At 32.3% G+C, this 280,112-nt stretch overlaps 11 protein-coding genes across 16 annotated transcripts in view; 4 read left to right on the plus strand and 7 right to left on the minus strand.

Annotated features, from left to right (window-relative positions):
• Positions 1–35,435, minus strand: part of LOC129945332 (BAI1-associated protein 3) — a 169,719-nt gene extending 134,284 nt beyond the window's left edge. The window contains exon 1 of one of the 2 annotated variants that reach the window (XM_056055002.1): positions 34,288–35,435. The gene's annotated coding sequence lies outside the window, so the exon portion shown is untranslated. Of the gene's footprint in view, positions 1–34,031; positions 34,175–34,287 lie in introns of those variants that run through there. The other variant, XM_056055003.1, reaches the window with a different exon arrangement.
• A 50,051-nt stretch (positions 35,436–85,486) lies between these two features.
• On the plus strand, positions 85,487–96,767 carry LOC129945434 (ubiquitin carboxyl-terminal hydrolase 36). Its single transcript, XM_056055190.1, has 4 exons — positions 85,487–86,680; positions 87,566–88,257; positions 88,342–89,991; positions 94,854–96,767. Exons 1-4 carry the CDS (start codon positions 86,263–86,265, stop codon positions 95,208–95,210), a joined length of 3,117 nt encoding a protein of 1,038 aa, XP_055911165.1. The 5' UTR covers positions 85,487–86,262; the 3' UTR covers positions 95,211–96,767.
• On the minus strand, positions 94,123–94,623 carry LOC129945435 (myotrophin-like). The gene has a single exon (XM_056055191.1). The coding sequence runs from the start codon at positions 94,555–94,557 to the stop codon at positions 94,207–94,209; it is 351 nt and encodes a 116-aa protein (XP_055911166.1). The 5' UTR covers positions 94,558–94,623; the 3' UTR covers positions 94,123–94,206.
• Positions 96,768–107,092: 10,325 nt separating the features above from the next.
• On the minus strand, positions 107,093–108,067 carry LOC129946114 (nucleolar protein 12). The gene is made up of 2 exons (XM_056056155.1): positions 107,897–108,067; positions 107,093–107,833 (listed from the first exon to the last, which is right to left on the minus strand). Exons 1-2 carry the CDS (start codon positions 107,959–107,961, stop codon positions 107,140–107,142), a joined length of 759 nt encoding a protein of 252 aa, XP_055912130.1. The 5' UTR covers positions 107,962–108,067; the 3' UTR covers positions 107,093–107,139.
• Positions 108,068–110,915: 2,848 nt separating this feature from the next.
• LOC129948043 (claspin) lies at positions 110,916–115,123 on the minus strand. The gene is made up of 9 exons (XM_056058854.1): positions 114,294–115,123; positions 114,161–114,240; positions 113,972–114,100; positions 113,335–113,916; positions 112,980–113,259; positions 111,916–112,910; positions 111,593–111,854; positions 111,202–111,528; positions 110,916–111,124 (listed from the first exon to the last, which is right to left on the minus strand). The coding sequence occupies exons 1-9, from the start codon at positions 115,053–115,055 to the stop codon at positions 111,023–111,025; spliced, it is 3,519 nt and encodes a 1,172-aa protein (XP_055914829.1). The 5' UTR covers positions 115,056–115,123; the 3' UTR covers positions 110,916–111,022.
• Positions 115,124–120,538: 5,415 nt separating this feature from the next.
• On the plus strand, positions 120,539–122,777 carry LOC129944089 (peroxisomal membrane protein PMP34). The gene is made up of 3 exons (XM_056053269.1): positions 120,539–121,029; positions 121,195–121,255; positions 121,820–122,777. Exons 1-3 carry the CDS (start codon positions 120,961–120,963, stop codon positions 122,599–122,601), a joined length of 912 nt encoding a protein of 303 aa, XP_055909244.1. The 5' UTR covers positions 120,539–120,960; the 3' UTR covers positions 122,602–122,777.
• Positions 122,725–123,907, minus strand: LOC129944088 (THUMP domain-containing protein 1 homolog). The gene has a single exon (XM_056053268.1). The coding sequence runs from the start codon at positions 123,773–123,775 to the stop codon at positions 122,774–122,776; it is 1,002 nt and encodes a 333-aa protein (XP_055909243.1). The 5' UTR covers positions 123,776–123,907; the 3' UTR covers positions 122,725–122,773.
• Positions 123,908–125,541: 1,634 nt separating this feature from the next.
• On the plus strand, positions 125,542–210,871 carry LOC129944090 (adipose-secreted signaling protein homolog). The gene is made up of 3 exons (XM_056053270.1): positions 125,542–126,070; positions 208,719–209,222; positions 210,308–210,871. Exons 1-3 carry the CDS (start codon positions 125,995–125,997, stop codon positions 210,319–210,321), a joined length of 594 nt encoding a protein of 197 aa, XP_055909245.1. The 5' UTR covers positions 125,542–125,994; the 3' UTR covers positions 210,322–210,871.
• Positions 210,872–210,973: 102 nt separating this feature from the next.
• On the minus strand, positions 210,974–212,351 carry LOC129947183 (uncharacterized). 2 transcript variants are annotated; one of them, XM_056057636.1, is made up of 4 exons: positions 211,953–212,351; positions 211,673–211,897; positions 211,425–211,618; positions 210,974–211,340 (listed from the first exon to the last, which is right to left on the minus strand). In XM_056057636.1, the coding sequence occupies exons 1-4, from the start codon at positions 212,268–212,270 to the stop codon at positions 211,010–211,012; spliced, it is 1,068 nt and encodes a 355-aa protein (XP_055913611.1). In that variant the 5' UTR covers positions 212,271–212,351; the 3' UTR covers positions 210,974–211,009. The 2 variants fall into 2 exon arrangements, with proteins under 2 accessions (XP_055913611.1, XP_055913610.1); XM_056057635.1 differs by having other exon boundaries at positions 210,974–211,343; positions 211,953–212,348.
• A 2,344-nt stretch (positions 212,352–214,695) lies between these two features.
• On the minus strand, positions 214,696–225,805 carry LOC129945333 (UTP--glucose-1-phosphate uridylyltransferase). Of its 4 annotated transcripts, none has more exons than XM_056055004.1 (8): positions 225,368–225,805; positions 218,798–218,987; positions 218,647–218,738; positions 216,496–216,636; positions 216,001–216,432; positions 215,797–215,935; positions 215,325–215,734; positions 214,696–215,267 (listed from the first exon to the last, which is right to left on the minus strand). In XM_056055004.1, exons 1-8 carry the CDS (start codon positions 225,398–225,400, stop codon positions 215,160–215,162), a joined length of 1,545 nt encoding a protein of 514 aa, XP_055910979.1. In that variant the 5' UTR covers positions 225,401–225,805; the 3' UTR covers positions 214,696–215,159. The 4 variants fall into 4 exon arrangements, with proteins under 4 accessions (XP_055910979.1, XP_055910982.1, XP_055910980.1 ...); XM_056055007.1 differs by lacking the exon at positions 225,368–225,805 and adding an exon at positions 224,985–225,187; XM_056055005.1 differs by lacking the exon at positions 225,368–225,805 and adding an exon at positions 224,891–224,932.
• A 15,485-nt stretch (positions 225,806–241,290) lies between these two features.
• LOC129946206 (small VCP/p97-interacting protein) lies at positions 241,291–242,166 on the plus strand. The gene is made up of 3 exons (XM_056056300.1): positions 241,291–241,488; positions 241,573–241,740; positions 241,810–242,166. The coding sequence occupies exons 1-3, from the start codon at positions 241,432–241,434 to the stop codon at positions 241,822–241,824; spliced, it is 240 nt and encodes a 79-aa protein (XP_055912275.1). The 5' UTR covers positions 241,291–241,431; the 3' UTR covers positions 241,825–242,166.
• Positions 242,167–280,112: the final 37,946 nt, after the last annotated feature.

Raw genomic sequence — 280,112 nt, forward strand, 5'->3', positions numbered from 1 at the left:
AAACCCGCTTATTCGTGATTTTCTCGGTTTTGTATACGCTCAATCGTTTCAGTGATAGAAGGGAAAAAGAATGCAACATTTTTTTTTAATTTAGTGTTTTTTACGTTTTTAGAGCTTAAGTTTTTAATGTTTATGAAAAAGCGGTTTTTTAAATGTCTAAACTTCAAGCCTAATTTTTCACCGTTCCTAATTTCAAAATCAACAATGGTTCGGAAATGATTTAGAATGGAGCGGACTGGCTCCGAATTTATTTCTTGAATTTCTAATGTACATTGCAACCAAATACAAAACACCATCTGGAGCTAGTGGTTGCATTTTTGGAAGTTGACTTCGAAAATCCATTTTTAAACTGCCAGTTTTTTCGTATTTAAAGACACTGTTATGATTAGATTACTAGTTTAACTTAAACATGTAATAAAAAGTAGTTTTTTCGAACTTCCTTTATTTTTGTCACTATTTATTCACTTTCGACCCTCAAAGTTTGAAAATGGTTGAGGGTATGAAAAAATGATTGAAACAAACAATTGAGAAAACGTCATGCTTGCCAAATCACGGACACAATCATGAAAATGCGGCGCTCTCGACTTTTTTTGGTCCACACGGACTCGAGACTTCTTACTCTCTCATTACTGGACAATAAAAAAGGCTTTTTGATTTTACCCAAATATCTTACGAACCAATAATGCTAGCGAGTTGAATTAAATTGTACATTTTATACTATGACGTGATACCAAAAACATATTTTTGAAAAAAAAAAAATCCAGCTAACGTTTTTTTTTTAAACAAAAAAACTAAACAAAAATAATTGTCACCTCGAAAATTTTAATAAAAAAAATTAATTTTATCTCCCAAACAATTTTGTGCAATGAAGAATAACGTTTTTAACATCTGGTAACATTTTGAAAAAAATCGAATTGACAGTTTTTTTTATGAAAAATAAAAACCTAAGAAACACATTACTAAAAGTTGGCAAAAATTTACTCTTGACTTTAAAATTTATATAACCTAACAAAAATTACTTAAAGTTCAAAGTATTGATTTTCGACTCCAATATTTTTTTCAAGAGTTTGAGGTATTGGCTTTAAATAAATTTTTTTAATAAATGTATTGTTTTTTAAATTCGCAAAAATTTTGAGAAAAATAAAATTGACAGTTTTTTTTACAAAAAAATAAAAACCTAAAAAAAACCAACAAAAGGTGGTAAAAATTGATTTTCGAAAGGAAGTAATCAGTGTGAGTCGCATCCCTGCCTTTTTTTCGATTATATTCCGTGGATTTCCAAATCCACTATGCCTTTCTTCGATGTTCAGTTATTAGATTCCACATATCTTAACGGTTTTCAATACAAAAAAGTCAAAACGGTCTGGGTTAAAAAATATAAAAAGGGATATTTTTAAAACTTGAGGGTTAAAGTCAAAGTTCGGATTAAAAAACAGCACTAAAAATTAACTATTATTAATTTTTTAAAAACTGTCCAAGTATTAAATGTAAATATTGTACAAAAATAATTTAAACTGTATCTAGAAGACAAAGATTTTTACTTTGAAATTTATTTTGCGGTTTTAAAAGTATAGGGCTGAAATTCGACATCACTATGAAACTAAGTTGTAAAACAATTTTTTTTTTACAAGTAAGTCTGACATTTAAGAAAATGGATTGCTTAAATGTCACACAATGCATACAAATTGTTAAGACTTACTACGAAAGCAATTATAAAAACTTTGAAGAAATTTGAAGAAACTGGACTGGTTACAGATATTGTAAGGTCTGTACATCAACATTTCACTCGTACCAATAACAAAATCGCTGCTGACCCGAATGTATCGATTCCTCGTGGTTCTCAGGCATAAGGACTGTCTTACATATAAAGTCCAGCTCAAACGACAATTGAAGCCAACTGACAATTCGCAACGACATAGATACGTCAAATGGGTACTTGAACACCAGACGGTGAACGACGATTTTTCGAACAAAATTTCATTTCTCAATCGGTGGTTATGTTAATAAACAAAATTATCGTATTTGAGGTTCTGAGAATCCTTAACTAATCAAAGAGAGGCAACTACATATACAAAAAGAGGCTGGGATGCGACCCACACTGATAACTTCCCATCCCGTCTGTCGATTTGTCTTGTTTAAAAGTTTGTCTATATGTACTCGTATCAATTTTTACCAAATACCAAATCTTGTAGATTTTATTTTTTATGAAAAAACAGACTGTTGGATTTTTATATAAAAATTACTGCATATCAAAAACAATATTTTCTGTGACATAAAATAAGTTTGAAGCCAATATTTTTAATTTTTGAAAAGCTAATTGAGTCGAAAGAAAATTTTTACCAATTTTTAGTATTGCTTTTTTTAGAGTTTTATTTTTTGTAAAAATACTGTCAATTCGATTTTTTTTTCAAAATTTTATCGAATGTTGAAAACAACATTAAAAAAGTTGCCAATTCGATTTTTTCAAAATTTAACTGAATGTTGACAACAATATTTTTTGAAAGATAAAAGTAAATTAAAGCCAAAATCTCAAAGATTTGAAAAGATATATAAGTCGAAAATCAATTTGTACACAACTTTTATAAAGGGTGATTTTTTTGAGATTAGGATTTTCATGCATTAGTATTTGACAGATCACGCGGGATTTCAGACATGGTGTCAAAGAGAAAGATGCTCAGTATGCTTTGACATTTCATCATGAATAGACTTACTAACGAGCAACGCTTGCAAATCATTGAATTTTATTACCAAAATCAGTGTTCGGTTCGAAATGTGTTTCGCGCTTTACGTCCGATTTATGGTCTACATAATCGACCAAGTGAGCAAACAATTAATGCGATTGTGACCAAGTTTCGCACTCAGTTTACTTTATTGGACATTAAACCAACCACACGAATGCGTACAGTGCGTACAGAAGAGAATATTGCGTCTGTTTCTGAGAGTGTTGCTGAAGACCGTGAAATGTCGATTCGTCGCCGTTCGCAGCAATTGGGTTTGTGTTATTCGACCACATGGAAGATTTTACGCAAAGATCTTGGTGTAAAACCGTATAAAATACAGCTCGTGCAAGAACTGAAGCCGAACGATCTGCCACAACGTCGAATTTTCAGTGAATGGGCCCTAGAAAAGTTGGCAGAAAATCCGCTTTTTTATCGACAAATTTTGTTCAGCGATGAGGCTCATTTCTGGTTGAATGGCTACGTAAATAAGCAAAATTGCCGCATTTGGAGTCAAGAGCAACCAGAAGCCGTTCAAGAACTGCCCATGCATCCCGAAAAATGCACTGTTTGGTGTGGTTTGTACGCTGGTGGAATCATTGGACCGTATTTTTTCAAAGATGCTGTTGGACGCAACGTTACGGTGAATGGCGATCGCTATCGTTCAATGCTAACAAACTTTTTGTTGCCAAAAATGGAAGAACTGAACTTGGTTGACATGTGGTTTCAACAAGATGGCGCTACATGCCACACAGCTCGCGATTCTATGGCCATTTTGAGGGAAAACTTCGGAGAACAATTCATCTCAAGGAATGGACTGGTAAGTTGGCCACCAAGATCATGCGATTTGACGCCTTTAGACTATTTTTTGTGGGGCTACGTCAAGTCTAAAGTCTACACAAATAAGCCAGCAACTATTCCAGCTTTGGAAGACAACATTTCCGAAAAAATTCGGGCTATTCCGGCCGAAATGCTCGAAAAAGTTACCCAAAATTGGACTTTCCGAATGGACCACCTAAGACGCAGCCGCGGTCAACATTTAAATGAAATTATCTTCAAAAAGGAAATGTCATGAACCAATCTAACGTTTCAAATAAAGAATCGATAAGATTTTGCAAATTTTATGCGTTTTTTTTTTTTTTAAAGTTCTCAAGCTCTTAAGAAATCACCGTTTACATTTTTTTTTAGGTTTTTATTTTTTATAAAAAAAAACTGTCAATTCAATTTTTCTTAACATTTTTCAGAATATTGAAAACAATATTTCTTATAAGCTAAAATAAGTTTGAAGCCTAAATTTCAAGTTTTTGAAATGATATTTAAATCGATATTCATACATCAGGTGTCAAAAACATTATTCTTCGTTGCACAAGATTGTTTTGGAGATGAAATCATATTTTGGTCATAAAATTTTGCAGGTGATAAATTTGGTTTTCACTTTTTTTGAATTATAAAAAAAATCGTTAAATGGATTTTTTTCAAAAAATTTATTTCTTTGATATCACATTATAATATATAACATAAAATTTAATTCTAGTCTCTAGCGTTTTTGGTTCGTAAGAAATTTAGGGTTAACCAAAATTTTCACCTTTTTTTGAAACTGCTATGGTAAAAAAAACCACCCACACAATTTTCTTTAGAGCACTTTCTGCATCTTTCTGCCTTATTATCTGTATAAAAAAATTTATTTGAAATCGATATCTCTTCTGGTTTTTGAGCTATGGACGACGAAAAAACGTCACGAACGTACGTACACACGTGCGTACAGACATCTTTCTAAAAATCTTTTATTTTGACTCTAGGGACCTTGAAACGTCGAGAAATGTCAAAATTTTCAATTTGACAAATCGGACCCATTACACTAACTTCCTATGGGAAGTTAAAAACACAGTGAAACTAGGCGAAGAAAGGAGGCAACCTCAGAATGATAGAGGGCAAAAAGAGTGCAATGCTTAAAAAAACGTCATCTGCAGCTGGTGATACCATTTTTGAAATTGGCTTCAAAAGCCCATTTTTAAGCACCCAGTGCTCTTACTAGATTTCTTAATCTTGTATTTAAAGATACGGGTTTTTCTAGTTCAGCTTATATAATTTAAAAAAGTACTTTCTTTGTAAAAATTTAATTTTTGGCCCTTTTTGTTTGATTTTAAAAAAATTGCGGAGTGGCCCGTTTTTCTGCCCTTGAAAATGTTTGAGTATAAAAAATGTTTGAGGCAAAAATTTGAAAAAATGTCATGCTTCGCAATTTTTGTAAAAGTGTTAACACCATTGGACTTACAAAAAAGGAGATAATCACAAAAAAGCGGTTATCTTGATTTTTGCCAGTCCACAAGTCTTTTCACTCCGTGTTTAGAACATCAAAACAAAGGTAGAGACAAATTTACAGCTTACTATCTCTCATTCGGGAGTGAAACCTTTATTTTACTGAGATAATATACAAGCATTTTTGAAGCTATCTAATGTCATGAAGTAGCTTTTTTCGATTATATTCGTGTCGATTTACAAATCTAGAATAAATAAATTAAATAAATTTGGTGGCGCAACAGTCCGTTGGGAACCAGGGCCTAGTGACTTACAACTCTTAACCATTCCTGTGTGCTAGTATTGTTGTCAGGAATGGAGGGGACCTACAGTTTTAGCCCGAATCCGAACGGCTTATTTGAGAAGGCACTTTTTCATGACAAGAATTACACTTGGAGAACTTGTCAATTCCTCGCAAGAGGCATTACCCGTGAAAAAGACTATAGAATATAGATGGTACAGGCAGGGATCGACCCCAAGATCTCTGGCATGACAGTCCATCGCACTAACCATCATGCCACGGGTACTACACAAATCTAGAATCCCTTTCTTTAATATTCAGTTATTCGCGTTTCTTTAAAAAAAGCTAAACTATTTGCGCTAGGGCGGTTTTTAGCAGAAAAAGGCTAACGAATTGGAAAAAATATTGAAAACGGCTATTTTAAAACCTGAGCCGAAGCTGAAAGTTAAATTTTGGATGCAAAATCAGCTCTGCCACAGTCACATGTCATGCTTTAAGATGGATCTATGGTTTATATAATCGTCCAACTACACTACTTATTGACAAATTATAAAGGAATTTTAAAAGTCTGGATTGGTTACAGATATTAAAAGGCTTGTGTATCCTCGTTTCGCTCCTATCACTGAAAATATCTTTCCTGTATTGGAAAGTGTTACCGAAGACCCGAATGTGTCGATTCCTCGCCGTTCTCAGGAATTAAGACTGTCTTCGGCGGCAAAGCCCGTTCTCACTCGGTGAATATGTAAATGAACAAAATTGTCGTATTTCGATTCTCAAGTAATTGAAGAGAGGGAATTACATCCACAAAAAGTCACTGTTTGGCAGGGAGGTGTGATTGGATCTTACTTCTTCGAAAACGACGATAGAACGAATTCGAGTCGTTATGGTAACCGGTTTGTTTTGCTTGCTATTAGAGAATAGGACATAGAGAATATGTGGTTTCAACAAAAAGGTGCCACATTCCACACAACTCGAGCAATTATGGCTTTATTGCAAGTGAAGTTTAATTAGAGCGTAATTTTTTGTCGTTGCGATATCAACTGGCCGCTTGAATTTTGTTTTGGGTGGCTACAAGAAAGATCGTGTTCGTGATCGCACATAAACCTTTAACTTTTGAGCACTTAAAAACCAACATTTGCCAAGTTATGGTTGAATACCGCCCAATATGTGTCAAAAAGTGGTCAAAATTTACCTTCAAAGAATCGATGCTAGCAATGATTCCCGTGGTGTTCATTTAAATTATAATAATTTCAACGTTCAAACTTTACAATAAACAAGAAATATCATGAAAAAAAAATTGCATTTGTGTGTTATTTACGTTTACTTTTGAAACCGCAACATAGATAACGTGAAATGCTTTAACTTAACCTTGAAAACCGTTTTTGGTTGTCTAAAGAATTTTTAAAGGGGCATATTTTAAAAACATAATGTGATAGACAAATTTTAAAGGCAAGAATCGAATTTAAGACATCTTAATCGTTTAAAAAAATATTGCTTTGTTATTGCTATAAAAAAAAGTAATTTCCTTAACAAGTGTAATGAAACCACCAATGTCAAAACACTTATTCAAAAAATCAGTGCAATTAATTATGAATTCTGGTGGAGAGATCTTTAAAATCAAAACATTAAATTAATAGTTTATCTGAATTATACAAGAAATAAAAGGAGTTTTAAAAAATATGTTGCCAAGAAGGGAAATAGGAATTCAAAATTGAACACAAAAAAAATACACATGAGACTCAAAAGTCGTCGTGTTTACGACCTTGTCTTGATCCCTCTACAGATTTATGTTTGTAGGTAGTTTTGTTTTTTAGGAAGTTTCTTTTGAAAATGTGGAATGGTACAAATACAAGTGTTTATCCTTTTAAGACATCGGTGTACAGAATTGTATCTATAATCCTGATGTGGAAAACATTCTATGTTCGAAAACTTTTTTTCTTTCATTTTTTTTCTTTTGTTGTTTACTGAATTTGAAATCGATAGATTTTGTATCCTGTATTGTGAGTTGTAACTTATTGTAATACATTTTCTTTGCCTTTACACCATTTTTGTTTCATATCAAAGAACGCAACGCCTTTAAAGAGTTATGGAACATCCATTTAGCCTCCCGCAGATGGTCTCAGTCGTTGTTTTTTACATATACATATATACTGACATAACATATATTGAGTTCACATACATAAATATCCTTTGAAAATAAACCCTATGAACTAAGCTTTGGGTTGTAATATATTACGAGTTATACATGTTTCAAAATATCATGATGATATATACAAGACTTATAGATTCTATATATCCTAACTCTGTACTCTTACCCTCTTTTGTGTACTTTATCCTCAATTTTTTTTTGTTAATAAAAAGCTAAAAAATAGTAGGAACATTTTTATAAATATTTCAGTTTTGTTTTTGTCTTGTTCTCTTGTGTTTTTCTTTTTGTTGTTCTAAACTGCTTTAAAATATTTTCCTATGCCTCTATACCATGTGTGTTATATGTGACTTATTTCCGTTTTTATATGTTTCTTTACATTTAGAGTATAGTAGTCTACTCATATGTATGTGTATACATTTTTTTATTGGATTCTTCTATTTATTAAAAGGACTTTTTATTTTAATATTTTTTGTTCTCTGCTGATTTTGTCCTCTATTATTATATTTTAGAAGAAAGGGAGTTCAAACGGATGGATATATGTATCTATATATATCTAGTAGGCCCAAAAGATATGTATGAGAATTTTATTTAAATTTTAAAACTAAAATTAAAAAAAAAAAATATGTAGAAAAAAGGATGTAACATTCTGATGCAAATGCAAAAAGAAACTCCATAATACGTGAAGAAGGATATTGTAGATAGAATAATACACTTACTGCGTTTGTACTTTTTTTTATGATTTATTTTGAAAATATTCATATCATACATACATATTTATATGACTGGGTAATTTATATGAAAAATGCAGGAAGATAAAGCTACGTTTTATCGTAAGTAAACCACCCTGTTGCTAATTCGTAGTAATGTGAATTTCGTTTTATTTTTAGATACTATTCAATTCCTCGTTCTTCCTTATTCTCTTAACTTTTGTTGGTTTAAAACTAAAAACTTAGATTTTAAACTCTTACATTTATGAAAATCTACAAATTCGTATTGCAAAATGAATTGAGAAACCTATCAGGCCTACTACTTCTCTGGATTGTGAACAATTGTTTGAATAAACCTACAGTCCTGCAGTTGAAAATTCGGGAAATAGGATATCTGTCAGAAAAGGGAATATAATTTAAAATTCTCCTCTTCAGTAAATCGGTGTTATACATAAGTCTGATATGTTGGAGATTGTTTGAAGACTCCTAATATACGTAAATGTAAATAAGCTTCAGCCTTAATTAGGATATGGAGTGAAAACGATAGAAGTAAAAGGTTTCTGTGCTTAGAAATGTGGGTTTAATAAAATCTATTATTGGTATATTCAAACTTAGTTTTCTAATAGCAATTTTATTTCGTTCAAACCACTTTTACATATATTTTCTAGTAAAGGAATTACCAATATTATATTACATATTAAATACTTATATAATTTTGAAGCTGTCATCTCGCCCATACTAAAATACAACTATAAACTTTTCTAAAATTTTTTAGAATATAATAAAAATGGTACAAATTTTCACAATTTTGATAAAAAGTTTCCTGACCGTGTTATTTCTTGGTAATGAATTAGTCAACAAAATCTTGAGATTTAATAATTTTAGACTTTTTTCTTTGGAGCCACGTGAAAAATAAAGTCGGTACTAATACTCTTATACCGATTTAAGACGTTAAAGATAGAATAAGTGAAGTAACCGCGATATACAGCCTGGAATGTGCATATATAGTATACCCACTTTATTAAAAAAACAATTAAGAACAGAATATAATCCTTTTTATCTAAGAGAAGAATCTTACAGAAGTTCGCATTATAAAGACTCTGAAAATTCTTTAAAAATAAGTTTTCATGGTTTGAAACTTGAAAGCCCCTTTTGAAACCACTCCCATAATAAAAACAAAGCAAACAAAAAACTAAGTATACGCCCAAGCGTGTTATTGTTATTTATTCGTTTCAAAGAAGAAATATTTAGTTATTGAAATTGAATTTTGCTAAATAATGTATTTGAAAGTGAAGATCTACTTCAATATAATTGATTTTTTTTATGACAACCAATTCTTTGCAAATCTCTTATCACTTAAAAAAAACTGAAAATCGTGCTAAATAATCTGAGAATGTTCTTTGAAAAGGTTACCAAGGTTGGAGTTACTCGTATGTGCAGCAGAAATGCTTGCGTCGATTACTTTAAAGATTCTTCCAAATTTCTCGCACTTAGTTGAAGATATTTATCTATGCACTGATTCTGAAATAGTTTTATGTTGGCTTTCCTCTAGGTTGGGAGGTTTTTATAGCGAATAGAGTATCAAAGATACAAACAAGTTTACCGCAGGCTACTTGGCAGTATGTTAATAAAAAATCAAAACCCTGCGGATATTGTATCTCGGGATGCCTATGCAAGTGAATTGATGGACAGCATATGGTTTTCGGGTCCAGAATTTCTCAAATCTTCAGAAGAAGTGTGGCCTAAACAAAGAGATTTGTCCATGATCGGAAAAGATACTCATGGAATACGGAGATGTAACGCAGTTCTTTTGACAAAAATTATAGATGATCATTTTGAAAATTATTACTTGCGTTTTAAAAGCATTGACAAAATGTTGAATAATTGCCCTGATACTACGCTAGATGATCATAGTTCGCAAGAAGATCAAAACCGATGAATCTTTCCAACTACATGAACTTCGTTATAACTCTCCTATCAGACCCAATGAGATATGTAATGCGTTATTAAGGATTATTTGGAATATTCAACAAAAGAACTTCCATGAGGAAATTCATTAGCTAAAGAAAGAAGATGTGATTAGCCCTACGAGTCACGTTAAAAATCTTAATCCTTTCCTTGACGGTGACTCATTTAAACTCCTTCGAGTGGGTTATACTGTTAAATTTCCCATCATTCTTCATAGATCCAACCCTTTTGTTAAAAACCTTTTAATATCTTTACGTAATAAAAATTACCATGCAGGTCCACAAGCCCTAGTTGGAATAGTCCGGCAGAGGTTCTGGGTGCTAGATGTGCACAAGCTTGCAAAGAAGGTCGTTAATAATTGTTGGATCTGTTTCAAATATAAGCCAAAAATGTTGGGACAAATTAAGGGTAATCTTCCAACTGACAGAGTGGAACCTGCAAGAGCGTTTCTGAATACTGGTGTCGATTTTTGCAGACCGTTCCAAACGACCTACAAGCTGCGAGGACAGAGAACTTTAAAATCCTATGTATAGCCGTCATTGTCTGTTTCGTTGTGAAGGCGGTCCATCTGGAGGTTGTCTCAGACTTAACTACGGAAGGGTTTATTGCAGCTCTTAAGCGCTTCGTGGCAAGGCGAGGTTGATGCCAAGATTTATATTGCGATTACGGGACACACTTTGTTGGAGCCCGTAACCAATTAGATGATTTCCGACAAAGTTTTAATAACCAGCAGACGGAAAAAAGAATAAGTGATTGGTGTGCTACAGAGCGAATTCAATTTCATCATATACCTCCAAGGACTCCACACTTTGTTGGGCTATGGGCGGCAGCCGTTAAGTCAGCCAAAAAACATCTAGTTCACACCGTTGGCGAATCGTTGCTAACTTTTGAAGAATTTCCAACAGTTGTAGCTGATATAGAAGCCATATTGAATTCCCGGCCAATGTATATGATGTCCGATGACCCGAGTGATGAAGAAGCCCTTACACCTGGCAGTAGTCGAACCCATAGTAACTGACTACAAAATGTCTGCGATGAAGAGGTGGCGACGGTTGACTTTGATAAAGCAGCATTTTTGGAATCGATGTTCGAGGGAGTATTTGATGGACATACAAAAGCGAGTAAAATGGCATAACTCTTCGCAAAATTTCAAAGTCAACACCGTTATCCTCGTTGGGGATGACAATGCCCCCACAAAACTGGCTCTTGGGAAGAGTTACAAATTTGATTGTATCTTCAGACGGAAAGATTCGTGTTGTTGATGTTAGGACGAAAAAAGGCGTGATTCGAAGTTTAATTCATAGCATCGCACCAGTACCAGTAGATGATTGGAGAAATCCTTTAGATACTTCAAGGCGGGCAGAATGTTAAAGCTACACACCTTATATATATACATATATACACATATATACTAATATAAAGATGAATTGTTATACCATGAATTTATTATTATTTATTATATTATTATTATAATTAGAATTATTAGTTGTTAAAATGAAGTTAATTCTTATTAAGTAACTACTAAAATAATCTTAATAGTAAACACTTTAACTAACTGAATTCTCTTATTTATACCTAATTCAAGAAAAGATGAACTAAAATATTATAGGAGAAAAACTTAGCGAAAGAGATCGTTGAAGTAGCCACTGAAAGACAGACGCATCTTAGCAGCAAGTTAAGTAAAATAATAATATAGATATTTTGTAAAGTCGAGTTTAAAAATTGTGTTTAATTACAATTGCAAATAATTTGAGAAAACTATCACGAAAAACACAATCTTTTGCTTTAATTTAGGTGATTTTCAAATTCAATTAAACTTTGTCTAAAGGTAGACTTGATTTTTTTAATGGACACTACGCATACTAAGCTACTTTTTGAAATGTTAAAATAGAAATTTTCACGAATTTTAAATTAGTTAAGTTTTAAGTTAAGTTAATACAATTTTTTCAAGAAATTTATCTTTTGATTTACCCATTATTATTAACTATATGGACCAATAAAGTCACTCTTCTTTAGATATGTCTAACATATTTAACAATTTTTTCACAGAGGTTTCCCTCGCTACGCTTAAGACTGCTGGCTTTACAACCTTACACGAAAGTTTCTGTTCAAGACATTGTTTCCATAAAGAAAATGGGTCTCAACACAGCTTTTTATTTCAGCCTATCGATTCTTATGAGCTATATAAAATTATTAATTTCCTATATAGCTCAAATTCTGCAAATTAAAACAGTTTTTTTCTAATAATTTTTTGAAAAGTAGCTTTTAATGTCGTTGATGATGTTTATAGTGGAATTTTTGCAAACAGCTTAGGTAGTACCAATTTTTAAGAAAGTTTGTTCTAAAAATCTTATAAAGGCCAATATCTCTCCTTCCTGTTTTGTCTAAACTTTTTGAAAAAGTGATGAAAGTCAGAATTTTATCGTATTTGGATAGAGTTAACTTATTTTGTAGCAATAAGTTTGGGTTCAGATCGGGTAGATCAACCAGTCTTAACAGTAGAAAAGTCACAGCAGCTATCTATATTGATATAACCAAGGCGTTTGATAAAGTGGATCATGATTTGTTACTTATTAAACTTGAAACACTTGGGTTAAGAGGATTCATTATCAAATGGTTTTCTTCATATCTTAAGGGTAGAGGACAAAGAGTTAAAATAAGAGATTCGTTCAGTGGACCTTTAGATATAGCTATTGGCGTTCTTCAAGGCTCGGTTCTATGTTCCATTTTATTTTTAATATATATAAATTTTATCTACTACCTCGACTTGACGGGTTCTGTAACAGGTTTAGCTGATGATATTAGTTGTTCATATTCGAACAATTAATTTATAGACTTGATAAATAATAGTAATTACGATTAAGAGGTTCTTAGGAATTGGTGCGGTATGCATTAGCTTGTCATGAGTGATAAAACTAAGCTAATGTTCTTTAATGAATCCATAGCTCGGATTGTAAAAAGTTCGGAGTTAGCAAAAATGTACGCAATTAATCCATCAGTGACCTGAGTTTCAATGTAAGTCTTAACCGCTCGTCTAAATGCTTTACAATCGAACATGTATCTGAGTATAAGCATCTCGGTTTATTGATTGATAACAAATTGGATTGGTTTGTTCATACTTCAAATTAAAAAAGGATCTTTTGTCTTTGACTTTTATTATGTACCATCTTAAAAAATTCGCTTCGCGAAAACTCTTTGAGACAGTTTATTATAGCTTGGTTCAATCGAAGTTGCAATATGGGCTTGTTAGTTGGGGAGGTTCGTTTAACTATAATATCCAACCTTCATTGATTATACAGAAAAATATTCTTAGGATTATCTGGAACAAAAAACGCAGTGAGCAAAGTTTTGAACTTTTCCGCTTTAGCACCATTATTTTTATAAAGTCTTAACATTTTTTTCTTGAGAAGTGGTAACTTTCTTAATCAGAACTTAACTTCTTACAGGCTTCGAAGTCAGGAAAGATTTCTTGCTCAAGTACCACCTCACAAAAGCCGTTGCTTTTTAATCTTGTACTCCTCAGTAGCAACCAGACTTTTAACAGGCTGCCTCTTGAGATTCGTAGCATTCCTTCATTATTTGTATTTAATAAACAAATAAAATTATGGATGTTTGATTATATACAAATCTAATATAAAATAGTACTTTTAAAATTAAAAGAAGCGAATGCACTTAAAAAAAAAGTATATATTGTTTCATAAAATATTTGTCCTCATAGATACTTTAAGGTTATTCTGTTTTAGTACAAAAAATTAAAAGAAAAAATGTCAACAACATATCTTGAATTTATTTAATCATAATGATTCACCCCACAATTGTTAATTGTTGTACATATGTATATTATTTTAATTTATAAATTTATATGCATGCATCTGGCACTAGTCTTCTACTACAGGATGCATCTCTTATTATATAAACCAATAAACTTGTATAATCACTCTGTCAATAATGTTATACATATACTCGTATTAGAAATTATTATATCTACCTTATTTTACAAATTGTGTGACTTTCTTTTATTTATTTCAATGTTATATTATTTATCTTGGAAATAAAAATCTAAAATCTAAAAAAATCTAAATCTAAGTTTAAACAAATTCTAACAAGCACACTATATAATATGAATATAGCCTTCAGCCACAAAATAAATTAGCGTGTCGCTCAATCGTGTATTATTATGTTATTTTTGCCTTGATGAGCCTACCATTATCAACAAAACTACACAAATTCAATTATGAACATCTGCATTCCTTTATTAAAAAAAAAATAGGAACAAATATTTTGTCTCTTAGTTCTTATCATAATCCCTATCGTCCTTATTAAGAAAGAAAGTTATTGCTTTTGACATCACCCCGATAACCTAATCCTCGTTCCATCCTCCCCTTCAGGCAAAAACAAATAAAGTAAACTAAAATATAAACGTAGGTATGTACCATGAAAATATACAGACACTTAAGTTTACCAAAAAATAAAAAGTAAAATCTGAACCTTTTTAGGACAATTTAATTACACAACAACTGGGCAGAAAAAATATTTGTTTTGTTTTTTTTTTTTTTTGGTGTTTTAACTAAACGAAATTTCTATATTGTTTTAAGCCCGCAACGCAACAGAGTACTTTATGCTGACATCGAAAAATCCTCTTCGCCGATCTCATTCCATGCTCCACAAACGACACGACCGACCGACCCCTTGTCTATCTGTCCTAACCAGAGGCAACAAGATTAACGCCATCCGCCCAGTCAGTAGAGCAAAAATGAAAGTAAAATCAAGAGGAGGACTATGGCTGATGGTTATAAACTTTTTTCAAAGTTTAACACAAAACTAAAAACAAAAAAAAACTAAATAAAAATAAAGGAAAAAGTTCTTCAAAAACAAAAACCACATAAACCATCATGATGTTATCCACCATTCTGCAGAATATTCCTTGTTATATATTTTCTCGTCCTTCTCATACTCATCTCCAAATACAAAAACCATCAACATAGCCGGAATAACAAGGAGACTAGGAATTTCAACAAGGCTACTTTCTCTCCGCTTCAACATTTTTATTTGAAATTCCAGTTTAGAGATGATATTGGGTATAGGAATGTTCTTTTTATGTGTCCTTTTTTATGATTATCCTTGTTAAAAAATAAATACACTGAGGGTAGGTTAAGCAGCGCGCGTTATAATGGAAATATATCCTGTGAAACCCCTAGAAGTTCTTGCATTAACCATCACTACGAGGCGAACTGGGAAAGGATAAAGCAAGGGTGGTTATAAAATTAATCACTTTGGGGCTTGCACCGATGGCGATGCGATGCTATGTTTTCCCTGTGAAAACGGTTTGACTATCCCAAATCGTTTGGTCATTCGAGCCGGATTGTGGTTCTACTTAAATAAACCGACCGTTTTTCTGGTCATAGTGCATTGCTATTTACAAATTCTTTATGACCAAACTCTTTTTCTCAACGAGGATGGTGTTCTTTTCTTCCTCTTTTCGTGTTTTTATTTTTGTGTATATTTTTTAATTTTATAGCAGCAATCAACAGGATGAAGTTTTGTCAGCTCTGACTGTAAAACATATTTTTTAACTCGTTGATATTTGGTATGAAATATAACCTTTTCTGAGTTAATTGAGTGCATTCAAGATTAAGTGACAAGGTCAACGTGCATTGAATTTTTTTGTATTGCTAAATTGTCCTGGAAGTGAACTTTTATTTGTATGTTAGGTTATGGGATAACAGTTCTTAGAATCAAGCATATGAAAAATCACATAATTCAATGAAAATAGGGTGTTTGTTACTCAATTGACCAGAAAATAAGGACTTTTTAATGCTAACTTCTAGGAATTTCACAAAAATGGATTTTGTCCTTGATTATTACCTACATGAGTTGAAAGACCTTTCGTTAAATGAAATTGCTCATTTATAACCTTAAGGATAAATAATAGTTCACAATTTATTAAAAACTCTTTCTTTACCATGTTTATGTTTAAATCTTAAATTTTAATTTTATAAATCAATGTACGACGCGACGGTTTTCCTTGTACAAACCTTTATTACATTAAAAAACATTTAATTTTAACTAAAATTTAAATTAACATCACATAATCCTACCATAAATGAAGGTTAAACAAAATTATAACATAAACTGTTTTTCTTTTGTGAGACACAAAACTTAAGTAATTCCCAGAAGCGCTTCAATAAATGTACATAATATTCCCTAAGGAAAACAAAAATGTAAGTTCAAAATGATTTATAAAATTTATTTCCGTAAGATAAATTCAATTCTTCGAAAAAAAATTATCAGCAACTCGAGAGAAATTTTGAATATTGAATAAGGATCAAGAGTTTCCTCTTTGTTATTTATATGTAAAACTTCATCATACGTTGAAGTTTTGTGCTAAAAGGAGATCAAAATAAGATCACTTCTTTAATAAAACGCTTTTTTGTTTATGAAATTGAATTGATGGAATAATGTTATAGCCATACACACAATTTGGTTCGATGTTCCTTGAACATAAACTATTGAAATACGTAACCTTCAGAAAGATAAAAGAATTTATAACATTTCTTAAACACCCAATAAAAAAGGATGCATATGCCCAAGTGTACTTGTTACTCAAAATATCCACTAGCATTAAATATCTAATTTGTAGATTTTATTTTATCGATGGATTATAATCAAATAAGGATCCAACCAATATAAACTATTCAAAGATAAAAAATGTGTAACACTATAAAAATCACAGAAAACTATCAAATGAAAGATAAAAGAATTTATAACATTATAAAAAAGTGCGTGTACGCCCAAGTGTTCTTCTAATATATCTTCGATTTAAGTTACAATAAAAGAGTGTCATAGTTATATGCTTATATAAAGTTGATATGACTTCCAATCTTTTTAAAAGCAAGAGTTAAGAAAAACTAATGGAAACATAACTATTCCACTGTGAAATGATGTTCTAATTTTAAATGAATTAAAGTAAGGAGACCAAAATCAGAGAATTTCAAGCCCTTAATACTCTTAGTAGGTTCATAAAGTTACCAATTTTGTTTTATCATTAGCGCTGACTCATAGGGTTTTGTATACCTTTAAGATGCCAAAGGCAAGGCACAGTGTGAGCACTAGGAAAAGATGGAGGGGTTTGAAAGTAGGTGTCAGTGTGCATTGGTTTTAAATTCTTGAACGTTACAATGAAAGAGAAATATGGATCGTAATAAGACTTTCCACATTCACGTAGTTCGGCTGAAGAACTTATACATATCTTAACTTATTAATACGACCAAATTTAGGTTTAAGGGTAAATTGATGGGAATTCCAAAAAGTCCGAGTCTTAGGGCTAAAAGGGGAGAAATGCAACTAGATTTTTAACTAGAGCATTACATAAAATAAAATACTAAAAGTTTAAAAAACGGCCCTAAAATTGAATTGTACTCAAAAATAACAGTTAAAAAAAATATACTTTGTTTGAAGCATTGTATTTATGAAAGAAGACCAGAATTGTATCTAAAAGTTCTATTTAATATGCACATGAACATATTTTTAGGATTTTTTTTTAATTTTAAGCCTTTTAATGAACGTAATTTTAGCCAAACATTGTAATAAGATGACTTCAAATGAAATGTTTTTTACAGATAACATTATCCAATTGTAGAAAATGAGCTCCCAAAAAAATCCATTTGGTGTTTTTTAACTTAACATTGGAAGTTATTGTAATGAATCCGATTTGTCGCATTGAAAATGTTGACATTTCTCGACGTTTCAAGGTCCCTAGAGTCGAAATAAAAGATTATTAGAAAGATGTCTGTGAGTGCGTATGTACGTCCATACGTTCACGACGTTTTTTTTCTTCTTCCATAGCTCAAGAACCAGTATAGATATCTACTTCAAATAAATATTGTTATACAGATAATAATACATAAAGATGAAGAAAGGGTGAACATTTTGGTTAACCTTAGGTATTTCACGAACCAATAACGCTAAAGACTTGAATTGAATTGTATATTATAAACTGTAATGTGATTCCAAGCAAATATATTTTTGAAAAGAATCAAATTAACGTTTTTTTATAAATCAAAAAAAAAACTGAAAAAATATACATATTTGTCATCTCAAAAATTTTACGAATAAAAAGAGATTTTATCTGCAAAACTATTTTGTGCAATGACAGCTTTTTTTATAAAAAATAAAAACCTTAAAAAAACATTATTCAAAGTTGGTCAAAATTGATTTTTGACTCAAATAACTTTCGAAACTTTAAAACATTGGATTTAAACTAATTTTATTTTTTGTTTAAATATTGTTGTCAACATTCAGTAACATTTTGAAAAGAATCAAATTTACAATTTTCGTACGAAAAATTCAAAATTAAAAAAAAATTAACAAATTTTGGTACTAGATTTGATATCTTATCAAAAATTTAAGGTTATGGCTTCCAACTATACTTATCTTATAAGAAATATTGTTTGGTATTAAGATTTTATATCTTATCAAAAATTTAAGATTATGGCTTCCAACTAAACTTATCTTAAAAGAAATATTGTTTTTAATATTCGGTAACATTTTGAGAAAAATCGAATGGACAGTTTTTTTTAACAAAAAATAAATACATAAAAATAGCATTACTAAAAGATCGTAAACATTGATTTTCGACTTAAATATTTTTTCAAATCTTTGAGATATTGACTTTAAACTAATTTTATCTCACAGTTCTTAAATCTGGATCTTAACAAGAAATTACAAATTATAAACCAATCAGCAAAATATCTGCTCTTCTTAAGTTATTTGAGAAATTAGTCTGTGACAAGCTCACTTTTCAATTAAAAGAATTTTTATCCAATTTCCAACACGGCTTTATATCTGGAAGATCTACAACCACTAAACTTACACTAATGACTAAATATGTAATTATTAATTTTGAATCTTATTGTCAAACTGATATAATTTTTACTAATTTTGCTAAAGCAATTAACCGCGTTAATCATCATATTCTATTACACAAACTTTTGAAACTAGGATTTCATTCTAAGTTTCTGGATTGGTTGAAATCCTATTTAACATCTAGAGTTCAAGTCGTTAAGATTGACGAGTATCACTCTAGTCAAATATTGGTTCCATCTGGTGTTCCTCAGGGTAGCCACTTAGGCCCTTTAATGTTCCAGCTTTTTGTAAACGCTATTCCCAATAATTTTTCAAAATTCTCAGTGTCTTCTTTTTGCTGACGACCTTAAACTATATCGTTGCATTAAATGTTGTGATTATTGTGTTTTATTAAATGATGACTTGAATTATATAAACTCCTTATATCTTAATATTTCAAAATGCCAAGTTATGTCTTGCTTTCGTACGATTTTCCCCAATTTTGTATGAGTATCAAATTGATAGTTCTATATGTAGCACAATAGAAAGATGTAGGTGTTATCCTTGATACTAAGCTTTCTTATCCTCCTCACCGTGAAGACCGTGAAATGTCGATTCGTCGCAGTTCGCAGCAATTGGGTTTGTGTTATTCGCCCACATGGAAGATTTTACGCAAAGATCTTGGTGTAAAACCGTATAAAATACAGCTCGCGCAAGAACTGAAGCCGAACGATCTGCCACAACGTCGAATTTTCAGTGAATGGGCCCTAGAAAAGTTGGCAGAAAATCCGCTTTTTATCGACAAATTTTGTTCAGCGATGAGGCTCATTTCTGGTTGAATGGCTACGTAAATAAGCAAAATTGCCGCATTTGGAGTGAAGAGCAACCAGAAGCCGTTCAAGAACTGCCCATGCATCCCCAAAAATGCACTGTTTGGTGTGGTTTGTACGCTGGTGCTGGTGGAATCATTGGACCGTATTTTTTCAAAGATGCTATTGGACGCAACGTTACGGTGAATGGCGATCGCTATCGTTCAATGCTAACAAACTTTTTGTTGCCAAAAATGGAAGAACTGAACTTGGTTGACATGTGGTTTCAACAAGATGGCGCTACATGCCACACAGCTCACGATTCTATGGCCATTTTGAGGTAAAACTTCGGAGAACAATTCATCTCAAGGAATGGACCGGTAAGTTGGCCACCAAGATCATGCGATTTGACGCCTTTAGACTATTTTTTGTGGGGCTACGTAAAGTCTACACAAATAAGCCAGCAACTATTCCAGCTTTGGAAGACAACATTTCCGAAGAAATTCGGGCTATTCCGGCCGAAACGCTCGAAAAAGTTACCCAAAATTGGACTTTCCGAATGGACCACCTAAGACGCAGCCGCGGTCAACATTTAAATGAAATTATCTTCAAAAAGAAGATGTTCAAATGGTAGACATGTGCATTCAAGAGGACACAAGCGTCCATAGGTTTTTTCTTAAAACCAACCTCTGTCTATCAACTCCTACTCTCACCTCCACGTGGTGAACATCGGGTGCCTAGTACCTCAACTGGAGATTGGGTTCCAACCCCAGTGGAAAGTTGTTGGGGGCAGCAAACGAGAGAGGTGGGGAGAGGTGTTTCCACTAAGGCACCTCTCCTTATCCAGACGGCAGCGGAGGAATTCCCGAGATGGAATCAACGGTGGCGTCTACAGTTCCAGTAAGGTTGAACTACTTAGTGAACTCCTTGTAGGGCTTCTTCGACTTATTCGGAGCCCAGGCCTGTAAGGAGCGGTTTTATCCGGCTCCCCATCCTTGGAGTTATACTTAGGATCTGGCCCTCCAGGTTGGAGGTTGTGCGTCGGGGTGACTTCCTGGCCACGTAAAAGCTTTCAAAGTTGCGAAGCACCAACAAGCCTCGGATACGGACGGATTTACTGTTGACAACTAACGCAAACGAATAAAGGACAACGAACTTCGGATATGCACGTGGAATGTTAGGTCCCTTAACAGACCACGTGCGGCCGAAGAATTAGCGGAGGCCCTAGAACGATATAAAGTAGATATCACCGCCATCCAGGAAATACGATGGGATGGGCCGGGCAAAAAGAGGATGAAAAACTGCGATATTTACTATGGTGACTGCTACCACGAAAACCAACAGCGCTTATTTGGATGCGGATTCGTCATTGGAGCCAGACTTAGGCAAGAAGTCTTGAGCTATAGGTGCATCAATGAGCGCCTCATGACCATACGCATCAAGGCTAAATTCGGCAACATTAGCCTGATATGCGCGCACGCCACCACAGAAGAGAAAGACGACAACACCAAAGATATGTTCTTCGAGCTCTTAGACAAAACATATGAGCAGTGCCCTAGCTACGATATTAAAATAGTCCTGGGCGATTTTAATGCCAAGCTAGGAAGGGAAGACATCTTTGGTGGAATAATCGGGAAAAACAGCCTGCACGACAACACTTCCGATAATGGATTCAGGCTCATAGATTTTGCTGCGGGGCGAAACGTCATGGTAGCCAGTACGCGTTTTCCACACCTCAACATCCACAAAGGAACTTGGACTTCTCCAGATCAATCTACCGTCAACCAGATTGACCATATTGCGATCGATGCCAGACACGCTTCCAGCATTATGGATGTACGAACTTTCCGAGGAGCTAACATCGACTCGGACCACTACCTCGTTGTAGCCAGGGTAGCACTTCGGATCTCCAGACCCAAGGCAAAACAGGGAGGTGCTGGGAGAAGATACAACGTCGAACGGCTACAATCGCCAGAGATCGCCAAATCCTTTTCCGACCGTGTGACAAGTAACCTCTCTCGAAGTTCTCTGCCGCCAACACAATGTATCGAAAACCAGTGGCAACATTGCCAAGATGCAATCAGAGAAGCCGCCTCTGATGTGCTGGGTTTCAAACAGCCACCAACAAGGAACCCCTGGTTTGATGAGGAATGTCGGCAGGCAAATGCAGCCAAACAACAGGCACGCAAAGCGGCGCTGCATAAAAGGACGAGAGCTGCTCGTGAGCTCTATGAGCAGAAGAGGCGAGAGGAACGCCGACTTTTCAGAAGGAAAAAGAGAGGGCATGAGAAGCGTGCGGTCGAAGATGTTGAGAGGTATAAAAGCAGGAATGAGGTTCGAAAGTTTTATGAACAGGTGAAACGAAATTCACAGGTACATAAACCTAGAACCGAAGGCTGCAAAGACGAAAGTGGAAACATCATAGTGGAACCGCAGTCAATGCTGCGGATATGGAAGGACCACTTCTGCAGACTGTATAACGGCGACGAAGAACTGAATCCCGCTGTCAGGCAGGATGACCCATTCGATATAGACGACGAAAGCCAACAATCCCGTCCTCCCGACTTAGACGAAGTAAAGATTGCCATATCTAAGTTGAAGTCTAATAAAGCCGCTGGAGCAGATGGCTTGAATGCCGAGCTCTTTAAAGCAGCTGGAGATAAGTTGGTTAGGAGCATGCACCAACTTATCTGTAAGATATGGTCGGAAGAAAACATGCCCGATGAATGGAACCTCAGTATTGTTTGCCCGATCCTGAAAAAAGGAGACCCTCTAAACTGCACCAACTATAGAGGAATAAGTCTACTTAACATCGCCTATAAAATCTTCTCTGCCATAATATGTGAACGTCTAAAGCCCATCGTCAACAACCTGATAGGTCCTTATCAGTGTGGTTTTAGACCAGGAAAGTCCACAGTTGATCAAATATTCACATTACGGCAGATCCTGGAAAAAACTCAAGAGCACCAAATCGACACCCACCATCTTTTCATCGATTTCAAGGCCGCATATGACAGCATCTACAGGGACGAGCTGTATAGAGCCATGTCTAGTTTTGGCATCCCTGCCAAACTCGTCCGTTTGTGCAGGATGACCATGGAGAATTCGCGCTGCTCCATAAAGGTTGGAAACAACTTAACAGAACCTTTTGATGTCAAAAAAGGTTTTAGACAAGGTGATGCGCTGTCATGCGATTTTTTTAACATCGTGCTTGAAAGAATAGTGCAGAGCTCACACGTCAACACTAGAGGCACTATCTTTCAAAAGTCTGTCCAATTACTGGCATATGCTGATGACATTGACATAATCGGAAGAACTCAGCGTGATGTCAATGGGGCTTTTGTGAGTATTGAGGCAGAGGCGGCAAAAATGGGTTTAACGGTTAATGAGGGCAAAACAAAGTACATGCTGTCGTCTAGAAAGGACATACAACACCGACGTTTTGGTCAAAACGTCACAATCGACAGACGTACCTTTGAGGTAGTCAAGGACTTCGTCTACCTAGGCTCCGCTGTAAACGCTGAAAACAACACCAGCGCTGAGATCAAACGCAGAATAACTCTTGCTAACCGCTGTTTCTTTGGACTAAGAAAGCAATTGAGTAGTAATGTCCTCTCTCGAGGGACCAAAGTGTTGTTATATAAGACCCTTATCATCCCCGTCCTGCTATACGGTGCAGAAGCATGGACCATGACAAAAGCGGATGAAAGCACCTTGGGTCGCTTCGAGAGAAAAGTTCTTCGTGTGATCTACGGTCCCGTATGCATCGAAGGGGAGTGGAGGAGAAGATGGAACGACGAACTGTACGGGCTGTACAGCGACGTAGACTTAGCAAGAAGAGTAAAAGTCCAACGACTAAGATGGCTGGGTCACGTAGAGCGCATGGAAACCAATGCTCCGGCCCGGAAAGTCTTCGAATCCGCACCCACAGGACAGCGCAGTAGAGGAAGACCGCGGATCAGGTGGCGCGCACAAGTGGAAGGTGACCTCACCCAACTTGGAGCGCGAAACTGGAGACATCTAGCTAGGGACCGAGCTAGATGGAGAAGTTTGTTGGGTGAGGCCCTAGTTCACACAGGACTGTAGCGCCACCTTAAGTAAGTAAGTATCTTCAAAAAGTAAATGTCATGGACCAATCTAACGTTTCAAATAAAGAATCGATGAGATTTTGCAAATTTTATGCGTTTTTTTTTTAAAAAAGTTCTCAAGCTCTTAAAAAATCACCGTTTACATAAGGATACAGAAAGGGCTCCCAAGAAAATTGCGTGGATGGTTTTTAACCATAGCAGTTTAAAAAAAAGGTGAACATTTTGGTTAACCTTAGATATTTCACGAACCAATAACGCTAGAGACTTGAATTGAATTGTATATTATAAACTGTAATGTGATTCCAAGCAAATATAATTTTGGAAAAAATCAAATTAACTGTTTTTACAAATCAAAAAAACTGAACAAATATATTTGTCAGCTTTGCAAATTGATTAAAAAAGAAATTATCTCCAAAACAATTTTGTGCAATAAAGAAGAGCGTTTTTGACATAAGGTAAAATTTTGAGAAAAATTGAATTGACTGTTTTTTTTTACAACAAAATATTAACAAAAGTTTGCAAACATTGATTTTTGACTTTAATATCTTTTCAAAACTTTGAGATATTGACTTTAAACTAATTTTATCTCACAGAAAATATAATTCAATATTCAATAATTTTGTATAAGAATCCAACAGTCCGTTTTTTCATAAAAAAATAGTACGCAGATTTGGTAAAAATGAATGTTCAGTTCTCAATATCTAGTGAGCAAAAGAAGATATTGACTTAAAATTAATTTCATTCATCCAATTTGTATTTTTTATATAAGAATTAAAAACTTTGAAGAAATGCTACTAAAATTAGTAAAAATTGTTTTTCGACTAAAAATCTCGTTAACAAAATTTGATTTTGAAATAAAACTATTCAAGATGGTAATTTTGGAAATTTTTAAGAATAATTGAACTGACAACTTTTTAAACATAACACTAAGACCTACAAACTTTTGAGAAAGGCAAATCGAAAAACGAAATGGGAAGTTATCAGTGTGGATCGCATTTCAGCCTATTTTTAAAATTAACATACTAAAAAAATTCGACAAATTTGTTTAATCCTTTATATCTCAGGAACCAATAATGCAATCGATTTCAATGAATTTTATTCAAGACACTTTGCAAAAAATTAATTAAAAAATAAACAACATGCAATTTTCTTACAATAAACGAAATGTGTCTGTTCAAATATCACTCGAAATAAAAATGATATTACCTTCAAAATAATTTTATATCACTAGATTTGAGTTTTTGTTTTCCAAAAAAATATAAATCTACGAAAAAATTGCTAAAATGTATTTAAATATGATTTCACCTGAAATATCTTGAGAACCATGAAAGATATTGCATTCGGAGTTATTTCATCTCATAAAAAATATTGTTGTTTACGTTAGGTAAAAATTTTAGTGAAATCCATTTGTCTACTAAAAAACTACTTTAAATATTTAAAATTGATTTTGTAGTCTAATATTTTGACAACATAGAAAGGTTTGACTTCAAACTAATTTCATTGTATACAACATTGTTTTGTTGGTAACATTTGGTAATACATTTCACAAGAAATCCAATTGAAAATAAATGTTGGTCCTAGTTCAAATATTACTTAATTTATTTAAAGTTTCTTAAAAATGTTGATTCTATATTTTTTAAAGTTCTTTTAATGAGAAAAATGTAAGATGTTGACTTCAGAGTTATTTCATAAACATTTTAGAAAAATCCATTTGACTGCTAAGAAATTAGTTACAAAATTTAAAAACTGATAATATATTTTAATATTTAAAAACATAAAAAAATTTTACTCAATTGGTAATTAGTTTAAGTCCTACTTAAAATAATACTTAATTTATTTAAAGTAATAAATATGTGGACAGATAACAAGCTTAAGTTTCAATTTGTGACCGCTTGTTTTTTAAAGTTCTTTCAATGATAATTTGGTTCATAAGAAATATTATTTAAACATTTTTAACGATCCAAAAAGAGTTTATCAACGTCCTAGTTCAATTTCTTACATCATTAATTGCATGCTCTATAAAATACACATTTTCTATTGAAAATCCTCACAGTTCAAACCGACCTTAAGTTAAGTGACGCAAAAGTAATCACCACTGAAGAACAATTTGACTTGAAACCAATTTGTGAGGAAAACAGAAATATCATCAAAAAGTATCCAACATGTTCACATACTTGGCAGCAAAACTCAATTTCTCTGAACATATTAAAAAACATCTAAATAAAATAAAAAGATTTATTCACACTAACGATAAACTTTCTTAAAATAACATTCAAATAAAGTTGCCTCAAAACATCACCATAAATCCTTCTGCCATTAAAAAACCATCAAAATCTCCTAATTTACTCGCAAACAAATGTGTAAGGGGTCATGAATCATACTTAAAGAACTTGACTTTTAGCTCTCAATCCTCAATGGTAAATATGTGAATAAATATGTTGTCACTCGAAATATGTTAATTTTAATACAAATCAAGCTCACAATCAGACCTTAAAACCCAATTATATTTAAATTCAAACTAATTTCTCTCCTTTAAGGATTATGTCATTCAACAAGTTTTCATTATGTCGTCTTTTGATGATGCTGTTAATGGAGATGTTGATGCGAATGGTGGACGATATGGCAATGTCCTTGTTATAAAATACATCCCCCCTCTCCCATTCCAAGTTGACGACATAATCCTTGATAGTTTCTCAAATGGATGATGGATAAGTGATTTAATTTCTAATTGAGGACTAAACTTTTAAATTTCCTAGAGATAGTTTTAGTTAATCTAATTCAACAAAATAAGATTTAAAACAAAAACTAGTATATTTATAGTTATTTTAAACGTATAATCATATCGACAATAACAATATAAAAATTAACATAATGATGCAGAAAAAATATTGTAATTTTTCTCGTAAAATTTAATTATGTATGCGTCAATTGAAACTCTCTTATTGACTTTAATGAATTGGAAAATGAAATGAATTAATATTTTTATTGCACAATGTACACTTTATTTGTAGATGTAATTAATAAATACACCTACATTTGTTGTTGGTAGTTCATTATGTATAGTCCATTAATTCTTCCAGGAAATAATAAAGAATTTTCCGAACAAATCAAATATATAAACAGCTTGTTTGTAAATATGGAACCATCATTTATGATTATTTGATTGTATGAAAGCCATAAAGTAATAATATCAATATAGTAAAATTACATGAGCAGTTCAGGGTAAACTTAAAAATTGGTTTAAAAAAGAAAACAATGCCCCAACTCTTAAGAGGAATTTATAAACAATTTATTTATATGTTCTTAAGGAATGTGTTTCAAGAGTCTTACAGGAAAGTTCTTTCGAACACATATTGTTTAATTTTACGATCATGGATATTTTAAGCAAAATATAATTGTAATATTCTTTATAAGGACACTGTTTAGTTGATTATTCATTGCACACAAACTAAGGAACATTGGTCTCAGGAATAAATATTGTTTGATACATATTTTGGAAAGTATCCAATAAATTGCATAAAAAGCTGTTCTCTGTCGTGAAATTTGAAACATTAAACAATTTTTAGTATAACTTTTTTCAATTTCATTGAATTTTTACAAAACTACTAGCTGACCCGACAAACGTTGTTTTGTCATATAAATAATTTCTAGGGAATATTTTGTTAGTAATATATAACTTACTTATTGTAAGTGTGTAAGGATGTAGTGGATATAGCTATTTAAACGGTGACAAAATATTAAAATAACAAATCGCTAAATAAATTGTTTTAATTTTTTAAAATTATATACATATCGCTTATAGTTACAATACTACAAAAAAAAATATCAATCCCTTGATGCAACAGAGTGTACTATATTTTTTGTGATTTTATCCTTCGCCGATACAAATAAACTTTATGGTTTGCCCACTCGAGAATTGTCCGTGTGAAAACAAGAGCAGACAGACATCGTTTGGCCTTGAGAATTATTGATAGTCATTGCAAATTCCAATCCAATTGAAAATTGAAGACGTTTGGATTGAATTGGTGCATCTGTGGGTATAATATGGATTTGCGGTAATAATATATTTTCACCTCGGAATAGAATTCTGGCTTCGATAACATTTTTCATTAATTTTTGATTACTAATCGATTAAGTTGTGCGGTGGCAAGCCTGGTAAATCCAATGAGTTCAAAAACTCAGTTAGATAAATTACAGCTTCGGTAGCATCGCAAACTGTATCAATAGATTTGTATGACATCAAGTCTCCTGGTAACAAGTGTTGTATTTTGAAATAAAATTCGTTGACATGCACAACCTATGCTCCTAAAATTGCTCCTTCTGCCAGCCACCCATGTTTTGTCTGTGTACATCGGAAAATATCTGGTCAATGCGATCATCTTGCAAATCAATAATCGTGCAGAAATCGACTGGTAATTTTATGCATCCTTTTTTCCGTCTAAAGGTTGTTTTGAGAATGTTTCAGCTGATGGATCTTGAAGCATTTGAATACACATATTTACTTTCAGTTGTACTTTAAAACATTATGACACTGTGGCGATGATTTTAAGCACGTAGGTTTAACGCGGAATAACGTTAAGTGTTTGTATGAATGCCACCAAATAGATAGTCGTTCTTTTTTATATCTTTCAATGTCTTACGTAGGTTTAACGCGGAATAACGTTAAGTGTTTGTATGAATGCCACCAAATAGATAGTCGTTCTTTTTTATATCTTTCAATGTCCTGTTCATCGCCTCAAGCGAATGTTTATGTGCCATAGTGCATTCATCACAGATGATATTTTTACACTGTTTTAGCACTGTGGCCATTGATTGATGATTTTTTTTATATTGCACACCGAATCTTGGTTATTTTGAATATTTAGTGGCAATTTAAATATTGAATGAGCTGCTCTGCCTCCATCCAATAAAGTTGCCGCAATGCCAGAAGATACAACAGCCAATGCGATACCATTATTTGATTGTATTTCAGCAAGAATTAATTAAAAAATTTGAAAGTAGAAAGATGGGCGAGAGTATATTCGTAGTTCGACTTAAAGTAAATTTTGTATTAAAGATAACAACATCCAAAGATGTAGAAAGAACTTAAAGAAAATTGAGTGGGTGGTTAGTCAGATTTAAAAAAAATCGAACAATTTGGTTGACCCCAAATGTGTGTCGAACTAATAACGCTAGTGACTTTTTACATTAAACATTTTTACGTGGCATACATTCGAAAAAATCAATTTTTGTGAGTGAACAAAATTAATTAGAAATAAATAATAAAAAATTTATTTTGAAAAAAATCATATAAGATCCAAAATAATTGTATGCATAAATAAAACCGATTTTTAAATCTGTTTAATTTTTCATAAAAATCTGCATAAGTATCCTCTCAAAATCTCAAAAAAGGTTGTTGACAAATATGAAAGATAATAGCTTCAAACTAAATTTATCTTATAAAAACCATTGTTTTAAATAATTCGTTACATTTGTACATAAAATTTGTAAAACTGATTTTCGACTTAAATATCTCTAGAACAAATTTAGGTATTGCTTTCAAGATTGTTTTTAATATAAGGTAATTTACTTTAGAAAAATCCTATTGATATTTTTTTTTAAGAAATAAGAACTTTCAAAATTGAGGGTAACTAACATATCTCCGAAAATCCAAGTTATTTTATCATTTGCAAAATATTATTGTGAGCTTTTAGATAACTTCTTAGAAAAATCCACTTGTCAACCTCTCTTTTACAGCAAATCAAATCCTACAGAAACAAATGAAATCTGATGAAAAATGATTTTCGACTCCATTATCTTGAGAACAAATAAAGATATTGCTTTGAAACTTTTTCTATCTTACACAATATATTCTTATTAATATTTTGTAAGACTAGACACCCTGAAACGAATGGGAAATTATCAGTATCTGAAGAACCAATAAAGACATTGACTTTAGATAAATTTTGTTTCAGAGATAATAACAACGAAGGATGCACAAAGGACTTTGAAAAAAATGTAAGAGATATTTTTTTTTACTTATGGAATTTAAAAAAAGGAAATTTCTGTTCACCCTATACATCTCACGAACCAATACCAAAACCATAGCGACTTCAATTAACTAAATAAATATTATTAAAAAAATCAATTTACTTTATTTTTTAAGAAGTTGGTTCTAATATTTAATAAATTTAAACAAAAGCATATTTTATGGTTTTCTAAACAAATATAAAAAAAACTTTAAAAATACTATTGAAAACTAGAAAATGATTTTCGGCTCAAATATCGCAGAAATAAACAATTTCGTTGCCAACAAAATTATTCCAATTTATATTTTTATAAAATAAAAACAATAAAATATTTGTACTAGTATTATGTTAATATTTTAATAAAATTCAATTAACAGTTTATATTGTAAGAACCTTTTAAAAATACTACAAGAATTTGATAAAAAATGATTTTGGACTCCATTATCTCGAAAACAAATGAGCGTATTAATTTAAAAATTGTTTGATTCTACTCAAGATGGTCATGAATGTTACAAATACATTATGATTGCAATATCCTATGTGAACAACAAAAGCTAATTATAAGAAATATATTTCGAATTTTATTTGTAAGAAATATGAACCTGTATTTTTTATAATTAAACAGATTAAATAAAGACTTACTAAATTTGTATTGAGTCACTATAATTTTGTATTTACTTGAAAGTTATTGCAATAGGTCCCCATCTTGTCACCTCAAATATTTTGCTAACAGAAAGTCATGTTTCCTATAAAATTGTATGCAAGAACGTCAGGACAGTTTTGAAAGCTATAATTTTTCTTACAAAAAAAAAACATAAAAATGAAAATGTACCACAATACAACACAAAATTTGTAAAAACTGATTTTTGACTCAAAAATCTCGATAGCAAACAATGGCGTATCCAGAAGGGGTCGTAGGGGTTATGACGGAAGATAGTTTGTTTGTTTATTTTTAGTTAGTTTTTAGTTTTGAATTCCCTTTAATTCAAAACTAATCATTTTGCTTTAAGGAACATGATCCCCATTATATTTTGAATTATAAATTTTTTGTATATGAAAAAAATTTGTATTTTACTTCCTCAACTTTTGCTGCTAAAAGTACTACTTTTAATTGAAGACTGGACCAAGAACATAATATGAATCGGATATTCAGCTCTATTACAAAAACAGCACAAATTCATCAACATAAAGCTTATACAGTCAAGTTGTCTAAGTAAATATTTCATTTAAAGATTTGTTAGTAATTGAACGACAAATTGTCAATTTAAAAGTATGTGATTTTTTTTTTTAACTATCTCTAATTGTGTGTTATTAATTTGGCTTCTTTCTTCAAGAAAAACATATTTTGGTATTTCTCTAGAAGGGTATCCCTCATAGAACCTTCATTTTGTATGGTTTCTCAAGAACTAATGGACCGACTTTAATAATCTTCTTTCTCTTCAAGCTCTTGTCGATGATCAAATTGGTAATGATTTTTGATGATCAAAAATGTATTTTTTTTTATTTTAAAAAAATATTAATTTTGTTTGCAATACTTGACAAAGAAATTTAAATGTAAAATTTTTACTATAAGCAACTTATTTAGTGCTTACTAAAAATATTTAAGACATTAAAAATGATTTTCGAAAAAAAGTTAAATTTTTAAATCTTAAAATATTGAAAATATTTTTAAACAGACTTTTTGGAAGACATTAGCTTGTTCTAGCAACCCAGTCGTGCATTTAATTTCTTTTGAAATGATTTTCTGTTGAATACAAAAGATCTTAAAAATTTAAATAAATCTACTTTTGAAGTGAATTTACCTTAGATGCTCTAGAACTGAGATTTAAACACGAATTTCAATAACATAAATGTCCCAATAAAAGTACCACTTTTGTTAAACTAATGGCATAATATTATATTTATTGATATAAAAGCTTTGAATTTCTTGAGATTTGAAGTGAAAAGAGATTCTGAAACGTGTAATTTGTGAGTGCCACACAAACGTTTCTTTCCAAATTATTTGTTTACTTTATTTTTTTAAAATTATTTTTTAGAGAAATTATGTACTTTAATGCATCTATATCCTCAAATTCCAGAACCTCTATCTACAATTTTTAAGTTTTTTTGACCCTTTTAGGGTCAAAATACGAGTAAGGAGACTGATAGCGATAGTAACAATAGACTCCCGAAAATAAGTCAGACAGTTTTTCATATCAGATCGTCTCTTTTGAATTTTTGTAGCGCTCTTTGCATTAATAGAAATGGAAACAAGAAAAGTATATTTTATTTTTCGAAAAAAAGCTACGTTTCAAAACAAGCGTGAAACTATTGTGTTTTAGCTCTTAACTATGACATATTTAAAAAATGTCGGAATCTTGGAATGCTTTCATATCTAGGGAGTCATCCAAATTAAATAGTTATACAATACCTTGCTGGACAACAGTGTTCTAGAATAATTTGATAACTAAATTTGCCACTTCAGCAATTGAAATCTATAAATGTAAGTTTAAGATCCACTTTATGTTATTTAAATTTGTATGGCCTTCTTTACAAAACATTTAAGAACATTTTGAAGCGATGAGTAAAAACTCATCTAAGTGTGCGACCAAACACCACCTGCCCTCCCTGATTAAAAGTCTGGATGCACCCTTGATAGCAAATATAGATAATTATTTCTTTCTATATAATTCTCTATAATTTCCTAACTAAAATCCAATTAGTATTTTTTTGTTCGAAATACAAACCTTTAAAAATTGATTAAAGTCTGCTTTCGACAAAATAACTACGAAAAAACATTAAAATCAAACTTATTATACTCGTATCATATGCAAAATATTGTTTTTAACTATTAGAAAGTGTTTTTTAGAAAAAAACAAATTAACAACTTTTTATACAAAAAAACGAAGACATCCAAAACGTAGCCTCATTTACTTCCCACAGGAAGTTATTGTAATCGGTCCGATTTGCAAATTGAAAATTTCGGTATTTCTCTACGTTTCAAGGTCCCTAAAGTCTTAATAGAAGATTTCTAGAGAGATGTCTGTTTGTACATCTGTAGCTTCAAGAAGTTTTTTTCGGCGTCCATATATCAAGAACCTGGAGAGATATCGACTTCAAAAACATTTTGTTATACAGATAATAATGCAGAAAATCCAGAAAGGACTATCAAAAAAATTGAGTTTGTGGTTTTTTGCCAAAGCAATTTAAAAAAAAAAGTAAACATTTTCGTTTACCTAAAATATATCAGGAACCAATAACAAAAACGATTATATCTTCAAAATAATTGTATGCAACAAAGAATAACGTTTTTGACACCTGGTCCAACTTTGAGAAATTAATGTTTTCAGTGTTTAGTAAAATTTTGAGAAAAATCGAATTGGCAGTTTTTTTTTATTAAAAATACGAACCTAAAAAAAGCATTACTAAAAGAACAAAATAATTTTCGAATCATATATCTTTTCAAAAATTAAACATATTCATTTCAAACTAATTTCATCTTTTAGAAAATATTGTCTTCAATATTCAATACAAATTTTAAAATTCGACAGTCAGTTTTTCTCACAAAAATTAATATCTACAAAAAATAGTACGTAAAATTGGTAAAAATTGATATTCTAGTCTCAAAATCTCGTGAATAAATGAGCTTAATTTTCTTAGAAAAATGAAATCTGCATTTGTTTACATACAAAATAAAAACTTTCAAGAAATGCTACTAAAATTGGTAGAAAATGGGTGACAAAAATAGATTTTGTAATTAAACTGTTTCATTATATACAAAATATTTTTGGTAATTTTGTAGTAATCTTTTAGAGAAAACTTCAATGATAACTTAAAAAACACGCAAAAACAACAAAAAATTGATATGAAATGGTTTTTCACTCAAGTATTAGGAGAACACAAAATATTGTCATGAACCTTTTGTAAAAGTTAGCAAGACAAATCGACAGACGGGATGGAAAGTTATCAATGTGGCTCGCATCCCAGCCTCTTAGTAAAAATAAAGGTATCGACACCAAAATATACTAAATATTTAAGTTTAATTTCGGTTTAATAAAAAAAATCAATTCAAAAATTTTTTCACAACCTTTAAATCTTAAGGAAAATTCAATTTAATGAAAATTTAGCTTATTGCAAAAAAAAAAATTATTTTGAAGGACATCATTTGGAAATTAAAACATTCAATCCACTGAAGATTTGTACTTTTTAAAACTGCGACATACCTTCGTTAGCTTATTAAGTTAAATGTTCAAACTTAAGAATCACATCAAAAACAAAGTCCAATATTTAAAAACAAAGTCCTGTAAATTTCCCCTGCAGCACAAATCACAAATTTATTCCAATAATTTCACAACAAAGAACGAACAACTTGTACTGCTATTATAATTATTATTATTCTACTCAATGACTCCATTTCTTCATAAATTGAAAACCAATAGTTGCATCGAAAATACATACAAGTTAATTAAATATGCATACCTGAATCTATGTATACATCATTTTCAATACATGTAGTGCATATATCTCCAGCAACAAACACATTATTTATAAATGAGCTCAAAACACGCAAGCAAAATGGCACATTATTATTCCAATTCAAAAAACAACACAACAACAATAAAGAAAAAAGCAAAGGATGTGTTTGCTTTTAATTTCTGCTCATGTTCCTTGTAATTGGCTATTTCCGTTTTTTTTTTATTACCGTCTAAATGATAAACTTATACTTTTTTTACACAGAATCAAAACGAACAACAAAAAAATAATAACACCAATAAAGTGTTGCACGTCAATTAAACCAATTTATTAAATATTTCACTTAAAAAGGTTTTTTTTTCGTATTTTTAATTGAATTTCCGTTAGATGAACTTTGCGGGAGGAAGTGCACAGGATATTCTATCCTTTTTTTGTTTTATTTTGCAGAAACAGATCAGATACACAATATGCAACAGATTACGCTCATTCACATAATAAAATTTCACTTTTTTCTTCCCACACACATATTAGAACATTATTATCATTATTAGCAAGGACAATGTGTTAAAACTTGAGACGAATCCTTTAGCCCTCGTACACATGTAATTAGAAGCACTCGTTTGGATATAATGATATTATTTTTATCAACATCAGTAATTATGTGATTTTTTTTTAAATCCTTCCTTTAATACATTCGCAGCAGACAAATATATAATTAATTTCTTTAAATGGGTATAAGGACTCGCTTCCGACTAGACATGTTACATACACTTAAAGTTACAGGATATTAAGAGGATTTCTTTTGTGTTTTTTTTGTTGTTGAGAAAAGCTCGATTTAATATTACAATATATTGGGTGGATTTTTCTTCTTTCACTTTGTATAGTTTTGAAAAATTAAGGACGAGTTTTTATCTTTATGTGTTTTCAAAACATTGATTGGAGGATTAAGAATATACTGAGTAAAACACTCTTTAAATTTATCCTTTAAAGTCGATTTAAAATAACAACATAAAATCCTTTGTCTACTTTGATGGTTTGGAAAAAAATGTATATACAGATGGAAGAGTTCCCATTTTAAGGAGTCACCGTTTTCGAATCCCGATTAGGGTATAACTACTTTTTAAAAGAACCGTCACCGACCGAAGCTAACTGAATACTGAGCTTGATAACTGAAGCTTATTTCCTTTTTGTATATTTCTGATATCGAGAGTGATACCCCATATACTAGTCGAGTCGATACGAGTTGAGTATACCTTTAAAAAAAACATCCACATTCATTGTGAGTCCTCAAGAACTGTTATCACTTCCATACCATGGAATATAGACACAGGCGCTTTATCATTATTACTCTTTGTCCTTGGGCGGTATGGAGGTGGGTTTGGTTAGTCGGTTGGTTGTCGACATCATTTGGAAAAAGAGCTTTTTGGCTCATGGATGGTTAATACCTCCACCAGAACTGAATGAAATGTACAAATTATATAGACAGTATAGGACAAAAACTAAATCATACGAGACATACCCATCATCAGCACCCAGCAGAAGCAGAAACAGCAGCAGTAAAGGACTCTTTCATATCCTTTTGACTAGGCAGGTATGTAGGTGTATACAGAGATATACTGCACAGAAGGCACGGCGACGACGGCGGGTGTCGTCTTCGAGTATTATTTTGTAACCTGGTATGGTATACTCTACGCATTTACCCTACATATCTCACCATGAAACTACCAGGGCAGAGATTTTAAGCAAAAGAATGTATGAATGTCTGGGAATGGGCGAGGGGTTTTTCTTTTTGTTAACTTGTTTTGTTCCTGCTCATTTTTCGATGAGCGTATATATTCAGAGAAAATGAATTCGTATTGTTGTGTTATAGACTTTCTTTTTTTTATTATTTGCCCTAGAAAGAGACAAATTGCCTTTGCACCTTTAAAAAATATACGGACGGTTATAGTGTTGCCATCGAGTTTTTACTATAAATTTAGAAAATTAAAATTTTGGAAGCCTAGAGGAAATTCAGATTTTGAAAAATGTAACAATTTCACAACTATAATTTTTTTTGGATATTGTAATGGGACTGATTTGTCAAATTGAAAATTTTGACATTTCTCTACGTTTCAAGGTCCCTAGAGTCAAAATAAAAGATTTGTTCGCGACGTTTTTTCTTCGTCCATAGCTCAAGAATCAGAAGAGATATCGACTTCAAATAAATTTTGTTATACAGAAAATAAGACAGAAAGATGCAGAAAGAGCTCCCAAGAAAATTGCATGGGTGGTTCTTACCATAGCAGTTTAAGAAAAGGTGAACCCTAAAAAAAATCCAATTAACGGTTTTTTATAAATCAAAAACACTGGACAAATGTGTCACCTCGAAACTTTTACGAATACAAAATGATTTCATCTCCAAAACAATTTTGTGCAACGAAAAATAACGTTTTTAATATCTGGTAAGATTTTGAGAAAAATCAAATTGACAGTTTTTTTTAATAAAAAAATTAAAAACCTAAAAAACCATTACTCAAAGTTGTTAAAAATTGAATATCTTTTTTTTTTTAAATTTAAGTTTATATTAAAGCTATAACTACTTTAATCTTTTAAAAAATATTGTTTTCAACATTCAGTAAAATTTTGAGAACATCTAAGCTTTGTTTACAAAAAAAATAAAAACTTAAAAGAAAATAAACAAAAGTTGGTAAAAATTTACTGACGAATCAAATAGCTTTTCAAAAATTAAAAATATTGTCTTTAAACTTTTTTATTTCACAGAAAATTTGGTATAAATTGTTCTTGATATCTCTTAAATTAATTTCATTTATCCAATTTGTAAAAATTAAAGAGTGCTAATAAAATTTTTAAAAATTTGTTTCTGACTCAAAATCTATTTAACAAAACTAGATTTTCAAACTAAACTCTTTCTTTATATGAAAAATATTGTTGGGAATTTTAAAATTTGTAAGAATAATTCAATTGACAACTTTTTTAACCCAACACGAAAACCTACAAACTTTTAAGCAAGACAAATCAATCAACAGACGGGATGGGAAGTTGTCAATGTGGGTCACATTCCAGCCTCTTTTTTTGGAAAGAGAACTTTCAATCTGACGAAAAAGTCTGATTCGCCAAGTTGAAAGTTTACAAACAAAAAAATTTCCGATATCTCCATTGATATAACTTTTTCTGAAATATCTCCAAATATCTCAGATGCAAAAACCTTGCAATATCTCCTGAATAACAAACGAGAATGTATAATATAATAACTTGTGTGACAGAATTGTTGAATCCGATGAACAAAGAATAGAATCAAAAATATGTACAATAATAATATACCATTTTTCTGGAATATCTTCAAAACGAAAGAAAGGTATATTCCTTGTTTTCTTATATAAATCTTGATGATAAGTACCTTTGAACCCATACAATTGTGTGAAATGCCAAAAAACTGCAATATCTCGCAAATAACCCTCGACAATTTATAATATCTCATATGTTAAACATTATTTTGAAATAAAAATTGTTTCATGTTCCAAGAATTAATTTTGGGAGAATATGGAAAAAAGTCAGAGTCAGTTAACAATATCTCGTATCTCGTAATATCTCTAAGTCACAATAAGTGTTTTTTAAGTGTGAACTCAAAAATATCAAAAAAAACGACCTTTCAAATCTATTAACTACAAAAACCTCTTAATTCTGATATCTTCAAAATTGTGATGTCAAACAAATATTGTAATTTTTAAGAGGATTTTTAAATTTTACTTTTTAATAACTCTTTAAGCATAGTAAAAATTCAAACGACAATTTCTCTTCATAAAAAACATGGACACTTTAATTTTTCTCCATTTGGCAATACTTGACAAAAAAAAAGGAAGTTATTACTTCTCAATGAAAACAACCCTACCTGCTTGTTCGTAGAAAAATCAAGAACAAAAACAAAATTCGTTGATATCAGATTAATAGGGCTTTTCTTTCAAAACGTAAAAGCTTTTCGCTTATCAGCTAACCCTCTCTCTAAATCTCAATGCTGCTATCTGCTTTTTCTACCCCCAAAAAGAACAAAGAGAGCGAGAGTAAAGGACCTACCTACTTTTCTCATTTTCTCTACTGTCTGTGTTTATTACATTTTACAAACACTATTGCTCGAAGGAAGAAAGGAAAACAAAAGAAAAAAAAACCGAAAACATTCATCCTTTGGAGGAAATGGAAGGTAGGAAGGTGTTGCACCACCAAAGCACCCTCCTGTTGAATATATGAATGAATTTTCGAGGATGAACTTTCATCCGTCGTCTGGTACTCTCGAGAATGAAGATATAGGTAACTTGGTCAACAAACAATCTCTCCTTCTCTTCTATGTCTCTATAACCATTATGAATCGGGAGAAAATCATCTGAGAGCGGATTTTCCCGAAAAAGCTTTTCCACAATAAACAGCAGGCTGGAAAATGGTTGAGTGTTATTCTATTTGATTCGTGTGTGCGCGATTAAGCCTGGAATTTAAAGAAAAAGCTTGTTTGTGTCCAATTTTGACGATGACTGACGGTGTGGTGCGGCAACGAAGGTGATGGGTCGCCTTTATCCTTCAATTTGATATCACTCTTTGAAATTTCTAAAGGATCTGTCAGTAAATTCCAATGAAGTCTGTGTGTTGTGTGAGTGTATATTGGTGCGCGCTTGACCTATTTTTATAATCAAATATCCTTCAATTGACCCAATTTGAAGGTTCGTCCGTTACTTTTTTTTTTTGTTCCTTCCTTCTAATTACTTTTCTTCATTTGTTTTAACAACCTTCTGGAATTCAATCAGGGATTTTATTATCTTTGTCTTAGAACACGACACACAGAAAATAAAAGAAAACATTTTGTATCCTTTGTTTAAGTAGAAAAACTTAAAAATTAATCAATCGAAATGAAATATTTGAAATCTGATAAAAAGGATTATGAAACAAGGATAAAGGTGAATTTTTTTTTGTTATTACTTTTGTCATTTTCTGTTCTTGAAAACTTCTAGGCTAAAAATGTAGTGAAAAACCTGTCATCGGGCTTCTAGCTTTTAGCCTTTGTCTTACATTTTTATAGACATTTCGTGTTTATGGGCTTCATTTCATTGTTAGATCTCTGTGACTAAATATTATGATAAATTACAACAACAGAACATGATTAGGGCGGGCTTCTTTAAGGACGACGCATTCCTGGTGCGGGAACTCAGAAGGAAGCCTTTAAAGTTTATTGCAGTAATGTTCCACTGCTATTCATAAGTACGTCACGTTTGTTTATTTGTTTTAGTAAAATTCTTCCGTTGAGTTTGTTGACATAGGGATGGATATTAAAAATAAAAAATTGACGATGACAGGCGTCAGTAGTGGTGGCGTGGCGCCAACGACGGCGGTGGAAGTAATGTCTGATTGCATTAATTTTCCGTCTGAAGATGTTATCCTTGCGGCTAATCATGAATAATTGAATTTTCGTGACGTGGATGATAAAAGAAATACACAATAAACATATATACATATATAAACAGACAAATATGTAGGTGCGTATTGTACATATTTATTTTCAGGACCTACTATGTATTTATGTATAATGTTGTATACGTTTTAATATAAATCACAAGTAAGAATAAATAAATTGTATTTCTACCTATTACGGTGTGGTTAGGATAATTTATTTAAATTTAACATTAATGATATTCATGCTAGTCCTGTGCGGCTTGGATATAATCGTAATGATTCATTAGGAGCTTCATAAGTGATTTAACGAGGAAGAAGGAAATCTCCTTCTTCCTTTGCCTTTGAGACATTTGGTTGTAATTTTCGGTTTGATAATGCAGTTCCATTGTTGAACAAAAAAAAGCGCGTATCAAATCCTAAGTGAACCCCTCTTAAGTTTAAACGGTTGATATCAAAATGCAAAAAATATTAACTAGTTTATTGTTTGAAAAAGAACCTACAAAACTTTAAAAGTCCTTATAAAATTCCTCTATTGACATCAAATTCCTTTCTTTTTCTTTTCTTTTTTTATTTATTCAATCAGATTTCAGTTACAATAATATTTAATTTATCTCGACTTAAGATATGTCTGAGCTAGATAAAAATTGTTTAAATTTTGTATAATTCAAATACCTAGTATAACGGTTTCTTAATCTAGAAATATATTGCTCTAACTTTAGTTGCTTGCTCCCGACAGCTATAGCTGCTTTGTTCTTTACTGGCTGTTAATAACTTACAGACTAGAACTAAAACTAAACTTAAAGCTAAAAAAGAGGCTGGGATGCAACCCACACTGATAACTTCCCATCCCGTCTGTCGATTTGTCTTGCTTAAAAGTTTGTCTATATGTACTCTCTGCAACAAAATAGCTCCAAAACCGTCAATACATGCGTCTGTGTGAAGTTCAGTCAATGAATTGTGATCAAAGATTCGTAGTATGGGATTGGAAGGTAGAAGTCCTTTCAGTTGGTCCATCGCTTGCCGTCGCTCATTCCCAAGATAGAAAGGCGACTTTTTCCGGAGCATATCTGTAAGTGGTTAAGTAATTAATGAATATTTTTGTATAAATTTTCTAAAGAATCCACTAAGTCCCAAAAAGCTTTGAATCTGCTTGAGATTAGTTGGTTCTGGGAAATTTTGAACAGCTACAAACTTAAAGGGGGATGGTTGGATCTTACCATCCTCTATAACATGGCCCAGAAATTCCAGTTTTTTCAGTTTATTAGTAGGCCGTTTTCCTCTGCAGTCTGCAAAACCAATTTCAAGTTCCGCATACCCTCTGCTCTATCCTTACCTTTAATCATAAAATCATCGACAAAGATTACCACAATTTTCATTGCCAACAGTTCCTTGAAAACGTTTTTAATGAATCGCTTGCACAAACCAAATGGTGTTCGTACAAACTCGTATAAATCATTTCCGGTAGCAAAAGCTGTATATTTTCGCGACTCCTTTGCAACGGGAACATGGAAAAATCTATTGCGAAGGTCCAGCGTTGAAAATACCGATGAATCTGCACATTGAGCTGCTCTTCAATCAAATCCATAGGGAAACGATCCTTAACAATTTTTTTGGTGAGTCTCCTGTAGTCAATACAGACGCGCATGCTTCCGTCTTTTTTTTACCATAACTACTGGGCTCGCATATTCGGAAGTACTGGGAACAATAATACCATTAGCAAGCCATTCATTTACCTGTTTCTCCAACTCGGCCAACTCCTTCGGTGCCAATCTTCGTGGTTTTGAATAGACTGGAATTTCATCGGTAAATAATTTTGGTTTCTATTGGTGCCTGGACGTTTTTTCTCGGTTTGTAGTTCCTAATAAGATTAGTAATTTCAGCTCCATTTAGTTCCATTTCATCGACATCGGTGGTGTTCATGATTTCATGCACCGCCTTGTCTATGCCATCTTCATTTTTCGGAACCCATTTTGAAATTATTATTCCCTCGGGGCTTACTTGCAAGAATGCGTTTTCAAGAAGTTCTCGTCCGACAATAGTTTTAACTTGAGACGCTCCATCTGGAATAACATAAAACTTGGAAAAAAATGTGTGAGAATCAATTTTAAGTTGTATCTCTATAAAACCTTGTGGAACTATTTCCTGTCCGCCAAGACTAATAAGAGCTTTACAGGTCGCATTGAGTTGTGGCTTTTCTAAAATGAGATAAACTTCGTTGGTTAGAATATTTAACGAGCTACCAGTGTCATTCAAAGTCTCAAAGTTTTTATAATTTATAGACACCATTTTGTTAAAATTGTCCCCATCACGAACAGCACTTGAATAACTTTGTTGCTCTTTTGCAATTACCTGCTTGTTTCCCGATAGGTGAAGTTTGGCCAGGTGCGAAGCTCGAGGTTGTCGCTGTGGAAGACATTCCTAGCAGACCTAGAGCCCGCATCTGGATACCGATCGAACCTGCTGGTATCGAGGACATTCTCGAGATGGTCAAAGTGTGCAACCCGTCCCTTCCGACGCATAACTGGAAAATAGCCAAGCTAGAGGAAGTGAAGGGTCTTTATAGGAGCGCCATTGTGGTACTCAATAAAGAATCCTTGGCTCCTCTAGCCCTAAACGAGGGCTCCATAAACTATGGTTTCGAATCCATTAAAATTCAAATTTATAAAAAGATGAGGTTAACGCGGAAAGCGGGCCTCCAAAAACTACCGAAGTTGAACTAGCGGTTGGTGAACCTGGGACCCCGTCTTCTCTCCTAACAGAGGGTGACGATGCACCCTTGTCCCCTCCAATCGCGACTGCACCCTCTACAAAAGTCGTGGACAGTCTATCCTTAATGGAGACTGAGGACGAACTTAACATGATCCTTCTGAGCGAGGACGAACTCTTGGGTTCATCCTCAGACTCAGAGGATCAGAACAAAACCGTGGTGGAGGTTGATCTGCCTAATTGAAGCCAAAATGCTGCAGTGAGTACAGATTAATCTCCAACACTCCATAAAGGCCTCGGCCTCACTTCTTCTCCGTCTGGCGAGTAACGGGGAAGACATTGTCCTGATCCAAAAACGTACGAACGTACGAACGTACGAACGTTCGTACACACGCACGCACAGACATCTTTCTAAAAATCTTTTATTTTGACTCTAGGGACCTTGAAACTTGGAGAAATGTTAAAATTTTCAATTTGACAAATAGGCCCCATTACAATAACTTAATAAAACTAAACCGTAATAGATTAAGGTACAGGCAAAAAGCAAAGAATAATCTTCTGATCACCCATAGTTCAGCAGTTGCCTGAGCCTTGACCCACTTCCGGTTAAGAATAAGACTAGTCAAATTGCTATCTATTACATTATCATAGAATATTCTGACAATTAATATTTAAGATTTTATGTTAATAACATTTGTGCATGTAACTTTTTTTTTAATCAACCTCTATAATTCAAAGGAGATGCCTTTCCATAGAACGGAATTCGGCCTTAATTTGTATCTGGTCTTAAAAGAACGATTGACCCCTCGTTGAGACAATTGAACCGTGAAAGTAAAGGTAAAAGTTGTCATTAACACTGTCAGTGGTGTTCGATTCTATTAGTGGGTTTGAATGAGACATTGTGCGCTCTATCCTTTTCAAAAATAGGTCTGATTGGTACTGCATGATGGGTGATACTTGTGTTGAATCGTAAATTGTTTTTTTGGAATACCATTTTTTATTTGGTTTTCTAAAAAGTCCACAGGATCTGTCGTTCAAATTTCTCGAATTCTTTGGCAACTGTTGGTGATACGGTAAACCAAGTGCAGAGTCCGCACGTAAGAATGGGTCTTATTCATAGAATGTTGGTGTTTTTGTTTTTTGCAGGAATTTCGAGTTAAAAAGTATTTTTATTGAACCATCTGCCATTTTTCCTTTTTTTATAATCATCGTTCCATGTTTATTAAAGATGAATCGGTTTTGAAAATTGAGGCCAAAATAGTTGTTTCTGAGCGTAAAGGTATTTATTATAAGGTTAAGAGATTTACTCTCTTTAATTGTAAGATAATGTCCTTTTCCGCTCGCATTTTTAAAGCAAGTCAATCCAAATTTTTTAGGGTTAATTTTTTGTCTTCATTTCTTAAAATAATTGTCCACAAGTGGTCTTGCTTTATTTTGTTAAGGGCTAAGGTTGGTCGAACATCATTTGCGAATACAATTGAGTCATCAGCATTGTGAATAGAACCCGCTTCATCCGTTGTGGGATATGAAAAAGGGAAATTATGTACAAAGATATTAAACAAAAGTGGGCCTAAAATAGAACCTTGAGCGACGCTTGTATTAACGGGGAAAAAGGGGTGTGTTCAGAACCTATATATATTGCAGAAGTTCTGTTAGTGAAAAAGTGGATGAGTTTAAAAATAAGACCAAAGTGCTAAAGCGAATCGAACGCTTTTTCAAAGTCAATATCAAAGCACACTGTACACGTTTTATTCCTAAGATTGTGAACTACATTATCTTGGAAAAGAAGCAATGCATGTTCAGTGGATTTACTTTTTTTAAAACCAAATTTCAATTTGAAATGGTGTTTTCATCTTCACTTACTTACTTACTTACTTAAGGTGGCGCTACAGTCCTGTGTGAACTAGGGCCTCACCCAACAAACTTCTCCATCTAGCTCGGTCCCTAGCTAGATGTCTCCAGTTTCGCGCTCCAAGTTGGGTGAGGTCACCTTCCACTTGTGCGCGCCACCTGATCCGCGGTCTTCCTCTACTGCGCTGTCCTGTGGGTGCGGATTCGAAGACTTTCCGGACCGGAGCATTGGTTTCCATGCGCTCTACGTGACTCAGCCATCTTAGTCGTTGGACTTTTACTCTTCTTGCTAAGTCTACGTCGCTGTACAGCCCGTACAGTTCGTCGTTCCATCTTCTCCTCCACTCCCCTTCGATGCATACGGGACCGTAGATCACACGAAGAACTTTTCTCTCGAAGCGACCCAAGGTGCTTTCATCCGCTTTTGTCATGGTCCATGCTTCTGCACCGTATAGCAGGACGGGGATGATAAGGGTCTTATATAGCAACACTTTGGTCCCTCGAGAGAGGACATTACTACTCAATTGCTTTCTTAGTCCAAAGAAACAGCGGTTAGCAAGAGTTATTCTGCGTTTGATCTCAGCGCTAGTGTTGTTTTCTGCGTTTACAGCGGAGCCTAGGTAGACGAAGTCCTTGACTACCTCAAAGGTACGTCTGTCGATTGTGACGTTTTGACCAAAACGTCGGTGTTGTATGTCCTTTCTAGACGACAGCATGTACTTTGTTTTGCCCTCATTAACCGTTAAACCCATTTTTGCCGCCTCTGCCTCAATACTCACAAAAGCCCCATTGACATCACGCTGAGTTCTTCCGATTATGTCAATGTCATCAGCATATGCCAGTAATTGGACAGACTTTTGAAAGATAATGCCTCTAGTGTTGACGTGTGAGCTCTGCACTATTCTTTCAAGCACGATGTTAAAAAAATCGCATGACAGCGCATCACCTTGTCTAAAACCTTTTTTGACATCAAAAGGTTCTGTTAAATTGTTTCCAACCTTTATGGAGCAGCGTGAATTCTCCATGGTCATCCTGCACAAACGGACGAGTTTGGCAGGGATGCCAAAACTAGACATGGCTCTATACAGCTCGTCCCTGTAGATGCTGTCATATGCGGCCTTGAAATCGATGAAAAGATGGTGGGTGTCGATTTGGTGCTCTTGAGTTTTTTCCAGGATCTGCCGTAATGTGAATATTTGATCAACTGTGGACTTTCCTGGTCTAAAACCACACTGATAAGGACCTATCAGGTTGTTGACGATGGGCTTTAGACGTTCACATATTATGGCAGAGAAGATTTTATAGGCGATGTTAAGTAGACTTATTCCTCTATAGTTGGTGCAGTTTAGAGGGTCTCCTTTTTTCAGGATCGGGCAAACAATACTGAGGTTCCATTCATCGGGCATGTTTTCTTCCGACCATATCTTACAGATAAGTTGGTGCATGCTCCTAACCAACTTATCTCCAGCTGCTTTAAAGAGCTCGGCATTCAAGCCATCTGCTCCAGCGGCTTTATTAGACTTCAACTTAGATATGGCAATCTTTACTTCGTCTAAGTCGGGAGGACGGGATTGTTGGCTTTCGTCGTCTATATCGAATGGGTCATCCTGCCTGACAGCGGGATTCAGTTCTTCGTCGCCGTTATACAGTCTGCAGAAGTGGTCCTTCCATATCCTCAGCATTGACTGCGGTTCCACTATGATGTTTCCACTTTCGTCTTTGCAGCCTTCGGTTCTAGGTTTATGTACCTGTGAATTTCAATTCACCTGTTCATAAAACTTTCGAACCTCATTCCTGCTTTTATACCTCTCAACATCTTCGACCGCACGCTTCTCATGCCCTCTCTTTTTCCTTCTGAAAAGTCGGCGTTCCTCTCGCCTCTTCTGCTCATAGAGCTCACGAGCAGCTCTCGTCCTTTTATGCAGCGCCGCTTTGCGTGCCTGTTGTTTGGCTGCATTTGCCTGCCGACATTCCTCATCAAACCAGGGGTTCCTTGTTGGTGGCTGTTTGAAACCCAGCACATCAGAGGCGGCTTCTCTGATTGCATCTTGGCAATGTTGCCACTGGTTTTCGATACATTGTGTTGGCGGCAGAGAACTTCGAGAGAGGTTACTTGTCACTCGGTCGGAAAAGGATTTGGCGATCTCTCTCGATTGTAGCCGTTCGACGTTGTATCTTCTCCCAGCACCTCCCTGTTTTGCCTTGGGTCTGGAAATCCGAAGTGCTACCCTGGCTACAACGAGGTAGTGGTCCGAGTCGATGTTAGCTCCTCGGAAAGTTCGTACATCCATAATGCTGGAAGCGTGTCTGGCGTCGATCGCAATATGGTCAATCTGTCTGACGGTACATTGATCTGGAGAAGTCCAAGTTCCTTTGTGGATGTTGAGGTGTGGAAAACGCGTACTGGCTACCATGACGTTTCGCCCCGCAGCAAAATCTATGAGCCTGAATCCATTGTCGGAAGTGTTGTCGTGCAGGCTGTTTTTCCCGATTATTCCACCAAAGATGTCTTCCCTTCCTAGCTTGGCATTAAAATCGCCCAGGACTATTTTAATATCGTAGCTAGGGCACTGCTCATATGTTTTGTCTAAGAGCTCGAAGAACATATCTTTGGTGTTGGCGTCTTTCTCTTCTGTGGGGGCGTGCGCGCATATCAGGCTAATGTTGCCGAATTTAGCCTTGATGCGTATGGTCATGAGGCGCTCATTGATGCACCTATAGCTCAAGACTTCTTGCCTAAGTCTGGCTCCAATGACGAATCCGCATCCAAATAAGCGCTGTTGGTTTTCGTGGTAGCAGTCACCATAGTAAATATCGCAGTTTTTCATCCTCTTTTTGCCCGGCCCATCCCATCGTATTTCCTGGATGGCGGTGATATCTGCTTTATATCGTTCTAGGGCCTCCGCTAATTCTTCGGCCGCACGTGGTCTGTTAAGGGACTTAACATTCCACGTGCATATCCGAAGTTCGTTGTCCTTTATTCGTTTGCGTTGGTTGTCAACAGTAAATCTGTCCGTATCCGAGGCTTGTTGGTGCTTCGCAACTTTGAAAGCTTTTACGTGGCCAGGAAGTCACCCCGACGCATTCATCTTCACAGAAGGTGTTAAATGGATTAGCCAGCACCCGTTCAAAAAGCCTACCGATGTTGGAGAGAAGCGAGATCGGTCGAAAGCTGTCAACCTCTCGACTTGCCTTTTTCTTTGATATTGGTAAGATCTTTTACTATTTCCATGATGTTGAAAAGTAACCATTATTAATGCACTGGTTAAATATAATTGATAACACAGTGTGCAGAGAGAACGGGCATTTTCTAAAAATAAAATTTGAAATGTTATCAATTCCTGATGAGTTTTTGCTATTAAGCGATGATCTATAGACATTGACAACATTTGGAGAAGTGAACGGTAATGTTCCTTGAGAACAGGCAATGTAATTTGATGAAAATGTTGTCAAAGTTTCAGAGTTAGTTTCTCTTAACAAATTTACGGTGGAGATCACTTCATTTTCAAAATTAGGGTCATCTGTCGCTATTTCGGAATAATTAGTGGAGTAAAAGTCCTTAAATTCACTTAACTTGGACTGTGTGTCGAGTTCTTCTCCGTTGTGTAGAAGATTCTGATAGGGAATATCTATCCCGCAAAATTTACTACCCGTGACCCTATCAATTTCTTTTAAAGCATAAGGTGAAGGCGTAATTTAACTCACTCTGGATTTAAAAGAATTAATAAGATCGAGGTTTACATTTTCCCTAATAATTTTACTTATACAATGAATTTTTGAATGGAGTTCACAATATTCAGTATTTACTCTATTGAGATAACTAAAGTAAAGTCTTTTGAGTTTTCTATGCCATAATTTACGTAGATCAATAAATTTCCTTGTAAGTTCTGAAATACATTAAAATTTATGATTATATGCGTTTATTAGTTGAGAGTAACAGTGATTCGTGAAGACTAATTTGAAATGCCCTCTAGTTACTGTTTTTGAAGCTTCTGTATGAGGATATAATACAAATAAGTCTAAATAAGAGTTAGTTGTAGGATAAGTTGGTTTGTCTGATGGTATAACGTCAAGGTTTAAGTATGGCCCGTTGTAAAACCAATTATTTAAAATATTTCCATTACTATTGTGGATATTATCACCCCAACTGGAATGACGAGCATTAAAATGTCCACCAATTAACGTCATCAAATTTAACGATCATTTTGGTTTTCCTATTATTCGTTAATGAAAAACGGTTTTATGAATCTGTTTCCGTCCGCAATGCTGTTTAAAAGCTTGTCATTTTAATTGAATCATTGTTTAATAATTTGTCTATATATTGTTGTTCTACAATTTTTGGTTTTGTTGCATTCCACATTCTCGAAGTGCTTATCAAGAAAGAATCTCTATACTTTACAGTACGCCCAAAATTGAGCTCAAGAGTATACTCGCAAGTGCGATTATTACGGCTGAATAGTTTAAGGGGTTGAATGCAACTCGCTAATTCGACAGAATATTGTTTGTAAAAATATCGATAAAACAAAAAAAGGTATGAAACATTGCTGCGTTGTTCTAGTGATTTAAATGTTTCGATTATAGTTCTATCGCCCATCATTTTTAAAGCCTTTTTTTATTCTATCCAATATAATTTAAACTTGTTTTAGGTGCAACTGCCCAGTTGTGCGAATTATATTCAAGCTTTGAATGAATAAAGGCTTTGTTACAGCTAGATCAGAAGGGGTGACAAATTTCTTGCAAAATTTAAGCACCTGGCAGCATTTTTGGCAATATCAAATACATATGTGATCATTCCATAAAAGTTGATTTGTGATACACCTACCAAGTACTGACAGTTGATTAGTTTCTTGGATGCAAGTTTCAGACCATCGAATAAAACTTGTTTGAACGTTTAGAAAGGTCATTTCTAATCCAACAAAGAAGAGATTCAAGAATACCAAATGCATACGTATTTTCGACAAGAGAGCGTAATGCCAAACTCTATCAAATGCCTTTGAAATATTAAGTGCAATAATCTTACTTTCTCCAAAACGATGTAAAGATTTGTTCCACTTTTCGGTGAGATAAACCATGAGATTATCAGTGGACCTATTGCAACGAAATCCATAATTCCGGTTATTAAGAAGTTTCCGTTCTTTAAGATATTTCTTAAGTAGAAAATTGATCAGCGTTTCATGACCTTGGAAAGAAGAGACGTGAGTGCTCGGAAGGGACGTGAGTGCTTGGAAAGAGACCTATAGAAGAAAAGATGGAAAAGTTTACGCAGTGGTTTTGCCAGCGTTGAAGAACACCTCTTTAGGGGAGATACTATCCGCACCAGTGGATTTCTGTATGTCAAGGTCTTTCACTACTCTTGGAACTGCACGAGCGCGAAAAAAGATTCGTCATATAGAATCGTTTACTCTCTCAAAAACAGGAGGACTCATGACAATTTCCGGTAGCATCGAATTAACAGCAAACTGTGCTGCAAGCAAATATGCTTTATCAATCGATAAATCTAATAAATGACGTTCAAATTAAATTAAAGAAACCATTTCTTGTTCCTTTGATGTTTGTTGTTTTGCTTGATTAATAATCATTGGTTTTTTCAATCCATTTAAAACTTTTCAGGATATAAATGTCTTTATAGCCATATTATAATTACAAGTTAAATCCAAAGACTCTTGTATGAAATTGTATAAAGTTAATAAGTCTCTGATCAAAACAGAAACAAAAAAGTTCAACAGCAAAATTTTGAAATGCTTCTGCTGTTAATCCGAATATACAAAAATATGAATGTCAACTCTTTGTGTTAAGACCTTTTTGTATGCTATGCTTATGTCCTCTAACGAATGAATTTGAATCGTTATTAATGAGTTTTGTTTCGTTTTTGTTTGTCCATGTTGATTTACACTCACCCGACGACAATAACGACGACGACGACGCGACAATGATGATGTGACAAGCTTAAGCATACAATTTGATTAAATTTAACGAATAACACTTTGAGTGACAGCTATAGACGAAAAAGGTACAAGGTTATTTATAAATACTGTTCTACCATATACTTATAGTTAAGGAATGTCTATGCGAAAGGGGTGAGTGAATGCTATATTAGGATATCATTAACGAATCAAAAAGAAACCCTTTTGACAAAATTATATACTTACAGATAAATTATATAATTTAAATAAATGTAACTTTAGAGACGAAATTCGTTAAAATACCACAGTAGCTGCAAGGATCAGAATTTTCTGACACTTTCTATGTGTCTCCAAATCAATTTTTAAGATTATTAAACTTTTTGATCAGGGTTTAAATTTTCAATCATTATAAAATTTTGTATGAATACAATGGGGGCTATTCATAATAAAAACTGTGACCTACATGGTAATGGGTTTCAAAAATATTTGATTTTAATATGGGTACATTATGCAGTTCAACGATCAACGTATCCGTTACAACAACCAACACCAGTAAAATTGGCGCAAGCAAGAACTCGTCAGCTTTTGTTTTCGAACTTGGAAATGTAAACGATGTAAGCACAATTTTATCGCCTACAGATCGCTTGAGAAACTCTAGGATATTTATCAACAGAGACCTTTTATACAATGAAAGAAGAGAGAAATACCACCTACGTCAAATCAAAAAAATGTTTAACACAAACCAATCCCAATCTAAAAGTCGAGATTAAGCGGTGGGCCATCGAAGTCAACAACCATCCTTTCAAATGCAGCTCTGAGTGAGTAATTACAGCTTTTAGCGATATAAGCAAGGCTTAAATTACTAGTCTACTAAATAAAACAAATCTTAAAATTACACTGTAATTGTAAACGAAACTAAAAAACTAAATATGCCAATTCCAAGTAACTCTCAAAATCAAGCTTAACAATTAGATGCCTGTCAGGTTTTATCTTTCAATGTTAGAGGTCTTGGAAATAAAACCTTATTTTGTAATTTGTATAAATATATATCTAATTTTGAAATATTTTTTTTATATGAAACCTTTGTAACAAAAGAAAATAGTATAAGATACGAAAAATTCTTCCCTGTTTATAAACTTGAAAGGGTCCCTGCAACAAGAACACAACAGCAAATACGAGGCAGAGCAAGTGGCGGCTGCTTATATGGATACAAGAAATGTATTGAACAGATCTACAAACTGAGCTTCATCAAACAACACGACACCGTTTTTCTCAAAGGTTATTTTGGAGGTGCTTTACTTAACCTGGTCCCTGCGTACATCAACTGCAATCACTGGCGAAGTGACTTTGTAAAACTTACAGCTTTCTTCGAAGAAACAGACCTTAATAATTTCATACTAGTTGGCGATTTGAGTCGGTTGTGAAACTTTCTCCGACCATATGCCCTGATTATAAATCTAAACGTACTATCATCATCGACGTACAACGATAACTTGAAACTTCTACCAAGGCTTAAATGGCGGGAGGACAGAGTATTCGCATACACAAACGAACTTCACGCCAAAGAAACCGTGGTTTGATACTGCTTGCTTTTATGCCAGGAAAAATGTCATGAATAGCTTAAGATGTACAGAAAACACAATATTGACGTTTACAGAACACTCTACCGTGATAAGTACAAGAAATTTAAGGCCCTATGCACAGCAAAACAGCGTATTTATTATCAATATATCAGAAGTCAACTAGCATCAGCTAAGACAACAAGTGACTGGTGGAAACTGGCAAAAAAATACGCAATAATATTTAGAAACGAAAGCAACATGACGGCAAATATAAACACATTAGAGTTTAGAACACACTTTCAAAACCTTCTCTACATTGTCCACAGAAACATCTTTCGAATATGCTTCAAATAGAGTTGTATATATACCCTTGCTTGATAAGGAAATTGAAATCAGCGAAGTTCTTGCAGCTATTACTACAGCAAAGGATAATAAATCTCCCGGAATCGATGGAATTCCATTTGAATTTTATAAAAATGCAACGCCCAACTTAATCTTAGAAATTCACCGTTTATTCAGCAATACTTTTCGCATTGGTACAATTCCTGACTCGTTCAAAAGATCAATACTATTCCATCTTTTTAAGAAAGGAAATCCCAAGGATGTAGCCAACTACCGTGGTCTGTCTTTTATGGACACTATATATAAGCTGTTCACAACTGTTCTTCTCAATAGACTAAGCCAATGGGTCAAAGCAAATCATATTTTAAACGAATTCCAAGCTGCATACAGAGAAAACTACTCAACCACGGACCAAATCTTCAATCTCTACAAAAATGGTATTGATTCTTAAAGCACTCTATACCAACAACACTGCTACAGTATGGAACGGCACTCATATCAGTGACTTCTTCCCTATTAATCAAGGTGTGAAACAAGGTTGTGTTCTAAGCGCTCTGCTATTTATCTTGTTCTTAAACGACCTTGATTCTGATTTGCCGTGTAGAGTTACTATGGAAGGAGTATCGGTAAAAGCTCTACTTTACGCAGATGACATAGTGCTACTCTCAGATAATCCTGCTTCCTTACAGATAATGATTAAAAGCTTTGCAATTTATTGTTCCAAATAGCAACTGCATGTGAACTTAACAAAATCAGAAATAGTTATTTTTCGAAATGGTGGACGTCGAGCAGCTGAAGAAAAATTGAAGTACAACGACACCGAGATCAAAATAACTAACAATTTCAAGTACCTAGGAGTAAATCTCACATACAATATGTTTTGGACGGATCATCTTACGAAAAGGCTAGTAATGTCTAAGAATTCAATTAATGCTACTTGGTCAAACTTTATCAGAAATAAGAACATACAACACTTAGATAAATTCAAAATATACGACGCTGCTTCAAAGTCTAAAATGAATTACTGAGCCCAAGTTTGGGGTTATTCGGAGAATGACGAAGTTGAAAAGTTGCAAAGGTTTTTCATTAAAAGATGCTTCTCCCTTCCTAATAACACGCCAAACTATGTTCTCAATATTGACACTAAAACTCCACTTTAAATACAACTAAAGGGTAAGCACGCTCCCTGAAAACAGACTGCCAAGAAGACTTATGAATATCATCGTGAGAAAAAAAGATCTACTGGGCTGACAAATGGTCAGAACTCTTTAACGATCTGAACATTCAGTTTGACTGGAACACTAAGTCTGAATGGAAGGTAATGCACGCAGCAACTTGCGAAAAGCTTGTAGAAATGCATTTGTCGGAACACACTAATAGAGCTCTACAATCACGATTCCATGATGAATATTGCAACTTTAACTATTCTGAGTTACCAAACTATTTCAATGATAGTAACTCGCGTGAAATGATAAGTATGGTATTAAAACCCAGGAGTGGATTGCTCAACCTTTTTGTACGATCTGCAACCTTGACGCTACTGAAAATACATATCATTTTGTAGGAGTGTGTCCTTGTTTCCGAACTTACAGAAAAAAATTCCTTGGAAGCGAACAACTTAACCGTGATCAGTTCCTAGAAATCCTGAATGGCCAAAACTATTTACAACTTTATAATTATTTAAAAAACGCTAATTAATGAATATTCTTAAAAAAATACACCAATCCAACGCTGAACTTACTAAAGTAAACAATTTAACCTGACAGGCAACATAATATGTTATTATTTATCTATCTATCTATCATTAAGTTTTTCGGACCATTACTATAAAAATAAAATGCACGACTGGGTCGCACGAACTTGCTCCTGTATGCTAAGAGTCTGTTTAAAAAAGTACTTATATAAGATTTAAAAATATACCTGTAAAATAAGTTTGTCTTCAAAGATATAAATGCCATTTAGTTTTTCAAAAAAAACCGCACGATCTTTGTATTTGAAAACCATAGTACTCTCATGAGCAGAAACTTTTAGGGCGAACTGATGCCGAGTCGATGGCGGGCGTGGCGTTAGTATCGAAAGTGGAGAAATTCAGAGGGAGCGAGAGAAAATATTATTTCCACTCGCATAAGCAGCAGAATAAGGGATAGATAATTAATTTTCCACCCAAAAAGTCTACACAATTTCCTTCATTTTATTTGAGTCTATCCTCGTATATGTTTTCACATAAAGAGCTTCCATATGAAGGTTGATGAATTTGTTTTTGTTTTATTTATATCAATGAACTTTATATAACAAACAAAATGGCTTAATATTGTATCTAATAAGGGGATGAAACAAACTTTTGCATGCTTAAGTCAGCTGTTTAGGATCTTTTACCGATATTTGTTTTTATTTACATTCATAAGTCTGCTTTTATTTGTGTACTATCTTTGTATATGGAAAATGGTTTCTATTATTTATAAAGCTACAATGCGATTCATATAGATTCAACTTGTTCCTTTAAAGCTTTTTTCCTTAGATAGGTTTATTGTAATTTCATATTAGAAGAGCCAGGATGGAAAATAAATAAGATAAGAAAGAGGCAGACCATGAATGTTTAAATTGTAAAGCGATCGCCTATTGGTTGTGTAGTAAGGTAGCAGGTAGATGTCTAAAACGACCATAGAATAGTGCACTTGGCGTGCTTAGCTTTATGCAGATAGATAGATAAGGACATGTTAATGATGATAATGAAGGAATGTTATTGGTGGCTAGAAGGTACATACTACATTCCTTCTTAAGTTTTCAGCGCAAACATATGGAGTTATTACGTTCAGTCTATTTTATCACTAAAGTTTTTCACTAAAGTTTAAACAAGCATACGAACAAGTACAAGAAATTGCTGTTCATGTGTTGTTTACAGTCAGGCTCTTGTGCGTTTTGGATTTTAGTTAAGAAGTGACACGTAAGCAGTAGTTGTAGTTTATAAATAGGTTGGTACAATGTGTATGCGTTGAAAAAGTGATTCTAATAGAAAATACTCTCTCTGGCCAGTTTCTTTAACTTGTAGGTACTAAGTAGGTATTTATTTTTTTATATAGGCGAAGGCCAGTAAATCATTTGTGAAACAACCTTATTCGTAAAGAATAATATTTTAAAAACACATAGGTAGGTATACAAAGTTACCAAGATAATACTTCTTGATAGACTCTTTAAAATATATTGTTGATTAAATATATCATATAAATGTATACCAAATGCATTAATTTGGATGAAAGATATATAATTTAATAATTTAAAAAATAATATTTTAAGATTCAAAATTTTACCTGAAAAATAAGTTTGTCTTCAAAAATTTAAATTCCATTTTATAAATAAAAAAACCGTTGATTTTTCAAATTTTTATTTTGAAAATCGTTAGAGCGGTTTTTTTTTAAATTAATTTTTTATATATAAAATTTTCCAATTTTGTTCTAAAAATATTTTTGGTATGCAGTTGTTTAGCGATTGTAAATATACGTCTTAAGTTTGAATTTCGTAAAAAATTGTTGACCCGTTTTTGAGATATAGAGTTTTGAAAAATAAAAATTCAATATTTTTTAAAAAATCCAAACAATTAAAAATTGCATTTTTGTTAATCGAATATTGTTAAGGCAATATAGGAGCTTATTCAGAAAAAAAATTATTTAAATCAGTTCATACGTTGCTGAGAAAATTAAAAAACAAAATAACGGTTCTATGAGCGGTACCTTTCCTGAGCAATACAAAAATATGGTTTTCTTATAAAAAGAAGCCAAGTTAAAAAATAAAATTTTAGAGAAAATTTAAAAAAAATCTATCGGTTTGTTTTTGAGAAAATTTGAATTTTCGGTTTTTGACCAAAAAAATTGTATGGTGGCCACTGTTAGTTTTGATCTTAAAAAAAAAATGAAAAAAACGCCTATCGCGAATCTACCCAAAACCTTAACTTCCAAGTTTGGACTCCATCGACCCAACGGTTTAGGCTGTAGGAGCGTGGACAGACAGACAAAACCGACCGGACGGAATCGCGGGACCCACTTTTTTCGACTTCTCTACCATCGTAATATCATGTTTGATTAAAATCTCGAGTTCGAAATTTTGCACGAATGCAAAACTTGCCATATAGTTCCTATATGTCGCAAGTAAAAAGTAATACCAGAAAACGATATCATTCTTCTGTCTAAGCTCTTATGGAAAGAACGGGATAAGTTCAATTATAATGCAAGACTGGGTGAAATTATTCAACAAACTTAATGAGAAAATTGATCTGTTCACCAATGCTCTTAAATATTCAGTTACCTCAACTTATAAAATGTGTGTTGTCAATGGAAAACAAAAATGGTTCGATTTTGATTGCGAGAAAGCTAAAGTTGAGTCTTTCAAATCGCTAAAGCTTGCAAAAACTCGAAACGGAGATTCATTCCAGAAATCTTATGTTCGAACCAAAAGTTACTACAAAGAACTCTGTAAAAGTAAAACAGAAGAATATTTTTCGAAAATTGCATATATTCTTGTTGTGTGGGATATCTCTGGAATCTTTGAATATTTTCAATGGATCTCTTAGGGAAAAATGAAAAAAAATCTAGAATTTGTAAATGCTCGAACACAATCAGATCTAAAAGAGAAAGCCAGGTGGTCATAGAGTCGATCTTTATGCCAAAAATTTGAGTATAATTTGAACGAATTTAATTATTTTACCGATGAATTGAGGTTGTTTGAAATATCAAATATTTTCCGTGTTAAGCCTAGAACGCAGCTGAAGTGATACGAATTTTTCCGGAGGTCTCCAAGTGCAAAGCGAAATGAAAGCAAAAATATTTGTGGAAAGTTATGTCAGTTGTCAAAAACAATTGAAAAGTTCTGAAAGCTGCTGGTAAACAAAAGTGAAAAAGAATTTTTTTTTTTAATTTTGTTCAGCAGTTAGTATATGTTTTTTTCATTTCTGCAGCTATATTACTCCAGAGGCTCGCAATGGCTGAATTATTTTTGTGAAGCCTATGCTCCAACTTCTTCTGAAGCATAGGGCAGCAACAAGATCTTTCCACCTATCCCGATTCACTTCAACTGACCTCAGCTGTGGCCACGATTGAGATTGAGGCCTTGAGATCGAGCCTCCTTCAAAACTGATGACCTCCAAGTTGTCTTTGGTCTTCCAACGCGTCTATCACCCTGGTGATTCCATTCGTCTGGTTTTCTCAGTGTATAGCCTATCCAACGCCATTTCCGTTGCATGATGTCTACGTCCATTTTTTTTGCCCGGTCCTATTTCACAGCTCAACGTTAGAAATGGTTTGCGGTCACCAGAATTTCAGAATAGAGCGCAGATAACGGTTAACGAAAGCTTGTAGTCTGCTAGAGATGTTGGCAGGGCATTTCCATGTTTCAGACGTTGGATTCAAAGAGTTTAAACTTGGTGCGTAGCTAGAGTTCCACACAGGATAAAGGATTCAAAATGCACTATGGTCTTCGTTCATTCTACTGTTAACATCCAGGTCCGTTCCGCCATCGAGAGCTATAAAACTTCCCAGATAATTAAACTGCTCGACCTCCTCTATGGGTCCCTGCCTTAGAATAACTTGTGTGCTTTGGCCCGTGGTCATTACTGTGGTCTTATTTTTGTTAATCCTTAAGCCAGCCACCTCTCCATTCAATTGCAGCGAATAACACATCTGATTTAAGCCTGCCGCGTTGTTTGCCATGAGACATATATCGTCAGCATAATCTATGAGGCTAAGCTTGTCAAACAGACCCCATTGGATACCGTGTCTTTCATTTGTACCCACCGTGTCATCACATCGTGAATCGCCAGCAAAAACAGAATTGGTGACAAGACATCTCCTTGTGTCACTCCTTGAATCACATCGAAGGAGTCGGAAAGCTGTTCATTGTGCAACACAAAACACCATGCGTTGGTGTACGATTCTTTAATAACAGCGACAATTTTCTCAAAGATTTCTCGCGCAATAAGCGATCTCCAGATGCATTTAAAATTGACTCGAACAAACGCCTTCTCAAAATCTACAAACATTAGGTACAGCGGTGATTGATACTCAGATGATTGTTTAAGTATGATTCGCAAGGTGTTGATGTGGTCGACGCACGATCGGCCACTGCGAAACCCCGCTTGATGCCTATTGAGGGTTGACTCGATCCTGGACTTAATCCTCTCGAGAATAATAGTTGTCATTAATTTCGGAAAAACGACAACTATTACAGTCTTTCAGGTTTCCTTTCTTTGGTAACTTTACAATAACTCCATCCTTCCAATCTCTTGGGTAATTTTCACTCTCCCAAACAGCTTGAACGAGTTTAAGCAAAATACGGAAAGCTGTCACAGGGTCTGCTTTTAGGAATTCTGGGAGAATACCATCAAGTCCAGCTGCTTTGTTCTTCTTTAGAAGATGTATCGCATTACTTATCTCTTTGTTGGGGGACTGGTGTCAATACCCCTAGAAGATCTGCGCATGTGTATTCAATTCTGCATTGTAGTCATCATTTAGCAGCGCATAAAAGTGCTCCTTCCATCTTTGTAGCTGATCTTCTATCGTCACTAAAAGGTTGCCGTTCAAATCTTACACGGGATAGTTAGTGTTAGTGCTAATACGCTGTCCGACAATGTCCTTAGTTATTTTATACAGCTCCCTTGCGTCCCGTCCCGTCTTCCTGCAGCATGTTCCGCATTTTCCGTTTTTTTTTTTAAACATATGCAAAGAACCAACATAAGGTTTTTAATTGAACTCCTGGCCTAGAGTTCAAAACCAACAGAAATAGACTTAATCTTTCTCATAAATACTTTTATTGTTTTAAATCGAAAATTCACGATTGCAATGTGCTAAGACGGTGTTTTTTTTTTATATAATAAGCGCACACTCAAAGGGATATATTATCCTTATTATGAAGACACAGTGTGAGCACTAGGAAAGGGAGAGAGGGTTTGAAAAGAGATGTCGGTGCACATTGGTTTTGAATTCCTGAATATTGCAATAGCTGGGAAAGACAGAGTGTGGCAAGGCATTCCACATTGGCATAGTACGGCTAAAGAACGAATCTCTGTACTTGACAGTACGACCGAAGTTGGGCTCGAGTGTATATTGATGAGCATTCCTAGAAGCGCGAGTATTACGGTTGAACTGTCTAAGGGGAGGAATGCAGCTGGCTATTCCTCTAGAGCATAAACCATTAAAATAACGGTAAAAGAGGGTGAGACAAGAAACATTTCGACGATGTTCAAGTGACGTAAATGATCTTATGATGGTAATATCACCAATCAGTCTAAATGCTCCACGTTCAATACTGTCCAAGAGGCTTAAGGAAGTTGCAGGAGCACCAGCCCAGATATGGGAGTTATACTCAAGCTTTGGACGTATATAAGTCTTGTAAATAATAGCCAGATCAGAGGGGGAGAAAAACTTCTTGCATCACCTTAGAAAACCCAAACATCTTGCGGCATTTTTGGCGACATCGCGTATGTGATCGTTCCACAAAAGGTGGTTGGTGATACACATACCGAGAATATCGAGATGTTCAGTTTCCTCGATGCAAGTGCCATTTATGGATAATGGCAGGGGGGTATATTTCGCTTTAACGATACAAGACAGCATTGCGTTTTCGAAGCATTAAATTCCACACGGTTTCTTATTCCCCATTGTACAATGCTGTTTAGGTCGGAATTTAATGAGCTTATCATATTTTGTCGTTGCAGTTAAACATCCGAAGAAGAGGGGTGTGAATCTGAAAACGAATATGAAAAGCTAAAAGCTACATTTACATTGCAAGCTATTCATTTTGACATTTTATTTTTGTATCTCTTTTTTATTGATGTTTAAAAGGGATAGAAAAGTGACGATGAGGTTTTGAAATGATAAAAATAAATAAAATGTTGATTTGTCCAATCAAAAAACTCCATCAATTTATTAAAGTTACAAATTTTCTATTTTCTTGATTTTAATAGATAGGTAGGAATAAACTCAAATTAAAACAATAAAGGTATTATCCTTAATAATCGTATGTTTACACTGACGTGTCCTTAACTATTAGAAAATGTAGAAATTATAGATTTATAAAATATATATATTTGCAACTTCATCCAAATAATTTCTGATTAATTTTGTATTATGACGTTTAATTAATTCTCCCAAAGTATGGGTCATAGTGTATTAACTGACCCTTGTGGTAACACCATCAGTGCTTTTAAATGTTCGTAAACTTAAGGTCAAAAGATTCATTAAAAAATATTTACGCACTTATAAAGGTTTGTTGAATGATTTTGTACCCAGCTTAAGTGCATAAAAACATTAAACTAACTACAAACGACTTAATGAAATACAAAGTAAGAGGGGAAAATTTTGTGTTAGGAAGTTTTTTACATATACGCTTACATATGTACCAACATATGGCCAGGGACTAATAGGTGGTTTTATACATTATATACCTACCTATGCACATCATTTCATCATCAGAGTAAGCTTAATTATAGTTCTTAACCTAAAAACAACATGTCCCCATACTGGTACTTAGGATTTACGACTTTTTTACAGTCGGTACATAAGTTCTATGAGTATAAGTATAGGTATAGGCATACCTGAACTTGTGCTTATGATGTTTTTCATATTCCTCTCTCTTATTTCAAAATTATTCCTCGTCCTTTGAAAGCTTTAGAGGGGACAACATCCTTGTAGATTTTATAGCCAGTAGTTTAAGCTATTGAAAAATCAAAAAGACATATTAAAGTTTAACAAAATGCTTCCTAAAATACTGGACTCCTTTGTTTCAGAGACTTAATGATCATAACTGTCATCACAACTTTAGTCGTAAATAAGAGCTTATGTCCGTCCAGTTAAAACATCAACATCAATTAAATTGGTTTAAAATTTGTTATGAACAGAACAAAAGTGTTTTAATATTCTTTTGGTACAAAAATTGTGTTCTCGGAGTTTGTATTTGCAAAATGTCATATAATCATCCTTGAAGTCTGCTTAAAACTCAGGATTTTAATAAATTCAGCCAAACTTTGCTGAAAGAATGAAAATACTGCTGGCTTTTCCAAAGTATTGCTATAAAGGGAAAATTAGCCAAAATTTATAAACTAAGAAAAATCAAAAATTCATACGCTTTTGAAATCCGAACATTGAAGATAACATTCGTAAAAGTCGAAAATAATAACATAAAGTCCTAACCACATGATTGAGAACCCGTTGTTTTATAATCTCGTGACAATTAAAATTGAATGAAACAAATTACTGAAATCATATTTCATTTTGATTTCACATAAAATAATGAAAAAGTTCTAATTTAGAACGTTTCGTTCTTTTTTTAAATAAATACATTAATTTCTTATAAAAAAGTATTGATTTCTAACTGAAATAATTTATTCAATATTAAATTTGACCTTGAATGAGAAAAGTAAAAAAAAGAAGAACAAAATTGGTATCTGAAAAAGTTTTGTATTTTTTTACATCTTTAATGTCCGTTTTATCATGTTCTTGCTTTTCGATGTTTGTGTTCGTGTTCGTGTCCTTGTCAATGTTTTTATTCTTGTTTTGATTTACAGAAATATACAAACCTATACATTTTTACATTATCAAAAATTCACAAAGGAACAAACTTTTCAAATTATTATTCGAAACCTTAATCGTGTAGTTATACCCAAACCGTATAATTTGTTTTTTTTTGTCATTGCTGTCAGCGATGATTTTGCAGGAGACGTTATAAGGACGTATATTCATAGGGTTGATACTTTGTTGGTTTCATAATAAAAAAAAACACAAAATAAAAATAGCCCACTATTAGTCACAAGTCCTTATGCCATTGCTGCTTGAGAGATTTTTGAGAATAAGAAATTAGTTTAGAGAATTCGAAGTATCAATAAACTGCATATTTTCCTTATCAAATATAATTTATAAATACATTTTCTTAACAAAATAACAGAAGTATAAAGACATGAGATTTCACAAAATTTTAAAAATTGTTCAATAACACAAAAATTAGTTTTCACACCGACAGGTAGGTGGCAGTGGCACCAAAGTACGCCACTTAAAAACAACTCGAAATTTGTGAGTCAAAAACGAAATAAGGGAGTAAGTTATGTCTCAGTTTTGACTTTGACTGTTCAGAAAACTAATATTTTATGACATATTTCTGAACACGTCCCGTTCTAATAGTCTCTGACGCCATGTTTGAAAATCATCCACAATAAAATCCTTGTACAATTGTACCCAATTATCGTATACTATTTTGAATACTTAAGTTAAAAGTTCGTTTTCCAAAACATTAATTTATCCAAAGAAACCTCTCTAGTGTTTTATGACGTTTCCCTATTAAATTTTCTCAGGTTTTTCATTAAGGGTCATTCATTTCATAGTTTAAAGTTAATAGCGCTGGCATTTGACACATTTTAAACTCAGCTGTCATTTGAAGTGTCATAATATCATTTAAATACTTGAGATTGGGTAGGTTCAGACAACATAAGGGACTTCATTTGCAGTCACCTTTATTCTTTGAATGTAAATTTTGATCAAGGCAACTAGTTAGTTTTTCAAGTGTCATGTATTTCAAATTCAGAACTTTACTTCACAAACCTGTAACTACAGCTCATAGTACAAAAACTTCCAAAAACATTATTGTTTACAAAAGATCAGGCAAACAAAGCAATCACGATTTTTATTGTGTATTGTAAAGAAATATTACTTATCTATTTTCCGAATTAAAAAGAATACCATTTACAGAAAACATTAAATGGAGTTGTGCAGAAAATAAATAAATCAAAGAGTAATAAAGTTCAGCTTTCAGTTGAATGAAAAAAACATGATCAACTGTCATTTTGACAGGAGTAGACTTGATTTGATAGTTAGGGAGATGTTTCTTGACTAACTTTCCAGTCAACTTTCTATTGAAGTTGTCTAAATTGGAAGAAAGCTTTTTAGCATCTGAACCTGCCCATTTGTTATAATGGTTCGCTTATTATTAGCAAACTCCTTACAATTACTAAGACTTTCACTTTCCACGAATTACGTAATGATTACTGCAATATTCGAAAATGGCGTTAGGTCTTTTTGTCCAAAAAAAATAACGGCCAAATTAAAATTTCTGCCAAAAAAAAATCAATTTGGGTCTTATGTCATCGGGGATTGGCTCAGTGATATTTATTTATGGCATAACGACGATTATGATTTCTAATCGACATAACAGCTCAAATCAAAAATGAACCGAAAAAAAGAAACGTCGTAAAATATATCAATAAGAAAATGTCACAAAGCCAAATATACTTTTAATGTCGTAACGCCCAAATTTAGAAATGTCATAACGGACAATTTTTTTAATTTAACAAACATAATTGTTACGCTTTCGTGACGTTTCGACTTTTTAGACGATCTGATATTTTCTTTCGTACATTGTTCAATAAAATTTAAAACTCAAAATGTGGTATTACCCAAAATAAACAAAAATTTTATCAGAATGCCCAAAATTTCGAAATGTCAATTGATAATTTGGACGTTATGGTATTTTAAAATTGATTTTGGGCTTTGTGTCATTTTCTGTTGAAAAGTTTTTGGGTAATAAAGCCATTTTTGGGCGATATGAAAAATTTAAATATTTTGGTGTTATTAACTTCCTATAGGAAGATATTGTAATGGGTCCGATTTCAAATCGAAAAAAAGAGGCTGGGATGCGACCCACACTGATAACTTCCCGTGCTGTCTGTCGATTTGTCTTGCTTAAAAGTTTGTCTATATGTACTCGTATCAATTTTTACCAAATTTACGTACTATTTTTTGTAGATTTTATTTTTTATGAAATAAAATAAGTTTGAAGCCAATATTTTTAATTTTGGAAAAGCTATTTGACTCGAAAATCAAATTTTACCAACTTTTATTAATTTTTTTTAGGTTTTTAATTTTTTGTACAAAAACTGTCAATTCGATTTTTTTCAAAATTTTACTGAATGTTGAAATCATAATTCTTATAAGATAAAATTAGTTTGAAGCCAATATCTACAATTTTTGAAAAGATATTCCAGTCGAAAATCAATTTTTACCAACTTTTATTCATTTTTTTTTGTTTGTAAAAAAAACTGTGAATTCGATTTTTGTCAACATTTTTCAGAATGTTGAAAACAATATTTCTTATAAGATAAAATAAGATTGAAGCCCAAATTTCAAGTTTTTGATAAGATATTTGAATCTATATTCAATTTTTATCAAAATGTTCACCTTTTTTCAAACTGCTATGGTAAAAAAACCACCCACGCAATTTTCTTGAGAGCCCTTTCTGCATCTTTCTGCCTTATTATTTGTACAACTGAATTTATTTGAAATCGATATCTCTTCTGGTTCTTGCGCTATGGACAACGAAAAAAACGTACGGACGTACGAACGTACGTACACACGCACGCACAGAAATCTTTCTTGACGTTGAAACGTCGAGAAATGTCAAAATTTTCAATTTGACAAATCGTACCCATTACAATAACTACTTATGGGAAGTTAATAAAAGATTTTTAGAAAGATGTCTGTGTGTACGTGTGTACGTACGTACGTAGGTCCCAACGCACGTCCGTACGTTCGCGACATTTTTTTCGTCGTCCATAGCTCAAGAACCAGTAGAAATATCGACTTCAAATAAATTTTGTTATACAGATAATAATGCAGAAAGGCTTATAAGAAATATTGTTTTCAACATTCTGACAGATTTTGAGAAAAAAACTAATTAACAGTTTTCTTACAAAAAATAAAAGCTAAACAAAAAAATTGATTTTCGACTCAAATATCTTTTCAAAACTTTAAGGTATTGGCTTTAAACTACTCTTTTCTTTAAAAAAATATTGTTGTCAACATTCAGTAAATTAAAAAAAAAAACTACAAAAGAAAACAATAATAAAACTTGGTAAAAATTTACTTTCGATTGAAATATTGGCTTCAAACTTATTTTATTTCACAGAAAATATTAATTTCGATATTCTGTAATTTTCTTATAAAAATCCAACAGTCCGTATTTTTCATAAAAACAAAATCTATAAAAAAGTACGCAAATTTACTAAAAATTGATACATATAGACAAACTTTTAAGCAAGACAAATCAATAGACGAGATGAAATTATCAGTGTGAGTCGCATCCCAGGCTCTTTTTATTTGGAATTTCATAAGACCCAACAAAGTTGTAACGCCCAAAAGTTCGGTTATATTGCGAAAATTATACGACAAGAAAATTTTGATACAATTATTTTGGGCGCTTAGACATTTTATATTTGGACGATATGGTTTTGGACGGAAACACCTAACGCTGCCTTTAACAATGAGAAGAAATAGATAGTTTTTGTGATGTCGTAAGTACTGTCGAAAATATTTGTTCTTGACAAGTGATACTAAAGTTTTATACTTATAGTTTTCTCGTCTTACAAGTTGAACGTGTTTTAGTGATTTTTTGTTTTTGAGAACGTCAATTGAAGACAATGAATAGGACTAATAAGATGGACCTTATTATTATACAATACCACAATTATAACTTAATTGCGTTGGAATGTTCCTGATGGAGTGATTTAACATTTTGGTGACGTCACCAGAATTCGAGATCACATCAAATACAAACGTTACTTAAGTTTTGGCCGAAATACCATAAAAAAAACTTTAAAAAAGTGGTTGTAAATCAACACAAACGAACGGCGAAATTTTGTAAAAATTCGATTAAATTCAGAATTTTATAATCCATGAAAATTTTAAAAATTGGAACAATAAATATTTCAGATAGTTTTCTTTCAGCATCTCATTTCCATCCATTTGATTTCTCCGAAAATAGATTGCATGTAAAACAGAAACACTTCTTTCGAAATACATTAACACACAAACATATTTAAAACATACTTTTGATGATGTTATTGTTAAACAAATATAATAAGAAATAGTAAAGGGACAAAAACTAATCTAATGAAGCACTTTAGATAACTCAACTCTCAGGGTTAATTGAATTTAGTTATTTTTATATATTTTCTTATTATTTCAACATCTCCATCCAAAAGATCTTATATCCATTCACCATAGAATTAATTAGATTATATCTATCGGAAAGGTCATATCGTTCCACTTTATACTACACATAGACGTATAGATAGTTTAATGAAGTTGTATAAATATACAATACATACTTTGACCGTATTTCACTTTAAATTGAATTAACATTTCAAGAAGATATCCTTCTTCTTCGTCATCTTGTGTCTCTCTATTATCGAACTCTTCTTCATTCAGTTCAAACAAAACTGTCAACTACAAATATAGACGGAATAGACCGACCTCCTGATGAACAGTATTCGACAAATTATATTACATTATGTGTTTGTTACTGATATCACATCATAAACAAACTCATCCATTTCCCGTTTGATGTTTTCAAAATTGACCCGTATGCTAAATTGGGACATAACCCCACCGCACTGACAAGAACGACGATGACATACACCCGGGGAGAAGGCCCCCCAATGATTAGATTAGGGACTATACCTACTTTAATAGAATTCTCGGATTCAAATTTATTGGATTTTCATAAACTTCGACTTATGGGGGGATACATCAGAGTCGTTTATGTTTCATTTCCCTCTTAGAAGAAGATTGCTCACTTAGATCCCCAAAAACCATTCGATTTGAATATGGATGTGGCCAAATACTCATTTTGATTGATATTTATCTATTACTGATTTACACTCTGACACTCTTCAATTTTTTGGGAAATAAAATGTCCTCCAGACCAACACAGACAATAAGAACGCATAAGCTTTTTTATTTCAGCCTCGCCGCACTACGACGGTGTATAATTTAGAATAGTGGTGCGATGATGCTTTCTATCATTGATTATCCTTTTTACGGTCAATGAGGATTTAAGTATGCGTCTATACGTATACTCGTAAAATTAAAAAAAAAAAAAGTGGAACTTTCCAGTTTTATATTTAACTTCCTTTCGGTGAAACTTTTCTTTTTTGTTTTGTTCTTCTCTTTTTGTTTTTTATTCTTTATTTGACGAGTACTTCAACTTTTGCAATTTTAATTTAAGTAACCGCAGTTCATTGGGTTTTATTTAATTTTTGGAATAAGTAATTTTACGATTGGATGATTATCCTTGAAATTTTTAAAAAATGTAAACTTGGCATACTCTTTGTGGCGGGTTAATGCGTTAAAATAAAATGTGCCGTTTTATTTGATGAATGTACAAAGTCTACAAAGAAATTTCAACTTCAACGAGTAATTTTTTTGAGAAAAGATATTTTTTATTTTGGTTATCTGTAACTCGTTTATGACTCAAGTTTTTGGTCAATTAAGTACGATATTAGAGCATCTTAAGGGTGTCCCAAAATTAACGCAAGATTTGAATTAAATAGAAAACGCCGTTTTTTGTCTTTTGATAGTTATATTTTTATTGACTCGTAAAGTAAATAGGATAGGGTTATGTATGGAATAACACATCGGACAAATGGCCTCCACGGCTTTGCATGCACATGCGCACTCTTTTGTTGAAATTTTCCATGACTATTCTGCATAAATGGGGCTGAATTTCGTTGTTGCAGCGTTGAATCTCCTCCTTTAATGCACGGGTGGTTGTGGGCTTGTTGACATAGACTTGTGATTTCAAATAACCCCATAAAAAGAAGTCTAATGGTGTTAAATCACACGATCTAGGAGCCCAATTTTGATCACCGAAACGAGAGAGTACACGACCTGGAAATGTCTCATGCAGTAATTGAATTGTTTCACGGGCTGTATGATATGTGGCACCGTCTTGTTGAAACCACATATATCATCCAATTTTGGCAGAAAGAACTGTGTAATCATGTCGCGATATCGATCACCATTAACAGTCACTGCTTGACTAGCATCATTTTCAAAAAAAATATGGCCCAATTATGCCTCCAGCCCAAAATCCACACCATACAGTCACGCGTTGTGGATGCATTTGTTTTTCGACAATCACATGTGGGTTCTCCGAACCCCAAATGCGGCAATTTTGGCGATTGACAAAGCCATCAAGATGAAAATGTGCTTCATCGCTTAGGATGATTTTGCTCGAAAAATCAGGGTCCATTTGTTGATGTTCAATAATCCATTCAACGAACTCTCTTCTCTGTTCATGGTCATTAGGCTTCAATTGCTGTGTTAATTGAATTTTGTAAGGATGAAGACACAGATCTTTGGTGATTATACGCTGTAGAGAGGTTCTTGAAATTTGCAATTCTTGTCCACGACGTCGAATTGAGGTTTCTGGACTGTCAGCAACACTCTCACGCAATGCTTCGACATTCACATTTGAACGGCTTGTTTTTGGACGACCAGTGTGTTTGGCGTCTCCAACGGGTCCAGTCTCCATGAATTTTTCAATTAATCTCTTCACAGTTGACGAAGTTAAAACACTTTTCCGACCATATTTTGTATGAAATTTTCGAACTGCAGCCGCCAAGCTTTCACTATTTTTGAAATATTCTTTAATAATGAAGACACGTTGTTTTATCGTGTAACGCTCCATTTTTAATAACCCTATACTGTTAGCTGTCAAATTGCTTTTTTTCCAGGGTTGCCAACACTTTACTGCACAAATGGCGGCAAATTCAAATCTTGCGTTAATTTTGGGACACCCTTTATAATACTAAGTTAAAAAAAAAAACTTTATGTTTTGAAGTTCTTATTTCAGCTTAAATGACAAAATGACATAATGGTATCACCATTTGACACTTTGACGTTTAGAAATGTCGAAAAAGATTTGTTTGTGAACGGTTTTAGGTGCGTTCAGTAGATATTTATTAAGAATGTTATGACACCAACAGAAACTATATTAAAAATAGGGATAATTTTGAACTGCTAGTTATCGTTACTAAATCAGAAATGTAGTTTGACAGCTTGACGCAGTTCAAAAACTTTAAAATAGGTTGAATATTGAACTCAATTCTTTAAGTATCAGAAGAAGAAATTTCAATTTTCGATGCTCAATAATTTATGGGCCACCCAAAACAACACGATCAAATGTCAATAGTGAAGCAGTTCCAGTGAATTTAAATGTCGTTAAAGCCCAATTATGCATTTGTTTGCAGTTTAAAAAATTTCGAAAAGTATTCAATCAAACAAAAGAAATCTAAAGACAGTTTCATAAATATAGGGTTTTAGGTGTCAAAAAGTGTTTCATGGTCTTATACAATTACTCTGCAAATAATAAAATTTTTTTTCGGTAAATATTTAAAATGGCAAATAATTTTTTTTTCAGTTTTTTGATTAATACAAAATACGTACTTACGAACTTGTTTATGTAACCAAAGACTTTGTTTATCAATGTTGCCTGCGTTTTAAGATTTACAAATGTACCTGCAAAATAAATTTAGTTTTCGAAAATTTAAAAACCTTTTGATTTCTCAAAAAAAAAAATATTATTTTTAACTTCCTATAGGAAGTTATTGTAACCTACAATAATAGGTTTTTGAATTGGACATTTTGACATTTCTCAACGTTTCAAGGTCCCTAGAGTCGAAATAAAAGGTTTTTAAAGAGATATCTGTGCGTGCGTAAGTCCGTACATTCGGTCGTCCATAGCTCAAGAACCAGTTGAGATATCGACTTCAAATAAATAATGCAGATAATAATGCAGAAAAGACTCTCAACCAAATTAAGTGGGTGTTTTTTTACCATATCAATTTATATATAAAATGCACTAGTGGGTAGCACGAACTTGCTCCTGTATGCAAAGAGTCTGTTTAAAAAAGTTCCTATATAAGATTTAAAAATTTACTCGTAAAATAAGTTTGACTTCAAAGATATAAATGCCATTTGATTTGTCATAAAACTTGTGATTCATTAGAAGACACAACTCATCCTAGGACAACTCATAAGGGAAATGAAAAATACTTATAAGCATACTTAACGAAAACAATTTTTTGTGTATTAAACTTGTTCGATCAAAGCTTTTTCCTTTGTATAGCTTTAATTAAGTTTAATATTAGAAGAACCAGGATGGAAAGTATATTATCTGCAGATAAGAAAGAGGAAGAACATGTATGTTTAAATTGTAAAGCGATCGCCTATTGGTTGTGTAGTTAGGTAGGTGTCTAAAATGGGTAAAGAATAGTTCATTGGCCTGCTCAGCCTTATGCAGATAGATAGTTAAAGAAATGTTTATGATGATAATGAAGCAATGTTATTAGTTGGTAGAAAGCACAGTTAAAATAATTAAAAAAAAAAAAACTATTTTTAAAATTCAAAATTTTACCTGAAAAATAAGTTTGTCTTCAAAAATTTAAATGCCATTTTATAAATCAAAAATTCCTTGATTTTTCAATTTTTTTAATTTTTTTGATAATCGTAAGAGCGTTTTTTTTTAAATTGATTTTTATATATAAAATTTTTCAATTTTGTTTTAAAAACATATTTGGTATGCAGTTGTTTAGTGATTGTAAATACATATACGCTCTACATTTGAATTTCGTAAAAAAATGTTGAGTCGTTTTTGAGATATAGAATTTTGAAAAAAATCAATATTTTTTTTAAAAATCCAAACAATAAAATATTGCACTTTTGATAATCAAATATTGTTAAGGCTATATAACAGCTTCTTCAAAAAAAAAATTGAAAAATTGCTAAGAAAATTATAAACAAAATAACGGTTCTATGAGCGGTACCTTTTCTGGGCAATAAAAAAATATGTTTTTTTATTAAAAGAAGCCAAGTTAAAAAATCGAATTTTAGAGAAAATTGTTAAAAATCTATCGGTTTGTTTTTGAGAAAATTCGAATTTTCTTTTTTCGACCAACAAAATTGTATAGGGGCCACTGTTAGTTTTGATCTTAAACAAGAAATGGAAAAATGCACAACGCGAATCTGTTCAAAACCTGTTCCTGTGTATATGTCGCAAGTAAAAAGGTGAAAATTTCGCTAAACTCAAAATATCTCACGAACTAATAATGCTAGAGACTTGAATTAAATGTTGTATTATATATTGCGATGTGATACCAAACAAGTATATTTTTGGAAAATCCAATTAGCGGTTTTTTATTAATTAAAAACTGAAACAAAAATATTTGTCACCTCGAATATTTTACGAACAAAAATGATTTTATCTCGAAAATAATTTTGTACAACAAAAAATAACATCTTCGACATTCAGTAATTTTTTTGGAAAAATCGAATTGCCATTTTATTTTTATAAAAAAAATAAAAACCTAAAAAAATATTACTAAAAGTTAGTTCAAATTGATTTTCGACTTAAAATCTCGTTAACTTGTTGGATTTTTTTAATTTTTAGGAATAATTTAACTGACAACTTTTTTAACAAAACACGAAAACCTACAAACTTTTAAGCAAGACAAATAGGCAGACGGGATGGGAAGTTATTAGTGTGGTTCACATCCCAACCTCTTTTAAGATTTAAAAATGTACCTGCAAAAAATGTTTGTTTTAAAAATTTAAACCCATTCAAATGTTATACTTCAAAATTGTTTGAGCGGTTTAATTGTGTACACATAAAATTCAAAATTCTTCAATTTTAGTTTAAAAATATTTTTGGTATGCAGTCACTTAGAGCTTATCAATATACGTTTTCATTTCGATTTCGTAAAAAATTGATGACCCATTTTCGAAAGAAATAAAATAAAATTTTTGTTTTAATCAAAAATAAAATCAATGACATTTTAATCATCAAATATAATTTAGGCAGTATAAGAGCTTGTGAGAAAAAAAATTATTGAAATCGGTTGATTAGTTCTTAAAAAACCTTAAAAACAGAATTACGTTTACTCTTCTAGAGCAATACAAACATTTTAAAAATAATTGCTTTGTGAATATGAAATTGATAGGTCATATGCATTGCTCATATATGTTAGTATGCAAAGGTCTGTTTAAGGCCTGACTATAAATCGTGATTGTCATCTGTAAAGCCTGCAATTAAGAGGTAAGTACAAACAAATAAAAAGCTTATATAACAAAACAATAGTTGTCTTAAGGAAACTATTGATTGCATTATTTTGCTTGTGTAAGGCTTTTTAACATTATTCATGAAAAGTTATTTTGCAATACTAAGGTTTGTTATTACATTATTATTAAGGTAGGTAAATAGCTTGTCTAACTTACGTCAAATTAGTTTATTTAAAGCCTTAATGTGTTTTAATACAAGTCAGAAATTAGCTTGTATTAGGACTTATAGATGTCAAATTGTAAAACAAAATTAATTTGTAGTCATATCCTGGTTCTGGCTGGTTCTTGAGTTTAATTTACTTAAAAAATTATTAAATCGGACCTGTCAAATTCTTGTTTTTATAGAGCTGCCAACCTTATCTTCTAAAGCGAAACAATTTTGTTATTCTTATTTATTTCAAATATGTTCTTTAAACTTATGAATTAAGATATGTAGGTTGATATCAACTTGCAATTCCCACGCAAAATAAATTTGTTTAAAAATGATTAAAAGACCCTCGGAAGACCATGTACATATGTACAGTCTATAGTAAATCGAAATGAATTTCAAATGAAAATACCAAAGTAAATATAAGTACAAAAAATATGTGGCATTAAGTGCCACATAATGTTTCTTCCTTCTAAATTAATGACAATTTTTTTTATCTATATATTTTATTTTTTCGTCCTACTGAATTTCTTCCAAAAACATCATTAACACACAGATTTTCCTTTACTTATTTTTGTAAATAAGGACAAATACCTAACATCCTGTTGATCACATACCGTCTTTGATAGCAAAATGACGAAGGACAATGTGGATTTAATACTCATCATGAAGATGAAGATACCAGAAAAACACAAATTATTAGTACTCGTACCTTTCCAAAACAAGGTAAGATTTTTCGGAAACTGCATATATATCACATTAATGACAAATAATGGTGATGTCCTTCTTAGATTTGTTGTTAAATACTTAGATACAGTTTATGTTACAGTTTATTATTTAACAATTAATTTCTATCAATTGATTAATGGGTATTGATTGGTTTAAGACAGTTTGTTGATTCTGTAGAATTTATGATGTGTGAGCTTAAACAGCTTTGACTTTAATAAAATTTCATACAGGGTTTTCGATTAATTGGTTTTTGTAGCTTTCACTTTTGAATCTGTCATCTTGTCACATTTGACAAGTAAAAACTACACCATTAGTTTGACTTCAGCTTCGACTTGAAGCTCGACAATGAAGCTTTGACCTAACGTTTTGTTTGACAATCGTATGGAAAAGAACGTAATGTGACTCAGAACGGAAGCTCTAGTTCAAATTTACTTTGTCTGACAGATCAACAGCTGTACAAATGTCAACAAACAAAATACATTTCTTTTGGAGGGATTCCCAATGGTTGTTATAGGCTGTGTAAGCTTCTTTCGCGATAAATTTGAAAGTTCATATTTTTTACTGCCCGAAAAATCAAAACAAACTTTTGAGAAAAAATAATAGCTGCTAATGACAGAAGTGCAATTTTAAAAATGAAATTCAACATAAGGGACTTCATTTGCAGTCAACTTCATTCTTTAAACGTAAATTTTGACCAAGGCAACTCGTAAGTTTTTCAAGTGTCATGAATTTTAAATTCAGAACTTTATTTCGCAAACCTATACTTTATATTCATAGTACAAAAAGTACTAACAAAATTTGTGTCAACGTTACAATAAAGTTGATTTAATTGGAAGGCAATTTTTGGCAGCTTTGCCAATCAGATGCTAAAAACTTGCCTTGCTTTCAAGTCCCTTATGTCTTCTGAACCTGCCCAATGTCATATTAGAAATGTCATTCAAAGCAACCTCGAACAGGTTCATCGTAACGCAGACGAAAGTAAAATTTTTACTATTTTACAGATATTGTATTTGTTTTACGTCATTCAAGTTTAATTTACATAATTTGTCATTTGTGAGAACAATAAATCCTATCACAATATTGCTCCTACAAGAATATAAAATTCAAACTTCATAGGTATAAAGTTCATTTCAAATGAAAAACTTTAATTCAATTTAGAATTGTATTTTATGCTCTTAAGTTTTCAAAACAAAAGCAATTATTTTATTACACGTGCGTTTTTGTGCAATAGGAATGTTCTGTGCAATATGCAATGGTTTTTAATTTGAAAAATTGTTAATTTCCACATTTCAGTCAGGTTGATATGAATGAAATTAAACTTTTGAATGACATTGAATGGCAAATTAATATAAAACTTTTTGTTGAATTGAAATTCTTACACATTTACCAACACGTAGAAGTTTTTATTTGTATTTGTATGTTTGTATATGGAGTTTGTTTTAATTTGTACATTTTGTAAAATATAAAAACTTTGTAGATCAAAAAATAAATAAAAGTTTCTAATTTCTTGTGTCTGTACATGACTTCTCTTGGATAGATTTTCAATTTTAAAATGGGTCTGGAGTTCAAAAGGTAAGTCTTGAAAGGTTGTAATTTGAACTGGCTGATTGTTCCAAAAATAGATACTACAGCATCCTTGCCAATGTTTTTTGTCTCTATTTCAATGACTGTCAAGTGATGACCATTTTCATTATTAAATACAAAACAAATCTCAAGTTGATAATCCTACACATTACATAAGACTCATTTTGACTTGTACTATTTATTTTAAAGTCTGAATCATTTTTTCTAGTTTAAATTACTTTTTACATCTTTTACTTATGTAAGTTGAAATTGACAGACCTGTAAAGTTTCGAAATTTTTTCTTTGTATAATCTATTTTAAAAACATCTTATTTTGTTAACTGTTAATAATTTAAATTTGTATAAAAACAATACAAGATGTTAAAATGAGTTGTTTAACATGGAAATGGAGTAAAATCGAGATCTCTAAAATATTAGGTCTGTTCCTTACTTTGGGTTCCTTCTTTGGGTTTTTATTATATTGATTCCAGAATCAACTTTATATAACAAAATTTAAATGTCAAAGCTTGAGCTTATAAATGACAGAAAGTTAAATGCATATTGATAAATTTAAAGCAGATATGGCGTTTTTCCTTTTTATTTTTGAGTGGATCTAGGAACTGTCAAAATAAATCTGAGCACAAAAATTTATAGCTTATCTAACTTAGTGGTCTGTTCTTTTTAAAGTAATTCTTGTTATGTCAAAAAAAATTGTTGAATTGTCATTGTTTAGAACAAGAATCATTTAAGAACGACAGTTGTTGGAAATTTCTGATCTGTCAACGCTTGGTTCTTAATTCCTTTGTTTCTCCTAATCGAAAATGAAAAACAATTACTTGTTTGTCAAAAATCATTCTTTCTGACAGTTCAACACTTTCAACCGAACTAAGTTGTGAATTGTACCAAATCGTAAGTATTTGCCACTTTATCAATATGAGCTTAAAACCGATGCGATACGATTGTTAACAATTAGCTAGTTAAAAATAACAGACCTTATAGCTTGATCAGTTTGCTCAGAATAAAATGTCAGAGCAAATCGATGGAATCGTTGACCGAAAATGATAATTCGGTGCTTGTAGGTTTAGACAACATAAGATACTATACTTGAAAGTAAGGCAAATTCCTAGTATCTGATTGGACAGTTGTTAAAAAATTACCTGTGTTTTGTGTTTTTTTTGGAAAATCTATCCATAGAATAGTAGGCTTTTACACAATAACAAAACAATATTCATAGTATGAATAACACCCATAAAAGTTAGAGTAAAATCTTACTATGGATGGGTTTTTGACATTTATACTATACGAGTCTCGTATGGATCTTAAATGATTTCGTTTTCAAATGTTGGTACGACTGATATTGAGTTTGTATCTCAATGGCTGTGTTCGTTGAGAATCATGTGTGTTTTCCATTGGGAAAAAAAACAATCTATTACTGTTGATATTATTTAGTTTTGTTAGTGAAAATGGACTAACTGGGCTTACTTTGAAAGGGAAAACAATAGAAAAGATATTTATGTTTTGCTTTGTTTTCACCAAAGTTTTATATTATTTTAGATTAAATAAATCTTCATGGTTTTTCCACCGCACAAGAAGATTTAAAAATGATCAAGTTTGACAGCACTTTCTTAAATGCAAATGGTGTTTCGATGTTTCTTATGAATGGCATGTGAGATAGTTTAATTCGTGTTAAACAATAAAAAAAAAAACTGAATAGTTCAGCACCATATAAGATTTTTTTTATTTTTGTACACAAACATGTAAATAAACAGACTATAACGCATTATCTCTAAAACCAACTCTTCCACACAGATTTTTCTTCGCAAATTTTGACTCGACTTTAATCCCCGACCGAAATAGGCCAATCAAGCTCATTTCAACTCAGTTGAGGTATATAGATATATTATTAGTTCTAGTTAGTTTTTTTGCTAACTTAGTTTTAACTTTTGATTTTCACAAAACTTTCTTCTATTTGTGCGTTTGTTTATTACTGTACTAAAAAAACGAAGTTATTACCTTCCAATCAAGGCAACTTCTTTAAAAAGTTAACTGGAAAATTAGTACAAACAAATCTCTTATGTCACAATGACAGCTTATCATGAATTTTAGATTAGGTGAAAGCTGAACATTATTTTTCTGTAATTTATTTATTTATAACAGGAAAGTTAAGTATAAAAAATGGAAAACAAATGGCTTCCAGAGATACGGTTACGGCTTGTATATCCTTGATAAGTTCAAAAATTCCATCTTTAATGTCTTGATTCGAGCGTGGATCATATCTTTAGTCCTTATATTTCACGTGGCCTTTAAAGTATATAGTCTTAAAGATGTTGAATCACAATATATTGCTGGCACAGTTGGCCAACAATTTTCTTACAAAATTGGAATGGTTTCGTTGCTTGTGCATCTCGCATCGCCATTTTTTCTTTTTTCAGCTCACTGAACTCATTGATTAAAGAGTGTTTCGTTCCATTAAGTAATGGTGTATTTGTCAAATGTCACAGATGACAAATTAAAAAGTGACAGCTGTCCAAATAGTCTATTTAAAATAAAACTTCTTATTATTAACCCCTTCGATCATATCTTCTCAAATTAAGCTTGTACTCGTATATATCATTTTTGTAATATGACAGTTTCAAAACCAATATGCCCTTCCTTTCCAATTTATCACACAATCTCAATATCCTACTATTCTAAAGTCCTACCTAGACGTTAGACCTACCTTACACCTATCTCAAATGTAATCTGCACCAAAAACAATCAGAAAGGTCAACAAAAGTTTTATATGAATGATACGAGTACACAGAGACTTTCATTCTCACAAAGGTCCTTTACGTCTCAGTCGGTAACTAGGTGCATACATATGTATATATACTTTTACCCTTGCAAAGCTTAATAACTTCCTTTGGCAAGTAAGGTATCTATAGGTTTGTCGTAAAACTTTAAAACCCTTAAAAGTCACCAACTCCGTGCGTCGTAGTCATCCCCTTAAGCTATAACGTTTTCCAGTTTTCACTAAAACCTTAAGTCAAAACTTTTCTCACTTTGTTTTTATTTCAACAAAAAAAATTTAAAAAGTTTTAACTGCAGGTGCAACTACATATATGTATGTATATACATACTTATACCATACACACATAAGGAAAGATATACAAAAAAGTTGTCACTGAAATACAAAAATACATACCAAGAACTTTTATAGCCAAACTAACTAAAGCAATTTATTTTGTTGCTTCTTTCGTTAGTTCTCCGTTGTTAAGTCGTCCTAATTAAGTGAACGGAAGTTTATAGTGGTTAGCCATTTTGCAATGTTTCGGTTTGCCCTCTGTTTGAGCACTTTGTTGCATTCTTCTTTCCCTTTGTTTATGGTATTTCACCCTGATTCAGAATTCGGTCCATGTCAAGCCAAACTGCAAACATAATAAGGGCTAAAGTTTGTCTCTCTTTTTTTAAGGACTCGGTGTCAATTTGATAAAATTCTCCAAAACGTATATATACATTGGTAGATCCAAAGGCGTGTGGCTAGGTATGAGTATATTTGAATATAGTCCTTTTTCCACTTGCATTCCTGACAAAATAATTAGGAACACCATGAACCTCCTATGCTATGTTGCAGACCTTATGCCGATCAACAAATTCGGTCGTTTCCTTAAAGCTAGAGCTCCATATTTTCATGATTGGCTGAGCAGTTGTAAAGAGTGGTGTGCCAGGAGTCATTCTATCCTTCTTGCACACATCACACATTACGTGTGCTTTTTCCTTTTCAGACATGTTGTCGTTTAAGGTTCCATTATCTCTGGTTCTTTTGGAAAGTTTCAAAAAGTTGTCGGTTTGAATCCACAAAATGAGGGCTGACAGGTCAATAAAGGACTAGAAATTCGTTGAGGTAATAAGGTAAAGGTTCGAACTCTGGTTCTTGGTCGACTTCAACGACGACACTCGTCGTCGGTCTTCGGTCGTCACAACAGATGTCTACACTATACGGAAGCACATATAGCATGGGGTTTTGGGGGAAGGAGTAACAAAATTCTCAACCCTGAGAATGCCACGGGCAACTAAGGTAAATGTAGTGCAAAGGATTTGCGTTAATGACTCAATCAATATAAAAAAGTATTCTTTTTTTTCGCTCAATGTCCTGATATTTAGGGTGTAATATGGGTGAGTCCGTAGAATATTAAATGGTTCATTACATTTCTGGTCACGATTTAAGGACGAGTGTAGGCTCGGTGGAGATTGGTGCACTGACAGACAAAAGATATCAAAAAAACCACCCCACCATTAACGGCGGGAAAGGGGTTCCAGAGAGGGTAGACGAAAGACGTTCGCTCGATAAGATTTTGGATGAAGTACAAAAATATATCCATCGAACTCTCAACTGGCATATACCATGTTGTTAAAGCCTTCAGGGTCGTGTCGGTATTGGTCTCGGTCTCGGTAGTGGGAGTTAGCTGGTATAGGTATTGGTTTATGTCGTGTCGATTGGTAGCGACAATATGATGTTGATGGTGAAGGAATTTCAACAAACACCAATTTTCATAACCACTTTCTCGTATTAGTTCCGCTTTTCGAAAATGTTTACATTAAGTTTTTTTTTGTGTTGCTGTTGTTGGTGGTGTTGTCCTTGGGACTGAATCTGTGCTTTTTTGAGCATAAAAAAATAATTCTTAGGGGTTTTGTTAAAATAGAGAAGAGGGTATACAAGGGCTACACTTTCGAAGTAGGCTAATTCAATTACCATTAAAAGAGAGTGAGTAATTCAATATTAAAATGATTTTTTTTTTAAGGTATGGAGGTATCTGCTCGAACTGAACTTATGATTCCTCGGCAAATCAATATCATAATTGCATACCCACTCAACTTAATGTAAAGGAAGGTACATATATGTGTAGGTAGGTACCGTCTTCTTACAAAGGAGTATATTAACATAATGTATTTACATAAATATATGTGACTTGATGAAGTTAAAATCATAATTTTAATGTTTGAAATTTATTATTATTTTATGACTTGCGAAATTTTCGATTATTTTTTAAATTTCAACATCTAGTTATGTTTTGACTAAATAGAATGTTTGATAATGCTTATAAATTTTGATTACATTTTTGATGCAGTTAAGTTCCTGAGCCTTAACAGAATACTAAAGATTTTGAAGTGCGAAAATTATCATTAACATTTTTAACCTGAGTTGATGATTGGAAGTCGTAATGTGAAACTTTTGCACTTTTTGCACAGAAAAATTGGTCACTTAATCATAGATTTCAACAAGAGCTTAGTCAGTTATTTTCGATCTCGTTTCAGACGTTTTTTATGAAAAGCAATTCCTAGTACAGTAGAAATTACCTGTGTTTTTTTTGGCATTCTATAAATAGTATGGTAAAAAATTCCCAATAAAACGCATTGGCAGTAGCCAGATTTTTGTATTTGAAAATTGGTACAACTGACAGAAGATCTGTCAGAATAATAATTAAAAACACACAAATAGAAGAAAGTTTTGTGAAAATCAAAAGTTAAAATTAACTTCAGCAAAAAAAACTAACTAAAACTAATTAAATGGACAATTTTCAAGAAGAAATAGTAAGAAAACATCTGGAAATTGAGAGTCTATAAAAATAGTTTATTTAACTATTGCAGCTTTGACATAAAATATAAACTTCAAGAAGTGGGTTTGCTCGCAGATTTCTACAATAGCATCTGGTATTGAAGCGAGTTTGAAACTCGTCTTAATTCTTCATATAACTAAATAGGGTTTAAATGAGCTTGATTTGACTCGTTTCCGGTCGGTTATCAGAGTCGATTCAAAATTTGTGAAGAAAAACCAGTTCTTCATTGTTTAACACGAATCAAACTATCTCACTCGCATTTCATAAGAAACATCGAAACACCATTTGCATTTTAGGAAGTGCTGTCAAACTAAAACATTTTTAAATCTTCTTGTGCCAAACACCAAAAAGATTTATTTAATCTAAACTGATATAAACCTTTGGTGAAAACATAGCAAAACCTAAATATTATTTCTATTGTTTTCTCTTGCAAAATAAGCCCAGTAAGTCTATTTTCACTAACGAAACTAAATAATATCAACAGTAATAGATCGATTTTTCCCCAATGGAAAACACACATGATTCCAAATTTACAACTACTCAACGAACACAGCTATCGAGATACAAATGCAATATCAATCGTACCAACATTTGAGAACGAAATCACATAAGATCCATTCGAGACTCGTATAAATGTCAAAAACCCATTCGTAGTAAGATTCTACTCTAACTTTTATCGTTGTTATTCATACTATGGATATTGTTTTTGTTATTCGTGTAAAATCCTACCATACTATGGATAGATTTTCCAACAAAACATGGGTATTGGTAGAATTGACACTAGATGACTGCGGTAGTAGAGAATATTATTCAACATACAAAACACTATGACGTTATTCAAGACGATCTTTGATATTTTGACATAACTTATTTTCAATTAATTTTATACAATTTTTGATTATTTAATTACGTGTGTGATTTTCTAATCTTATAAAAAAAATATTTGACAATTGTTATAAAATACTGGTTTATACACGCCCTAGTTCACACAGGACTGTAGCGCCACCTTAAGTAAGTTATACACGCCATCTGTTCTGTTGTACGTGAAGTGGGTACTATTTTACTTAGACCATAATCTACGAACGAACCCCTTTTCTTCAGTATTTATTTTATTCGGATTCAATTTATAAAAAAAACACGAGTATTAATTATGAATAAAGCTAATCGGTCGATTTCGATTAATTAGCGCATATTATGTTAGAAGACTAAAGCAATGCAAACAAACTTGCTCTAAGCACGCAAATGATAAATACCTAAGTCCGTTAAAAAAATAAACAAATTGGGTGGCGCAACAGTCCGTTGGGAACTAGGGCCTATTGACTTACAACTCTCAACCATTCCTGTGTACGAGTAATGTTGTCAGGAATGGAAGGGACCTACAGTTTATATCCCGAATTCGAACGGCTAATTTGAAATATAAATCCAACCCAAGACCTCTGACATGACAGTCCAACGCACTAACGATCATGCCACGGGTACTACCTATGTAAGTCGGTTTGGCTTTATGAAATTTCTGGAAATGATATATTTTCTTATGAAAACTAAAAGAAAAATTTTAAGTATTTCAACGTTATTATAATTATGCCGATTACAGAATCCGACGAATGTTTTGCGAATAAATTTGAAACGATTTCTTCTTATATTTTTAATATTATAAAAATGTCAAAACGGACATTTGGCTCCCTTCGGAGTCTGTAATCATCCAATGAGTAAAATGATCGCTTTGTTTATTATATTAGACGTCAAATAAATGTTATATAAATTTTGACAGTTCGTCTCAACGGATTAAACCTTACGTGATATTTGATTGTCAATTTGATGATAGTCGTTTTTTACGAATATTGTTCGTTCCACAGTTACCATCAGAGTGATCACCACTTCATTAAGCGATCGTTTATGTTTTACGGGATAAAAGGCCCTCATAAACTCAGAAATATTATTTCTAACTTTAATTCGACATGTTACAACAAAAAGTGTCTTATTATTTATGTTTAACTGGTTTAAAAAATTCTAATTGTTTTCCTGTAGTTCATATTGTCGCCGCACCGTAAGTAAATTTTCATATTTTGAGATATTGGTTTTTAAAGTTTGAAATAAATAAAAAAATTAAGCAGTTTTCGGAGTTTCTATTTTGTTTATAATTTAATAGTAGAACTTGGAGAGCTCTTATAGAACATAAGTATGTTTTTCATTTGCATTAACCTGGCGCATTTATTTCTCATTCTTGCTTAAAATGAATTTATTGACTTTTTATCGAACGACTACGATTCATTCTATAATACAATTCTTTGATAAATTCTGATTTTGTCTTTACTAATCTAAACTTCAGTTTATGTTATTCATAGACAATTTAAACATGGCAAAATCTATGTTCAAGCTGTTTTTAAATCTATAAAACGTCAAAAATAAACAAACTGATTGAGAAAATTACGTTGCTAGACATATTGTAAGATTTTGGCTCTCCAGCTAACGCAATTTATTTTGTTCCCTTCTACAAAGCCATTTTTGCATAGATTTAAGTGAAATTGTACTAGAATTGTAGTAGAGTATATCTTAAACCTGTTTCTAACTAAACAGAGCTCCCAAATTCTGTATATGAATAGCAGCTGTGTCTAACCTTGATGTTAAATATATAGATGTTTTCTAAACTCTTGTGAACTTGTTACTCAGCAAGTTCAGAGTCTAGGTTATAAATAAATTTAAACCCAAGTTTAGGGCTAAATCTGTGGTCTAACTATAAACATAGGAAATGCTGTGTTTAAGGAGTTATTATCACAGCCAAATGTCACATTTGATTATTGATCGTTAGTTGACAACTGAAAAAGTAAATCATAACAAATAAATGTTAACGTAAACGAAACTTGCTGTCCAGAACAATGTCGATTAATACAGCAATGAAAGAATATATACATAAATATCTTAGAGGAGTTTGAGTTAGGTATGTCGTAATATAGTTCACCAAGAAAAAGAAAAATATAAAAAACACCGTTAAATAAATGTATATTAAGTGACGAGGATTTCTAAAAAAGATATCGTTTATATATAAATAGTCACATTCATTATACATTTTCTTAATATTGGAAAACAACTAAGTAAAAGAGGATAACACATTTCTGGCAATCTCCAGGTTTTAATAGCATCTATCATAGCCAGCGGCCCTTATATCGAACCACGATCCTTTCTTTTATTATCATCGTAACTTCATTTCCCTTACTGTCGACATTGTTGATGTGCCGGTGAATCGCGCTTCTGCCTGCGACCACGTTTTCTGCCGTCCACGTTTTATATTTTCTTTGCTGTTGATCGAGATTATTATAAAACGTTGTTAGTTGCTTTATTTGGTTTTTTATTGAATAGTTTTGCATTGCTTTTTTGTCATTTGAAGTATAATTGTAGTAGAGCACAACCTTAACCTGGGATTCTACTAAACACAGCTTAGAAATAGACTACGGGCCTTACTAATAATCAAACGCTAATGTCGGATATTAGTTAACTGGAAGGTTAAAACAAAGTGCTGAGTTTTAATAAAATGATACCAATAAACAATTAACCTCTCACTAACTAGTCTAAAAGATTTTCCTTGAATCTATTACAAAATCTACTACAAATAAGAACAAAAATTGCTTGAACTGTCAGAACTGTCAAAGATCAATTTTTTGTTATTATGCAAAAGCAAAAATATAAGTTTTGAAAAATGAGTTCAATTGACGAAGGTTTGTTTCTAGATTTTGAAATAATCTCAGAAACTTTTTCATCTCGTAAAGTGAAAATGTATAAAGAGAGGATAGATCCATTTTCGAAATATGATGAAAATGAATTCTTTGGTCCCTACAGGTGGGTTTTGGTTTATTAGTTCCCTTCTTATACATACAACATGGGTAACTTCTCCTTTTAACTGTCCCGAGAGCTTCTTTTCGATTCGCAAAATGGAGTATAAAATTTGTCTGGTGTCGTTGTCAGTTTGGAAGAAAATGTTTCAACGTTACACTTTTGCAAGACGCTGCGAGGAGGGCAGGCACCAGGTGGAACAACATCTCCACGTGTCAAGCCACAAAAAATATCTGGCCAACACTGGATATAAAACGTTCAAGGTGCTTGCTCTCTCTAACCAGATCGCATATAAGCTCGATAATAGGTGTCACAACTGGACACTGTCTAATAGTAAAGCACGCCACGAGACTAGGCGTATTCTCAAATGACTTTTGCAGAAGCTGTATGGACGAGGAAGAGGAAGAAACGGTTTTTCATCTTCTCTGCACATGCCCTGCTCTAGCTCGAAAACGCAAGAATTACCTAGGAGAATTCTTCTTTAACGATCTAAACGATCTAAATCATATCCGTATAATCAGCCTCTCACGTTTCGTAAGGGACTCAAGCTGGTTCCATTGAGCTTAGCAGGAAGCCTCAAGATTTATGTGGTATCACAATGGGCCATTAAACTGGCCTAAGTGTGTCCGTTTCCATCTTGGACAGCCACTATAACCTAACCTAACCAACACTTTTGCAATGATACTAGATTAATTGCATCGAATCGTGATAAATAAAGTACTTCTAAATTAAGTACTTCATTTTTACTTTAAGCCTAAAAAGCAGATCGTGCTAAATTTTAGCTCCTATACAAAATTCTTTACCTACTTTTTTGAGATAATTTTGTATGAAAGCTATAATTTAGGGTGATCTGCGTACTAGGCTTTAGGACAAAAATCTGAAAGTGGCATAACCTTATTTTGAAAAATTGGCTAATTTTGGCTCTCATATTTTTGTCTTAGGGAAATACATTATTTTAAACATAGTTTTATATTATTGAATATCTAATTTTGAATAAATGAATGAATAAAAGCTGTATTTATTAAACCAATAAGCCTTGAACTATAGATCAAGAAATCACGACTTTAGTAATTCTCTTTTAAAACATAGGTAAAATTGAACTTCCAATAATGGTGTATTGCATTTCAAAATCTCCTCAAAAAGAGAATACAAAATATTGAAATCACATAATTGTTAAGAATTAGCAGAACAACACACGACACTTTGCAGATCTATCTTCGTCAAATCACTTTTTCCCACTTACACTTTTTGAAATACAACTATCCAACACACCATCGCTCACCATTTTTTTTTTTAAATACACATGTAGAAGAAATGTAAATCTGCCATAAACTAACAAAATATTTAGCATTTAATTTTTGTATTGTTATATTTATTGCATTTGGAGAAAGTTATGAAAAACGAACAGATCAACCTTTTATAGGAAAATCATAAAAACAACAACTTGGCATTACTTTTTCTGGTTATAATTTTCACATCTAGATGTCACCACGAAACATTTTAAAAGACTTCTATTTAAATGAATATCAACAATAAAAATGAGTTTCATTTAAAATAATCTAAAATCAAAATAAAGTAATAAATATCAACTATTTTTCCATTGAAATTTTATTTTAAAAATTCAAATCACCGCATCATTCCGAAATCGAAATTTAATTCACCATAAACACAAAATATCCCCCACACGAATTTTGATGTGTAAACACATCCATAATCCGCCATTTTCGAAAAACGAAGATACACACCATAGTTTTTTTTTATAGCAACGAATATACCTAACAGCGAGCGCCAGCAGAAGCAGCAGCAGCAGGCCAGCATATAATCATTCCGTCTTTTTCATTTCTCCAAGTACATGTGGTCGGAAAAATTTTCTCGTCTTTTTAATTACGCAAAATAAAGTGAAAATTCGCGCGAAAATATGTTAACCATCGCGATAAATCGTTTACCAAATAAATTTCATTTCAATTAAATCGATTAGATTGAGTGGAAAAGGTGAATTTTGCGCTGCGTGTCGTTTCGCATGTTTCGATGACGGTGAATGTCTGAATCTGAAATTGCAACACGACGGAAGAAAAAAAAAGAAGCACCACCACCTCCACTCTACAAGAAAATAATCGAATTCTCGTCGTCGTTGCCGTTGAAAGTGAGAAAAAGAAAGCATCTCCCACTGGCAGACATAATTTTCCATAATTTCATTTAACAAAATTTAAACAAAAGAAAAAATAACCAAGAAAAAAAGTGCAGTGTTTGCAAACATTAGACGGACCTAAAAAAAAAATTCTAAGCAAAGAAGAGAAAAAAAGAATTAGTAGGTATTCCCCCGCGAGTGGTTTTTCCCCACACATAACCGTACATTACACCTTGTGTAAAAGAGAAAAGAAAATACGATAAAATGCCTGTGTCGGTGGTTTGTGAATCGTCGACAGCGGCGAATGTGAATGCCGCGCTGCGCGACTCCCTCGCCAATTCGTCATACGGCGCTTCGTCTGGCGGGGCCAACAGTCACCATCATGACGAGAGCTTGCAAAATAAATTAGTGGCGTCGGCCAAACGTGTCCTCTTGACCAAAATCGAATACGAGGAGGTGAATAACTACAATCATTCGGTCCTTGACACTTTGAAGTCCAAATACATCGTACTTAAGCCCTCGCCTACCCCGCAGCAATTGTCTTCGTCGACGTCGTCGTCTGGAAATGGCAATTGCGGGAAATTAAACTCACCTGCAGCAACAACAACAACGTCGTCGTTGTCGTCATCATCATCGTCGTCTTCGAACCAAACAACAAATAACATGAATGGAAATGGAAACGGTGAGAATAAAGATAAATACCCGTCTGCGTCTCGAAGTTTGGTATCCAACAACCACCATTCTTCTTTTCTTTTTATTTTTTTTTTTAAATGTTTGATGGCGAATTTTGGTGGTAAATGCCAATAAAATGCCAACGCCAAAGTACCAAGTACCAAACCAAGTGGTAGTCGGTTCGGTGGTGAATAAATTTGACAGGTGCTGTCATTTTGACAGTAGTGCTGGCTGGGCACGTGAGATGGCATGAAAATTTATATAGGGTGTTCTTTTGTTTGTTTATAAATAAATAAATGTTATTTTTTGTAAATACATAGGTATGTAAATAAAAAAGTTTGATGATTGAGTTAACACTCGAGAAACATTAAACTTCAGCCAATGTGGTTTCGTATGTTTTGAAATCACTTTTTTTTCATATTCTTGTGCTGCTCGATTCGTTCTGCGGAAATGAGTCAAATAATGTTCGAAGTCAATGAACTTGAAAAACAAAAAATAATTGCACCACGTAGAAAGCTAAATTTGGCACACAAAATAAACAACGAGTATCCCAGGGTATCTACTCATTCCGTAATGTTTTCATAACGCGTCATTTTATATTGATTTTAAATGCGCAATTATTGCTTTGTTATGGAATTATCTGGAAAAAGTTTTACTTTTCTAAAAAGAAGAAAAATGCTTCTGGGAATGACTTAACTTGCTTCATTTTGAAGGTTGACTAGTTTAAGATATTCTTTTTCGTTGTTTGTTTGGACATTTTTGTGTTTACACAATCAAAAACTGTTTTAAGATGGTAATCTTATGACATATTCCATGACTCCCTTTAAGTTTTTCATTTATATCTCATTAGCTCGAACATTCTTTTAATTTATTCCTTTTTTTTAAATAATTTTAGATAAATCCCAGAGAAACAACACAAGTGAACTGCCGCAACCAAAACGGATACTCTTCCCACGGGAAAACATACAAATCGGTTGGAAAAGTTCCGGTCGAAATTGGTACATTGGTTCGGGAATGTCCAATGTTGGCAACAGTTGTTATTTGAATTCCACTCTGCAAGCGCTCTTCCATGTACCGTCAATTGCAAATTGGCTAACATCCGATACAGCTCACATGGAACGCTGTGAAGAGGAGCTAGGTATACAAGGTGGCTGCATCATATGTTGCATGTCGAAAACACTATTGTCATCACAGAACCGACAATCATGCATTCGGCCGTATTTGGTTTATGGAAAGCTGAAGACAATTTGTAGACACTTAACTGTGGGACGACAAGAGGATGCCCATGAATTCCTGCGGTATTTGGTGGAAGCAATGGAGAAAGCGTATCTCTTGCGATTCCGTCACTACAAAGACCTAGATCAATTTAGCAAGGAAACAACACCGCCAAATCAAATTCTGGGTGGTTATCTGAAATCTGCCGTAAGGTGCCTTGCGTGTGGTTATGTGTCGACGACATTCCAGCATTTCGAGGATCTTCTTTTGGATATTCGTAAGGCTGACACAATCGATGAAGCTCTCGAGGGTTACTTTTCGAGGGAGCGACTCGAAGACATGGGTTACAAGTGCGAATCTTGTAAAAAGAAGGTAAGTTTGAAGCGCTTTCATTCCTCTTTAGAAAATAAAACACTCAACTTAATATGTATTTTGTTTTCTTTATTTTTTTTTCAGGTGTCTGCCACTAAACAGTTCACACTAGAGCGTGCTCCAATAGCTCTTTGTATTCAATTAAAGCGCTTTTCGATGCTCGGAACCAAAATCAACAAGCAAATCACAATTCGGCCTCGTCTCGATCTTTCGAGGTTTGCGTCGAAAAAGAACAGCGGCGAACAGCTTACCTACAAACTCGTAGCAATGGTCACACACCTGGGAGCCTCTCAGAATTGCGGCCATTACACTGCCATTGGGCTAACTGAATCTGGGACCTATTACAGCTTCGACGACAGCTATGTTCGGCCAATCTCCGTTCAGAGTGTGGTCAACACAAATGCCTACATAATCTTTTATGAATTGGAAGCTGGCCAACAGCATAATGGACACTCCCCATCGAACAATAAGAATCTTGGTTCACAAATCAACTCCAACAGCAGCTACGAACAGTCCAAAGAGAACAATCAGAAGAATGGCAATTCCAACTATAACAACGGAAGCAACGACAGCCGTCAGAATTTTTACGGTACCTCGACAAACGCTCCAAAATTAATCAGCAAATTAAACACAGATCAAAAAGTTATTGGGCCGCAACTACCAGAATACTACAAGAATGGCAATTCCAATGGTTTCCCTGGCAATGGCAACAAGCTAGTCAATACGCCAAGCAAACTAAGCAATCGACCAAGCTCACTACCCACAAACAGCTCCAAAATAATGATACACTTCAAAAACTCGGCCGCCGCAATGAATAATGGCGCAAGTAATGCAACTGCCACAACATCGTCGTCGTCGGTGAGTTCATCGACAGCTGCAAGCCCTGCAACAAGCTCCACGGACAAGCTGAAGATACTGCCAAGCGAGAGCGATGATGATGAAGATGACGACGACGAGAAAGTAACTACAACAAGCAATGAAGTAAGTTCCACAACGACACTGCCTCACATGCCTAAACTCGGACTGGGCTCCCCGGTGCATTTAAAAGAGAAGACGGCTGTCACATCAACAGCAACTGCGACTGTAAACACCATCAAGAGTCCCTTGAAGAGTCTTGTTCCCTATGAATCCGAATCTGGCGATTCCTCAGCCGATGAGGATGGCGACACAAAAGCCTCCATAACGCAAACGGCAAAGAGTCCCAAAAAGAAAAAGAAGAAGACCAACGAAATAGATTTGTTGTTCAAAAGAAAGTCCAATGGAGTCGCCAACTCGTCGTCATCGCCCAAAAAAATGAAAACCTCTCTGTCCAATGATGTTGATGCGTCATCCAGCACACATCACGACTTCGAAGATGACGATTCAATTGATTCTTGTGACTTGAAGAAAGCCCAATCCACACCACCCTCGCCGCCAGTTATCAAAACAAAGACTGGCCTCTGGCAAGTAACCAATGTCCGCCCCACTAACTCCACTAGTACCACAGCCGCAACACCCGAGAAAAAGATCAGAAACCCCTTCGCCGCGGTACGGCCAGCATCACCAGTCAACCGTCAATTAGCAGCAACACCCAAACAATCGAATTTATCCCCAACAAAGCCATCGAATGGCCATCAGCAAAAAAGTCCTACCGAACGCAGTGAAGTAGTCAATGAACTGATGAAACAATCACATCGTGGATATGGAGCGCCTGTCCTTAGCTGGAATGGCAACAAAACCGAACTAGAAAAGGAGGTAAGAATAAATTAAAAACAATTTCACAAAAGCCAAAAATCTAACCATGCAACATTTATCATTAAATTCATAACACAACATAGCAATATAACTATATACACAATTTGATGGTGAGAAGTGTAAAAAACGAAGAGTTATAATTTTTTGAATTTATCAAGAACAAAATTAGAAAGAAATCAATCAAGAATTTATAAAAAAGAATTTATAATTTCAAGAAGTTCCACCACAAATTAAATTGGTTTCAAAGGTAAGATTATTATTTTTTTTTTCTTAAGTTTTAGAGACATTTTCTTTCTCAAAAAATTTAACTCTTGGGAGGGTATTTTCTTAAATAATTAAACTTGGGGCACATTATTAAGACGCATATACATTCCAGATTCTTTAAAAATATAATTTAATCTATTTTCCTCCTTTAGGCGGAAGAGTTTTTCCTATCGACCATTTTTTAAAATGCAGTGTTCTTTTGAACTTTAATGAAATGTGATCCTTCAAGTCCTCTGCAAGCTTTCCGATATCAAAAAATGAATATGGGAGGGAAATTTTTGAGATTTTTAGCGTGCGTAGGTTAGGTAAGATTAAAATGGCTGCGGATTCAGAAACCACACACTTAGGCCAAAAGAAAAGGTCCATTGCGATAACACATGAATCCATTAGAATTAGAATTTTGAGCTTTTTATAAAGCGAAGAAGATATTTGATATCCTTTTTAGCTAGTTCACTGGGATTATCAAAAGAGTTGTCTCTCAGATGAAGTTAGTGTCTTTGTGAAAGAGCAGGGCAAGTGCATATTTGATATCCTTTTTAGCTAGTTCACTGGGATTATCAAAAGAGTAGTCTCACAGATGAAGTTTGTGTCTTTGTGAAAGAGCAATTCAAGTGCAGAGAAGGTGAGAGATTGTTTCCTCTTCTTCTTCGTCCATACAGCTCCTGCAGAAGTCAGTTAAGGCTACACCAAGTCGTATTGCATGTCTGCCTATAAGACAGTGTTTCGTGAGGACACTTATTAGGGAGCTAAAATGAAGTCTGCAAGTCTTAGCGATTTAGGTCCAGTGAAGGCCATATGAGTTTTGTGGCTGCCCATGTTGGTAAATTGTGCCACCTAGAGTTTGCTATCGCAAAAGCTGTTTATTTTAGCAGAAGTTTATATGTAGGTATCGGTATACCTATGTTCTCCCTTTCAGGTGAAATAGGTATGACGGTTCCATTTTTAGCGAGTTCATCGGCTCCTCTGATGTCTCTGTGGCCCGGCGCCCAACAGAGGTGAATGTTAAATTGCTGTGCCATCTCCAGCAGTTCGCAATTCCAGCTATTAGGCTAGCTAATCCGGAGGTCGCCTGGTATCCGGATACTCCGTTAATGACTGAGCTTTTTAAAAATTGGGCCTTAAGCCTGGTTGATCATCGGCACGGGTCGTAGATACAGCTCAATTGGGAAGTTGAAGGGAAGGATATATTTTGGAAAAGGAGAAACGAATAGCAATTAAGCCATAAGCGTCCCAGGAAGGAAACTAGGTATTGAAAGACAGTGATACACTAAACAGTGGGGGGATAATGAGCCATCAGCCAGCATAATAGCACAAAGCCGTTGTAGAAGGGGATAAGGAATGGGACGGGCGAGCGACCTTTGGTTTCAGGACTCTTCTGGAGAAATAATTCCCAAAAATCATTGACCTAACTCAGCTTCTACAACTAGACAAGTTCGACGCTCAGGTAGAAGAAAAACGTAACTTTCGAAGACCTTCTGCGACTTCAGGTTTTGAGAACTTCGATCTCTAAGTTGTCTTCAAGAAAAATGTCTTTCGCAAAATTACAAATTTAATAACACGTTTCCTCAGCTATTAATGTTATGTCCGGAGACCGTCTGGCATACTAAAACATCTAGGATTTATTTATTTGGATTGAGAAGAGATTTTCTGATATTTTCTTTTATTAGACTTATCAAAAGGAAGATGTTTTTATCCACTTTAAAGTCGACTATTGGGGTCTAATCTGACGCACCTGGCACCTATTTTGTTTTTAATCTAGATATTTGTTTCTGATATCTTGGCAAATAGCGTTTTTGGTTATACCAATTCTTCAAAATTGCGAAAAATACCCATTCTCAAGAACTTACGCCCGCCAAACATAGATACAAAAACTAGCTAACTTTGGCATTCTAAATTAAGGCTTTTATTCCAACAATCCTACGTTGGACACATAAAGACTCACAAAATTTTCTGTTGGCTTTTAACATAATTACTTCTAATCCGCTGCTGTACAGGACCACGGTAACATAGCGATGCGAAGCTTGATTGCTTAGTAAAATGTACTTAGACCTTTAAACTGCTTTAAAGAGAAGGTCCAGTGAATTGTTGATCACTTATGTAAAGAAGGACCAATCTGTAAAGGCTTAAAAGATGAACTGCATGCAATCTACCTAGAGGTAGAGCGTTCGTACCAAGTCCTAACCTCTCAAAATAAATGTTGGTGTGCCCCACTGCTCTGTACAGTTTCCAACACTCTTTTCAAGAACTCTTTCTGAAAGTTCTAATTCACTTTTCATATTAGTTTTTGGGTTTCATTTCCTTGTGCCCCGGACATGGATCTTCAACGACAATATATAATAAGCTCCTTAATGGCTGAAACACAAACACGCTTCAGCTTCGGCTTCGCTTGACGTTTATGAGTTCAGCCATAGGAATTCAATGCATGCTATCACAATGGAGTTTCGACCTCACGTTTCGTTTGACAATCGTAAGGAAAAGAACGTAATATGACTCCAAACGGAAGATCTAGTTCAATTATCTGAACATTTGCTTTGTATGACAGCTCATCAGCTGTAAAAAAAATGTCAACAAACAAAATATTTGCTCTTTGGAGGGATGAAATAATAGAAATGTCATTCAAAGCAACCTCGAAGCAGGCCTAACGTAACGCAGACGAAGCTGAAGCGTGTAAGTGTTTCAGTCATAAATTCCGACCTTGACAGAATTGTTAATACTCTGCCTTTATGATTGTTAAAACTGAACATTTCGACTTGGTATGCATATCATCAATCAATTCTATTCAAATGATCACATACGCCATGTCACCAAAGTTGGCTCAAGATTTTAGAGTTATTTCAGTCGATGTAGGCAGTTTTTCTTCCCCTTTTGATAGAAAGTGTTCTCCTGATGACCTCTAGACAGTTGAGTTCTGTTTAGTTGTAAAAGATATGTACCTCGTTTTCTCGTTTGAAGCATTCTTCCAAAGATTCCTCTAATACCAAAAAGCTTTAAAAGCTGACCATTACTGTTTGCAATCTTACGCGGCTTAAAAAACTGCGACTATTTATGTTTGAAAAACACTAAACTAGTCTTGAAGCTTCTTTCATTCTTTAGGCATACTACATGAATGCGAAAGATTTAACAAAGCTCCTTGGATTAAGAAAGGTACTAAAATTTCCTAACTGCGCGTTCATTATATAAGCAAACAAAATATCAAGTTACGAAAGAAGAGATCGGGTTCGATGAAGGCACTTGAAGATAAAGACCGTAGATTTTGAAATTATCGAAAATAAAAAAAATGTTCAAGTTTTAGTTTTTTTTAATTGAAATGTCAAACTGTTTTTAAGCGTAATATAAGGTATCTGAGTAGGCCAGGGTCTTACTGCTTGAGCAGAATGAGATGCAGCTGTAGCTAAAAAAATCGCTGTAGTATAAGCTGCCAATAAAAACGCTCACTAATGTAGCACAATGGTGTAGCGCAGGAAATTTATTCGGGCATGTTCAACGCATATGAAATTTATATTTGAACTGAATTTGTATGGTAGCATACTATAAAAAAGTTACAAAACCAGAAAAAAGTCTTAAATGCATTGAACGCTCCCAAAAAAAAGTGAAAAGTCAAAGAATGAAAAGGGTTTCCCCCATCTGTTATCTGAAATGTAGCTTGTGGCGTCGCCAAAAGTTAAAGTTGGGGAGTCAACTTGCGCTGCAGCTACTGCTACAGCTTCAGCTACAGCTTCTCATTGTGTCGAAGTATACTATTTTCGTATCTTTTAACTTTGACAGTGCTACATTCAACAGCTACAGCTACACCATTCTGTTCAAGCAGTTAGTCTTAATGTTCCTAGAAAAACAAAAAACCATTCTATCCAAATTTATCTTCCAATATCAGTTTCAGTGAATTTATTCCATTAAATCAAAATAAAAATAATTTTCCAATGCTTGTCTCTTTTAATCTTCGCCTCTTTCATTTTACTTGAGAAGTTCCTTTATGTCCTCCTTTTCTGTCGCTTCAATGTATGGAACTCCATCTGGAGTTGTACCTTTTGTTGATGCTCCTTTCTTAATTAATGTTTCAACACATTTCGTATGTCCTTCCCATATAGCAGCCAAAAGTGGTGTAATCGAATGTTTATCGACTACATCGACTTTGGCTCCCTTCTCAATCAAAAACGATAACACGTCATTCTGTCCAAAATCAGCAGCAAAATGTAGAGGATATCGTCCATCAATTTGACTATTCACATCGATTTGTTTAATTTTGATGACCTCCATAACTTGCTCTAGTTCTCCATTTTTAATGTTCCACACAAGATTTGTCATTATTTTTAATTTTTTAAAGTTTAAGTTTTACCTTTTCTTTTTGTCTAAATAATAGAAAATGAAATATGTATATGTATAAACAAATATATTATGTATATACATGCCTACTTGGTTTTTGTTCTAAATCGCAGTTAAGTGACCTTTGGCAAATTATCCTTTTGCCTTAGTCACCTCTATGCAATGTTTAACTTATCTCCTACACCACCATCGATTCTATTTACCAATCCACAAATATTTAACATCGGAATAGCTTATGAATACAGTTTTCTAAAGCACCATTTCTATTCTTCCAACAGATCACAGAAGAAGCTCGTTTGCAGCGCAAACGCGAATGGGAGGAAGACGATGAAAATGAAATGGATCGTGGCCGCCAGAAGAAAGTCAAACAACCAAAACCCCAAACCGGCTCGACACCCGGCTTCAATCCATTCCAAGAACATCAAAGCCAACAGAATTTCCATCAGCGCCGTTGGAAACTCGTCAACAATGCATCCAATCATCGTTACCAAAATACATCATCGCATGGTAACTTTCGCAATGGCAACAACAATCGCAAGATGAACAACTTCAAACGATTTGGAAATAAATTCCATCAAAGACCATCCCATCATCAGCGTAGCAATGGCAATTATTTCCATAGACGAGGTTCTTAACAATGCTAAAATATCAAAGTAGAAAGTAGCCTCAGAAAACAAACAATTAATCCAGAAGAGAGAACATTGCACTCTCTTGGACACAGTTTTTTTTTTAAGAGATCTTAGTTCAATTTTTACTCAAAATTATTTTTAATTTTTTTTTCTGTTTTGTAATTTATGGCTTGCGTCTGTCCCCAAGCCAACAGCGCTCTGCCGTATTTTTCTTTAAAATGGTTGTTATGCAAACAAGACTGCATTTTTACAACCAATGCAAATAGATAAAAATTAGAATGTTGTTATCAAACAAACAAAAAAAGGAAAAAAAAGCTGTCCCCGCTCTAAAGCATTGACAACAAATTAGAACGAATTGATTTTAACTACACTAAGTGTAGACCCACTCTCTGACTCACAACAAGAAAATTTAAAACAAAAAAAAAACACACCTATTTCCATCCACATTCATCGTCGTATTGTATATTATATTATATTAATCTAATCCAATTCATCAAGCATGCATATAAAATGGCAAAAACCAACAGGAAACAAAACAAACTATATTGAGTTAAAACAAAAAAGAAGAAAAAGCTTACTTAAAACTAAGTTTTTGTGTATAGAAAATAAAATAAAACAAGATACAAATAACAATAAAAAATCAGACGATTTTTTAAATACCTATTTTCACTGCTATATTATATGCTTTTTAGGTTATAAGTCTCTCGTAGCAGTTAGTCTAATAATAAACTATTATTGTTTTTATTTTAGTTTTTCTTTTTTTTTAATAATAATAAAACATACATATTATTATTATAAATATATAATATAATGCAATTTTAGCGTAAGAATATTATTATTTTAACTATGATAATAATGATGATATCCTTTGACCTGACCTTTCCTAAACCGACAGACCTTTTTTTATAATGGAAATCTTTATTTGCCCTTGGCCGATATATATATATAATTATGTTGTATATCCATGCATTTTCTTTTTATTTAGTTTATAAGTTGTAGAAAAATCTGAAATAAATGTTTTCTTTTTTTCTTAAAAAAAAAACATTAAAATATATACAAAAAAATATATATATGTATAATCGTACGCCGAAATGTTGTTTTTACTTTTTATTTAACTAACGATCTTTTAATGTTTACACAAAAAAAAACATAAATATATATATACACAAATATATAGCTATATGAATTGTAAGTAAATTAAAAAATTTAACAAACAAAAAATATGTTTATTTATAATTTTATGAATCAAAAACAAAACAAAAAAAATGCAACAAAAAAATACACAATAACAAGATATAGAAGAAGATTATAAACTAATTCTATTATTAAATATTATAAAAATGCAGTTTAGTTGTTAAGTTAATCGTATATTTAAAAAACAAAAAATATATGCTACCAAAATTCCGAGGAGAAAAAACTTTCACAAGATGGAAGAAAAATCTTGAAAGGCTCCTCTGGTGTAGCAAAATGAAATCATCAAAAAAAAAAGAAACAAATAATAGACAACAGCAAACAACAAATAATATTGAAATAATAAAATATGTATATTTTGAAAGGACATCACTCAAATGCATTTTATTCAAAATTTTGATTTCTTATTTGTTATTTCAGATGGAAAGGGTGCAGTGCTAAGGTCAGGGTCGGACAAAGCATATGTGCAAGATGTGCAAATGCACAGGGCGCTAAATTCTGGGGGCGCATTACCAGGAGCAAGAAAATGGACTCTGATCTAGCGCAAACAAATATGTACTACTATTTGCTATTTTTTTAACCACGACCATTTAACTCAAGATATCGCAGAACTAAAAATCCGGATCATATGGGTCAGAGCGTGTAGGTTTTCTTATTGCACACTGGAGCAGAATGCAGATTGTTTCAATAGTTTTTTCGCTTTGTTGGTTAATCAATATTCAATAAATAGCTATCAGTTTTTAATAGAAGTGACGTATTTTGTGACAAGACAAGAATGAATTTTAATAAGCAACTGTCGAAGCCAAAGTTATGATATGATAATGGTTCGAATATGAAAGGAAAAGAAGCGAGTTTCAGAATCGAATTCGAACCCTGGAACCAAGAGCATTTTTCGTTCCATGTTGCTCGCATTCCTTAAATTTAGTGGTGGTTAATGATCCTGCTCGGTGCTTATTATATGCAGTGAAATTTTTTGATACAATTGCATATTTGTATAACATTTTTTCAAGTTCCACAACGAGATGGGATATTCATAAAAAAAAGAGGCTGGGATGCGACCCACACTGATAACTTCCCATCTCGTCGATTTGTCGTGCTTAAAAGTTTGTCTATATGTACTCGTATCAATTTTTACCAAATTTGCGTACTATTTTTTGTAGATTTTATTTTTTATGAAAAAACGGACTGTTGGATTTTTATATAAAAATTACTAAATATCGAAATTAATATTTTCTGTGAAATAAAATAAGTTTGAAGCCAATATTTAAAATGTTTCAAAAGTTATTTGAGTCGAAAATCAATTTTTACCAACTTCTATACATTTTTTTTTAGGTTTTTATTTTTTGTAAAAAAAACTGTGAATTCGATTTTCTCAAACTTTGTCCTAATGTTGAAAACAATATTTCTTATAAGTAAAAATTAGTAAGAAACTATTATCTCAAATTTTTGAAAACATATTTGAGTCGAAAATCATTTTTTACCAACTTTTGTTATTTTTTTTCGGTTTTTAATTTGTTGTAAAAAAATTGTCCATTCGATTTTTTTCAAAATTTTACTGAGTGTTGACAATATTTTTTGAAAGATAAAAGTAAATTAAAGGCAATATCTCAAAGTTTTGAAAAGATATTTGAGTCAAAAATCAATTTTTACAAACTTGTATTAATTTTTTTTAGTTTTTTAATTTTTGTAAAAAAAAAACTGTCAATTCGATTTCTCAACAGAATGTTGAAAACAATATTTCTTATAAGATAAAATAAGTTTGAAGCCTAAATTTCAAGTTTTTGAAAAGATATTTGAATTTTTTTTAGTTTTTTAATTTTTGTAAAAAAAAAACTGTCAATTCGATTTCTCAACAGAATGTTGAAAACAATATTTCTTATAAGATAAAATAAGTTTGAAGATTAAATTTCAAGTTTTTGAAAAGATATTTGAATCGATTCAATTTTTACCAACTTTGAGTAATGTTTTTTTTTAGATTTTTAGTTTTTATAAAAAAAACTCAATGCGATTTTTCTCAAAATTTTATCAGATGTCAAAAACATTATTCTTCGTTGCACGAAATTGTTTTGGAGATGAAATCATATTTGAGTCATAAAATTTTGGAGGTGACAAATTTTTTTTCAGTTTTGTTGATTTATAAAAAAAACCTTTAAAAGGTTTTTTTTTTTAAATATACTTCTTTGATATCACGTTACAATATATTATATACAATTTAATTCAAGTCTCTAGCGTTTTTGGTTTGTAAGATATTTAGAGTTAACCAAAATTGTCACCTTTTTTCCAAACTGCTATGGTAAAAAAACCACTCACGCAATTTTCTTGAAAGCCCTTCCTGCATATTTCTGCCTTATTATCTGTATAACAAAATTTATATTAAGTCGATACCTCTTCTGGTTCTTGAGCTATGGACTATGGAGAAAAATTTGCGAACGTACGAACGTTCGTACACACGCACACAGATATCTTTCTAAAAAAAAATTTATTTCGACGTCGAGAAATGTCAAAATTTTCAATTTGACAAATCGGACCCATTACAATAACTTCCTATGGGAAGTTAAAAATTGAGGCCTTTAAAAACAAATTTAGCAGAAATATATTAAGCCCTTATAAAAGTAGGAAATCTAGAGGCAAAAAACATTGCTGAATCGTTAGAAAATTAAATTTTCAAATTGAACTTGCTAATTTGGTTTGATATTTTAGAAAATATAAATAAAACTAGTAACTATTACATAAAAGTTTTAGGAAATTCAAAAAACAGTTTGATTTTAAAGAGTTCCGATTGAAAATTTAATGATTAGGTATGTTCAATTAACCGAGTGTACTGCTAATTCCCTAGAAATACCAAATAATGTTTCTTGAAGCCTCATAATATCGATCTCAACGGAGCAAACAACTTTATGCTGCCAGCACGTAACTTGATACAACCGAGTTTAGTCGATACAATCCAGCATTGGCAGCACACATTTTGGTTCAATCGAGTGTACTCGATTGTTTCGGCATATTTGGCAGCACACAAAATTCAAATTAACGTTTGAAAAATCGACAGAAATTATTTGTCGGGAGTGATTTTTGTGTTAGAAAAATGGAAAAACAAAATAATATGTCAATAAATAAAAAACAGACTGAGATTTTGACCAATTTTATGAGTTCTCACGTTGGTTTAGCGAGGGGAATTCTTAAAACTGCCCAAGGGAGGAAAAATATGAGTACCATCAACGCAGCCCAGTATTCCCGTTAGTTTAAATTTCTTATAATATAATAATACTCCTTGCTGTCTCCAAATTTAGAGCAATCAAATTTAATCTATTGCGGACAATACTTATTTTCCAGGAGACTCAACTTTCGGCGAAAGAACTTGGAAACTGTTCTCCGTACCATACTTAGCAACACATTCGTTCCAACATTGGTTTGGTAACTCCCACTGGCTAGGAGATTTAATGTTGCACAAAGCTGTAGAAGTGGTGGAACTGATCTTCTTTTTCTGTCTTCTGGAAGATCTAACGAGTTGAGTATCTTGTGAAAACATCCCTTGTTGACTCTAAAGTGCTGCACAAAGTTCAAACAAAAAATTGTTTTACAAATGTTATACACGATCAGTGGCGGCTGGTGAGTTTTCGAACTGGTGGTGCACTTTTCCTGTTATCAAAGTTTGATGATTAGAATTGAAAACAAAAAACAATTTAAATAAAATATATTGATTTTTTAGTACTTTTTATACAATTAAACCAATGCGACGACATTTTTCGGAAGCGAAATGTTCAATCACTTTTTTATTGAAATCAGGTATTGTTTGTATACAGTTTTGTCAATGCTTAGTTCAGAAAGTGCATTTAGTCGATCCTGAGACATGGTGTTTCGCAAAAAAGTTTTTATTCTTTTTAGAGTCGAAAAACATCGCTCGCTCCCTACCGACGTCATTGGTATAGTGCACAGAATTCGAAGTAGTTGCATTGACTCTGAAAATGATTCAGAGAGGTCATTATTATGAAACAATTTTAAAATTGCAACAGCTCTATTTGCACTGATGAAATCGTTGCGATTGTAATTGTAGATTTTCGATTTTTTTTTTCGTCCAAAGCAGCGTAAGTGCAAACTGTGATCGTGAAATCTTTATCGGGAAAAGTAGAACGGTATGTTTTAAAGTTTTGCAGGAAAATAATTTAGCCGCAATCAAATGATTACAAAAATTAAATCTATCTTTCACTTGAGTAATAATTATATCGCACACTTCTTTTGCTATGACAGAGATGGCCGATTTAAACCTTTTTTGAGGAGGTTCTTCAAGTTGATCTACGTATTACGTACACTTTGTATACTGATTTCAAAATCATTAACACAGTTTTTTATATGAACCAAATCAATATTACTTTTCTGAAATTGTTTGAATAAAATTTCAATATGTGGCAGAATAGATTGAAACAAATTAAGCCAATATAAGCATATCAGCTTGATTTACAGAATTTGTATCCCTTTCCGTTTCTATAATGGTGGCCATGCATTCTTTTAAAGGCTCCATGTATCTATGTACTGAGTTAACCGTTCAAGAATTAAAGATCCATCACGTTTGCGGAGCAGCTGTAATCTTCTTTCATACAATATTTTTTCAAAATCTCTGTACGCTTCGGAGATCCTAAAAAACTTTGGAAAAGCTTAAAGGCTGGCAAAAAATGTATGTACGCTTTTGCTTTGACTTACACTTTTGTACCTTTGAAGACTGTAGACAATGTGAGATGCTCCTTCATGACTGTATCCAAATCTGATACAAAGTCTACTAAAACGCGAAATACCCCAGAATTATTTGACTCAATTGTTTCATCGTGACCTCGCAAAGCCAATTTGAAATGCACCACAAAACTTAACACAATCGATAAGACGTGATAAAATATACCTGTTTTTGTCAACTTGTTTGTTCGACTTTTGGATATTATTTCTATACACAGAATCAAGCTGATTACGAATGTTAACCGTGCCTAACACAGACAAACTCATTACATTTTGTAAATGTACTTGCGAAGAATCGTGTTTTTTTATTTTTTCACTTAAATGCGTCAAATATTTCAGTTTCTGTCCAAATTGATTCTCCACTAAAAATAATGCAACGAAAACAAAAGTGCATTAAGACGTTCACATCCACAAAACCAATATCTACCAGGTTTGAAAATATATTTGAGTCGAATATCATTTTTTTTCGGTTTTTACTTTTTTGTAAAAAAAACTGTCAATTCGATTTTTTTCAAATATTTACCGAATGTTGACAACAATATTTTTCGAAAGATAAAAGTAAATAAAAGCCAATATCTCTAAGTTTTAAAAAGATATTTGAGTCGAAAATCAATTTTTAACAACTTATATTGATTTTTTTGTTTAGGTTTTTATTCCTTGTAAAAAATTTTGAATTTTGAAAAAAAAAAAATATTTCTCTTAAGATAAAATAAGTTTGAAGCCTAAATTACAAGTTTTTGAAAAGATATTTGAATCGATAATCAGTTTTTACCAACTTTGAGTAATGTTTTTTTTTAATTTTTGATTTATAAAAAAAACCGTTAAATGGATTTTTTTTCAAAAAATGTTGATAACACGCATCAATTTATTATATATTATATTCAAGTCTCTAGCGTTTTGGTTTGTAAGATAGTTAGGGTTTACCAAAATTTTCACCTTTTTTTCAAACTGCTATGGTAAAAAAAAAACAAACCACGCAATTTTCTTGAGAGCCCTTTCTGCATCTTTGTCCCTTATTATCTGTATAACAAAATTTATTTGATATCGAAATCTCTTTCGGTTCTTGAGCTATGGACAACGAAAAAAACGTCTCGAACGTACGGACGTACAAACGTACGTACACACGCACGCACAGACATCTTTCTAAAAATCTTTTATTTCGACTCTAGGGACCTTGAAACGTCGAGAAATGTCAACATTTTCAATTTGACAAATCGGAACCATTTACAATACCTTCCTATTTGAAGTTAATAACTCGGCACAGAACATAATACAGCTACTATGAATATGATGAATTATCATCTAGTCATCCTTGCCAGCTTCAAACATACAAAAAATTCAAACATCGAACGGGTGCTCTGTATATTTCTGCAATTTTCGATGAGCTCGTGCGGCGCACGAGAGCAGACTCATTAATCGGTATATTTCAATGAAATATCTTTTGTTTCACGCGTCAGGCCTATAAGCATGTAACTCATACAAGTTATATAAGCAATTCTCGTGCACTCGCCGAAGCGCACGAGAATTTTTCTGCACAGGGAAAATAAAACTTATTTTTATTTTAATTGTTGAGGCATAGCTGGAAATTTCAGTTTTTTTATGTTTTTGTATGTTTAAAAGTAAAAAATAAATATTTATATGGTAATATAAAAATATAGAATCTTTTGAATTGGGTGTTCAGCGCACGAGCGCACTTAAGGTACAGCCGCCCTTGTACACGATCTTTCTTTTCGTTTTGAATATTTACTTATTTTTACTCAATTCGAATGGGTTGCTATTATCTCTCAAATATCTTCTTTTGATTTTAGCACTGGACACTTCTTCGCCTTCACTTTCACTCTCCGAAGCCAAGAAAAACATTTCGGAAAAGACTTAAAATTGAAAGTAGAATGAAATAATTTCAAAGTAAACTCATTTGACTTTTTTAAGTAAAAGTTCACAATGGAACTCGTTTGGAGTTGATCGACAATCCTCGATTGTATCAAGTTACGTGCTGGCACCCCTGATAAATGTCCTGAAACTATATTAGAGCCGAAACAATGATTTAAAGTAATGAGTTTCTAAGTTTAAACTTTCCCCCTCAGCTCATTTCTTCGCTGCGTTTTAGTTTATGGTTTAGACCTACAGGGGATATCTCAATAAAAAAACGTATTGACAGTCTACCTCAAAAACACCCTATATGAAGATACAAAACTGGACGAATTCAACGAGAAAAAATAATGTGTTTTTGGTGTACCTCTTGGGTGATGTGGGAAAGGCTTATGCTTGTGTACCTATCAGTTTGTGTGTAAAAATATAAAAAAAAGGCGCTTTCTACAAATCTTGCACAGTGCACAAGTTTGACTAGGGTCGGCCCTGGCTGAGGTATGAATTTTTAAGAGCTCAAGAAAGAGCTTTAGCTTGAAAAAGATGTATCTCGGGTAGTTTTGAATCCCGTCTTTAAGGGGGGGGGGGGGGTAATAGAGGAGCAGGGAGCCAGTAAACAAATTAAGCTCCAATGAATAATGGAGAGCAAATTGACAAGTGCTGGTGTCACACATCGTTGGTGATGCACTATAGAGTGTGTCAACGAGTAAATTAATAAAATAATTGACTTATACGTAAAGTTTCATTTCATTGCAATTATATTTTCCTGTTCCGATGTTAAATAGAGACAATAAAGTATTATCGGCTAAATTTTTGGACTGATAGTTTTATGACAAAATGTCGAAAAGGAAACTGTGTATTAAAATAAATTAATTATTCTTGAAACACAAAAATCTGGAACCGAACAATAAGGAGGACACTTTGATTTGTCACGTCTTTTATGTCACTCTTAAGAAATTCGATAACCAAAACAAAACAAAATTTTTAAAAAATTCGTAATTATTTTTGTATAATAAAATATTATTTTAAATTTTAGTTTTACTGAAACGAATATATTAAATTACTTTTGAGTAATTTCTAATTATAGACCATCTCAACACACAACCGGAGCCAGAAGATAGTCAGATAACTACCAAATTTTATATTATTGCTATGCTCATCGTTTAGCAACATTTCATCACTATGCCCGAATACTAATTTTTGCCCGAAATAGCTGTAGAAGCTTTTTTCTTGAGATACAGCTCCACCCTCACGTTTGTCACTTTTTAGAAGACACTTTAAATTAGAAGTACGATATGAGAACACGATATAAGAACACTGGATGATTTAGGTCACCCTACGGACCCTTAAAAAGGAGACGTGAACGCAAAAAGCAGTTCAGCAGTTACTAACAGCACAAAAGTAAGGACCTATGTAAGTTGCTTCCTGCAATAAAAAGTTTCATGTGGATTGTTTCAATAGTTTATTTCTTTGGCTTTATAGTATGCACTATCCATTAAAGAAAATCTAATGACTGCCAAATGTTTTTTGAACTTGTTTGGCGTCTTGAACATGCACAAAAAACTTTAATCTTTTAGTAAAATATATTTATTTAAAGATTTAATGTCATTATTTTGGCCTAAAAAGTCAAGTGACGTCTGGTAGGCTGATCAAACCGAAAATCCTAGATTTTTAAAAGATACCATTTTTGTAACTGGGCACGTCTCATTTGCAACGTTTTATGGAAATAAATTACCTTCAAACTTGACAAACGTTTAATCTTAACAAGAAGCATCGCTTTATTTTAATTTTATAGCAATTAAAAAATAGACGATCGTCAAAAATCCTTGGTTATAGTTATGTCGCGTATTCGTTCTTTTCCATTCCTTCAAAACACAAGTCAACAAAAAGAAAATTTAAAAATTGTTTTTTTCCTAAATGATGTGTGTGATGTAAATGTCGAAACCCCCTCAAATTTTGCCTTTATTCTTTTGGTTTGTTGTTAACAGAAGATGAAGGAAATTTCAAGCTCTACAACTTATGATTTAAATTAATGTTATACAAAAAAATTAAATGTTTCATACAGTGGCTCCAACGCATAATCGGACAATGATTTCATTATATAAAATGTGCTATAAAAACCGCTATATTTATATTTTTTGTCCTTATTTAAAGTACTTCACTTACTTATCCAAAAAACAACAAAAAAAACTAAACATTTTCAAATGTTAACGGTTTATTCAAAGAGTAAAATTAAATAAAACCAGTTTTTAAAGTTCAACCAATAATAAGACAAAGCAAAGAGTGTAAATGAAAAATACAGTTACTTTAACTCCAAGCAGTTTTTTTTTGTCTAACCAATCTTTCAATGAATCTTCAACCAAGTAGTGCAAAAATGGCTCCAAGTGGAAAACTAACAAGTGTCGAACTAAGGCAATTAATTAAAAAAATATTTTTTAAGGAAAAAACAATAAGAGAAATTGCCGAGTTGGTTGGACGAGGCAAATCAACAGTCCAAGATATCATCAAAAGGTATAGTGATGAATGTAGATTGGCCAACAAAAGCCGAGAAAGTTAAGGCAAACTTTTAAATGAAAGAGAAGAGCGGTCAGTATTAAAAGAACTTTTTAAAAAATCCATAACAGCAAAAGATCTTCAAATTTCTTTTAAAAATCGTATTGGAAAGGATGTTTGCCTCAATACTGTTCGCAACACTCTCCATAGATACGAATACTATGGAAGAGTTTCCAGAAAAAAAAACATATATTAGCCTAAATAGAAGGTTAAACTACGCGAAAGAGTATTTATTGAAAAAAGAAGATTTTTACAATATGGTAATGTAATCATATTTCTTAAAAAAATATATTTTAATTTGCAGTTTTCGGTGCTTCAAGGTCTTGTTCACTGATGAGAGCTAATTTAATTTGCATAGCCACAATAAAACACGGAGGGGGCTCTGTCATGGTTTGGGACTGCATGTCAAGTGCTCGGGTAGGCAATTTGCATTTTATAGATAGTAAAATGGACAAATTTGCCAACCTCAACATTTTGAAATAAAATGTGAAGCAGAGTTCGGAAAAACTGGGAATCGCAAATAAATTTGCTTTCTATCAGGAAAATGATCCCAAGCACACATCCGGTGTTGCAAAGATGTGGTTGACCCATTATTGCTCCAAACTCATTGATACACCAGCATAGAGCCCAGACCTCAATGTGATTGAACATCTGTGGGAGGAATTGGCCAGGAGAGTGTGTAAAACACACAAATTTAACTCGCTAAATCAGCTTTAGTACTCGTAGGCTTTAATTGAAGCTTGAAACTCTATCAGCCTGAGCTGTACCAAAATTTGGTTAAATCCATCCCATATGGACTTCAAGCCGTTCCAGATTTCCAGGCTTTGCTTTGATTTTTACTGAAGATATTTTACTTTCTCCGATTATTTGTTGAACTTTTAAAACTGGTTTTATTTAGTTTTTTTTTGTTCTATGAATTAATCTTTAACTTTTGAAAATGTTTAGTTTTTTGGATAAGTAAGTGTACTACTTTAAATAAGAATAAAATCCAAAAACTTTTTAACTAAATGCTGCTAGAATCTTTGGAGTAGTCAATCAATTTGTTTTTTTTTTTTTATTGTGAAAATAATGTTAAGAGTTTTGTTGACTACTCCGAGTAATATTTTCAGAAAGGTTTTCTGTTCCTGATTGGTTAAAAGTATTTTTATACCAATTTCATATTGAAAACGCTTACCATCTCTCGACTTGGTAATTGAGATGATTATGACTAAAAAACAAAACAATCATTCCAAATCGGATTATACAATTCTGAGTTTTTACGAATCTAACGCACAGTTGTTAATTTTTTTTCTGCAGAATACATATTTTAAAAACTTCACCCTGGCTACAAAAGCAATCATAATATATTTTTTCTAAAATTTGTATGGATATTGGAAAAATAGAATCCAGTCTCGAAAGTATTTTACTTTCGACTGAAATTATAATGATGGACAAATTCGAATTCAAAAGGATTTTTGATCGCAATAGCTTCAAGGCTTGTGATATTGTTTACCAAAAAAATAATACTCAGCAATCTTCATTTTTAATTTAAAAAAAAAATATATTATACATATAAATGTTTGTAATTAAAAAATGTTTTTATTTTATAAAATTTAAAAATGATCTAATTATTCCGTTCTTTCCTTTGTCTCCTGCTCATCATTCGTCCTTTGTTGAATTTTGTGGGACGGCTTTTCTTTAACTTTCTTATACCACTCTTGGGTAAACTCTTTAGAGTGTTATTCTGATCCCTGCGCAGCTTCTTTTGATTGGCTTTTTTGTCTAAACGTTCCTTCATCTTAAATGCTTTGCTCTTCTTTAACTTATTGAATGTCTTAGTCTTCTTTAGCCGATCAACATCTTTCTTACTCTTCAACTCTTTGTTGGTTATTTTATTTTTCGGTCCGGATGATTTCTCCTCAGAAGATTTACTTTTTGTCTTCTTTTTATTAACCAATTCCATTCCAGGAATAATCGCCAATTCATTTTCTTGATTTTCTTCATCCGATTCTGGTGCTTCTTCTTCGGATTCACTTGCAGCTCCCCGATTCTCACCAATGAAATTATTCTGAGCGGCTAAATCACTTGTTGAGAGTTCCACAATCTTGACCTTCACATCATCATCTTCGTATTCTTCTTCGAGCTTATCCTGCTCGGTTAATTCTTTTAGGGGTTCGAAGGATTTCTTCAAGTGACTCAAGCCATCTTTGATTTCTTTGCGGATACGTTTACGTTCTTCCTTCAGTGTGTTCTCTAGTTGTTCCTTGGCCTTCTTTCTACGCTCATTTTTACGCTTCCGAAATCCCGTCAAGAAGTCTCTGAAACGAAGAGTTGATAAATAAGAGACGAATTGAATACATCAAACGTATTGAAACACTTACTTTCTTTTCTCATGATTGAAGACTATTTCCAGCTTCTTCTTTTGAGGACCTCGAGTTTTACCCATGTTAGGTTGTTATTATTAAAAAATTACAAATTTTATTAAAGGAATTGTTTTTGATAGAGTTTTTGCTAAGAGTTTGTTTTCATTACAACACTACCATGCTTCTTTCGTTTTATGAAATGTCAAAAGTCGATAGAAAAATCGATAACATTTTTTCAGTGATGCCAGCAGTAATAGAATACATCGAAGTAAAAATTTGTACTTTAAGTTGGAAATACATTTTTTTTTTAATTTTGGAATTAAAAAAATCATTTAAACTTTGAAGCACTTCCCTTTAAACTAACCTTTTTGTTAGTGTTTTACGTGGAAAAGAACAGCTGACCCAGGTAGGTAGAAATGACGATCTAAAGGCAACCTAGCCTGAGATCCAATTAGCGCTGTAGTGCGCCGTTTTGATACCAAAAACTCGTTTGACCTTTGATTGAAAGGGATAGATTGATAGAGAAGCTTCATAGCGATTATGTTAGAGCCATTTTGTCGCATTGAGAAAAAAAGATTAGATCCCTAATCTTTGTCTCAGATAGCTCATGAAGTTCTTGAAAGAATGCTTTTCCAAAGTATTTCATTCTAGTGTTTGCCAAAGCAGGACATTTGCAAAGGAAATGGATTATCGTTTTACCTTCTCTTTGGTCATTACAGCTACGGCAAAAGGTGTTGTAAGAGATACCCAACTTCTCTGCATGAACTCCTATAGGCCAATGTACGGTACTAACCGCAACAATCCTGGCTATGTCTTGCCTTGGTCTGTATAGAAGATCGTGTGTAGGGGTTTCGTTATAAGTGGGCCATATCTTCCTAGATTTAATCCAGTTGGGTAAATTGCTCCACCTTCGGTTTAATTCAGTTTTATAAAAGAGGTCGTATTGGTTGTCTTGGAGGCCTCGTACCTTGAGGCCGTTTATCCACGGTTCTTGGATAACGCCAATGTCGAAGTTTTCCTCCCCAAGAAAAACTCTCAGATTATCTGAAGCGCACTTAGAGTGCTTCAGAATAATCTGGATGACCTTCAGCGCATTTTTAATTATTTTTAGCTGCAGAGCTGGGGCCCGGCAACTCGCTGGGGATCTCGACTCCGCTTATAACACCGTCATCCTCGACGTTGTCTTCAGCGTTGTCGGTGTCTGTTCCCTGACTCTGCAGAATTTTAATTTTGGCATTCCTTATGCCAAAACTAAGTTTGTATTCGGCCCTAGACTCTCCTCGCTAATCCACAAAGGTAAGAGGCGCTGGTCTTCTGCGGTTCTTCTGCTTTAACTTAAGCCCAATCGTGCATGGGGACCAGCGGATTTTGCATCTGAAGACCGCGGATCAGGTTCTGCCCGCTTGGCTTTATGCTCATGAGCGGCAACCAAATGCGAGCCTTCGGTTGTCTAGGGATGTTCTTTGCTGGGATAAGCTTGAGCTTCAAGCCCTCCCAGTCATTGCTAACCTTAGCAATGCTTTCACTAAGGAAATCCCTAGAAAATTATTTACCCTATCACCCCTGAGCATCTCGCCAGAATCAAAACTAGGGTAGTGGCCCTCACTGTTTGTTATAGTGTAGGAAAACACCATCTCAGAGAGCTTGCCCTCGATAGAGTTCCCCACGTTCAGCAGACCTTTGCTGTTTGTGGAGAGCTCATCCACAACTGCTACGTGGAGGTCATCCCTGACAACCTCACTAAGAGTACGCTGTTGCGCTGCTCCAGAAGATGGTGCTTTCACTGGCTTTGTCCGGTCGTCAAGCTTGGTCTTTTTCTGAGACGTGCAGGTCTCTACCTGAGGTCTGTATCGCTTAAAGGCCTTTTCTCGGCTGGCCAGAAGATTGGTGTATTCATCAACAACCTTCTGGTACATTATTTTATCTTGGGCGTCCCTCTCATGAATCACTCCGGTCTCTTCATTTTTGGCAATCTTGGCAAGATTGTGAGAGGCCGTTTTGAAGCGGTTCCTGAGAAGAGCGCCTTCAGATGATTTTTTGGTTCCTTGAGTTGCACTGCTACTCGAGGGTTTCGGTTTTGTATACGGTTTAGGAAGTATAGGAGTGCAATGAATAGCACTGCCTATACTTTCTGTGGTTTTGAGTTGCTCACAAGTGCTGGAACTACCAGCGCTAAATGAGCTCCCCTTTAAAGTCTCCTGGCTGGAGGCCAAAAGTTCATCCTCCAAGTCTGTGGCGTCATGTCTATTTCGTCCATTTTGTTTAAGTTTCTTGTATTTTGGTCCCACGAGTAGGTCGGAAAAAAGATGTCAGCTCCGGCAGAGCCGATATACCGGAGTATGGCAGAAGATAAGACGGACCCTGCCAAGGCATCCGAATGAGCTTGTTAGCGACTGGTTTGCCCACTAGCCTTTCATTCTTCGGCACGGATTATGTAAGACGCTCACACCACCATTGAAATTAGGGACCCTGTATCTATGGTCAAATTGCATTGCTAAAGCATGCTACTATTAAGGAGTAGGAAACTTCAGCAATTTAACCTGACCTTAGCTGAATAAAATTTAAATTGAAGTAAAAGCCGAAAGGCATTAGTATTAAGTGTTATAATTTAACTTAGAGTGTCCATATGGAACCATTAAGTTAGTTGTAAGTTATGGTTACTTAGGCTAGTTTTATGAATTTTTGTCTAGCTTTAAGATTGAATTAATAAAAATGAATTTGAAAAAAAGTGCGTTGGACTGTCATGCGAGAAGTCTTGGGTTCGATTCCTGCCTATGCCACCTAAAGTTTTATTCACGGGTACTGCCTCTTGCGAGGAATCGACAAATTCTCCATGGGTAATTCTTGCCATGAAAAAGTGCTTTTTCAAATTAGCCGTTCGGATTCGGCATATAAACTGTAAGTCCCTTCCATCTTTGCAATCACTCGCATACAGGAATGGTTGAGAGTTGTAAGTCACTAGTCCCTGGTTCTCATTAAAAAAAACGCATTTTCTTCGATATCAAAATGAAACCTCTTTTTGTAAAACTCCATATAATTACATATTTATATTTAAATTGCAGTCATCGTTTATTAATTTTTAAAAAGTCTTAGCTTAAAACATAAAACATACTATTTACAGATACATTACTCAGGACTATATTATTATAAAAGTTTGTCCAGGAACAGTGGTTTAGTTGACACGTTAGTTTTCTTTTTCTTAGCCACATTACCTTTACTTGCTTCTTCTGCTTTCCTCTTCCTCAACTTCGTATTTTAAAGCAAAAAATATAAATCATCAAATGCATTTCTTTGAAATGAAAGTTATAGTTTTCGAAAATTACCTCATTTTCCTCTTCGGTCAATGGAATAAACACAAAATTACCAGTATTACTGGCTTTCCTCATTATTTGTTCATTACTATTTGTAACATAATCACCAGACTTCTCGATTGCTTTGACCATTTTTGCAAGGATTTCTTTGTCATAATTTAACATCGAATGTCTCAATTTGGATGAATTCTTTACTTGCTCATAGAATGGAACCGGTTTGTATTCCTTTGCCACCATAACTTCCTTTTCAATAACGTATTTTGAATCATCAATTTCGGTTTGCTGCATAGTATGGAGCAATTTTTTGCCGAGTTCTGTTTTAGACACATCTGCAATAATCTTTGAAACACACACAAATATTCAAGTCCTGATGCAAGGGAAAAAATAAGATAAATTGATATACCTCTTCTTTTGTCTTTTCCTTGAGGAACTGTTCCCTTTCGAAACGCATTTTACGCCATTTTATTTCTTCTTCATCGTCCGCACTATCGACTTGGTCATCGTTGTTAGCACCACCGCCAGCGGGGTCATCTAAACTAAAACCACTCTCGACATTCTTCCAGCGGAATTTACGTTGTCTCCCGACACCATCTGCTTCTTCATCATCGAAGAGCATCTCTTGGATTTTCTTCACTTCTCGAATATCATCATCGAGGACTTTACGCCTAAAAAATTCCAACAAAAAATTATAAAGAAAATTCTCTAAAAAGAAGAAAACAAACTTACATGTGAATTTGTTCAAGTTCTGTGTGAAGCTTCTGTTGGTCGAATTCATCTTCATCACCCAATTCATTGTCATATCTGTCCAGATTTTGTTCATCTTCATCGGCACTGCCCCATTCCGATTCGGAGAGTTCGGCTTCTTTTTCTAAAAAGGCATTTGCTTGCTTAACACAATCTTTCTTAGACATTTGAACTTCGATTTCATTCTCTTCCGAATCATAGTCGATGAAAGTTTGTGGGATTTCTTCTTCAACTTCTTCTTCTTCTTCAAGCTCTTCTTCAGCGGCAGCGTTTGGCTCGTCCTCATCTTCATCATCGGAAAATCCTAATTTGATATGTTTCTTCTTTTTCTTTGTGAGTTTTTTGACCTTTCTTCCCCCTTCCATTTGGGCAACATCTTTTTCTTCGTCTGGTTCCTTTTCCTCGTCAGAGGATAGAATTCTCATAGCAGTCTTTTGAGATTTCGCTGGACCTTGAGTCTGTTCAATTTGGGGAGTTTCCTCATTGAAAACTCCTGAGCACAAGTCCTCAAGCTGGGTTTCGGTGACATTTCCAGGCGTTTGAGTTATGGGTATCTGACTTATTACTGTGGCACGTTGTGTCTCAGCAAATTTTCCCGAACACAAGTCCAATAGTTCATCTTCAATTTCTTCAGGATTCTTCTGCGCTTCCTCGGCAAAAAGAACGCTAGTAGATGTTCCATTTAAATCCGGGTTAACTTCATCATCAGAATCTTCGAAAGCTTTGATGACACGGTGTTTCTTTGTTGATGGATCTTCAGTGTCTTCCTCTTCACTGCTACTGCTTTCACTTTCGTCATCATCACCATCATCGTTTTCGACTTGATTTTCTTGGTTCTCTTCATCATTGTCTTCTTCAACTTCCTCTGGATCTTCTTCATTTTCTTCGTCCTTGTTCCTGTCTTGAGCTTGATCATCTTCTTCCTCATCTTCGTTTTCATATTCCTCTTGGTCGATTTCATTCTCTTCTTCGTCAATCTAGAAAAGAAAGAAGGGTTTGTGGTTGGAGACAAGATGATTAAGAGATTTCCCTTTGCCACTACTTACCACAATTTCATGTTGCGTCTTCTTAGTTTTCTTCTCTGATTTTCTCTCCTCATCCTCTTCGTCTTCTTCATCATCTTCATCCAGACCACAACACTTCTTATACTCGTCTTCTTCTTCCTTATTCTCTTCGATCTTCTTTTGAAATTCTTGCTTGCGTTTCCTACTTATCAACGTTCGAAGGTTTTCCTTGAGTTTTATGTAAGCCGCTCCTGGTTTGGGTTCTTTTTCTTTGTTGGATTCCTGAATTACAGCAACTTTTAGTGTTTCTTGGAGTTCTTGGCTGTTGAAAAGGAAGAGAAGCAAAAATGTTAATACCACCTAGGTTTTGAAAGTAGTTCCATAATTTAAGATTCACCTAGGAGTTGGTTCTTCGGGTTTCTTTTTGTTGTTTTTATTGGACATGATGAAACGCTGGAACAAGGTTTCAACTCCCGTCGGTTTGCGTGCAAACATATCTCCAGTTTCAAAATCAATAATCATATTGGCATCGCCCTTCAGAGTGGGAACTAGGGGTATATTCTTTTCAGCAAGAAGTCGACGTTTAAGTTCAGCTAAGGCTGAAGGCCTCGACGAAGATGAACTGGGTTGAGGTTCTGGTTCCTTGGGGGTAACTTCTATGGCTGTCGAAGTGGAGGGAGTTGGATGTGTTTCCGATTCGCTATTATGGGTCACTCCTATTTCAAGAAGTTCCTGAGTAGATGGTTGTGATATGAATTCATGTTCTTGTAGGATTTGGTCGATTTCTTCGGTGTTCAACGGTTTAGAAGCGTCCGGTTGTGCTTCGGGTTCGTTGGGCTCGGTAGTCGATGTGTCCATTGGTATGACAGCATCGGGTTCCTTCTCAGTCGACTCATTTTCTTCAACATCTTTAAGTTCATCTTCGGATTCACTTTTGAAGAATTCCGTAGCTTCTTTGGCGCGTTCCTCCAGTTGTTTGCTACAAAGATTTTCTCTAACATAAAATCCCCTTATTCAAGTAAATTACAGCTTACGCATATTCTTCTAGTTCCTCAGGTGTCATTTTAAGACTTTTCCCAGTTTGATTCAGGGTTGGCTTGACTATGGTGTGCCTGGTAAGGAACTCCTTGAGAGTGTGACGTTTTGGCTTATGGTACGGAATACTTAAATCAATTCAAATAATTAGTCTCGTTCATAGTTGTTATGTAAATGGGGTTACTTACTTAACCTGGGTTTCACGATACAGCCTTTGGGTTTCACTTTGAATGGCTTGCATTTCATCCATGGCTTTTTTGGCTGATGCCTAGACAAATGCATTTGTAAAGAAACTTTTGTGTAAAAGTGAATATTTCTTACTCTTTGTTGTTTCTTGGGTTTCTGTGCTGCAGGTGTTTTATCCTGTTCAGTTCTACCTTCTCCTTCGCTGCTGGCATTTGAAGAAGATTCGCTATCAGAATCGACAAGATTTGAGATTCCAGACTGCTTTTTCTTTCCTTTAGATTTTGATGAAACTTCTTCGTCATTTTCACTGTCCGAACTTTCCGATGAGGAATTGACTTTTTTCTTCTTTTGGTCCTTCTTATTCTTCTTTTTCTTATTCGCCTTGGAAGTTTTCTTCACTTCGTCACCTTGACTATCTTCCTGAATATCGTTTGTCGCCTCTTCTGGTTCACTATCAGAGTCTATCAAAGCTGAGAACTTCTTCTGCTTTTCGGCTACTTGGGATTTCTGAACACTATCCTGGATTTTATCGTCCTCTCCACTCGACAAATCACTGTTTGGAGGTTCAACTTTGTCCGACTTACCTTCACCATCATTCTCTTCATCACTCTCTATGATCTGCTGAGTAGGACGTTTCTTTCGACGTACGGGCGATATGTTTTCAGTATCTTCACCTTCGGAGCCTGATATTCTTAGACTCTCAGTTCCAAGACCATCGTCAGGATTGTCCTCGTCATCGTCGTCTTCTTCGACAATTAGAGATTCCATTTTATTCAAAGAACTATTGGCACTGCTGTTCTCAGTTTCTGTTGGCAATTCTTCTGGATTATCATTTGATGCTTCTTTATTTGTGTCATTTTGGAAACTTTCTATAATTGGTGAACTTATTATGTCCATGTTTTCATAATTTATTTTGCAGAATCGTCAAAAAATAAAATTTACGTTTCGAAATACTAAAATCTTGAATCTTGGCGCGAAAGAAAACAAATGAATGCAAGTGATGCCAAAAGTCAATAACTAGACTTTTTACTGGTAGCAAGATTTGGGTGGATACACAAGAATGTTTTCTTTGCTTTGTATTATGGCCATTCCGCACCTTAAGACATTTTAAAAAGTTTTCATTTGTTTGAAAATGTTTTACATTTAATTTACGATGTAAAGGATTTGATTACATTCAAATTTCTGGAAGTAAATTGCTTAACATTTTGTTCAATCAATCAGAAATCTGATTTGAACCAAAAACTAATTCCGAAAACATTTGCCGGCCTATATAAAATCAACACAACATATACCCGATAAAAATATGAATTCAGTGCTTAAGTGCATATTTCATAACTATAACAGAAGGCTCTAAGCTTCGCTTTGATCGTTCTAGGATTTTCATAAACTTGATTTTTATCTCTAGCGATGATTTTGATTTATTAATTTTTTGCAAAGTATTGTTAATTTTTGAAATACGTTCAAGGTTTTGAAAATAGTACTCTGATGTCAAGTTTTTACTGAAATTATTTAAATACAATCAAAACAAACATAACTTTGGCAAATGACAGTTTGAGACAAATCAAACTTCATAGAGAGGATTTAATACACTAGATAAAATACTTTGTAAAGTGTCTAAGGATCTATCAATTTAAATCGCAGGCATTCACATACTAGATATGGACTCCGCCTAGATATATCCCCGTTAAAGTTATTTCACCTATTTAGCCTCTTAAAGGTTTGGTTCATGTTTCTGGGTCTCAAGAAGGTTTTTTTTTCAAAGAAACTATACAGATAGCTATACCCGACAGAGCGAAAGAGTCACATGGATCCAAGCCAATCCAAAACCGACCGTGAAGGAAAACTGATATAAAAAATCAACGAAGCCAATACAACGATAGCCAAGGTTAAGCCCTGCTGTTTGTGGGGAACCAATTAGCAAAGTAGTTCTGTCTGCTAAGACAACCTTATCTCGGAACTTAACAACTATCTCACTCTATCTCTACAAAATTTGGACCATGTCCATTTGGACCATGTCCATTTGGACCGGGTACAAATGGTTCGGAGCCAATTAGCTCCGTCGTGAATGTCAAGTTTAAGGATATCTATTATTATAAAGTTTGATAAAATAAACAAAATACAAAAATTGAGTTTCCAAAAGTATCGCCAAATTTCCGCTGAACCTACAGACAGTTTCGAAATTGTTTGTTTTCTAAACTGAAAAATATAGACTTATATGAGAGTCCGCGCACATGCAGAAACTATTCTGTCGCTCATTCGAGCAACTTTTTAGTTTGTGTTTTGACACAAGCTAGACGATCACCTCGAACCAATTCCTTAGTTTTGTGTCACAAGGAATTATAGGTAACTGCGCGGACATTTAACTAAATCGTTAAATAATTTTCTGTAAGTGCAAGAGAGAAAAAAATTTAGTCAAAGTGAATAAATGCCTCCTGCGTATTGGTTTATTTCGTTGATTACTTCCGGAGTTGCTTATGTGCGCGATGTTTGGGCAACTAACGATAGAACTATTTGGTTTCGAAAAAGATGCATGTGCGCGCCTAGCCTTAAGGTCTATTCTATTCTCGTAGCATAACGTGTTTACATAGACAGATTTCACATTGGCCTCTTTTGTTGCTTCCACTCGTTGTTTTGAAAAATTAAAAGTGTTTGCCTTTATTTATGTTTTATTTTAAACCACCAAGTTATGGAAAGAAGTAGAATGACAAGGCGTAGAAATGAGTTGTCTAAAAGAGTCGAAGGTAAACACTGTTGTATAAATACATTTAACGACTGGATCGCACGAACTTCCTTGTGAAAACCGAAGAATCTGTATAGAGATATTAACAATATTAGGGGAATTCACGATCGGGTGTAAATGGTCTTGCATCAGTGCATGTGCATATTTTTTGTGCATGCAGATGCTCTACACTAACAAAATATATCAATATGCACATGCTTCAGTATTGCAAATTTACTTCGCTGAAACCCTAAAGTATACAAATGCACAAGCATTAGCAACAGTGTTTTGACAGCAATAAATCAGCTGATATTTAAATAATCAACATGGCTTATCTAAAAACAGAAAACCCGAATAAAAAGTGGTCAATTGCCGAAATTATGTATAAGAATAATTGACTTAAATTCATCAATAATTGTAGCAGCAGCTTCTTCAATAAGCGAATCAATAATTTGTTTATTTTTTTCAGTTTTTCTCGGCATATTAAAACCAAAATAAACTTTTGAATTTCACATAAAAATAAGAATAACAATAATCAGCTGTTCTCACAACTGTCAAAAATCGTTGCAAGAACACCTTGCTCTTTTATTTGCATTTCAGGCGTTCACTATGTTGTGCAATTCCCGGACTAAATGCACTAGATCGTGAATTCCCCTATTGTAACCTTTAAAAAATATACCTGCAAAATAAGTTTCTTTTCAAAAACTTGAATGGCATTAATTTGTTATATTGATTTCATAGAAATCTATCGTGCTTTTTTTGACAAAATTCTAATTTTCTTTTCTTGACTGTTATTTTTAGTCTTACAAAAGAATAAAAACGCCTATGGTAAATCTCTTAGCCTTATTTCCGAGTTTAAGCTCAATTGTGACAAAGGTTTATTCTCTGTAGAGTTATGGACAGACACACAATTAATATACCATTCCCACTTTTTGTGACTTCTCTACAATCGTTATACTGTCATGTTGGACTTACATGCGAGGGGTCTTTTGTTCAATCACTGCCTGTGCTACCTAAAATTTTATTCGCGGGTACTGCCTCTTGCGAGGAATTGACAAATTACTTCAAGAGTAATTCTTGTCATGAAAAAGTTCTTTCTCAAATTAGCTGTTCGGATTCGGCATATAAAATGTAGGTACCCTTCGTTTCTGCAATTACTCGCACACAGGAATGGTTGAGAGTTGTAAGTCACTAGGTCCTGGTTCTCTCGTTGTGCCACCTAATTTATTTTATTTTTTAATTCTTGAAATACAGCTCCTATGTGTCGCATATACAAAGTCGACAGAACTTTCTTGTTAGAAATTAAGGTCTTTAACAGTTGTTGCCTTCTTTCATCTTAAAGCTATCAAATACCTCGTGGCTAAGGATATCGAATATATCGATTTTAGTAGGCTTAAAACTAATTTGTTTTTTAAGTTTTGGGAAGAAGTTTTTGCCGAGAGTGATCCTTCCAAATCGTATGACATATTTATTGATATCCTTTGTAGATACATTTCTGATGCTTCTTTTGATATCGTTCCGAAAAGTGAATAGTATACTTAATAAATCTCAGTGCAAAAAACAACCATCTGTTGTCAATGTTAATGGTCGTGTGGTCTCAGATAAAATTGCAATTGCTAATGCATTCAATGAATACTTTTCAACGATTTCACTTAATCTACAAGCTAGTTCTAGTCACCCATCATTTGTAGTCCATTCAGTAATAAAAGCCAAAGTTTTGTGTTTGAGCCTATATCTAGTTTAGAGATTCTTAAAAACTTCAAACTTTTTTGGTTATGATGGCATTTCAAATGTTTGTTTGAAAAATGTAGCATGTTTTATAATTGATGTTTTGGCACATTTCTTTAACAAAAGTATTCTTTCTGGAGTATTTCCGGTTGCTCTTAAATGTGCCAATATCTTGCCACTTTTCAAGAAAAGAGCAACTAATGATCTGGGTAACTATAGGCCTATATCACTCTTGCCCTCGATAAGTAAGATTTTTGAAAAAGCTATACAAAATAGAATGGTGAGCTTTTTAAAGAGAACAAAATTGTTTAGTGATGTTCAGTTTGGTTTTCAAAGCAATAAATCAACCGAAGATGTGTTGTTACATTTCTGTTCTCAAATATTTGTAAGTCTTGATAGAAAAAATAATAAAGCCGGATTGTTTGTTGACATATCAAAAGCCTTTGACATGGTTAATAATTTTGGTAAGCAAACTTGAAAGTGCTGGGTTTCGAGGATTCATTAATGATTGGCTAAGATCTTATTTAAATTTAAGAGCCCAAAGAGTGAATTTTGATGGTGTTAGGAGTGATATAAAGACATTCGATTTAGGAGTTCCACAAGGTTCGATTTTAGGACCAATACTTTTTTGGTATACATTAATTCTTTATTCAGTTTGTCTTTAAGGGTTCTCTGACAGCCTTTGCAGATGATTTTGGTTTTTCGTATGGTACAGATAGTTGTCTGAATCTTATATTCGATATAAATTGGGATCTCAGCTTGTTAAGAATCTGTTTTGCAAAGCACAAATTGATAATTAGTTCTAAAACCAAGATAATGTTTTTCAGTTTATCTGGCAGAATGATTATTAATGCTGATTTCTTTTTTCATGCTACTAAGTGTCCAAAATTCAAGCTTTTTAACTGCACCTGTAATCCTATGGTTACTTCCATAACATTCACGGATTCCATGAGCTGTAGGGATAAATGCTTTAAATTTGAAATAGTTAATGAATTCAAGTATTTGGGATTAATAATTGATTCTAGAATGAGGTTTTATAACAACACAGAGAATCTTAGACAATATTTTCGGTGCACTCTTAGAAACTTCTTCTTTTTGCGTAAAGTTTGCTCTTCCAAGCTGCTACTTAAAATTTATTATGGCATTTTTCATTCGAAACTAGAATATGGAATTTCTTCAAGTTTCTATACCAGTATATCGAACAACTGCATTTAGAAATTTGTATAATGTTTCCTCATGTCGGATATTCAATATAGACTCCCCCATTCTATCAGGATGCAAACTTCTCATTTGTTATTTATGAAACAAGTTTAATATATTGGCTCCTTAGTCATGATAATGAAAGTATTGAATTTTTTGTAAATGGTTCTACCTGATGTTTTCTTAAAATGTTTAACTTCAATTTAATTTAATTTCTGTATACATTACATAAATTTACGATATTTTAACTTTCTTTTTTAAAGTTTCTTTTAAGGGTCACCCAACCTATTTTAATTAATAAAAGTAAAATTTTTATTAGAGTGGATTTAAAGAAATAAAATGTTTAATTTAATCTAAATCTAATCTATATTTGAGACTGTGTTTTATTGAAACGATAAATTATATTTTTTTCCTTTAAATGTAATCGTTTTCCGGTAAAAAGTAAAATTATTTTCTTTTAGTACTTTGCGTGTACCGTGAAGCACAGCTTCTGAACAAAATTACAATAATAACTAATTTTAATCTTTTTTACACGAAAATACCTGATGAAAATTCATATTGGCAAAAAGAAGACTACAAGTTTCTATTTAATTTTCGAAAAGTAACAGCCGGAACCGGAACTGCAAATATTTCAAGTATCGATATTAAAATAAGTTCTTTTTTAAATGTCAAACATCAGCTGTTCCACCCCTTTTACATTTTCCTTTCATGACATTCGTCAGCTCGTTATTGGTGTAAGTTTTTTCTTGTATGCAATGTACTTTAAAGTTTCTTCTATTTGAAAATAATGAAATAAAACGAACTAAACCATCAAGAAAGACGAAAGCCGATTAATTGCCGGAAACTGAAGTGCATTTCTATTAAACATAATTCTGTCGAAACAATACGAAACAAAATAAAGAATCTTAGAAAAGAATAAAACACATTCAAACATAATCTTATCAATTCACTATCCGGCTATTGAAAGAAAGAATACCTATTACTTTTTTGTGCAATGAAAAAATAAATTAAGTTGATTCTTTGTTTAGATTTATTGACTACACACAGAATTGCTTGCTGGTTCTATTTATATATCGATTCATTCACCTGGAGGAGGGAACATACATTTATTTTAATATTATTCCAATTTATGAAACATTAACAAAACCCAACAACATGTCACAATCTAAATTAAGTCAAGTGTTTAGCTATCAATCCTGGGTTCATGCTGTATCTGGGGCGACAGTAAGTATACCTACATATGTTTATACCTACTGTAAACCTTGAAGAGAATTAAGACACTTACCTGAGGTCAAAGTTCACTATAGAGTTTAATAAGTTCAATATCCGCACATTAAATGCTATTTTATGTATTGTACTTATCTTATGTATGTTTTAATTTTTCTATAGGGAGGTGTAATTGCCATGTCGGTATTTTATCCATTGGACACAGTGCGATCACGATTACAAGGTAAATTAATGTTTTCAGTAAGCAAAATATTAATACAGAATCAGCATAAGTCACAACATTCTTAGTTATGCATGGTTGCATTTCTGTTTGTTTTCTTTAACTTATTAACTTAAAAATATTTTGACTACAACTTGCTGCAGGAGTGTTGCCTAGGCTCATATTGATAATTTTAATCAGTGTAATCATTCTCACCATGGGTTGAGGTACAGTTGTACCTAATCGTAAATACATGCGACCTGTTTTGAGAGTGTACTCAAATAAGACCCAGAAACTGAACTTTTCGTCCTTTAATTAAGCTCTTGTTATTGAAAGGTCTTAATTTATCTTTCTTCTCGATGATTCGTTGAAAGAGGTTACATGCGAAATCAGCTTCAACCAAGAGAATTTCAGAATTTTAAATAAAAAAGTAAAAGACATTTCAGCAATTTAATGTTTTATTTTTATGAATCTTTTTTCTTAGAAAGTTTTACTCATATACATATCTCTTTAATTCTTTTAGAAGATTTGTATGAAACACGAACTAATGATCACACAAATAAAAGAACGATTTTGTTACCATTTCAGTTGAAAACACAGATCGTAGGAAGGCCCTCAACACTCTCCAAGTCATTCAGCAATTGGTTCGCGAAGAAGGTTTTTCAACTCTCTATCGCGGTCTAGTGCCGGTGTTACAAAGCTTATGCATTTCAAATTTTGTCTACTTCTATGCATTCCATAGTTTAAAGGCTCTAAACGGCAGCGCTCAGCAAAGTGCCATACGTGACCTGTTCCTGGGATCGATAGCTGGGATTATCAATGTCCTATCGACAACTCCTTTTTGGGTAGTCAATACCCGTATTAAGATGCGAGGAGTAAGCGGTCTCGTCGATGATAGCTCAAAAAAATACAAAAACCTTCTCGAGGGACTTGTGTATATCGGAAAGACCGAAGGAATAGCTGGGTTGTGGTCTGGAACCATTCCATCGCTGATGCTGGTCATAAATCCCGCTTTGCAGTTTATGATGTACGAGATGTTGAAGAGAAGATTGACAAATGCTTATGGAGAAATATCCAGTCCGGCCTACTTCTTGATTGGGGCAGCGGCTAAAGCATTTGCAACTGTCCTAACATATCCCATACAATTGGTGCAGACAAAGCAGCGTCATCGATCGGTCTCTGATGAATTTGCAAAGAATGCTGGGACAATCCAAATGGTTCTGACAATATTGAGGGCACAAGGAGCGAAAGGATTATTCCGTGGATTGGAGGCAAAGATCCTGCAAACAGTTTTGACAGCAGCTCTCATGTTTTCCATCTACGAGAAGGTTGCCAAAGGCGTCGGTGTAGTTTTGGCAAAGAAATCCTGAAAATAGATCGGAAATCGAAGTCGCAATCGCAATCGCTAACAGAAAAACGGTGATAGTAGTTTAAGAAAGAAACCAAGGTGTGTGCTATTAATTTTAATTCAAGGAACAGAAGAAAAAAACAACTAACAATATATAACCAAAGAGTATATTAAAAATAAATCTTAAGAATACTTCAATTTGCGTCAGTTTTTATTTGACTCTCTTCGGCAGGATCTGAATTCGAAGTCTTTTCTTCAGCTGCCTTAAACTTTTTTGGCGAAGGTTCATCTTGGTTGGATTGTTCGTTATCGTCAAGAGGTTTGTCATCATTCTTTTCTTCCGTTTCCTTTACTTCCACATCTTCCTCCGTCGCTTTTTTGTCAGTCTCCTTTTGGTCTGTGGATTCGGTGTCTGTTGTTTTGTTGGAGGCGAGTTCAATTAGATTGTACTTCTTATACTTGAAGTAACCCTCGACCACGGATAGGCAACATCTCTTTTTGATGATTTCCACTATAACCGCTAATTCGCCATTCTTTAAATCTACCTTATTCTTCATATTTTTATCGAACACCAAGTCAGCAAGAATCTTGATGATTTCATCTCGTTTGATGTCGTTGTTGAATCTTCTGTTGAAGACAATCGCAAATGTCTTTCCCTCTTTGAGGAAATACTTGTCGAACAGAGCTCCAGCAGCTTTTGTAATCTCGTCCACACTGGCTTGACAAACGACTTCGATTGGCGTCAATCGGAGAAGGTATCTGGTCTTTTGGACCTTTGTTTCGGCAATGTCCTTGATGATTCTTGTTCCCAGTTCTACCGGATTGGGAAGTGTTGTTTTTATGAATATACAATTCTTTGTGCCAGTATCTATCGAATTGAATCGACACAATTTGCCGGGTTTCGATGCAGCTTTGGCGGCATCGATTTCCTTTTGAAGATCATCAGAAATGTCTGTTTCTTCGGCGGGCTGCTCTGGATCCTCATCCTTTTCATTGGGATTCTTTTCAATTGGTCCATAAAGCTCGTTGGCATAATGATTGAGGAGATTGTAGCATTCACGGATACAATCTCTTTCACGGAAATTGCATGTGGCCAAGAAACCTCGCTGTCCGATTTCTAAAGTTTGTCTCTTGGAAGATTTATTCCAATTGCCACGATTGTGGTATTTCTTGTTGTTGTTTGATGATTCGGTCATGATAGAGTTTTATGAGCGTTTAATTTGCTTTTTTTCTTTAATAAAGTTAATATTTTGGGATGTATTTTGAAAAATAATACACAAAAACACCCGGTTATGTTTTTTCGAGTCTTGACAGATTGACAAGCGTGCGAAAAATGAAACTGTCGAGAAGAGAACATACATTTTTAACAAGAGTTTTAGATTTGTTGAAATATTAATGCATTATTTTAGGCAACAAAATTAATAGTCAGAATCAGAAGAGTAGGATACCGAGAAAATTAAGTGTACATTTAGACACCTTAAGTAACATGGTCAACATTTCAAAAAATCACTATGAATTAAAGGAGTCATAATTCAGATTCGATATGGGTTTCCATTCGAATGCATTTCATTTTGAAATAACCACTATTTGGGTATTTGACATTTTTTCATTTTCCAAGTAAAAGCTATGCTTTAACTTACTTACTTACTTAAGGGCCTCAACCAAAATGCGTCTCCAGCCAGCTCGGTCTCTAGCTAGCTGCCTACAGTTTCGCACGCCAAGTTGGTTGAGGTCTTCACCCACCCGAGTGCACCACCTGAGTCTCGGCCTTCCTCTACTGCGCCATCTCTCGGGATTGGATTCGAAGACCTTCCGTCTGGCGCGTTGATGTCCATTCTCTCTACATGACCCAGCCATCTAAGCCGTTGGACTTTTATTCTGCTAACTAGGTCAGTGTCACTGTACGTACAGCCCGTACAGTTCATCATTATATGTTCTGCCTAGGTAGACAAAGTCCTTAACTGCCTCGAAGTTATAGCTGACCATGCTTTAACAACACATTGAAAATTTAAAAAGTGCACTACAAAAATGTTTTTTTTTGTAATCGCCGTTTGCAAAACAAGAAAAGTTTCAAAATTGGCTAACAAAATCTAGAGATAAATCACATCTTCAGACTTTTTTCTTTGGGGTTAAGTGAACAATAAGGTCGAAGTGAATACTTCCTCAAGTATAGAAATCTTGTATTTACCGAAAACATTGAATATATTTTTTGTAACTTCATGAAAAGAAAATTTTGATGCCGATTACAGACCACGACGAATAAGTTTCGAATGGATTCAAAGCGATTTTTAACATTTTATTATTTAAAATATCATAGAAATGTCAAAATTACATTTGACTTCCTCCTCAGCCTACTCATCAGATTTTATAATCGATGCTACAATCGCAATCAATCTCGTTGTTTAATATCAAAATGAAACCTTTTATTGAAAAACCAAACCGATTGTGTAATCGGCATGAATATTTCACTAGTTTAAATGATATAATTATTAAAGTTAACATTTGACCGATTTTACTTCACTTATTTTAGTAAGTTAATTGGGGTTTAATCGAGATTAAATATATGATACGCTTTTGAACGAAAAGCACTTTAAAAACCGCATAACAACGAGTTAGAAATAATTTTTGCATTACTTGTTGTTTTCTTTTTCTTTGTATTCTTTTAATGCTGTTTTGTTCAAAGTTATTTAACCAGCGAAAAATTCACTTGTTACTAAAAATAATTAAAGAAAATTAAGATTAGATTAATAGATCTATAATTTTGTTATCAATTTGAAAGTTGCGCATAAAATCAACCCATGTCAACACAAATGCCATTATTTCCTAAAAACCTGAACGAAATTCCAAAGTGTTTCTTTTTCAAAACAAATGTCAACATAAAGCAAAATGTCAAAATGAACCAGAAAAAGAAAATATTTTTTTATTTGGAAAAAAACCCGTCGCGTCGTTCATTTTTAGTTCATTCATTGATATCATTCGTGTTGGAGCTCGATGTCTTTAAACTTAAACTAAATTTGTGCGGTTCTTGTAAAGAAGGCAACAAAATTAAAAAGAGTGCTAGCTAAGTGGATAGTGGAAAAGCCCATTGAATATTTTGAACTCCTGAACCTGAAGTTCAATTCTTTTCAGTTTAAAAATAACATCAATTTCTGTAATCAGTCCTCAAAACAAAGTGTTACTTATAAAGTGTGTATATTATATGCATCTTTGGTGCCTTGGCTTTGGCTTTCTGTTTCAGTTTCAGTTTTCCTAGATGTGCAAACCTTGAAATTTGTGCAAAAAAGTGCAAATATCTTTTCCTCTTCTTTTTTTGTTGAGTGTCCTTAAAGAGAAAAAAAAAGTCTTATTTTTTGGATTCTTTCCTAATTAATTGTAAATCAAGAATAGACGTACCTACATCATCATAACGACTATCATGGCACAAGGTGGTACAGCAGCAGTCGACCTTGCAGGTGCAGCAGCCGTAGTGGATCGTGCTGGTGCAGCAGCAGGTAATTTGAGCATACAAAATATTCCAGCTAACCGCGCCGCGAACCTAAATAAAAAACTTGATGGCGATTTTGGCATCGAAAGTTTTTATTTCTTTATGCTTGGGATAACTTTGTACAGCGTGTGCAACATCACGTCTTCATATACATAAATCTCGGGATGCTTAAATTTAGGTATTTCAAGAATGTCAGTTATGTTCATAGTTGGATGAATTTAAAATTGATGTTTTTTCTTTAAATTTAAAAGACGTATAGTTTTTGGAATTGGTAGTTTTTGGCTGTGAACCAAGTCATATTCACTTTGGGCTTGTAAATAGGAGTGAGTAGGTAGATATGTATAGCAAGTATATGCAATCATAAAAATGAGATTTCTTACAACGTTAGAATGGAGAACTGGATAAGCCGGGCGGAGAAGAATACAAAGGACAATATTGTGTATTTCTTAAATTATAAATGACATAAAAAGAGAGCCGGAAGGACATTTCAGGTTTCGAGGCCTTGTTGCGAAAATTGAAGAATGTGAGCCTTATTAAAAAATCTTATGGGGAAAGGAATAGAAAAAATACCGGTTATTTTATAAACCTACATACTCGTATATGTATATCCGAAAAAAAAACTAACTTTTTTGAATTTTTTAACTTCTTTATGGGTATCCCTATTCATTTTGCTGTGTGCTACATTTTAGGAAATGATTTTGAAAATGGTTAGATATTTTCTATTTAAAAGAATACAAAAAAAAAATTAGTGAACAATTCAAAATTAATAATTTTAAATGCAATTATGTTACATTTAACCTTCATTAACTCATAATTAATTATAATATGATTTATTCAAGCTTAAATGTACCTTTATACCTAGAAAAAGTTTTGCCGTTTTCCTCTTTGAAACCAAGACCTATAAATACATTTTGTGGCACGATTTTGTTTAATTTTTGCTCAAATTTTTGTTCTTAGTTTGGGTTCTTTCAATACAAAAAAATGTGTATTGCTTCAAACCCCCATAGAACCGTTGTTTTGTTTAATTTAAAAAAGATATGATTATTTTTTTTAAATTTGATCCTATCTTGAAAATGGGTCATTTTATATCTCAATATACAGGAAATATTTTTAAACAGACTTTATTGGATACATGAGCGAGATCTTGCAAACCAGTCGTGTTTTTTATTTCTTCTCTGTTTGTAATTGTTTTTTTGTCTTCAGTTAGGTATACTCTAATGTTCTTTTGGAATTTATTTTTTGTTTTCAATATGAAAAGATATTCTCGAGTTTTCCAAAAAAAAAGACAAAAGTTTTGTTGATGTACTGAAATAATTGTATTATGATTACAACAACTGGTAGAAGAAGGTAGTGAAAATTGTATTAGTCAGCTTGTAGCCAAAGTCAATCGGAAAGACCATTAAGACTGTACCAAAGTTGTGACAGATGTGTTCAAAGGTGTCAAAACAAAAAATGACGCCAAGTCAACCTATTTGCAAAATTAAGTCACCTCCATTTATTTAAAAGGCCTTTCTCGGTGTATAAATGGAAAAATATAGTCCTTGAAGAACCCCTAGATAGATAGCTTTAAAGTTTTGACCCAAATTGACTGAAAAAATTAACTTTAGGCTCAAAAATAAACAATATTTAACTTAAAGTAATTGGTATTTTTTTTTTTAATATTTTGAAAGTTTTGGTAGATACAAACTATTAAAAAAAATGAGGCTGGGATGCGACCCACACTGATAACATCCCATCCCGTCTGTCGATTTGTCTTGCTTAAAAGTTTGTCTATATGTACTCGTATCAGTTTTTACCAAATTTGCGTACTATTTTCTGTAGATTTTATTTTTTATGAAAAACGGACTGTTGGATTTTTATATAAAAATTACTGAATATCGAAAACAATATTTTCTCGGAAATAAAATAAGTTTCAAGCCAATATTTGTAACTTTTGAAAAGCTATTTGAGTCGAAAGTAAATTTTTAATAAGTTTTAGTATTGTTTTTTTTTTTAGAGTTTTATTTAAAAAAAAAATAAAAACAATATTTTTTATAAGATAAAATTATTTTGAAGCCAATATTTCAAACTTTTGAAAAGATATTTGAGTCGAATATCAATTTTTACCAACTTTTGTTAATTTTTTTTCGGTTTTTATTTTTTTACTCAAAAACTGTCCTTTCGATTTTTTTCAAAATTTTACTGAATGTTAACAACAATGTTTTTTAAAAAATGAAAGTAATTAAAGCCAATATCTACAATTTTTAAAAAGATATTTGAGTTGAAAATCAATTTTTAAAAACTTTTATACATTTTTTTTAGCATTTTATTTTTTGTAAAAAAACTGTCGATTCGATTTTTCTCAAAATTTGTCCTAATGTTGAAAACAATATTTCTTATAAGCAAAAATTAGTTAGAAGCTATTATTTAAAAGTTTTGAAAAGATATTTGAGTCGAAAATCATTTTTTGCCAACTTTGAATGAAACAGTGAATTCCATTGTTTTAAAAATTTTACTGAATGTTGACAACAATATTTTTTTTAAAAATCAAAGCCAATATCTCAAAGTTTTGAAAAGATATTTGAGTCAAAAACAATTTTTTTACCAACTTTTATTAATTTTTTAGGTTTTTATTTTTTGTAAGAAAACTGAATTCGATTTTTCTCAACATTTTTCAGAATGTTGAAAACAATATTTCTTATAAGATAAAATAAGTTTGAACCCTAAATTTCAAGTTTTTCAAAAGATATCTGAATCGATATTCAATTTTCACCAACTTTGAGTAATGTTTTTTTAGATTTTTATTTTTTATAAGAAAAACTGTCGATTCGATTTTTCTCAAAATTGTACCAGATTTCAAAAACATTATTCTTCGTTGCACAAAATTGTTTTGGAGATGAAATCATATTTGAGTCGTAAAATTTTGGAGGTGAAAAATTTTTTTTCAGATTTTTTGATTTATAAAAAAACCGTTAAATGGATTTTTTTTTTGAAAAAATATATTTCTTTAATATCACGTTTCAATATATTATATAAAATTTAATTCAAGTTTCTAGCGTTTTTGGTTCGTAAGATATTTAGGGTTAACCAAAATTTTCACCTTTTTTTTTCAAACTGCTATGGTAAAAAACCACCCACGCAATTTTCTTGAGAACCCTTTCTGCATCTTTTTGCCTTATTATCTGTATAACAAAATGTATTTGAATCGATAACTCTTCTGGTTCTTGAGCTATTTAAGACGAAAAAAACGTCGAGAACACACACGCACGCACAGACATCTTCCTAAAAATCTTTTATTCCGACTCTAGGGACCTTTAAACGTCGAGAAATGTCAAAATTTTCAATTTGACAAATCGGACCCACTAAACTGGAAAGGGATTATTCTTTTCTTTTTAATTACAATAATGGAGAGAAATCAAAATCACTATTACAAAATATTAATAGAGTAAGTGCTGAAAATGTGGCATACGTGGTTAATATGACCTATAACGGTATTTCTCAAACCGGAAGCCAGAGCGAAAACAAAAAATGCTGCATTACGAATACGTTCAAACCAGTTAAGGCTCAGTCTTTCGTGCTTAATGTGGCGCGACGACGGTTGTAGAAGATATACGGGGTACTTTTTTTTTTAATTTGGTTGTAATTTTTTGGTAAGTTTTTTTAAGTGTTTTAACATTAAACTTTAAGTTTAATTGGTAACTTCTTTTTTAAATTAGATTGTGTTTAATATTTTCTTAACATGGGTGACATATAATGCCCACCCTGGGCCATAATAATTTTTTTTAATATGATTTATGAAGTTGCTTTAAGTTTTTGTTTTTAACCTTTTGTCATGTTTCTTTTCTTAGTTAAAGTTTTTTAAAAGCTAAATTAAAAATGTTTTTATAGACTGCTTAAAAAAATGTTAAGGGTCGGCCATATTTGCCGCACTTACTCTTAACAATAATTTCCTTATGTATGCTCTATTCAAGTTCAAAACGCATTAAGCTTTTTATGGGACTGTGCAACCTTCCATAGGTTTTATAAATAGCATTTTTGCGTTAAGAGGCATTATAGAGATTACATAACTTTATTCAGGCCCTATACAGCGTTTTTAAATAAGACTGTAACTGTATAACTATAACTATAAATTATAATTTTTTTGAGTTCAAACGCATTTTTTTCAAAACTACTTTTTTAAAGTTGGCATGATTGATAACTCAAAAAGTTCTTAACCGATTCTTATCAAATTTTAACTCAAGTTTTTTTTTTAAGTAACAGCTTATAGATAAACTAAAAAAAAAACAGAAGTTGCACATTTTTGAGCTAAAAGTCATAGGAGGCGTGCCGATTTACAATTGCTTGAATTTTATTTTGTTATTAGTTCAGCTAGAAGTTAGTAAAACCATTGAATATATGTATGTATACGTGATAGTAGTACCATAGAACAGACATTTTTGTTGAAGACTTCTACCACCTAAATGACGCTGCCTGTAGGAAAATTTAAAATGAAACTTAAGAGAGGTACAGCTTAAGATAATTACTTATGTACAACACCCACACCTGACAGTATGTTTTTTTCGCTTAGTTTTTAAAAATTCCCAAAATTTACCCTCTCTTATTTGGCGAAATGCTTCTAGTGAGTTCCTCTTTCCAAGCTACCAAATTCACGTACCTATTAGTATTGGCTTAGTCCATCTATGTATATATTGATTTTTTTTGGGTAACAATACAAAATCAATACCCTATGCATATAGGTTAAACCACAGCCACCACGATTATTTCACAAGGAGGCCATCCCATATATGTTCCCGGAATTAACCAGGGGGCTACAACATACCCCTTGTTACCACATCTACAGTGGTGTATTAATGTAAGTCTTTGATGAAGTGATATCTAGGGAAGATAACCCTAGAAGTGGTCGCCCGGCTTCAATTTACATCATTCCTAAGAATGATTTTTGCTTCCACTTCAGACTTATTTTAATCTTATATGAAATACCGATGACAATAGCCATTCGATTTGTATATTTACTGATTTGTATCGTTCTTTTTACAATTTTTATCAGTAAGTCAGCCTTTAACCCAGAGGCAGGACAGAGAAGATTTTATAGGCGATGTTAAGTAGGCTGATTCCTCTATAGTTGGTGCAGTCCTTTTTTTCAGGATCGGGCAAACAATACTGAGGTTTTATTCATCGTGCATGCTTGATTCCCACCATATCTTACAGATAAGTTGGTGCATGCTCCTAACCAACTTATCTCCAGCTGCTTTAAAGAGCTCGGCATTCAAGCTATCCGCTCCAGCGGCTTTATTAGACTGCAGCTTAGATTTGGCAATCTTTACTTAGTCTAAGTCGAGAGGGCGGAATTGTTGGCTTTCTTCGTCTATATTGAATAGGTCATCCTGCTTGACAGCTGAATTCGGTTCGTCGTCGCCGTTATACAGTCTGCAGAAGTGGACCTTCCATATTCTCAGCATTGACTGCCGTTCCACTATGATGTTTCCACTTTCGTCTTTGCAGCCTTCGGTTCTATGTAGGTTTATGTACCTGTGAATTTCGTTTTACCTGTTCATAAAACTTTCGAACTTCATTCCTGCTTTTAAAACTCTCAACATCTTCGCCGCACGCTTCTCATGTCCGTTCTTTTTCCTTCTGAAAAGTCGGTGTTCCTCTAGCCTCTTCTGCTTATAGAGTTCATGAGCAGCTCTCATCCTTTTATGCAGCGCCGCTTTGCGTGTCTGTTGTTTGGCTGTATTTGCTTGCCGACATTTCTTATCAAACCAGGGGTTCCTTGTTGGGTCTGGAAACCCGAAGTGTTACCTTGGCTAAAACTTTTTTTTTTACTAAAAATAAAAACTTAAAAAAAAATTAACAAAAGTTGGTAAAAATTAAATTTCGACTCAAACATCTTTTCAAAAACCTTAGATTATGGCTTCCAACTAATTTTCAATTATAAGAAATATTGTTTTAAACATTCGAAAAATTTTCAGAAAAATCTAAAACAATAAATAATATAATAATATATAATAAAAAAAAAACAATACTAAAACTTAGTAAACTTTACTTTAGACTATTTCTTCTTCAATTTTTTTTTATTTCACATAAAATATTGTTTTCGATATAAAAAACCAACGGTCCGTTTTTTCATAAAAAAAATTCAATCTTCAAAAAATAGCACGCAATTTTGGTAAAAATTGGAGTTCGGTTCTTAATACATACCTCTCAAATTAATTTCATTCATCCAATTTGTAAAAATTTTAAAAATGCTACTAAAATTGGTAAAAATTTGTTTTCGACTAAAAATCTATTTAATAAAACTAAACTATTTCTTTATGTGGAAAATATTGTTAGTAATTTTAAATTTTTTACGTTAACTGAAAACTTTTTTAACCCAACTCGAAAACCTACAGACTTTTAAGCAAGAAAAATCGAGAAGTTATCAGTGTGGGTCGCATCCCAGCCTCTTTTTGTATTAGCATTTCAGCATTTGCTTGAAAGAACGATAACTACCTGAATCTAATGGGTACGTTCAAAGCAATTAATATAACTTTTCAATTTAGTAACAAAAGTCAAATTTTCTGTGTTATACACAATCTAATAAAAAAGATTCCAAAGAATACTTTTTCTATTGCCTGTAATAAATATCTGCCATGTCAGTTTTCATGTAAACGTCTCAGACAAATCATGGAAATAACTCATATTACAATATACAATGGAAGAATTTATATTTAATTTCTTGAAATAAATCTACATACAATATGAATTTAAAATTGTCCATAAATACAAAACAATATAAAAATTCCTTAATCACAAAACAACCACAAAATCGTGTCCATAAAATTATCAATCAAACTTTGTTTATTTATTTTTAAATTTTATCGATAATCTTAAAAAAACAACTACATAATTACGAAGGAAAAAAACTATAGAATTGAATTTGATTAGTACCTAAATTAAAAACATTTAAAATCACATGATTGTTAATTATACTATTATTATTCGCATTGTTCTTCTTTTTTTTAACGAAGATAATAGTTGTGGAATATGAGCCGCTACTAATTAATTGCTGACAAAACTGGATACAATTATTTTGCAAAAAAAAACAACATAAAGACTGTTCAATGGCCGCAGCCGTTGCGTGACTTAACATTTACATTGTTGGGGTAATCTGATTATTTGTATTTTCTTCAAATTCAAATATAGCAGGCAGCTACAAGTATCAGCTTACGATTTTATTTATATTGAACTCTAAATAAACAAGACAAGTGAATCATTTAGAAATAATTACGTTTTTTCTGATGAATTCTAAATAGGGTTGAGATTGTATCATACAAAATTGCGCCACCACATTTCAGAGCAAATAACTTAAAACTTTTAAGGAAAATAAAAAAGAAATCGTTCAACGAATCAAAATGTTGTTTAATTTGTATTTGGAAGTAAAAAATGCCAACAAGTTAAATAAGAAATGTATTTGATATGAAAAAGTTACTTTGAGAAAGCTTCAGTATTTCCATTCAAGAACATTCGGGAACTATTAATGCTCCACCACCAAATCGCAAAGAATCAAGCCCTTATGACTTTTAACTTTTTTTAATTTCATCAGAACGAAGGATACATCGTGTAGGTGCAAAATATTTTGGATAAAAACGTAAGACTTTCAGTTTTTGAGTGAATGTAAAAATCAAATTAAATGTTCTTTTTCTTTCTATTTTTTAGACGTTCGTTAAGTTATTCCTGAAATGTCTTAATTGTGTTGAAACAATCAACTTGTTTAAATTAAAAACTAATAAAACTTATGGTGGGCGTTTTAATATGATTATATGCTTGGAACTTAAAAGCAATCTACATTCCCATCCTCGCAAAGTTACGACATGATGTTCTTGTTCATCTTCCATCAGAGCTTTATAAATGCAATTAAAATCACTGATTGCCTCCCGAGTGTTTTGTTTCTACAAATGTATTTTATGGATTTTTTCTGGTGTTTTGTTGAAAAATGCGAAACAATTTCTACCGCAGTCTCGCAGTCCCGTTCATCGTCGTCGTAGTCGTTTAACGTTATATTTATAAATATAGTATGTATATTTATAAACGTGTAAATACATACAAAAAATACAAAAGAACACTCTAGTTTCCTATATTCCTTCGATAACTACTCGTATCTCATGATATTTTACGAGTTCGCGGCAAATGTGCCATTATTTAGAGTTTACACTCTAACATGGATTGTGTTTGCGTGCCAGATTGTACCTATAGCCCTTAGTCATTGATAACATTGAAACCACTTATGTGTAGGTTCAACCGATATCAAGAAAACGATTAAAGGAAAGGATAGGATGGTAGAACCGTAAATGAAATATGTTCATAACTACCTTTGGAAAACTATTATATCATATCTACTACATACCTACCGTTATAATGTTATCTGAGATTTTAAACCTTTAACTATACGAGTACACACAACAACGCGAGACTCCCCCATCGCATTAGCATCGGCATCGGTATTGGTATCGGCATCGATTGGACTCAGGAGGAAAAATCAATAAAAATACTTGATCATTAAAAATAAATGCAATCAATGGGTGGTGGCGGTGGTAGCGGGCGGTGGTATGATGATAATGCTTAATCAATATTCATGAGTTTGGCACAGAAGGTATCTAGCATAGCTTTGTATATAATGTAGTGTAGGCTACCTCTTACAAAATTTCTACTCCAAAGACGGTACGATACGGTACGGTATACACCACAGCATAAATTCAAAACAAAATTACAAAGAAGAAAAAGTTTTGTTCTTCTTTTGGTTTTTTGTTTAAATAGGTTAAGCTATGCGCTTGTTGAAAAGCAAAGACTTTATATCCACTTGCTTCGCTCTGTTTGGGTTGGAAAATGCAAAATTTTAAATTTGATCACGTCTTTATAAATTAAATCAATGCTATCATAAATAATATTATAACTTCAGATATTTAATTGGACAGGTTTTATCCTTTTAAATTAATTTTTGAAATCCAAGTGTGTGTACTTATGTTGCGATGTTGGAATTTCTTAAGGCTTGGAATTTTATATGTACAACATCCTTAAGTGTAGTTTATCGTGTGTTTGTATCTTAGAGGAAGAAAAATGTGAACGTTGGCACATTCTACCAGAAATTCATTTTGAGAAGACCACAACAATGTGTCTGTGTCTGTTTTGCTACAATCAACTGCGGCATTATACTTAGCATACCTAACTCTCTTGCAAAAAGGCCTACCTACCAGGCGAGCAAGGAATTTGAATATGATACGAATTAAACACTTCAAAGCAATAATCTTTGCCATGGAATGAACACTTACAAGAGGAAACTTTTTACATATGTATGTTTGTACGTAAGAGCTAAGAACAAGAGAAGAAGATGAAGGTATCTGTGGAGGGCCTGAAAAATTTGCATTTCATTTTAAAAATCTGCAAAAAGGATACCAGCTTAGAGGAATATTTTAGGTTCACATATTCAAACGGAGATTCCTTGAGGCATGTTTAAAGTTCATGCATACATTCAACCTTGATTGGTGGTGATGTTCATTCAACAAGAAATAATAATTATTTCAGAAAAAGGAATAAGGCAGGGCAGGCTAGGTGTACGTCAAGTTGGTTTTAAAGAGAATTATATTTTCGTAAAACCAAGTTGATGGACAACGACCATGAAATAAGATAGACTACACGAATAAAGTCATCTAACAAATTTAGAGGACTTACACTTTGATCCAAATTGTAAATGAAATAGCTTTTTGGAATCGATTTTTCTCTAACCGCTCATCTGGTTTTGAACAACTTTTTTTTATGAGTTAAAATGTAACTAGCCTCGTGTGCTTTATATACAAAAGTGAAAATAAAAAAATATCTTTAATTGTTTTGCCCAGAGCATTACTACTTGTGTCTGAGTACGAATGTATTTTTCGTTTATGAACATTGTACACGCCCAGACTTAATGACCTTTGCTCTTAATGAGATTGGCATATAAAACAACATAAAAAAAAATAAAAACAAAAATTATGACAAACGAAAAGTTTCCAACAAAAAACCCTTCAGGGCAAAGAACACATGAAAGTACCTATATGTTCTTTGCTCTTAAACTTGAACAACCTACAATAAAATCCGAGATACTCGTTAAGATATAAATAAAATTTCTGTCAGAAATTTTTGCAAAACAAAAATATATTTTGCCTAAAAATTACTAATGGTGATGGTTGTGTCGGATGGTGTATCAGGGATTACAAACTTGTGATGTTATTATTTCACAACACAAAAGGTGTCTTTTTTGGTTTTTGTGTCAATTATAAGATTGTAAAGGTTTAATTAAAATTAATTAAAAGTTAGGTAGAAAAACAAAGATATAAATAAAAAGTGATTGATACCATCGTATTCTACTTTCGAAGATATAAATAAAATAGCTACAAAGTAGAAATTTTAGTATTTTAATATTGTTTTGATAAAAATATTGTTCTAGACCTCTTTTTAATTTTGTTGTCTTCATATGTATATGTATGTAGTTATGTACATATTTTTATATCAAACAACAACTTGAAACAACAAAACGTGGATATGCATGGAAATTTCAATCTTTGAAAAATATATGCGTGAACATGAATTTTTTTATTATTTACTTAGTGCTTGACGGAGTATAACAATTTAATTTCATATACGAAGCCTCACGTGTCCATTTCATATAACTTTGAGAGTAGAGAAGTATACTTTTGAATAAATTTGAAGAGAATTTATTGTAAACAAAAGAATTCTTGAAGGCGGCAAAATAGAATTGCTAATTTATCAGATAAAAGAACTATAAGAAAGGAGAAGTGAACAAAGCTTAACAACGAGTGGGAATACAAAATGAAGTGGTGTCAAATTTAAATTGGCGACTTTTGTGAAGATGAGATGAGTCACTCTTGAGTTTCACATTTTGTTGCCTTTTCAAACACTTTTAAAGCACATGTTTCTGTTCTTGACGTTATTTCTGCGAAATATGCAAAATTAGATTCTATAGGGCCATTTATTGATTGGTTTTTAAAGTAATAAAGTATCGATACATTTTTTAAAGTTTTGACTTTGCTTTAAAGTATGAATAAAAATATTACTGGGGAAGATTTTCAGCGAGTCTTTTAGTGTAATGTTAAACCACTTTCGCGCAAATTTGGGCGTTATCTCGGTTATAATTTAAGTAAAGCTCAGAGATTATTCTTTTGGACTATTTTAGCTCGACAGAAAAAATCTAACAGTACTAAATGGCATCATATTGATGACCATGTGACGTGACCAAAATGTTAAATTACATGACTAGAAAACTTGTCACTCAATAACTAATAAATAGAACTGTTTTGCTGGCATTTTTTTCCGTCTTCTTGGTAAAGAAAATCGGTACGACACGCTCGACTCCTGCCGTGAAATTGCACTATATTAGAATATATTCACTTTTTATATAACTTGATTATGAGGTTTTCCATGGGTAAATTTATAGGGTTTTCCATGAGTTAGATTTCTGTCAAAAATTGTTTTTTTTTTTGTGGTGCATTAACTTTGTTTGCATCTTTTATTCTGACTGCTGAAAATTGTATAAGTATTAGTGTAAAGAGAAAATCCAAATCTGCAAATTTAATCTTAAATCAAAAATAAATCAATTTGTGTTTTGACAGATCTAGATCAAAAATAAATTGATTTATCTTACCCATGGAAAACCTTATTAGATTTCCCTCAAAAGTTAATGTTTTTTGACACGGAACACAATTGGAATTGTTTCTTTTTTACATTGTATTAGTGTAACTTCGTATACGTGTTAACAAGTGGGGTAAGCATAAGCCTATTACAGGCTTAATATTTTTTCAAAGTTGTATTGGCATTGGTGCAAAGAGAGGTAAATCTTCCAAAATTCCAGATTTGTTCTTAAAACAAAAATAGATCAATTTAATTTTTTTCCATGGAATGCAAACAGAGATCTAAAAAAACTTTTGTTTTGTTGGAAAATCTATCAATATCTATCAATAGTATAGTAAGATTTTACACGAATAACAAAAAGATAAAGATAAAAGATAAATTAGAATCTTACTACGGATGTGTTTTTGACATTTATACGAGTCTCGAATGGATCTTATGTGATTTCGTTCTCAAATGTTGGTACGATTGATATTGCATTTGTATCTCGATGGCTGTGTTCGTTGAGTAGTTGTGCATTTTGAATCATGTGTTTTCCATTGGAAAAAAAATCAATCTGTAACAGTTGATATAATTTTGTTAATAAAAAAGAACTAAATGGCTTATTTCGCAAGAGAAAACAATAGAAAAGATAATTAAGTTTTTCTATTATTCCACCAAGGGTTTATCTGAGTTTAGATTAAATAAATCTTTTTGGTTCCACAGCACAAGAAGATTTAAAAATGATTAAGTTTGACAGCACTTTCTAAAATGCAAATTGTGTTTCGATGCTTCTTATGAAGTGCAAGTGATTTGCAACAAATAAGAATATGCTCCCTATTGCATGTGCAATTTTTAACTTCCCATAGGAAGTTATTGTAATGGGTCCGATTTGTCAAATTGAAAATATTGACATTTCTCGACGTTTCAAGGTCCCTAGAGTCGAAATAAAAGATTTTTAGAAAGATGCCTGTGCGTGCGTGTGTACGTACGTTTGTACGTCCGTACGTTCGCGACGTTTTTTTCATCGTCCATAGCTCAAGAACCAGAAGAGATATCGACTTCAAATAAATTTTGTTATACAGATAATAAGGCAGAAAGATGCAGAAAGGGCTCTTAAGAAAATTGCGTATGTGGTTTTTTTACCATAGCAGTTTGAAAAAAAGGTGAACATTTTGGTTAACCCTAAATATCTTACGAACCAAAAACGCTAGAGACTTGAATTAAATTTTATATAATATATTGTAACGTGATACCAAACAAGTATATTTTTTGAAAAAAATCAATATAACGGTTTTTTTATAAATCAATAAAACTGAAAAAAAAAATTTGTCACCTCCAAAATTTTACGACTGAAATATGATTTCATCTCTAAAACAATTTTGTGCAACGAAAAATAATGTTTTTGACATCTGATAAAATTTTGAGAAAAATCTAATTGACAGTTTTTTTTACAAGAAATAAAAACCTAACAAAATATGTATAAAAGTTGGTAAACGACTCAAATATCTCTTCAAAAATTTTAAATATTGGCTTCAAACTAATTTTATCTTATAAGAAATATTGTTTTCAACATTTGGTAAATTTAAAAAAAAAATCGAATTGACAGTTTTTTTTACAAAAAATAAAACTCTAAAAAAAACAATACTAAAACTTGGTAAAAATCTACTTTCGGCTCAAATAGCTTTACAAAAATTAAAAATATTGGCTTCAAACTTATTTTATTTCACAGAAAATATTGTTTTCAATATTCAGTAATTTTTGTATAAAAATCCAACAGTCCGTTTTTTCATAAAAAATAAAATCTACAAAAAATAGTGCGCAAATTTGGTAAAAATACATTTAGACAAACTTTTAAGCAAGACAAATCGACAGACGGGATGGGTCGCTTCCCAGCCTCTTTTTTTCAATTTGATTAAAACAAAACAACACAAACATGCAAATAAACAGACCTTAATGCATTATCTGTAAAACCAACTCCTCCACAAAGATTTGTCTTCACAAAATTTGACTTGACTCCGATCCCCGACCGGAATCGAGTCGAATCAAGCTCATTTCAACTCGATTCAGGTATATAAAGCATTGAGGCGAGCTCGCTTCAAAACCACATGTTAATGTCTACGAACAAACCCCCTCCTTGATGCAATTGTTAAATGAACATTTTTATAGAATCTCAATTTCCAGATGTTTTCTTACCATTTCTTTTTGAAAAATGTCCATTTTATTAGTTTTAGTTAGTTTTTTTTGCTGAAGTCAATTTTAACTTTTCATTTTCACAAAACTTTCTTCTATTTGTGTTGTTTTAAATTATTTAAATTATTATTCTGACATGTCTTCTTTCAGTTGTACCAATTTTTAAATACAAAAATCTGGCTACTGCCGATGGATATACTATTTATAGAATGCCAAAAAACACGGGTATTGTAATGCGTTGTTCGTTTTTTAAGCGATTCATTATTCTAAGTAGCAAACATTCAACTTATATTATGACACTCAAATAACAGCATAATTTGAAAGATGTTAAATGCCAGCACTAAGAACATCAAACCGCAAAATTCCAATAGCTTTGTGAGTGCAAAATTACACGACAAATGTGGACCATCCTGAACTGTCAAATTAATGAAAAATAAAAATATAAAAAACAGGAAACATTTGTGTTTTGAAAATTATATTCATACTTAAATGCTTACAGCAGATTGTGAAACGTCAAAATCAGTGTCCGCTAACTTTGTAGCCGAAATTTTTACAGTACGTGCGTTGGAGGGAAAATTTTAACTGATTTTGTAGTTGCACTTAGCCAATCAAAAAGGCTTGACTACGTAGTTACAAGCTTAAGCGCCAGTTATAGCTAACATTGGTTTTCATCATTGAAAACAAACATTGGAATTTTTTTGCCAGGTCATTCATAGCTATCATTAAAAATTTCTGTCATTGAAAAAAAATTCCTGATTGGAATCCACCTAAAAATGTTTACTGTCTGAAATATGTCATTAGAATTGTGTGAAATTGGAAAACAAATCAGTGGAACGATTCGTTTTATTTTTGAACATAAAAGTATCAGCTGTTCAGAAAAATGAATTTCCGTCCGGAAAATAGATAAACGCATTTTTAGGGAAAAATAAATGCTCAATTACCCTTTTTTTCTGTGATTTCTGATCGATCAGTATATAATTTTTATTTCTAATCCAGGGAAGCACCGTCAAACATCGATTCAAAAATTTTTCCGGATCCGGATTTCAATGATAGGAATATAGTGAATGCCCCCAATGATTGTAAATGAAGTCCGTTATGTTATTTAAACCTGCCCATAAATAGCAGACATTCAACGAACATTAGGTATGACACTTTAAATGACAGCTGCTGACAGGTGTTAAAATCAATGTCACTGAACCTCCAAAATCAAAGTCAAGTTTGAGATATTTGGGATGGAAATGGGCAGGTTCAGACAACATAAGGGACTTCATTTGTAGTCGACAGCATTCTTTGAACGTACATTTTGACTAAGGCAACTAGTTACTTTTTCAGGTGTCATTCATTTCAAACTCGAAACCTTACTTCAGAAACTTCTACCTTATGTTGATTGTGCAAAAACTATGAAAATCATTATTGTCAACAGAAAACTCCTCAGAAATATAACTTATTCGTTTTCCAATTTGACAAGGAACATTTTCACACAAAACATTAAATGCAGTTTTGCATAAAATTAATAATTCATAGAGTAAAAAAGTTCAGCTCTCAGTTACTTGAAAAATCAAGATTAGCTGTCATTTTGACATAAGTGCACTTGACCTGATAGTGAGGGGGAGATTTTGCTTGACTAAATTTCCAGTCAACTTTCCAATAAAATTGCCTTAATCGGAAAGCAATTTTTTGGCAGGTGGCCAATCAGATACTTGAAACTTGCCTTACTTTCAAGTCTCTTACGTCGTCTGAACCTGCCCAATGCCAAAAGTATGTTTATGGATTAGGAACCTTATACATTTTTCCTCAATTCCGTTGTTGGTGGTTTTGTAATTTTATTCCAGAAATACCCATTTTTTTCAACCTAAATATGTTTCCGAATCATTAAATAACAAGACATTTAATTATACACCCGCATTTAATTTGAGTGTTTTTGATTGGTAACATTTAATTTGACGAAGTAGATTCATTAAGAACACGTTCCGAACATAACAATCCTTGCTTTTTCTTAATTAATGCTTTTGTATGATGACATTGGAGAAAATAATTCTTCTTAACGAGAACAGACAAAGATGCTTAACTTTAATGGTAAAGTTTGTTTTCTCCATTTTTTGTTTGTTTCTTTTTCTTGATGCTCAATTTGTTTCTGATTGCAAATAAATACGAAAAAGAAATTGGGTAGAGTTCCTCTGTTATGTATTCAAATTTTGATACGAAAAGTTTTGTTACACAGACAAAATAATTTAGGCTTGCCATTTGAAAGTTGAAACTAAATTGACTTGGGTTGTGTAATTTTCGATTGCTTGATTCGGAGAAATTTAATTATTTTTCTCATGAATGATGATTTGGGATGAAAGTTCTTGACGCAGTAGGCTTTTATTATAAACACAAAACTTCTCACAAAATGACCAAGCCTTTTGTATCTTTTTTGTTAACGATGGAATACAAGATTCGATTATTAGAAATTATCACAAAAACGTAAAAAGACGGCAATTTTCAAGTGTGTCGAGCTCATTAGAGTTCTCTAAAATTAGCACCAGCAGTGTTTTAAAATTGGATAAAACAAATTGAAATGCTAATTTTGTTTGTATCCTATCAATTCACACGCCTTAAAGAATCCAAAAAGAAATATTCAAAATTAATTTAAACTTATCAAATAGAAATAAATTCAATTTACTTAGCACTATTATGTTTGTATACGTTAAATAAAATTATCGATTGATAGGTATTGTACAATCTGATTTAAATTTTGTATTTATTTAATGTTTATTTATTTTCATTTTTATTTCAAAAGAAGATAACATCAATGAAATTGTGAATTGTGCTTCAATTCAATTATCATTGTATTCAAATATATTGCATCATGATTCATGTGACAATTCAAAAATGGGACAAAAAAGATTTATTGTATGGATACTAAAAATACCACCCAGAGAAGAAACGGATGTTTTGGAATTATTTTTAGAGCAATTTATAGTCTGTTTTGGAAATTGTTATTGTTATAGTGCGGAAAAATAAAAATGACGTCTTCTCGCTATACTACAAATACCGCTTTAGTTGGAAAAATCAAAACCACCAGACATCAGATTCAGAAGTGTTGAAATTGAAAAATAATAATCTTTCATTTTTAAATGTTTAGGAAATCATTTATGGTGTTTTAAGTAAAATTATTCAGAGTTGTTGCCAAGTTAAATTAATTTTTCTAGGTCATTTATTCCATAGGGTATATTCTATTTTTATCTTAATTCAAATCTGGGAGAATTTATAGTAAACATAATACTTGCGAAGACATTTTTTTAAAAGTACAGTTACTCTCAAAACTGAGCGTACACCAGCAAAGAAAAAAAAAACTATTTTGCTGTTTTAGATTTTGTAAAATGTTGTTTTTGGTACTTTTTTTTCAATGTTTTTTTTTTCATTATTTTATGTTAAATAAACGAGAGAAAAAACAACAAAAACAATTAACAAAACATAATAAAAATTAAAAAACTAAAAAATCATCAATGCATGGCACAAGATTAAGCGTACACTTGGAATTCAAAGCACACAAAAATATTAATTAGTGGTCAAATTTAAATTTTAATATTTTGTAGGGCCACCTTAAGCCATAATCACAACTTATAGTCGCCGCGGCATTGATTCAACAATTTTTTTAGTAAAAGACGGGGATATGTTTTCCCAAAATTTGGTTGGGTTGGAATTCAGCAACCCTCGCTTTATTTTTTCCTACAAATTTTTGATGGGATTGAGGTCCGGTGACTCAAGACGTTTTCGCTAATTAATTTTGGAAATAAGAGGTTTTTTTCCGAGCAACTCTGCCGTTAAAATCATTCTTCAGAAGAACGCTACGAATTGTTTCGGTTGAAACTTGTCTTTCAATAAGTGTTCGCCATTTCTGCCGCCAAGTTTGGTATAATCGTTTTGGGGTTTACTTTGAATTTTCTTAAAATTGCTCGTTAGTCTTGCTAGGAAAAGATTTGTGTGTGTTCTCTTTCAGGTTTGTTTAGGGTCGTACCTTTATACTGATATTTGTAAAGTATTTTTTGGACCTTTGAATGTGTTCGGCCAAACATTTCGCCAATTTTACCTAAAAATCTATTATTTAAATGTAGTTCTAAAATGAATTATCTTCTAGCAATGTCGGTTTATTTTCTTTTCTCTGCCATTTCCACAAAAAATTAGGAAGTGAATATTGAAGCGAAAATTATTTCTGTGACGAACATTGGTTTTAAATACAATTTAAAAAACAAGTAAATATAGCAGTAGATTTTTTCAACTTCCCATAGGAAGTTATTGTAATGGGTCCGATTTGTCAAATTGAAAATTTTGACATTTCTCGACGTTTCAAGGTCCCTAGAGTCGAAATAAAAGATTTTTCGAAAGATGTCTGTGCGTGCGGGTGTACGTACGTTCGTACGTCCGTACGTTCGCGACGTTTTTTTCGTCGTCCATAGCTCAAGAACCAGAAAGATGCAGAAAGGGCTCTCAAGAAAATTGCGTGGGTGGTTTTTTTCCCATACCCGTTTGAAAAAAAGGTGAAAATTTTGGTTAACCCTAAATATCTTACGAACCAAAAACGCTAGAGACTTGAATAAAGTTTTATATAATATATTGTAACGTGATATCAAAGAAATATATTTTTTGAAAAAATCCATATAACGGTTTTTTTATAAATCAAAAAAACTGAAAAAAAAATTTGTCACCTCCAAAATTTTACGACTAAAATATGATTTCATTTCCAAAACAATTTTGTGCAACGAAAAATAATGCTTTTGACATCTGATAAACTTTTGAGAAAAATCCAATTGACATTTTATTTTTATAAAAAAATAAAAATCTAAAAAAAAACAGTACTCAAAGTTGGTAAAAATTGAATATCGATTCAAATATCTTTTCAAAAACTTGAAATTTAGGCTTTAAACTTATTTTATCTAATAAGAAATATTGTTTTCCACATTCTGAAAAATGTTGAGAAAAATCGAATTGACAGTTTTCTTACAAAAATAAAAACCGAACAAAAATTAACAAAAGTTGGTAAAAAATATCTTTTCAAAAATTTGAGATAATTACTTCTTATTAATTTTTACTTATAAGAAATATTTATTTTAACATTAGGACAAATTTTGAGAAAAATCGAATTGACAGTTTTTTACAAAAAATAAAACTCTAAAAAAAACAAAACTAAAACTTAGTAAAAATTTACTTTCGACTCAAATAGATTTTCAAAAATTAAAAATATTGGCTTCAAACTTATTTTATTTCACGGATAATATTGTTTTTGATATTCAGTTATTTTTATACAAAAATCCAACAGTCCGTTTTTTCATAAAAAATAAAATCTACAAAAAATAGTACGCTGCAAAATTGGGAAAAATTGATACGAGTACATATAGACAAATTTAAGCAAGACAAATCGACATACAGGATGGAAAGTTATCAGAGTGGGTCGCATCCCAGCCTCTTTTTGAAACTTGATTTAAGAAGACATAAATACAAAGTATACGCTTAATTTTGTGCGATGAAATGTTCAGATAATGAATTTTTTTTTAAATATAACCTTTTGTTTTTTGTTTAAGTTATTTTTTTATATATTCGTAAGAAAAACAATAATAAAAATAGAAATTAAAAAGAATTTTCCAAAAACATTGCATCGTAAATATGAAAAGTAACAAATAATTAACTCTTAATTGAGTGTCCGCTCAATTTTGGGAGCAACTGTACATACATTAATTTTAAAAATTATATTTTTGAAAAATCAATGAGTTTTGAACAATATTTTTCGGACACTGGATGTTTTAATTACGGTTCATCTGATTTTGGTTAAATTTTGTATGCAGTGTCTTTTAAAAGATTAAAATAATTTTGTTTTGAAATATCAACATTTATTTACTTGAAATTTATTAATTAAGTCCTTGAAAGTCTTTTTTTACACCATAAACCCAATTTTTTTATGTTTTCTTTGTGCGTCACAAGCGACGACGTAACGAGAGTAATGACATTTTACACTGGCAATGATTTTGCGTAATTAACTTCTTTCGTAATCTAACCTATTCCATCAAAGCTAAAAATAAATTCACCCTATATATAAACTTTTGCAGAAATCCTTTAGACTGTGAAGCGTATTTTTCATGCAATTTCGTTCTACCGAAATAAAAATTAATGAGAAAGTGATGATGATGACCAACCCAACTCCAAACAGATTGATGATCTTGTGTGCGCTTCTTAGAAATATTTGTGTGTTTATTCAAATTTAAATGTAAACAATTTTTTTTTTGTTTTTAAATTTATTTATTTTAGACGAAAATTTAATTTTAAATTAATTTTTTGTTTTGTTTTGGCAGACGAAAAGATCTTTGCCCCTTTGGATTAAGCATTATAATCAGAATTTTTAATTAGGTGCTAATAGCAATAAAAAGTGCGTCTTAAAAAATATACGAACAGTAATGAAGAATCAATTCCCATAGTAATTTATATATTTTTCGTTTTCTTTGGGATTAAATTATTCGTAATTGATTTTATCTCAAAATAAACCTCCTGTAAATATAAATCCGTGAATTAATATCTTCCTTTTTAAGAAACTTAAATTAAGCTAAATAAGCCGTATAAAAATGTGGCAATTATTATCAAATAACCACAATACCTACGTCCTACATAAATTAATTATCTATTCGTGGTTTCAAAAATTACTACGAAGTTTATACCAATTAACAGGGGGAGGGAGGAGGTGACTTTTTATGTCTAATTTATCATCTCTTTATTGAAAGTCTTCTTTAGAAAAGATTACTGGCCATAAAAACCACATCTTTATCTTTGTACAATCAACTACAATACAGAATTCTTTACCCTCCCCCCTCGCTCAATCAACGTCCCATATCATATTTTACCTATATTTCTTAAACAAACAAAATCTTCCATCGAGTTCCTTATAAAGGGTGGCTTATAAGTAATAATGAGATATGGTGGAAGGTCAAGTTTTGGTATTGTAACAGAATTTGATAACGTATCTTTACCACATCCTGATCGTTTTCCAGTTACGGTTGTTTTAATGATACTTTCAAAAAAAACATCTCCTTTTAGTCAGTTTCCATTTGAGATTTAAATCAAAACCTATTTTACACATTAATTATTTAAAGTAAAAGGTGTGTGATTTTCTATCTAGCAATACTTTTTTTTAAGTTGGTCTTTTTGACAGCTGTCACTTGATTTATTTAGTTTGAATTGACGTTTCATAACGATTGGACTTAACTCTTGACAGCCTTTTGTTTGCTTGAAGCAACAAAACAATCAGTTTCTTGAAGGAAACTAAGCAAATAAGTTCAAGAAGGCTATTGACACCTTGGAAGTGAATACTCGACTCGTTATTGCTAGCGTATGACCCCAATTGCCAACAAGAGTGGTCTTAAATTAAGGATCTCGTCTGGAATTCATTCGAGGCAGAATCGGTTACTCTAGTACCCGTGGGGTGGTGGTTAATGTGTAGGGCTGTCACACCAGAGGTCTTGGGCTCAATCCCTGCCTGTGCCACCTTAATAAAAAAAAAGGTTTCACGTTAACTGTTTCTTGCGAGGAATTGACAGATTCTCCAAGAGTAAATCTTGTCATGAAAAATGCTTTCTCAAATTAGCCGTTCGGATTTGGCTTAAAACTGTAAGTCCGCTTCATCCCTGACAACTTTCCCCGCACACGGGAATGGTTGAGAGTTGTCAGTCACTAGGCACTAGTCCTCAATGCACTTTTGCGCTACCTAATTTATTTTCTTAGCCGCGGCGGCCATTTGTCCGAAATCATTTTTGAAACAAAATAGTAAACTCTTATCCTTTTGATTTTGATTACAAAATTATGCTAGATGTCCCATTACTTATAGGACACCCTGTATATCACATTATACTAAAAAGTGCGAGTCAATAACTAAAGGAAGGAAAAAAAAGCCAATACTGATGATGTAGGTGGCTAAGAATACTGTACAACGAGTACATACCACCATTTTGCTATCAGAAAATCTTTTACTGAACAAAGAATCTTTATGCTGGTATATAGTCTTTAATGCTACATCTTTATAGTTTCCATGGTCACTGATTCAATAAAAATACAGTTTGATTGTATCTTAAACATCAGCTGCCGGATAGAAGCAGCAGTCTTCGTAAAGGAGAAACTGACAATCTAACGGTACACTCCATTTAGGACAAGACAGAAAAAAAAATCTCTTCCACCCGTTTGTTGACACAAAGATTTCTTCTCTTATTTTTCTTGTCAAAAGAGTACTCCTATTCAACGTTTGCATATACAGCTATGGCCACATAAATAGGAACACTTGGTTTAAAAAGTTAAATTGTTGGTAGTATTTTGAATCTAGGATTGATTTCAAGAGTATGACAAATATACCCTATATCAATGGGTGGTGCAAAACACTATACCTACTTAAAAACATCTTGAAGTCATTTCAGCAGTGCTTACTTACTTACTTTACTTAGGTCCTCAGACCTGTTAAGTCCGTTGGGAACCCCTTAAGGAGCATAGGGCCTCTACTACGCGCCATCGTGTACGGTTTACGGAGATGTGTTTCAGCTCCCTTAAACTCTCTTGCCTAGTGACGCTGATTCCGCATAGACTGCCCTGCGCCATGTGCTTCTCGGTCGTCCAGCACTTCTTCTTTCTTGTATGAGCGTATTACATTGCATTGCTTGGCCTGCAATGCAGTCGTTACCTTTTCGAAGCGAATGTTCAATCCTTTGCCACTCACGGCTTCGTATTATGGATTCTATAGGTTCCTCACCTGTTCTATGAAGGACCTCATTTGATATACCGTTTGGCCAGAAAATCCTTAGGGTGTTACGAAGACATCTATTCACGAAGGTTTGCAGCTTTCTTGTAATGGCTGAAGTAACCTTACAAGTACTGCACCCATAAAGAAGCATAGATCAGACATTTGTGCGAATCAGTCGTAGCTTAGTTCTTAAGCTCATAGAGTTATTCCTCCAAATTTTTGACAGCATACCGGACGCCGCTTTTTCTTTGACGATGTGGCAGATAACGCCTTGTTAGGTTCCGCCTTCGATGGAAACGATACTTCCAAGGTATTGAAAGCTCTCAATTTCTTCCAGCGGTTGCGAGAAAATATTTATTTGAAAAAAATGGTCGGGTTCTGAGGCTGATCATTTTTGTTTTGCTGGATTTAATTTTTAATTTTTCATACTTGTTATCATTTAATGGAGATCCATGATCCTATGAGAGAGTAAGCAAACATCGTGCTTTAAGTAGGATGTCAAAGTCCATTGGATCCTTCCGCTTGACAGAACTGAGCGCAGTACATCGCTTATCACCAACAAAAACAATATTGGCGACAGAATACAGCCCTGTCTGACTCCGCTACGGATTTTAAAATCATCTGACAACCTACCATCGTGCAGAACGTGACACTTGAATCCATCATATGTTGCTTTAATAGTAGCAATTAGTTTTTCTGGAATGCCTCTCCTCCGTAAAGCTAATCAGATATGCGCTCCATATGGTGCGTTCCAGTATGACTTTTGCTACTAGTTTGGCAACGGAAGGTAGAACGCGTCGTAGTAGTTACTTATTCATAAGTGGGGAAGGGTACTATAATTTAGGCGACTATGAGAGCGGGGGGTCTATCTCCCCCGTTTTTCAAAAACTATGCATAATTTAAACTTGATTTTAAAACTGTCTAATAGAAATAATAATACAATGTTGGCTTTAAAAAAATGTAAAATACTTAATTTTAAGTAACCATTTTTTATTTTTTTAAATGCCCCTTCCGACTAACTAAGGGTGGGGGATGAGCCCCTTTTTTAATAGAAAAAATGCCTGTTTTTCGCTGTTCTAAAAAAATCGTTACAATATCTTTCAGCAGTGCTAAGTAGTGACTTATCCATAAGTGGGGGAGAGTACGATTAGTCAGGCAACAAAGTTTAATGACGGATTTTTATAAAACAGTTAAAAACAAGAACGGGTCTATCTCCCCCGTTTAGGCTTTAGGGGCAATTAAAAAAAAAACATGTTCGTTAAATGTAAACAAAAAAGTTAAAAAATCATGGTAATACGTGTACTTACTACTAAGTTCTAAATATTTTTTTAAAGCAAACACTTTTGTCTATAAGTTTGTTTTTATATTAAGTTAAAACTATGCATAGTTTTTAAGAAAAAAAATGGTTTTAAACTCAACATTTGGGCAAAAAAAGGAAACAATAAGATTTAAAGTATAATTTTTTAAAACCTTAAGATTATCTACTATTGTTTTTTAAGAATTCATTGCTCTTATGTGTTTTTGATCAAAAACTGAAAACTAGATGATTTTATGTCTCTCAGTTTTTTAGGAAATTGAAAATAACCACAACTACTATATTAATTAAATAATTATAAAATAAAGTTATTTATAAACTTATGTTTTGAAATATTGAAATTACAAAATGTTTTTAAAACTTTTTGTTACTCAAATTTAAGTTTAGAATTAAATTTTTCAAAAACTATGCATAGTCTTAACTTGATTTTAAAATTAGCTAATAGAACTGTTGGCTTTTAAAGGCCGTATAATTCTTAATGGTAAGTAATCATTTTTTTTTTAAATGATTATTTAAATGGGTGGGAGATAGACCCCCTTCTTCGATAGTAAAAAATGCTTCTTTTTAACTTTTCTCAATTAGTTAGAATATCTTTTCGCCTGAGTTATCGTACTCTTACCCATAAGTGATTTTACTTAATGCCATGAAAATGATTGGACTCTCAAAGAATCCTGAAAATGTCCCTTTTAATAACTTAGCAACTTTAATAATAAAATCTGAAGTTAATCTATTTGTTCCATCAACAAATCTTTTGCAAGATTTTAACAACGCTTTTATATTATCTCATTATGGGAATCGGGAACCATTATATTGAGCACAAGATTAAAGAAAAGAAGACATAAACCTTCAAAACAAAACGTATTTTTAGAAAATAGTCATTGAAATGGGGTACTCAACTTCTAAAAAAATATGTCACTACGGAGTAGACTGTAAGAAAAATAGAATTAATTTTATTAAATTAAAAGAAAGGTTATTCTTCAAAAATATATATGTATATCGAATATTATATATCTAAAGACATAATTACCAAAACTTTTGGATTGTTTCTATTATTTTAGCCATAGCTGTACAGACATCTAATTTTGTAATGTCATGTCTATCTATGCCAATAACTCAAAATTCAAACACCATAATAGACCTTTATTGACTGTTGTGGTAACTTATTTCCAATAAAAGCTTTGAAAATAAATCATCAATGTACTTAGAATAAAATAAAAAACTGGTTTATGATTAATGACTCAATGAACTTCAATCACAATTGGGTCAAATAAATTATAGAAATTGTTTAAATCAATTAAATACGTTATTCATATCATAACGAATATTGTATTAAATATTAAATAAATCATAAATGTATTCAATGTATGTCATTCAGTTAAATAAAGTTCTATACAATTACAGAAATAACAGCTGATTCATACATTTCTAACGAATATAATATCTAGACATTAGGAGTGTTAAATTTATCTTATCTTTCTTAAGAATGATGAAGCTTATCGTTCTAAAAGTAAAAAATTACAAACAACAATTTAATTGTCTGATAAATTAAATTAAACCAACCTATTTTTAGGTTAGGCAAAATAAGGAGAGATTTGTTAATTTACAAAAGATGATACTGAGACGCTTCTCAAGTTTTTTTTTTGTTGTTGGTGCTAGAGGAATATCTTAATCAACCTATCGTGGAAATTTCATTGAAACTTTTTGTCCCCACAGGAAAATAAAGTTTCAATCACAATTGGGTCAAATAAATTATAGAAATTGTTTAAATCAATTAAATACGTTATTCATATCATAACGAATATTGTATTAAATATTAAATAAATCATAAATGTATTCAATGTATGTCATTCAGTTAAATAAAGTTCTATACAATTACAGAAATAACAGCTGATTCATACATTTCTAACGAATATAATATCTAGACATTAGGAGTGTTAAATTTATCTTATCTTTCTTAAGAATGATGAAGCTTATCGTTCTAAAAGTAAAAAATTACAAACAACAATTTAATTGTCTGATAAATTAAATTAAACCAACCTATTTTTAGGTTAGGCAAAATAAGGAGAGATTTGTTAATTTACAAAAGATGATACTGAGACGCTTCTCAAGTTTTTTTTTTGTTGTTGGTGCTAGAGGAATATCTTAATCAACCTATCGTGGAAATTTCATTGAAACTTTTTGTCCCCACAGGAAAATAAAGTTTTTCATCGAAAATCCCTTGAATAATTTTTTTGCATGAAAAAGGTCATATAAAGTTAAGAATTACAGAAAATACTTTGGAAATAATTCTGACAGCAGAAAAATGTTTGAAATGAAGACGAAAAAAAGTTATAATTTTATGACGGATTAACTGTTATTCAATCATTAAAATTAATAAAAGAAGTTTTTTGTAAATGGATTTTATCAGGAAAGATTTTCGAGAATTTAAACAACGCTTGGAACAGATAAAATGTAAGGAATGGAAAATTAGCTCCAATTGAAAACTAGAAACTTTGGTTTGAAATTGAATTAAACTGTTAAAGGGGATTGCTCATTTTATAAGGAACATCCGGCCCGGAGTGTACACCAATGAATTTGGTATCAAATTAAAGGTTGTTCTAAGCCGGATATATCTGCAAAAATATTTTGACGATAACTCATGGGAGATCCGAGATATTTGAGATTAACAGTTCGGAATGTCCAACCATTAAAAATCAGCTCTTTTTCGACATAAATGCTAATATCTTTGGATACAGAAAAGTTAGAAAAATCAAAAAGGTATTAAAATAAAGGTGTCAAAAATATATTTTTAATGAAACTAAAAAATTTTTTTGTATGATTTATATATTTTGAGTTATTTTTAATCAAACCTTTGAATAACAGCATTTTTAGGCAAACTTTTGTACAATAATATCTTTTAAAATTCAATGATGATATTAATTTGGCACCAATAAGTGGCTAAGTTCACAACCTTTATTTTCATATATAATTTGAACTTATTTTGTTTAGCTATTGAACCTATCAATTGAAACAAGCGCGATCTTATTACGGGGAGCATATCCGAAATGATGGCTCATATCTTATAGAAATAAACATGGACCCAACCAGCAGTCTCCCAGAAGGTTTACCCTCTACAAGATATGCTAAATTATTACGTGGTAGGATTCAGAGCAGGCATATAAGCCGGAGAGTATATTTTGTTAAGATTTTATATAATAATAATCAACAGGGTAGAAAAGCGATTGAACAATATTATTGCAATTGCCTAGTAGGTCGAAGAACGGTTGGATGCTGAGCTCATGTTATGACCATAATATGGTTTTTAAGTTGGGCAAGATATGAGAGTAATTTAAGACCCCCTTCTCAATTTTTAAACAACCTTTTAGTGACCTATGATTCAGATTAGAATTATGTTTTGCTAAACCCATTGCCATTAAAATTATTTATTTTTCTTTAAATTATTATTTAGTTTGTAATTATTTATTATTTTTCTTTGAATTAATTAAATTTTGTTTTGTCGATATTGTGATAACAACTTCTTTTTTTATTCTAATATTTCCACCACTTCAGTAAGAATTATTTATTTTTTGTTTTAATTTTTCCACTATTACTATAAGAATTATTTTTATTTTAGTGTTAGGTATAAGATTTTTTGTATTTTGGAAGCATATTTTTGAATTATTATTATAAAAAATTATATATGAAAATAAAGGTTGTGAACTTAGCCACTTATTGAAGCCAAAAAAGATTAATATCATCATTGAATTTTAAAAGATATTATTGTACAAAAGTTTGCCTAAAAAATGCTGTTATTCAAAGGTTTGATTAAAAATAACTCAAAATATATAAATCATAGAAATGTTATTTTAGTTTCATTTAAAAGATATTTTTGACAGTTTTCTTTTAATACTTTTTTGATTTTTCTAACTTTTCTGTATCCAAAGATATTAGCAATTATGTCGAAAAAGTGCTTATTCTTAATGGTTGGACATTTCGAACTTCAATCTCAAATATCTCAGATCTCTCATGAGTTATCGACAAAATATTTTTGCAGATATATCCGGCTTAGAACAACCTTTAATTTGATACCAAATTCATTGGTGTACACTCCAGGCCGAAAATGAGCATACCCCTTTATTGTAAGAAAAGACTGAGTATTACATTATGATTATGATTATGAAAGGATTTAGGAAGTAAAATAATTAAACTATATTTGAAATCATGATTATGACGCAGTCAGAAAAATGTGTTTCATTTAACAAAATATTTGATCATGATCCCTTTGGTGCTCTACAAAAGGAATATTTTCTTTCAATAAGACATTTAACAAACTTTAAAAAGTTCAGAATTAATAATAATTGAAGTTTTAGCTGTTTTTTGTGGAAAAAGTTCGGAAGTTTTTATTTTTTGTAGAAAAAACTATCATTATAGATTTTTGTATCAATTAATTAAATATTAAACAAAATATTTTATATGAGATGGAATGAATGTTGATTCAATATCTTTATATATTCTCAACATTTTAAAGAATTTTGTTTAACTTCCCATAGGTGGTCCGATTGTCAAATTGGAAATTTTGATATTACTCGATGTTTCAAGGTCCCTAGAATCTAACACAAAAATTATTAGAGAGATGTCTATGCGTGCGTGTGTAATGTGTATGCACGTACGTTCGTACGTCCGTATATCCGTACATCCGTGGAAAGCTTTTTTCGTCGTCCATATCTAAAGAACTAGTAAAGTTATCGATTTCAAATAAATTTTGTTATCCAGAAGAAAAATGCAGAAAGAACTCTCAAGAAAATTGAGTGGATGTTTTTTTTTACCATAGAAAATAAAAAAAAATATCTTACCAACCAATAACGCTAGCGACTTGAATTAAATAAAATATTATATATTGTGACGTGATTCAAAATAAAATAATATATTTATGGAACAAAATTTATTTAATAGTTTTTTTATAAATTAACAAAAAACTGAAAAAATTGTCACCTTGAATATTTTACGAACGAAAAATGATTTTATCTCCGAAATTGTATGCAACAAAGAATAATGTTTTTCACATTTCGTATATTTCTTATTAAAATTGAATTGACAGTTTTTTTTTCAAAAAATAAGAAGCTAAAAAAATGTATAAAAGTTGGTAAAAATTGAATTTTGACTTTAATATCTGTTTTAAAATTAAGGATATTGGATACGAGCTAATTTATCTTATAAAAATATTGTTTTCAACATTCAGTAAAATTTTAGGAAAAATTGAATTGACAGTTTTTTTACAAAAAAATAAAACATTACTAAAACTTGATAAAAATTTACTTTCGACTCAAATATCTTTTCAAAAATAAAAAATACAGTCAAGCTTCTTTGTAACGAACTTCCTCATAACGAAATTCTCTCTATAGTGAATTTTCCTTTGAAATAACCAATACGAATTTCGTTTTTTGGAAGAAGATTTTCTTTTGTGAAGTTCTCTTTAGAAGGAACCGAGTTTTTGGCCCGAAAGCAAAGTTGTTTCTTTATGAGAAAATGTAAATTTTCAAATTCTAAATTATAAATTGTCTTAACAAAGCTGGGTTTGGTACTTTTGATAGTCCGATGAAGACTAAATTTAATTGTCTACAATAAGATCATTAACAATCGAGAACAACATCAACTTATACATAGTATTACCAAGTGATGATTATTCTATTACATTTGACGATAACGTTGCAGTGACAAACAATTTTTGTTGTTAATACATCTGAGGAAGATGAAAATGCTGGAATCGAAATTTGTATTTGATATTAAATTCTTTAAATTCAGTTCTTTTTCGTATTTTTTTTATGAAAATATAAAAGAAAGCATGAAGAATTCGAAAAATTGACGAATTTTGTAAATACTTCTTTATAACGAATCAATTTTGTATTCCGTTGAAGGTTCGTTGTAAAGAAGTTTGATTGTATTGTTTTCGACATTCGGTAATTTTTTTAACAAAATCCAACAGTCAACAAAAAATAGTACGCAAAATTGGTAAAAATTGAAGTTCGGCTCTCGATATCTCGTAAATAATAGAAGGCATTAACTTCGATTTAATTTCATCCATTCAATTGAATAAAAACTTTTTTGTTAAAAATTGATTTTCGACTAAAAATCTGGTTAACAAAAATTGATTTCTAAATCAAACTACTCGCATTTCATCATACGCAAAGTATTGTTGGTAATTATTAAATTCCTTAGATTAATTCAACTGACAACTTTGTTAACAAAACACAAAAAACTATAAACCTTCTAAGCAAGACAATTCGATAGACGGAATGGGAAGTTATCAGCGTGAGTCGCATTACAACCTCTTTTTTAGTTTTATTTTTTAAAGAAAAATACTAGATGTCAAAAGTGTTACAGTTCGTTGCTTTTTTGTAAATTAACTCTCTGATTAGTTGAAAAGTTCAAACCAATTCGGTACTACGTAAAAATGTGGAACATAGAAAATATTGAAGTCGACAGAGGTTTAAAATATTTGGAGTCAACGTAATTTTATCAGTTTTTTTTGTACTTGCTATAGTTAAAAAAAACCCACTGGATGTTTTTGAAAGTACTTTCCGCATATTTTGATACTTATTTTGTAAAACAAAAATTATTTCAGTTCAATATTGAAAAATCTTGGATTTAGAGTTTAGGGACCTTGAAACATTGTCAAATATGTAAATTTTCAATGGGTAGCTGAAAATCTAATAATAGTTTTACCGAAATCAAAATGTCTCGGAAATATTTTTTTGGAACCTACATTTATTCGGATGCGTGGTTTTTATAAACAAAAAACTTTTACAGAATTTTTCGGAGTAAAATAAATCTGAAAAAAAAAAAAAATAGCTAAGTAAAGGTAGAAAAATGCTTAGGATTTTGCGCCATTGTCTTTAAACGTTAAAAAAATTCGTATTAGTTTACAAAAAATGTGAAAACACTAGAACTACGAAGTATTAAGTTGAAAATAAAGGGTGTTTTTTTATACCTTTGTTTTTCAAAAAGTTATAAAACTCATATAATTCAATATTACGGCCAGGAATTCACCTGTATTATAAAGTACAAAAAAAAATTGCAGCCAAAATTCACAATTTCCGATCACTTTTAGCCACAGGCCACAAATGCGAGATAATGCGCTCCCCAAAAGTAGACAGCTTTCAAAAAGATAATATTCTATAAGTCCTTGCTTTTGGGATATATTTATGACACCCGTAGACGCAGATAAACCTGCAAAACTAAGTGATCAACCATTTTCATCTTTCATAACATAAAACTATAAAAAACTATAAAATTTCGAAAGTTAAAATATAATATTTTGAACAATTAGAAAAAATCATGTCTTGAAACCTCTGTACCAGATTGACAAGAAGATGAAATTTGATATTGCCTTATTAACTTACAATCGTTAATTCTCATAGCCTTGAGCGATAAGACCTATATTGTATTGTATGTTTTCCAAACATCTTTTTCAACTATCAAACTCATCAACCCACATCATTTTCGAAAGTAATGTTTTCTAAAAATTTACCAACCTGTTTCTTGTAGCAAAAAAAAAAACAACATTCACATCGTACCAATTTGTACCATAATGTTCCTCGTCACGTAACAAACTTAAATACCACCCAAAATATAATGTGTTTACCCAAAGAATTTATTATAATTTGGGTCTTATAATTATTTTTCGTAGGACCAAACAGCAATAACTTGAAATGTTCATCAAAAAGTATTTCCAGCAATTAATGTGCGTAATTTAATAATAATTACTCATTTACGACAAAAACTTAATTTGAAATTAATTTAAATCCATTTCAATGAACCGTTATTTTTATTTTTTAAGAAAATAAAAAGAAATTTGTAATGAGTCGTTAAAAGAAGCAAAACATAAATATTCAAGTTCAACATAAAAGCTTTTCCTCATCGTAAATTGTTACATAATTTCTAATGTTAAACTTAAATCCTTAAGTTTTTTTTCACCAAATGGCACTAAATATTTTAAATTATTTATATACTTACATAAATATATGTATATACATATATCTACATTACATTTATATACCTACATACATATATTTCATGCGGAACAATTTAGTTTTTTTTTTGTTTTCCCAACTGGGTAGTTATAACGATTTTCTAAAGTCTAAAAATATATATTTATAAGTAAAAACCTTTTGTTCTTAACGGGCTTCCTTCATAATAATAGCCCTGGTTTAATTCTACAAAATATAAATATATGAACATCATATGTACATATATACAAGTATAGACATTATATAGAAAATTCAACGCTAGTTCCGCTGCCAATAAAAAGTATATACCTACTTTCAAAAACGTGAGAGGGATTTCCATTTAACTATTTTTTTGTTACAACTTTTAAGTGCATTCCATTGAGAGTTTTATGCTGCTATACAGAGAAGTATCTTCTATTCTGTAGTTTTTGAGTAGAACAATTCCGCGGTGACCTCGGTTCATATAAAAGTTTCTTGTTTAACAATTAAGTACACACAGGTCTAATGATTTGTATTCTTTTTTTTATTTTTACGCCTTTTTCCTTTTTTTGTTTGCCTTCTGGTAATACCGTACAGTTCACTGCTCCTGAAAGAAAGTACGGTGCTCCCTCCTTTCATTTTCCCTGATGACGATGGTGATGATGATGTCTGATATAAATGATTCCTTTTGGCATTTAAGATAATTTTTGTTTTGTTTGAATAGAAGCCAAATTGTTATGAATAGGTCAAATAATATTATTTGTTATTAACAATTCTATACGTACGAATATTAGCTGAACAAAGAGAATCCTGGAATGAAGAGTAAATAATGTAAGAAAAATATACGCCAAAGTTAATTTAACTGTCTGGAAAATTGTTTCTTAATTTTGTTTGAATTGCAAAATTAAATTTAAAAGTCTACAAAAGAAGAGTGAAGTTAATAAGGTATTATTATTCATTGGAATCAAAAATTCTAAAGCATGTTTATGGCAGTATTTTTTAGAACTGCTGTTCCCTTTTTCACAAATTTTCCATGAGACAGCTTCTTAAAACATAAACAAAAGATCAATTAAGAATTGAACTTGATTCATTTAAAGTGAAATGTATACTTATAAACTTTCAATGTGTAACCATAAAGTCTGATAAAAATTTAATAGCCCCGCATGTGTATGTATTGTCTTCTTTTTATTCGTGATATAAAACACGTATCCTATTGCTTGGGGGTTACTTTCTTAACGTACATGCATAAGTTACGCAGTCTTGGTTACAGACGGTCTTGATTGATTGATATAAATATACGATATTTGTTTCTTATCCCCCATAGGGGTTTTGGGAATTAAATTTCAATTATTGGAAACAATTAGGTGTTATGTTTTTATGGAGTCATCTTGTTTTTCGGGGGTCTTTATCATATGATATTTATGATACATAACATTTAATTGTCTAGGTTAAGTTCAACTTAAACTTTTTATCTTCAATTGAAAGAATTTAACAGTTGTTTTATAATACAATGAATCCTTAAGATTAGAGTATTTAAGAGAATTGAATGTGTTTAAAAAAATATCAAGTTTATTTTGGTTGGATTGGAGAACTACTGCAAGATAAGTATGCACGAGTAAAAATTGAGCTTGAGATCAAATCCATATTCTACTATAATAGAAATGAACGAGGTGAGTCACTTTTTGATTTTATTATTGAAAATAATATGACCATTTGTAACAGAGGCAATACTCTTTCGTCTTTCCGAACTCGGGAAATTATGATGGATGGGAGGATGTGCTTGATGTTACTTTAGTAAACAACCGTAATTTATTAGTGAAGAATTAGAGAGTTTCGCCTTTGAATTCGTTTTCGGATCACAAGTTTATTCTTTTTCAAATTAATTTCGAGTCGAAAAACCATCCGCCTTACAGAAATCCCAAAAGAACTGACTGGACGAAATTCAGTCAAATTGCGAATTCAAAACTAAGCAACTTACCGAATCTCACTGAATCGATAGGAGACTTTGAATCAAAGGTGAAAACCTTTGAAATTTCTATAAGTAAAGCTTTTAGAGTCTCTTGCTCAGTTAAATATAGCCGTAAAACCCTTCCTTCTTGGTGGAATGAAGAACTGTCCAGTCTTAGGAAAATGACGAGGACAATTTTCAATACCTGTTTTACCAACCGTATGAAGACTCTTAAAATTTACAAGCAAGACCTGTTATCAGCCAAAAGACAAGGCTGGAGAGAATACTGTCAATCAATCGAAGACATAAAGGACTCCGCAGCAAAGTTTTATCGAAGTATCATTGTAATCCTTCATTTCTAAAAAAGCCTGATGGAACCTGGACAGCCTCTCCAGCCGAATCTCTTGAGCTACTGATGAAAACGCACTTTCCGGGTTGCGAGAGTGATAACCCCGAATCGCTTGAAACCACAGAGCTAAACGTAGCTCATATGGAGCAAGTCAATTCCGTTATAACCAGAGAAAATATTTTGTGGGCCATCAATACTTTTTCTCCATATAAATCCCCAGGCATGGATGGCATACTGCCAGTTATGCTTCAAAAGTTGCATGATGTGGCAGCTCCATGGCTGGAACAAATTTTCAAAGGATGTCTCCTTCCCAAACATGTGCCCATGTCGTGGAGACAGGTCAAAGTAGTTTTTATCCCGAAAGTGGGTAGGCGAGGTCACGAATCCGCGAAGGATTTCAGACCAATAAGCTTAACATCTTTTGTGCTTAAAACCTTGGAGCGCATTCTTGATTACCATATTAGAGAAATCCTATTTGGACGACCTCTCGAAAGCTCTCAGCATGCTTATCTTAAGGGCAAATCTACGGAGAGAGCCCTCCATGAAGTAGTGCGTACTGTAGAACAAACAATCCATTATAAAGAATTTACTCTTGCCACCTTCCTAGACATAGAAGGTGCTTTTAACAACGTCCTTACAGAATTCATAGAAGAATCGCTCGTTAAGTTCGGTGTAGAAGACTTCATTCGAGAATGGATTATTTCCATGCTCAGTGGTAGGAAGATTCGAGCCACTCTAGGCAATACAATCACAACAAAACACGTGAGTAGGGGAACACCCCAGGGTGGTGTCTTTTCGCCTCTTCTATGGCTTCTGGTCATGGATACAATTCGCGTTAAATTGGAGAGATGTGGAGTGAAGGCGGTAGCCTACGCGGATGATTTGGTGCTATTGGTGTCAGGAAAGTACACCTCTGTGATTAGTGAAATCACGGAGTCAGCTTTGAAGAAAGTTAGCAACTGGGCCACGAGTTGTGGACTAGAAGTTAACTAAAGTAAAACTGAACTGTTGCTCTTTACCACAAAAACTAAAGTACCGCCTTTCACGCTACCTCGACTCAACGGTCAAATCCTATTATTTTCTTTCAGTACTTTCTTTTCTATCTACCAAACTGAATCAAACCGAAGGTGGAGCAATTTAACCAACTGCATTATATCTAGGAAGATATGGCCCACCTATAACAAAACCCGTACAAACGATCTTCTATGCAGGCCAGGTAACGGTTTGTACCGCACATTGGCCTATATGAGTTTATGCAGAGAAGTTGATTATCTCTTAAAACACCTTTTGCCGTAGCTGTAGTGACCAAAGAGAAAGTGAAACGATAATCCATTTCCTCTGCAAATGTCCTGCTTTGGCAAACACTAGAATGAAATACTTTGGAAAAGCATTCTTTCAAGAACTTGATGAGCTATCTGAGACAAAGATTAGAGACCTAATCTCCTTTTCTCAATGCGACAAAATGGCTATAACATAATCGCTGTGAAGCTTCTCTATAAATCTATCCCTTTCAATCAAAGGTCAAACGAGTTTTTGGTATCAAAACGGCACACTACAACGCTAATTGGATCTCAGGCTAGGTTGCCTTGAGATCGCCATTTATACCTACCTAGTGAAACACTGGAAACACGCGGTGGTGCTTTGACTCATCAAGAAAAAATGAGGATTTTTCTGTAGGAGATCCCGGATTTCAAAGCAGTGTTGGTGAAGACATTGGTGTCAATCAATCAACGATATCTAGGGTGGTACAGCAAGTCGCACCAAAAATTGCAAGCCGTGCAACTGATTTAATTATATTCCCACACATTTCTGAAGAATTTGAAGAAGCGCAAAGGTTATCGAGCAGTAAGTATGAGTTTCCTTACGGTATATGGTGCTCTGTATTGTACACATGTGCGTATAAGGAAACCACTCTATCACCACGAAGAGTACGTCAACCGCAAAGGATACTACTCAATAAATGTACAGGCTACGTGCAACGCGGATGAAAAATTTACAACCATTGAAGTTTGCTGGCCAGGATCAGTCCCCGACCCGTATTTTGAAAAATAGTTTCTTATTTAAGCATATGAATAGTAATTCTTCAGTAATATTACTAGGCGATGAAGGGTATGGCATAACGCATAATTTAATAACACCATTTAAACAATTAAGTAACGATGCCGAACGTAAATTCAATACTGTTCTTACAAAGGAAAGAGTGATCATAGAATCATGTTTCGAACGAATAAAGCAACGTTTTCCGATTTTGCAAAATAAAGTTTGAGTAAAGCAACATACAACTCCATCCATAATCAGTTCTTGTTTTCTTGTTTCATTTTCGCTTTAACTAGTCCAAGTCCATACAAAGAGCTTTGAGATCTTTCTTATATCATTGAATCAGAACTGTAGAGAGTGAACTGGTTTTTTTGGCATACGAAACTGAGTCCGAGCCCGCGTCTGCTCAATCGATCTCACATGTCAGCTCTGACTCTGAGAACTTTATCATCTTTTAGCATATGACCAATATCTTTTGAATGACTTTTGATCAAAATTTTTCTTCTTTCTGCTCTTTTAAAATTAATATAGTATTGCTTATAAGAGTTTCCAGAAGAAAATATTTAATTTTTTTGTTCAATATCGTCACACTTTTTAAGAAAAAAGATTATAATAAGGTGTTTAAAACTTGAAAATCGAATATTGCCGACACAAAGTTGAACATTTAAGTGAAGCGCATATCAATTAATACCCTCATAAAAATTTACCACCTAGATGGCTGAAATTTCAGGATAGTGATCTAGAAATCATTTCCTTTTCAATGGTGTGCTTATTTTTGAATAAGACAAATTTAACAACAAGTTATGGGCAAAAATCCAAGTTCAAGCTTAAAATGTTAATATCTCGCTTAATATGCGTCATTCCCTTTCCAATGGTTGCAAAAGGCGTCCTTTTTGATTAAACAAACATTTAAATGAAAAATTGTGTTTTTAAAATTAGGTGTCTTAAAAACCTAATTTTTCACTTTATGATGTTTTAAGTAAATAAGCGTTTTTTAACGTTTAAAAATGTACAGGGTTATCCACTTCGAGGTTTCAAAAATAAACGATAATAAAACACACATAAAATATTGGTATTCATGTTTTTTTTATTATAAAGTTTTAACGTTGACATCATTATGTTTAAACACTACATCATTTAAATGACCACCACGCGAAGTGTTGCAAGCATCGATTCTTTATTTTAGATAAACATATAATAGCTTGCACACCAAATGATTATGATTACAAAATTTGAAGAAGTATCCTGTAGATCTCGGCTCCTCGTGGTTATTGGATTTAAGATAAACTTCATTGCCAGAAAAATAAGTTCCACAGCTTACAACTTCAACTTTGTACGCCTCCAGTGACGCCTCTTAACGTTGTACCGGATGGTGTTTTCATTGGGGCACCGATCGGTTTTGTTTTAGCTTTTCAGCTAATTTTTGTTTAATACGAAACGACTTGTGGGCGAGTCTAGACAAATTTCTCTTTCAATAAAGTCATATTCGCTCGAGTTTTGTGGCATGTGGTATACCGTCTTATTGAAACCACATATTCTCCAAGTCGTTCAATAACAGGCAAAAAAAGTCAGTTATCATATGACCATAAGACTCCTAATTGGCGGTGACAGTCGTTCCATTGTTGTTTTCGAAGAAGTAAGGTCCAATCACAACTCCGGACCAAAGAGCGCACCAAACAGTTACTTTTTGTGGATGTAATGACCTCTCTTCAATTACTTGAGTATTCTCAGAATCACAAATATGACAAACCGAGTGAGAAACGGCTTCGTCGCTGAAGAAAATTTTGTTCAAAAAATCGCTGTCCACCGCCTGTTGTTCAAGCACCCATTCGACGTATCTACGAAGACGTTCTGAATTATCAGTCCTAATTCCTGAGAACGAGGAGGAATCGACACATACGGTTCCTCAGCAACACTTTCACTTGCAGCAGCGATATTTTAGTGGTATTAGCGAAACGATAATGTACAGGGCTTGCAATATCTGTAAACAATCCAATTCCTTCAAATTTCTTTACAATTTTGCGAATTGCTTGCGTAGTTAGTTGATTAGGCACTCTTTAAGCACGATGTTTGGCTGTGGCAGAATCACCATTTTTGAAGTAGGTTTTAACAATTTGTATGCGTTGTTCGATAGTTAAACGATCCATATTTTCGTAAATGTTAGATGTAATATTATAAAATATACGCCCATGTTCCGAATTTCGATCGAAAGTGAATTGAAATCACTTTTCAATTTCACGTGAAATGAAATTGCATGTTCTTCAATTCGATCGAATTCGAAAACTTCGAAATTGCTTCGAACTGTCAAAACTGAAGAATCATACATTTTGATTTTGTTTCTGAAGTAAAATGTTTGCTGTTTTGAAGATGGATGCAATATTCTTATCAATTTTAAGTGAAAAAAGGAAGAAGAATTCAAGAGATAAAATAAGAAAGAAAAAAATATAATAGATTTGCTGACACATTTTACGTGTGTGAAAATTATGTAGAATTGTTCTGATAAATTAAGTTATTTTAGATTGAGCAAAGACGCTTTTTTATATGTTCTAAGGGAAATAGAACCTTCTCCAATTCAAAACTTGCTGCAACCCTCCGATTCCTAGCAGAAGGAAGCTTTCAAAGATCAATTCACAAAATTAAAAAATGTGATTTGAATACGTTCGAAAAATGGAACAAACCGAAATACAGAACATCCATTTGCATGTTCGAAAATCCAATTCACGATAACGAATTGTGGAACACCCAAATTCACTTTTGCAAAGTGTATTCACAATAAGTGAAATGCAGAACATGGGCAATAAAATCTTAAATAAATGGGCCACCGTTAAAAAAATATGTTTTATTGGAAATCACATGATGTTATACAGGATGGTTCCAAAGAGAGTGTTTTTAGAAATTAATGGTTCTTTATTTTATCAGGAATAAGTAAGGAAGTTACAAGTTCTCAGATAAGCACTCGTAAGATAGGATCACACCACGATACCAAACAGTGACACATTGACAATAGCGAGGCTTTTCAACAAACATTCTTGGATTCTCCGAACCCGAAATGTGACAATTCTGCTTTTTAACATAACCTTCGAGATGGGCCTCGTCACATAGGATGATTTTTCGATGTAAATCTGAATCATTTTGATGAATGTCTGAGGCTCTTACCAGCAACATCATATCAGCAACTAATTCTGTTATTAGTTTTCTTAAACTCTTTAAGTTGAAAGGCCAAAGTTACACAAAGTTAAAGACATAAAGTAACCGTTATAAAATAAGCTATATTTCCTGTAATATTTTTAATCTTTTAATCATTTAAATAAAAACCCCCATAATGTGACCTTTGCATCGTTCACACCCCACTACCTAAAGCGCGTGTCAAGCACTTGTCGGTTTTTTTAAAAAGCAATCTATTTGAAGTGTGGAACGATTCATCCTCACAGCTAAAAATAGTTTGAATTTCTTTTTTTTTTCAAAATACATACCTTGTTTCTATACAGTTTTTAGATCGTGACTGATATCATGAATGCAGCATAATACAATCTCTCCCCTTTAATGTTATCGTTTTTTTTTATTGAAATAAATCTGCATGTTTGAAAACAGCGAAAAGTTTATCCCCCTTTTAATGTCATTTTCAATTATTATAAAGTACAACTTTGTTTTTCGTTCCCAAGTCATACTTATATTTTGAATCTTTTTATACACGTTATAAATAAATATAAATGTACTCTTGTCATGTGTCGTAAGAGATGGAATTAAAATAACTAATACCAAAAAAAAGCATTTTATTAAGCCTCGTGCAAAACTGTGTCAGTATCAATTGAGCTGTGATGTAGACTATAAATAAATTGATCAAAACTTTAACAAATCAAGTTATGGCCGGCCGGCGTTTTTTTTATTTAAATTTACATAAGATTTATCATCAACAATTTTTAAATTGTGTTATCCATATAATTTTTAACGTCATGATGACAGAAGAAAAATTAAGTTGAGTAAATTTGTCGCATGATATTGCTTTAATGAATAAAGACAATAAATTTATTATTTTTAGAATTGCAATTCATAAGATGGGCTTTTTGTTTGAGGAAAGCCGGCTGTATATTTATTTTAACTTTTCATTGGATGCATTTACGTTAGAGTTACATTGACCATCCCTTATAAAAAACAAATATATTTCCAATAACAATTTTGGGTTGTAGGCCTTTTATATCTCATTTTACAAACACTAATCCCTTAAAAGGACAAAAACGTAATTCTTCTCAAGAAATTACTGTTGTAAAACCTTTTAATTAATTTATAAATATTTTAAGACTTTAACGACATCTTGAAATAAAGAACTCAAATTATTATCAATTAATTATTAATTGAAGACTTGGCATAAGTTATAAACTGGGTAAGAATATAATATATCTCTCCTGAGTTGATGTTTCCTTCAAAGATAAAAAAATCATGTCTTAATATGGAGGCACTTTTGTCGTGTCGGTCGTAATGCCTTGATTTTTTCTTTGTTTTTAATTAAAAAATTACTTAACGTGCAAATTGTTTTCTCACAGATTTGTTCGGTATCATTGCTGCTTGGCCTCTTTTTGTAAAGGGTGTTTTTTTAACTGTGTGGTTTTCAAAAAAGAAATAAAGCTTTTTTTATAGAGATAAAAATAAATTTTCGAAAAAATGGCTCGAATAAATTAAAACCGAGAGGCTCCATTTTCCACCACTTTTTACAGCCTTTGAAATTTTATGACTCTTCCAAGGCGCGTCAATCGTCTCAGACTTCAGCGACTTCAAATAACTGCACAAAAAATAATTCAGGTCCAGCGGTGTTAAATCACATAATCCTACAAGCCTCAGGCCCACGAAAACAAAAACTCACCAATAGTTTCATTGAATTAATTGATTTTTTCGTGTGATGTGGGATGAACTTGACCATTATTTTGGTAAACAAAAATCAAACCAAAGTGAGCGTAAAAAAAGTGACAGCTGTCAAAAAGCCAAAGAACTACATAAGTATTGCCAAATACTTCCAAAAAAAAAACACCCGTTATATTTTTATATACCTCCACGTAGTATATCATTTTAAGGAGATGCATGAATTGTCTCGAGGCTCACTTGTGCGTTAGCGATTATGATATAATATTCATTTCACGATAACGCCGCCGCTGTTCGTTGCCATAGCATTCATTGTCTTCGTGTCAAAAAGAGAATTATATTTTATGACATAAATATGAACATATGAGCGGCGTTTGATGTCAAAACTAATTCTATTCTAACTGTTATTTAAGCCAATTATTTATAATCCCTGATGGAAGCATGTGATACTGAGACTGCAAGGGGTTGTTAGAGAACGAAGGGAACAGATTTAAGTGTATCCAAGAGCAAGTAAAAGCAATCCTTAATAGATTAAGCTGTCAAAAAATCACGAAAAATGTTTTGAATATAGTATTAGGGTGCATGGTTTTTAGACAATCAGAAAATATTAATAAAATGGACATAAGTAAAAACGTCAAAAAAAGTGTGTTCGTTTCAATTCATTTTGAAGAAACTGTCACTTTTTTAAGAGTGTGTACTTTAGTGTTTCTTTTTAAAACAGAAACAAATCTAAGCGTAATATGAACAAATAAAATAATTATAATAATAATAACAAATCAAATAATTTTATAAGAGTATTGGATTGAATATCCAGTCGCTACAATTAGGAATTCTGCTTAACAGGTCCGTTTAAGTATATTTTCGTTGTTTATTTTTACGAACTGCCACTTTTTAGACATGTTCGGACGTCCGTTTTTTAGTAAAAGCGACTTAATAAATTACTAATTGCCAAAATCAACAGAAAAGTGTAAAATTTTGAAAAAAAATTGCTAATTATTAAAATATTAAGCCCTTGACGATAGGTTGTTTAAAGTTGAACGTGTATGTAAAGCTTTAATTACAATAATTGGTTCCAAAAATGGATTTTACTCATTTTTAACTAATTTAGCATCGAACAATCTTTTGAGAATTTCGTTCAAGTTTAAACCACAAAATTATTTCTATATTTTTATTACACTTGGGCATTTAAGCGTTTTGGACATGAGCTACGAACTGCGAACTGTAGATATTCGCATATTTTGACTTTTCTTTCGCATGAGCTTTATTTCTATACGCAGACAAAGACGAAATTTCGAGGTTATGTTGGGCGCGAATAATTTTTTCATTGCAGTGTGGATGGTACATATGTGGAACGCGAATGGAGTTTGACAGTTCGTAGCAACCACACTGCAATTCGTTACTAGCAAACTGTTTTTACAAAAATTTTCCTGTTTTAAAGAACAAAATGCAAATTTTATTATCCTAACAATAGTGTCCATTGGTTTCTTTTAATTTAAATGTGTTTTTGTTTGAAATTGACTTTTTGAAATGTATTAAATAAAGTTTGTTCCTCCATCTGTTCATTCGTTGTCCGCTCTAATGTGCAAGGCCCTTTACAAGTGTCAGAGACATTTCAACTGTCAAAAGTGAAAGTCTAAAATTTAAAGCCTCTGGTGAATTTTTCAAATTTTTACTAATAATAAGTTGGTTTTTATTTAAATCAAAACTCACACAAATCAACTTTTATCACAGTTTTGCACCTGCAAGTTATATATTCACCAATTTAAATAAAAGGTACGAAAATTTATATAAATTCAATCATAGCTTAGAACCAGGCTCGATATTACGGTATTTTACTTATGAAAAATAATCGTAAAAAGCGAAATTTATCCGAAACTTCACCCGAGACTACTAAGATCAGTATAAAACACTCTATATCCGAAAATGAATTTAAAATGGAAGTTGTTTCTATGGAGAAATTAAAATCCATCCTTAATGAGATCCTCTCCGAAAAACTAAAGGATCTTTCCACAAGGGATGAACAAAAAAATACTCTATAGCGAATAAACTTATCTTAAAGCAGCAAACACAGAACTTAACCACAACCTTAATTTGATGACTGAAAGATGTGAACTTTTGGAAAATCAGTTGGAAATTATTTCACTAAAGAACAACGAATGCTCCATTGTCGTACACCTTCCTTTAAACGCAGAAACCAATGCAACTCAATTCGCTATCCAAACTTGCAAAGGGCTTCTTAAGCTAAATTAAGGTGAAATATACACATAAAACAATGATGTACTTTAATATTATTGTCTCATCTTGTGCATCGGTATAGGATGGGTGCGATCTTTCTAACTGGTTTGAAACAACAACAGGTGTACCCCAAGGCTGTATTTTAAGTCCAATTTTATTTGCTTTATATATTGATGGCATTTGTGATATACTACTTTGTGGAATACTTTTTGCTGACATCCAAGTGAAAGTCTGCTCTATGATGACGACTTAGTCTTACTCGCTGACAACCCCTTCACCCTCCAGTTGCAAATCAAAAAACTGAATACCTTTTGCGAGAAGTGGGGCTTACTCATCAATATAAGTAAAACAAAAGTTATGTTTTTTGAAGCACATTAAAGAAGGAGGAGTCCCGAATAAAGCTGGTCTCTTAATAATGTAGCCATTGAAGTTATACAAGAATTTAAGTACCTAGAAGTTTTAATTACGCATAACCTACATTTTTCGAAACACGCAGAACAAAAAAGTAGTGATGCTAAACTGGCTTTGAGCGTAATGTGGCCCAAGTTCTTCGCTTTTATTATTATTACAAACCAATGCCTCCCCATTTAAGAATTGAAATGAGATGTTATGTTAAATCTCAACAAATATTGAAATTGTAAACTTTTGAATTTAATTAATGTATAAAAGTATCTATTTGATTTAATATTCTACGAAACCAGTACTGTTGTCAGGAATGAAAGGGACCTACAATTTTAGGCCGAATCCGAACGGCTAATTTGAGAAAGCACTTTTTCATGACAAGAATTACTCTTGGAGGATTTGTCAATTCCTCGGAAGAGGCAGTACCCGCGAAAATTAATTTTTTTAAATTAAGGTGGCACAGGCAGGGATTGAACCCAGACCCCTTGCATGACAGTCGAACGCACTAACCATCATGCCACGGGTACTAAACGGTGATTTTTTAAGAGCTTGAGAACTTTCTTGAAAAAAAACGCATAAAATTTGCAAAATCTCATCGATTCTTTATTTGAAACGTTAGATTGGTCCATGACATTTACTTTTTGAAGATAATTTCATTTAAATGTTGACCGCGGCTGCGTCTTAGGTGGTCCATTCGGAAAGTCCAATTTTGGGTAACTTTTTCGAGCATTTCGGCCGGAATAGCCCGAATTTCTTCGGAAATGTTGTCTTTCAAAGCTGGAATAGTTGCTGGCTTATTTGTATAGACTTTAGACTTGACGTAGCCCCACAAAAAATAGTCTAAAGGCGTCAAATCGCATGATCTTGGTGGCCAACTTACCGGTCCATTCCTTGAGATGAATTGTTCTCCGAAGTTTTCCCTCAAAATGGCCATAGAATCGCGAGCTGTGTGGCATGTAGCGCCATCTTGTTGAAACCACATGTCAACGAAGTTCAGTTCTTCCATTTTTGGCAACAAAAAGTTTGTTAGCATTGAACGATAGCGATCGCCATTCACCGTAACGTTGCGTCCAACAGCATCTTTGAAAAAATACGGTCCAATGATTCCACCAGCGTACAAACCACACCAAACAGTGCAATTTACGGGATGCATGGGCAGTTCTTGAACGGCTTCTGGTTGCTCTTCACTCCAAATGCGGCAATTTTAGCTTATTTACGTAGCCATTCAACCAGAAATGAGCCTCATCGCTGAACAAAATTTGTCGATAAAAAAGCGGATTTTTTGCCAACTTTTCTAGGGCCCATTCACTGAAAATTCGACGTTGTGGCAGATCGTTCGGCTTCAGTTCTTGCACGAGCTGTATTTTATACGGTTTTACACCAAGATCTTTGCGTAAAATCTTCCATGCGACGAATCGACATTTCACGGTCTTCAGCAACACTCTCAGAAACAGACGCAATATTCTCTTCTGTACGCACTGTACGCATTTGTGTGGTTGGTTTAATGTCCAATAAAGTAAACTGAGTGCGAAACTTGGTCACAATCGCATTAATTGTTTGCTCACTTGGTCGATTATGTAGACCATAAATCGGACGTAAAGCGCGAAACACATTTCGAACCGAACACTGATTTTGGTAATAAAATTCAATGATTTGCAAGCGTTGCTCGTTAGTAAGTCTATTCATGATGAAATGTCAAAGCATACTGAGCATCTTTCTCTTTGACACCATGTCTGAAATCCCGCGTGATCTGTCAAATACTAATGCATGAAAATCCTAACCTCAAAAAAATCACCCTTTACTAACAATAGTAATAAATACAAGTGTCAAAAAAAGATTCGTTTATAAACTGTTTTCGGAGGGTTCATTTGATGTTTAATAAGAAAATTACTTCACGTGAAAGATAAGAGTCAATGTTTTACAATTTTGGAATTCGTTAAGTTGTCGAGAATATACACCCAAACATTTTCGAATTGGTAAGTTTGTTCATAATGGTATATGCACTTACGATGTCCTGTTTACAATGAAACAATAATCAATAGATTCCTTGTAATATCATCATAAAACCTCTTATTGGAAAACCCTACATTCGAATTTTGCCGCTGTTCTTATTCTCTTTTTTGTTCGCAAGATTTCATAATAAGAATTCAAAGTAAAAAAAGAGCTCGATAAGGTTTAAAATACGCTCAGAAAGCATAAAGTTAAAAAAAATGTGCTTGTAAATTTGAAAGGTGATAGTTCCTCTAAATATTTTAATTTCTGTAAATAACATTTTGACACACCTTCAAACGAAAAAACAAACAATTAAGAGAATAATTGTTTGAAGATGCGTTAAAAACTATTTTTCGAAAGCCACCTTACTACATCTGAGATAAATTGTTATTATCCGAATAGTTTTATTGTAATGAAAATATTTGCTAATTTAACATCAAAAAGAAAACAAACACTTAAATATTGTTGTTTTCTTAAAATTTACTATAACAATAGGCACTCAATGCAATTAATTAAAATGTTTACATAAAATAATAGAAGAATGATTTATTTTGGCCCACAATACCTCATTATAGAGCCAATATTTATTCATGTTTCTATACATTACATATATGAATGTTTATTAAAAAGAAATATTTGCTTGCGCGGTATCTTTATTGATGCATACAATATATTTGCAGAAAAATAAAACCCAAGATAAAATAATAATTTTGTTTTCTATAAAGATCGTGTAAATATGAAATTTGTACTTAATAAAAATATATGCATCGTCCCATATATATTTTCAGCTTTTAACCTTGAATTTTAGAACAAATTTGGTTAATTAAGCTTTAAATAAATGTAATCTTTATGTTTTCGTAAGTGTAAACACATTAATTTTGAATTTCATTATTATATAACGTATTGTTAGGAATTTTAAACTGCTCGGAATTTTTAAAACAAGACTTTCATACCGCATGAGAAAAAAATTTCTTGAGATCGAAATTTTTGTTTTAAATGAGAACTATACGGATGGATGTTGAAATTGAATCAATATTAAACAACAACTTACTATTCTTATTAAAACTGAATTCTTCATTAGGAAAAATTAAATTTGTTGGAATTTTTTTAGTCTATGAGTGTGAAGCTAAAATCCCATTCCGATAACCTTAGGTATATCAGCTTAAAGGTTTTGTTTTATCAATTTAGGACCAGTTGCACAGAATAGCAAACTTTAACTTTAAAATGTTCATTAATTCTATATCGAATTTTAATAGTATAAATGCTTTGTTGGTGTGTATATCGTTTCATTTGCAGTGATTTGTACTTGTCAAATGTCAGAAGAGGACAGATTTAAAAATCTAAGCTACCCAAATTGCAGTATGCACGTAGCAGAGTTGTAAAAACTGCAGTCTTTTTGGGACTGCAGTTAAGTCACTACTTAGACTTTTTTCCTTTGGTCTTTTAACTTACAAACGTACTTTAACTGTAACATAACAGTCAGCAGTTAGTACTTAATTTCTGACTGGACAGTTAAAAGAAGCAGTTCATTGACTAAAGTCAATTAACTGCAGTTCTTTTAACTGGTTTTAGTCAGTAGAAAATTTCTTTGTACTGGGGTATCCGAATTTTTAGTCAGTAAGTCTTTTCACTGCAGTTAACTAACTTTAAGTCAATTCACTTTTTTTTAGTCTTTTGACTTCTTTTATTCTTTATATCAAGAGTACGTCTACGTTGAGAGTATATTCAAAAAGTTTGAATATTGATGTGTTTTGAAAACGCATTCAAAAATGTTTTTCAGATATGTCATACATTCTATAGCAAACCTCATTGTTATGAGCCAAACAGCATTATTACCTCATTGCATAAGTAACTCATACATATTTCATATTATTTTTAAAACCCCTGTAGTATCTTAGTCAAAATACTAAAAAAATTGAATCGCCTTAGAGTTAATTAACTGCAGTAAAAAGACTTACTGACTAACGCTTCTAATACCCCAGTACAAAAGAATTTCAACTGACTAAAAAGACTAAAACCAGTTAAAAGAACTGCAGTTAATTAACTTTTAGTCAATTAACTGCTTTTTTAACTGCCAAGTCAGAAAGTAAGTACTGACTGCTGACTGTTTTTTTGCAGTTAAATTTCCCAGTCGCAGTATTAACTTACATTCAAAAAATTAGTTAGTTAACTGCGACTTAACTGAATGCATTACCCAAAAGACTGCAGACTTTACAACTCTGGCACGAAGTCGTGCCTTAAGTTCTGTTACAGTCATAAAACACCATCAGATAAGAATTATAAAATATTTTCAAATTAATTGTTTCACTCAAAATGGCCAACCAGTCCCTAAACAATGTAGTCATCGACCTATAGTGGAACCTTCTATTACTATTAATATCTTTGACATTGTTTTTTTATTAACTCTATCTTAAGAGTTTAAAAATTCCGGTAAGTCTTTCAGGAACGATCTCAAATTCAGACCACAGAAAATAATCTTAGGGATTCAAATATGGACTCGATATCCCGGAATCAGTTTTACAGGAGATATAAAAGAAACTTTTTATCGTATAATAAGAACCAATATATTTTCTCTCGCAACCCAGATACAAGTCTTATTCGTTATAGTAAAAAATCTTACTTTTCTCAAAAGCTCAATCTCTCTTTAAGTTCCAAGGAGCTTTGGAGAAACCTAAAAGAAATTGGTGTAACTAGGGACAAAAACTCATCTAAATGCCACAAGTGACCGACAAGTGCTGAAGTCGGTATTTGTTCAACCTATGCCTAGCTCCACACGTAATTTGCATGTCAGTGAAAATGATAATGCTTTCGAATTTAATTGTGTTGAGTCTCGTGATAACATCCCTCCCTCCAAAGTTTATTAAGTTAATTCATCAATTTATAATAGTGAGCTCCCTAAGCAGTGGAAAAGTGCAATATTCTCAAAAAGAATAATGCAATTGATCCATCTGACTTTAGGCCAATAAGTTTTCTTCCATTTTTCAGCAAAGTTGCAGAAAAAATTTTGGCTGACCAAATAAAAACTTTCTTCGAATTTCATAACCCTTTAACTAAATGGCAATCAGGTTTTCGTGCTTAACATAGCTGTGAATCTGCTGTTTTGAAAGTCACAAAAGATTCTCGTGAAATTCTAGATCACGCCTTTTGAAAGGCGTTTGATAGCATTGACCACTATATCCCATTGTCCAAGTTAGGCAATAAATTCAATATTTCAAGGACGGCCATTCAATTCTTTTAGAGCTATTTATTAAATAGAAGTCAATCAATAAAAACTGACATCGGAACATCCAGTTCCTATAATATGAACAGCGGAGTTCCTCAGGGTTCAGTTCTTGGCCCTCTGTTGTTCTCTATATTCATCAATGACTTACTTGATGTTGTTTAACATTCTTTTGAGCATATGTATGCAGATGATGTTATTATCTACAACTTTTGTGACCAGAGCAACTTGGTTTTTTTTTGACAGGAGGAAATCTTTAAAAGACACTTGGCAGTATTCGACACCAAGTAGTGTGGGACTCTTAACCACTAAAACCAACTCTTCATCAGGACCATTCTTGAAGGATCGACTACAGATTTTTCTTTCTTAACTTTGTACAATCACTTTGGGGGAAGTTTAAACTTTTAATACTTTCCCATGTTTTTTTAGACCATAAGCTCATGAGGCTTGGTTCTTCTTAATCTCCGAACATGGTTTCTTATTTTTAAGACGGTTTCCATTTCAGAATTAGAATGACTTTGCAGTCTCTGGTTGTGCTATACAGCGTATTTTTTAACAACTTCTGTAACCATTTCTATATGTAAGTCACGATTTAGATCGGTGTTTCTTATGTACCAAGGTGCACTAACTATTCCACGAATGACTTTGTTTGGAATTTGTGGATGATTTCGGTATTCGTTTTCTTTGTACAGCCCCATATTTGGATTCCATAGGTCCAAACAGGCTTTAGTACTTGATTATACAGCATTATTTTGTTTTAGATTGATAAATCAGAGTTGTTACCAAGTAACCAGTAAATTTTTCTATATTTCAAGTTTAGTTCTTCTCTTTTCTTTTTGATGTGCTCTTTCCACTTTAGCTTTGCATCCAAAGTCATTCCAAGGTTTTTGGCCGTATTGGCGTAAGGTACAGCTTGATTATTAATGAATATTGGAATATTATTTATCTTTTCATTTGTAAAGTTTATATGTAAAGATTTTGTTTCATTGAGTTTGATACGCAATTTTTCGGTCCAAGCTTTTCACTGTGTCGACGGCATTTTGTAGTTTTACTGCTGCCTTAGAGACACATTTGTCGGGTAACAAAATTGCATTATCATCTGCAAAATTAGCCGTTATGGTGTGATTACCAACTGGAATATCCCTTGTGTATAGTAAATACGGGGTAGGACCTAGGACACTTCCTTGTGGTACACCGCCTTCTATTTTCTTCAATTCCGATTGTTCTTGATCGTATTTTACTCTAAACAATCGGTCCGAGATGTACGATTTTAATATTTCAAAGTACTGCCTGGGAAGATTCCTTTGCAGTTTGTACTCAAGTCCCTCATGCCATACCTTGTCAAAAGATTGAGCAACATCTAAGAAAATAGCTGAACATACTTGTTTTTTTTCTAATCCTTTTTCTATTACATCCGATATTCTATGAACTTGGTCTATCGTGGAATGTTTATTTCTAAAGCCAAACTGATGGTTTGGGACTAACCTTCTTTCTTCTATGATTTTCCTAAGTCTCTTCAGAAGCAGTTTTTCAAAAACTTTTGCCGTAATTGGTATAAGCGATATTGGTCTGTAAGCCGTCACATCTAAAGGTGGTTTACCTTGCTTTGGTATGACAATTACTTCAGCAATTTTCCAATGGTGCGGGACATACCGGTGCTTAAGGCATGCATTTATTATATATTGGAGTTTCATGAAGGCTTTCAATGGCATTTCTTTCATAACCTGAGCATTAATTAGATCGTAACCTGCTGATTTTTTGATAGTTGATGTAAACACACACTTTTTATTTCTTTAAGTAGTAGAGCAACTTGGGTTGCTGCTATTACCCGTGGCATGATGGTAAGTGCGTTGGATTGTCATGCGAAAGGTCTTGGGTTCGATCCTGCCTGTTTTTTTCACGCGTACTGCCTCTTGCGAAGAATTGACAAATTCTCCAAGAGTAATTCCCAAATTAGCCATTCGGATTCGGCATATAAACTGTAGGTCCCCTCCATCCCTGCAACTATTCGCACACAGGAATAGTTGAGAGTTGTAAGTCACTAGGCCCTGGTTCACTACGGACTGTTGTTCCACCCAATTTAATTAATTTAACTTGGTTAATATTCAGAAATGGGCCTTTTCAAATAAATTGTTTCTTAATCCTTCAAAAACAGTGAGCATGCCTTGTTCTTGAAGACAAATTAATAATGAAAACCTTCTTATGACAATTTAAAATGGACAAAGTGTTGAGTATGAGACTAAAGTAAAGTACTTGGGTTACCAAATAAATATACCATACGAAAAATATATGGTATACTTAGATCCTTGAGACCATCATCTCACTTCATGGAATCCGATATGAAAAAAAATATTGTTAAGAGTTTACTACTACCATTCTTTACTTATAACTCGTCTGTTTATCTCGATTAAGATTCAGAATGTAAGCAATGATTAAATGTTGCTTTTAACGATTGCATTCGTTTCATTTTTGGCATACCGATTCGTCAGTGTTTCTCATCTCCATAATTCTCTTGTAGGTTTAAGCCTGGAAAACTATCTTAAACTTAAGAATGCGATACTACTTTACAACATAATACATACAAATGTCCGTGCCACTTTGAAGAACTACTTCGGCGCACTCACAGAGAGGCTTGCGAATAATATATCGGCGCTTCTCATATACCATTGCAGAAAGATAATTCTTCGAGTCTGCCGTTCTTTTGTGGAATACTCTACTAATCGAATTGCAGAGAATAACCTCATCAATTTTGTTCAGAGAAACGGTATCTTTGTTTTTCTCAGCTTCTTTAAATTAATTCTTTATATTGTTTTTATTCTAACTCTAAGTATGTATTAAAATTAAATTTTTGTGTACAATTTATATTTTGAGTTTTCAAACATGTTAACCTGGTAACTGTAAATTTTTATGCATCTAAAAATACAAAAATATTCAATATTAAACTTCCTTAAAACCAAATATATTGACTCCAAAACACTTTTGTGATGTTATCTTGGCTTTACCAACATCTTGTAGAAGAATTCATTTATCTCCATTAAAAAGGATTTTTGTTAAACAATTTACTAAACCCTCTACCACTTCTCTATACAAGAAATTGTTAACCGTTTTTACATTTGTTCCCAAAGAACAAAGAACTAGGGCCTAGTGACTTACAACTCTCAACCATTCCTGTGTGCGAGTACTGTTGTCAGGGATGGAGTTTGATATGATAGTGTCACATAAAATATATCGGTTTCTTCGTTTTAAACTTCTTTAACGTTAAAAATCTGTTAATTTCTTGCGAGCCACAGTAAAAGAACCCTTTTACTTTTTCGACGATAACCTTTTAGGGTTGAGGTTTAACAAATGATCTTTAGAGCGTCTATAGCCCTTTATGTTTAGATGCTCTCCGGTTAGTATTGAAATGGATCTGCTGAATATATCCTATTCTGTGGGCATTATCTTTCTCTTCCGAATAGGTTTTAGTGGTATTCGGTCTGGCACTGCTTGCATAAGCGTACAAATATTGGCAATGCGCGAACAACAACTATCTTGAAGATAAGTGAAACAGGAGGAGAACCCGATTACCGAAAAATAATGCGGTTCGCAGTAGTTTTTAAAACGAGAAAATTTCGCGCGAACTTATCGTTTAAGTTCGGCATTTATTGCGATTCTATTTTTTTAACGCATCAGAAGCAAAACTGAAACAGAATTTATGGCACGATTACATATATCTTTTCAAAATGAAACCTCTTATTTAAAAAACCAATGTTATTCCGCCCAATTTAATAGTTAAAAAAGGTAGTAACTGAGGCAGCAATGATTGGGAGTATAACACGATGAATATCAAATCATGTCACCTCAAAGGATTCCACTCTGAACACCACCTTTTATACTAAACATTTTCATTGATGGCTAACTACTTTAAAAATATAACTTTTTACTTGCTACATATAGGAACTACATACAGTTGTGTTCATAAAAATAGCAGTGCTCTCCAAATAAAACAAAAAGGCCTTCAATATCAACGTTATAATATATTTCATAAAATTTCTAATAACAAACTAAAATATTTTATTCATAAAAACAGAAAATAAATACCATCGATTTTTTACCGTTAGCTTTGTCACAGTAAAAACCGTTTTAAAATATATGGCTGTTCATAAAAATAGCAGTGCATGACAAAGTACTGGATCTATTACGTAAGAAGTAAGAAAAACTGTAATAAGTTATATAAAAGTATACAAATAATGTTAGCTTACAATTAGTACTTTGTTGCGTAACCATTGTTTTTTATGATGCTTCGCATCTACGTGGCATCAATTCCACTAAAACCTGACACCTCTCGACTGGTATTGCGATCCACGAAACACGCACTGCTTCTCATAATTCTTTCGAATTCTTTGATTTTGCTTTACGAATTGCGTTCTTAACATCCCCCCCCCAAATTTTCGATGGGGTTAAGGTCAGGGGATTGAGCAGGCCACTCCATAACGGATAACTTCTTCTGCGCAAGCCATGATTTTGCATTTTTTGACGTATGCTTTGGGTCATAATCATGTTGGTATACCCAAACCAACGGCATTTCGTCTTCAGCATAGGGTAACATAACCTCCTCGAGAATTTTCACATAGTCGGTTGCATTCCTTATACCCCGATAAGATAAAATAGGCTCCACCCCGTAGTATTAAAAGCAAGCCCATATCATAATTTTTCCTCCACCATGCCTCACTGTTTTTATAGTGTACCGTGGATCGATTTCTACATTTAAGGGTCTTGTCACGTATTCCCGACGATCGTTGGACCCCAAAAAGGACGACTTTGCTTTCATCGCTCCACAGAACATTCCTCCATTTCTCTTTTGTCTAATCTCTATGCGCTTTAAAAAACTCCATTCTCCTGGCTACATGCCGTTTCGTCACGAATGGTACCTTGCGTGGAATTTGGGCTGGTAACTTCGCTTATAAAAGACGTCTTCGTATTGTGACAGCCTTAACAGACAGTTGAAGTGAATTTCTTATTTTCCTAGAGCCTATGAACGGGTTCTGTTTTGCTATCTGAATATTTTCTGTCAGTTCTTTCAGTAGTCATCCTTTTTGAGCCTAGCGTTTTCGGTTTATTTTGCCATTTTAAGGCGTTACTGACCATTTTTGGTGAGCAGCCTGGGATGTCCTGAATATTTTGGTACATTTTCCCTCCCAATGCAGTTTTCTAATAAGTTTTCGAATTTCTTCGGTGCAGTGTCTTGACCGTCCCATTGTTTATTTTTGAGCTATTATTTATTAATTTTTTATATGCTAGTATGTTTAAAATACTTAAAACTTTATATAGTAAAATATCACTTAACGAAAAATAAAAAAAATTGAATTTTTAACACTTTTTAATTATAAAATCAAAAGCACTGCTATTTTTATGAACACTCTATATCCAGAGAGTTTGAAATGATGGGTGTTCACCGGGAAAAGTAGGGTATAACTTCAAGCTAAAAGTCTCCAATATGAAAACGAAAGACCGTTAGATGCGAGTAACATGGTATTTTTTTTTGTAAGAATTTCCGTTATTTAAATAATTGACAATCAAATAAAATGTGACCAGCACTGCTATTTTTATGAACACAACTGTATATGGCAAGTTTTGCATTCGTGCAAAATTTCGAACTCGAGATTTTAATCAAACATGATATTACGATGGTAGAGAAGTCGAAAAAAGTGGGTCCCGCGATTCCGTCCGGTCGGTTTTGTCTGTCTGTCCACGCTCCTACAGCCTAAACCATTGGGCTGATTGAGTTCAAACTTGGAAGTTAAGGTTTTAAGCAGATTCGCGTTAGGCGTTTTTTTAATTTTTTTTTTAAGATCAAAACTAACAGTGGCTCCCATACAAATTTTTTGGTCAAAAAACGAAAATTCGAATTTTCTCTAAAACAAACCGATAGATTTTTTTTAAATTTTCTCTGAAATTTTATTTTTAAACTTTGCTTCTTTTAATAAGAAAAACATATTTTTGTATTGCTCAGGAATGGTACCGCCCATAGAACCGTTATTTTGTTTTTTAATTTTCTCAGCAACTTATGAACCGATTTCAATATTTTTTTTTCTAAATAAGCTCTTATACTGCTTGAACAATATTTCATTGTCAAAAGTGCACTTTTTTAATGTTTGGATTTTTAAAAAAATATTGAAATTTTTTTTTTCAAAATTCGATATCTCAAAAACGGGTAACCATTTTTTTACAAAATTCAAATGCATAGCGTATATTTTTAATCTCTAAGCAACTGCATACCAAAAATATTTTTAGAAGAAAATAGAAAAATTTTATATATAAAAAATTAATTTAAAAAAAAACCGCTCTAACGATTTTCAAAAAAAAAATTTGGAAAATCAACCGTTTGTTGATTTATAAAATGGCATTTAAATTTTTGAAGACAAACTTATTTTTCAGGTAAAATTTTGAATCTTAAAATATTTTTTTTAATTATTTTAATTTAATTATTTTTGTTTGTAGTAATTTTTTTGGCAACATTTTAATTACTTTCCTATCTTTTATCTAAATTAATGCATTTGGTACAATTTATGTATTTTTATAACTATAACTATTGTAAATACCAACTATGGCCGTGAAACGATTATGATATGTTTAATCAACAATCTATTTTAAAGTGTCTATCAAGAAGTATTATCTTGGTACTTTTGTATATTAGATTTTAAAATATTATTCTTTAAGAATAAGGTTGTTTAACACATATTTTACTTGCTTTAGATTATATAAAAGAATAAATACTTAGAACTAGTTAAAGAAACGTATAACCTCTACAAGTGCTGTTTACGTGTCACTTCATAACTAAAATCCAAAACGCACAAGAGCCTGACTGTAACCAACACATGAATAGCAATTTCTTGAACTTTGACGAAAAAAAATAAACTGAACGGAATACCTCCATGTTTGCGCTGAAAACTTGTAGGAAAGAAGGATACCTACCAATGACATTCTTTCACTATCATCATAAACATGTTATTATCTATCTATCTGCATAAAGCTGAGCACGCGAAGTGAACTATTCTATGTTCGTTTTAGACGCCTACCTAACTACACAACCAATAGGTGATCGCTTTACAATTTAAACATACATATTCTTCCTCTTTCTTATCTTCAGATAATTTACTTTCCATCCTGGTTCTTTTAACATGAAATTAAAATAAGGCTATCAAATTATCCGAATTAGTTGAATACATAAACGATTGTTTTCGTTAAGTACGGTTACAAGTAAATTTCATTTGCGGGATGAAATGTCCTAGGATGAGTTGTGTGGATGAATTGCTGGTTTTTTGACAAATCAAATGGCATTTACATATATCTTTGAAGACAAACTTATTTTACAGATATATTTTAAAATCTTATATTTATAAGTACTTTTTTAAACAGACTTTTTGCATACAGTAGCAAGTTCGTGCGACCCAGTCGTGCATTTTATTTCAATTCACATTCAATGCACCCATTCCGCTCAACTTGACACAATTTATTTGCATCTTTAATTTTATATCAATTGACAAAAGTCATATAAAAACTTTTAATCCAATCATGTTTCTACTTTTGTACCTATTTAATGTGCTTAGTATTCAATGAAAATCTCAATTGAATATACAAAATAGATGAAAATTCGTTTGAGAACATATCAATACCACTCCTACACATTTTTATCGATGTCTGATGTCTGAAAACATTCTCCTTTCATCCAATTACTTTAATTTATGATGAAACTTCATGCCTCAACAGACATCATGAACTTCCACAAAACTTTTATGTTCGAAAAAGAAAACATCAAAGTCTCCTTATGAAATTCAATGAAGTAACTTTTTACACAACTTACCCAACCACCATTCATTCATTATTTAGTACCATGAATGACTGTCAACCAGTTCCTTTGTTGTTGTCCAAACATCCTCTAGTTACATAAGGTCTATACCTATACTATTCCTTGGTTTTTGCTCTTGTGTCCTCTCCAAATGGTATTCTAGGTCTATACCTAAATACCAGCAAAAGTTTTCGGGCGTGAATTAGGTTCTGCTCCAAAAACAAAAAGAAAAGCCAAAAAAACCTTCATATCCTGACCTGAATACTAATTATGTTTGTTTTAGAATATTTATTGCAAAACAAGCAGTCCCTGTAATCGCGTTTCCAATTGTATAAACATCTACATTTTCTTGGCACCAAATGTTAACCTGTTTCGCTTCACAAAAACCCATCTTACATACCTACCTACCTACCTATCTAAAAATATGTCACTTTATCTCTATGTGAATTGAAAATACAACATTTTTGACCACACTACAACAATTTTACGTCTTTATAGCTAACTTTGAGCTCTGACTTAAGCTAATTGAAAACAAGACGTTTCTATATAGATTTACATCGCAACTTGTGAAAATCGATAAACCGCCAAATCCAAAAGTCCGAAGCAAAACGAAGGAAAGAAAAGCTTATTATGCTGCAGTGCAATTTATGCACATCAGTTTATTTAATGTTATAGTGTTGACATTCATTCAAGAGCATTATAGAAAATAAAATACGGAACAAAAAAGAAAATCGTTTGAGCATTTCTAGGATTTCCTAGAATGAAAATGAAAAACAATGCTAATTGTTTCGCTTCCTATGCATAATAAATTTTATATTTATTTTCATGGTAACTGAATTTTAAATTAAGCAAAAATAAGTGTTAATTATATTGTTTGAGGTGTTTTAAAATGTTTTACATTTATTTACTTTTTTTTTCAAAACCCTAATTGTATAATTTAAAATTCTTATTTGCATTCCAAGGACATAACGATTCTAAAAATAAACCATTTTCGAAGGAAAATTTTTGCATTCGAATGAATTAAATTCATTTATGCTCGAATTATTTAAAACAAAACAACAAAACAAGAGTACATAATATATACTTGATTAAATAAAATGTATACAATTAATATGTAGAGCTAAATTCATTAAATTTTTGTACAATTGATTCAAATTGAAGTACGTTGAAATAATTTTAAATTCAATGAAAATATTGGTTCTTAGCATAGGAAATATGAAATATCCAAAAGCCTATGATATCGGATTTTCCTATTAGCATTTGAAAATATTTTTAAGGGGATCAATTTGTTATAAGTTATTTTTTTCCGACGAATCATCTAAGTTTTCCAACTTAAACGGTTTTTGGTTCTGGGCTCATCTATTGCTACCAACGTGTTTGGTAAAGCCTAATTTATTTTGCGAAAACACATACAAAAAAGTTCATGTAATTGTTTTAAAAAAAAAGTTTCAGCATCTTTCTCTACTTTTATTTTAAGTGACACTCATTTTCATAGAAATAAAAACACATTCTGAAACCAACCTCTAATTTAAAATTGAGATAATTGAAGATGAAAATTATTCATAAATTGGCTTCGAAAATAACAAATCAAAACAAATGGAATCTAATGACTTTTAAAACTTTAAATTTTTTCTAATAACTTATTTTGTGTGGTCTGTTGAGCCTTCTTTTGAACCTTCAATGTTATACTTTTGAAATGCAATACAAAAATCTTAAATTATCATTAAGAAATTAAAGAAAAAAAAATGTTGGAAGAAAGATATAAATAAACAATATTATTTTTGTTCAAAACACCGTAATTACGAATACAAGCTTCATGAATTGTTAACATTGGTGAACCATGATAATGAAAGCGTTGTTTTTACTAATTCGTTTGATATTCACTTGAAAATAGTCCGTAACTTTTAGATACAATTACATAAGAACTCCCAAAGACTGTGCAGACAGTAAAGTTATTTTCGAAAACTTTTGTGGTTTTCAAGTTGTTGCTAACTTGGGCCAATATTTTTAAGTTTTGAAAAGCTATTTGAGTCTAAAGTAAATTTTTACGAAGTTTTAGTACTGTTTTTTTAGAGTTTTATTTTTTGTAAAAAAAACTGTCAATTCGATTTTTTAAAAATTTTACCAAATGTTGAAAACAATATTTCTTATGAGATAACATTACTTTGAAGCCAATATTTAAAATTTTTAAAGATATATTTGAGTCGAAAATCAACTTTTACCAACTTTTATAAATTTTTTTATTAGTTTTTTTATTTTTTGTAAAAAAACTGTCAATTCGATTTTTTTCAAACTTTAACTGAATGTTGACAACAAGATTTTTTGAAAGATAAAAGTAAATTAAAGCCAATATCTCAAAGTTTTGAAAAGATATTTGAGTCGAAAATCAATTTTTACCAACTTTTATAAATTTTTTTTAGGTTTTTATTTTTTGTAAAAAAACTGTCAATTCGATTTTTCTCAACATTTTTCAAAATGTTGAAAACAATATTTCCTATAAGATATAATAAGCTTGAAGCCTAAATTTCAAGTTTTTGAAAAGATATTTGAATCGATATTCAATTTTTACGAACTTTGAGTAATGTTTTTTTTTAGATTTTTATTTTTTATAAAAAAAACTGTCAATTAGATTTTTCTCAAAATTTTATCAGATGTCAAAAACATTATTCCTCGTTGCACAAAATTGTTTTAGAGATGAAATCATATTTCAGTCGTAAAATTGTGGAGGTGACAAATTTTTTTTTCAGTTTTATTGATTTTTAAGAAAACCGTTATATTGATTTTTTTCAAAAAATATACCTGTTTGGTATCACGTTACAATATATTATATAAAATTTAATTCAAGTCTCTAGCGTTTTTGGTTCGTAAGATATTAAGGGTTAACCAAAATTATCACCTTTTTTTCAAACTGCTATGGTAAAAAAACCACCCACGCAATTTTCTTGAGAGCCCTTCCTGCATCTTTCTGCCTTATTATCTGTATAATAAAATTTATTTGAAGTCGATATCTCTTCTGGTTCTTGAGCTATGGACGACGAAAAAAACGTCGCGAACGTACGGACGTACAAACGTACGTACACACGCACGCACAGACATCTTTCTAAAAATCTTTTATTTCGACTCTAGGGACCTTGAAACGTCGAGAAATGTCAAAATTTTCAATTTGACAAATCGGACCCATTACAATAACTTCCTATGGAAAGTTAAAAAAGGGCTGGAATGCGACCCACACTGATAGCTTCCGATCCCGTCTGTAGATTTGTCTTGATTAAAAGTTTGCAGGTTTTCGTGTTTTAAGAATGATTGAACTGACAACTTTTTTAAACAGTTGTCAGTTGAATTTTTCTTAAAATTTTTGAAATTACCAACAATATTTTTCATATAAAGATATAGTTTTGTTTGAAAATCTAGTTTTATTAAGTACAATATTAAAAAAAAATATTTCTTATAAAATGAAACAAGTTGGAAGCCATAATCTCAAATGTATAAAAAGATATTTGAGTCGACATTCAATTTTTACCAACTTTGTGGAATGTTATTTTAGGTTTTTATTTTTTTTCTCAAAATTTTACCAAATGTTGAAAATGTTATTCTTCGTTGCACAAAATTGTTTTGGAGATAAAATCATTTTTATTCGTAAAATTTTCGAGGTGACAAATTTTGTTTTCAGTTTTTTGATTTATAAAAAAAAAAAACGTTAATTGGATTTTTTCAAAAATATATTGGTTTGGTATTACGTTACAATATCTAATATATACAATTCTTCTGTCACAGTGTTAGTTGCCTCCGAAACGGCTTAACCAATTCCAATGAAATTTTTAACAAACATTCGGTAGGTTTGAGAATAGGTTTTTATCTATTATTTGTGTTCCTAAGTGCTATGGTTGAATTGCATCAACATCGTACACGGTGCAACGATCTTACGATAGAATTCAGTGACACTATGTGCAATGAAGCATTGATTGCTATTGAGGATCTTTGCATTATCATTGCCAACTGACCACTTAGTCATTTCATTCACCAAATCGAAATGCATCTGATTTAATAGACTCTGAATTGAATCGTGAACTACAATACAATACTGTAGAAATGGCAGCGAAATCGCAATGTCCCACTAATGAATAAATAACAAAAAACCATTTAAGGTCACATCTTGCTCGCAGTTTCGGCAGGAAAAGGTGGATTCTTTTTTTTTGATGCACGAGGGAGAACTTGCAAAAAATTGCTTATTTCGCTAATTCTTGCTGAAATACGGTCAAATAATTGTATCGCATTGGCTGTTGCATCTTCTGGCATTGCAGCGACTTTATTGGACGGGACAGAACAGTTCATTCAGTATTTTAACTGCCACTAAATATTCAAAATAACCCAGACGCGGTGTGCCATACAGAAAAACAACCATCCATGGCCACAGTGCTGAAACAGTGTTAAATTATAATATGGGATGAATGCTCATGACATTTAAAGATATAAAAAACAACGACGGACTATTTGGGGACACTCTGTTACTACTTTCAGGTGATTTCAGACAAACACTTCCCGGTTATTCCACGTTCAATGTACGCTTATGAGATCGACGTGTACTTAAAATTATCGCTATGTGTCGTAATGCTGAAAAAGTACAACTGAAAGTAATGCGTGTTCAAATACTTCAAGATCCATCCACTGAACATTCTCAAAAATATTGTCAAAAATATTTACTACAGATGAAACTGAATGCATAAAATTAACGATCGATTTCTGCAAGAATATTGCTCTCATTGACCAGATGTTTCTAGATTAACAATAACAGTATACAAATCATGAGTGGCTGGCAGAAAGACCAATTTAAGCAACAAAAAATACATTTGTTATCAGGAGACCTGGAGTTATGCAAATCTATTCATACAGTTTATGATGCTGCCAAACCTGTAAATTATGCAACTGAGTTTTTGAACTTATTGAATTTACCGGGCATGCCACCGCATAATTTACAACTGAAGGTTGATCACCGGTAATTTAGCTTCATAATTTGAACCCAAAACTGTTGTGCAACGGCACGCGATTATTTATTAAAAAAATAATGAAAAATGTTAACGAGGTCATAATTCTAAATGTCAAATTCCGAGTGAAAATATATTATTACCGTGAATCCCTTTTATACCCACAGATGTGACAATTCAATTCAAACGCCTTGAATTTCCAATTAGATTGGCATTTGCAATGACTATCAGTAAGTGTCAAGGCCAAACGATGTCTGTCTGGGGCTTAGATTTGGGCACTTCGAAAAATTTTTAATAAATTAAAACAATTTTGTTGGTGATTTGTTAATTTAATATTTTGTCACCATTCATAGTGCTCTACACCACTCCCACTTATATACCACATCATTACACACTTACAATAAGTTATTTATTTCTATCAACATATTCTCTAGAAATTATTAATATGACAAAACAACGTTTGTCGGGTCAGCTAGTATAATATAAAATTGAATTGAAGTCTCTAGTGTTTTTGGTTCGTAAGATATTTAGATATTACCATAACTTCCTATGGGGAGTTAATGAACTTTTATTACCAGAACTTAAATTTCTTTCTAAATTAACGCATCAAAAATAGATCATAAACGAGTGTTCTTTGACATTTATGAATATCAAATCTTATGATGTTGATACTAAATTAAAACCCATTTTGTTATTTTACCTTGAAAAAAAAAAAAAATAGTATTATGTTTAGTTTAAGTAGTACCCGTGGGGTGATGGTTAATGCGTAGAATTGTCACGCAAGAGATTTTGGGTTCAAATACTGCCAGTGAAACCTAAAAGTTTTTTTACGGGTACTTCCTCTTACGGAAATTGTAAAGTCCTCTATGAAAAGTGATTTCTCAAATCAGCCGTTCGGAATTGGCATAAAATTGTAAGTCCCCAACATCCCTGACATAGCTCGCACACAGGAATGGTTGGGAGTTGTAAGTCTCTAAGCCCTAGTTCTCACCGAACTGTTGTGCCACTAAATTTATTTATTTTTAACTGATATAGAAGTGAGTAGAATTTGTGTCGATATATTGATTTTTGTCCAAAACTAATGCACTTCTAAAGTGAAAAGTGACAAAACTTGCCTTTAAAGTGGTAAGATAATTGTTAATAACAAATACAATTTGCTATATACAAACTAGGTTGTATTTAAAATTTCAAGTCTATCGGTTGTAAATAATCTGAGTTGTGAGTCTGCTTATAACAATTTAATATCGAAATAAACACGTTAAGAGTTTTGAGTAGTAAGATATCTTGAATAATTTTGCAATACCATTAATACTGAAATTCAAAAACTCAGTCCTAAGGGTTTATTCCGGTAATTATTTTTGAGGTTATCATTTTTTTTATTCAACAGGACAATTTAAAACGGGTGGCGCGAATATGCACCAGGGCTTAGGGTAAAATGCAATAATATCGCATATAATTGTCTCTGCGGAAGTACTCACAAGATAAAAATAATGATTTTCGAACCGCGTCAGAGAAGAAGACTCGCAGAAGAAAACTGGTCCCTTAACAACGCTCCCATTGAGGTCGTTCATTATTTTAAATATATTGGAGTTTTGATGTCTTACAATCTTAATGTTTTAAAACACGTGGAAGAAAAAATCAACGAAGCCAAAGCAGCTCTAAACTTGATGTGGCCTAAGTTTTACTCTAACCGAAAAATCGATCTTAAATCCAAATATCGTTCTTTTCAAGCAACTGTGAACTGCTGCATTTGCTACGGTACTCAAGTTTTTGGATATTTACAACTGGAGGAGTTTGAAGACGTGCAAAGGTATTTCTTTAAACGCTTGTTCAGATTCAACGCCCAATTATGCTATATATGTAGAGTCTGGCATAATACATCTTTACTTTACAAACCTTAAAACCAACTCAGACTACATATTGAAAGTTATGAGGAGGGATGAAAAAAGCCTTCACAAATCCATTATGACAAGGCTTAAGCAAACAAAGGCCTTCCCGTTTAAGGAATCGAACCAGATAGCTTCTTCAAATCTCTATTCTTTTTGGAGTCCAATTTGAATCAATGGTACACCATGCCAGAACTGATGAACATATCTTCAGTGAGCATTTTTCAAGAAGTGCGTATAGAAACCTCAACCACCAAATAACATCACAGGCTAATTATTTCAGTAACGAGTTTTCTTCTGAGGCTATTAGTTACATATTTAAAACCCGAGTCAAAATACTGAATCTTAACTCTAAACTGTTCTGTAGCCTTTGTAACACCGGAGTACCAGAAGACATCACACACTTCTTTGTTTCGTATCGTCCTGTATTTCGAACTGAGTTTTCTTCCCGCAACTCGGCTATATGAAATCCTTAATGGATACTGTGGATAGATTCTGCAAACATGCTCTAAATTACCGCAATAGTTTCCATAACTCAAGCAGTTATTGCAAAATTTCCTAATTACTATTTTGTGTTTCAAATCATGTAAAAAATTGTTATCTACCTATATATATATATATATATATATCTATATATATAAAAATCAATGCCACTTTTAGTTGTAATTTTATAACTCCACAAAGCCTTTACCGATTTGGCTAATTTTGGTCTTAATTTATTCGTGGAAGTCTAGAGAAGGTTTGTGCGCAGAGAAAATTAAAAAAAAAATCTTCAAAAAGGTATAAAATCAACATCTTTCTAAATTCCCATATACAAACATTTTGTACTTAAAGAAATCCCGATTTGTTGATTACCTTGAAAATGTAGAACGAAACTGTAACAATAATTGAAGATATGAGTTTAACGATTGTAAATAAGGCGTTAGAACAATTGGGTATGACCGCACCAAGTCGTAAGATACATCATTTTTTAGACTGTGAATTGCAACGTGATTTATGTTTATTTGTACAATAGGATTGAACTAAATTAAATATTCAACAAAAACATGTGTATGACACAATCATGCAAGCCATTTTCAATAAAACAGGTGGATTATATTTCTTGGATGCATCTGGTGGTACAGGCAGGTTGTATCATTGATTTTTAGCGACTTTTCGATCGGAACAGAAAATTGCATTGTCACTTGCATCTTAGGGAATTGCTGTAACATTATGGTCGGACCGCACACTCTGTATTAAAATTGCCATTGAATGTACATTGTACGGGTGATTGAAACTCCAACTTGCAACATTTCGAGAAATTCTGCTATGGCAAAAGTTCTGCGATTAACGTCAATTCCTACTAATGAAATAAACGCCTGTTTGAAGTCATCAGTTCTTTGGAGATATGTACAAAAATTGACACTAAACATTAATATGCGTATTCACTTACATTATGCTGCACTGCCCATGAGTTATCAAAACAATTTTTAGAAATTGGTGATGTCAAAATACCAATCGACAGTACCAACGGATTGATCGATTGGTATTTTGACATCACCAATTTTCTTCAGAATTACAGAAATCATGATTGTTTGAGAGAACGCACCAGTTGAGCACCGAAAAACAATCATATCAAATATCAATGCCATTAATTTTCAAATTTAATCGAAACTGCCAAGTGTAGTCACGACATATAAATCAATTGACAGTGTTATGAATCAAGATGAACCAATGAATTATCCAATTGAATTTTTAAATTCATTGGAACCGGCTGTTATACCACCACATTGCTTGAATCTGAAAACTGGTTCTTTGTTTATATTATTACGAAATATTAATCCACCAAAACTGTGTAATGGCACCAGATTGGCAGTGAAAAAGTTATTGCCAAATTTGATTGAAGCCACAATCCTAACTGGTAAATTAAAAGGAGAAGTGTGTTTAATACCGAGTATCTTTATGATTCCAACATTTTAATTCAAAAGATTACAATATCCTGTGCCTTTATCAATTGCGATGTTTATAAATAAGGCCCAAGGGCAAACACTTCACTTTTGTGGTGTCAATTTGGAGGAATCATGATTTTCACATGGCCAACTTTATGTTGCCTTTTTCAGAGTCGATACCCTCAACTGTTTAAAAAAAAACTAAAAATATTGTTTATCCAATTGTTTTAGACTAGCTCATATAGACCAACCATAGTAAGAGTACCTAATTCTTTTTTATTTTTAAGTTTTTACTCTTTGCTAATAAATATAATATAAACAATATATCATTTGGGTCATTTGGACTTTCAAATAGCTAGCAATTTGAAATATTTTTTTGTTTGAATAAATGAACTTAATAATAATTTTTTGTATTACTATGCCTTATACGTAGCGAAGTATGTACCGATCCGCTAGTATTTTATATTTTAAAATCATCTCAAAATTTTTGAATTCGCACTTGATGCTTTAACAAACTATTATCTCTTTTTGTATAAAATTATATAAACTTATGTTTAATATTTGAATTTTAACTTCTTTACATTTAAATTGTGTTTTTGTCCAGAAATGTCGAACAGGCAGACGCAGAACTTACATGTCCATATTCTTAAGGAAAAACATTTGTTAATGATTTATCTATCTGATTGTCTTAAAAATTGCAACAATTTCCTTTAAATGCTGTAATTTTGAAACTTTCATTAAAGAGATTTTTTTTTATTTTAAACTCTTACAGTTGGACAAGTCCTTAAATTTATTAATAAAATGTCATTCTCACAAAAACCAAGTACAAATACATATATCGTATTCATTTTCTAGAAAACTTATTTCATATTAAACTCTTTTGCAGAGCTTCAAAAAGCAAGTCCTTCGATTATTATTAACTTAAGTACATTTCAAAAACAGTTTCCAAACAATAGAAAACGACGTACCAAAAATATCCTCAATGAAATAACAACCTTAACCTATATCAAATGCACGCACATTTCATATATTTCTTCCGCATATAAATAAATATTTATACAAAAATGTTGACGAAATGTTTATACAAAATTTAACATAAATATATCTATAACTATGTATCTACTTACTTTCATGACACACATTATATGTAAATCCTCTATTATTGTAAAAACTCCTTCTTACATTATATTCCTTCAAGTTCATAGTGAATATTTTATCGTTATAATGCTTTGGTTGAGAATATTTTGAATGAAATAAGTATCCTGATGCTGTCATAACATGCACAAACGTACATACAAATATATATTTTGCATTATGACAAAAATAGTTTTAATGTTATTTGCCTCTGACAAGGTAATATCCGTTTATACGAGCAAGAACTATGCTCTATAACTATGGTCCTTATAGAAGTGAAGTTTGTCGTGTCAGATGAAAATATTATTTGAGAAAAACTTTATGCATACAGTAACAGCTAAAATAATAGGAACAAAAGTTAATTTTTGGTAGTTATGTCTTTTTAGCACTTCTGTAAAGCAAGAAATTTAAATTTTTTTTATTTTGTTAATGTTTCGTTATTTTGCGATTTTTAAGAAGTAGTCCATTTGCTGCAAGCTTAAAAAAAGTCAACACAATGTATTTCGAAAAAAGTTAATTTTTTATATGCTGTCACCTCCAAGTATTATATATGTTACCGGAAATATATGTAATCCGTCGTTATAAATAATCCTAGGAAATGTATACAATGCCAAAAATCGCCAGGAAATGTGTGAATGAATTGCTATAATTATTCCCATACCCAAAAAGCAGACAGGTACTGCTACAGAATTTCGGCCAATTGCCATTCTTCCGTTTCTTTCGAAGGTGTTTTAAAAAACTATTCTGGGGCAGATCCAAAAATATCTTACAGTCAACAACCTGTTAAGTACCTGTCAGTCTGGTTTTCGATTTAAGCGCAGCTGCAAATCCGCCATCCTTTTTGTAACTGATGAAATAAAAATGGCTCTGGACAATGATCATGTTACATTGCTAACACTGTTAGATTATTCAAAGGCTTTTGATACTGTTAACCAGTCAATTCTTTGTAGAAAGCTGCGAATTAACTTTGGGTTTTCTATAGAGTCCTTTAAGCTTGTTCTTTCGTATCTCAACGGAAGGCAACAATGCGTGGTGGCCAATGGATACTCGTCCACATTTCTCAATGTTTTGAGTGGAGTGCCACATGGATCTATCCTTGGACCAATCCTCTTTTCACTTTACATAAATGAGTTACCACAAGTTGATTAACATTGTTTAATTCATCTTTATACTGATGGGGCTAAAAATGATGCCGTACCTTAAGTGAACAAGGATCTGCTCCGCATTTCACAGTGGTAAAAAAGAACGATCTCCGCCTTAACCCTGCCAATCAACATCCCTTCCCATTTATCGCAAAAACTTTGATCTATCGGGTTTAAAACCTATTGAAACTTGACGACGACACCATTGAATATGTTAATATCACTAGAAACCTATGAGTAGTATTCAATCGAACTCTCACTTGGGATGACCAGGTTAATAGTGCCATTGGTAAAGTCTATGGAAGTCTCCGCCTTCTTCAAGTCACTCGAAATTTCATCCCGATCAAAACTAAACTGCTACTAATTGTGCTGTATAGTTGTGAAATCTTTTGTAAACTAGACAGTGTGACTAGCCGCAAATTGAATGTTGCTTACAACAATATTGCCCGCTATATTTATAATCTACGTCGCTATGATCTTATATCCATTTTTGCGGTACGGATTTCTGGTTGTAGCCTAGACAGTTTAATAAACTTTCGCTCTCTGAGTTACCTGGATAAAATCATCCAAACATAACAACCTGATTATCTATACGGTAAGCTGAATTTCCCTCATTCAACAAGGTCTTTTGCTTTAATATTACCCCGATACAAGTTTCTAAATGCTGAGCGTCAATTTTTTATTCATATTGTACGCCTTTGGATCTCTCTGCCCATCGCTATGAGGAGAATAAGAAGCATAAGTAGATTTAAGTTTTTAATTTTCAACTATTTGGCAAACAATTGATGTTAAATTACATATAAATATGTAAATATATATATATACTAAATTTCCTCTTCTTTGTATAAATATGTAAATAGAAGTCTTAGTTATATAATTTTTATTCAAATTCTGAAATGTATGTAAAGGCTTGCAACACTTTATAAGACTCATGTCCTACCTTGTAAGCGATTTTTGAAATAAATAAAACTACAAAAAATACAAATACACATTACCTAGGAATTATATACATCTTCTAAGCAGCAATAGGAATTGTTTATAAATCCTAGTAGCTAAACGACCTAAAAAGGTGTTGTATACACTATTAGACATATTTACTCTTCTGTGTATTCCAGAGGTTTCGAACAAAGTAATCGAAAATTTGAAAGCATATTTTCCTACCATAAAAATTATCCATTGTAAACCCAGGCAATCGAAAATATGCCTATACCACTTGTATGCAAGATAATAATAATTCACATCAGAGCGAGGGTATAAGGTTTGTTCAACTCATGAAAAACAGGGCTTTACAAGCTGGCATCAAGCAAAGTGCTTTTGAAGCCCTTTTTGCATGTAAAATTAGGGTAGGTCTATAGTTTCCAAATGATTTCACGCAAAACATCGAAACTGAAAAAGAATTAGAGAAAATCTTCCACAGAATGGTGAAGAAGATCCCAAGGCATAAACGGCTAAACTTTATGTAAATATGATAGAACCAATGTCAGTCTGTAATAATTTAGATCATATATTTTATGTAGCAAAAGAGGCAACGAAAGTACAGGGGTCCAAACTGCTTTGTATATTGTGTTCAAAAAATTTAGTAGTTCAAAAAAAAAATAGCCATTTTGCTAAGCAAAACCTATACTAACAGGCAGGAAAAATGTTAAAAACAAGGGACAAGAAGTTTCCTTCGGTGTCCATTCTGTAAGGATTTCCGTACCAGAAGTCGACCGAGGACCTTGGACGCCCGAACAATTATAGGTGTGATCTTAAATAAAACAGATAACGAGCTCTATCAGATTGGAGCAAAGAATGGAATCATAAAACAATTGTATTCTAGGTCTGAATTCAGTGTGTGCCCAAGAGGTATCCTGAATGCGTGGGAAATTCCTAATACCGAAATTTCCATAGACACAGTTGCGAATATGCAATCGACTGGGGCTGGACAAGGATTCAAAAAATGTCTTTGCAAGAAGTGTATAACGCTATATAAGATCATACAAATTTTTTTTCGCGAAGTTTTTTTCGTCGTCCATAGCTCAAGAACCAGAAGAGATATCGATTTCAAATAAATTTTGTTATACAGATAATAAGGCAGAAAGATCCAGAAAGGGCTCTCAAGAAAATTGCGTGGTGGTTTTTTTTTACCATAGCAGTTTGAAAAAAAGGTGAAAATATTGGTTAACCCTAAATATCTAACGAACCAAAAATGCTAGAGACTTGAATTAAATTTTATATTAACGTGTACGTGATATCAAAGAAGTATATTTTTTTAAAAAAAATCCATTCAACGGTTTTTTTATAAATCAAAAAAAATTGTCACCTCCACAATTTTACGACTAAAATATGATTTCATCTCCAATACAATTTTGTGCAACGAAGAATAATGTTTTTAACATCTGATAAAAGAAAAATCGAATTGACAATTTTTTTATAAAAAATAAAAATCTAGAAAAAACATAACTCAAAGTTGCTAAGTTGTTTTTTTTTACAAAAAATTAAAAACCAAAAAAAAAAAATAGCAAAAGTTGGTAAAAAATGATTTTCGACTTAAATGTCTTTTCAAAAATTTGAGTAATAGCTTCTAACTAATTTGTACTTATAAGAACTATTGTTTTCAACATTAGGACAAATTTTAAGACAAACCGAATGACAGTTTTTTTTTACAAAAAATAAAAACCTAAAAAAAATGTATAAAAGTTGGTAAAAATTGATTTTCGACTCAAATATCTTTTCAAAAATTGTAGATATTGGCTTAAAATTACTTTTATCTTTCAAAAAATATTGTTGTTAACATTCGATAAAACTTTGAAAAAAATCGAATTGAAAGTTTTTTTTACAAATAATAAAACTCTAAAAAAACGAATACTAAAACTTGGTAAAAATTTACTTTTGACTCAAATAGCTTTTCAAAAATTAAGAATATTGGCTGCAAACTTATTTTATTTCACAGAAAATATTGTTCTCGATATTCAGTAATTTTTATATAAAAATCCAACAGTCCGTTTTTTCATAAAAAATAAAATCTACAAAAATTAGTACGCAAATTTGGTAAAAATTGATACGAATACATATGGAAAAACTTTTAAGCAAGACAAATCGACAGTCGGGATGGGAAGTTATCAGTGTGGGTCGCATCACGGCCTCTTTTTGATATTAGTACATAATATTAATATAACACATTTCCTAGCGTTGTTAAGCACTTGTATACAATTCCTAGGAAATATATACATCTCCTAGGAAATTTGTGTTTTAAATTATCTTTTATAAATCTTTTTATACATTTCCTTAATAGACTCGGCCAGTTTACATTTCCTGGGAACTGTATATAATTCATAGGTTTCATACATTTCAACTCGATTTTAAATTGGGCAACAAATAAATACATTTTTTTTCAAAGTGCTCCTCATTTACGTCCCTACCAACAATTCGACAAATTTCTATTATTTTGTGTAACTATAAAATTCTTAATTTAATACTTTTATGTCATTTTAATTATTAATATAATTTAGCTTTTTCATAACTTATAACCTTTACTTAATACAAAAGCTGATGTAATTAATAAAAAACAGTTTAACTAAAAAGTAAGAGAATGTTGCTATTATTTTGGCTATAGCTGTAAGTAAGAACATAGTAGCTAGGTTCTAACACCTACTGCGAGTACTAGAATTGAAAAGACGAAACTATTTTGTAACGCATGCATAAAATGCTGTGTACATATTTAACAAATTTCAAATTTTTAGAATTACCCTAGGAGGTGATTATAAATTCTTGCTGTCAACTTGGTGTTTGGTAGAAATATGATAATAACTCTCAAAATTAAATTTTGTTTATTCCATGCATGCATATTTAATCAGTTCTCCTGCATAAGCTTAATCTAGATTTAAAATTAACTTAAAACTTGACTATGTAAACTTTATTTTTAAAGTTAAAATGCAAACACCATAGCACTACAATTCCATCATATCTGCCTAATCTCTGGGCACAACAGGATTTGAAAATCAATATTTTATTTTATTTTAATTTCTAAATTTAAATCAATATTTTATTTAATAATAAATTTCTTTACATTATTTTGTTATTATTATTATTTTTTTATTTTACATATTAAGTATTTAGGGTCCATTGAATCGAAGATCAAAAATGATTCTAAATCTTTTTGGCATTTTTATAATGTAAAAAGGAAATCAGTGATGATTCCCTCAAATATGAATTACATTGGTAACGTAAGCAGTGATATATCTGAAATCTGTGACATGTTTACAACTTTTTTTCAATCGAATTTTGTGGCTGATGCCTCTAATCATGATGTTTTGCCAACTTATTCGCAAATAATTGATATAGGTTCTATGTTCATATCTGAGAAAGAGGTATATGCTGAACTTTCTAGCTTAGATTGTAGTTTAAGCATGGGACCCGACAATATACCCGCAAAGTTTTTGAAAGAGTGCTCATGTAATTTGTCGAAGCCCTTGTGTTACATATTCAACCTATCTCTTCGAAGTGGTGAGTTTTTGGATACATGGAAATTTTCCTATATTCTCCCATATATAAATGTGGCTCTAAGCAATCTGTGGAAAATTATAGACCCGTTCCAAAGTTGCAACTGATTCCAAAGATTTTTGAATCGATTGTGAAGAAGACAATCTATGAAGTAGTGAAAAATCATATATCGGTTTACCAGCACGGTTTTGTTCACGGGCGATCTACTGCAACTAATTTGACTATTTTTGTAAACTTTTGCTTGAATAACATGGAAAACAAACATCAAACCGATGTAGTTTTCACAGATTTTTCAAAAGCATTTGATAGGGTAAGCCATAAAATTTTATTAAAAAAACTTTCCTTCTTGGGATTTCACTCAACACTCCTTAAATGGTTCAGCAATTACTTATGCAATCGCTCACAGTTTGTAAAAATTGGATCTAAATTATCTTTTAAAATTCATAATTACTCTGGTGTGCCTCAGGGCAGTCACCTTGGACCCTTGTTATTCCTACTCTTTATTAATGATCTTCCTGTAGTGATTAATTGTTCAAAATCTCTGGTGTTTGCGGATGATGTAAAAGTTTTCAAGTCAATCAAGTCAGTTGCTGATTGTTTGGATTTACAAAGAGATATTGATAAATTGAACGAATGGTGTACTATTAACTCCTTGTGCTTGAATATAAATAAATGTTCACTTATGTCTTTTTCAAGGTCCGTCGTGCCTATAATGTTTGAATATAATATTGCTAATTTTTCATTGCAAAGGGTTGTGAGCCAAAAGGATTTAGGGGTCATTTTTGATTCACACTTATCTTTCAATGTTCATATTGATTATGTTATATCGAGAGCTAACGCTATGTCTAGATTTGTGTTCAGGAACTCTCAAGAATTTCGAGATCCTTACACACTGAAATCCCTATTCGTAGCTTTAGTTCGTCCCATTTTGGAATATTGTAGTATTGTATGGTCTCCTCTTTTCAAAAAAGATTTTATATGTATCGAAAAAATTCAAAAACGATTCTCTAAATATGCGATTCGAAAACTGAACTGGTCTAATTCAATGCCATCTTATAATAGTAGGTGCTTACTAATTGGTTTAAAACCTCTTTCTTGTAGAAGAACTTATTATTCGGTAATATTCGCAAGAGATGTAATCACGGGACATATTGACTGCCCCCTCTTTTGGCCTTGTTCGGTATATATGCTCCTTCTAGATCCTTAAGACCAAGAAGTAATGATTTTTTGCATATTCCTCGGCATGTTTCAAATTATGGCCAAAATGAACCAGTTACTAATGCTTGTGTAAATTTAAACCAGTATGCAAATGTTTTCGATCTTAATAAAAATAGAAATAGTTTTAAAGCTATTATTATGGAAAGCATTGCCTAAAGTTATGTCAATTTTTTTTCTTTTTTGTATACATTTTTATCTTGTATGTATATATTATATTTTATTATTTTTAAGAAATATTGTTACTTAGTCTAAGAGAATCATAATACTTATAGACGTAAATAAATAAATAAATTTCTAACACGAATCTAAAAACTAGAGTAATAATTGTTTGTTTAGCTTTTAACAATTACAAAAAAGTGCGTATACGCCCCATTGTACATTATAGAGTTAATTCTTGTTTTTAGAGGGAATTAAACCATACAGTACATGCAAACGTTTGAAAAAGAATAACTTAGTTTTTGTCTGCCTTTTTCATTTTACAGATATGTATGTATGTATCTTAAGTTTTAAAAAAATTCTCTTATGGATCTCTTGATCCATTTCTCTAAATCGACAGGTATTATAAAATATTCAAAAAAACTGTTTTACAAAATTACAACTCTCAGCCATTCCTGTGTGCTGGTACTGTTGTCAGGGATGGAGAGGACCTACAGTTTTAAGCCGAATCCGAACGGCTAATTTGAATAAGCACTTTTCATGACAAGAATTACTCTTGAAGAATTTGTTAATTCCTCGCAAGAGGGAGTACCTTTAAAAAAAACTTTAGATGGCATAGGCAGGGATCGAACCAACATGCAGCATTTTGGACGCTCTTAAGACTTTTGAGGTTAGATACAGTACAGATTCAATTGTATGTATTAAGGTTTCATAATGACCCAGTTAAAGAATTTGAAAAACGGCGATTCTTGCATTAGCATTTTAACGTTCTTTGAATTGAATGTAACTGTAGTAATTTTCAGGGGTAAAGTTCATGGTTCTTTAGCTTATGTATGTTAGGTCAAGGGACAGACTCCAAAAAAGAAAAACTTTGAACTGATCTTCTTTTTATATTAAGTTCTGACTATACATTTGAAAACTCCATCAATAGTGAAAATAAAAAATGTTTCACAGTGTTCCATTCGCCTTGAAAAATAACTTTTCTTGATGTTTAAAATTCCAAAACATTTAGTAGAACTGAAATTAGCATTCGGAGCCAAATTCATTATTATTATTATTATAATTTTTACAAATGTCATTCTACCTTGACTTTTGTAAATTAAACAGCAGATAAAAGTATATAAAGAAAAATAGCTAAACTTTTCAAGAATTTCCAGCCATTCGTCGTGGTATTGACAAAACTTAAGCCACCTTGTTCATACATAGTAATACAAATTATAATATTTATACATAATTATTTTTTGTGTACAACGCTAGTTTGCAATTATCAACGAAATTAAATAATGGATACAAGTTAACATTGTGTATTAATAAGTTTTAAATAAAACACAGAATCCACGAATCCACTCAAAATCCGTGAGAATTTCAGTTTCAATGAAAAAAGTGTGTGTGTACAAATTTTAAAGTTATTTATACTCAATTAACGTACAAAAAAATACATAACAGCAATAATTTTAATAAGGCAATTTTATTCAGGTGGTAATTTAATTAAAAATAACACAACACGTTGTCTGCTACCGTCGCACGTCATCGTCGATGCTTCCTTTTAAAGTTAATTACGACACAATTATCGCCGAATTACTGAAGGTACATACACACATATGTACATTACACTTACATACATATATTTGTTTTTATTTTATCGAATCTTTGGGAAATTATAGTGTGTTTAGGTTTATAAAAATAATTATGGTAGATAATTATCCTTTTTTCTGTTTGAAAGATTAACTTATCAAGTTTATTTAAAGCCTCTGATTTTATACTGATAGTTTGTGTTCGCAGATACTTCATTCATGTTTTAATTGGTTTCAAAAGTAAAATGAAATAAAACATTTACGGATTTTAGAGTTTTCCATTTGGTGTAAGAAACTCAATAAACCCATATTTTGGTCGTGTTAGTCCTTTGTCTTTCTTGAGCACTTGCACTTTCCCCAGTAATATTTACGATAATGGACGATCCTTAAGTGGCTAAGTTTGAATCGCTACTTTTCTACCAAATTTTAAATATTCAAGTGCTTTTTTTATTTAAGAGCTGATTTTTTTTACAAATAGCCAAATTGGCTGTCAATCTCGAGTTGATAGGCTATCCTGGATATGTGGATTCTTAGATACCTTATTGAACGAGTTGGAAACCTAAACTGAAATTGCTGACAAAAATAAAAACAACTTTCAGCTGTTCACAACAAGCGGACACACATTTAGATTTCAAGTTCTAAAATTAATGTAAAAAAAGAGGCTGGGATGCAACCCACACTGATATCTTCCCAACCTGTCTGTCACTTTGTCTTGATTAAATCTTTAACAAAATATCCATCCAAATATTTTGAGTGGGATTAAAAGCAATTTGAAGTCAATATTTCTCTTTGTTCTCCTAATATTTTTTTCAGTTTTTTGTGTTTTGTTAAAAAAGTTGTCAGTTGATTCTTGAAAAAAAAAATATACGAAGATTACCAACAGTATTTTGCATAAATGATGAAATAGTTTGATTTTAAAATCTATTTTTGTTAACTAACTTTTTAGTCAATAACCAATTTTTATCAATTACAAAGGGTGATTTTTGAGCTATTATCTTTTTGGCAACACTGGTTTTAAACAGCTGTCCCACGTTTCGTGTTTTGTTTCACTGTCAAATATCTTCAGTTTGGTCTATAATTTAACCATGTCGTCTTTCAAACAAACACCTCTTACAAATTATTGAATTTTATTATCAAAATGCGCTTCTTCCATTTTATGGTCAGTTTGATGGACCAACTAAAGCGGCTATCCGGGCTATTGTGACTTAATTTCCCACCAAAATGTACATTGTTGGACATTAAACCACCAACACGCTTACGAAGAGTGCGATCTGAAGAAAATTTCGCAGCTGTATCGGCCAGTGTTTATGATGACCATCAATTATCGGTTCGTCGCCGCGCCGCCGGCCGGCCCACAGTGGGGAAAATGCGGACAAAACTTATTTTTCTGAAAGTAGGATTTATTTTTAAACAAAAAGTGTTTCTTATAGTTAATTGGTTGTAGAATCAGAAAATGAAAACTATTTTTCAAAAAAAAAATTGTACACCTGTAGATTTTCGCTCAAAGTTCAAATATCGTGAAAAATTATAAAATATTAGTATTCTTTAAACGATCAATATATTGTGAAATTTGAAATTTTTAAACAATTTTTTCTGCTAAAATGATTGAAATAAATTGAAAAATAATACCGTATGTTATTTTTTGAAAAAAAAAATTGGACAAGGTATTTTTTGACGAAGAAACACTTTATTTCAGTGATTTTTTCGTTCGCATAAGGTTTTAACTACTTCCTCTGTTTGCCTCTGTTTGCAAACTATTTTCAGTAGATAGTGTAGGGTCTCAGCAACATTTTCCAGTAAAAATCTCATCCGGATACGTCCGGATGCGGTTTTTAGGGCAATTTTATGTTGGGAATTCATACAAAAAATAACAATGAATTAATAATTTAGATTATGGAATTTTATATTTATGCCTTTGAACCAGTTCTGACGATCTTATATGGTAAAAAGACGCTTATGTGAAAACACTCTTAATTAACCCAGCACTGAGTTAACAGAATTATATCAACAAGTTTCGTATAAAGTACTCCAATTTTCTGAAATTGAAAATGAAAGTGTCTCGTAATAGAGTTTTATTGTACTAACAATATGATATAGATCATCGGAAAAAAATAAGACAATGTGGTAAACAGAGCTTTATATATATATACATCCTTTTTTATTTAGCTTGCAATTATTTTTCATTTGGTCTCTTTCTCTTTACCTATCCTCAAAGCTATCAATGTATAGACCGGTATACGAACTTATTTTTGGTTTATAAAGAAAGCTCTCAATAGAAAGCAATATCGCTTGTTGTTTTTGTTTTGAAAATAATAAAACACTGCTAATATGTAGAAACTTTAAAATGTCAAACTCAAACCGTTATTTTTACCATACGCTATAAGCTTTCATCTATTTTGGTTATTTCCAAGAGTTTGCAGTCCCAGTTTTTTGTTAGACAATGTCAATGATGCATTGTACTGAATTTCAGTTTCTAAAAGATTCAGAATTTCAGCTTCTACACGATCTTTGTTTTTTCTAACTTCGTCCGGAATTTCCTCCGAAAAGGAAAATTAAAGAGCTGGTAAATGATAGTTTAAGAATGGTCGAATATTTTTCCAAATTCGTTCTTCATTTTCTCGTTGAACAAGTTTTAATGCTACCAGGGATTTAGGAAATAAATATCCATCAGAAATACCTTCCATTAAAACTTCATAGATTTGCTCACATTAAATTGTTTATTTTGAAATAATTTGAATTTAATTTATTTAAGATAAGATAGCTTATTAAGAGTAAATAAATTTGTTTTTATTGTATTTACTTGAATTATTGTTTTTTTATTTTGTATTTATTATTTTAAAGTACAGAAAAATGTACTGGTTAATAGGAAAGAACTCTGACCTATCTATCCAGAACAAACTAATGTTATATAAGCAAGTATTGAAACCCGTTTGGACATATGGCATCCAACTATGGGGCTGTACAAAGAAAACAAATGCTGAACCCATCCAAAAATTCCAAAGCAAGGTCCTTCGTGGAATAATAAATGCCCCTTGGTATATAAGAAATAGCGATCTACATCGTGACCTTCAAATTGAAATGGTTACAGAAGTGGTTAAGAAACACGCTGTATCACACAATAAGCGGCTGCAAAGTCATACTAACTCTGAAATGGAGACCGTATTAAATGTACGAGACAATGTTCGGAGATTGAGAAGAACCAAGCCTCATGAGCTGATGGGCTAAAAGCTACGGGAAAGTGTTATAACCTTAAACTTCCCCCAATGCGATTTTAAAAATTAAGAAATAAAAATCATTTGTCGATCTTTCATAGATTGGTCCTGATTCACCGGTGGTTTTAGTGCGGTAAGAGTCCCACACTACTCGGTACCGATTCTTACCGAGTGTCTTTTGAAGATTTCCATCGGATATAAAAAAAATAAAAAAAAAAAAAAAAAAAAAAAAAAATTTATTATTTAAATTTATTTTATAATAAATCAAACGATAAACTTTGAAAACACCAACTATCTATATCATAATAAATGCAATCTGTTATCCTTGGAATTGCAAACAAAATAAACCTAAACATTTGTTTTACACAGAACCATTCACTTTCAAGCATATTAAAACTGATTTTATCGCTATTTATTATTTTATTCGTAATATACATACGTTAAATTTGGTAAACAAATCTTTGTTTTCATATATGTTCTCCGAAAAAAGCTTTTTTCTCTTTTAGTGGGCGTGGAAATGGGCGGAAGTTTTTTGTTCAGATTTGTCTTGCTATTCGCTATCATTCCTGAAAATTTCATCAAAATCGGTTCATTACTTTAGATTTTATAGAGTTTTGTCCGCTCTCCCATACAAGGTGCCCCACTGTGCGGCCGTTCGCAGGCATTGGGTCTCTGTTACTCAACAACGTAGAAAATTTTGCGGAAGGATTTAAATGTGATACAGCTGGTGCAAGAAGCCAAACTACCTACTGCAACGTAAAATTTTTGGTGAATGGGCTTTTGGAAAATTGGCCGAAGATCCACTTTTTTACCGAGAAATTGTATTCTGCGATGATGTTCATTTTTGGCTCAACGCAAATAAGCCGAATTGTCGATTTTGGAGTGAATATCAACCAGAAGCATTGCAAGAGCTACCAATGCATCCAGAAAAAGTCACAGTTTGGTGCGGTTTATGGACTGGTGGCGTCATTGGACAGTACTTCTTCAAAGATGATGCGAATCGTAATGTAACCGTGAATGGTGAGCGCTACCGTGAGATGATATCCAACTTTTTTTTGCCCAAAATGCAAGAGCTTGGCTTGCATGACATATGGTTTCAACAAGAGGTGCCACATGCCACACAGCATGTGCAACAATGCGAGTTCGGTGAAGATTTTATTTCACTTTCGGGACCGATCAATTGGCCGATATGTTAAAGCTCATGTCTGTACAGACAAGATCGCTTCAATTAACGCATTGAAAGACAACATTGAAGCATTTATCCATGAGATAGCTGCCGTAATGGTGGAAAGAGTATGCCAAAACTGGACTAAGCGGATGCACCATTTGGGGTCCAGTCAAGGTCAACATTTGCATGAAATAATCTTCAAACATTAAATTATATGGACCGTAATATCGATTCAAATAAAGATTTCATACATTTTTCTGAATTGTATGTGTTTTTTTTTAAACATTCCTGTGGATTTTAAAAAAGAGGCTGATAACTTCCCATCCAGTCTGTCGATTTGTCTTGCTTAAATGTACTCGTATCAATTTTTACCAAATTTGCGTACTATTTTTTGTAGATTTTATTTTTTATGAAAAAACGGACTGTTGGATTTTTATATAAAAATTACTGAATATTGAAAACCATATTTTCTGTGAAATAAAATACGTTTGAAGTCAATATTTTTAATTTTTGAAAATCTTTTTAAGCCGAAAGTAAATTTTTACCAAGTTTTAGTATTGTTTTTTTTAGAGTTTTATTTTTTGTAAAAAAACTGTCAATTCAAATTTTTTAAAAATTTTACCAAATGTTGAAAACAATATTTCTTATACGATAAAATTAGTTTGAAGTTAAAATTTTTGAAGAGATATTTGAGTCGAAAATCAATTTTTACCAACTTTTATACATTTTTTTAGGTTTTTATTTTTTATAAAAAAAACTGTCAATTCGATTTTTCTCAAAATTTGTCCTAATGTTGTAAAAAATATTTCTTATAAGAAAAAATTAGTTAGAATCTATTATCCCAAATTTTTAAAAGATATTTAAGTCGAAAATCATTTTTTACCAACTTTTGTTAATTTTTTTTTCGGTTTTTAATTTTTTGTAAAAAAAACTGTCAATTTGATATTTTTCAAACTTTAACTGAATGTTGACAACAAGATTTTTCGAAAGATAAAAGTAAATTAAAGCCAATATCTCAAAGTTTTGAAAAGATATTTGAGTCGAAAATCAATTTTTACCAACTTTTATACATTTTTTTTAGGTTTTTATTTTTTGTAAAAAAACTGTCAATTCGATTTTTCTTAAGATTTTTTAAAATGTTAAAAACAATAGTTCTTATAAGTTAAAATAAGTTTGAAGCCTAAATTTCAAGTTTTTGAAAAGATATTTGAGTCGACATTCAATTTTAACTAACTTTAAGTAATGTTTTTTTTAGATTTTTATTTTTTATAAAAAAAAACTGTCAATTCGATTTTTCTCAAAATGTAATAAGATGTCAAAAAATTATTCTTCGTTGCACAAAATTGTTTTGGAGGTGAAATCATATTTTAGTCGTAAATTTTTGGAGGTGACAAATTTTTTTCAGTTTTTTTGATTTATAAAAAAAAACGTTGAATGGTTTTGACATCACGTTACAATATATTATATAAAATTTAATTCAAGTCTTTAGCGTTTTTGGTTCGTAAGATATTTAAGGTTAACCAAAATGTTCACCTTTTTTTAAACTGCTATGGTAAAAAAAAACCACCCACGCAATTTTCTTGAGAGCCCTTTCTGCATCTTTCTGCCTTATTATCTGTATAACGAAATTTGTTTGAAGTCGATATCTCTTCTGGTTCTTAAGCTATGGACGACAAAAACCGTCGCGAACGTAAGCACGTACGGACGTACAAACGTACGTACACAAGCACGCACAGACATCTTTCTAAAAATCTTTTATTTCGACTCTAGGGACCTTGAAACGTCGAGAAATGTCAAAATTTTCAATTTGACAAATCGGACCATTACAATAACTTCCTATGAGAAGTTAATAAGGGACTTTAACAAAATTTTCAATAAATAATCCGGATAAATAATTGACCGGATTTTCAACAATAAAAACATACAAATTTGAAATCAATTTTCGGGTTCCTTCAAATTTATAGATATGTTGAAACCGCTGTTCTCTCAGATACCCGCATATAGCAGAAGTTCTTGGATACCTTTAAATTCTTTTTTTGACATATTAGCTATTTTGGATCACTTGTTCCTCTACACCTAAAACACTAACAAAAACCGATTTGGATACCCTTTCTATCTGGTATTGAACGCAGCTTTTGGAAACCCATAAATGATCGACCCTTATATTAAAATTGTACTTAGTTTTTAACAAATAAAACTGTTTTGTTTAGTTAGGTTTAAAAAATATTTTTAAAGAAACCAACGCTTTATTCATTTTCATCACTGTAGAAATGTTAAAAACCTTCGTATTTTCGTTCAAAGAAGATCCACGTTAAGCTGTAGTAAAAAGTCTTCAAGAGTAAGAACTAGAATTTTGTAAATGCATAAATTAGAGAAAGATACCTTAACTCTTTTTTTCTAAAAAATAAATGTGTGCTAAAAACTATTTAGGTAACTATTTTTAAATTGTTTCATATTTGAGAAGTCTCCATAATATTATAACTGCTGACTTAAGTTTAAATAAAACATATTTGCTGTGAGAAGATTTTTTTCTTCAACTTGTATCAAAGTGCACAGATTATGTATTGCTATTTGCATATCAACAACACATGATATATGTATGTAATCTATTGTCATTGTTTTGGACAAGCAAAAAAAAAAACTCCCGCAGATGCAACATCATTTGATAGAGTTTTCCATAAAATCATCCTACCCAATAACACGTGAATATCTAGTCAATTACTTGTTGACAGTAAACTTTAGCACAAAACATCATTGTCATACATCCAACAATGCATATAAAGCAATTCCAATGCTACTCAGCAGCGCTCATCCTTCATCATAAAACCCCCTACATAAAAGTCCCCTGAAGAGCACCCATTCTAGTGTAAAAAAAAAAATATAAAGATGAAAAAACTGTCAGAGGCACCAGGGTGTTTTATTCCATTTAAGTGCACTTGTTTGGGGGGTTGTAATTTGCTTATGACGCACATATGTTCCGCACTGTTAAATTTTTAAGTTTCCTCCTTAAACCTGATGTATTTGGATCTTAAAAAAACTAATAAAATTTATTTTTCTTCTTCTTGCAGATCATCCCCATGTTCACTTTGACACAGCCAGCCTAAAAGAAGACTTTGAATCGGATAGCAGTGTAACATACAAGCGGTCTGGTGATACCATTGTCGTCAGTTTGGGCTTCCTTCAGATCAATCACAGATATTCGATAGATCTCAAATTGCCCGCAACAGTATTTGGCCAAATTGACTGTCTAACATTATCACAGTTTGTACCTGAAGTCAGTACGGTTCCTAATCTCAATTGCAGAATAACAGAATTCTCCGGTGTCAAAGATGATCAACATGATTTTTTCGATATGAAAATTGAATTTTTCGCCTACAAAGAGAAACTATTGCGCGAAACATTGACCATTCAGAATTCAAAGAACTCCGAAGAGATATTTAAGCTATTGATAGCTGCTCGAGTTTTGGGAAAAGGCAAGGGCACACCCATGCTAAGGACTGGTATCCATTGCATAGGATCGGAAAAAGATGATGACGAATCGGAGGCGTCTGATTTTTCTGGCTTCGGAAAAGGCACATAAATTATTTCTTTTTTCTCAATTTTTTTTTTAAATCATTTGTCTTGTTTTTAATTTTGAGTTTGTATTAAATATGTTTTTTTTTTAATTGTATAAATGTTGCATTTACATTTCTTGTACTTATTTTCTAAGAATTAAGCTCGTAAGTGACAAAGTTGTATAATGCTAAGGTAAAGTGTAAAATGATTGATAATTATTGCTGTAGAGTATAATTATGTATTTAATTATTATAAACTTATATAAATATAATATTTTTATTTAGAGTGCAGATAAATATCATGGTCAATTAATTCAGAACTACATTTATATACATTTTCTACAAAAGAAATGGCATCTTCTTCTTTGTTTTTGTATCACATTTTTTTATCATCATTAAGAGTTTTCAGTATTTTAATAAAGTTTTAATTTGTTAACAATATTTGTTTTTGTTTTTATTTGTATTCTTAGTTCCATTTTTTGTTTTTACGTACAATAATTTATCTAAATATAAAGGTTTCTCATTCTCATATTTCAAAAGCGGAAAATGAAAGAAAAGCTCAATCAAAATTAAGTTTTCTTAAAAATCAAAATTTGAGCATAACTTAAAAAATTAAAAGAAAGACAAATTATGCTTAATTCTAAAGTATGAACAAGAATCCTTCAACAAAATTGTCAAAACGTTATCAACATTAAGCTCCAAAACAATTAACATTTTTTTTTTCATAAAAGAACAAAGTTTCTTATAAACTGCCAATTTGTAGAAATGTTCTTAAATTTTTTAATAACACATTAAACCTTGAAAAATAAAACAATATTGGTAAATTAATGTCTTTTTTATCATGAAAGTTAACATACATAACATGTTTTTCACTTAAAATCAAAATTTAATACATTTTTTTTTTAAATACGAGTAGTTAAATAATTAATTAATTAAATCCATAAAACAAACATTTTAAACATAATTTAATTTGTATTTGTAATAGTTGCTAGTTTTTAAATATGTATCCCTTATTAATTGAATATATTATCTAAACTTATACCATAAAAATAATTCTAAATTTACAAATGTAGCATACATTGAATACCTATTTTATAATTTAGGTAAACTAAAATGAGAAGAATCTTCACTCTGCCCTGCCTTTCCATAAATATTCAAATATTTTAACACCAACAAATAACAAACTTTCCAAACTAAATTAGGGGAAAACTTAAACTTTAATTTTCAACGCAAAACAAAAATCTAACCTGCTAAAACTGGACCAATAGATGACTAGGAATTATTTTAATTTCAAATATTTTCCATGAAAAATAAAAAAAAAAGAATTGAATAAAACTTACTGCTGTTTAGAAGCTGTCTTTTCTTATTGCAAATGGTGCTACATTGTCTTGATTTATTAATTAAAAAGAAAAATATATATATAAATATTAGAATCAATCTTTTATGAAATTGCACTGATATGAAAATTAAAATAAATAAAAACTATAAAGTAGAGATAAATTTAAGTGAATGCATATTAATTTGTATGTAATATCATTTTAAAGGAAAAGTCATAAACGAAACATTTTAAGAATGCTAAAACTATATATTTGTAAGATTTTGATGTTCAAAACATTTTAAAAATTATAATAAATCAATTAAAAATAAATCTTTTAAATGGTGAATAATTATTGTTGTTTAAATTACATAATTTTTATTAAATATTTAAAAAATACAAATACAAATTTTTTTACAATAGTACTTTGACCCAAATAGAATTCAAAGTTTGTGTTTTGATCGTTTAAATAGAAAGATATTTTTTATTTTCAAACGTCAAATTCACTTTTGTTATTCTCGTCAGACTCATCTTCTTCGTACTCAAAATGTGCATCGAATTGTGGTCCAATTTCGATGTGATGCACTTGACAACAACCCCATTTGGTTGCTTCTTTACACGTAACATCAATGGCCACAGCAAATTCACCCCGTGGCAAAGAAACTGGGAACTGCACCAACTCATCTTCCAGAAAAGATTTCAAGAGTCTAGTTATTTTCTTTGATGCACTTATTTTAAACGTAACCACCATTGTTGGTTTTTTTTTTTCCTCACTCGAATTTGTACCAAAAATAAAAACTTCGCTGTCACACTCCCAAACCCTTCTGAAAATGAGTTCACATAGAAAATTGTAAATTGGTTTCAATAAAAGAAAACGGTTGTTTTGAAAACCTACTCTAACATACTTTAGCGCTCGATTTGTTCTGTTGGCAATGAGTATTTCGCATAACATCATCAATAATTTAGCACGTTCATGTGGTTCGACCGCTGATTTGGGTGTCGATAAAACTCCAATCCAGGGTCCTCGGAGTTCTAACACAAACCGCCAGTAATTCGGTGCAATTGATGAAATAGAAAGTAGACGTGAGTTTTTCAACTTCTAAAAAAAAGAAAAATACTAAATAAACTGTTACAAAAAAAAATCATTAAATACCTTCAAGAGTCCCATTAAAGTTATACAATAAAGTAATCTGGACGGTTGTGAATTCGGTTTGCCACATTTGTTGTTGGCCGATTTATAGAAATGCTTCAAAAATGATTTGATTTTATCTGGTTCTGGATAAAAGTTGTTGTTATTCCAAATGATTGGTAATATCGTGCCACAAAATATAGACTCATAACCATAAAAAATATATGGCCAAGTTGCATCTTTTATAGCCTACATAATGACTTATTATTAATAAGGTATTTCTTAGAAGTTTGATTTATACTACCATCAGAGAAGCATACTCTATACCCTCCGGATCTTTTAAGCTGTAGTCGTGTAAAGAGGTTTTGAATTCATGAAGAAGGACTGCATCACAAACGCCAAGCAATCGTTTGCAGCTTTTTCTCAGCCGTGGCAAATGCCAATACGGAATATAGCCAACAATTTTTTCCAATATGTCATTTGGTAAAGAAAAAATATAACAGACTTTGATTTTGTTGAATTTGGAACTTTTTTTTCGAGTTTTTGTGAATGGTTCATTTTGTTCTTCGTCTTTTTGAATTCTTTTTAGAGATGGTTTACAAAAATTTAGATTACTAATCATTTCAAATAAATAAAATATTTGTTTTTTGTGAAATTCCTATGTATACGTATTAACTGACAATTTAAAAATAATTGAAACTTCAGAATTTTGATCTTTTTAGAAAAGTGAGGTATGTTATTTCAAATATAAACCGATAAATATCACCATCGCTTCAGTATGTGCCACCTTACATATTTGAGGAATTCTTAGATGCTCCTATCACGATCTCTGAGGTAGAATTGGTTATAAAGAAATCTAAAAATGGGAAAGCTCTGGTAGGGGATAGAATACCCTTTGAATATTTTAAAAATCTAATACCCAAATTAAACTTTCTAAACGTGGAGTACAACAGAATTTTTGAGACAGGTGATGTTCCGGGAAGTTTTCGAAGAGCAATCATTTTCCCACTACACAAGAAAGGAGAATCTGAAGATCCGACTAATTACAGAGACATTTTTATTTCTCAACGCAGTGGCAAAGTTATTTGGAGCAATACTATTCAACTAGTTAAGCAGATTTTCATGAATTGGTTCATGAATTTCAAGCGGGTTTCAGTAAAAACTATTCAACGATATACCAAATTTTCTCTTTGGTAAATATTGGCGACATCTATAAAAAGAGAGAGAAAAAGCTGTACGCTTTTTTTGTAGATTTCCGGGCAGCTTTCGACTCAATTCCCAGAGAAGCACTTTTCTAAAAACTCTACGGATACGGAATCTCTACAAAAATGATATCTTTCATCAGAGCAATCTACAAAGAAAATGTTGCAAGGGTATAGTAAATTCCTCTCAGACGAGTTTGAAGTGGGCGTTAAACAAGGTTGTGTTCTTACTACTCTATTTTTTTTTTTTTTTACATAAACGATATTATCGATGGTGTAAAAGGGGGATGCCGATGATTTAGTCTTCCTATCGGAGACTATAAACGGTATGCAGCTAATGATAAACCGACTCGAACGCTACTGCAAAACCTGGAATGTATCGATTAATCTTGCCAAGTCGAAAATTATGATTATGAGAAGTTTGAGGAGGAACCAAACGGTATGCAGCTAATGATAAACCGACTCGAACGCTACTGCAAAACCTGGAATGTATCGATTAATATTGCCAAGTCAAAAATTATGATTATGAGAAGTTTGAGGAGGAACCACTACAAGTACTAAGGACTCTAGGAGTCTTAATTGCTTTTGATCTTAACCTAAATAAGCATCTTCAATACAAACTATCTGAAGCTAAACGAGTTATGTGGTCTGTGTGGAGAAGTTGTATTGATAGGAAAAACATATCACATGGAGCAAAGTATCAAATCTTTCGTACAGCTGCACTATCAATTCTCTTTTACGGAGCCCAAGTTTGGGGATATATTTCCTTTGAGGCTGTGAAAAATGTATTCGACTTTTTATAAGGAATTTTCAAGCTGCCTGGTAGTTCACCAAATTATATGTATGTCAGAAACAGTTATAGCACTGCTGTTTTTGGATACGCTGAAAATACATTTCGATTATGTGACAAGAGTAATGGCGATGGGAGAAGAAAGGATTCCAAGACTAGTTCTCATGCAGCTGATACACCTGGGGAACTTGCGTTACTGAGTGGAATAAATTGGCCAACGAATCTTCAGCAGATACTCAAGGAATTTCGAAGGGGTTTCTTTGCAGTGGAGTCTCTTGATCTTGACGAAATAATCAAAATTTTGAATGAAGAGAGAGGTTGGGACCCTCTAGTTGAGTATATTACGAAAGCTTTTCGTTACAGAAATCAAATTATGCAAGTTAATTTTGAAATAATAATGATAGATGTATTTATTTAATAATTTAATGTTTTAAGCTTTTCATTTTTGAAAATCTCTGGTAGGCGGCCTTCGGCCAAATCATAAAATACTTAGTTATATCAAAACACTGAAATGTAAATTTGTATATATTTATAAAGTCAATATACTAAACTAAACTATAAACCGATAACGATCGCCATTGACTGTAACGACCACTCCTTGCTCATTTTCGAAGAAATATGGCCCAATTATGCCTCTAGACTAAAATCTGCACCATACAGGGACTCGTTTTGGGTGTATCGGCTTTTCAATATATGCGTGTGGGTTTTCTGTGCCCCAAATAAGCCATTTTTGCTTGTTTACATACCCGCCAAGATCAAAATGAGCGTCATATGAAACGTTTTTTTTTTGGCAAAATCGGCGTTTTCTCTAAGCGTTGTTCAAGCGTATACACAACCATATTCGTTCAGCGGAAGGAAAAAATTATCCGTCAAATCAGATATGAGCTTAGTTTTCATGAAATTTCACTTATTTCATGATATGAGCACTATTATTTAAAAATCATATCCTCGTTTTCTTTCATTCCATTCCTAAAGGACTATCTCATGTCATGTTCTTGGCATCGTTTTGAAAAGTTGCGAATAATAATTTGCAACATAAATAAAAACTCAAAACAATTTTTAACTAACAAATATAATCATTTTTATTTGCACAACTTTCTTTTAAAATTTTAACACTTACGTTCTCTAAAAAATAAAATGTCCTCGAAAAAAGCCGTAATATTTTTTTTATCAAATAAAGATATTTTTTGTTGCGATTCCCAAGTTTCGAAATAATAAAATACAAAATTTACATTACACTAAATTAACAAACAAAAAGAAAACACACGAATATACAATCATCTTGAAGACTAAATACTAAATTAACTAAAACTACGCATTATAAAATCGATTTTAAGTAGGAAACTTTGAGCGATTGCATCGTAGGCTACCCATTTTTAAAGGGCATCAGATTTTTTTCCGTTATACATATTGATATAAATATAAAATTTTAGCCATGTGATCTCTTTGCAGAGTCAGAATAAATGATGTGTGATGTTTTATTGTAGATTGCTTTAATCGCTTTCTTCGTTTTTAAGACTTAATGATCCAAAATGCGCATATTGCCCGATACGATTTTGTTATCGAGAATAGCTCCAGCCGGGATATCAATACGATCTCCATGGTTGGCGATGATAATGACGGTTCCCTAAAAAACAAATATTAATATTGGAATATCATCGACCAATTGCTCTTTTAGACTTACTCTTAAAGAGACACCCCTTCCAAATGTTACATCTCCTGACACGGTCAAATGATCCAACTCAATGATGTCTGGGATGTTGGCAAACCGATTGAGGAATTCTTTCACTTTGGAGAAATGATTTTCACCCAATTTGACAAGCGGCGTTGTTGGGAACATTCTTTGTGGGGACATAACAAGACTGCCATGTTTTAAGCTATACAAGTTGGACATAACTAGCAACAGATCGGATGTCTTCTTGACCGGCAAGAAACGCGAACGAGGCACATTAACACCAACAGATCCATCAAAGCACTTCATAGCAGCACCAACAGCTGTTTCTAGTTGAATAACACGCAGTCCATTTTCCAAAGATTTATTGTTCACAATGATTTCCATCTTTAGAGTTCTTTCACGCAACACACGGTCGATAGCTACAAACATACAAAAATTAAAGTTTTCAACGAAAATTTAAAAGTTTAGTATTTTAAATTACCTTTAAGACTGGCCCAAATGTTATTTGTGTTGAAGAATTTAAATGTCTTGACTGATTTAAAATCATCTACGTGTTCTTTTGGCACCTGAGCGATTTCCAGAAGTCGCAATTTGTTCTCATATTGGATAAGAGTACCACCCTAGACCGCCATTAAATATCAATTAATAAGTGGAAGAAGAAAATGTAAAAAACCAAAAGACCTACCTTAACATCAGCTCTTGTCTTATTTGTAACTTCCATAACGAATTCCATTGGTTTTTGTGGTGTATCTTCATTTAGCAATTTGCTAAGAATATTTAAATCAACAGTTGCTCCCAAATTATCAATGTTGGACAAGAAACAATATTCTCGACCTTCTTTAATAAATTTACTCAGTAGACCAGAGTTCTGGAAGGATTCATAGAAATCACCGTGACCAGGTGGATACCATGCTTCCATATCATTTTCTATCGTGAAATCTTTGGCAACAGGTAGAAAAGATTCACGACTAATACGTGGGAAACAACTTTGATTGAAAGTATAAATTTGTACACGGAAACCTTGGTATTTACGAACAATCTTTTCGGTATCTTGATCGGTGTTGAAGGAATTCATAAGGACGAGTGGTACATTGGCATCGTATTTTTTGTTAAGGTGCTTCAAAGAAAAAAAAAATCAAATTTAAATACAAATTTACTTCACAAATGAAAGTTAAATTACTTCAATTTGCTGCACAGTCAAATCGAGGAACGTTAGATCCGAGCGAACAGGAATAACACTTTTAGGTCCGTGACATCCCATGGAGGTACCAAGACCACCGTTTAGCTTGATCACGATCAATTTGTTTAACATTTCCTTGATCTGAAATAATAAAAGGGCATTTTAGCAAGCATTTTTAAATCTGTGCTGAGGATGTACATAAATAGATGGCTTAGAAATAGAAAATAGAAGCAACACTAAAGTTTTTATTGCTCAGCATTATTAGAAAAAAGTTAACGCAGGTTTGGTGTTACACTTAGATAGTTCCGGTAAATTAAAGAATGTGTAAAGAAAACTTTATAGTAACGAATAGACTTAGTTTTGTATTGAGCTGTAAGTAAACAACACGTAATAAACATTCATATGAGCCTTTTGGTAGAAAAGAAATTTGTATTATGAGAATATTTTAGAAGAGGTGATGACCACTGCCTTAAAGACAAAGTCATCAGAGGTTAACTGAGGCTGATTGGTTTTTTAGAGATAGTGGGTTTTAGATTTGGATTGTTTTTATAGCTCATTCTAATGAAGTTATAAATATTATACTCACCGAGCCCTTTGAATTGATAATTATAAAAAACAATATCCATTATTGCAGCCAGAAAAAGAATTAAAAATCAAAACTCAAAATTGGAATACAGAAATGCGTGTAAAAATATTGAATAAGTCTTTTCTATCATGAAATAACTACAAATGTTTTGTGAAACTCAAGGTATTTTTGCTGGGGATTAAGTGTTTGGCAGCTAATTTAGAATGTTGAATAAGCAGCAGCGGATAAGATGATAGCAATGCTTGGGCGGGATATAGGGAATTTATGACTTGTTTTATGCTGCATTGTAGCGGTTTTTTAACTGAGTGCAAAACTGTAGTAACATCGGTAAAAAAGAACGTACACAAGTAAAACAAAAAGATTCTTTCTTGAGCTCTTTAAGTTTATTTTTGGCATCAGATTTAAATTTTTTTTAAGTCAATTGGAATTAAGAATGATTGATATAAGACAAAAATTATACAGACATTTTTTGGAAAGTTATTTGTATAGGGTGTTATTTCAAACGCATCAAAAGCAATGCAGCTAGAATCGTTAAGGAATTGAATTTGAAACAAATAAATTCGTGCGAGAACTTCGTCTATTTTACTGCGTTTAGTGATCAACAAGACATCGACAAAAATTGGTTCCAAAAAGACGTTTCAACTTGTCCTAATTTGGACTTAACCATCAATTTATTGGAAATCAATTTGGTGACAATATTTCCAGAACTGATGCTACCCACGTTCATGCGGTTTATCGTTTTTATATTATTTCATAAGGAACCATGTTAAGTTATGGGTTTAAACCAACGAACTAACAACTCTTGAAGCATTGGAAGCAATCATTTAAGCCGCCATTAGAGGCCTATAGCCAGATATATAAGAACAAGTATTGAACAAATAATCTGATCGAATGTAGGGATACCGAAAAATGTATTTGGAAAATAAAATAAATTATAAAGCCGATTATAACAACAAATTCATTCCAATATTACATATTTCTATATTGTGTTATTATTTGGAGTTCTCAATCTCTTAAAAGCTACACGAAATCAGGTTCTTCAAATTTAAAGGAAAAAACTTCTTAACATGTGTTTCAATTATTGAATTGACGAAAAATTCAGAAACACTTTAGACTTCATAAATAAGAAAAAAAGAACAATTTTTAAAATTAACGATTTTGGGGTCAGGTTCCTTCTTTCTAAAGACATTTTTATGTTTTGGAACAATTTCACATGAAGGGTTAATGATTTTTTTCATCTGCAACGAATGGGAATAATTTCGCTAAAGATTTAAATTCATAAATAAGACTAGAATTATTTCGTCTTCTACAAAAAGGTGAAGCTTTCTACGATATATGTAGATTAAAAATTTAAAATTTATGAATTTTAGCGAATAAATGAACAATTTTCAGTTAGTATTTACTAGGTGGTTAATTTTAATGTGAATGTCATTTCAATACTGCAAAAAGTATCTTATTGGAATTTTTGTTTGAAAAAGCTGAATTTACAAAAACCACTAATCTACAATTAAAATAATAATGACATACTGATATTTTTCTATTCTTGCTTAAAAATATAAGTTTACCTGTTCATCTTTTGGGGCACTCAAACCAGAGTATTCCATAACAGCATCACCGGGAAGCTTTTGAATTTCATTCCAATCAATAGATGGACCATCTAAGAAAGATATAAATATATTATTATTAAAATGAAAAAAAATCTAATATAAAACTCACCTTCTTGCAAGAACCTGCCAAACAAATCAGCAAATCGGTTCATTTCATTTTGAAGATATTGTTTTCTTTCTGGTTCGGTTGTTGTTAGCAATAGATTGTCCAATTCACTCTCCAACAATCGAAGTGCATCACGCTTTGTGACTTCGTGGAATTCCTTAGAGTCAGATGGGGCTCTTTGGTGTCCCCTGACCTAATAATATAGATTTTTGGTTATTATTATTTTTTTTTGTTTTTTTAAAGGTACAAAACTGTAAAAGATTATCTAAATAAATAATAAGTTCAAACGATAAAAATCTAATTTTTCATTATGAAACGTATATTTGTTTCGATCACTTTCTTTCATAATCATTATAAAAATGTTACATTGGAGGTTTAGGCTTATCTTAATTTGTCTGGATTATTTCATAACAAATTTAAAGATAGATAGTTAAACAAAGAGGTTTTAGTTCTATTTGAAAAGTGGATTAGAAATATTTATTGGTGTATAAATTGTGCAAGAGTTAAACCTCAAGTTTGCTGATTTTTCTATCTTTAAGTTAATTTTATAAACTGTAGTAAAATTTTGTTACATATAACGTCAGCAGATAATAGCAGCTTTTCGTGTTATAAAAAGTATTTGTAATGGTAATATTTTTGTTAAATAAATCAATCCCTTTGCATAATTAGTGACTTTATGGAACACAAGTTGACTTACACAATTTATCAAAAGTTAGTAACTTTTTAGGCGGAAATGTTTGCTGGAAACCATTAATTGTAATTGGAGTGTGTTCGAGCTGTAATAGTGAAATTTTGCAGTGCAAATTGATTCCCTTCACATCCTGAGATTCAACATTGGGCAGGTTCATAAGGGACATGAAAGAAATACAAGTTTCTATTTTCTGATTGGCCAGCTGCCAACAAATTGCTTTCCAATTAAGGCAACTTTATTGGAAAGTTGACTGGAAAGTTAGTCAAGAAAAATCTCCTTAACATCAAGTCACAATGACAATTGATGATGTTTTTTAATACAACTGAAAGCTGAACTTTATTACTCCATGCTGATCCATTTTCTGCACAATTCCATTTAATCTTCTATGTAAAAGGGTTTCTTGTCAAATTGGAAGAGAAATAAGTAATATTTCTCTACAATACAAAATACAAATCGTGATGAATTTGTTGATTGCCTGGTGAGTGTTTTGTAGACAATAATGTTCTTGATAGTTTTTATACAATTAACTAAAGGTAGAACTCAGTGAAGTAAAGTTCAAAGTTTGAAGATTATGAAAAACGTTGAAATACTAACTAGTTGCCTTGGTCAAAATGTACGTCCAGAGAATGCAGTTGACTGCAAATTAAGTCCTTAATGTTGTTTGAACCTGCCCATTTTTATTTACCTTGTTATATTTGTAGATACTAGCAACAAACTTTCTTGAACAACGAAAGCAAATCAAATTTTTATGAATTTAGATGCACGAGTATGTACATGTAATTTTTTGATAACAACACTACACTTTAGTTATTTTTATATTGGATATAAAAATATAAACTATGTACTTTAAATAAAAACACCATTTTCTAATATCAGTATATTTTGTTTATAAACATACATACATAAGAGAAATACTACAAAGTCATAGCCTTAATCGTTAACTTGTGATAAAACTCAAGTAACTTATCTGTTATGATATTTCGTCTATACTTCTGAATAAGACGTTGAAATAATCTCAAAACATAATTTACGCGTATTTTTCTATTTCAAGGGTTCAATGAAACTTTGATTATATTTTCAAAGACTAATAAAAATACCTACATAAATCGTATAATTTATATCACTGTGCTTAAATATATTTTTCATTACAACTCTCATTACTTTCACTTACTCGTATTTCGTATATGAATGAAGAGAAAAATTGTAATACAAAATATTCAACTCACGTTTTTTAGGTTTGAAGCGGAAATTTAAAATACAATTTAATTACGTAACAATAAATTTAAATTGTAGGTTAAATTTAATGAATCCGTTGTTTATATTTTTGTTGTTTTTGCAAAATTTTAGTTTGTGATAACAGTTAATTGTGTTTTTTTTAAATACGTACAAATAAAGTTTATCTTTTGGAGATTAGAAATAGTACATATTATTTTGTGTAGCAGTATTTTAAACAAGCAATTGAAAGTTAGTTTTTCGCTACATAAAAAACTTAGATTGAAAACCATACAAATGTTATCGATTTTAAAAGAAAGTACAAAACAAGAGACACCACAGAAGGTTCAAGTTCACAAATTTACTATAGCAGGCGCTTGAAGTGCACCTATCGAACTACATTTGTTTTGAACCAATACCATTTGTAGGTGATCTTTATCAGATTGCAGAGAAGGAGTTATTAGGATCGGTCATTTTATTAAGAGCTCAGAGCTCATTTTCTGACAACTTCTCTGATCTAAGCTTGAAAAAAAAATACTTTTTGTAGTGTTTTTAAACATTAGAAGAGACTATCTGTCAAACAAAAATTAGATTACAGTTTTTTATGGGGTATTCCATTTAAAAGATGAGTTTTAAAATAAATAATTGATCTCTTCGAGGTCAGTGAAAACAATTAAATTTTTGTTTTTATAATGCGTGTTATTTTTTAAATGTTTTGGTTTAAATGTCAAATTGAATTTCATCCTCAATTGATAGTTAAAAGATACAATGGCTGCGTTCAATCTAAGACAGATAGGGTATCCGGATACCTTTTTGTTAGTGTTGTACGTTAAAAGTAACAGCTGATCAAAAACAGCTGAGATGTCAAAAAAGGAATCCAAAGTCATCCAAGAATTTCTGAGGTATGTATAGTTATCTGACAGAACAGCTGATTCAACACATGGTTGAATTTCAAGAAACTTGAAAATTGATTTCAGCTTTTTGTATTTGTTGGTAAACAAAAAGATACAAAATGTTAGTTGAAGTTGTATTTGAGGATGTTCTGTACATAATAGACGATGAAGAAGCTCCGAATTTTCAAAGTTACTTATGATCTATTTTTTCAAACTTCAAAATTGACTTATTTTGTTCTCGTTTTGTAGATGACCAATTTGCTAGGTCTTACCTCCAGTCTAGTGTCTAACATTCTCAAGTTGAAGAACCTTATCCTGTTCCATTAAAAGTTTTATCTTACAACAATTTTGACTTCGAAGCTAAAATGTTTCTCTGTCTCTTTGTAAACAGCTGGAAGTTGTTTTTATTTTTCGGTATCTAAAAATCCACCTATCCAAGATACCCTTTCCAACACGAGATTGAACGCAGCCAATAAAGTGAGTTACACATTTGTTCTTTATTCAAAATATCAAAATGGGACTGTGTGTAAACATAGTGGGTGCGTTCAATATCGTGTTGGACAGACTACCCTGGATAGGTGAATTTTGAGACACATTATGCAACGACTTAAATGGAGGTAGCTGACAAAAAAATAAAAACAAGTTTCAGCTTTTCACAAAAAGCAGACACAACATTTAAGTCTCGTTGTAAAAAAAGGCCGGGCAAGGGTTAAACAAAAAGTATTCTCATAGAAAAATAATTCAATTCTGCATTTATCTTTTTTTGAAGCCTCAACAATACAAAAAAAGCTTTCACGGCGGCTATTACTGGATTTTGTCTGAAGTTAAAAAACATTCAGTGGGCAGGTTCACAACATAAGGGACTACATTTTCAGTCAAAAGCATTCTTTGAACGTGAATTTTGACCAAGGCAACTAGTTAGCTTTCCAAGTGCCATGAATTTCAAACTCAGAATTTTACTTGACAAACCTCTACTTCAAGTCCATAGCGCAAAAACTAACGAAAACGTTTTTACCTACAAAACATTCATCAGGCAAGCTACAAGTCTATCACGATCTGTATTTTGTACTGTAAAGAAATATTATTGACAAGGAACCCTTTTATACAAAACATTAAATGCAGTGGTGTAGAAAATAAATAAATCATAGATTAATAAAGTTCAGCTTTCAGTTGAATGAAAAGACATGATCAACTGTCATTTTGACAGAAGTAGACTTGACTTAATAGCTAGGGAGATTTTTCTTGGATAACTTTCTAGTCAATTTTAATGAAGTTGCCTTAATTGGAAGTAAAATATTTGGCAGCTGACCAATCATATACTAGAAACTTGCCATACTTTTGCAGTCATGTGCATTCTTTGAACTTCCATTTGGACCAAAACAACTAGTTAGTTTTTCAAGTGTCATGAATTTCAAATTCAGGACTTTACTTCGCAAATCTTTATTTAAGTTCATAGTACAAAAAGTACCAACAAAATGATTGTCTATAAAATACTATACAGGCAAGCTACAAGTCCATCACGATTTGTATTTCGTATTGTAAAGAAACATTAGTTATTTCTTTTGCAAATTGAAAAGGAACACTTTTACAAAAAGTATAAAATGAAGTTGTGCAGAAAAAAAGAGAGCAATAAAGTTAAGCTTTTAGTTGAATGAAAAAATATGATCAACTGTCATTTTGATAGAAGTAGACTTGACTGGATAGTTATGGAGATTTTTTTTGGCTAACTTTCCAGTCAACTTTCTAATAAAGTTGCCTTAATGGGAAGGCACATTTTTGGCAGCTGGTCAATCAGATACTGGAAACTTGCTTTACTTTCAATTCCCTTATATTGCCTGAACCTGCCCAATGACTACTTTAAATTGTACTTATGCAAGAAAGCAGTAAGACGCATATTTTTGATCATGTAAAAACGTGTTGAGTACATTTTTTTTAAGAATTTTAATTTTAATTTCATAATATTATATATTGTTTGTTTGAATATATTGTATTTTTGGATTATTGCTTCAATAATATGAAACTTTTCACGCAAAATACCGATAAGAATTAAAAAATATAAGACAGTGATGAAAGAGTCCTACAAATGTTAATTAAAGGTCAACATTTTGACGGTATTGTATTGCATTTTTTGCCCCGTCTAATACATATATTTTTGAAAATAAATACTTAACAACGGTTTTAAGGATTTAGATTTATCTACTTTTTTCTTTCGTTAAAGAGCTTATTCTTAAATACTGAGATGAATTAAATTTACAATTTTTGTTAACCTATAGAGTAGTGACGGAAATCAAAAGTTTTTTGATTATAGAATCTAAAACTATGTATTTATATAAAAAAAATGTCTGTCTTAACAAAGTTGATAATTAGAAAAAATATATATTCAAAAGTTGGTTTTACAAAGAACGATAGAGCATTCAGCTAGTTTAAAAAAAATCTATTAAATCGTTACGTAAGTATTTTTAATAAGATGTTTTTAATTATTCAAGCAAAAATCGGAATGATTTATTATGTTTACTTCAATATTTCATATTAAGAACCTTGTCAAAACCATTAAACCAAACATCTGCTAAAATTCAGTGACTTATAATTACATCATAAGAGTTATCATATCAATAATGATCTTGACTTATACAAATATTTTAATTCATTATTTTGTTATTACATAACATAAAATATCAAAAACTAATGGACTTTTGTTATCTGTCCAGTTTCTAGACTATCAAAAAATAAGAACACGGTCCTCATAGCTGTTAACAGCGAGACGAATCACAATAAAAACATTTTATTAAATAAACTTTTAAAAAAAATAACAAATTGACTTTAAAAAAAAAATCCACTTAGTTGCAACCTTCATAAAGACTAATTATTTTTGTCATATTAAATATCACTACGAATAGATTTTATATGATGGGTTTAATTTTGTATTTGTTGTTGCAAATAAACATCCATTATCTCGACAACACGCGAGAACAAACTTCAAAAGTTTTACCCGAATGATGATGTTCTATGCGCACTAAAACAACACAAAGTCATAAACAAATAACTTAGTTCGAAGTTCACAGCCACTAAAACATTATCAATATTTTTGCTAGAATCTCTATACGCGATGACATTGATAGCTTTCGAGTATTTTTTGTTTAATTATTATTTATTAAAAAATATATAAAGCAGACAACATAATAATTAACAAAAATAATAATGATCGATAAGTGTAACTAAAATCATTCCCGGAAGACTAAACCGACAAAAATAGTAAATTCAAGAAAAAAAAAACATCATTAATACTGAAACCGAATATACCACAAGGAACGATTTAAGCCCATTCATCAGCAATTATTATTCAAATTGCTCTCCGATAAGTGTGAAGAAGCTTAAATACCAATTTTTCAGATACCTGAAGGTGAAACCAACAATGATCTCTTATTTCTCCACAAAACAAAACAACACGATGACAGCTGTTTCTAATGTAATTTGCATAAAACTTAAAACACTCTTATTAAACTATAATAACGACGACGACGACGATGACAGTTGAATTGTTTAACAAATTTAAATGTTTAAACTTTTAAATTCACCACGAGACGACTTGCTCGCCTATCGTCATCATCATTGTATGCAAAACAGCATGTTATACAAAAATTGTAATTTATTTTTTTTTATCCACCGATATTATTAACAAAAAATCTCTTTTCAAAGTCAAAGAGAATTTAAATTTCTCTCGATGATAAAGAGAATTTCATAATGATGATCATTTTTATTCAACAACTCAAAACTTACTCTATCAAGAAGCATATCGATTGCACGACTCATTTCAGCGATGAATTTTATTCAAATAACACACAACAATAATTTTACCCTTAAATTTAGTAAAATATTTTATTTTATTTTTTTTTTCTCGTTTGTTTAATTGATAAACCGAATAGTAAATTTATAACAATCGCCGATTTATAATTCAATATTCAATGACGGACGCGACTTGACTGAAACCCAACTGTCTTGTCAAGTTCATGAGGGAACGAACAATCTCAATATAATATTATTAAATGCTGGTTATAATACAATTTTTCTTTTTAATATAGTATATTTTTTGTTTTTGTTTTATTTCACCAATGTACATATAAACAAAAAGAAGAGATACATTGGTATGTACTCATTAAAAATGTATAAGTGTACAAAAAAATTAAGCAAGTAAAATATTGAGTGGTGAAAAACAAATGATTTTTTGTGTTATCTCTCCTCGACACCGACAACGACAACGACTCCGACGACCACCACCACGACAGAAACTTAATGAAACTTCGATCGTCTCGTTAACTACGCAGCCCTATAGAAATTCTCATTGCGCGCCTCCAACACAAGAACGGACGTCTATCGTAACTATTTTGTCTTATCAAATTTTTTTTTGTTATACTAGAAACAAAATATCATGGAAGAAGATGATAAGCGATCTTGACAGGGGACAAGGAGTTTTGATTTTGATTTTTGTCTTGATTGGTTACATAAAAAGAAGCTAAACGATTCGAATCAAAACTGATATTGCATGGATGGAAATTTTACAACCATAAATATAATTGGTTTGGTTGGATCAATGAACGGGTGGTGATAAAAAAGACAAGGTTATGCTCAAGTTCGTTATCAGTAAAATAAATATTGGAACCTAGAAGTAATAAGGAAGTGAAGATTTAGCAGGTCAAAGAAAATATCATCATAGCCTCGCACCTGTTGGGATGATAAAGTGTAAAGGATTCTAATAAAACCTCTTCTGCTTTAATTGTTTCGGCTCGTAGACCGCATTTTCACTTGCAATGTAACATGGTATATTCTTTTAATAGGTCAAGAAGTAGATTCTTATCAGATCTTTGATGTGCACTTAAAGCACCTCTTGGAGAAAATCCCAGGACAATAATTAAATGTAGCCTATTTGTATGAATGTTGATTGTAGGTGCAGGAGGTTTGGTCTCTATCTCTATTGTGCCACCTAAAGGTTTTTAAAAGGCTACTGCCTCCATCGAGGAATCAACAAATCTTAATCTTAATTAAATGTAGCCTATTTGTATAAATGTAGGTGCCAGAGGTTTGAGTTTTGTCTCTGCCTGTGCTACCTAAAGGTTTTTAAAAGGCTACTGCCTCTAACGGGGAATCAGTAAATCTTCCAAAAGTAATTTTTGTCATTATAAGTGTAGATTAGGAAAAAACTCCAGGTCCTCTTGATTACTCTCACAGTGAATCACAAAATTGGTCACGCTTATCATAAGCAAAATACAAATTCTCTTTAATTGCTCTCATTTTAATTGTTTTCTTATTTTAAGGTATTATATTCATCACATAATTTTCTCTTCTAACAATTTATAACGGTTTTTATTCTCCTCTACTCAAAAGTAAGTTTTACTATATGACTGCATTGGCAGTTGCATCGTGATCGTTTTGGTTAGTTAGATCGTAAAGACTCCATTTTTTATTTATTGATCTTAATTTAATAAAAAAAAAGTGAAGTAAGAGCTCATTAATATTCAGTGCTTAGTTTTGTTAAGTAATGAAGTGAAAATTTTATATTTTGTTGATTCAGATTTCTTATAATGGGATCGAACAATAACCCAAAAAAGCATGTTGAAGAATTTTTGATTAAAAGAATACCACACCGGAAAAATGAGGAATCGCCGGCTATATCAATAGGCTCAATCAGTAAAATTCTGCAAAACCTCGAAAATTTACCCTGCATAAACAAAACTGGGCGATAGCGAATCTTTTCATTTCAAAATGCTGTTCAAATCAAGCGCGTTTAGGACCAAGACCAAAACATTCGCTTTCAGCGGAAACAGTTCGCAGGACACTAAGATCCGCTTGTTTAACCCTGCAGTCGTCGCGCGGATTACTATTGTAATCCACTCATACAAAATAGAGTATTCCTAACAAACTAGTGGTGGGGATTTTTCATCTCTTTAAGTATTTACGGTTAAATAGATATAACAGTTAGTTAACTTAACTTAATATAACATGTAATTACTAAGGCTAGAATTCGTAAGACAATATTTTTCTTGGACAACGGATGACTGGGTGAGAGTGGTTTGGTCGGATGAGAGCAAAATTAACCGTTTGGGCTCGGATGTAAGAGAATGGGTATCAAAAACACCAGGAAAAAAGTTAAAACCTCGTCACATCAAACCTACTCTGAAGTTCGGTGGGGGATCCGTTATGATCTGGGGATGCATGATGGCGAGAGGAGTGAGAAGTATACACAATATCTCATCATCTTATATTGAGATTTTGGCCCCCATTATGAATAGCGAATCGAAGTTAAAACTTTACTTTTTATCGATACTTTTTACTTTAATATCGATTCGCTCAAATTAAGTTCGCCTTAAATGTCAAAACTTTAGCGATTTAAGTTATCGACTCAAATTGTCAAATCCTATCGAATCAAAATATTTAGTGATAACGTTAGCGAATTACAAATTGGCGTGTCTTTAAAAATTTTTATCGATAATTTGTTATTATTTGTTTTGTTTGTTTTAATTAAAAATGTGTGATAAAAAACGAAAATAATAATGTTTATTTCAAGAACAAATACAAATCAGTTTGCAAAGCTTGTGGAACTGATGGAAACGAATCCCGATATTGCTAGAGGCATAGGAGCTTTTGGGTCATCCAAAAGAAACCAGAAAGATTATTGGGAGCAATTTTCAGTAGAATTAAATTCTCTTGGTTCTCCGTCACGTGAGGGAGAAGATTGGCATAAGGTGCATTTTTTTGTACCTAGGTTTGGTTGGACTACAAGGTAAAACTTAAGCAAAAAATGTCATCGAACAAAAAAAATGTTACAGCCACTGGGGGAGGAATTCTAGGAATTGAATCCAAATTTCTAAATGGAGTAAGTAAGTAGGGTTGTAGAGGATAACCAGAATCTCCTAAATGTAAAATTTATTAGCTTTAAAGTTCACTTTCAGAGCAATAATTTGTTTACACACCCAAGTACATTGACCTCTCTCCATTTCGCCACCACCTTTCTAAAACGTCTTTTAATTCACTGCAATACCAAACAAATTAATCATGAGTCGAACCAAGAAATCTGGCATCATAACGAATAGTCATGTTATGATCACAGGCCTGTACAAAAATAAGTTTATAATCTGTAATGCTTTGGAAATATCAAAGCTTACAAGCATTGCTTTTAAGCTGTAAAAACCCTTTCGATTTAAGAACTGATGTTGCAACTGATTTGGACAAATAACTCCGATATGTGTTCCGTCCACACATCCAACTATACCAGACAGCCTGGACCTTGTATAAAAGTAGTTTCTCGCGTCTTGTTTTTCCCTTTGTGACATTTCTATCTGTATCCAAGCTGGACAAAGTTTTGGTTTCTAGCACTTGAAGAACTTCGTTCAAAACGATTGACACTGTTGGTTGGGATAGACCGAGATCGAAATCATTACCAACACAGGTTTGGTAGCTACAACTTCCAAGAAATCGCAGCGTACAAGCGAGTTTTATAAGAGGTGGAATGGAACGTGTACTGTTATAGATGAATGTATCACTTATTTCGTTGTGCACATAGTTAAATGCATCCTTATTCAGGCGAAAATATAAAACAAACCTAACAAAACAAAGAACATTAATCTTTTTGTAGAAATAGATATTTTTTTGAAAACTTACAAATGATCTGGGAGTTCTAAGGGATTGGATCTATCTCGAATGTTTCTCCTAATTCTACCATCGTAATATTTTCTTCCCTCGTACTTTCAGAATCATTTTCTTCAAAAAACAAATCGACGTTGCTTAACATTATAATAAACTTTTAATAAACAAATGACAATTTATTGAAGAACGCAAATCACAATATGAGAAAACAAATTTCACAATAATTAAAGCAATTGACATTATTTGACATTTAATATATGTTATTTCAATGCAATTATTTTTGGCAGCACTGATTTTGAAGCGAATGCGGAAGCTCACTAACGATAATACCGATATTACCGAAGATCGCTTAAACATTCGCTTTAGTCGAACGTTCGATTCGCTATTCATAATGGGGGCCTTTGATTTGTTATTTGATTAAAATGCTGGTAAAATTCGATGTTGAAGCTTTGGACATTGTCTTCTAGCAAGACTATGATCCGAAGCATACTGCCAAGATCACCCAAAAATGGTTAACAGACCACGGCTATACAATGTTGACTTGGCCACCCCAATCCCCAGATCTTAACCCCATCGAACACTTGTGGGGTGTGTTAAAAAGGTCCATTGCAGGAGAAACTGCAAATTTAACAGAATTTTGGCCAAAAATAAATACAGCGCAAGAAAATCTAAGCCCAGGGATATGTAAGAGTTTGGTTGACGGTATGCCCAATCGAATACAAGCGGTAATGATGGTAGAGGGTGAAACACAAAATATTAACTATTCAACGCTTTTGAAAAAGAAAACACTTAAAATCGATCAAGCTTTGAACATTTCTTTTTGTTTTTATCATCAAGCTTTGAACATTTCATACATATTTGATATTTAAAAATAGAAAATGCAATTATTTATGTTTATATTAAGATTTCTAATATTTGAAATAAAATATTCATAGGAAATTTGAAGTTTTTCATTTACTTTTTAGACTTGAAACGAAATATTTTCATTTTTCATAGAAAACTGTGATTCACTGTATATATTATTGAGAGCTGTAAGCTACTAGGCCCTGGTTGTCCAAAAGCAATTGTTTTGTATTTTAGCTTAGTCACTTTTAGTAAAGTGAAAACCATTTACACGAATAAGTGCAATGCCCATTACAATAACTGCTCACATTCTTCTTCTTCTTCTTGGATACTTCAACAATCAGTTCTTATCAATTTTCAGGCTTCAAGTATTTTGGTGAAGAATTATTATAGTTCATAAAATGCAGATACATGTTGTTTAACAAAATAAACCCCATTATCATCATTATTTTTCCAAGTCATCATAATCAAAGTAATTGAAAGCGAAATCTATAGTCTGTATTTTTGTGATGGAAAAAGCAAAGTCATTCTATTAACGTCATTATATCAACGTCACTCTACTATCCTGCAACAAAAAATAGAAGAAGATATTAATCTTTTGTGATAAGTATTTGTACATTCGGATAGATATTTTAATCAAATCAATAAAAATAAGTTCTTTGATAGATTGTCAAGTCATTTATATTGATTAATTTGATTGGAATCTTATTTATATATCGAACATTTTATGTGTTATTTATTCCAGCGATTTGATGTACACTACAAACGCATACATCTGTTAGTACATAATTTAATTAATTATTAATTCAATTTTTGATTGATAACATATTTAGGATGGCGCATTTATTTGTATAAGAATTCAGTAGAAGTAAATAAAATATTATCTCACTATATTTACAGGTTTTGTCCATCACGACTTGTTGATGACCTTGAATTTAAATGTTTGTAGATAGTAAGTTAGGTTTTTAGTTTAAATTTAAATTATTTAAATTTTTGTCTCATCTTTTCTATTAAAACATCATAATCTTTCAAACAAATTGCGTAGTGACTAAACAATGTTATTTTTTCAACTTACTACAATTCATAGATATGTATTTCTTGATAAATGCATTTGTGTAAATAGAAATGAAAAGATATCACATATGTTAAAGATTTACACAAGATCATTTTCCCATTTAATAAATGTCAATATAGGTTATTATTTTCACAAAGTCTAAGCTTTGATAAATTCAAATGTTTCAATTTTTGTTGTTCTACTTTTTGTATTATTTTCAGGGAGCAATAAAGTTTTCATTTAAACAGAAGAATTTTGAAGTTTTTTTAAATAAATTTTAAAGTTTTTCATCTGGGTACACAACCAGTGAATATAAATGGAATACAAAATAAATTCAACAAAGAATATGACTTAAGCATTAAATAAATACAAACATTCGAACATTAAAAACTACTTTAAAATCATTGAAAAGAAAATAAAGCTAAAACTGAAATTTTGTTTTTTGTTTATCTCCAAATATTTGTCTGCCTCTGCACAAACATTTTTAATTAAATCTCCTCTATCTTATACCTTGGTAAATATTTACAAGCTTATTTAAATTTTAAATCTATTGAAAAAGATTCAAGTAATTATTAACTTTTTCCAATTTTAGGTTTGCATAAATAGCTACAACATTGAACAAAGAAGGTATATCTTCTAAGATTCAGGTTGGATTCAGATTTAGAGCACTAAAACCCTTTTGATCTTTAGTATAGTCTAGTTTTTAATTGTTGTTAGGTCTATACGCATTCTGATCTATCAACATGAATCTATTCTAAAGTCCAATAAACTTTAAACACAAAAATTTGATATAAATTATTAATTATGCGCATATTTAACAGTCTACAAGTTTAATTAGGCTGTCATTTATTTGTCTTTTCTTTTTTTAAAAAAAGAAGAATCGCATAATGTTATGCAAAATTGAGCCGAGTAGCCTAAAAATTCAGCTACTTGTTTCACTTTATGGATGATAAGCGGGTGATGAACTACAAGAGATTTTTTATTTTTATTAAAAAGGTTATCAATAAGACAAGATATTTTTGTATATTTTATATACATGTATATCATCTACCAGCATGATACAATAATAATAGAAGCACAAATCTTTTATAACAATGCTTCAAAATTCCAATTGAGATTAATGGGTAGGGTATGTATATAAAATATCATCTCGTGTGCTATTCAAATTATGATATGATAGTAGCTAATGACGACACAACGCACGCTTACCGCTGTGCCGGACATTCAAGGTCATTGGTTGGTTTGTGACAAGCCCCACTTGTTGATCATCGTTCTGATCTCGTAAGTGTATAGTTATGAATGTATGAACATATGCATAACTATATTGTATAAATTGCGCAATAAGAGATGACAGAAATAATAACAACACAAATTAATTAAGTTTACAGATGGATATAAATATAACTGAAAAGGGCGTCAAAATCAATTCTGATCGAATTTAAATGTGGACAATTACTGGGACGAGTATTTGTAGACAATTAAAAAGATACATTTATTAAAATTTTGTTAGGTTTTTTTGCCCTCAGTGCTGTTAAACTGAATTAAGATGATTAATACTTTTTAAATTTCTCATTTCATAATATTGAATCAGTTTAAGAAGAAAAAAAAAACAAGTATACGCCGAGTAAGACATTAAGATGTCCAAATAAAATTTAAGAAGCAACAATATATTTCATAAGTTCATAACAAATAGTTTTCTAAAGTTCACATAAACCTTTCAACAAAATATAAAAGAGGACAACATTTTACAGATATAATGTTTAAAACTAAGTAGTTTTTTTATTCAATGTAAAATGGCATAGTAGTTAATTTAAAGAATTCAATAAAATGTTTCTGTTAAATTGTTTATTTATTTGTCGTTGACTTTTAAAATATGGGAAATCTTTTTGCCGAAACCTGTATTTTCAATGCAGTCGTTGCTTAAATATGGGGTACGCAAGAATACGAAGAAATACAAAAGTTTCAAAGAAATGTCTTAAAGAAACCTTAAGGGCACCGAACTATTCAATTTATTTGGAAACAGGCCTTCCAAAACTTTTTACTTCAAATCTAAAGTTACAGGCCGATTATTTAAATTAAGTGCTTGGTCTTCGCGAAACTCGGTTATGTAATATAATGATGCTCTACGAAATTCGGAATAAGGATTGGTGGATGATGATATGGAAAAACATTGCTGCTTCCTGTGGAGAAGTTGTGCAGATCAATCTCAACAATATTTTTCAGATGAAAACGAATTTCTACGAAATCATCCAACAAATTGAAGAATCTAACCGAAATCAGATGATTGAAAATGCCCGTCAATCGGAGAGTAGATTACTCTATAGTCAGCTTAATTATAACTTGTGTGTCAAGAACTACTTGCAAGATTCTTTTTCCAATTAAGATATTTCCCTAATTTTTAAATCAAGATGCGAATTCCTACAATTAAATGGAAAACCAACAAACGGAAGCTTTGACCAATTTGGCAATTTACACATAGTCCAAAAAGTTTCCGTACAGCTGGAATGTTTCGAAATTTTTCTTAAAATATCGAATTTAAGATACCAAAACTTTTTATAAATTATTAGGAATGAATGAAATTATGTATATCAACTTAAAATAACAAAAATCCACAGCAGAAAAAGATAAAATACGGAACAAATAAGTCTACGTACAGTCATTTTTTGATTACTTTTCGTTGAAAAACAATTTAACAAAAATCACTTCACTTAAGGAAAAAGTAGCTTAATATTTAGTAGGACCTCCTTTATTCTTGATAACTTCCTTCAATCTATTTCTCATCGAATAGATAAGCTTGGCGGTCGTATCTGGATTTTTTTTTTCCATTCTTCAAGTAGGATCGTTTTGAGGTCATTCTTGTTGGGGATTGTATGCTGACGAATCTTTTTTATTAGGTGATCTCACAGGTGCTCAAGAGGATTGAGATCTGGAGACTGAGCGGGGTGTTTTACTTGCGTACTAACATTGGTCAACAACCATTCCTTTAGTAACTTTGGCCGTATGGCACAATCTACCATTAAAACCATTTCTGATTGAAAGGTTTCTAATTGTTTGGGGTGAGATATCAATTCCATCACTAGTTTTTAACTTTCCTGCTAAAACTGGGGCACTTTGCTTGGGATTTTCTGCTATACTCTTCAACAATCTTCTATCCGTAGGAGGATCAATGGTTTTTGGACGGCCTGATCTTAGTTAGTTTGCGATGGTTTTTGTTTTTTTTTTTATAATTTTCCAATACATATTGGATTAAAGACCGTGGTCTTTTGAGTATTTTAGAAATTTCACCCAAAGATTTTCCCTCATTTCTCAATTCAATTATGATTTGTTTGGTGGCATAGGGCATTTGATTATTTTTAGTTGCCATTTTCATTTCCTTGAGTTGAAAGGAAGTTTTTTAACTGAAATATTATTTATAATACAAAAACTTGCCAAAAAAAGTGATCAAGAAACTTTCAACGCTAATTATAACATGATAATAAAATCTATACGGAAACTTTTTTGTTGTTGTTTTGCATTGTAAGATTCATAACGGTATTCTTTGTTCATATAAATTCTTTTATTGTTTTTTAAAAGTTCGAGGAGAACATGTGCTATCATCAATGTTCCCACTTTAGGTTAATTTTTGGACCTTACTATTTGTTCTGCAGTAATAAAACAAAAATTATCTCCTGTACGAAGACTTTTTGGACTTGATATAATACTAGATATTTAAGAGCTATGAAATAGTAGTATGACACTAAAAAAAATGCATTTGAAAAAATAACGGTATATTTCAAAAAAAAAAAAATTAAATAAACTTAATACTTAGTAGCATGACCATGATTTTTGAAACTGGCTTCACAACGTCTTTTCATGTACTCTACAAGACATTGACAACTCTTAAATGGTATCGTCTGTCAGCGTGATGAACTACAGCCCAAAGTTCGTTGTTGTTTTTTGGCTTAGCATCCCATACTGCTTTTTTAATGTCTGCTGCCCACAAGTTTTCTATTGAATTGAGCTGGCCCATCCATAACCTCAATTCCATTGTCGCGAAACTATTCCTTACCCAACTTACTCATATGCTTTTTATAGTTGTCTTCCCGAAGTAAACATTTCAGCGGCATGTCATCTTCAGCAAAGGGCAGCATAGTGTTCTGAAGTATTTTGACGTAAGCGTGCTTGTCCATTATGCCACCGATTTTATGGATTGAACCCACCCCTCTGTAGAAAAAGCAGCCCCAAACCATAATACTAGACCCGCCATGTCTCACCGTCTTAATGGGGTATCTGGGATCATATTCTGTATTAGGGGGGCGCCTTACATACTGACGGCCTTTGCCTCCATATAAAATTATTTTGGATTTATCAGTCCATAAAATATTCCTCCACTTGTTAGTGAGCCAAGTGAGATGTTCTTTGGCAAGTTGAAGACGTGGGGTCACATGAATTTTCTTCAAAAGTGGTACCTTGCGGGGGCCGCGTGCATTCAATTTATACTTGAGTCTCAAAAGAGAGCTCTAAAGATGATAGGTGACTGTTGTCTAACTGAAACTTTTGTATCTCTCGAGCACCGTCGTAAGGTTTCATGCCTGTCATTATTTTATCGCTACTTTCATAAACAATGCTCTAATGAAATAGCCAGTTGCATTTCTGCCCTCAAACAATTCAATACCCGTTCTTCTAGGAATGTTCAGTTAACCCTCAAACCCAATTTCGGACGTACTGCAAAGTACAGAGATTCTTTCTTCAGTCGCACACACGAATGTGGAATGCTTTACCAGACTCAATGTTGCCCACTCATTACAATATGCAGACATTCAAAACCAATGTGCATCGGTATCTCCTTTCTAATCCTATCCTCCCTTCTTAATTGCTCGCACTGTGATTAATCATGATAAGGGTATTCATATCCTCTTGAGTGCGCGTATAATTTAAAAAAAATGCTCTCGTAGACTTCTACGTACCGTGTGAACACCACAGGATAGGTTTAGCTCGTCGCGGATTTCTATAGCAGACATTATTGGTCAATTTTTAGCACAACGAGTGACCTGTCGAACTGTAGCGTCTGAAAGAATCCGCTTTTTACCACGTTTTTCTTTCTTTTTTTAGGTGATCGCATTGCGTATCATTGGGGCTGAGCAGCCGACGAGTTTTTCCACCTCCTTGTAGGCCTTGCCTTGTTTTATAAGATTTTGAATCAAAGTTCTTTTTTTCTTCGCTACAATGTTTTCCTCGTCCCACTAAATTATGAACAGTCCAATATTTTATGTTTAATACAACAAAAACTTAAAAATTAATATTAACTTACTTTTTGTACCATTAATGGAATATTTTGTTGTAAATTCAATATTTATAAATTTGTATGCTTGTCGCTACTATTTTATTGCTCGCTTAGAAAATCAAATCAAGAAATAAAACAAGCGGTGAATAATAACGGTTTAAGTTTGGCACTTGAAAATGCAAAGTCAGGGTTGTCACACATGATCGTTAATGAAATGATGCATAATGGAGACCGATTGTGCACAGTACGCGAAATATGTAGCAGAATAAATTCAACTAACAGGCACTACTATTTCATTGCTCGTAGCTGTATATGTACACAAAAAAAAAAATTGTCCCGATTCGGATAGAATCGTTGATTAATAATTAATATTGGGAAAATTAATTTCAAGTTTTTTAAGAGATTTATGCGTATTCGTAGTAAATTTATTTTGCAAGTCAGATTTGTCTTAATCATTTAATTAAAATAATCGAATATCATTCTTTCGGGTTGCTAATTTTGCTAAAAATAACCTTTAATTTACAAAGAGTTTGGTTTCAAAGTATTTATTTATAGAAATGTAGGAATTTAAACTCTGTGGTATAAATTAACAAAAATCAATTTCACAAAACTTAAATTATAAAAATCCTTTTCCTTTCCTCTTTTTTGTTAAAGTACCTTTATTCATGGTTTTAATAAGTAAAATATTCAAACATTTTTTGAAATATCGTTTACTGTCAAGTTATGTAAATAATTTATAAACTTAAAATGTATTTCATTGACCTGTTGAATAGATTTATGTAAATTTTAAACCTTTTGCCTATAAATTATAAAATAAGTTAAAAAATGTAATACTGTTTGAAATCTAGCTGGTGGTTAATTGAAATCACAAATAAATTTAAACAGGATTTTTGCTGCTTCTTATTAAGTCCAAATGAAGAAAAGAATTGGCAGAACTTGAAAAAAAATACCAATAGTTTAAATAAGTTCAGTGCTTTATGACTTAAATTCTCTGGTGAGTAGATTTTTTGAGTTATAAATTTTATGTCTATACAGAATTAGTTTCCAAAAATATGAAATTGTTCCGAAACTATCGGATTTTAAAATTAAATTAAAATTTGGATTTTAGGAATACATACAAATTGAAACAAGACTTTTGGTGTTTTATACTAACAGAGTAAAATTTGTTATATTTTTATACAGAATAGAACCTCCCAAATCATTAGTACAAAATATTTCTCATTGAAGTGTCATTTACAGCTTCATAAACATTCTATAAACTTTGTTGGAATCAAGAAACTATTGAAAATTCAAATCAAATATAAAACTTCCTTAGGTTAAAGTGAGTTGCAAATAAATGCAAACCTCTCAATTCTATGCTAACAAAAATAGGTAGTAATACCTATTAATACCTTCTAATTAATTCTGAATGCAAACGTTTAGTAATAACAACTCATTATGATACTTCCGCTATGATAATTTTTGTAATTCAATTCTTTTCAATCTAAAATCATATTTTGTTTTGATGACCTATTGGAACTCAATTTATTTTGTTGTAAGTGTGTTAGCCTTCATTTTCAAAACATCTTAGACAAAGGATATTACACCTTTCTACTAGAGAATTCAATGGAATACTAAAATCTTTCACAAGACATTACTATTTTATTCAAGGTTATACGATTAACTTTTAGTATTACTATTTAATCACTTAAATTTATTGCCTTTTAAACCTTATCACCCGACAAGCGATAAGGCAGAACTTTAAATAGAATTTTGTTTCTGCAAAATCAAACAAAGTTCCTGATTATCTTTCCTCTGAACAAAAACAAATAAATTATTCAGTCGTGATCGCTAACAACAATTATGCAATCCGAATGAAAATAAACACAAATAAATTGATTTCTTGGTTAATACATTGTTTCCTGATTTTTTTATATAATTCGACGTCAAATTTAATTTAATAAAAACGACAAAAAATAAAATTAAACATTTAATTTTTCCCATAAAGACACACCTCTACTTTTTAGGTATTTTTTATAGTCGGAGTTTCTAAAGTCTATTTTAGGAACCTGAAAAAAATCTTTGTAGTTCGTTGTAAATCATTTAAAAAAAAAGAACATCGTACCTTGAACATCGTAGGTAGGTACAGTTTTTAAAAAATATCCCGTATCATGCTATAATTTAAAAACAGCCTAGGTCAACTGAAGGTTATTTCAAATTGTTCGCCAATCAAAAGAAACGCACTACCTATGCGGTGCGGTGGTCCTTGACAAAAGACATTACCGCTTTGAGCTGATAGTCACATAGTGGTCACACAATAAACTTAACTTCAAATTACTCTCTTATCATAAAACAAAATATTAGCCACTAAAAACAAACAAATAAGTACTTGCCTTTGATTCATTTGGTACGTTTAGCATTATTATCGACAGAAAATAAGATAAGAAAAAGCCGTAATCTATAAAAGAAGGAACTTAATACACTCTGAAGCTTATCACGACGCCCGCCTTCTTCTTTTTTGAAAAAAAAAAACAAACTTAATTTAGCTGAATGACAACAAAAATAAAACTACACAAATATTATGAGAAACAGAAAAAGATAATTTCTTGCTAAAGATTGTAACTAGAGAAACGATATTCCCGAAAATTAAAATAAATTTTCTCTGAAGACACTGAAGCTCAGACTTCCAAAAGCAATTTTCGATGACGATTTTGTTAGAGAAATGTCATTTGGGTTTAATTGTTGAATTAACGGTTGGCGGGGTGAAGGAGGCCGGCAAAAATGTCAACAAGGTTGAGAAATGTCAAATGCATCGTTCAGGCGTGTAATTTCTTTTAAGCAATGTTCACATTTGATGAGCTTGTACTGCGATTTCGTGGGACATACACACCTTAAACGTTAAAACCACAATGTACATAAACTTTCAATTCCACGCACACGAGGCAGTTTAATTGCTACTTTAAGTTGTCGCAATGAAAGTTTTGAACTCAACTTAAAAAGAAGATTTTATTTATTTTGGAGATTTTACTTTCCATACAATCGGGAGGAGTTTGGGGTGCAATTTTTGGTTCAATGTATGCGTTATGATGAAAAAATAAATAAATCAAGTGGAGTAAAAGTCAAGTGGAACCAGAGCCTAGTGACTTACAACTCTCACCCATTCCTGTGTGCGAGTAATGTTGTCAGAGATGGAGGGGACCTACTGTTTATATGCTGAATCCGAACGACTAATTTGAGAAAGCATTTTTCATGACAAGAATAACTCTTGGAAGATTTGTAAAATATGTTATGATAGCCTGAAGTAAATCACAGTTCAAAATTTGATCTTCGATTCAGAAACGATTTTTAAGCTTAACTGAGGTCTAACCTTTGTTCAAGTGGAATTCAAAAAATTACCAAAATCGTATTTTAAAGATGCTGAACCAAGTATTTCTATATGGCAAGCTTTTGTTCAGCTGTCATCTTTTGACATTTGACAAATAAGAACTACGACATTAAATGAAGTGAAACTATAAAAACTTCAATTTTCTATAACCATCAAAAATATCCCTTAAAAGTGCATCTACCTTTTTAGCTTTGCTTTCCATTTCTAGGTTTAGTAGAAAAAATTATTATTCATTTTAGAACACAATCTCTTGTTTCTTAACCTCAAGAAGATTTTTTAAAAAGAAAATAAGGAATATTTTAACAAAAGTTTATCTATAATTTCACTTAACCTACAGACGTACGGGTTAAAAGTGTTAAAAAAAACATGTTGTCTCCTATCGGACATATCTAGTAGGTCAATAAATGTACATGTATGAGTGTATTTATTTTGAAACCACTTTGGTGGCTATCAATGAAGGAGAACAGATGTTCTTTGCAAATGTGTAGTACCATTGGCGCGTATTCATAGAGGATTACTAAAGTCGTGATTTCTTGATCTTTTGTTTGAGGCTTGTTGATCAAATAAACCCAGCTCTTATTCATATCCAATTTTTCTGATGTTTTTAGTAAAACCACGCTGTCAAAATTCAAATTGGATGTCGAAAAAAGTAAGTAAAACAAGACTGTTTAATAGAAAAACAGAAAAAAAAACAATTAACAACGTTCAATAACAAAAACGTTAAAAAAAAACAACTCAAAACGTTCAATAATATTTTAGATGAACACTAAGGAAAATATAAAATGCGAACGGCAGGAAAACTTATTGCAATTAAACAAAGAACTTTGTAGCGAAAAGTCCCAAAAAGAAGAGCTACACCAACAAGTTTACGTACAATTTATTTGATATGATTTACCTTTTCAGCTTTTTAATTCACAAACAAAAATGAAATATGATATTTGGCTATGATAATAACAACTTAAACACAGCATTTCCTATGTTTATGGTTAAACCACAGGCTTAGCTCTAAACTTAGGTTAGAATTTATTTATAAATAGCCTAAACTTTGGACTTGCTTAGAATCAACTTAGCAAGATTTTAGCAAACATCTATGAATATGTCCCATTGTGTTTTACGTTTCTCTAACTTCTTTGTATACAAGGAAAGTAAGAACATAATCTGAGCTGAATTTTGTTATTATGTTTTAATTATTAAAGAGAGACACACATTTTTGACTATATGGCAATGAAGTTAACATACGTTTTCAATTTTTTAAATTTCTCTGCACTGAACATTATTTGTGTTTATTTACATCGAAACTGACAAAAAATATAATTTTTCAATAACTAGAATCTGCCACTTCAACAAAAGTACATTACTTCACTAGAATTCTAGTTTTGCTAATTCATTGTTTATTGCTTTTTTACTTCTTACAAAAATGTTTGTAATGTTAGTTTAAACTTACCTCTTAAAAAATGTTTAATGAACATTGGGTCTAACTTCTCTAATATTTCATTTATCTCGCACGTAAGAGCACCGTAATGACAAACTGTCAATTAAATTTGTTTTTAGCAAAATCAAAGTGAAAGAATAGCAAAGTGAATCCGTACAAAAATTTGCATTTCAATTTAATTTTTTAAACAATAATTTATATAAATTAAAGCACAAAACTAACTAAAAGACTGTTTTTCTTATTCACCATGGGTTGCGCTTGCTGTAAAGATAGCTCCGAAGAATCGGAATTAATGCCATCAGTTGTATGAGTTTCGTCCAAAAAATACACAACATAATGAGTAAACAAAATTCAAATGATTTATTATGTTTTCTTTTTGTTCTTTTAGGAAACCCGAAGAAGACTTCAAGAAGAAGCTGCTGAAAAACGTCGACAAGAAAACGAACAGCGAGGTATAAAAGATCCGGAAAAATTCCGAAGACAAAAAGAACGTGCCGAGGAGCTGGAACGACGCGAAAGGGAAGCCGCTAAACAAGGTGGTGCTCCTGTCTTGAAGGTGACACATCATCGATAACATCATCTTTTGCTTATCTTAATTTAATCAATGTTTTTGTTTTGTATTTAGTGGCAGCAAGATTAAACTAGGATTATAGCCAACTCTATATCACATCATCATCACAGCTAAAGTATATCACACCAAATAAATAAAAAACTAATCCAAACAAACATTTGTTTGTGCGACTAACATAATCGAGTTTTTAAGGGTAATCCTCTTAATCTATTTTTATACCTAAAAAGCCCAACAAAAAAAACAAGCCAATTGGGCAATCCAAAGTTGTTTCGACTTTTCTAGTAATTTTTATACTACGCTTTGTTATACGTCGTTTTGTAGGTATTATTACCGTTATTACTATTGTATTTGTTATATTATTTGTTAATTTTTAAAAAATTTAAATAAAAATTTTATTCTTGTTCTTAATAATTTGCAATTTGTTACTATCTCAAGATTGAAGATTTCAACATCTTTTATTTTCTTTGAAAACTCCTTTTTGAGTGAAACCCAAGAGGATGTTACTATTTCAAGACCCAAATACTCAACTTCTTTGCTCTGGATTCCAGATTGATGTCGTTTTAAGAATCTTTTATAAGAAATTGAAAACAAAAGCTGAAAGCTAAAATCAAATTTTAAATTCGAAATTGGAACTAGCAATGAAAATAAAAAAAAGTACTTTTCCCAAAACAATACAAAATTTTAGATTCAATGTTTGTTTTTAAACTTAGAATAGAGTTAATTGAATGGGAATTGAATGAATATGTAATGATAATTTTCTAAAACTAATTGAGTTAATATTATGATTTATCATCTGAATATAGAAAATAAAGATTTGCATGTTGCAACATCATTTCAGCCTTAAAAACACGCAGCCCAATTCTAAATGAAAATTCTTTTCCTTTCTCTCATATTCTAAACGAAAAATTCCAGGGAATTTTGTTCCCTTTTCTCTTTTTCCTTATTATAAACTAATTTCGAATGTGGGAATAAATACAAAAGAAAAGAAGGGAAATGAAAAATGTATTTAGCGCAAGTTTCTTCCCCATAAATTTGGTGGGGAATTTAATCAAAATGTAAGATTTTATTTATTTTTTAAAACAATAAATCTTAAAATTCGAATTTTTTTAGGTCTAAAACAACAAACAAAGAAAATATTCAGCCTTCAGAAAACGAACCTGTAGGAATTAGTAATTGAAGCCCTGTATGACCAACCAGAATCAACACCATTAAATAATACAACGCCAAGGGGTTACCCTCGTCCGAGTACAAGTAGTACAAAGAAAAGGACTGCCTCAGAATCTTTTTATGAGGAACTTAAGACTCAAAGAGAGTTATGTGAGGCTGTCAAGGGTATAGTTGAAGAAACTAAAGAAATTAGAAGAAACACCACAAAAGTTTACTGAGCTATTGAAAAAAATTTATAAATTTAAAAAAAGTAATGAAGATTATTTCGCCATAAAAAAACAAAAACTTAAGAAAGTTAAACGATACAACCAACGAATGGAGCAATTAAGGGCTCGAGAAATCGAAGATAAAATTGAAAGTAACCGTCGGCTTCTTGACATGAAAGAGCTTAAAACGCAAGTTTTCCAGTTGCCGAAAGCTTTAACAGTTTTGCTTCGCAATATATATTTTTAAGTTTCATTATCTTCTGGAATTTTTGTATTTATTATAAATATAAATTATTTTTAAAATAAATGCATATGTTATGCAATGCGCAGCACACATTTATAATTTTCGGTAGGCAATAGTGCAGCTCTCTCGCTCCAAGAAGATATCTCCATCTGTTCAATTATAGTTAGAGATGGCAGAGTAGATTACGTCAGGTAATCTACTCGGTAAACTACGTGTAGTTTATTAGATAAACTACACGTTTGATTTGTTTCATTAACTACCCTACATTTGTTACGTGTGCTACCTTCACAAAAAACGTTAAATTTCAAAAAGTATTTAAAAAATAGAGTGAATAAGTAACGACTAACGAGTGAAAAACACTGAACTATAAATAAGAAGCAAATATCTTGCGTAAATGAACTAAATCCAGTAATTCGAAGTTTTATGAAAGAAAAATGCAAATTTAATAATCATATGTTTTATTTTTGTCGTTTATTTTAAGAGCATAGTGTATCCGACGACGAGAGTTAGTTTTTCACACTTACACAGTTATCTTTTAGATGCAATTTGTCAATTTGGTGTTTGAATGGACATTTCAAACTACGTTTTGACGTCTACCGCTACGTCTGCTACATTTAACTACGTTAACTACATTTAATTACATTAACTACCTCATTTATGTAGCAGACGTAGCAAATGTATTAAATCAAAAAAAATCACATTTCTGCCATCTCTAATATAGTACAAGAGCTTGTGTGGACCTCATTAAACTTACTTTCTCTCGACATGCACCTGGATGGGAAGCATCGACGTACGAAATTCTTAATTCATTGTCAGAAAACATTATGACATTAAGGCTATATTTCCCTTTTCTATTATAAAATAAGTGCCTGTTTTCAGAAAGGGCAATGATCTGAACGTTCGTTACGTCAACACAACCAACAATTCCAAGAAACTTATGTTTCGTATAGAGCGCCAACGCTATATTTCTTTTTTCTGCAACTGTTTTAGGTACTTTTATCCACTGTGGACATAATTGCTCCTCTAAAACTTAAGCTAGCACCTTCCTGAAACCAGGTAGAGCCATACCAACACTTTCTAATTTCCGACCCAAGTTTGATACCCTCCCTCAGCAAAAAAACGTAAACATGCGCCCAATTTAATGATTGGTGGGATTCCAAAACGCTTTCTTGTTGGTTTACTGGACATGATGATGACATCCAACAAGTAGCTAAAGGAAACCTTGTTTAGTTGTGAAACCAAAGAAAAAAATGATTTTTTTTTTAAATTATGATAGACAACATTTGAATAAACTAATAAAATGAATGTTTACAGCCACTGAGGCAACTTCAAGGTATCTTCTTCGGGCAAGGCGTTTTTTTAAAGGCTAAATTTAACAGAAGTCCTAATAAAACTTCTTAGTCAAAAATTCCAATTTTCTCAAAAACGGCCCGATAAATTTGTATGAATTTAAAAAACCATTAATCTCTTTTCAAATTTTATAGTGTATATGTTGGCCAACATAATATATAATAATCAAAAATGTCTAATTTTTGATAATTTTTTTTCAAGTTTCGATATCTCAAAAACGGGTCAACATTTTATTACGAAATTCAAATGTAAAAGGTACATTGATGAGCACTACATAAATGTATACTAAACAAGTCCGCAAAAATATTGAAAAATATTATTCATTCAAAATTAAATTAAAAACATACTCCAATAGTTTCGAAAAAAAGCGAAAAACGAACATTGATGAATCAACAATTCGTCACTTGAGTTCTATCTTGTTCAATAGACCATTTTTGACGAAAATGAGTTAGACATGAAGTTTTTATATTTCAAGGGTGCTCTTTCGATTGGCGCAAACCGTTTTGTTCTATCTCATTTAGTTTTCAAGTTGTAGAGAACCAATAAACCACTTTTCTGACCATTTTGAGTATCACTTTTGTTTAATAAACCACTATTCATTCTTTTTGTATCATATTGAACAATTCATAGTATATGTTTAAAATCATTTTTTTTATTTCTTTTTTGTTTAATATGCACATTTATGGATTTTTTGTTCAATATCCTTATATACTTCGATGAGAAAGGCCAATTCTATTCCAAATTCGTGCCAAGACTTCAACAAAAAAGAAAAAGAGCAGTAGTGGTATCTTGGAAAAATTTTCATATAATATATTCTTTGGAAAATGCAATGAAACATTTGATGTCTGACAAACATTTTTTTGTCAACTCTTGACATTTCTCAAAATCGGATTTGCTATTTTTTTTGCAACAAAAAAACAAAAACATGGAAAATTTGTCAAAAAAATCACACTGGAACAAGATATAAATAAAGTTAAACAACATATAAAATCTTTTCCAGTAATGGATTCGCACTACTGCCGAGCAAATACCAAACAAAAAACAATGGACAGGTTCAGACAACAAAAGGGACTTCATTTGCAGTCAACTTCATTCTTTAAACGTACATTTTGACCAAGGCAACTAGTAAGTTTTTTAAGTGTCATAAATTTAAAATTCAGAACTTTACTTTACAAACTTCTACTTTAAGTTCGTAGTACAAAAACTACCAAAATCATTACTTTCTACAAAACACTCCTCAGGCAAGCTACAAGTCCATCATGATTTGTATTTTGAATTTTAAAACAATATAACTTCTTTTCCAAATTTAAAAGGAACTTTTTTACAGAAAGCATTGAATGAACTTGTACAGAAAATAAATAAATCATTGAGTAATGAAGTTCATCTTTTAATTGAATTAAAAAACATTAACAATTTTGACATGAGTTGACTTGACTTGATAGTTATAGAAAGATTTTTCTTGAAGAACTTTCCAGTCAAGTTTCCAATAAAGTTACCTTAATTGGAAGGCAATTTTTTGGCAGCTGGCCAATCAGATGCTAGAAACCTGCCTTACTTTCAAGTCGCTTATGTCACCTGAACCTGCCCAATATCTCGAAGCTGGCCTTACTTTAATGAAAATGTATAAAATGTATGTAGAGACAGCGAGAAAACCTGTTTCCTGTAATAATTTATGGGAAAGTTTTCAATTAATCATTCTATTTGCCGTTTTAAACCCAAAAAATATATTTGCGATAAAGGTGCTAAGTTCACTGCAACAAGAGACAGCGAGATTGTGACGTTCATCACAGTAATCATAGTGAAGCAAAGGCTCAGCGTGATATCGATCGAAAAAAACAAGAAGTATAAAAACACAGTGGTTAACGCTTATGTATGTAATTTGACGGGATTTTGCCAAAATAATAAAAACACCTGCTGGGGAATTTGGCACGAAACGCTAAGCTGCCGGTCTGTTAATGATACAGCATCTGGTCTCACTATTATTTTGGAAAAAGTTCGGGAAGATCTTCCAGAAACAAAAAGGATTGTTTTGTGGTCCGCAAAATAAGAACAGAATGATATCAGTAGCAATTCTTAAATTTATGGAATGTAATACCAGTATTGAGACAATTACACACAAGTATGCTAAACCAGGCCATTCGCAAGTGCAAGAAGTGGATGCTGTGCAGAGTGGAATCGAAAAATACTTAAAGGACTTGGAAGTTTACAGCCCCGTTTTTTTGATAAGAATTCTGAACGGAATGAACTTCAGCAAAATTAAGCTTAAGATTGCGCAGCTTAAGAAAGAAGATTTTTTGAATTTTAATAAAGCTAGTCTGGATCTTAAAATGTTGCCTTTTAAAGATTGCAGATAAATTGAATAAAGAAGAATTGTTATTCTTTCCTTGTGTTATAAGACAAAACATAGTGAGGATTTTCAAACGGTTAAAATCGTTAAAACTATGAGAGGCTCAAAGTGTAATATCCTTCCTACTGTCGTACAAAGTGTTTTCAACATGAAGCTAACCAATCAAAAGAAAAAAGACATTCAATCAATGTTACCGTTCTTGGCTAACATACAAGAATACGAAAATATAATAAGAAACCATTAAATGAATTGCAATTATTAACAATTAGAAACAATTTTAACTAAAACATCACCTCTAAGCATTTAGAAGTGAAATGTATGTTTTATTTCTACGGATGTTTTTGTTAAAGTCGACTTTAACTAGATTCGGATCTCTTAATCAGGGACTTTGTTCTATTATTTATTTTAAAAATATAGTTTATATATATATTATATTATTACAGTTTATATTTTCTTTAATAAGTAATGAAGCTATGTTTTTTTTCAACTTAATATAATCATACATAAAATATAAAAGAATTTCTCCTTTATTTTTGAGAAATAAATCTTTTATTTGTAAAATAAAGTGTTTTTCTAAAACTTTTTTTTAAACAATACAAATATACCAAGATATTCAAAATTTTGTTGTCTCCTTTCATAGTACTCATCAGAGAACCTTATGAATGTTATTGTTCAATTTAATACAAAATACCTGTGGATTCGTATAATATCCTTGTTAATTTCTGTCTTGTTCAATATTAGGTTTTTTTTATTCAATATCCACCAATTTTATCAACTTATCTTAACTCCATTTAACTTTGTTCAATACACAAAATGACCTCTGTTTGGATTTTTATTTATCATTATTTCAGAACAGAAGAAAAAAGAAATTTGTGAATTGTTTTTAAAACAAAATTGTTAAGGCTTTCAGAAAAACATAACTTCCGAAAATAATTTTGGTAAAATAAACAAAACTTTTCGATCTGAAATTTAAAAATCGATTTAACAACATTTTGAAAAATGGACATAGAACAAGATAGAATTCAGGTGACTTCAGCGGAAAAAACCGCTGGCTTAAAGCCAAACGTCAATAAAAACTTGTTGAAATAATTTCCAATTTCAAAAGATAAGACTTAAATTTTATTTTACAAATATTGCACAGATTAAAATTATATCCAGCATGACTGCATTTCAAATTGATTGTCCATAACTTACACAAAAATAATCATAATACAAGCTTCATCTATCTTCCATTAGATGTCACCACCATACAACTCAACGAATCGGATTCCAATTTGACAAATTTGACAGCTAGACAAGAAGAACAAGAAAAAACCCATCGAATAAATTCAAACATGGCTGCCGTGCCTCTGTGTATGTTTTCATAAGAAAAGTCAAAACTCAAAATCGCCACAAAAAAAAAGTTGATCTCGCAATTCTCCGAACGTCTGTGGATAGTTTTGCAAAATTTATCAAAAAATATGTGCAAAACAATAAAAAATTCGATAAAATATACATCGGTGTGTAATTAATAGTGAATTTATGTTACAATTGTGTACAATCAAAGTGAATAAGTGCAAAATTCGACCGCATATTAATTGAGGTAAGTTTTTTTTTTGTCTTCCCATTGGTAAAAAGTTTTTGTTTGCTAGACTTGCTTGCAACCCCTCAAGAGTTTAGCTAATTTGACATTTCCCATAGAAAATATAAATTACAATAATAAACTATCTATTAAGTTTATGAATTATGGATAAATATAAATAATATTGCTTCGCCATCGTTGCTAGTATCACTCGCATAGTTTTGCACTTAGAAAAATCACTTGTCGGACCACATACGATGGTTCTACAGAGCTGTGAACATTCAGCACCCCACCCACCTGTGTTTTTTTGTGAGTGAACAATTTGTATTCAAATGGAAATGAATAATATTGTCTATTTATTGCTTGATTATTATGTTATCAACAAAATCGAGAAGAGTAGTGGTTCCCCACTTTTTTTTTTTTAAATAAGTTCTGGGTGATTAGGAAAACACAAGCAACAAAGATATAGGTAGGTGCCTAGTTTCATTTTCCCGGGAATGAATGTTTTGTTTATTTATATATGGAGAATTATGCATAATTAAATTCTTTGATTATTTATCTTAATCGAGGATTTTCAGTTTCACTCTTATATCAACAAAAATCCACTATTTATTTTAAGAAAAGATATGAACAACAAGAGAATTCATTGTGCAAGGACCCACCCTAGGACTGTGCCGGCTGTCAATTTGAAGAATTTTGTTGATTTTTTTCTTTATTTTGATTTTACCATATACTTAGTCTTTGCCGGGAAACGAGATTATAGTTTTTTGAAGCTATGACAAGTTATTTGCTTATCAGACGGGGTTTAAACATAAATCCGTTATTTTATTTAAGAGTTGCTTATCAGTTTAATTTGGGATTGTTGGATTTCAGTGGATGGCTTGTAAAAGAACAACGCCCAAAAGATATTTGCACTGGTTTTGCGGTTGTTGTTGCTGTGCACCTCTTTGTAAAGCTACATTGATTAAGTTGGATGATTGATGATAACAAAGAATGACTTGAAATTGAACCACATTGAAGACAAATAGTTTTTTAAGTATAGCTTGGTTGCAAAGAGAGATTTACCTCTTTTGGGATCTCTATTACCGAATTTCAATAAATTAACCTATAGTACCTACCTTTTGTAGTATTTTGAAAAAAAAGATCATAAGAGCGGGCCTTATTATAGTTTGTATAATTCGGCCACAGCTTAAAAGATATTATAAGTCGGTTCGGATTCTCCACCTGATGTAAGGTTCTAAGATGGAATCTCGACATAACTAGTTTAGTTTAGAGAAAGATTTAGTCGAATTTAAAACCCTTAACAGCCGCCGCCGTGGTAAGCTCTTGGTATAACCCTAGTGTGAGGATTGTTTTGGCTTTTATTCTGATAATTTTGCATGTGTCAGTCAGTAATAGTTCCTAAGCATGAAATAAGCTAGCAAAGAAAAGGGGGAATAAAAATCCCAACACGAAATATACAAAATAGTTTTTTTTTTCGAATTGTTTCATCACAATGTCAAATTCACAATAACTTCTTTTCAAAATAATTACATTTTGTATGAGGTTTAGCAAATTATCAATTTAATTTTTTGAATCTTGATGATTTGTTAAAAATGCAAAATAACACTAAATGCTTTTAATGGGCAATGGGCTTTTAATTTGGCCTATAAGGTACCAAACCTGCTCACTATATGAACCAACAAGAACTACAAGCTCGCTTGGCTGCAGCTATCCTCTTTGTTTACTTCAACCGGTCCCAAAAATTTAGTAAGGAGAAGCTAATTGTCTAGAAAATATATCATTGAATCAACAACAAGCAAAACTCTTACAATAAAAATTAATTTTATTTAAAACATTTTCTTCTTCTTTCACAACAAATTCAATCCAAAATACTGAGCTTATGACTATTGCTTCTGTTGGCCAAATGTGTTTTCAGAATCGTCATATATTGTGGCCGACGGAGCAACTTATAGGCGGGGTTGAGAAGATTCTGAACGGTTTCGTGTAGGTTCTTATGGCCGGAGCAGAAAAGGTCAATTCTTAGTTCCAGATTCGTAAAAAATCACACTCATCGAGAGCGATCACTGAAGCTTTTATGATGGTCTGCAATTTCTTCATGACTGTCTCTTTGGCTTCTTCCTTTTAGGACTGACTTGTCCAAAGCACTGATGATCTTCTTGATGTAAGCATCGCTGTCCATCTTTTCCTTCATATATATTCTCCTCTACAAATGAACTTATCGCCTTTCTCGTATCTCCCAAACCCTTGTGATTGAACGGAGTTACCGGTAAGTCTTTCTCCAGGTAGAAAGCTAAAGCGTCGAAAATATTTGTGGTTACGAGTTCGTAGACGCATTCCTTGGAAAAGTCATTACGAACTATGAGCAAGTCTTCCTCGTTTTTGGGGTCGTCACGCCAGTAGCAATAGTGAATTCCGGTTCCTCGCTTAACAAAGAGCGTTTGAAACTCTGGAGCATCATAAAAGAACCGACAGTTCCGCAAATACTTACTGGGGCTTTTATTCTGGACGTTGGCAAATTTTACCGCAATTTTTTCTGCTGCCACGCAGCTCCCCCAAAGTTTCCTTTTTTTTCTCTTTTATATTCTGTAAATAAAAATAAAAAGGCATTAATTCTTATTTTGTAACGAAATTGTATGAATAATATTACTTACCACGACCAAATTTATTTCAAAATGAAATATTTGTTTTGACAGCAGCCATCAGCTGTTTTGTTTACATTAATTTGAGCGCTGAATGTTTCGAAAGGTTTGTTTGCTTGGTTCAACTTTGAATTGCTTCTAGTTTTGGAGAGGTTTTATATAAAACTTGTGGTTTACCAAAAATGTATGGGAAAACTTGAGTTTTCGATGTAGGGTTTCAGCGAAAACCGATAATTTCGCGAAAACCAGGTTTTGCACTTAGTGTGTAAAGCCTACAAGATGCAGGTGAAATAGCTGAGAAAGAAGAGAGATATTGTAACTTGTAATTGTAAGGGGATAATGTTGTTGAGTGAAACATAAGATATTTTCCACTATCCTAAAAGACCGGAATAGGCCCATATGCAAAAACTATGATCGGTAAATATCAATGGATTTTAGACAAAGAAAGTCCAGAACTGATCAGATTCTTACTCATAAGCAAGGCTAACATTCGATCCATCAGTTTATAGACACCAAAGTTTAAGTTATAGGGATTTTCAGGCAATTGACTATGAGAATATGCAATATGACATTGAAAATATAACGTAAGAACAAATTTATCAAATGCAGTCTCATTTGTATGGGGTCTATGGTCGTCATGTCCCTCTTAAGTTCAAAAGAGTTGCTGGTAGCTCTCCGCTTTGGCTAAATAGATCTATAACTGATTTAATTCGAAATCGAAATCTTATCTTTAGTCATTGGAAGCGCTTTAAACTTGATGTGTTTATGAAAGATTTTGTTCTCTCCGTAATTTAGTTGTGCTTTGTATCAAAACAGCCAAACGACAATACTACAAAAATGTATTTAATCCTGATAACCAATTCGGAAAAAATGTATAGCAACATTTTCGAAAACTAGGCAATGGTAAACGACTCATAGAGACTCCTTCTAATATAGATTGCAACCTACTCAACGCCCAGTTTGTGTCTTTATCCGATCCTTCAACAAATAATTCATAAAGTACTCATGACTCAGAGCATTTTAATTCGATTGGGTGGGAATAGATGAAGTAAATCCTAAATTTTTGAAAATTGTTCTGTCTCAAATCCTAAGTATATAATGTACTTGTGAGTATCCAAGACTATTTAAGAATGCCAAGATACTTCTAATTCCTAAGGCAAAAAACTCTGCTACCCCTGAATACCAGCCTATTGCTATATTGCCATACCTGTCAAAAGTTTTCAAAAAGTTGATTTTAAAACAAATCTAAACCTACCTAAATACAAACCGCCTTTTAAGCTAAAACCAATCAGGTTTTCGAGAAAGCAGAAGTTGCAAAACTGCTCTTCTACTTGTTGTAGTTGATCGATGTAGATCGATGGACACTAATTGTGCTACTTTTTTAACGTTGTTACTTTTCCAAAGCGTTTGACACGGTTGATCACTTTACACTTTGTAAAAAGCTTAGAGATGATTTCGGTTTTTCTTCTTATGCAGTAAAACTTTTGCACTCATACTTAACCGATCGTCAGCAATGTGTGGCTGTGGGAAGCCAGTTGTCGTCATATCTTGCAGTCCCTGAAGAAGTGCCACAGGGTTCCATTCTTGGGCCGCTATTATTTTCGCTATATGTCAATGAAATTCCTCATCTAGTTAAGTCCTTCAACGTTCATATGTCCGCAGACGACGTCCAATTATACATATGCAGTCCGTTAGATGGCATAAGTAATGCTATCAGCCATATAAATGAAGACCCAGAAATTATTCTGCAGTGGGCTCTAAAGCATAACCTTTCTCTCAACTTGGGGAAGTCAAAAACACTATGCATTTACAAATGCATTTTAGATACGTCAAGTTTTCCACCAGTTCGACTCGGTAGATCGACTATCTACTATGTGCATTCTGCCAGGAAACTGGGGATAATCATGCAGCTACTACAATTGGTAAACTATATGGTGCTTTGCGCCTATTATGGCCAACTCCAATGTATGTTCCCTTCAAAACTAAGATGTTCCTTGTCAAAGCACTCCTGCTACCCATTTTGTTGTACGGGTGTGAAGTTTTCTGTTGTGTTGACTCCTCAACAAGGCGAAAACTTAATTTCATATACAACATTCTTGAAAGATACATCTTCAATATAAGATATTTCGAGCATTTTTTAGTTACTCAAAACAAATAATGGGTCTGACTTTCGATAATCTCTTAAAGTTTAGGTCACTTATCCATTTAAATGTAATTATGCCTGAGTACCTGTACAACTGATTAGTTTTTGTAAGTTCACTTAGAACCGCGGTCCTAACTCAACCCAAATTGTATTGCCTGCAATCACAGCGTACGTTTTTTGTCCATACCACTCAATGATGGAACACTTTACCAACAGCGATCAGAAGCATCATTAACGCGAACACATTCAAAACCCGTATTTTAAAACGCTTGGCCAGTAATACTTAAGCAAAAAGAATAAAAATGAATATTTTTAATTTATATTAACATAAACTTAAAATTAAATAATTATTATGTACGAGTATATCTTGCTTTGTTAAACATTTTTGAACATTCTTAAATATTGTAAAGCCTTCACTTATAATAAGATTGTTATCTTAATGTGAAATTGTCATTAATAAATACGAAATACGAAACCGCATCTGACATCATAGTCATCGTAAAACTTTATTAAGTCATGAGAGAATTCGACAAACCAATTCGACTATATAGGATGACCATGACTTACGTTTCAATTTAAATAAATTTAAATATCAGAATTAATATCAAACCCCTCCAACATCTTCAATCGAATCCGACAAGGAGATTTGTTAGCTTGCCCTCTTTAACCAGGCTTTGACGAATGCAATCCAAGACTTTTAAACATCAACCAAAGAAACACTTGACAACAAAGCCAAAAACCTGCAAAAAACTAGTATATCCAGCAAACGTTGAAAATCCAACAGCAATCACAAATTCAAAGTAGTTCAATCTTTTATCTACCTCAGGTCAATAGGAGCAGCCTGTTTAAAGCCAACAGAACCTACTATAGTTTACCAAGATTCTTAAAATCCAAAAATCTTACCATAAATTCTAAACTGCTGCTGTATATGACTATAGTCATGCCAGTAATCACTTATGTATCCGAGACTAAGTCAAAGATACCTTAACCTCAAGTCCGCAGTTGAAATGAAAAATACAAACAAAAATACAGTTGGCCCCATTTATAAGGGAAAACAATTTCAAAAGAGGTATAAAAATGAGTCATCCGAACAATGCTGACAAAGCTGACAAAGATGATGCTTGGTTGACTGTTTTGCTAAGCACGCATGAGCAAAGAAGAACACGCATAGAAAGTCCTTTGCGATACAATTTATGACAGAAGACAGAGCGGAAGGCCCTGACTGACGTTGGCCAAGAACTGACAAAGGTAAAGAAGCATTTTGAACAAGGTCCGGGACAGACCGGATGCCCATATGGAAAATGGGAGTTAAAAGGTAGCACCCTTGGCGTCATGGTTAGTCCGTAGGACTGTCATGCTTGAGGTCCCTGCCTGTGCCACCTAAAGTCTTTTTTACGGGTACTACCTCTTGCAAGAAATTGACTAATCTTCCATGAGTAATTCTGGTCATAAAAAGTGCTTTCGCAAAATGGCCGTTTGGATTTGGCATAAACTGTAGGACCCATCCATCCCTGACATGAGTCGCAGGAATGGATGAGATTTTTAAATTACTAGGCCCTAGTTCTTAGATGAAGACTTTCGAGGGTTTTCTTTCTATTCCTCATCTTCACTTCCTAACATGAATCAGATGATATAATGTGCATTCTATTCATGTGAGTTCTCATTGATTTGTGACCAATTAGGCCAATATATACAGACAACGAATAACATAGACACCCGTAAAGATTTTCTTTGAAGAAAAATCATGCCATTTAGAAACAAATCAGTGTAAATTATAGAATCCAAAATAAAATAAATACAATTCTGTTAAAAAAGTAATTAAGTTGTAACTTACAATTTTAGTTGCAAATTTATATTTTGCTTAATTCATTTAAGGTCAAACCACATAATATCGCCGTAGTATCATTTTCAATGGTATACTTGGGCGTATACGCATTTTTTTTTAAATTGCATATTTTTAAAAAATTTCGGACCCGATGACATTATCAAAACTATACTAACGTAATGATTCCGCAAAGCATTCAAAATAAAATATTCAAATAGCTTCTTATTTGAATTTCAATTGTGTATGCCATGCCACATGCCCTTCTTTGTTTATTCATCTTAAATCTCCATCCTTGTAACACCTCTACGCATTAATTTTGTTTCGAACTGAATCTTAGACACCCTCCTTTTACAAAACCAAATCAAATTGAAAAAGAAAAAAAATAATCTTCCTACATTAGAAAAATTGAATGATTTATCACTACTACTATCTGTCAGTCGTAATGCGAAAAAAAGCAGCTGCCATTTGACGATACAAACAAATAAAATATTTAAATGAAAATTAAAGTGACCATCCGCCCTCACACAAAATTTCTAGGAGTGTTGAGAGAATTTCATACTTTTTTTTTGTGTTGTTTGGAAAAGTACATTATGGGCATATGTATCGTACATACATATGTGTCTTACAATAATATTCAATTGTTAATCGAATTTTCTTGAATAATTTACAATTGTTTACAAACAATGTTATCAGTGCGTAATGAATAAAACCAGATTAGAGTTAAAAATTTGTTGAGCAAGGACTTCATTTTAATTGTTTTCTTGCATTTTCTGAAGCCTTTTTAACAAAGTTACATTAGGTACTAAAGTGATTACTAGATAATATAATACATATAATTTAAAATCTTAAACATAACCACCAGCAAAGTTATTTAACATTTAAATTAATCAAGTCGCAAACAGTATTTGTTTCTCTTAAACACCTGGATAATGGTTCATTGGAAGCATAGACAGTTCTATGATATGGAACATTACAAAAAGGATTGGTTTCGAGGCAATCTCGCAGGAACATTAATCCCAATTAGAACTTAAATTTGTGAACAATCAATACGATCTGCTACTATGTCACAAATGAACATAAACTCTGTGAACTTTCTACGATGTTAAGAGGCAAAATACTAAGTAATTTACGCCTTGTTTCATAGGTAGGGAGATCTATGTCCATTCTAAAAGAATGAAGAAAATATGAAGGATTTCAGATTACACTGCATTATTGAAGATTAGACCTTAAAAACGCAAAATATAAACTCTTTAAGGTGTGTAGATCGGAAAACTCCTTTGAGTTTCGCAATATGAAACCTAACATTGAACTGCCTTTAGCAACTAAAGAATCTATATGCTTCATAAAGTCAAGTTTTATGTCAAAAATCACACCAAGATCTTTTTTAAAGGTTATAACGGACAATAGCATATGATTAATTCTATAGATAAAATTAATTGAACGACGGTGTTGAGAAAACGTTAAGCTTTGGCATTTGGAAATGTTCAAATGTAAACATTTAGCTAAACATCAGTCCGCTAAAAGATCAAGATCTTGTTGCAGAAGAAAACAACCATGTTTAGATTTTATATAACGAAATACTTTGAATTTAAAAACATATCAAGAACGTCGTTTATGAACAACAAAAAAAGAAGAGGACCAAGATGACTTCCTTGCGGCACACCTGACGTAACTTATACCGATGCAGAAATAAAAATAAAATAAATTGAGTGGCGCAAAAGCCCGTTATGAACCAGGGCCTAGTGACTACTCGCAACCATTCCTGTGTGCGAGTATTGTTGTCAGGAATGGAAGGGACCTACAATTTTAGGCCGAATCCGAACGGTTAATTTGAGAAAGCACTTTTTTATGACAAGAATTACTCTTGAAGAAATTGTCAATTCCTCGCAAGAGGCAGTACCCGCGAAAATTAATTTTTTAAATTAAGGTGGCACAGGCAGGGATTGAACACAAGACATCTTGCATGACAGTCCATCATGACACGGGTACTACACCGTTGCAGAATACAATCCCATAAGTATGAATTTAGCCATTTTAAAAAGTTTGAGTGAAAACCTACTTTAATTATCTTCATAAGTAAAGCATCATGATTGACTCTGTCAAAAGCTTTAGAAAAGTCAGTATGGACAATATCATACTGATAACCTTTCGCAAGTGCATTCAAGACTAAATTAATAAAAATAAAAATGTTGTAATGGTGAAATCATTGCTTTAAGAGAAGGAGTTAATTTGTAATAGACTAACTTTACAACAAATTTGGAATTCGTAGCAATTTTACAAATTGGACGATAGTTTGAAAAATCTTGCCTAATCACCTAATTTGTAAATAGGTGTGATTGTTGAACGTTTTCAAGTATTTAGAAACTCGCCACTTGCAAGTGAACTATTCAAAATAATTTTTAAAGCAACAGCCAATGTATTCGCACACATTCGTAAAATGATTTGTGAAATTTCATCAATGTCACGTCGCTTATCACCCTTAAGCTTAGACAACGCTAACTCAATCTCAGAAGTGGAAAAACTTAAACTGCCTAAATTAATAAGAGCATTTGAAGAGTTTATGTTTGTAGCATTAGGTATATTTGGACAACTGTCTAAATAAAAATAAAAAAATAAAGCTACTATAGTTAAATGGGAATACAAAATTACCCTTGTTAAAAACCTGACAGGATTGCGAAAAATAGAGCTGTAGCCTCGAAAAGCTTAAACTGCAACTTCTGCCCTAAGCAAGATATTAAAAAAAAAAAAATAAAGACCGACACTCAAAATAGTGGTTCATTCATAATTAATTCCACAAATGTTTTTAGTTTCAGAATTATATATTTTACGACTAAAAAATAAAAAAAAAACTCAGAACGCAAGGAAATTAAAATAAAAGTCGTAAGCTCTTTAAAGTTACCCCTACAAAATGTTTACGACGATCTTCCAACCGCAACAAAGTATATAAAAATATTGATTTTTTTATTTCCTAAGCCAATCTATCCCTCCTCTGTTTGTGGATTTTGGCAACAGTAAAGGGACAAAGTGGTGAAGACAGTGGCATTAGCGGTGGGCAAACTTCCTACCCTCTAAGCGAGTTCCCTTTTCTTTAATTAATCGGCAGCGGGGAGAAAAGTTTTCATTTTAAACTTTATGGTCTCAAAATGTAGTCGCTGCGAATTATACGTTCAACATGAAATTTTAAACCAATGCCACTATTTCACAGAGCACAAGTGAGTGTATACTCTTGTATAAATCCTTCCTAATGGAGATGAATTAGGAATAAGGTTAAGGGTTAAAGTCTGCTGATGCACTTGAATTATACTAAAACCAACGAAGCAACAAACGAACGAAGGAACGCATTTCAACACAGAAAGGGATTTATCTCGATATTCTGTGGTATTAGGTGAGGTAGAAACTAATGCGGATAATGAAAGGAAAGCTAAATTTGTATACCTTACGTTTCGTTTGAGCATAAAATACTTGAGAGTGAGTTTTGAAAATAAGAACAAGAAGAAGAAGAAGACGAAGTGGTTTTTGGTTAAATGGAATTTATTGACAACGTTTGCATTTTATAATCAAAGTTCAAGTTACAAATGTCAGCAAATGATAAGAAGTCTACTTCAGAATAACAAGGTCGTTTTTTTTTTGTTGTTGTTGCCGTTGATTATAAAATGAAAATAAATAAAATTTTCTTAAAGAATAAGACAAAAAAAAGAAAGAATAAAAGAAAAGTAACGTCGTCGTCTTGGTGGTAGATTAAGAACAGCCATCACATTCTTCTCGTACATTACAATGGTTGAACAATGTTGATCTTAAGAATAAATGTGTTGAAATTATGTGGGTGTTGCTATTAGTCGCACGTGTTCTTAATTAATTTACTTCAAATATATTTATTATTATTTTTGATTTTATTTCATACTTGGTAGATATGTTCTTTTGCTTTAAAGAAAAATTAATTTAGCATTGTTTTGGACATTAAGTTGTACAAACAAAAAAACAGGTATTTCTCAGTGTCTGAAAAAATGGAAGCTGCTTTTGAACTTTCATCAACGTCTTCTATTGAAATAAAGAATGTTTGAAAGAATAGGTGATGGGTAAAATAGTTTATAAATACATTTACTATCAATGCTTAGTTCAATGCTAAGAAAGAGAGAAACTACAATTTAACACCAAGCGTCAAATATCCCGATATAGACTTTAAAGGAAGATTTTTTTTTAATACAATTTGCCTTTGACTGTACAGAAGTGTTGAATGCCCTACTGGCGGTGCGACGGAGTAGAATGGCTGGCACTATATCTTAGCTTCAAAACCTTGAAAAAACAAAAGAAATTGTTATAACTTGATTTGTAGAACGTTGATTAGGTCTAGACACAAGCTTTTTTAAATATTGGAAAATTTCACAAAATGACAATCTAAAAAAGACTTTGAAAAATCTTGTGTCTAGACCTAGCGAGATGTTTTGTTAATAAGTAATGCTTTACAGATATGGGATATCTTCTATAGTTTCGAAGCGTTTTGTTGATACCGGCTGCAAAACTAAGTCTTTACTCGCATACAAAATCGAACAAAACACCAATACATAGACCGTAACATGCTCTGTGAAGGATTTGATCGAAAGAATGCTGGTTTACGGGATATCCAGCCTTAAACCCGGCCTTGCCCTGCTTATTTACGTAAATCAGAGGCAGGTGTCGCGGCCGACTATTATTCTGAATGACGAAAGGAATCGGTCTATGTATTGGTGTTTTGTACGATTGTGTACGCGTGTAAAGGTTTAGTTTTGGCGCCGAAATCAATAAAACGCTTCTTAATTAGAAATATGCAAACAAAAAATTGATTTTTTAAACCGCGAAGGTAGACGACCCCTTTAATATTATACCTTGAAATGAGAGCCAAGGTCCTCAAATAACCCAATTTTCAGCACAAATACTGAAATACTTTACTTAAAGTACCCTTACAGTCCTGTGTGAACTAGGGCTTCACCCAAAATACTTCCCCCTCTAGCTCGGTCCCAAGCTAAATGTCTCCAGTTTTAAGCTCCAAGTTGGGTGAGGTCACTTTCCACTTGTGCGCGGTACCTGACCCGCGGTCTTCCTTTACTGCGCCGTCCTGTGGGTGGTGGATTCGAAGACTTTTCGGGCCGAAGCTTTGGTTTCCATGCGCTCAACGTGACCCAGTTTGTGCTACTCAATTGCTTTCTTAGCCCAAAGAAACAGCGGTTAGCAAGAGTTGTTCTCGGTTTGAAAGTTAGCGCTGGTGTTGTTTTCTGCGCTTATGGCGGAGCTTACGTAGATGAAATCCTTTACTACCTCAAAGTTACGTCTGTCCATGGTGACGTTTTCCCAATAAGAGACTTTATTATGATTGAATAAAAAAGAGTATTTTTATAGGTAATCAATGGATGTTTATTTCGTTTAAAATATGTAGATATGTTTCTAACAGTGGAAACAAATCTCGGCCATGCTTTCAGCACCATATTCTTTTCAAAACATTTTACGAGTATATGATCAATTTGCAAATTTGTGAATATATGTCGCAGATAACTTCACGAATTCCGTCTTTAAGGTCTCGAATCGATTGTGAATCTTCGGCATTGATATCATCTTTTACGGCGATTATTAGCGCAATCCTTTCACCGTCACAGTTGCACCAGCATAATTTTCGAATAAGTAAAGTCCATGGTGACACTTGGAGGATGGAGAGATTTTTCAATATTAATAAATAAGATATCCCACTTTTCGATGAAAACTCATATTATTTTCATGCATTTCAAAAATTCAATAAACGCATACATTGGTGGCGATCAACCGCCGTTAATTCATCCATTAACTGAACTTCAAAAGTCTTATGAATTCAGTCCGAAAATTACAGAGTTCTGTCGTTTGTACAATGCTTAGTTGTCCAGTTAATAAAGGTTTTTACCAAAAAAAAATCCAACAGTTTTGAAACTTGGCATACTTACTAAAGGTTGTCTGGTAATCACCCAAAAAAAAGTCCCAGAGATTGTTTAAGTTTTTCATGTTTATCTCGAAAACTATTTGTCGTATTAAAAAATGTTGTTCTACAAAATTAAAGCTCATTAAATTTTATAAAAAAAGCTTTGATGATTTTTTTCTTATCTCTTAGTTTATAAAACAACTCTAGCAGCAATAAAGAGAAACATACGGTTTGCTTCGGGTTTTCGGGTTTATCTTGAAAACTATTTGTCGTATCAAAAAATAATTTTCTAGAAAATTAAAGCTTATTAAATTTCCTAAAGAAATATGGTATCAACTTGTTTGTACTTGTTTCAGTTCGTAAAATAACTCTATAGGCATTTAAGGAAAACATGTGTTTTTTACACGAAAAGAAAGCTTATTAAATTTTCTAAAAAATATGGTACCTATGCATTTTTTCGTGTCTGTAATTGTCCACAAAAAATAAACTGTAGTATTCAATTTGTATGTTCCTTCTTACTTCTAAAACTCGTTGGATAACGAGAAAATAAGCATTATAGCAAGCTACTTTATCATCTCCAACGATGCCATTAGCTATTGACATGATTTTATTTGTAACTGGAAATGGAGGATGAATTGGAACCAATTTGACAGCTTTGCAATGTCTGTATTATCTCTATTTTTTCGTGCCTAACAAAATCTTCACGTTGCTCAGCAGTAGAAAAAATAACGCCAGTGAATTCTTCGAATGATGAGAAAATTTCATGAGTAGCCTTCAGCCCTAGAAACCATTTGCTTAGTATAGTGTCAGTGATTCCACGCCCTGTTGTCAAGCGATACTCTACATTCCACGAATTAGAGTTTGTTCAATCGTCTGGTCCGGCCACACCCCTGTCCAAAAATCAACTAGGGTCATCACAGAAGGCAGTTTTATCTTGTCCTGCAAATATAGGTGACATAATTTGGCGTACGAGAAGTGTCCGGCGCGGCGGCACATAAATATGAAATCATATTCTTCACACAGTTAATATGGGCATTCCAATCGCCAGACCGCTAATCGTGAATACAATCTTTAAGCAATGTAATCACATTGAACAACTGAATCCATAAGGCTGCTGTTTGCCCATTACATTTGAGTTTGTTAAGATTTGTTTGTAATTTCTCACTATTAGATCAAATGAAGGTTGTTTAAGTGCACTTAACGAAGGAGACTTATCAAAAAAATTTGTCATGAAATTTTGGATATCCTCTAATTCATGTTGGCTTATGTCGACTTGTTCCATTATTACATTATCTAAAGATGTCCGTATTAGTATTAAAACATGAACTGGTCTATCGAAAGCTTTTCCTTGCAGAATCTCTTCAATAAAACCGGGCGTATATAGTACTCATTAAATCTTGCAGGCCACTTCCACTCATCAGAAATCCTATTGAAATCCAGATGAAGCTGCGGCAACAATTTTTTATTTAGCTTTATAGTATGAAACTAAAGGACGTTCTTATCCCTCTACCTTCCCAAAATCATCATCCATTCCCACATAAACAAGGCATACCAGCCTACGTTTATGTCACCAACTCCCATCCCACCTCCCACGTTTGAATGGCGAAAAAGCTAGCAGCGGTCCTATCTCCTATACTCCTTTTCACTCTAGGTAACCTAGCTGAATTGCTGTCACCGAATCCCAATCTTTTCCTTACACATCAAAATGATGAATTAACATCAACTGACTCCTCACCCTTTCTCTTCCTCCCCAACCACCTCTCATCTTTATTGGGCTGGATCTAAGGTGTTAAACGAGCCGTGCCGATGATTAGCCTGGCTGGGGGCCCAATTTAAAAATTGCCCAGTCTCTAACGGAGTATTCGGATACCTGGCCACCTCCGGATTAACTAGCCTTATCTGTACATGCGAATCTCTGTGCAGATGGACCTTTTTTCGTCGCATCTCGTGGGACCAAAATGAACAAAACAAACAACAAAAACAAAAAATAAAAACACAATTGAGACCGGTATCTCTTCAGGACCGGGCGGCAGCTTGGCGTCAAAGACTGCTGCCGTATCTTGCGGCCAACACAGAGAAGGGAGTAGTGGCTAACCTTGGACCCTCCTCTGCTGTTGGTAGCAACGAGAATACAAAGGTAGCAATACCTTATTTCAGTAGTGGCAGGGTTGTGAAAAATGATCCAACCACTACTAGTGAGAATACTTCCAGAAATGGAAAACTCTCAAAAGGCCTTTATAGACAAAGGCGGCAAGCGGTGAAAATCTTAAAGGCCTCTGGTGCATCATCGGGGGCTGAAAGGACACCGCAGCAAACCGCTAGCCTCGAATGGGCCAAAAGCATACTTGCTACAACAAAATCCAATAAGGACTCTACGTCCAAAAGAGAAAGGTCTCTTGAGGGGGCCGCCCCGACACCAAAACGGCCTCGGCTGCATAAACCAGCACTCCCTCAATCCCATCAGGAAACAATCCAGTTTCAGTGACGTCGCGAAGGACAAAGTCGTGTTTGCGGTCATTGACAGGACAGTTGGTCAAGGTTAAGCTGTCGGGTGGCTTTTTGAGAATTTTGAGTGAGCTTCCAGGACCACTTCCTTCCATAAGCGATGGGGGTTGGCATCAAGGCCATGTCAAACTCATGGTTTGTGGCGACCAGAGGTCTTATGACCTATACAAGCTTGCTGTCAGCCGGTTAGGTGAAGTTTGGCCAGGTGCAAAGCTCGAGGTTGTCGTGTGGAAGACATTCCTAGCAGACCTAGAGCCCGCATCTGGATACCGATCGAACCTGCTGGTATCGAGGACATTCTCCCATAACCACAGGTACCCGTGGCGTGATAGTAAGTGAACAGTCATACCTTACAGTCCTGGGATTAAATCATGTCCGTACCTTAAAGTCCAGCGAGAAATTGATAAATCCTCCTATTCTTGTCTTGAAAAGTACTTTCGGAAACTAGCCTTTCGAATTTGACATGAAGATTGTAGTTCCCCTTAAACCCTGACTTTATTTGTACACAGGAATGGTTAAGTTACTTGGATAGATAGTTGTCTATGAGCTGTAACGCCATCTATTGTGAACAAAATTGGTTGCTTCAAAACACACTTTTAAAAATCAGGTTACTCTGGTGAGAGTGAAAAGTGCATGGGATTTTAAAGCTTTGGGTATTTCTATTAGGCAACTACGTTAAGTCGTCGTTTTTAAAATCTTCTACGGTTTGAAAAAAATATTATAAATCTTAAATAGCTTAGCTTCAGAAAAAAAGCTAAAAAAAAAACAACTTGATCAAAATTTTCTTATAGACAGTGTATTTTTTGTAATAAAGTTTTCATCAAACAAATTTTTAAAATTTATAATACATTAAAAAAAAATTAAAAACAAACGTGACTGCAGCTCTCTTCCATAAATTAAATAAATTGTTAAATTTTAAATTTCATATTGCATTTATATGTCTGTTGTTTTATGAATAAAAACATCATAATAAAAACCTTAAACAAAAATATAAAACGCAAAAATAAATATTTTCTTTTATATATTCCAGTAAATAAATTTATTTAATGCAAACATATTTTATACTGAATTTTTTGACATTTTTTTTGTAAATTGCATCTAAAATAATATTAAATGACATTTAATTGCTATTATTAATTGTTCATCATTTTTTTTTGTTTGTTTCTATTTTCACGTTTCATAATTTTAGAATCTTAAAAAAAAATCCACAAAAATATAAAAAGAAGAAGAATACGAACGAAATGCAAAACAAGAAATGCAAATCATTATCAAGTTTTTATTTTTAAGAATTTATAGTATCTCGCGTAAATAAATAAACAAAAAAATTAATCAAACAACTCTAAAGTAAACAAATTATGTCATATGTATAGTTGTTTATTTAAAATATAATATACATCTAAATGTACGTTCCCTAGTGGAAGCGAGGCCTTATGTAGGCGGGTATAGGCATCGTCGTCGTCGTTGTTGTCGATATATTCATAGGTTTTATTCATATATGTTTGGCGGGAAACTATATTTTCTTTTAAAATAAAATTAATGACGAAATTTCCATGAAGAATGAAGACAACAGCAGAAAAGAAAAAAAAAATTTAAATAAATTAAAATCAAATAATAAATTGAAAATTAAAAACCGTCCGTGATGCTTCAAAGGGTGATTTAAATTGGTTCTGCTTGAAAACTTGAATTTGACATCATTATTGATTTTTCAATGCAATTTTATTACGTATACGCCACAGTGTATGAATTTACATAGATGTGTGCAAAATCATTTTATTTTTCGTCTTATTATAAAATGAATAATAATCAAAAGTAATTTTAAATAAGTTATACAAAAAATTGTTTAAGGTTAATTTAATAATTAATATTTATTGGAATTAAGTTAAATCAAAGATTTCAATATGAATTGTTTACATTGCTTGAGGACGTTATTTGTGGTTTGTATCGGTTAATTACAGAAATTATATCAATTGTCATTAGGTATGTTGAAAGCTTGATTGTCTATATTTTAGAACATTTTGAATTTTTCATCATGGAAGCTGATTTAACAGTTCCAAAGTCTGTTGCTTTAAAAGCCTCTAAATCCAATGCTGGTTCCTTTACTTCTTAGAGGTGTTCGGCAAAGTTTACCGGCGAAGCTTCGTGTTGGTGTCTTTTTGGCTCATTGTCAAATTCGACATTATAACATTCGTCACCAAAGGTACATAAACCAACAACAACATTATTACACTTATAAAAAAATCCCCAGGGTTTCGTTGTTATTTTTACAGAAATTCATTTTTTGTTTCTATTTTTTTTTAATTATAAAATACCTACACATAAAGTTAGAAAAAATATATATTTGATTAAAATGTAGGTATATGTTATGTTATACATAATGTAAACAGGGTGATTTATCATTTTATCATAGACTATCGACTTAGAAAAAAAAAACACTCTGTTTTAATCATCACCTCTTTTTCTTGGTGTTGTTGTTTTATTTCGTAATGTTTTATATAAAAATACACTAATGTCGAATAGGGAGCCATAAATTGAGTTATACTATTTCTAGCGCACTGATGTAAATAAGAAAAGAGAGGTGTTTTTGTTTTTGTCACTAGGGACATGAAATCTAAAAATTTTTGTTTTAAATTGAAAAAAAAAACTTAAATTAAAGAATCTTAGAAACACGAATAAAAATTGAATCACATTTATTTGAAATTTCTGATTCAAGCATCCTTTATATGTTCTGTCTAAAAATGTCTACGACAACATCCAAAATAGGTTCCAGTGGTTCAGAAGATTATATTGAGATTTTGTGATAAATTTGAATGGAACAAAGAAAAGAAGAAAACAAATCATTGACACATAAATTTGGCCAATTTTCTTTGTGTTTTTTTTTTTTTTTTTAAATTTTTCAATTTCATATAATGGTGGTATTTTTCTATTCTGATGTTTGAATTTGAAAGATTAAAAAACCTAATTTGTTATAATCTTTCTTGTTTTTTTATTCTTGAACGTTTAATTTAAAGATTAAGACTGTCGGGTGTTGTGTTAATCGATTTTGTTTTGTATTTTTGCCAAAAGCTTTTATATGTACCTTTTACCTGATTTGAATTTTTTGTGATTTCTCAAAAAAGACACAAGAACAAAAAAAAAAAACCAACAAATACAAAACATACCAATTAGCTGTTATAATTTATTATAAAATATTTAAAAATTTCTTAAAAAAGAATCCGAAGAACATTCTGTGACTGAAAAAAAATTATAATTTGTACTTTTCTTAGTTGCACGTTTTTGATTTAATAACTAATTAAATCACTTTTATTCTGTGACGGTTGTAATTCTTTCGAGATACGTAAAAAATTAAACAAAAATTAAATAAGTCGTAAACACATAATTTGCGTTAAAAACGTTTAAAACAAACTCTATATAGAATTGCAGAATAAATACAGAATGTCATAAACCTTGTTTTCTAAATTCAAAATCACAACTCTTTATTGGAAATAGCGAAAAATGTCAATTTTATATTTGTTAAGTAATTTGTATTGATAAATAATTTTCGACATGCTTGACTCTAATTTTTGACAGGTGAATATATGTAAATATGTGAAAACTTTAGATGTTGTTTCAATATTAAAGTTATTATCAAACTTTTTCTTGAATGTTTGTCATATTCTAAAATTGAGAACTTGAAAAATGTCGAAATAATCTTATCAAATTTATTCGAAATGGCTGTTAAGAGGTAAAGAAGGCGGCCGTTTTTTTAGCTGTAAAGTGATTTTTCAAATTTTTGGTTTGATGTGTGTCATGTCATGACGCCTGATTACGCTTCAAAACTTTTCAAATTTGTTTTATAAATCATAGTTATGTTTAAAATACGTATTGGGCGAATTTTGTTTAGCAATGAAGTCCACTTTTGTTCGTCAATAAACAAAACTGCCGACACCGCTAAACCAACAAAAATTGATTGTTTGTTAAGCTTTATCTTTAAGAGAAATAATTGGTCTGTACTTCATTAAAAAACGATGCTGTTCAAAACGTTCCAATCAATGGTGAACGCTATAGAGCCATGATTATTGATTTTTTCATTCATGAATAAATACAATGTGTCACAAACCTTGTTTTCTGAATAAAAAATCAAAACTCTTATTTGGAAATAGCGAAAAATGTTCATGTTGTAAAGTAAATAATTCTAAAATAATTTATTTGTAAATATATAGTTTTAAGTAATTTGTGTCGAAAGATAAGTAATTGTTGACACTTTTAAGGTAGATACAGTTGTATTCATAAAAATAGCAGTGCTCTCAAAATAAAACAAAAACGCCTTCAATATCAACGTTATCATATATTTTATTAAACTTCTAATAACAAACTAAAATATTTTATTCATAAAAACAGACAATAAGTATTATTGATTTTTTACCGTTAGCTTTGTCACAGTAAAAACCGTTTTTTAAATAAATGGCTGTTCATAAAAATAGCAGTGCATGGCAAAGTACTGGATCTATAACGTAAGACGTAAGAACAACTGTAATAAGTTATATGAAAGTATATAAATAATTTTAGCTTACAATTAGTACTTTGCTGCATAACCATTGTTTTTTATGACTGTTTCGCATCTACGTGGCACTGAGTCCACTAAAACATGACACCTCTCGACTGGTATTGCGTTCCACGAATCACGCGCTGATTCCCACAATTCTTTCGAATTCTTGGGTTTTGCTTTATGAACTGCGTTTTTATCATCCCCGACAAATTTTCGATATGACTAAGGTCGGTAGATTAAACAGTCCACTCCATAAGGGATAGCTTCTTCTGCGCAAAACATGATTTTGTCTTTTTTGACGTATGCGTAGGGCCATTGTCTTGTTGGAATACTGAAACCAACGGCATTTCCTCTTCAGCATAAGGTAACATAACCTACTAGAGAATTTTCACATACTCGGTTGCATCCATTATACCCCCGATGCGATAAATAGGCCAAACTTCGTAATATGAAAAGCAAGCCCATATCATAATTTTTCCTCCATCATGCTTCACTTGTGAATCGTTTACTGCATTTTGGGGTCTTATCACATATTCTCGACGACCCTTGGACCCAAAAAGGACGACTTTGCTTTCGTCCTCCACTTAACATTACTCCGTTTATCTTTTGCCATTCTCTATGCGCTTTGTAAAGCTCTATTTGCCACATGCCTTTTCGTCAAGAATCGTACCTTGCGTGGACTTCGGGCTGGTAACTTCGCTTCTAAAAGACGCCTTCGTTTTGTGACAGCGCCATCAGACAGTCGAAGACCATTTCTTATTTCCCTAAAGTTTATGAAAGGGTTCTGTTTTGTTAACTGAACAATTTTTCTGTCAGTTCTTTCAGTAGTCGTAATTTTTGGGCCTCACTTTTCCGGTTTATTTTACCATTTTAAGGCGTTACTGACCATTTTTGGTGAGCAGCCTTAGATGTCTTGAATATTTTGGTAGGTTTTTCCCTCCAAACGCAGTTTTCTAATAAGTTTTCGAATTTCTTCGGTGCAGTGTCTTGACCGTCTCATTGTTTATTTTTGAGCTAATATTTATTAACTTTTTATATGCTAGTATGTTACAAATACTTAAAACTTTATATAGTAAAATATTCACTTAGCGAAAAACAAAGAAAATTGAATTTTTAACACTTTTTAATTATAAAATCAAAAGCACTGCTATTTTTATGAACACTCCATATCTATATCCAGAGCGTTTGAAATAAATTATGTTCACCGGGAAAAGTAGGGTATAACTTCAAGAAAGAGCGTTAGATGTAAGAATTTCCGCTATTTAAATAATTGACAATCTAATAAAATGTTAACAGCGCTGCTATTTTTATGAACACAACTGCATGTGAAAACTGTAGATGTTTTTTCGATAACTGAAACTATCTTCAAAATGTTCCTTAAATTTTTGCCATATTCAAAATTTGAGCACTTGAAAAATGTTGAAATAATCCCATCAAATTTATTAATAATGGGTGTTTCTTTTTGAGGTAAATCTAAAGAAATAAACAGTTTTGTTTGCTTTATGGGTTGGTGGAATAATTGGTCTTTTTTTATAAACGATGCTGCCCAGAAAGTTACAATCAGTGTTGACCGCTTTAGAGCAATGATAGTTTACTTTTTCGTTTATGAATTAAACAACTATAATGTTCAATTAACTTATCAAGTTGCTCGTGCAACAATTGATTTTAAAAATAGTTATGGACTCATGATTTAACCGCTTAACAATCGATAGTCTATGCCGCTAATAAGGCCAATTGAAAACATGGAAGACAACATTTGCAGCTTTATTGCGGATATACGGGGGTCCCAAATGTTGGAAAAAAATCATCGAAAATTGTACCTCGAAATTTAACGTCCGAAACAGTTACGGCGGTTATGTGCCAGAAATTATATTAAAATTATAATCCCACATGATTATCCTCTTCCTGCATGATTTTTGTTTCTTCATGAAAATAATATATGTGATAGTAAATTATAACTAAAAAAACACGTGTGTCAGGAATTTGCTATTTCCGGTTTGGATCATATTTGGCACATTGAGCAGAGAAGTTACAAAAAAATATTTCAATAAATTAAATCAACTCTTTATTTAAAAAATTATGTAGTATGGAAACAGTTTCTTTACTTATTCAACCAAAGATTTACTTTGCATTTTCGGCACTTTACATGAGATCTTCTATGGCAGTGTGGAACACCGCTGTCTTGTGGTTCAACGAGGAAGGTGATCTAATTAATCTTATCGAACATCTGGCGATGTCAATATGGCAACAGGTCCTTTCAATTTCTTTAATTCTAGATTATTCTCCATGACATAAGATAGTATGTTTGTTGATTGTACTTAGTGGCTTTCATGGCATAGATCTTCGGCTACCGCGCACTTGAAATTTGCTAGTGGCATCCATGCCTCAGAACCATCGTCTATACAATAGGCACGCATTCACAACTGTCATGTTAATCATGTGGAATAATAATCTGTGTTAAAATTTTGTTGATTCTATAGTATCCTAGAAGAGCATCCAACAGATCAACTCCACCCATATGCCGATTATATGACATGACTGCCTTTGGACATGATGCAGTTTGGTAGCTCTTTTTTTTTTTTTTGAAGCGTTGGACTTCAGAAGACGGTTTGCTGCCGACATATGTATGTCGAAGCAAGTTTCACAATTCTGTTGTCAAAAAATGTTACCACAGAAATATCCAGGTTATCATCAGTCGTAGGTTTTTCACAGTTGCACAATTCCTTTCCAGTAGAAACTTTACAGTTGTCAAAGAATAATTTGTAGTTTAATCCGTTCGTAAACAAAGTTACTGGATGTACTAATTTTTGGCAAATTGGTTAACAACTGTACATGTCCTTGGGCTCCAGTATAAAATTCAAAGTCGTAGCTGAAACCAGAGCTAACACTGAGAACAAAATTTGTGTATTCCCATTTGTGTGTTTTTTTTGGGTTGGTATAATTTGTTCATCTACTGCCATTATTCTCTGCCTTTTTTGGTCCAAGAATGGTTTTATTTTGTGAAGGGGATAATGTCCTGGTTGCCCTTTAGTTACTTTCTCAGAGTTGGCGTTGAAATGTATGAACCTTTTTATTTCTTCAAACCGGTTACATGCCCATCCCGCCTCTGGGTTTTTCAGCTCTCGCACTTCTATTTGAGGGAGGCACCATTTTGGATAGAGGAATGTTACCTTCTTATTCCCAATCGGATTCATCTGACTCTGAAATATATAGAGGCGGAAGATTGTTGCATCTGTTCACTTCGTGCTCATCATCTGAAAGATCTTCGTCACTGCTGTTTTGGGAAAATTTTGTATAGTAGTATGTATAGCTCCGTAAAACCGATGTGGGTCCATATCTGAATTCTGTAATGTTCGCATAAATAACTACGAAATCGAAATGTGAACATTTTTTAACTGCAATTTTATAAAAAAATTAAAAACATACACTTGTAATTCGTTATCGGCAACGTATTCCAATTAAATTATCACGATCGTTTGATTCCTTTTGTAAATACACCTCCTTATATATGAATGCCCTTGTTATGGATGACCTAGGTTTATAGATAGCGTTTTCCAATAAAATTTACAGCGTTTATGTTACACTGTATGCACAAAACAACACCATTTGTTAGAAACTGGAAAATATCGAAAAAAAGGTTTGGCTTTTATATGTGCCACCATGCAGTAAAGGGTTATACATACATGGTTATCCATTTTGCGGTTTCAAAAGTAAACATAAATAAAACACATTTCAAATGTTTGTTTTCATAATATTTTTATTTTATTATAAAGTTTGAACGTTGAAATCAAAATCAAATGGGGTGGCGCAACAGTCCGTTGTGAACCAGGGCCTAGTGACTTACAACTCTCAACCATTCCTGTGTGCGAGTACTGTTGTCAGGAATGGAAGGGACCTACAATTTAAGGCCGAATCCGAACGGCTAGTTTGAGAAAGCACTTTTTCATGACAAGAATTACTCTTGAAGGAATTGTCAATTCCTCGCAAGAGGCAGTACCCGCGAAAATTATTTTTTTTAAATTATGGTGGCACAGGCAAGGATTGAACCCAAGACCTCTTGCATGACAGTCCAACGCACTTTTTTTTTTTTTTTTTTCCAAATTCATTTTTATTTATTCAATCTTAAACCTATCTTAAAGCTAGACAAAAATTCATAAAACTAGCCTAATTATCCATAACTTACAACTAACTTAATGGTCCCATACGGACACTCTAAGCTAAACTATAACACTAATTACTAATGCCTTTCGGCCTTAAGATCTATTTTACTTCAATTAAAATTTTATTTGTTTTGTTTTTATTAGAAAATTTTGAAAAAACTAATATCAATAACCTTTTTTTATTTATTTTTACTTACAAACTACTTAACATAAGGTCCTTAAATAAAACTTAAAAACTAACTTAAACTACCTATTCTACCTATAAACTACTTAAAACTAGAACAACCACAGCAGCAAATCTAACGTTTTTTGTTTTTATATTTTACTGTCTTTTTTGTATGTTTTTTTTTTTTTTTTTTTAAATTTTTTTTTTATTCCATGTTTTTTTTTTTCTTTGTTTTTTTTTGTTTTTATTTTTTTTTGTTTTTTTTTTTTTTCTTTTTATTTTTTAATTTTTTTTTTGTATTTTTTTTTGTGCCACCATGCCTATTCTACTTAAAACTAAACCCTAAAACTATGAAACAAGTATGTAAGCCGGCCAAGGCTTAAAAACCCCATCCCGACTACCCACTATCAAGTGCCGATTGAAGCCACCAAAACTGGTTCTCCTGCTTCACCCTATCAGTTCGGTCCCGTTCGGACACAGCCCTACTGAACCGAAGGAGCTCTGCTCCACCTTGTGCCATGACGTCCCGATTGTACAGGAGTCGCCTATCCACGGTTCTTCGTCTGACGTGGTAGATTAACGGAACTGCCAATCTATCCTGTATCAGACCGCATTTGTCTAAAAAGAGGAATGCCTCTGGTGGAATGAACCCGCTCAAGCGTGCACTTTCAAAATACTCGTCGTTCGGATAGAACGCCCCGAAAATTAAATTGTTGGTCGAAGACATAGCTCTTGCAATGTGACCTCGAACGAGTTTTATCACGAAATTGTCAATTCTGTTGATTCGAGCCCCGTTGTATAGGACCTCGTTGGAATAGTAATGCACATAAGAAGATTCGGCTGTTCGATATAAGCCGGTACAGCGTCGTAAACACTGCCGCTCGAACACCCGAAACTTCTCCATCTGGGAAGGGGCAACGTTGAACCACACAGGACAACCATAAACGATCATTGGCCGTATGAGGGCCATGTAGCAAATTACCTTCACTCTGGGGTCAAGCCGACTGCTAAAAAACAGTCGTTTCGTCAGAGCGAAGGCTCCTCTGGCCAGTCCAACGCACTAACCATCATGCTACGGGTACTACTGAACGTTGAAATAGTGTGTGAAATACTACATCATTTAAGTAACTTCTACACGAATTCTTTTGAGGTAATTTTTGACCACTTTTTGACACATAACTTGACGAATGTTGATTTTTAAGTGCTCAAAGTTTATCTGTATACACATTAAAATCGCATGATCTTGGTGGCTAGTTGTTATCGGAACGACGAAAAATTAAGCGGTCAGGAAAATTCTCTTGCAATAAAGCCATATTCTCTCGAGTTGTGTCGTTTTCGAAGAAGTAAGGTCGAATACCATACGAAAAATATAAATTTACTAAATATTTGAATATAAATTCCGTAACATTAAAATTAAACACGTCTAATAATTTCTTAAGCATTCATTTATAATTTAAAAACAGCTAAAAATTTTTGCAACCGCCTTTTTATTGCTCTTAAAATATTTGATTTAATTAATTTTACCTTCACACATTTATTTTTATTTACTAAGCCTTAAAAAATTAAATGAAAAAAAAATACATTTCTTAGAATATAGCCTTGTGTTAAGAGCATTTTTATTCACATATCTCTTAAATAAAAAAAAGTAGTATACAGAAAAAAGAATACTATCTTAGATAAAAATCCATCCAAAAAAAATGTCAATTGAATGATCTACACACATCTAAACCCCTTCCAAGTTTATATTTTTTAAGTGTTATTATAAAGGGCCTAAATATCAATACATCAACTCACCCTTAACCTGTCACGTATTCTTTTCCAAACTCTTATAAAATCATAAATCAAAAGTTTTGTTTTAGTTTTTTTTTTGTAAATATTTATGTATATGCAAAATAAAATACTTTCTAATTTCTTTTATTTGAAAATTAATTTTTGATGCGTTGACATTTTGAAAAAAAAAACTGTTTTCTTTTCAAACTATAATGTATGTCAATTGCATAATTTTTGTTTTTAAAGTGCTTAATTTATTAATGATAATTTTTCAACTTCACCATTTTTTCTAAATTAAACGAAAAATTTTCTTAAAATATCAACAAAAAAAAACTAAAAACTTTTTATTATCTTGTGATAGTAAAGAAAGAAAAAAAACATCATAATAAATAAATAAAATAAGAACAAAAAAAATAATTTCTAAATTATTGTCAAAATAGTATATTTTCTCAACACCACCCACTTCCGTCGTCGTAGTCGTTGTCGTTGTCGTTTTTGTAGTCTTTTTCGTTCGGTTACAAATATAAAATTTTGGTAGGCCGATGTCCCGCCAGTTTAGAAGGCCTAGTCCCAATTTTCTTAGACTTGCCATATCAAAAATAAAAAAAAAAATACTCTGCATTCTGTTGTCCATAAATTATTAGAAAAAAAAATATACCTAAACTTTTACCCTCTCTCCCCCAAAAACACTGTTCCTCGTTTTTGTACTGAAAAACGTGAATTTTAGTGTATTTTATTTATCTTTGAGTGTTTTTGGAAAGTTTTTGAATTTCCCCTTTTTTATGCGATTTTTTTCTAATATGATTTTTATGTTTTCTGGTGGTTTAATTTTATTATTTTTTCATTTTCATTCCAACAACAAAACAGTCGATTTCATGGATCACAACAGTCAGTAGTTGAAAAAGAACAAAAGTCACAACCAAAGTCAACTTATGATGTATAAAAATATTTGTATATATTATTCACTAGCTATGTACATACATATGTTTACAATAATATAATGTAGATACTTGTAGATATGTGTGTGTGTATTAGGTATGTATGTTTGGGGATGTTTAAGTTTTAAATTAAATTCCGAATACGTCAATCCATTAACACCCACTTGTGGAGGGAAGCAACACTTGTTGGTTTTACATGACCAAAATAGATAACTGCGAGGATGTGTATAAAGGATTTTTGATTGCGCTAAAGGCACCAGGCTTGCCAAATGGGGCTCTTTATTGGAAATTGAGCTATTTTTTCGAGAACAAGGGCCTAGTGACTGATAACTCTCAACCATTCCTGTGTGCGAGTACTGTTGTCAGGGATGGAGAGGACCTACAGTTTTAAGCCGAATCAGAACGGCAAATTTGAGAAAGCACTTCATGACAAGAATTACCCTTGGAGAATTTGTCAATTTCTGGTAAGAGGCAGTACCCATGAAAAAGACTTTAGATGGCATAGGCAAAGATCGAACCCAAGACCTCTCGCATGACAGTCCAACGCACTAACCATCATGCCACGGGTACTACTCAATATTCTTCTTAGTCTTCAAAAAAGTGAACTGTCAGAAATTAATAACTGAAGCTACCAGTTTTTTAAAAAATAAAACCGTCCTATTATTACTGTTTCATTTTTGGTTCTACATTCGGCTATTGAGTAAGTCAAGAACATGGCAACCCTGAATAGGAGTTGAAATTTTCTACACACATCCTCCACAATTTTAAATCAGGAATACATTAGAATTACTAAAGGATGCGTGTAACCCTTTTTTCATTTTAATGATAATGAATGAGTTTTAATACGTTGAAGGATTTGCGGTTCACACCATCTTAATCTTTGTATACTTGAAAAAGAAGTTAATTTATGAACTTTTGTTTAAATTCTCTAAATATGCACAAGCAGAAGCACGTGGTGTAGTAACTGCTCTTCAAAGGAATATGGTTGTCGATTTAAAAAAAAATAATATAATAATTTTCAATGTCTTAACCTTGAATCTTTTAGAAGTTATAAATTAAAGCTTAACTAGGAAATGATAAGAGTTTTGAGTTGGAAGAGCTTTGCGTTTAGAATAAGTTATTTTTTTGTATGTACATGTGTATTTTATATGTTGAAGGAGTTATTCCAAAATGGAAAAGATGCCCTCGGTAGGATTAAACGTTGGATAAGAACAAACCTTTTGGAAAATTTATTCATTTAAACAGGAAAACAGCACATTTTAAATTTGGGGGTGTTTTTGGAACATAAAGTCTGCAATAATTTTGATGCTTGTTTTTGAAGATTTCAAACTTGATAAAAAACTTCAAAAATTTAAATGAAATCTCATAACTTTTTTTATACAAATGTTTAAATAGTTGTTATTTTAAAAAGAGATATCAAATGAAGAATTTTAACTTTATTCAAACACACATTTAAAGGACAGACAATTATAGTACTGGCAATGAATTTTTTTAAGGATACATTTTTGATTGAAAAATCATTGTTGAAACATTTTTCATACAAATTTTGAGATTAATGTAGTTTTGAAATAATATTTAGTTTACTACCAAACTCGATATTTTAAAATTTTAAATCATAATCGTTTGAGTAGCTTTTTTTATTTTTTACTTGCGACATATATGACAAGAACTATTTGACAAATTCTCGGTAAGTGTACCACCGGCCACCTCTTGTGGAACGATTACAAAAATGGCCAAAAATTCCGCAAGATGTTTGGTTTTCTAAGGCGTTGCAAGAATTTTTTCTCCCCCTCTGATCTGTTATATAGAAGACTTTACATGTCCAAAGCTTGAGTATAACTCCTATATCTGTGCTGGTGCTCCTGCAACTTATTTAAGCCGCTTGGATATTATTGAACGTAGAGCATTTAAATTGATTGGTGGTATTACCATTATTTTAACGGTTTATGCTCTAGTGAAATAGCCAGCTGCATTCTTCCCCTTAAACAGTTCAACCGTAATACTCGCGGTTCTAGAAATGCTCATTAGTATACCGTCGAGTTCAATTTCGGTCGTACTGTCAAGTACAGATATTCGTTCTTTAGCCGTACTACGCGAATGTGGAATTCCTTACCACACTATGTCTTTCCCAGTCATTGCAGTATTCAGGAATTCAAGACCAATATGCACCCGCTCCTCCTTTCAACCCCTCTCTCCCTTTCCTCACACTGTGTCTTTACATAATAAGGATAGTAATACCCCCTTGAGTGTAGGTTTATTATAAATTATTATTATTATCTGTCCTGACCCATACAGACCAAAGCATTGGGTCGATTGACTTCAAATTTGAAAGTTAAGCCAATAGGCGTTAGATGTTTTTGTTTTAAAACTTAAAATAACAGTAATCCCTCTAAAAAAATTTGTTAGTCAAAAATTGAAAATTTATATTTTCTAAAAAAGAAACGAATAGATTTTTTAAATTTTCGCTTGAATGTTTTTCTAATTTGGCTTCTTTCTTCTAAAACAAATATTTTTATATTGCTTCAGAAGCGTACCCCTCATAAAACCGTTATTTTGTTTTTAGGTTTTCTATATTTTATTTTATTTACTTGAGCAAAATAAGCTGGTCATTGTTTTTATCTTAATTTAAAAAAAAAATATTAAACATTTTTTTCGAAATTCGATATCTCGAAAATGGGTCGTTCTTTCTTTGAAATTGTAAAACGTATAAGATCTAAATAATCACGTACTAACAATTTTTTTATACTAAATTTACAAAATGTTATATATACAAAATTAAATTTAGATAAAAAAACGCTCTAATTATTTTCAAATACAAATTTTGGAAAGTTAAATTTTTACAAACCAACTTTTTTTTTGCAGGTAAATTTTTAAATTTTAAAATATTTTTAAAAATACGTTTTGGACACGTTTGAAAAATGCAACAAGATTTTTTTTTATTTGAACTCAATTTTTATTTTCTAAAATTAGTTTTTTGTTAAAAAAAAACGGACTAAATTTCCAGCTAACGGGAAACCTGGTATTACTTTAAAATATTGGGTTTTTCAATAAGGGCGGGTAGATGTTGTGTGTATATGTCGTGGCGTTTGCTGTGTGGCACGTAGCGTGTCCTGCTGAAACCATGTGTCGTCTAGGTCCATATGGTTCAATTTGGGCCATCAGAAATAAGTTTTCATCGTTATGAAGCGCCCGGTGTTGACGTTAACGCCTTATTAACGTCGTTTTCAAAAAAGGAAGGACCAATAACGCCGCCGGCCCACACCAAACGGTAACTTTTTGAGGATGCATTATTACCTGGTGAACGTTTGTGGGTTGGTGTCGGCAATTTTGCTTCTTACCACAGCCATTCATCCAAAAATGAGCCTCGTCACTAAATATTATTCTTCGACCAAAATTGGGGTCCTCTTCAGAACGATTCGAAGCCCACTGTGCAACCAAACGACCTTGTTTTGTGGTCATGAACTTTGGCTTCCTGGGTCAGTTGGATCTTGTACGGGTCCCGACGCAAAATTCGCCCAGTTGAAGTCTGCGAAAGTCCTTGTGCACGGCAAGGAATAGACTGCCTCGGGTTTCCGCTGTACACTTTCACAGACCGCGACGATGTTCCCGGCCGACCTTGCTGATTGTTTACTGAACCGTTCGTCTCAAGTTTGGCCACCAAACGTTGAAGAGTTGAATGTGAAGAGACACGAAATCTACCTTAAAATGGGATTTGACAGATGTCACCAAAATAAAATGGTAGCCAAAGGGGCTAAAATCTACACGTGCCAATTCAAAACCCTTTATAAATAACGAATTGTTTTTTTTTTCAAATTTGTTTTAAAACTGATTCCATTATTTTTCTTAACTTTTAATAAAATATTAAATTGAGAATAGTCGTATCACAAAATAAGAAGAAATGTGTGTATAACTGATTTTTTGGATCGTTTATTTCGTTTCTCTAACTATTCGCATCCGCATCCGCAATTGCAGATTATTCGCCATAATTCCAACATCCGCATCCGCATAAAGTAATGCGGAGTTTGTTGCGGATGCGGATGTTTTTAACGCTTTTTTCAAATTCGAAAAATAGCAACAGCACGGCATACTATATCATGATTAATAAAAACGACCCTTTCTCGGTCCCAAGTGATACAGATACAGAACATTCTGGATCTATTTTAATTTAAATAAAAGTTATCCTGATAAGTCTGAATCCAAAATATGTCGTTAAAAATACGTACGAAAAGGACGCACGCCTTCTTCGTTGAAAAACCACTTGAAGTCAAAGCACCCGCTCCAACAATGAAATTCTTTAAAAAAAAGAAAGAAGATGCAGGTATGATATTTTTATATAAGCATAAAATTCTGAAATAGCTTGTTAGTTCCTTTATTTTTTTTCGTACAAAATTGTTTGTTATGTTCTTAAAACAATCTTTTTACTTTTTAGAAAAAATTGTAACACCTTTACAAAAACAAAGAAACAACTTTCATTAGAGGAATCTTTGCAAAAGGGAAAAATGGGATATTAGTAGCAGCAACTCACATAAAATTGACAAACCGATTGGAGAAATGATAGTGCTTCAGAATTTACCGCTTAACTTTGTAGACGGACTTGAAATTCGCCGTCTTATACAAGAAATAGTACCCAAATATAATTTTAGAGGACGAAATTTTTTTTACTGATTTTGTTTGCAATGAACTGCACCTAAAAGTTGCTGCTAAAGTCAAAGAATTGCTTGAAAAATATGACTACACGTCTTTTACTTCTGATATTTGGACAGATCCCAGCTCAAGTGTTTCCTTGCTAAGCTTAACTTGCCACGGAGTATTAGAAAACTTTAAACGAACATAAATCGTATTAAAATGCGAGACGCTTGAGGATCGCCTTACAGGTGACATCATTGCA

This window comes from Eupeodes corollae, chromosome 2 (genome assembly GCF_945859685.1).
Source record: "Eupeodes corollae chromosome 2, idEupCoro1.1, whole genome shotgun sequence".
In the NCBI taxonomy this organism is placed as follows: Eukaryota; Metazoa; Arthropoda; class Insecta; order Diptera; family Syrphidae; genus Eupeodes; species Eupeodes corollae.

What these genes read in the sequence shown, in the direction of transcription:
- LOC129945434 (XM_056055190.1), top strand. Translation starts at nt 86,263, where the DNA reads ATGCCTGTGTCGGTGGTTTGTGAATCGTCGACAGCGGCGAATGTGAAT. An exon ending in CATGAATGGAAATGGAAACG is followed by an intron (nt 86,681 to 87,565) that starts GTGAGAATAAAG and finishes AAATAATTTTAG; the next exon opens with ATAAATCCCAGAGAAACAAC. An exon ending in AAACCGAACTAGAAAAGGAG is followed by an intron (nt 89,992 to 94,853) that starts GTAAGAATAAAT and finishes TTCTTCCAACAG; the next exon opens with ATCACAGAAGAAGCTCGTTT.
- LOC129944088 (XM_056053268.1), bottom strand. Translation starts at nt 123,775, where the DNA reads ATGACCGAATCATCAAACAACAACAAGAAATACCACAATCGTGGCAAT.
- LOC129948043 (XM_056058854.1), bottom strand. Translation starts at nt 115,055, where the DNA reads ATGGACATAATAAGTTCACCAATTATAGAAAGTTTCCAAAATGACACA. An exon ending in AACCCAAGAAACAACAAAGA is followed by an intron (nt 114,241 to 114,293) that starts GTAAGAAATATT and finishes GCATTTGTCTAG; the next exon opens with GCATCAGCCAAAAAAGCCAT. An exon ending in CCCGAAGAACCAACTCCTAG is followed by an intron (nt 113,260 to 113,334) that starts GTGAATCTTAAA and finishes CCTTTTCAACAG; the next exon opens with CCAAGAACTCCAAGAAACAC.
- LOC129945435 (XM_056055191.1), bottom strand. Translation starts at nt 94,557, where the DNA reads ATGACAAATCTTGTGTGGAACATTAAAAATGGAGAACTAGAGCAAGTT.
- LOC129944090 (XM_056053270.1), top strand. Translation starts at nt 125,995, where the DNA reads ATGGCACAAGGTGGTACAGCAGCAGTCGACCTTGCAGGTGCAGCAGCC. An exon ending in TCGTGCTGGTGCAGCAGCAG is followed by an intron (nt 126,071 to 208,718) that starts GTAATTTGAGCA and finishes TTCTTCTTGCAG; the next exon opens with ATCATCCCCATGTTCACTTT.
- LOC129945333 (XM_056055004.1), bottom strand. Translation starts at nt 225,400, where the DNA reads ATGAGTCGTGCAATCGATATGCTTCTTGATAGA. An exon ending in TGGCAGGTTCTTGCAAGAAG is followed by an intron (nt 218,739 to 218,797) that starts GTGAGTTTTATA and finishes TATCTTTCTTAG; the next exon opens with ATGGTCCATCTATTGATTGG. An exon ending in GAAGGGGTGTCTCTTTAAGA is followed by an intron (nt 215,268 to 215,324) that starts GTAAGTCTAAAA and finishes TTTGTTTTTTAG; the next exon opens with GGAACCGTCATTATCATCGC.
- LOC129947183 (XM_056057635.1), bottom strand. Translation starts at nt 212,270, where the DNA reads ATGATTAGTAATCTAAATTTTTGTAAACCATCTCTAAAAAGAATTCAA. An exon ending in TAGAGTATGCTTCTCTGATG is followed by an intron (nt 211,898 to 211,952) that starts GTAGTATAAATC and finishes GTCATTATGTAG; the next exon opens with GCTATAAAAGATGCAACTTG. An exon ending in AGAACAAATCGAGCGCTAAA is followed by an intron (nt 211,344 to 211,424) that starts GTATGTTAGAGT and finishes ACTCATTTTCAG; the next exon opens with AAGGGTTTGGGAGTGTGACA.
- LOC129944089 (XM_056053269.1), top strand. Translation starts at nt 120,961, where the DNA reads ATGTCACAATCTAAATTAAGTCAAGTGTTTAGCTATCAATCCTGGGTT. An exon ending in ATGCTGTATCTGGGGCGACA is followed by an intron (nt 121,030 to 121,194) that starts GTAAGTATACCT and finishes ATTTTTCTATAG; the next exon opens with GGAGGTGTAATTGCCATGTC. An exon ending in AGTGCGATCACGATTACAAG is followed by an intron (nt 121,256 to 121,819) that starts GTAAATTAATGT and finishes TTACCATTTCAG; the next exon opens with TTGAAAACACAGATCGTAGG.
- LOC129946114 (XM_056056155.1), bottom strand. Translation starts at nt 107,961, where the DNA reads ATGGGTAAAACTCGAGGTCCTCAAAAGAAGAAGCTGGAAATAGTCTTC. An exon ending in TTCAATCATGAGAAAAGAAA is followed by an intron (nt 107,834 to 107,896) that starts GTAAGTGTTTCA and finishes TCTTCGTTTCAG; the next exon opens with AGACTTCTTGACGGGATTTC.
- LOC129946206 (XM_056056300.1), top strand. Translation starts at nt 241,432, where the DNA reads ATGGGTTGCGCTTGCTGTAAAGATAGCTCCGAAGAATCGGAATTAATG. An exon ending in CGGAATTAATGCCATCAGTT is followed by an intron (nt 241,489 to 241,572) that starts GTATGAGTTTCG and finishes TTGTTCTTTTAG; the next exon opens with GAAACCCGAAGAAGACTTCA.